The 288,358-nt window shown below is 35.9% G+C and overlaps 1 protein-coding gene, 2 long non-coding RNA genes and 1 pseudogene across 5 annotated transcripts; 2 read left to right on the top strand and 2 right to left on the bottom strand.

The window, feature by feature from the left end:
• Positions 1–74,158: 74,158 nt before the first annotated feature.
• Positions 74,159–181,397, top strand: GABRG2 (gamma-aminobutyric acid type A receptor subunit gamma2). Of its 2 annotated transcripts, XM_044230090.1 has the most exons (10): positions 74,159–74,699; positions 104,108–104,259; positions 105,768–105,835; positions 107,982–108,202; positions 111,268–111,350; positions 114,079–114,216; positions 162,264–162,416; positions 175,353–175,558; positions 177,602–177,625; positions 178,963–181,397. In XM_044230090.1, exons 1-10 carry the CDS (start codon positions 74,593–74,595, stop codon positions 179,236–179,238), a joined length of 1,428 nt encoding a protein of 475 aa, XP_044086025.1. In that variant the 5' UTR covers positions 74,159–74,592; the 3' UTR covers positions 179,239–181,397. The 2 variants fall into 2 exon arrangements, with proteins under 2 accessions (XP_044086025.1, XP_044086035.1); XM_044230100.1 differs by lacking the exon at positions 177,602–177,625 and having other exon boundaries at positions 74,160–74,699.
• On the bottom strand, positions 172,709–179,108 carry LOC122893232. Of its 2 annotated transcripts, none has more exons than XR_006381600.1 (4): positions 179,023–179,108; positions 174,571–174,715; positions 174,263–174,378; positions 172,709–172,929 (listed from the first exon to the last, which is right to left on the bottom strand). It is a non-coding gene; the product is annotated as an uncharacterized LOC122893232 (long non-coding RNA). The 2 variants fall into 2 exon arrangements; XR_006381602.1 differs by having other exon boundaries at positions 174,263–174,375.
• LOC122893227 lies at positions 180,870–208,081 on the bottom strand. The gene is made up of 3 exons (XR_006381599.1): positions 207,997–208,081; positions 203,117–203,262; positions 180,870–180,946 (listed from the first exon to the last, which is right to left on the bottom strand). It is a non-coding gene; the product is annotated as an uncharacterized LOC122893227 (long non-coding RNA).
• Positions 188,927–189,041, top strand: LOC122897698 (annotated as a pseudogene).
• Positions 208,082–288,358: the final 80,277 nt, after the last annotated feature.

Below are 288,358 nucleotides of genomic sequence, written 5' to 3'. Positions count from 1 at the left end.
TTGTATTTGATACTGTAATTGATCATTTTTGTTTCTTTACAATATTTGTCACTTCACAATTAGATAGGCAAGCTATCGGTGTCCTCATCCAAGTCATTAATAAAATTTTGAATGTGCAAGAGCAAAAGAAAATGCCATAACATTCCAACTTGACATTGACATATATCATCATTTTTAGACTGTGATTCCACCCCTCTCCATTATTAGCCGTGATATATTTCTATACCTGGTCCAGTAACATCTCTTAGAACCCTGTCAAACGCCTCACTGAAATGCTGAAGCACTATGACTTCCAGTCTATGAACACTCGGTTCAGGGACAGGTACAACAAATAGAATATTCACTTAGGTCACAATAAATACCTTAACATGCATGACTGTCACACACACACACACACAAACACACACTTACTAATTCTAAGCAATATTATTTAAAAATGATACCACATATAATAATCCTTTTTAAGAGACTCCTCACTCTTACTTTTCTGCATCATCTACTTATGTCCTTATTTCTACGCCTCCTTTCCTTTCCACCAGAATTCTGGATCTCACACATTAGTTAAAATAAAAAAAAAAAAATAGATATCACAGTAATCGAAGTTGCCAGCTTTTTAGTTTTCTAAGTAAAGAGAATATAAATAAACTAACTCATTTATTATTGTTCTCAATTAAAGAAATAATTTTTTTAAAATATGAGTTTATTTTTTAGAGAGAGTACACGAGTAAGAGGGGCAGAGGGAGAGGGAGAAAGTCTCAAGAAGACTCCATGCTGAGTCCAGAGCCTTATGCAGGGTTTGATGTCATGACCCTGAGATGATGACCTGACCCAAAACCAAGAGTCAGTTGCTTAACTGATGGCACCACCAACGTGCCCAAAAGAAATAATTTTTATCATTAGAATAAGAAGAACATAACTCAGAAATTTAAAAAAAAATTAATTACATTTACCTTTATGAAAACTGACCACATTTTCTTATTTACTTTTTTCACTGGCCGAGAAAATATTTCCACAGGCTATCTTCTAAAGGCCACTGATCTAGAGCTTGTTCTCAGTAGACCAAAAAAGGAAATACTCCATTTACTCAATATACATACAGAAAAAAGGTGCTATGTGTCAGAAATTGTGATAGGTGTGCCAGGGATGGAACATTTCTTTAAGATATGCTTAACTGAGGAGAAATGACAGGCCAACAGAAGGATAATCAATTCTGGTACAGACTGTTGGTAAGTGTTCTAAACAGGATCAGGATAGGGTGCTGAGAAAACATGGAGTGAGGGCTACCATGTTGATCTAGAATGAGCTAAAAGTCTTCCCAGAGAAAGTGAGGGTTAAGTTAAAGGCTAAGCAATTGACAATGATAATGACTACAATTAGCATGATATTAAAGAGCAGTAAGGAAAGAGGGAAAGAGGGAGGGGAAGGCTGTTCAGATAATAGAAGCAAGTAATGAGGCCAGGCATTGAGAACGAAATTGAAATTCTACAGTCACTAAAAGTAGTTTAGCATAAAGCGCAAAATCCAAGTAACTGACCCAACAGGAGAGATATTATTAGATTATTAACGATAACAGTGCTTACTTTCTAATTAGTTTCTACATGATGCTTTATAGCCATTTATTTAAATTAATATCATTCTTCCTTTTTCTTATATCTAACAAGCACTTTTAAAGCACTTATATTTACCAGACTTTCTTCTCAGTAAGAGAAAGGAGAGAGAGACTAATTTAATCCCCACAATATCTCTGTATATTATTTTCCCCATAATATTTATGGGAAAACCAATCCATATAGACACGACATAACTTGTTCAAGTGATAGAGCTGGTAAGTAGCAGAATTTGGCGTCAACCCCAATCTGGCTCCCGAATCTAAGCTCTCAAATACTACATTATGCATAAGAAATGTATAGTATCTCCATTTTATTTTTTTTAAGATTTTATTTATTTATTTGACAGAGAGAGACAGCAAGAGAAGGAACACAATGAGGGGAGCGGGAGAGGGAGAAGTCGACTTCCCACTGAGCAGGGAGCCCCATGCGGGGCTCAACTGGAGGCTCCATCCCAGTAACCTGGGATCATGACCTGAGCCACCCAGGCGCCTCAACCAGGAGCTCTTTTTTGTTGTTGTTGTCGTTGTTTAATTTTTATTTCATGTTATTTTATTTTATTTTCAGCGGTCCGAGATTCATTGTTTATGCGCCACACCCAGTGCTCCATGAAACACTGGCCCAAGATTACACTGTGTCTCTCTCTGTCAAATACATAAATAAAATCTAAAAAAAAAAAATCAACAAAAAAAAACATTGGACCAAGATTACAAGGACAAGAATTCATGTCTACCCTACCTCCTGTTCTACAGCTGAAAGAGCGTGACTGTGAACATTCTGAAACCAGACTGCCAGTGTTCATATCTCAACTCTACTACTTATTAACTACTGCTTATTAACTGCATTACTCTGGAAAACTTCTCTTGCTTTCTTATGCATCAGTTTCTCCATCTATAAGATATGCAATTGTAAAATACATGCCATATAAGGTCACAGGTAAGAATTAAAGGACGACTACTTCTAAAATACTTGAGAAGAGAGCATAATTGATAACGCCCAATAGGAATCATCTGTTACTATATTGTTTTACATGGCTTCCTGGCAACAGCGGGCTCCGAAAGCATTTGTCATGATCAAACAGGATTTCACAGATATGTGTTCAAAGAAAATACTTTCTGTTTGTTTTATAAAACCCCACCTAACCAGATCAAATGAGCAAACTAATCCTGTAACTTTCTAGGGCACAATTGGACCACTGATAGTTTTAATATTAAGTTAATCATTCATTGTAAATGTTTTGTTTTCCTTGTTATGGGAAGTTTAGATTTAGGACGTACAGGCACTGGTTTTAGCTAATGGGAAAATTAAAGGGATTCGTTGGCTTTGTTGCTGAGTGAGCCTTTTTGAGAACTGGCTTTCTGTTGAAAAAGAAGCCAGTAAGCCCATTTAGAATGGTATGACCTGTCAGCTGAATGTACCATTTGTTGACTTCAACAATGAGATGTCTACCATTGGCTTTTTTTCTTTATTTTAAGGCTCCTTAAAGAAGGTAAGTACAACAGAATTTTGGCTGAAATTTAGTGGGGAAAAATAAGATAAATTCCTTACAATAAAAATGAAATTTTCAGGTATAATTAATTCTCTAATCCAACCTATAACCTCATAAACTTGTCTTTTGTACATTTTGCAATTCAGTAAAAGAAAATTCATGAGTGTCTACTGTATGTGAGGCCTTTTCAAAAATCTGCTGAATTAAGACTACCATATTGTGTCACACCATGTATCACACTGTGCTTCTGGTACATTGTGTATCAGGCACCAACCATACACAGAACAACAAGAAATGGTCCCTGCCCTGAAGGAATAGTTATGTTTTGGTTATCTTATAATTCCAAAATTTAAATGACCACTAAACCTGATATTTACCATTGATATTTATTCTATCAACAACAGTCAAAATATTTACTGGTTGCTTTCCTGTTAGTACCTAATGAATATTTATCTTCCCCTAAAAGGAAAAGGGAGCATAGTAAGATATGTCTATTGACATTTTGTTCATGGAGATCTCTCTTTCAAATTAACAAGTAGATATTTTAAAACTTGGTATCAGGCATTTGGCCTATCTTGATCCAGAATCAAGAATTATTACTCATAATTGATATAATTCTTAGTGGAAGAGAAAATTGATTACCTCCACTTTTGTATGAGTAAATGTTTTGTATTTACGAAACAAAACTTACTCTCAATTAGAACAATCAGGTAAGTCCTTTCCAAGGTGAAGTATAGCTAAATGTAAGAATTAGCATTATACAATGTTCAATAGAATATCCAAGATAAAGTCCTTGTTCTTAAACAATAGTGGTGCTTTTGATTTCTGCACTAACATTTTTTTCCTGTACATAAAAAAGAAAATAGTCATTAGCATATTCTGAATAAAATGCTTATTTGTCCATCCAGTATAAAGTAAATGTCCTCATTTTTTAATGTCTTTTTGCTCTCATTGACAGGAACTGCCATTAAAGAATATTTCATAGTTATTGGAACTAACCCTTCTTTTTATTTCCCCAAAGCAATTTGTTTAGAAAGTATATGAAGAGGAATTTCTTTTTTAAAAGGAGAAACACAAAAACATCTCAATGAATTAGGAGGATAAATAATCATTATCCATAAAGATGGAAGTCAAGATATGCCATTTTACTAATTGTACATAACATCCCTGATGCTAGTCTAGAAGAGAAATAGTTCATCAGCTTAAATTAAGACTGTGCTTGTCCCTCTACAGAGTCAGTGAGTGGAAACAGGCACAATGCATTTGACCTATAGTAAGTCAGGAGATCCTGAAATTTTATTATGAGCTCCACATCAAATTTAACAGGACAGTCATTTAGGTTTCAATCAAAAGTATGTGCTCTCTGAATACGGATTTTTTTTTAACTTGGAAAAGGAATATTTTATGCATGAATTGCTATGGTATGACTTAGTTGAGAAAATACCATGATTATCCTTTTTTTTTTTTTTTTTTTTACTGTGATCATCTTAAGATAACATTTAATCAACTCCCTTTCTATTAAAAGCAATTGTGTTTCTATATCCAGAGAAATAACTGGACAGTTTTCTTCACGATTAGAACTGGAAGTTTTTTCTGTAATATTACAAAAGAAATGTTGGTATTGCTCTGAACCATTCCACTAACTACAAATAGGAAGAGTCATGAGTTTTTACTAGTTACTCACTTTGACCTTCAACCAGTCACCTCCATTAGGAGGAGCTCTAGCAATATTTGGCCCAGCTGGGTTTAACTTGACAAGCGCAGAGACTAGTCATTTTCTAGTGCTACAAAACATAGTGAACTTCAAAAATCAGAACACATGCATTTTCTGTGTTTTCCTTCTCCATGTAACAGCAAAGTGCTTTGTGGGTTTTTTGTTTTTGTTTTGTTTGTTTGTTTTTTAATATATACATCTAGGGTCCACATGCTACTTTTGCTCTGTTGATATATGCAAAAAGCCTCTTCAAGAATATTGGTTCAATAACCGAGTCTATTTTTTTTTTTTTTTAAGCACTTAGAGATGGTGCTGGAAGAATCAGAAGAAATGGTAGGGACCTTAGAAGCCATTAAGTAAGCAGGGAAGAACTTACTCAAATTCTTAACCAAGTGTAATTTAATAATTAATTTCTTTTTTTCCTAAGATTTTATTTATTTATTTGACAGACAGAGATCACAAGTAGGCAGAGAGGCAGGCAGAGGGCGGGGCGGGGGGGGGCGGGGGTGTGTGTGGAAGCAGGCTCCCTGCTGAGCAGAGAGCCCAAAGCGGGGCTTGATCCCAGGACCCTGAGATCATGACCTGAGCCGAAGGCAGAGGCTCTAACCCACTGAGCCACCCAGGCGCCCCATAATTAATTTCTGATGTACCTATTATACAATAATAACTACAGTATTTTGAATCCTTACCATGTACTGGGACTGTTCTAAGAATTTGCTATAGCTTATCTAATTTTTTTTTTAACATTTTATGTATCTATTTGACAAAGAGATAGCACAAGTAGGCAGAACAGCAGACAGAGGGAGAGGGAGAAGCAGACATCCTGATCAGCAGGCAGCCCGATGCAGGACTAGATCCCAGAATCCTGGGATCATGACCTGAGCCAAAGGCAGACAATAACCGACTGAGCCATCCAGGTGCCCCTTATCTAATTTATTTTTAAATAAATTGTGGTGTAACTAAAACAGAAAGTTTAGTAACTTGCACAGATGACACAGCTAAAAACAAGAGAAATCTGGCTTTCATCAAGTGGCATTATTTATTATTCAAAAATGTTCACAAAGATTTTTTTTTTTTTTGCCCACACCTCTCCTATCATGTCATTTTTTTCCCACTTTAATAATCAAATGAGGAAACATAAAAAGAAATTGGAAAAATTAGCTTGTTGCTATTGCTTTCATTTTTGATGCTAAGAGGTATCTGATTTGTCATCCTTTTTTCCAATAAAATGTTTCATTCTTTAATATCCAAGGTTGATTATGAGCAAATCTTTAGGTTCGTTAAGTTTCAAAATTCCTAAGAGTGGGTTTTCCGGTTCATAGGATAATGGCAGCTAATTAAATTAAAATCTGTTTTTCAGGTACAGACAGATCCGTAAGAAGAGATTCTAACCAAAAACAAAAAACAGAAACCCATTCATACTGTATAATCACAGCATATAGGGTAGCACTGCTCTCTGTAAGTGAGAAGACAAATTCCTAAGCTTGGCACAGCCTGCTGGGGAGCCCGTGCTGAGCGGGGCCCAGTGATGATGGAAGACAGGTGAAGGCATGGTGGGTTATTGTAGAGCATGAAATCATCCAGAATACCAGAGGCCGCTTAGGGCAAGGAAGGTTTTGGAGAAAGGCATAGGCCTTTGGAATGCTGAGGCCTGCGTGACCCCTCGGCCATAGGAATGCCTGGGGAGTTGCCTTCCCCAAAGCTTTCTTAGCCAGAATGGCAGCCCTGGGATCTAAGCAGTGTAGGCATTGTCCCTTAGGGTATGTTTAGCAGAACTTGTAGAACACGCAGATTAGCATATTGTATCTTTCCTGGAAACAGATCCTACTAGTTTCAGTAAGACCCCTTGTCACACATCATGTGCTTGAGAAACAGTGATAAGGATTTGTGATTATCCGGAAGGACCAGTAAAAGCAGCAGCAAGGAAGAGCAAGGGTCTTCGACTCTGAGCATTGACCCTCTTGCCTTTCCCTCTTTCTTACAGCAGAGTTTGGAGTAATCTTTCATCCGTTGGTACAGGGATCGCTGGTCATTCCCGGCAAAGGTACTCCTCCAAGAGAAAGACACACCTGAGTGAGGAAGTTATAACAGACCAAGAAAGCATGAGATCAGAACATAGTCTACAGGGATATCAACAGAAGGGGCCTCAAAATTGGCCAGAACAATAAATGACCATTTTAAAAGAATACTGCTTCTGATATATCTTAGAAACTTCGGGGAAAGGGAATGAATAGAAAAAAACAGGTGGCGGAAATTAACGTTCCTGCAGAACAAGGTGAATTACAAGCCTCAGCAAGGAGTTCAGCTGTTGTGAGTATGAAGTTCCTTTTAGGCCCCTAGAACATAGAACTCACACAGTTCTGCTAATCCCATAATGGGCATACCTGCTGTTACAATCTTTAAAATGGAAAGAAAAACTAAGAAGCAAATGCCTCATCTCCTCTTAGGGGATAGAAATACTTTTTTATTAGACATTTGCTCTAATTAAATTATACATTGGTAAGTGTTGTAATTAACTTATGGGGGAGTCTTAAGTCTACCGGGCTTTTTACCTTCTGCTCTTTACCGTAAGTCCCGCAACTCTGCCCTTTATTTCATCAGTGATCCATCAGTTTATGAACAAACACATGGAGGCTCTCAAAATATATATGTTGTGTTAAAAATTGAGAGTTAAAAAAAGCTCCTATAGAACAAAATTGAATCACAAAATCAAACAGCCTACCAAATATTCTCTTCTGAAAGAAACATCACCTATTAAAGATACTGTACTTCTGCTACACAGCAGATCAGGGCACTTCTAAAACAAGAGATCCAGTAAATTACCCTAACTTTGGCTTCCGATCTGCATGTGTTTGTTTGTTTTTCTCATCCAAGAAAATCTGTTGTTTTAAAATTGACAGGAAATATCAGGCAACATTTACACAAAGTTACAGTAAGAAGGAAACAACCTAATGGAAGGATTTAGTTGCAAGCAATTTACTTGAGATTTGATCCAAAGACAGATGACAAAAACAGGGGGAAATGAGGCTCTGAAAGCCTGTGCAGAGCATACATTAGAACTATCCCACTGAAGAATGTAGGAGCAGATTGATTTGTTGACCACCTCTGTCCTTCACTGGTTTAGGGTAACTCCCAGGACAGTAACAATTCCAGCCTGTTCTGTGTCCAGAATGCATATGCCTATAGACAGTGAACATTCTCAAATGGAAAATTCAGGCTTTTTGCCAGTTTTGATTGAGGAGTGCATTTAGAAAGAACATGGAAATTAGAACAATGTTGTTCTTTCTGTAGACCTTCCCACAGCCCTTACATATGAGCTTCATGTTTTACAACATATGCTATCAAGTCAACAACAAAATTCTCTTTCTCCATGTGTAAGAGTGTGTGTGTACACATACTCTCATACACACAATTATTGTTTCCAAATATGATTTTTTTCAATTTTATTTATTTATTTATTTGTTAAAGATCTTATTTGACAGACAGAGATCACAAGTAGGCAGAGAAACAGGCAGAGAGAGGAGGAAGCAGGCTCCCTGCTGAGCAGAGAGCTCGATGCGGGACTCGATCCCACGGTCCTGGGATCATGACCTGAGCCGAAGGCAGAGGCTTTAACCAACCCACTGAGCCACCCAGGCGTCCCAAACTTGTTTCCAAATATGATTAATGCTACTTCTTCCTTTTCCAGGAATAATCTTGGTTTGACCATTGAACCAGTAGGCATAAGAGATGCCATGACACATCATCTTTGAAGATCCTGGACAACATCTTTGAAACCTTGTAAGACTCTTCAATCATATATAAACATTGAGAATGTCTTTGATTCTTGTCTAACTTTTCACAAAATCAAATAATTCTCTCCATTCTCACTACTATAGTTCTATAGGATGGATTACTAAACAACCTTTTGACTCTACTCCATAATGCTGACTTGATCTTCTCCAGGTGAAGCTCCATAGTTATTATTTGTTCTAAACTCCAAACCAGAGGCTCCTGGGTGGCTCAGTCCCTTAAGAGTCTACCTTTGGCTCAGGTCATGATCCCAGCATTCTGGGATCAAGCCCCACATCAGGCTCCTTGTTCAGTGGAGATCCTGCTTCTCCCTTTCCTTCTCCCTCTGCCTGCTATTCCCCCTGTTCGTGCGCTCATGCTCTCTCTCTCTCTCTCTCTCTGTGTCAAAAGAATAAATAAAATCTTTTTTAAAAAAATTAAATTAAATTAAATTGTAAAACTCCAAACCAACCAGATATCATTCCTCTTTTTATAACACTCCAATTCCCATTGTCAGGGTTTTATCCCCCTCTCTGGGCCGTTATGCATGTTCTTCTCTTAGCCTGAAACATTTTCTCCAGTTTCTCCATGTGGAAAACTTGATCTTTCTGGGAGGCCTGGGTGGCTCAGTTGATTAAGCCACTGCCTTCGGCTCAGGTCATGATCCCAGGCTTGGCAGGGAACCAGCTTCACTCGCTGCCTCTGCCTGCCTCTCTGCCTGCTTGTGTGTACTCACTTGCTTGCTCTCTCTCTCTGGCAAATAAAAAAAGTCTTAAAAAAAAAAAACAAAACTTTATCTTTTGACATCCGCCCATTTCTCTCTTCCTTTCCGGTCCTACTGCCAACCTTTGTCAAATGACCATCTATGTGCTTCTGTGGTGCCTGTGTTTCTCCATCACTGTCATAGCCCTTTTATCTCTCTTCCCCCACTAGACCATGAGCCCCTAGATAGGAGAGGCTAGTCTTTCTTATTTACAGTTTTTTTCCCTAAACTTTGTAGGAACTTTAAATTTTGTTTGGAGTCTACGAGGCCACCAGTGTGTAATGATGTCCTAAATGAGTAAATGACTATACATTTAAAGATTGAGTGCTTATTGAATATCAGGTACTGGGAAACCCAAGTCTCAAATGTCCAGTGGATATTTGGTTAGAAGTGTATAATAAATGTAAGTGCAGATGAAAGAGTTACTGAACTGGAAAAATGGTGTATTAAAAGATTTGCTCCATATCACTGGAAATTTACTTGAAGCTAAAAAACACAGTAGATAAGTTAATATTAATTAAACTACTTTCTGGTACACTAGATTTTAATTACATTTTTTTCTTGTCTGAAAATTTGTCCTCGTCTATCATCTTTTGCTCACCCCAATTTTTTTGCTACCTATAACCATTACAGTCCTCAATAACTTACAACGTGTCTTGTGATACTAACTTTGAATTTAACAAGGCTGTGTTACTGAACATCTTTAATTAAATATTAATCCCTTTAATGGTTGGACATATATAGAAAATTAAACATCTGGGAGAAAAATATGGGCCTTTTAAATTTATTAAAATGAAGTGCACATGAAGAGATAACTTTACTCAAATCCCAAAACCTCCAACCCTACATGCATATATACCACCACAACCCACAGTTTTGGAAAAAGCAATCCTTTGTTGGCTTTGCTAGAAAGTTTTTGCCAAAAACCCTCAAAGGATATCTTAGTTGTAAGGATTACGTAAGTCACAGTAGCATGCCCTATACCCCCAACTTTTGTCAATTTACATTGTAAATATTTCAGCATTTTTTATCTAATATCTATACCTTGATTCTTTTTTTAAAAATATTTATTTATTTATTTTGGAGTTAGAGAGTGCCTGCGTAAATAGGGGAGAGGGGAAGAGGGAGAGGGAGAGAGAGAATCTCAAGCAGACTCCCTGCTGAGCATGGAGCCCAATGGGGCTCCATCTCATGACCTTGAGATCATGACCTGAGCCGAAATCAAGTCAGACACTCAACCGACTGAGCCACCCAGATGTTCCCTTTAATTCTTTATTTAACTTTTTATTTTGAAGTAAGTTCAGATTCATGGAAAGTTGAGAAACAGCATAGGGAGATCCTATGTGCCTATTACCCATTATCCCTAATACTACAATATTAAAACCAAGAATGTGACATAACTACAATGTGTGTATATAGTTCTTTGTTGTATTATCACATAATTTATGTAACCACCACCACACACAGTCAAGACACAGAAGTATTTCAGTGCCACAAAGATCTACCCATTATTAACCTTTCCCAGCTATACCAACCCTTCCACTCCACTATTCTCAAACTATGGTCATGACTCTGTTTTCTTCTATATAATTTTGGAAATTTCAAGAATATTATGTAAATGAGATCATAGAGTATTTGACCTGCAATTATTGTGACTCAGCACAAGTAAAATAATTTGTTATTTTTTTCTTGCTGAGTTGTATTCTGAGTAATGGATATACCACAGGTTGTTTAAGTATTTACCTATTGAAGGCATTTGTGTTATTTCCAGGTTTTTACTATTATAAGACAATCTTGCACAAGTTTTTGAGTAGACATCAGTTTTCATTTTTCTGGGATAAATGCCCAGGAATGCTATTGTGTTGGAGGGGGTGATCCAGAGAATGTGACTTTCTTTTGACCTTGGCGCTGGACCCAGGCAATCCGAGGCTCCTCCTCCCACTCTGTCCTGGGAGGGTACTTCCACACACCATCCCCACACCTGAAGCCATTTCAAGGATGTAGCTGTGAAAGAGTAAGGTGTTGTTGAGATCAACTGGAATGGATATGTAATTAAACCTCACTAAGACCTCTATATAAATGTTAAGATCCTGGCAGGCAAGTGTGGAGTTTTTATGCATTGTGGTTGCCCAAGAAAAACCTCATATGTAAGTTTTCTTGCTTATTAAAACTACTATCTACCAATTCAGAGTGGCCTCCCACTTTCTCTGGTCTCTCTCTGTCCTCTGTGCAGAAGTTAATTTTAAATTTCAACCAGGAAATTGCCGAGGTTGCTGACCAACCACTGTAGAGTCAGCTAGGAAACCACAGAAATGGAGCTTGGGAAAAAGCTATCTGAGAGAGAAAGCTCAAGCTGGCTGCTGAGCTCTAGGTGGTGGGGGAGGCGGGGCTATGGATAGGAGAGGTGGGAGTGAGGGGGTGACATCTATGTTAGTTGCATGTGTGCCTGCCGACTGGTAAGGACAGGGATGCCTCCCAAATGCTGGCTGGTTTAATGTGTTTCTTTTGAGGAACTGTGCACAGAGTTTGATACAGGAAAACCATAAAAGCATCTTTGAAGAGCTAGTATCTAAGTTTAGATCTGAAAGATGAGAAAGAGAGAGTCACTTGTGGACTTGAATATGACTGTGAGTTGGAGGAGTAGGTCAACTTGAACGTGATCTTATTTTAGGCTGAGAGAACAGCAGTAAATTAGAGGATGGGGTCAAGGCAGGAATCTTGCAATTTTTGAGGCGAAGAGGAAGCCTACAATATTGTGTGAGTGTTATTGTGGCATAGGATGGTGCCGGAAAAGGAAACAAAGTCAGACTTTCCACAAGGAGCAGTGGAAAGTCCTGGACAATTTTGAAGTTGAGGGTGATAAAATAGTTTACATTTTAAAAGACCCCTTCTTGCTGCTGTGTAGAGATAATAGACCACCTGAGACCAAGACTGAATATCAGAGGGATATTGCAAGAGATGGTCAAGGTGAGAAAGGATGTTCTGGTCACAAAGGATTACAGATTTAAAGACTCCAGTGGTAACCATCTGGAGGTCCTGGAGATGTGCTGGGTGGATGGATGTGGTAGAAGGAAGAATCAGTATTGCAATATATACTTTTTCATGTTTTGATTTATCTTCTATGTTAAAATATCTATACATATATATTTTTATAACATACAGTCGAGTAGATAGCACATACGGTATGGGCAGGAGCGTCAGTTCCGGACTCAGTCCATCTGGTCTAAAATCCTATCTATAGTACTTATTGCTCATTGGAAATGAGATGCTTCATTTCCTGCTTGGGGAAATGAGAGTGCTAAAACCACAATACTATCGTGTGGGTTGTAGGGAGGTTTAAATGCGAATACAACCACAGCATCTGTAACAGAGTCTGGGATTTTGTATGCAGGGAACTGTGATGTAACAGAGCGAAAGTTTTCTGAACATACGAGAAATAACCATCAGTTGTACCTGCGCAAAGCCAGGAATGGGTTTATTACCAAAAAAAAAAAAGTGATACTTTGAGGCTTGGAATATCAAAAAACCCGGGCCAGGTGAACAAAGCAGATAAGCGAGAAGTGCAATCTCTTGACTTAATTGGAGGGGGGAAAAAAACTAAACCTGCAAATAAACATTCATCTCCGTGAGAAATGTCTTGAGCATATAGGACACTCTTGTTCTTTTCCAGGGATACAAATCAAACTGAAGGTGAAGTTTCTTCTCCAAAAACATTTTGAATCCACTTACTAGATTTAGTGTTGATGCCTTTTGTGACGATTTTAGGTTGATAGTGATGCTGTGCTCTTGTCATAAATCAGTCTACGAGGCCACCGATATGTAATGCTTATCCTGCGTTGTTGTGGGTCCAAACCATGTAGCTGGAAAGTGTCTGTCAAAGATCTCTCTCTGCAAGGCGCACCTTTTTGGCTGGAACTGAGGAGTGTGACCCCTTTCTGCCAGGACATTTGTGAGTCAGGCGGCCACTTGTTTGATTCAGGCTCTTGGAATTTCTAGTATCTCCTGGATCTTTGAAATGCTCATGTTAATGCCAGTCCTTTTACAATTTTTTTATTCTTTCTCTAAATGAGGACCTGAGGTGGCTGGAGTTCACTTAATAATGGAAGACCCGGAAGGAAAATCTATAGTTCCTCACTGACCGCGGTTCAATACCGGGATCTTAGTACTATCTGGGGCAAAATAAACAACTGTCAATGCCCTTCGTGATACCTTCACATGACCATAGATTACTTACAAGTGTGTTGTTTGATTTCCCTGTATATGGAGACCTTGAGAGATAATTAGTTATTAATGATTTCTGACAATACCATTTTGGCAAGAAAATATGGTCTGCTTAATTTTTACCCTTGAAATTCATTGAGACTTGTTTCGCTGCCCCCCCCATGGGGTCTATACTGGTGAATATGGTCTATGTATTTGAAAGGCATGTGTATCCTACAGTTGTTCGGTGTGTCTTAAATGTCAGTTAGAAGTTGGTTGATGCTGTTTTTCAAACTTTCAGTGTTCTTGTGGATATTTGATGGGTATGTATTTTACCAGAAACTGAGAAATGCTATTAAAATCTCCATGATTCTCTATTTCTGTTTTTTCCTTTAGTTTTATCAATTTTTTATCCTTTTATAATTGCTTAATATCCCATTAAGCACATGCATATTCAACATTGTCTTTCACATGAATGGATCCTGTTTATAACTCTGAAATGCCATTTTTATCTCTGGTAATATTCTTTATCACAAAATCTACTTTATTTCATTGAAACTACATAATCAAGGTCACTCATGCCTTCCAATATTTCTTTTTAATGTTGCTATTTGTATTAATTAGATTAGTGGCTCAGAGATTAATTTGAGATCTTGTTCTATGAGTGGGTGAAAAAAATGAAAAAACCATGGTGCTCATTTACCTCTACTTCAATTGATGAATTCATTTGTTCAACTCCAACAATAAAGAGCACATACTCTGGGCCAGGCACTCTCCTGGGTGCTGGGAACACAGCAGTGAAAAGAAAAACCACTATCCCTGCCTGTCCTTCCCACCCCCCAGTGAATATTAATCAGAGAAGCTCACCTTTTATCCATTAGAATTATGCTGCATTCTTAGCATATCATTCATCCCTAGAATTTAAGGAAAATATATTGTGTTAATAATAAAGTCATTGCAAATTTATTTATATTCAGAGTTTAAGCGACTAGATCTTGAGAACTGACAGCATAAAATTAAACATTTTTACTTTCCATTTTATGAAAATGAGTGGCTTTTGAAGCCCATGCTGCTGAATATCTAAGTGTACCTTTCTACAAGAGTCAGAAGGAAATACTAGAAGAAAAGAATAATTATAATGAACTTAAAATATAATGAATGACTAGTAGTTATTCACACATGCTCGAGAAAGAATAAATTGTCTGGAAGATAGGCTTATAGAAAATGTCAAAGTTGAAGTCCAGGAAGAAATAAAAGAATGGAAACTACAAGAAAGTACATCTGTTTTGGGACATAGAGAAAATGTCTCATGTGCTTTTTTAATGTTGAAATAAACCTAGGTTCTGCAAACTTTCAAACTGGAAGTCCAGGAAGTGAAAGGAAAATGGATGGCACTAGATAATATTTGAAGACTTACCACATTCTGGTAAGTCTGGTAAAATTCGCATAGTTCAGAATTTCTAGATACTCCAAGTAAAATAAGCCCAAAGAAAACAACACTTGAGCGTATTACGTTAAACTTCTTGCAGTCTGAACACAGAGACCATCTTAAAGAAATAGAGGAGGGGGGAAAAGGGCATAAATTATTAGGAGCAGCTCACAGCAGCATTTTGGAAGGGTAGAAGGCAGAAGAAAATCAAAGGTCCTCTTTAAAGCACTGAAAGCTGGAGAGTTGCTTAATTATTAAATCACCTGAAATAGAAATTAAGAAATTTTGCAAGTATGAAGTACTTACCATACTGGGAGCAGGGGGGGATGTGAATTCCACAGGCAAATACACCCATGCTAGATTTGTATGCACGTAGTCCTGTCGTCTTAAGACACATACAGTAAACTTCATGAATGCTGCGGTGAACATTGAAGTGCTAAATCCCCTGGAGATCCTCACTGCAATGTTGTTTTGGATGAATTCCCACAAGTGGGATTGCTGGATCATATCTTAGTTCTATTTCTTGTTGAGGAAATGCCATAATTCCATGCTGTTTTCCACACCATTTTAAATCTGCACCAATAGTGTACAAAGTTCCAATTTATCCACAACCTAGCCACTAGTTTGTCTTTTGCTTTGTGAGAATAGCCATCTCAACAGGTGTGAAGTGATAATTCATTATGGGTTTGAGTTCCATTTCCCTGATTAGTGGCTTCGAGTGTCAATTCCAGCACCTTTGGTCATTTGTCAGTCTTCTTTGAAGAAATGTCTATTCTAGGGGCGCCTGGGTGGCTCAGTGGGTTAAGCTGCTGCCTTCGGCTCAGGTCATGATCTCAGGGTCCTGGGATCGAGTCCCGCATCGGGCTCGCTGCTCAGCAGGGAGCCTGCTTCCTCCTCTCTCTCTGCCTGCCTCTCTGCCTGCTTGTGATCTCTCTCTGTCAAATAAATAAATAAAATCTTAAAAAAAAAAAAAAAAGAAATGTCTATTCTAGTCTTCAGTCCATTTTTTAAAATTTGAATTATTGAGGTTTTTCTTGTCTGTTTTTGTTACTGTAAGGGTTTCTGTTGTATTTTAAAAATTAATCCCTTATCCAACATGTAGTTTACATGTGTTTTCTCCCATTCCATAGAGTGTATTTTCACACTGATGTCATCTTTACAGTGTAGAAACTTTTTAGGTGGATGTAGTTCCATGTGTCTGTTTTTGTTTTGTTTGTTGTCATTTCCATGAAATCCTTGTGAAAAGTTCCAATGTCATGGAACTTTCCCCTCTTGTCTTTTAGGAGTTCTACAGTTTCAGGTCTTAAACTCTCTTCCATCCATTTTGAGTTGACTTCGGTGCATGGTCTAAGATTGGGTTCTGACTTCATTCTTCTGCTGTGAATATGCAGTTTTTGCAGTTGTGTCAATGCCGTTTATTAAAGATCCCCTCCTTTCACCATGGTGTAGTTCTGGCACTCTTATTTAGGATCAGTTGACCATAGGTGTTGGTTTATTTCTGGCCTCTCTATTCTGTTCCATTGGCCCTTGTGTTGCTTTTTATGCCAGTACCATACTGTTGTAATTATTACTGCTTTGTAATATATTTTAAGAATGAGGGGGGTGCCTGGGTGGCTCAGTGGGTTAAGCCTCTGCCTTCGGCTCCAGTCATGATCCCAGAGTCTTGGGATTGAGCCCCGCATCAGGCTCTCTGCTCAGCGGTGAGACTGCTTCCCCTCTTTCTCTGCCTGCCTCTCTGCCTACTTGTGATCTCTCTCTCTCTGTCAAATAAATAAACAAAATCTTAAAAAAAAAAATGAGAGAATGTGATGCTTCAAGATTTGTTCTTTTTAAAAATAGCTTTGGTTTTTTAGCGTCTTTTGTGGTTCCATATGAAAATTAGAATTGGGTTTTCAATTTCTGTAAACAGCTGCATTGAGGTCTTAACCAGGATCGCATTGATATCAGCACTGTAATGTTCACGGCAGCACAGTTCCCAATAGCTAAAATGTGAAAACAGCCTCAATGTCCAACAGATGAATAAAGTGTAGTATATAAATGCAGCGGGATAGTACTCAACCTTTAAAAAATCCCTAAAAAAAGAAAAAACTAAATAAAAATAAAGACGAAATCCCTGACAAAGTATAAACATGAGTAAACTTGAAAGACCTTAAGCTAACTGAAATGCCAGTCACAGAAGGACAAATACTATATGATCTCACTTACACTCCAGGTGTCAAATAGTTAACCTCATAAAAGCAGAGTAGAATGGTGGTTGGCAGGGACTAGGAGAAATGGGAAGTAGAAAATAGGTTATCAATTGAAACTTTCAATTATGCAAGATGAAAAGTTAGAGATCTGTCCACTTTGTCTATTGTTAATACTTTGTTGTACACTTAAAAAGGTAAGAAGGTACATTTCATGTTAAGTGTTATTAGCACAATAGGGTCATTGTAACTAAAATAGTAAATAGAGCAATACAATCATAATCAAAAGTAACTCCTTTCTTTCCATATATAAAGCAAATAAATCAGTAAAAATAATGAAGAAAGCTGATTTATGGGAAATAGTGTTATACTAACCCAATGCTGAATAAATACCGTGTATTAGTGTATGTGGAACATTTACCAAAATATACCAATACTGGGCAATAAAGAATATATTCCCTATCATAGGGAAATTTTTCCTAGGAAATTAACAACTCCCACCCACCTCCATGCTTGGGGAAATAAGAAATAGCATTCTATATAATCCAAGTATTAAAAATGTCACACAGGAAATTAGAAAATATCCCAAACTAAATAAAAATGTAAATGCAACATAGTAAAATCCAAGGAATAATATTTCATGTTTAATGGAAATTTATAGCTTTATCTCTGTAGGGTATATAAGCATACACATGTAGCTCCTCTTTCTAATTCTGCTCTAATATGTTACTTTAGTCAAACTGTTAGGACATTTGGTAATCAGGAATTATAGTTTCACTTGTCACAGCTATCCACAATTTTTCTGTTAAGTTCATTGTATTTTAAATTATTTCCTTAAAAATGTCTCATTTTAAAATATACAATTGAGATCTTATTTTTGCTTTTGTTTGTTAAAAATAACTCTACTATCAAGTTTGACTTTATAAGATTTAGGGCACCCTTTCATTCTTCAAGGCTACCAAGCAAGTATATGTCAGTAGAAAAGACAACCCATGTAAGATAAAGAAAAAAAAAAGTACACTTAGATGTTAATAAGTGAAATGCTCATTTTATTAATAAAAACACTGAAATGCAGAAATTGTACATCAGAAAAAAAAACATTCAGTGCATTTAGTGAGTATAAGCCTTTGGTTGGCAAGATAAAGACCTCTTTTTCTTTACTGAGCACGTTATTTCTGTTCTGTTCTCTTAACAGAAGAAAACTTCACAAAATTTTAATATTTTTTTAAACCTTTGCTTCAATAAAGTCAAAAGTTCTTAGGAAATAAAAAAGGCTTCCCTGAAATAAGAATTAGGAGATCTGTATCCTACATATGTGCTGCTATTAACTAACATTAAAGCCTTGTTCAGAATCTCTTAAATTTGCTGTTTAGAATCCTGCTTTACATAAATTAAGATTTCATGAGCCTTGATTATGACACAGTGGTGTCATGGTCAACTGATGTAAAGTGAGGGAGTTCACCTCGACTCACCCAGTGGCATTATATTAGGGTTGTAAGATTGCCCTAAAGCTTTTAGTACTACCCAAAATTTCCTAAGGAAAGAAAAGCATTCATGAACAACCTACTTTTTCACCACACACACACACACACACATCTTAAATTTGTTAATTTATGAAGAAATATTTGATAAGCAACTTCATCACCTAAAACAGGCTATCGAGCCAAATGTACTTTTATTTTCGACATTTATGAAAAAGATCCAGAATATAAAAGTGGTAGAAAATAACTATGTGTTACAACATCATCACTCTTCCATGTTCAGGAAAAGCTTTGGTTCGATAATAAAACAAAGTTTATCCATGAAGATAAATGTAAAAATAAAAAGTTATCTCTCTCTGGCGTGCTGAACTAAATGAACTGTAATTCATTTGACTTTAGAGATAGGCCAATAAAAAATGCATTATTTCAAAAGTGGAAATGAAAATTTCATCTTGCCACCCTCCTCATCAAAATCAGAAAACTTCCTTTGATCATTGCTGGAGAAAAATGGCAGCAAGATTAACTAATGCAAATAAAAATGGTAAGAGAACTTGCATTTTATGTACTTACTAATTACCAGACAATAAGTTGGAAATCAAATGATTTTAACTGAAATATCTAGTCAAATGCTGCATCACCATGGATGTAGTCAAATGGCAAAAGCGACTGTCTTTAGTGAACGCCTTATTTAAGAACAGACGTTAGGTTTTGGAATCCACGTTGACTTCCAAAACTAACACTTAGATTCATCCATAAGGTGAATGTAATTTCTGAAAATCGATTTTGTTGTGTGGAAAATACTGATAAGGAGAAAGATAAATTGTATTCTAGCACTTTCTATAAATACTCATTATCCTACATAATCTATAGCTGGCATCCAAATAAAAATAGCTTGTAATGACTATTAACATAGTTTTGAGGGAGAAGTATTTCTTCTGTGTATAATACTGTCTAAAATTTTAGTACTTGCCGGACAAAAAAATCAAGTCTTTGTACCTCCTTCAGCACTTATCAAAATAGAAAAGTAATAATATCACATTAAAATATTGAGGTATCCAGGCATCTGAGTGACTCAGTCATTAAGCATCTGACTTTGTCTCAGGTCATGATCCCAGGGTCCTGGGATGGAGTCCTGCATAGGGCTCCTTGCCTGCCTCTCCCTCTCCCACTTCCCCTGCTTCTACTCTCGTACACTCTCTTGCTCTCTGTCCAATAAAGAGATAAAATCTTTAAATAAATAAGTATATGAAATACTGAGATATCAAGCCAAATTTTTGTCTCCAAAATCCAGTTAATTCCCTGAATAAAATACTACTTGAGTTGAAGTTTGAATATTTTAAAAACAAGCTTTATGGGTGTGATACATAAATAAGGAATCTTGGATCACTGAAAAAAATAAAATTAAAAAAATTAAAAATTAAAAAAATTAAAAATAAACCAGATTTATTGTGGTAGAAATTAAACATAGTAAAATTTACCAGTGTAAGTGAATATTTCTGTGTGTGTGTGTGTGTGTGTGTGTGTAAGAGAGAGAGCCTATGATGTAATTATCATAATACGAAGAACCCCACCAGTTGTCTGCTTGTCCCTCTTGAGTGCATTCTCTTTCCCCACCTGACCCCCCTGGAAAACGCTGATCTGATCTGCATTTGTTACTGAGGCCTCAATTGTTCTGTACTTTCATATAAATGGAGTCCTGTGATATGCCGTCTATCTGCTTTCCTTCACTTAGTAGGATGTTCATGAAATTCATTTGTACGGTTGCATATATCAGTAGTTCATTGCTTTTTATTTGTGAGTAGCATTTCATTGTTTGGTTCTATCAGAATTTCTGTTATCCACCAATGGAAAAATTTGCTCAAATGAAATTCTCAAAAGATCTTTTCTTTCTAAATGTCAAAAGTAAGTTACATTTTTTTAAAAAAATGTACTCAAAATCTTCTAAAATCCCCATATTCCAAAATCTGTTACTTGTAGTCAAATATACAAAGTCACTAAGGGCCCATTGTCAGCCACTTTCATAGGTAATTCACATTTTTTTTCTAAATAAAGATTTTACTGCTGTCTCCCTTCCCTGCACCCCCCCCCACTACCCCCATCCCCACAAAAAGAAGCCTATCAGATTCTCAGAAAAGTTTTGGTATATTCCTGTATTCTGCCTGGAATTTCTTACCCCAGTTTTGGTTTTTGTAATGAAGCATTTAATGACAGACACTTCCGCAATCATCTTGAAAAGATGCTAAATTTCTATGTATTCAGCTCTCTTAAATGTTAAAAGTAAGAGTGTCTCTGCTTAGGAAAGAGACCGTGCACTGTCATAGTTAAGAGAGCAGGTTCTGGAACTTATCTGGGTTCAAGGCTCAGTCTTGCTACCTCAGAGCTGAATATTTGGTCAGTTAATTCAATTTCACTGTGCCTACGTGGGTCAACTAGACAAATAATAGTGCCCACTTCACAGAGTGATGACTATATAACTCAATGCTTGTTCTGTACTTAACACAACCATTTTTTTTTTTAAAGATTCTATTTATTTATTTGTCAGAGAGAGAGGGGGAGAGAGCGAGCACAGGCAGACAGAGAGGCAGGCAGAGGCAGAGGGAGAAGCAGGCTCCCTGCCGAGTGAAGAGCCCGATGTGGGACTCGATCCCAGGACGCTGGGATCATGACCTGAGCGGAAGGCAGCTGCCTAACCAACTGAGCCACCCAGGCGCCCCAACACAACCATTTTTATATGCACTATTCACTCCTGGCAATGGTTAGATAATTGACCTGGTTCTAAAAATGTGTATACTTTGTGTAAATTGAGTTTAAGTGTCTAATATTAGAGAATTTAGATATTAAAATAAAAATCCATAAGACAAATATTTTGATCTACTTATTTAAATTGCTTTTAATTCTATTAGGTTATATTTTAACTAAAAATGTATACCAGGAGGAAGTAAAGAATTTTACCCTGCAGGATTCAGATGGAATCACTTTCTACTGGTTGAACTCTGATTTTTCTGGCTTGCTTCTGGACAATTCCTAGGCCTGCTCTCAGACATCTTAGCCTGGATATCTGACCCACACCCCTCTCCATTAGTCCTTTGATCAACTAGGTTCTCTTAAAATTCACAATGGAGATACAGAATCTTCAGCCTAGTTATCCTATCGAGAGACATTTTTGAATGTACTGCACATTCCTTGTAATGAAGTAATGTTTTTCTTCATATTCATAAATATGTACCCAAATCAGAAATATAGATGGCACATAGTCCTAATCCTTTTATCCAAAGCTTACACTTACAGGGCTCCTTTTCTTTTGGCATTTGCTTTAGGTCCTATAACGTTTGAAAATCGATGTTTCAAAAGCCTCCTTTAATCAGATTTTCTATGGCCTTTATCCTTACTAAAATGTTGACTATCTTAAATTGTACCAGAGCCTAGCTTTGTCACTCAGACCTTAGACTATGAAATAGGTTTAATTATAGTTAAAGAATCCATAATCTGTCTAAGCTTTGTTAAGAAATTCTTTGCTCTGGTATTACAACAGGAAAGTCGATTTATGAGACTAAGCTAAACAGATTATAGATCCCTCTAATATTTTTCACTTTTGACTCTTTGATTTGGGCTCTGGAAATAATTTTCATTATGAAATACTTGTTAGAAAAGTAACTTTATTAATACATATTACATTGTAATAAGAATTTAATACCAGCTTTGGTCTTTGTATTGTGTAAGATAAAAATAGAAGCATAAATCTCCTATCTTTTTGATTGCTAAAGATATTACAGAGCATGACTAAAAATAACTCCATACAGTCAGGTTTGACCTTTTAAGATTCAAAAGGTTTTGGGCCATACTTAACTTTCTGTTTTAAGAAGTTACTGTTATTTAAAGAAATTAAGATTTAATTCTTATATCTCAGAATAAACTTCCCCATGTTTCAATGTATATTTCACTTTTTGTCTTTTTCCAGTTGAGTCCATTTTTTATTTCTGTATAATATATATTCACTCTTCAAGGTCATGTAACTTCAATACAGTATAGTAGATAAATAAATGAAAATTCCCCTAAAAAAGAATATATGTTTAATAATGAATATATGTTTAATAATGAATATATGTTTAATAATAAAGAATATATGTTTAATATATTTAAGAATATATGTTTAATAATATAGAAATATATATTTCTATAAAGCTAATCAGAGGCATAAATTAGGTCTCCTATAAGAAATGACATTGAATACATCAAGTGAACATAAACCTTCAGTTAGCTGGCTAGATATATCAATTTTTCTGGTAATGTTGATGCTGTTTTTACCTTAATAAAGAACTAATAGAATGTCACTTCCTCCTTTCTAGATGAGCAATCTATCGGCCTCACAGATGTTTCTAATTCATCAGGAAAGTAATGAACTCTCACTCAGTGTAAGTCCTTGCCCTGTAAAGGACATAAGGACAATGTGATATTCTAGAGAAATGAAGAAAAGTTAGACTTGGAATAACTTAAACAAGACATTGTTTTGTGAAAAACTGTATCTTTTCCATTTTTGCCAAAACAGAATACAGAGCCAGAAAGATCTAGTTTTACTTAGGTTTTTTTCCCTAGCAAATCTACAGAAATAAAAATTGGGTTTTAGTGTATCTCTATCACTAGACTATGCAAACAGTGCTGGATAGATTTTTACCAAATGTGGAGAATATTTGAAAAGATTTGACTTGAATGCCCATGTTCCTTACCCGATAAAATAAGTCTTTGGTGGTTGAATTCCTGTTCTCTTATAAAATATTCATGGACTTTATGCAGAGCCCAGTGCTTGGAATTTACCTGGATTTGAGTCCCAGTATCACCACTATAAGGCACTAGGAAAAGCTTTTAACTATGATCAGCCCTAAGTTCCTCATTTGTATAATGAGGACAATAAATTCTATACTTCATAGGGTTGCTACATGTTTAAATGAGATCATGCACTTGAAGTAGCCAGCAGAATATCTTGCATATAGCAAGTGTTCAGTTAACATTAGGCAGCTATTATCTATATTATTATTATTATTATTATTATTTAGTTATTAAGCATGTTAGTGCTTTTTGACTATAAGAAAAAAATATAAAATTAGACTTTTGAATACTTGTGTAGATAGAATGTATTTAAATCCTCCCCCCCCCACAATCCAGGGACAGCCTTCTCCTTGTATTATAGTTCATCTGTAAATATATTCTAACAAATAGCAACCATCCACTGTTCCCCATCAATCAACAAATAAAAATATAACAATTACCTATTTAGTGTCATATATTATTATATAAAGGTCCACTGGGAGATACTTTACGGGTATGTCATGGGTGCCATGGATGGTCTATGGTCTTGTCTTGCATTTTTGGCTGATTAGAGAAGACAAATTTATTGGAGTCATTTATAAATAATAGCCTTTAATTTTATAGTCCATTCTAAGTATCAAGGCATAAAGTGTTGACATTGTAGTGCATTTTAAAGAGTCTTCCAGGTGCAGGTAATAAAATATAACTCAAATTAGGTGAAATAAAAACATGAACTTACTGCCTTGCATAAATGAAAGCTTCAGCGTAGATACTGGGCATTGGCTGGACACAGGACATAAGTAATTTCATCAGTCCTCAGTTTCTCTCTCTTTCTCTATTACATTTCCTTCTTTGTTGACTTCATTTTCATAGTGGCCCTCCCCGTAAACTGGTGAAGTTGGCGCCGGCATCTCGTGACTCACAGAATCAAAATGTAGAAAGCCAAAGTCCAAGAATCTACCATGCAGTCTTTTCCCGCCTTTCCATTTTTCAGCCAGCTTTGCTTGACTTGTGTTAGGTACTTTCAAGCTCTCTCCACTAGGTGGCCTCTGACAGTCCAAAATTACATCCTCACTGTCTCAAGGCCAAGGAGTGAAAGAGGTTATTTCAATCATCTCCACAAAATCCCATCCCTGCGTCATCTACATCACTAGCTCTGGTTTAGCGACTTAGCCATTTCTAAACTAATCACTCTCTGTGTGTAAGGGAGGGTAGAGGAGAGAGTTGCAGAGCTTCAAATGGGTAAAGTCTGACAGGCAAAATCCTTCCCAAAGTCAGAAGTGAATTCAATACCACCGGAACCAAATCAAATGGATTTTCTTATGGAAGGGTTTGTTCTCCAATGAGATAAGATAAGATGGATCTTATCCATCTCCAATGGATAAGATGTTATCAGAGAAGATTTTATGGTGCCTGGAACATCCCAAAATAGATGCCGGTTATATTGCTTAAGGCACATTTGATTCCAAATCACCAGTTCTTACTCTAGAAAACCCCAGCACCACTTCTGAAATTCCTGTAAAATCTTCAGCAACAACTACTTAGGAAGCTCTAAGTTGCTTTCCGCTGTGTTTTCAAATACTTCAAACCACTTCATTTATACATCCGTATTGTGAGGTAAATATCTTCCTATTGCAGATGAGGAAATTGAAGCGTATCTGGGATTTGTGCAAACCCACAGGGTGAGGTAGGTAAAGAACAAGTTTATGAAACTGTATCTCTGCCTAATGGAATTATCTTATTATTTTAGGAGTATCAGCCTGCATTTTCTTAAGAGTCCTAACCTTCATTGCCTGTAGGAGAAAGGGAGATAGTATCAATTCCTAGAGCAAGCAGGGTAGAAATGAGTGATGTCACAAGGATGCATACCTTCTGCACAAGGGACAGCTTCTATATTGAGACCGATAATAGCTACCATGCAAACCTTTAGACCGACTAGGCTCTTCCAAAGTTTAAAGAGAGGCTAAATATTTGAATGCTGTGTGCAGTTTCCTTTACTTTAAATCTTAGCATTGTGTAGGCTACACAATATATTTCTCATGTTATCAATGGATGGTCTGCTATTTTAAATAGTTCAATGTCCTGACCCTCATTCAATGTCACTACTGCAGAATTAAGTGTTTATTCCACCTTCCTTTCTCAACCTGCTATTCCTAGAATGAATAAATGCATGGGAACATTGTGCTATTCCTCAGATAAATGAGCTGCATACTGTAATCTCACTCTACATCATTTCCTAGTGCACTCTCCCTCTTTTGTTGCATTATTATTAAACCTCCATAAATTGTGAAAGAAGGTGGGGGTGGAGGCAAACCATACAGAAAAAAGCTGGAGGTAGGTAAGATAGCATCTGTCTAGCTAACTTGGGGATGAAAGGAGAGATAATTTAAGAAATACTTCAGAGATAGAATTGAAAGGGTTTTCTTTCTTTGGGCAGCAGAGAGAAGGGAAGAGTTAAGATTCTGCTGATCTTTATTAAAGAAGAAATTGAGATCAAGAGGGCTTGTTCAGACCCACGACTGATGGCAGAGATAGACCTAAAGCAACCCAGATGTGACTTCCAGCTGTCAGTTGCTTATCTCTTCCTAGGTTCCAATAGGTTCCCCTACCACCCTCTGCGTCTTGCTCAGGCTCTGCACGTGTGAGACACAGGTGACAGCAGGTCAGAGGCTCCTTGTTCTTGTACATGAATGACCATATGAAAATTTAAAAATGGAAAAAGAAAACAGGATGTTAGGCATAATAAGTAAAACAACAAAAACAAAATTCTCATTTAAATCTCAGTAATCAAATTCCTTGTACTTCTGAACTTTAAAATATTGCCTTTAAGGAAAGATCTTATTTTTCTCTCTCTGCCTGTGACCACCTTTAAAAAAAAAGCATGCCTGTGATATTGTATCAAATAATGTATCATTTCTTTCATTTGAACCAAAAAGTTTCTGCGTTTTACTTTGTTCTAATTTCCCTACATTTGCTCCCATTTACCGGCTTCTCCAGCCATACTAGCCTTTTATTCCCCCTGTTCCTTGAACATTCCAAGGTCTTTTTCATTTGTTCTTCCTTCTTCCTGGAATATTTTGCCCCAGATTCTCCCTTGCCTGCCTGTTTTTCCTCTTTTTAGACCCTTTTCAAATGTCTGTTTACTACTCAAGTTACTTCCCTCAGTTAATTACTGTCTCATACCATTATCCTAAAACAATTACATATTTGTTTAGTGCTTTTTATTATTTCTTCCGTTAGAGTTCGAGCTCCATTTGAATGGTTCTTATCTGTCCATGTCACCATCACATCCTTGATGTAGAAGAGTAACTGACACATTGGAGGTGTCAGAGTCTTTGAGAGGCCACATCTCTTCCACATGGGTTCCAGAGCATAAGAATGAGACAGACAGAGAATGAACAAGAATGGCAAGGGAAGGTCAAAGGATTTTCTACATTACTCAAGAATTAGCAGACAGTGCTTGCTATCTTAGGCAATTCCTATCTGGGACAGTCTGATGCAAAAGAATACACCCCTAGAACATCAAATGAGATTCCTGGTTTACAGTGAAAAAAGGAGCTAAACTGAACCCGGCCAGTTTATGTTTCTTAATCAATCTAATCCTACGGGGTCACCTTTCCCTCCCAGAAAATCAGCATGTGAAGACAACGGGAGAAGCCAATAGGTACATTAACGGATCTCCTGTCACATGGAAAGAAAGACCTACAGTGAGAGAAAAGCATGACTTCTAAATACTAATCAATAAATATTCTTGAAATGGATTTATGTTCTTTAGCTTTAATTATGGTGGCAAAAGTAGATGGTGTGGGTTAAAAGATTTTTTATATTTATGTAAAGTTTATGTAAAGCAGGTGTCTTATTTTTAGCCTAGTATTCTGCTACAATATTGTACAATGGTATTTCCAACCTTGGAGCTTCTTGGTGACATACGAAGGCCACAGGAACTAATGATGAAGGGTAAACAAAAGACAAATAATGCCCTGAAATTTCAGCAGAGGAAATGAGACCAGCGTTAACATTCTGGTCACCCATCAGCTTGGGCCCTAAGAACCCATTTCCTCTGCTTCTGGGCTGCTCATTTTCAGTGAGTCTCCATTACTAAAAGAAGACAGACCATCGGCGGAAACTAATCTATCCTCATTCAATTAAACTGCGAAGCAATTACTTTTTTTCCCCTAAGAGAGTGTAATTAGTCCCCTTTGAAAATTTATTCCAGCTCCAGGAGAAAAACAGAACCTCTGAAAATGTATGTCGAAAGCAAAAATATGAAGAAAGTCTCCTCACCCTTCTTATCTATCTGCAGCTTCTGTTTTCCCTCTTTGGGCTTAATCTCTACTTGTTTGGTCTTTGGTGCCTCCCAAACATGCTTTTCTACATGACCCCTCTTCCAGTGAATGACTTTGTCTCCTAGTTCAAAGAGGCACCGGGGTTAGGATCTGAGAATGTGTAGAAGCAGCGTGGTACACCGGAAGGCCATGTAGGCTTGGAATTCTTGTTCTCTGCTTTGTGACGGTGGGTGACTTCATTTCCTTCTCTGGGCTTTAGTTCCCTTATTTTTAATTTGAGGTATTTGGATTATTCACATGGGTATTAGCATAGAACACTTTTTAAAATTCTTTTCTGGAAAATTTATTGAATCTATGAAGATCTTTCATAGATTCAATAAAATGTGTAGCTATTGTAGTTGAAGTCAAAAGGGGTGCAGTGGTGTAGGAAGAGTCAAAGTGAAGGACGTTCCTTCTTAGCAAACTCACAATCCCTCGTAGGCCCTTCAGAATATGTGGAAGAATATTTTTTTTTTAAAGATTTTATTTATTTAATTGACACAGATGGATCACAAGTAGACAGAGAGGCAGGCAGAGAGAGAGGTAGAGGGAAGCAGGCTCCCCGCTGAGCAAAGAACTAAACTAAATCTCTGATTTAGTTGAACTAAACTAGATCTCTGACGTTCTGTCTTTAATAATTCTGATTTCTCCTAGTCCATGAGCATGGTTTGTTGGTTCGAGATAGACCTCAATTTGCATACAAGGATCTTCTTGACCCTTGGAAATTTATGAATCTATGAAGATCTTTTCCTCTTTTGCAAAATAGGTGGAAAATGTTTTTTGAAGAAACGTTAGCATACTTTTTCTGGAACATTCTTATCACTACAAAGTCTTAGCAATCTTTTTTAAAAAGTAGATAGAAATCTCTCATCTCACTAACTCACCATTCACCTTGTCATTGAACTTCAGAGTGTTACTTTTTTTTTTCCTGCTGCAAATATTGCCGTAAGCACCCTTACATATATGTCTCCTTCCATACTTGTAAAAGAATATCTAGGTTATGAACCTAAAGTGGAATCAGATATTCAATATTTTCCATTATAGTAGGTAATATCTAAGTATTGTCCAAAGTTATTTTGCCAATTTATAATCCCAGTAATCTTGAACTTGATTACCCTTTTTGCCATAACTCTGTCAATATTTGAATTCATCATACTCTTAAATTTGGAAAATTTAGGAATTTTATATTTTTACTATTTTGGAGCTGATATAAAATAGCTCATTATTTCTGAGCTAAAACATATTAGGTACTTAACACATGTTTATTATCCCAGACAGATGTTATCTTGCTAATAGGCATGAAAATAACGAAGTATTATATAATCAGTATTTTCCTTTGGCATGTTAAGCAATAAAAGTAAAGAACTTGTTATTATAGGTAAATTAGGTGTTAATGCTAGTAAGAGTGAAGTTTGTAAGCCAGGTCTAATATGAGATATAATTTTATCCTGAAAAGAGTGATTACTTTGAAGTTGGATGGATTGAGTATGAATTTCCCTTCTCCCCTCCCTATTACTTATATTACCATGGAAATTTTACTTTATGTACTATCCATTAGTTTGTAATTTGTAGAGTAGACAATGCATAGGCAATTTTTCAGGACTATGAACAATAGGATTCACATATAAGATGGCCAGTTTAGTCCATAGTAGCTGTCAGACATTTTCAGTCAGGTTTGTATAGAATGCCAGTGTGGCGATCTACAGCACAAGCTTTATATATGTTTTCCAAAACTCTACAAGATAGATACAATATAATTTCTTATTTGGCAGAAATGGGACTCAAACTCAGTTATTTTTTTTAACTTCTAGAATATACAAATTACAGCAGATACACACCTAAGAGAAATTATCCTCTTCAGTTTGCCACTTGTCCCACAGTAGTAAAGAAGGCCAGATCTATGACAGTTGCTTAATAACTTTCATGGGAAACTCAGGCTATGTCTGATTGCAGGATAAACTGAAGTCTGGAGTTAAACAAGGACATATAAAACTTCAGCATTTGCTTATCCATCATCTGGAAGAAAGACCTAGAAAGACTTGTGGGCTTGAGGAGAGGGCAAAATAATTAGAGAATGATATGTTTAATTACTTTTAATTTTACAGATAAGATGTCAGCCATCTGGCATTTAGCAAGGGACAAAACTCATTCACTTGATTCTTGGGAAATGCTAGGGGCTTAAAAGAATATGTCAAAAGATGAAGGCAATTTAGGCATAAATAAAATGCTTGCTAACTCAGTTTGCTCCCCCTTGCTCCTACCAGCATCACACACCATATAACTCGCTACTCAAAATGTTGCAGTTTCTAAATAGTCTTCCTCAGGTCACTCGTTTTGTTTTGTTTGGTTTTGTTTTTACCCCCCAAAGAGTTTTGTTTTATTTTATTTCTGTCTTTGTCTTTCACAAAGTTTTAAAGTGAAACAAGACAAAAACAAATTTTGCAAGGCAGCCAAACATGATTCTAGTGCCATGACTGATACCTCTTGACCTCCAGGATTCTTCATGTTTTCTAAATCCTATTCACCAGCAGAGGCTGCAGCCTTGATCAACTTTTCTCTGGACAGGTAGCATGTCCATGATCATGGCCACTGCCTACCCCTCACTGTGACTTTGTAGAAACTGCCAGTACATGCACGGAGAAGACAGAAGGTATAAATACCTCTGAGAAATGAATTTCGTGAAGGGACAGAGCTCTTCACCCATAAGTCTAGGTGTAAATAAAAACTGATTACTAAGAAGCAACTGAAGTCCTTAGGGTTAGAATAGGGATTTCCAGACTGGTGTCCGACATCGGAGGAAGAGGGAATATGTGTCATGGGGAAGAGAAGAAATAAGATGGAATAACATTCTAAAATCCCATCCCATTATATGAAGTTAATTCCAGTTCCATTTGAATATTGGAATTCACTAACATTAGTAAATCTTAGTCCTTTATGTGTTAACACTAATGAGCATATGGTCATGTCCATCTGCTTGATTTATTAATATCGGAGGCAGGTCAAACTTTACATGTCCAAAATATAGCTTGCCACCATTCACTTCAAACCTGTTCCCCCCATGGGCTTTCCATTTCAGTAAATGGTGGCATCATCCACCCAATGGCTCAAAGAAACTGATGCCCCACATCCAATTAATCACGAAATCTCTTTAATTCTCCTAAATATGTCCCTTTCTTTACAACCCCACTTTATCTGGCCAGTAAGTCCTAATGATTTCTCCTATGGACTCTTAATAGATTCCAACTGGACTTCCTCCTTCTACTCTTATTATCCAAACCATCTACTAATCTTCGAAAAACACTAATCTCACTGTTCCAGTGTTATGCTGGTGAACAGTGTTATGCTGGTAAATATTTAACAACTAGCTCTCTGAGGAAAATAAAAAGTTCCAGGGGTGCCTGGGTGGCTCAGTCGGTTAAGCATCTGGCCTTCAGCTCAGATCATGATCCCAGGGTCCTTGAATCAAGCCCAATGTCAGTCTCTCCGCTCAGCAAGGAGCCTGCTTTTCCCTCTCCCTCTGCCTGCTTGTGCATGTTCTTTCTGTCTCTTTCTGGGTCAAATGAATAAAAAAAAATTTTTTTTAAATCTTAAATAAAATAAAATAAAATAAAAAGCTCCAATTTGTTATGTTTGCCAAATTGTTTGATGTAAATACTCCACTATAACAAATTTCAGGTTACCAATATGGTATCACTGAACACAGAGTCAGAAGAAAAAAAAATTATTTAAAGACCACCTTGAGGGTTTTCTCTCCCATTTGCAGAGAATATTCTTCTCTTCCAATTAGCCTTACTTTTTAGATAAAAATAAAATTTATGCATCGCTAATAGATCATGTTATAAAACAGTTAAGCAAAGCAAAAGTTTTTTAACTCTAAGCCATGCTCTAGGGCTTGGTTTCCACAACCTCCACACTATTGGCATTTGAGGCCATAAATAATTATTTGTTATAAAAAGGCTGTTGTGTGTATTCTAAGATAGTTATCAGCATTGCATTGCTGCAGTTTACTCACTAGATGCTAATGGCACATCCTCCTCACCCCCACTTTTTCCTCCCTGCCAATGTGTGACAACCGAAATGTCTCCAGACATGGTCATATTTCTCCAGCAGGAAGGGACCAAGTTTTCCTTGGTTGAGAGCCAGTAATATGTGAACAATTTTAGGCAATTCCTTACAGTCACACATATGTGTACAAGCTGAAGGTTTCTACTATTGAACTACCATCTGTCTTCTAGATATCTAGAGTTCTACACCTTGTTTTTTGTACTTTTTTTTTTTTTTAAGTGGGGGCAAAGGGATGAGGTTGATTCTTTGTGTGCATTGTTTCTAATGTTTTGCACTATTGGCAAAAGGAAAGATGTTGTTGGCAAGGAGTAATTTGGACAGGGCTTGGCAGACTGCCCATCCTTTCTGCTGAACCTGTTGATGTTGGTTAACGGGTCTTAGATGCACTTTACCTTCTGTATGGGTGTTGGATGGCACTCACTTACATCTCTTGACATGGCACAGCCCCCCACTGGCTCCTGGGCAATATGTCATTGACTGTGTGCTCCTGGAAAGTTTATTGTTTTTGTCCAGGACCCCACAAAAAACTCTTAATTTTACTGAGTGTCATTCTTAGACTTGAGTGAAGACTGATTTCTCTGTCTTTATCTTTTTGCAAATAAATGTTTTACGATTTGAATTTACTTTTTTTTTTTTTTTTTTTTTAGGGTTTAAGCTTTTGAATTCTAAATTAGCAAGCTCTTATAAAACTAAAACCTTTTGCTTTCAAGGTTAAATCCTCTCCAAACTTTTGTGAGTACTTCTTTTTTAAACTTTTCCCTATGCATTTGATTCATCAGTCTGATCTGTTTTTAATGTGAATAGCTACCTAAAAAGCAGGGTGTGGGGGTGTGCTGGGTAGTGGGATAAAAAGGAAAAGATATCTCCAACAGTTAATTTACCAAAATATTATCCCACTACAAATTAAATGGATTATTTCAACATACTATGAAATGTGTAATATTCAAGTGTTACAGGTTGGTGAAGCCATGGCTATGTGGTTATGAAGCCATGACCCCTGTGATTTAGTCTCTAAGAATTTTTTGCTATTTTGCAGCATGATTTACAAACAAATATTAAAGGTGGAGTCTCTTATTTCTTCACATGTTCTGAAGGAGATGGCTTGATTAAAATGCCTAGAGCAAGTTTTCTAATACATCCTTTTCACCTCCAAGCAGAGCGATAGATACACACTCCCTTCTGAGGGGATCCCTAGTGTTTCTATCCTCTCGTCTAGATTCTTCAAGACAAAAACCACTTCCCCATACTTTGGGGAAGAAAAAAAAGCAACAACTTTGCTGAAGTTGTAGTTGCTCTTAGGTACAGGCCAAAGGGAAAGGCTCAGAACACGTAAGTGCTTGCGATCAGTGCTAAATGTTGTGAGAGCACAGAGAATAGAAGATTTACATCTGTCTATGCCTAAGAGGATAGGGGGAGGGGCTGGCTGGGGAGCAGGGGAAGGGCAGGAAAGTATTTATGGAGGAAGTGACATTAAATGGGGTCTTGAAAAATTAATAGTTTGCCAAAAGGACAAAGATGCACCCCAAAGGTTCAATTTTTTCCTCCTTATCTCTTGTATTTTTTTTTTTAAAGATTTTATTTATTTGAGAGAGAGAGCACATGAGAGAGTACAAGCAGTGGGAGGGGCAGAGGGAGAGAGAGAAGCGGGCTCCTCTGAGTCAGACTACCATCCCACAACACCGGGATCAAGAACCTGAGCTGAAGGCAGACGCTTAACTAACTGAGCCACCCAGACACACCTCCCTTTATCTCTTCTAATACCTACTTTTCTCCCATGCATCTGTTGCTTCATATAATATATGGTTGTGCGTGGTATCTGTACATCATCTCTTCAATCAGAGGACACAGTTCTTGAAGGTAAAACTGTGTATTAAACTTGTTATTCCTAGCAGCTATTTAGTGAATTACAGATATTTAGTAAAAGCTGTTGTTTCGATTACTGATGAAAAGGTGATGCAAATTGTATCATCCCTCTGTCTCCCTTCCCCTCCACAAACCCAAACCTTCTATGCTCAACACAGATTACACATGGCTACATGGAGAACTTCAAAATCTTCAGCCCACAGAAGGAAAGTATGGTAACTAACTCACAGGATGCGTCTTTATTTAGGCGGAGCTTGGAATAGAAGTCTGGAGGAGGGAAATTCCACAAATGAACACAGATGTATTATTTGCAGGTTAGCTAACATATGGCATGTTTAATTGCAGTTCTAAAACAACAGCAAGACTAAAATTGATGGTTCATTTTTAAAGTTTCAAGTTATAGAGCCTTTTAAACATCATTTTCAAATGTCAGTGTTTTAACCAAATTACCTAAGGCATTTTTCATAGTTTAAAAGATTGAATTGGAAATTTCAAAATGACTGAAAATTTAAGGGGAAAAAAATATTTTAAAAACAGGTTGACTTTTCATTCATATGTTAAAATCCAAATTTTTTTTCTTCCTTTCTCTTCCTTCACTTTGAGCAAAAGAGTAAGATTTGGAATAAAAGCACATTCTTAAGACATAATAAGACATAATAATTAAATTCTTCTTTTCCATTTATCTTGAATAATAAAAAGCATAAAAGCTACAGTCAGATTAATGATAAGAAACTATTCTTCTGAATGACTATTGGGTATTTAATTTGTTTATAATGAACTGATATTATAGTATTGTTCTTAGTTTATCTTTTTCTTCAAAAATCAACTTGGTTTGGTGCCTGGGTGGTTTAGTTGGTTAATTAACCTACTCTTGATTTCAGCTCAGGTTATAATCTCAAGGTCCTGAGATCAAGCCCAGAGTTCAAGACAGAGTTAGGGCACCACACTCAACTGGGAGTCTGCTCAAAGAGGAATCTCTCTCCCTCTTCTTCTGTCCCTCCCTGCACATGGGGTATTTCTCTTTCTCTCTCAAATAAATAAAACTTGGGGCACCTGGGTGGCTCAGTCATTAAGGGCCTGCCTTCGTTTGGCTCAGATCATGATCCCAGGGTCCTGGGTTGGAGCCCTGCATTGGGCTCCCTGCTTTGGGGGAAGTCTGCTTCTCCCTCCCCCACTCCTCCTGATAGTGTTCCTTCTCTTGCTGCATATCTCTCTGTTAAATAAATAAATAAAATCTTTAAAAATAAGTAAATAGGACTTAAAAAATTAAAAATCATTTTGGGGAGAAAGATACAAACCAAAATATTGCAAAATCACAAACCAAGTGGAAATTTTGAATTTTTATCTGTAAAATTAAAAGAATTCTCATGAATTTCTAATATCATTTTAGATTATATATGTTTTCTAAAGTTGTTTAAGTGACTAGAGATTGATAATATTTCTGATTTTAAATATAACCTATGTTACTTGTTTTATTTTTACTTTTTATTGTGATACATTTTAACCACATAAAAATGCATCAAAATGAATATGTAATTAGATAATTCATGCTTAATTAAAAAGTTAACATGTACCAAACCACTATCAAGAAATATAATATTGAAAATATAATATTTCTTAGAAGTTCCCTAGTGCTCTCCCTTAGTCAAGTCATCCTTCTGTCCCTAACAGTAATCATTATCCTGAAATCCATAAATGAATTTTATCAGAACTTTCCTGGTTTGCTACTTAAAATGCAGTGTATTTTATGCTTTTTTTTCAAATTATCTTTCTGACTCTATTAACACCAGGACATTTCCTACTTTAATCTCTTAATTTGGTGGATTACATTAATTTCCTAAAGTTAAATGACCTCTTTCACTTTTGGTGATGTCCATAATTTTCTTAGTACTCATTTTCAGTTGTTGGTTTTGTTTGCTATTATTTTGTTAGAATATTGATGTGGTTTAAAGTGTTGGGGTCTAGAGCAGATGGCCAAGAAAGAATTCTTAAGATATCTTTAGTGCAAAAAGGTGGTTTTATTAAAGTAAGGGATAGGATCTGTGGGCAGAAGGAGCTGCACTGGGGTTAAGAGGAAAGGCAGATTACATACTTTCAAGTTGGGCGGGGGTTAGGGAGAGCAAGCACAAACCTCCAAGGCATTTTGGAAACAAAGTTTCCAGGACCTTGAGGGGGTCAGCTATTGTTAGAAAAGGTCATTTATTACTGTTCGCTAAAAACTCAGTCCCAAAACTATTCAGAGGTACATAGGTGGGTCATATGCTTGGGTGATGATTGTCAACATACATCTTGGTAGGTAGACATAAAAGAAATTTCCAAAGGGATTTTTATATGTTAAAGTAGACTTAGATGATCCTAGAGGGATCAGGATAATGTTAAGCTAAGTTTGCCTTTTGCCCTTAGCAAAGTATTAAAATCTAGGCAGCTGAGTACCTAGAGGAATGTCACTCTGCCTGTTTCAAGGACTTGTCAGTAGGCTGTAGGCAGTAAGGAAATTTAGTTGTTCTTTTTTTTTCTTTTGCCTTTGTTTCCCACATCAGATATTGCTACATTAATGAAGAAGCTCGGGATGTGTATATATGTATGTGTATGCACACATATAGTCACATATACATACATAAACACAGAGAAATCTATGTAAAAATAATTTTAAAATTATTTTCCTATAGAGAATAATTTTAAAAGTCCTATACCACCCTTCATCACCTTACTCTAAAAATGTTTATTAAATATATTTGGGAATAAGCATGACCCACCCATATTGATACTCCATTTAATACTTCAAGATGTGTAATTTTTACACAAATTTACCATCATGATTAAGTAAACTGTAAAATATATTCTGAAGTCTATCATCCTTTATTCCAGAAAATATTAAGAGTATCATTTGGTGTAGAGTTAACAGATGTGTGAAATACACTGTTCAAAATTTGAACTTTGATTTTTGCAGCCATTTTATTCTCGAAAGGACATAATGGATTGTTATGTGCTGACATGCATACACACACCTACCAGATGGTACCTTGCTCCTAGCATTTTCTCAAGAGGCAGCAAAATTTACTTAGGCTGTCATTATGTTATCTCCAAAGGAGAGATTCTAATATTAGTAGTCCTCTATCAGTATGGTCTAAGTTAAGTTAAGGTGATTACACTCTGACATTGTTACCTCAAGATTCAATGGGCTGGAGGATGTCCTTAAGAGCTTGAAGAATTTATGTAACATTATTTCAGGTTTTTAATTTTGCCTGAAACTAAACAGAATTGTCTATGTTAATTTCTAAGGGTAATTGTCTCCATTTCTAGGTGTCCTTTCTTATTTCAGAATAAGAAACTGATCTGAAACAGATCAGGTCAAGAGTTTTCTAAATAGGGTGCATGGGAGGCTCAGACAATTGATTAAGCATCTGCTTTCCACTCAGGTCATGATCTTGGGGTCCTGGGATGGAGTCCCACATCAGGATCCCTGCGGGGCGGTAAGCCTGCATCTCCCTTTCCCACTCCCCCTGCTTATGTTTCCTCTCTTGCTGTCTCTCTCTGTCCAATAAATAAAATCTTTAAAAAATATATATTCTAATGGAGTAAAAGAAAGTAACTATAAAAAAAGTTTTCTTAAGAAACATCACTTCAGGGGCACCTGGGTGGCTCAGTGGGTTAAACCGATGCCTTTGGCTCAGGTCATGATCCCAGGGTCCTGGGATCGAGTCTTGCATTTCTGCTCAGCAGGGGGCCTGCTTCCCTTCCTCTCTCTCTGCCTGCCTCTCTGCCCACTTGTGATCTTTCTCTGTCAAATAAATAAATAAAATCTTAAAAAAAAAAAAAAAAAGAAACATCACTTCACTAATGGTGTTTGTTTGCTCTTCATAGCATCTTTTGGTTTCTATATATGTTCCAAGTTTTAAAAGAATAATACATGCTCATTGCAAAAATCTCAAGAACCAGAAAAAAACCCACAAATTTTATTTTTCAGAAATCACTCCTAATTCACCATTCGCAGAGGATGATTTTTAGCATCTTGATGTTTTCACTTTCTGATGTAGGAGTATAAGAATTATATATACAGTGTGTGTATCCATTATACTGTTGATAGACATTGAGCTATTGTTAAAAATACAGTTAACGCACAAGGTTACATTAGTTTCAGGTATACAACATAGTGATTCTTCTCCCTACTTTATGCTCTGCTCACCACAAGCATAGTACCATCTGTTACTATATAACAATATTACAATATTACTGACTGTATTCTTTATGTTGTGTCTTTTATTCTCCTATTCATTCCATAACAAAAAGGCTGGACCTCCTGCTTCCTTTCACCCATTTTGCCCATCTCCTCATCTTCCTCTCCACTGGATCATAACTTCTCTGAATTTATAAGTCTGATTCTACTTTTTTGTTGTTGATTGACTTGTTTCATTTCATACCACATGTAAGTGAAATCATATGGCATTTATCTTAGTCTGACTTACTTCACTTCCACTCTAGGTCCATCCATGTTGTCACAAGTGGTATGATCTCATTCTTTTTTATGGCTCTATTAAATTCCACTGTGTTATATATATGCCATCTTCCTTATCCATTTGTTTAATCATCAAAAAAATCAAAGCCACAATGAGATCATCTTACACCTGTCAGAATGACTAAAATAAAAAAGATAAGAAATAGCTAGTATTGGCAAGGATGTGGAAAGGAAGAAATGCTTATGTACTATTGGTGGGAATGTAAATTTCATAGTCACTGTGAAAACAGTATGGAGACTCATCAAGAAATTAAAACTAGAAAATACTATATAATCCAATAATTCCACCACTGGGTATTTATCCAAAGAAAACAAACACACTAATTCTAATTCATAAGAGATGTGCACCCCTATGTTTATTGCAGCATTATTTGCAATAGCCAAGGCATAGAAACAAACTAAATCTTCATTTGATAGATAAATGGTAAGGAGAATGTGAGATAGTTATAAAATGCACACACACACACACACACACACACACAATGGAATATTATGTAGCCATAAAAGGATAATCTTTTTTTTTTTTTATTGTATTTATTTATTTGACAGAGACAGATCACAAGTAGGCAGAGAGGCAGGCAGAGAGAGACAGAGGGAAGCAGCCTCCCTGCTGAGCAGAGAGCCAGATGCAGGACTCAATCCCAGGACGGTGGGATCATGACCTGAGCCAAAGGCAGAGGCTTTAGCCCACTGAGCCACCAGGTGCTCCACCCAAGGTTAATCTTTTTAAAATTTAAACTTTTGTATAAAAGAGCCTACTAGAACATGTTGTATATGTCTTTTCATGCATCTAAGAAAAAATTTTGAATTTATACTCAGTAGTGCTACTGCTGGTCATAGAGTATGTGTATATTTATCTTTCTTAGAAATTGACAAATGTTTTTCAACTAGCAATTCCAATTTACTAGCATGGTAACAGGCAGCACATTGGTAACACTGGATATTGTCGTTCTTTCTAATGTTAGTCATGTTTGTTAGGTACATGGGTATATTAAACTTGTATTTCTTTGATAAATTATATGGCTCACTTTTCATTTGCTGATCAGTCAATAATGTCAAGAATTCCATTCAGGGCTTTGGCCAATTTTTTAAACAGGTTTTTTTGTTTTTAATTAGTAAATTTTGTTTTTGTCTCTATCTCTCCTGGCTACAAGTTGCTTGTTATTTTGATCTCTTTTTTTCTATTTTTTTTAATGTTCTGTTACTTTTTACTAAAAAGTAATATTTCATTATATGAAGGTACCAGGTAACTATCCATTCACCTATTGCAAAGCAATTTTTTAGCTTCAAATTTTTGAAAGCTGTGAAGGTAACATGTAACTTGCACAAACAGCTTTTGTGTAGATGGAAGTTTTCAAATCAGTGGGGTATGATGAGTGTGATTTGAAGCATGTGGTAAAACTATGGTGAGACTGCAAAACAAGCAAACCATCATCCAAAGTTGCTGTACCATTTTGCTCCCCTATCAGTGATGAATGAGATCCTAGAAATCTGAATCTTCACCAACAATTGGTTATTGCCAGGTTTTTTTTTTTTTTAATTTTAGCTATTGTAATGTACATTGTGGTGACTCTTCATTTGAATTTGCATTTACCCAATGACAGATAATGTTGAACATCTTTTCATATATTAGTTTGCCATCTTTATATCCTCTTTGATGAACTGTCCAGATGTTTCTTGCATTTTGTTTTAAGATTTTATTTATTTGACAGAGTATGAGCACAAGCAGGGAGAGTAAGAGATGGAGAAGCAGGCTCCCCACTGAGCAGGGAGCCAGATGTGGGGCTGGATGCGGGGCTCCATCCCAGGACTCTAGGATCATGACCTGAGCCAAAGGCATACAGTTAACTGACTGAGTCATCCAGGAGCCCCTATTTCTTCCCATTCAAAAATCTGATTGTTTTCTTATTTTTGAGTTGCAAGACATCTTGTTCTTTAAAAGATAAATTTTGCAAATATTTTGTCACAGTGTGTGACTCCTCTTTTAATTTTATTAGTAATTTCTTTAATAGAACACAGAGTTTTAACTATAGTAAGGTTCAAATTTTTTTTTAAGGAATTTTGCTCTCAGTTTTACATCTAAAGCTTTACCAATTCACCGAGTTCATATAGATTTTCTCCTTTGCTTTCTATCAGAAGTTTTATAATTTTGTATTTTTACATTTAGTTAAATGATCCATTTTGAGTTAAATATTATGCCAGTGGTAAGGTCTATGTGTGAGTTCCCATTTTTACATGTGAATATACAATTGTTCTACCATTTATTGAAAAGACTGTCCTTTCTCCATTGAAATGCCTTTGTACCTTCGTCAAAGATTGACTATTACTTGCTTAGATCTGTTGTATCATAGGTTCTATATTCAATTCCACTGATCTAAGTAGCCATTGTTTTGCTAATACCACAATGTGTCGATTACAGTACCTTTTTAATAAATCTTAAGATAGTGTGAGTCCCTCCGTGTTCTTTTTTTTCCCAATGTCATGTGGATTATTCCACTTTGTTTGCTTTTACATGTAAAATACAGAATTTCTAATTGCTGGGATTTTTATTGGAATTGTGTTTTACCTACAAACTAAGTTGAGATGAATTGGCATTTTAATAATACCAATTCCATAATTATTCCATAAATGGAATAATTTACCATGTATTTAGACCTTTAATTTCTTTTATGTGTCTTGTGGTCTTCCACATATAGACCACATTTACCATTTGATTTATTACTCAACATTGCATTTTTTGTTGTTCTGGTTGCAAATGGTATTGACTTTGTAATTTGAGAATTCCACTATGCATTGCTGGCATACAGAAGAGCAATTGATTTTTGTATATTAGCCATACATCCTGCAGCCTTACACATGCTTTTAATTTCCAGGAGGTTTTTGTTTGTTTGTTTGTTTTTGTTACATTTGGTTTTTGAAGATTATTTGAAATTTTCATGTCTTTTATGAAATGGAGTTTTATTTCTTCCTTTCCTATATGTATCTTCTTATATAATAGAAAAAGGGGACAACATGCAATAACAGATGGGTGATAGAAAAAGAGAGATGGAAACTCTAAAAGGAATCAAAAGGAGATGCTATAAATAAAAAAATGCGTAAGAGCAATGAACAATGTCTTTGATGGGCCCACTGGTATTCAACATAGCCAAGAGAAAAAATCAGTGTTCATGCCATTCCTTTATTAGCTCTTCGCTGTCTCTTGTTATTCATTTTATTCTTCTAGTGGTTACACTATAGGTTAAAATGTGTATCCTAGATTTATTACTATTGACTGAATTCATTCATGACCGCTTCTCAAAGAATAAAAGATACTTGAGACAGTTAATCTTCATTTAATACCTCCTATCCTTTGTGTGAAATACGATTTTTCAGTATACCTTTCACAAAGCATTATTATTTTTCTTTTATTAAGTAGTTGCTATTCATTTTCATTTGTATTTATCGTCATGTTTACCTTTCTAGTGTTTTTTTGCCCTAAAATTCTATGCTTTCGTTTGGAATCATTTTTCTTTAACCTGAAGAAGTTCCTTTGCTAATTTTTGTAACTAGCCCTGCTGGCAATAAATTACTCAAATATCAGGTTTTTTTCTCTTAAAGAAAACCCTCCTTTCTCTCGTTTTAATTACCAAAGAATATTTTATCTACACCAAATTCTAGGTTGGCAGTATTTTTATTTTAATCCTTTAAAGATTCTCTTTGTACTTTCATAAATTTTGTTCAAAAGTTTGCCTTCAATTTTACCGTTTTCTTTTGTTTATGTATTTTTCATATGGTTTTATTTAAGATACCTACTTTCTAACTATCATGTAGTTAGGTGTCATTTCTTTGTATTTATTCTGAATGGGATTTGCTGAATTTCCTGAATCTGTGGGTTTGGAAAATTATTGAACAATTAGAAAAATTACTGAAACATTTTTTTTAAAGATTTTGTTTATTTATTTGACAGAGAGAGAGATCACAAGTAGGCAGAGAGGCCAGCAGAGAGAGGAGGAAGCAGACTCCCGGCTGAGCAGAGAGCCCGATGCTGATGCCAGGCTTGATCCCAGGACCCTGAGATCATGACCTGAGCAAAAGGCAGAGGCTTAACCCACTGAGCCATCCAGATGCCCTTGAAACATATTCCTTATTAGGAAAATTATTGAACAATATTTCAACAAATATTATTTACGCTCAAGTAGTACTCTTGACTGTAGTCAAGTAGTACTCTTAACTGAAAGATGGTATGCAATTTGTGCCTTCCATGTTTCTTAGATACCGTCTTTAAAAATCTTTTTCTCTTTATACTCCAGTTTGTATCTTTTCTATAAATTAGTCTTTTAATTCACAAATCCAATTTTCTCGTCTCCAGTTTGCTCTTTAAAAATCACCTGAAGAATTCTCAGTGTCAAATATTACATTTTGCAGTCCTAGAATATCCATTTAATGTTTTTAAATGGATTCTGTATCTGTTGAAATTCTGTATTTTTTTCTCCATCTTCCATCCTCTTCTCATTTGTCTTTATCATATGATTATAGTTATCCTGATGATTTGTCTACAATCTCTATGTCAATTATCTCTGATTTTGCTATGACTGAATCTTTTTTCTTCCTGATTGTCAGTTTCTTCCATTGGGCACCATGGAAGATAGGTAGTTGAAAAATATTAGCGTCTAAAGAGTATCTAATTAAAATCTGTCAGCAATTAGATTACAGGTAGATCAACTTGATAGTATTAAACTTTGAGGCTTTGGGGGAATGACTTTTTCATTTTTTCCCTTATAATTAGGGCACAATCCTCATTCCTACACTATGCTGTTGAAGGGTTCTCACTAGCTGGGCTCAGACTTCAAGTTCTATCTTACAGTATCACACAAGCTCTGATAGACTTGTCCAGCTCTCCAGCCTCTGAGGGGTTCTCACTTTTAGGCCTCCTCAAATCTTCATGTATGTATAGCTTAGGGGTTGGTGAGGAAACCAAGAAGTGGGGTTTATATAGGATTCTGAAGCTCTAGATCAAGGATTGACAATATTTTAATGGAAGAAAGGGGAGGTGTAGTTTGCTGACCCCTATTGTTGCAACATTCTCTTAGGACAAAAGTCATGGTAAAGGTGAAATTCAACAACCATGTATCCCTTTTCTCAATAATGGCACCTGCTATCCAGAATATACCAAACAGCAGATAACTGATTTTTTAAAATATTCTAACCAACTTTTACAGTTTCTTTTTTAAAATAGTGTAACAGCCTGCTGACAGGTACTCTATCTTTGTAGTCTCCTCTTATTCTTATTTTCATATGAAGTTCATAGTTCAGTTATGAGAAAAAATAAATATCACTTATGCTGCAGTGCTAAATTTCCCAGGTTGACCTCAAAGAAAGATATGAGGCATAAAGTTGAGAGAGGATAGGGGGTGGCAGTGAAGGCAAAAAGAAGAAATGGTGGGGGAATCTTTATATATTGTTTTGCTTCAACCAAAGAAGTTATATTATCTTTCTGCCTCAAAAAGTAAAGGTTTAAGTGAATAGCAAGTCTTTTTGCTTAGAACTTTTAAATTTGCTTTGAGTCATTTCTCATTTGATTAACAGAAATCTTAGATATTTTCAACCAGAGAAATATATAATTATACCAGAGCAATATATAAATAATCTGATGCTTGCTTGAAGTTTGAAATTCTCTGAACCATTTCCCATGTCCATTAGCATGTATAATTAAGAGGTATTCTATTGATAGAGGCTGTTCCATTCTCCTGATCCTTTTTGCAAGACAGTATATTTAAGAATACATTTTTTTAAAAAAAGGCTTTTCTGATTGTGTTGCGGGGCTTAAGTAATAATGTTACTTGAGAAGCAAGTTACTGAAGAGCATTTTAAATTTAAAGCTCAAATGTCTTAGGATAGAAGTTATTTTCTTTCAGGAAAGTGTTTTTCAAGCTCAAACAAAATAAGTAATTATTTTTTCCTAAGTAGTTAGAAAGAATTGGGAGAAAAACCCCACAAAAGTGAATCAGATGTAGTACTTACATGTCAAGGTCATGTAGGCATTCAAATTCTGACTTAACTCAGTTCACAACCTTTTCTTCACTCTGAAGTGATGTTTGTGGATGTTAAATACAAATGACTTGTTTTATTTTTACCAGCATTGCATTTGTAAAACCACAAACCTATTGCAAGTAAATGTCCTTGATTTACCATTTACCTCCAGTGAGCTCAATCCAATATGAAAGAAAGAATATCAAACTGGCACAAAGAGACATTCCTTGCTGAAACTGCCTGAGGTACATTCATGCAGAAGAAAGCTTTGAAATATTTCCAAAATATAGGTGGTTAAATTGCCTCTAAAAAGAAAGTATTTAGTGTCCCTTAGTGTCATCTCCTTACATGTCATATAACTGATGTTCCCATTCTAGATATAAACTCTGACACGTAGAATTAAAGACTAAAGGACACTGAGGAAAATTCTCTTTGATATATGTCGTAATTGACCTGTGGACATATGAACTCACTTTGTACAGGAGGAACTCTACAGATTCCTAATAAAAATTCCAAGAGCTACCACTTACTGAGTACTTAATACAATGTCAAACACTTTGCATAGGCTATCTGTTTTAAATCTTACAATATGTTATGAAGTTTTATCTCCATTGTGTAGCAAGAAACTGTGACCCAAGGTGGCTAGGGGATTTGTCGCAATTCTAAGAGCTAGTCCAAAGCAATGAGCTAGTGTCAAGCACTGTTTACCCCATGTCTATTTAGATTCAAGGCTCAGGATTTCAGTGCCTTGCCATTTTGCTTCTGAACTAATATGACTGTTGTGCAAAATGTGTTCAATAGGTTTGTGGTTGGACAATTTTAAGTTCAGAGAGAGCAAGACCACTTCATCTACATCTAACTGGATGGAGTGTTTATTTTCATTATTTTGTTTACTCATTTGTTAACTCATTTAGCAAATGTTTCTTGAATGCGTATTTCCTGGGCATTAGAAATTTACAAGACAGAAATTCCTTAGTTTATGGAAATCACCTTCTAGTAAGGAAGACTGACCATTAGCATAAGAAAAAAAATAATAATCAAATAATTTATCATAGTGGTAAGTTCTTTGACAGTCATGCAATATGATAGAAATGGAATGAAATTTAGCTAGCTTGGTCGGAGAGACCTTTGGAGTTGAAGTAACATTGTAGTTGATAAAATACATAACTCATGTGCAACATTTTCAAGCCTGAATTTCATAGTTGTTGAGTGTTAAGTTTGGTTAATTCGAATTCAGATTTGCTCTCCATTTCTGCAATACTGCTTCAGAGGAAGAATCACTGAGCTCCTCAAATAGAGATACATCCTTCTATTGCTAATAGCCTTTCTTTAATCACAGATACTGCTTAATAGTAAGAATATTTTCTTGAAAGGGATAATTGGCTCCTGTGATAGTATAACTTCAAAGAAGTGATTATTTTTTCCACTGATGTTCCTTACCATTTCAAAGAGCCTTTGTTGCCATTCTTAGTCCTGTTGAACATGATTCCAATTGAGGAAAGCGATCTGCCTAGTGGAAGAGGTGTGGTAACTCCTGAACTGGTGGTGAGTTTCATTTTTCCCCTCTTCTGTTAGGAAAAGCATTAATCAACCAGGCAAATAGATGGGAGAAATGTCTTCAGAATACCCAATAGTCATCTGGGCACTACAGCTTAGTTGGTTTTCTTGAACTAAATAACTGTTCACAGTTTGTATGAACCAAAAACTTCCCTAATATTTACCTTACAATATAACAAAAAAGAGTTCAGACTAAAATTAAACCCATAAACCACAAAATTGCTCTTGCAATGGTAATACATTGTTCTATTTATTGCCTGCTCACTTCACTAAGGTAAACTTGGAGCTAAATTTTTATTTGTAATGTTTCCTGATAGCATCAAATAAATTTTTGCGTGTAGAGGCAGTTAGGAACTTGCCTTGCACGAGGAAAAATGTGTCACTGATGAGAAAGGCTTTAGGGATATTCTTAGTTTGGAGGACAAGATATCCAAGGCCTATTAAAACTCTAAAATAGCATTCTAACTTGTAATTACGTATAATTTTACTATGTATAATTTTACTATAATTTACCATAGTAAATATAAAATATAAATAGTATTATAAATAAATAAAAAATATAAATAACATTTATATTCTTACTGCCAAAAAGGTAAAGCACATTTTTGTTTCCTATTAATTGAAGTGATATAATCTCTAAAGGTGACAATAGCACTGCCAGCCCTCTTTGCTTCCTTTAATTATTTTGTGTTAGCTATGACAAGGTGTTACTGCAGATTTATTGCAAAGAATTTCACTTCACTAGTGCCTAGGCCTTATTGTGCATGCATGGCCAAACCTTGATTCTCTGTGGCTTATGTACATGGCTTTGAAATAGCTGTGTTTCCAAAACAAAGCTCAAAAATCTGTAAAAGAGACAAGATATGACAGGTGCCATATACAATGAACAATTGCTAAAGGCAAGATTTGGTAGCGACATTTCTTTTATGTTAACTCCTTTATATCTTCTCTGAACAATCATTATGTCTTTCTGAATTTTTGTTCCACAGATGTTCAATCTTGTTTCTCTAGCATATTCTTTGTAAGATATATTAGGGGTGGTTTTGGGAGGAGAAAAAAAAGTTTCCTGTTTTTCTCCACTTGCTATCTTTTTGTAATGATGTTAAGTAGTGATTCTTTCTTCTCTAAGAATCTTCTAAGAATCAAGAGTGACTTCATTTGCCTACCAATTAACTTCAGCTAATTTATTCAGTTATCTAAAATCCCCAGAATTATTCAACATCTCAGCATTAATATGAAAACTTAGCAGTCCGTTTTCTATTCCTCCCTTCCCACAAACATACATGAAGATGAGAGTGTTTCTAGAGGGGCATGAACAAACCAGATAGCTTGAGTTACCTGTTACCTAATGATTTACTCAGGGTTGTCTGTCCACCTCTCTGACCTTTTAACCACTTTGTATATTAAAAGTAAAAATTATGCATGAATTCACAAATGGTATCGAAATAAAAATGCATGAATCTAACCCTGTAAATATAGTAGGAGTTGAAGTTAAATAATTTTTTCATTGTGGAAAACACCTCTTTATTTTTCTGTACTTCGTTATGGGAAATTATGAATTTTCTTATTAAATGAACTAAAATTGATACTTTTTATTAATTTGCAGCTCAAAATATCCTGATACTATATCTCAAACATTATTAGTGGTAATGTAATAATGTAAATCATTGCACATTTTTGGAATAATTTTCAGCAAGTAACTATAAAATACTTTTTAAAAAGTACACCTTTTTTTTTTTTTTAAAGATTTTTATTTATTTATTTGACAGACAGAGATCACAAGTAGGCAGAGAGGCAGGCAGAGACAGAGAGGGGGAAGCAGGCTCTTTGCTCAGCAGGGAGCTTGATGGAGGGCTTAATCCTAGGCCTGGACTCAGGACCTGAGCCAAAGGCAGAGGCTTTAACCCACTGAGCCACCCAGGCACCCCAAAAGTACACCTCCTTTGACCTAACTACCAATACCAGGAATTTAACCTATGAAAAGAATATGTATAAATAAATAAATAAATATATAAAGTATATTCACTGATATATCTATATATAGATACAGATTTGGGGCTATACATAGGGATAATATATATATTAATTATATATATATATAATAATTCATTCATAGATACATAGGAACATTCACTGTAAGTTGCCCAGTTTTTTTGCTGCTTTTAAGTAAATAGATCATGAGGGCAATTTTTTAAATGCCTCCTTGCCACTCCCATCAATTGAGATTTTCTAGCTGTGTGAACTACTACTGGGGGGAAGGCATTATATTTTTTATATCTTAATTCTACATATATGACCTGAAAGGTTTACACTGGAAATTAATACCCACTCATAATGTACATTTCATGTTTTATTATAACTAGATGATACTTTAATTCCTTCAACAGGGAAAGATTATCTTCTTGTACTACATTTTACGGATTTCAGCAAGTCAATCCTCTATTTCTGTACATGAAGGAAATAGAGTTGCTAAGAAGGAAAATGATTTACATAAGACCTTTTGTTACACAACTGAGAAATTATGACTTGAGGGTCAGCATATTTTCAAATATAGTACATGACTTCCCTTCACCAGTGCCTGTCTATACAGAAGATTTAAAAACAACAGATATCAAATAAGTATGGATATTTTAAAACATTGCTTAAAAAGTTATAGAATATAAAACTTTTTAAATAAGCATATGTTTAGATTAGGACCTAACGGAATGTTTGTCACTTCCTAAAATCCTCGATATTTTTACTGGAAGGAAGGGAAAGAGGACATACTCTTGACATACATGAATTATGAGGTGTATCAGCCATACTTAAATTATCATTCAGTTAAAAACATATCTATGGCTGAAAAGACTTCAGTAAACTTTACAAGTATCCTCATTTTTTAAAAAGATTTTATTTATTTATTTGACAGACAGAGATCATAAGTATGCAGAGAGGCAGGCAGAGAGAGAGGAGGAAGCAGGCTCCCTGCTGAGCAGAGAGCCCGATGTGGGGCTAGATCCCAGGACCCTGAGATCATGACCTGAGATCATGACCTGAGCCGAAGGCAGAGGCTTAACCCTGAGCCATCCAGGCACCCCACAAGTATCCTCATTTTAAGGATCGTTTCAAATATACTTGTATGCAGAGGTTTTTAAAACAAATATGAAGAAATATTGATTATGATTTTTCTCACACCTTAAGGATATCTGCTGGCTAAAACACTACATTTTCTTTCTTTCTTTTTTTTTTTTTTAAAGATTTTTTATTTATATATTTAAAGGAGAGAGTGAGAGACCGTGAGAAAGGGACCACAAGCAGAGGGAGGGGCAGAGAGAAGCAGGCTTCCCGCTGAGCAAAGAGCCTGATGCAGAGCTCAATTCCAGGACCCTGGGATCATGACCTGAGCCTAAGGCAGATGCTTAAGCCACTTAGCCACCCAGGTGCCCCAAATCACTACATACACATTTCCCATTTTGTCTTTTAATTTTATTTAGTGATAAATAGTTGAACCCCTCTCTCATTATGTAAGATATACTCATTAATTACTTTAACAAAGGTTATACTCATCTCCAAGGAAGTTAGCTCCCTTGCAATCTTTTGTGAGGAGTATGTGCTGATGAATCTAAATGTTTTCTAAGTGAGAGGGTAAATACGATGTATTTAATCACTGATTAGAAACTGTAATATTAATGCTTTAAAAAATCATAAATAGATAATATCAAATGTCCTTGACATTGCTGAGCTACTGGATATATTGCTGGTGGGAGAATCAGTTTATATAATGACTTTGAAAAATAATTTAGTATTACCTGATGATAAAACTAACTTTACTCATACCAAGTGCTCAATATTTTCATTCCTAAGTACCTGCACTATATATTCAATCAGTCCTTATTTATGTGCACCTGAAGAAATATTCAAGAATGCTTATAAAAGAATGAGTTTATAATTGAGGAAAAAAGCAAATAATCCAATAACTACCAGCATTAGAAGAGGTAAATAATTTGTATTAATTTGTGATATAGTAATTCAATAGACCATTTTACAGTAAATATATATGTATATATACATATACATATATACATAAATTTAGCTAGATAAAACAACATGGGTAAATCATAAGATGTAAATTGAGGGGCAAAAAAGTGAAGGATGGTTTTGTAATTCCATTAAGATATATTTCAAAAAAACCAGAAAATTTTAGGTATATAAACATAAATAGCTAAAGGAAAACAAAGAAACAATAAAGAAATTCTATACAGTATCTATTCTGAGGACGTAGAGATGGTAAAGTGGGTGTATAGTGAACTTCAGGTTGATGCTAATGTTTTAATTAAAATGAGTGTTTTGGGGCACCTGGGTGGCTCAGTGGGTTAAGCCACTGCCTTCGGCTCAGGTCGTGATCCCAGGATTCTGGGATTCCAGGATTCCCACATTGGGCTCTCTGCTTTGGCGGGGAGCCTGCTTCCCCCCGCCACTCTCTGCCTGCCTCTCTGCCTATTTGTGCTGTCTGTCAAATGAATAAATAAAATCTTTAAAATAAATAAATAAAATAAAATAAAATGAGTGTTGTGCCCATAGGAGATTGCCGTATCTTTGTATTGCATACATGTTCTTTTGTTATCTACTGATTATTCAATTAAAAAATTATTAAATGAAGAATGACAGAAAACTGTGTAATATTTCTGTTTCAAATAGGTATTTTTTTTTCCCTTGAGTAAAAATTAAGACTCAGAACAAAATTTAAAGAGACCAAAGCCGACAATGTTACTTGGGATCCCTGGCATTACTCACTCTCATTACCTGTTTGTTTCTCCTGGTGTGGTTGAGCTGTGGAATCAAACTTTGCCTATCCCTAGATCTTACTTCTGACATAGAGAACATTAAAACACAAAAACAAAAAAATGACAAGAACTAGAATTGCTGATAAGAACTAGAACTGATATCATTTTGGCTCTCACAGAAGCCAGACTCTTAGCCAAATTTAAGTTTGTATATCTTTTGGAATAAATGTGCATATGTGTGTGCTTGTGTTTGTGTGTATGCACACACTCTACACACATGCAAGGCGCGTAAACCCAGCACAAAGCTCTCATCCATTCGAGACACCATTTTTCTATTCAAGAGCTGCAAAGTATTTTTGATGAATTGAATGGAAACTGATGTATCACTATTACCGCATGGTGGCTTGTCCATCACAATGGAAGTCAAAGCTGTCGGGCTCCAAAGGAGAGGTATGGAAAGTAGAGTAGTACAATCAGCTCACACAGATTTGTCCTTCCTGTATTACAGTTCAAATTCGACACCCCCATCTAGCCTGAGGCTGGAGACTGAAGCAATGTTCAGTTCTCTAACTACCATAAAGCTGATTCCACCGAACACGAGTTCTGCATAATAGGGTTTCATGGGCAAATAGGTTTGGGAAATGCATTGTCAAACAAAAGCCATAGGTTTCTTTTCTGCAAGTATTTTAGAGGATGTAAAACACTAAGCTGTGTGATTCTCCTAAGTGGGAGACCTCTTACACATTTTTCCTCAAATTTGATTCTGAGGTCTTTTCCCCTTTGGAAGATCATTCTATGGGATTATTGACTTGTGTAATAGACTTTGAGAAATGCTGCCAAAGATGGTTCTATTCTCTACCTTTTCTTAAAAAGGTATAGTAATTAGAAAATTGAGGATATCCCAGTAGGACATGAGTTTCTATTATGGGCTAGCAGAATGGGCAGAAAAGCAAACTGAAGTGAAGTTATACTCCTTAAAAGTATTAGAAAAATATTTTATAAAAGCTTAGATTTTATCTATTGATCTCTTAAGGTGCTACTGAAGATTTCCTTTGCCTTTAATATTTCCTCATTGTCCTATTCTACCTACCCACCTCCCACAGTGATCTAAACTCTAAAATAGTAATCTGGACTCTAGGGTTAAAAATATAATAAATGAGAGCAGAGGTCTCTGGCTATATTCACCTTCTTTTTAATCAGGCCAAAGAATTTTCACTTTAAATATAGAAGTGTATCTCACTCAAGTTTCTCTGCAAATATCCTACAGCCCACATCCTACTTGGCTGTTTTTAGATTCTTAGTCCTCATAAGAGGATAAGACCAAGAGGTGAGAGAAGTCAGGTGAATGTTCTGAATGGAATGGAATAAAAAGTTAACACTCCATATGGAACTATGTTTTATTTAAGTGTGAAATTGAGAGAAAAATAACCTGTCATGCTGTTGTTAGTGTCTTTTGGGGTTTCAGAATTTGAAAAGTTGTTTCACACATACCAATGTATTCCACAGCTTTACCAAGGTTGTGCATCTGTAGAATTATTATTTTTGGTTTTTTATGTTTCTATATAACAATTAGAAATCTGAAAGACATAGCAAATATAGATAACCTGGATAAAGAGAGTGAGAAGGTGGGATTCAATGAACCTTTAGAGCTGGTTCTAGATTTAACATTGTTGGATTCTATACTGTGACAATATTCTTTCTAGTCATAATTTTCTACCAGAACATCAAGGAGATAGGGCAACAGGGAACACAACAAAGGTCGTATCTCAGGAAGAGTCTTGATACTTGATACTAGCCACATGTATCACCTTGATTAATTTCTAAATCAGCCATTCATTTGGGGTCAGATGTGGTACCATATGCTAATTGAGCTGCAGCCCATTGCTTGTGCACTTCCCCAGGCATGGGAAGAGGGATGTTCTAGGCCTTCGGTCTACAACAGAGAAATGTGGAATCCTGCCTTTTGCTAGTACATAAGTCAAAAGGGAATTCAGAGGCTGGATAGATTAAAGAAATGAAACAAATACACCACATGAGGTAAATAATTGAATTCCTTGTTCCATAATTTCTGTTTCGTGGATCGGATGAGATTTGTAGTTTTGTAGAACTGGAAAACTATGATTCAAAATGACCCCTCCGTATTTTATTAATTATTCATTCAAGTTTGTGCTTTGACGTCCCCAGAAAATGAAGTTTGGTGGTAATGTCTGCTAATGGGTGAACTTCAATGGCAATTATATTTGGTAAAGAGTCTTGGAAATTCCACATGAATTATTTGTATATAGGAGCATGGGGTAATCAGATGTTGAGATGAAAATATCAGCAGAAGTATGGAAAAAATATAGAGAAATGATTTATCTTTGTTCCTTATCTTGGGCTGAAACTGCTCTGTAAACTGAGAACCAGAAGCTAATTTTTGGTGGTAAAGTATATTTCTGAAAAAGATTAGGTGACCTTGGGCACTATGAAATGGTAAACTATAGACACTATAGGTAAACTTGGGCACTATAGAATGGTAAATCCATTATTTTCATGTTTATGTTTCCTAAGCCTTGGAAACAGCTCTTAGAGACTACTCGGATAATTATTCCCATTATGTAGAACAGGAAGCTGTATCTCAGACAGGTTAAGTCAAGTAACCAAGATTAAACACCTGAAATGACAAACTCAGAATTCTAATTAAAATGTTTCTGATTCCAGCACCTGATATCTTAAACATTAAGGCATGTTGTCCCTAAATAAATCAGGAGCATCTCTTAAAGTAAAGGGCTCTTCTGAAGCCCTGAGATATTACTATTATTTACCCTCTGTGGAAAGTCAGTTTGGTGCCATTCCCCCACCTATTTATCTTACCAACAGGCATAAATTTATCCATACGGAGATGTGAAACTAAGGATTTGGGTACTCTTTTCTACCTGGAAGAATCAAGGCAAATCACAAACCCTTTAAGAACTCAGTTTCCCCTTTCATATAATTGGGAGATTACAACAGATGATCTTAAAAATCCCCTTCAGGTTGAACACTGTTCAAAATTCGATCACAATTTTCTCTTTATGCCTGAGAATATGATTCTAAAACTTTGTCAATATATAACTCTTTCATAAAACAGGATCATAGAATAATTAATAAATATATATATTTATTATTTTTATATACACACACATACACACATACATACATATATACATACATACATACTGTGGCAGGGCACCTGGATATGTCAGTCAGAAGACCATGCAGCTCTTGATCTTGGGGCCATGAGTTTGAGCCCCATGTTGGGTATAAAGATTATATAGATAAAAAACAAAATTGCTGTAACATTACACATTTTCCAACTAAATATTATAGATCTACTTTACCCATTTTAAATGTCGTATAGTACTCCATAGAACTCCATGCTATTCTATAATGTGCCAAATTTATTTAGTCATATACCTGTAAAAGGACCTTTCTATTCAGGGTTTTGTTTGTTTGTTTGGTTTTGCTTTTACAAGTAAGGTTGCAATAGATATACTTTATTTAAATGGGACATATTCCTAAGCTTTCTAGTATTGCTAACTGGGACAAAATGAAGTAAACATTTTGGTTTCTTTACAGTTATTTACATTATCCAACATGTTGCAATGATTTATGTTATCACTGGTAGTGTTTGAGATCTTATCAGGCTACTTTAGGCTGCAATGAACAGAAAGGGTCAATTTAGTTTATTTGATAAGAAGATCGACTATCTTGCCAAACTCTAAGTTCAGAGGATGAAAGGGTAGTCTTCATGCCTCTTTCTTCTCCTTCTCCCCTATCCTTATATAACCCAAGTTATTATAAGAGGCTGCAGCTCTTCCAGGTGTCTGTTCTAGATCTGATACTATCCAGATGTAGAAATAGACATCTTTAATTTTTTTTGTTTGAATGTATTTGACACATAATGTTAAAGTAATTTAAGGCATACAACATAGTGATTCAAAATCTCTCTAAGGTATGCTATGCCCCCACAAGTGTAGCTACCATCTGTCACTGTACAATACTGTTAGAGTGTCCCTGATTATACTACCTATGCTGTGCTTTTTATTTCCATGACTCATCCATTCCATAACTAGAAAACTAGAAAACCAGTTTGCCCATGCCCCTATCCTGTTTCCTTCTGGCGACCATTGGTTTATTCTCTGTATTTATAGGTTTGATTCTGCTTTTTGTTTGTTTATTCATTAGTCTTTTAGATTACACATGAGGGAAATCATATGGTGTTTGTCTTTCTCTGACTCATTTAACTTAAATATCTTCTAAATCTATCCATGTTGTTGCAAATAGCAAGATCTTGTCCTTTGTTATGACTGTATAATATTCCTGGGTGTATATATGTGTGTGTGTGTGTGTGTGTACACCACATCATTATGCATTCATATATTAATGGACACTTATGTTGCTTCCATATCTTGGCTATTGCAAATAATGCTGCAATAAACATAGGGTTGCACATATCTATTCAAATTAATGTTTTCGGGGCACCTGGGTGGCTCAGTGGGTTAAGCCTCTGCCTTCAGCTCAGGTCATGATCTCAGGGTCTTGAGATCGAGCCCTGCATCGGGCTCTCTGCTCAACAGGGAGCCTGCTTCCCCCTCTCTCTCTGCCTACTTGTGATCTCTCTCTGTCAAATAAATAAATAAAATCTTTTAAAAAACGAAATTAATATTTTAATTATCTTTGAGCAAATACCCAGTAGTGGAATAATTGGACCATATGGTATTTTTATTTATAATTTTTTGAGGCAACTTCACATTGTGTTTCACAGTGGCTGATACTAGTTTACATTCCTACCAGCAGCGTACAAGGATTCCTTTTCCTCCACATCACCCCAATAGTTGTTATTTCCTGTCTTTTTTATTTTAGCCACTTTGATAGGTGTAACGTGATAGCTCATCGTGGTTATGATTTGCATTTCCATGATAAGTTGGTATTGAGTTTTGGAAGTTCTTTATGTATTTTGGTATTAACCCCCTTATTGGATATATCATTTGCAAATATATCATTTGCAAATCAATTGCAAAATATTTTGTTTTTTTGTTGGTTCCTGAACTATGCAAAAGCTTAGAAATGGAATTCTTGATCTGTATTTTAAAGAGTGTACAAATCTGCTGAATTTTACTAGATTTTTCCTCCTGTCTCATTGGCCTGAGTTATGTGAGAAATCCATGCTTAAACCAATCACCAGAAATGGATTGGCTCAATAAGATTCAATCCTAGAATTGCAAGTGGGGCCTGCATATTCTGTAGTGTCTGCGTATACTGAAAATGATGAAAAGCTAAATAAATTTGGTTGTTTTTAGAAATAAAGAAGTAATTGGTTGTGGTTAAGCAACCAGCAAGTCTGTTTTTTTTGGTCTTATAAGGGCAGAGTTTGCTCTCATCTGACAGCCGTAGGATTTCACATAGTTGTTTTAATATGAATTCTCTTGGCTACCAGTGTGATTGTCTCCCCCACCCCCAGTGTATTTACTGGCTTTTTGTAATTTACTTTCTGTTCACTGACTATCATATCATGTTTGCATTCTGTTGGAATGAAATACTTGTCAGCTATATAAGCTTGTGGCAAAAGAATGTATTAACACCTTTTGAACAAAATAATTTTTAAAAAAATTCTTAGTCTATAGTTGGACTTTGATTTCTTTTATAGATCACTTTTATTATGAAGGTTTCCATTCTCCTGACTCCTACCTTTTTAGATTTTTGTCTTAAGAGACTATAGTCAGTCCGTAAAAATATTTTCTTGTGACTTTTCGAGTAAAATCTAACCTGTTTATTTATTGATTTGGGTATAAATGTGTTATGATAAAAAGAAGGGAATGTTGATATAAAGCACTTATTTATTTGAATAAATGAAACATCACAAAGCAGAACTTGTTGAGGACTCAGTGAGCCTTTCCTTGAGTCCCATCTCAATACAAACATGTTCTCTCTGCTACTACTTCTCACTGCAACTTTTTAAATTTCTGAATAGCACTTCCCACGACTGGTTAGTTCATATTTATTAATCTGTGGTTTTCTGTTTAACATCTATTTTCTCATATAAAATAAGCTCAAAGAAGGAAAAGACCACCGCTGTTTCATTCACTGCTACATCTTCAGGACTCATAGAACACATTGCTCAGCATGTAACGCTAAAGTACACAGTGTTGTATTAAATAAATTAGTTAACACAAAGTGAAGTAGGGAGGTGTCTCAGGAAGAAAGAGAATAAGAGAACATTTAGCTTTGAGTTGTCATATAAGCAGAAGAAAGAAGCTAGTACTGTGGAGACTCAATGTTTAAATTCTGGTTGCTACCAAATTTCAGAAGTTTGACAATATTGATGAAGAAACAAGGATTATAAAAACACTTGAGCCCTTTGACTTGATAATTCAATGTCAAGAAGTGATTCCAGAGAACTAAGCAGAGATTTAATAATAGGTTTACACACAAAATTTTTTATAGGTATTATTTGTAATGGCAGATATTGGGAAATAATGTTGATGCCCCCCAAAAGAAGACATTAAAAAAATAGAAGTTAAAACCTCATGAAATATTTTCTTATCATACAATTGTAATCTTAAAGAATATGTGACAACCAAAGCAAACAGCCATCATTAAAGGGGAATTTTAGGAATTTTTACTTTCTTCTTTATAATTTTATTGTTTCCAAATATCATACCTGTAACACAATTCCTTTTATAATCAGCAAAAATTGAATATTATAAAAAATTGAATATTATTTTAAAAAATTGGATATTATTTAAAAATTGAAGATTAAGATTTCTCAGAAGTAATGCTGGCATAGTCAGTTAATTTCTAAGATAGTAAATTATTCTTAATTATTCAACAAGCTTTTTTTTTTTCCCTCCCCTACAACCAGAAATTCAGTTTACTAGCATCTCCTCAATCTCCTACCAATGAGTGATATCATTTCTCACATTGTGACAGGGATTTAATATAGTTCCTTTATCATTCTGTTTCTAATAGCTGTATTTGATGAATGAGAAAGAGATGACGACCTCTGAAGACAAGGACACCAAGTATAACATTTTACTCACGTATATTATTTTCTCTAAATATTCCCAATAGTTCTAGGACCCTGAAAACATTTATTATAAATTTGTCCCTGCTTCTTTCACTTTAAACTAAATGAAAGAAAAACACAGGGAACCTGGCTGTTTTCATTTGGTAGAGCATGCAACTTTTGATTTGGGGATTATGAGTTCAAGTACCACATTCAGTATAGAGATTACAAGAAAGCAAGAGAGAGGAGGAGAGAGATACTAGGTAGACTTGAAAATATTCTAATGTATCAATGCAAACAATAGAGGAAGGGCTTCAGATTATAAACTTCTCATCAGAACTGGATCTAACTTCATTTATTACACTTCACAAATGTTCTCTTTTCCTACTCGTCTTGTCCTATTTACTTCTATGTAGGAATTTAACTCAGCAATAACCTTTGCCACTTGTTAATGTCTTTGGGCAGGGGGCAATAAATAACCCAAGGCAGAATGGAGGTACTTACATAAATAGAGTTTAGATTTGAAGGGGGCACAGTCCATATGTACTGAAACATATAATTTTCAAAAACAAAATAGAATTCAAAACTTGAAGGATTATAAGTGCACTAACCTTTCAGTTACCTGGACTGGAGATTTAGAATTTAATACCCTATTAAACTGTGTAGTGTCTGATAAGTACCCAAAAAGTTGACTGAAAGCTTCTGCAAATAAGAATCTTTTTAAAGTATATTTATTTATTTTAAAATTTTTTACTTATTTCTTAGAGAAGAGTGTGCGTGAGTGAGTTGGGAGGTTTACACACAACAGAGGGAAAGGGAGAGAATCTCAAGCAGACTCCCCACTTAGCATGGAAGCTCATACGAGGCTCCATCTCAGGACTCTGAGATCATAACCTGAGTCGAAATCCAAGTCTGATGCTTAACTGACTGAGCCACCCAGACACCCCTCTAAAGTGTATTTATAGAATTTCTGATGACATCTATAGAGTACTAAAGTATACGGAGCATAAAATACACCTTGATGATTCAGTTTAACTTTACAATGGCTGTTCATTTAACACATAGTAGATGAATTACATGAGAAATACAAGGATTTCTTTTGACTTGAAGTTTTTCTTAAAGGGCCAACTTGGGCCATAATTGGAAGGGAGGAGGAGGGAAGGAAGAAGGGAGCCATGGCACGGGTGGCAGAGGATCTGAAAGAATTTCTTGTAATAGCATGGAATAGTGTACGGGGACACAGTCTCTGGTATCAAGAAGATCTAGTTCCCAAGCCAGTTTCTGACACTTAGCACTTGTGTTACTTTGTAAATATAATTTAATCTCTTTAAATTTTAGTTTTCTACTTATTTGTGAAAGTGACAAACAGTACTCCCTATTTCAAGGACTTGTGAAGACGGAAGGAGATCACACATATGAACCAGCTGAGTTGGTGCTTGGCACAAAACACTCATTAATTCCTCTTCTGAGGCAGCGAGTAGAGAGACGCCATGTCCATGGCGGTACCTTATGACTCTGTCCTCTGGTCATAGCTGATTGAAAAAGGGCATATATCTTATACACGCCAGACCAGTTTTTCTCCCTCTGAGAAATGTGTCTTTTCTAATAGAGAAAAACACAGAAATATTAGAAGGCTGTTGGCCTGCTTCTATTGCCCTTTCATTATATTGTATTAAGTAGTCACTTAGTATTTCCAGACTTAAAATTATTTTTAGTGAAATGAAGAAGTTGATTGAATTATCTGTCACTAAGCTTCATTCAACAAGTAAACTGTGTGGTTGTATTTGAAAACATTACTATATACTTTATACTTCATTCTCCTTAATTGTGGGGATATGAGGGTCTCAGTTCTGCATATAAGGTAAAAATGAGAATAATTAAAATAACCTTGAAAATAGAAAAATAGTCCATGAAATTCATTTTACTCAACAACGTCACATCAGACTTGGTAGAATGTTTACACACTTAGTGGCATGTAGGAAATGAAAATAAAGAAGGCCATAAAGAATTCATTTACTTCATCGTCTGCTTCCTTTTGGGTGTATAGTATGTTTAACAATAGAAGTCATGGAGAAAGAAATCACCTGGTCCTTACTTTCTCATTTTTTATCTTTCCTTTTCTGGCTCTCAGATTTGTACTCACTCTATCTTACTTGAATTTTCTACCCACTGTGATTATCATTTTCCGTGACTTCATAGGTCATGTATATGTTTAGATTTTTCTCACAAACCTACACATAATAATAGGTGATTGATAAATGTTTATTGAAAAAAAATCAAATTTAAGAATTTTAATGTTTTATGTTTACAGTGAGACTCTAAGGTCTAATATAAAATTTTGCACACAGCAAATCATGTATGAAAATACATAGTTATATTGTAATATTAGCAGTAAGTGCTCACTATTATGGTATTACTCATTATATACTTAGTGTTATGCTAAGTACTTGATTGGGATTACCTTATTTTACTCCTAATGATCTGTGAAGTAGTTAGCAGTGTTAGCTACCTTTTATAATGAGAAAACTAAGGCCCAGAAAGGTTAAATAATAGGTATTAAAATATAATTAGTACAGAGCTATGAATTTTTAGCCTATATCCAATCAGTTAATTCTGGCAGCCAAAATATATTTCTTGAAAGTAGCTATCTGTCTACCATTCACTCATCTCTTTTTCTCAACTATGAATTATTTTTTAACTTTGTCAAAATCATATAATTACATTCTTTTTAATCCTGCTTATTCAGTAAAATGTCCCCAGTATTTTCCGTGTCACTAAATAGTTTAATATAGTCTTTATGAAACATATATATTTCTTTGTTTTTAACATTGACTTATATTTTGCCAAATATAAATTGTGCTGCTTTTATTTTCTTGTTACTTAACCTGTGCTTCAACACAAATTAAGCTTTTTAAAAAATTCAAGAGGCATGGCATTTTACTCAATTATTCATAAAATAACTAAAATGTGGCTCTCAATATAATTACGTATTCATTCATTAAATATGCTTAAGAGAAAACAAAGCAAAAATAAAAACAGCCCCTTTCCGTAGGTACATATACACTAGAGTTTGAATTTTCCAGGAATTTTTTTATTCATTTAAAGACTGACATGCAAAGTCCGAAATAAAACGGTAAGTGATCAAGTGTTTCCTCCCCTCGCATCTGGAGATGACAAGGTTAATATGGTCTAAAGGAAAATGAAAAATGTTTGAAAGCATAGATTTTTATGTTCAGAAAGAACATTTTGCTTTTCATATTTCTTTGCTCATACTAACAACTTAATGCTAGCCTAGTTGAAATGAACAAATTTGTCTCAAATAGAAATAAAACTTATAATCATTGTTTACATTGCTGTAGACTTAAGGTATACAAAGTACTTTTAAAAAATAATGAAAATAAAATAGTTGATTGCCAGTTGGGTAATTACCTGGGTAGAATCAAGATTCCAAGAAAGAAATGAGACTATCTGAGTGGAAGAGTAGGAGGTTAAGAATGTTACCAACATGTGGTTCAGACCAAGTTGTATCATTAAATCATACTTATAAACAACTTATAAAACAACCTAACTGAACACCCCCACAACCTGCCTTTCAGCAGTAAGCGCTCCTTCCATCTGCCACCCCGGTGTCATAGATGATAACTGGCCTACTATATTGAAGAATTAAATGGCAAGTCTCAGTGAAAAGTAAATTATCCTTTGAAGATTGGATAAAATAAACAGGAAAGAATTTTACATATTGCAGCATATTCAGGAAATACTGAAACACAAACATTTTATGGTGACAATCTCCATCTCTGTCTTAAACTATAAAATTGTTTTCTTTTGGGTTGGGAGAGGAATTTTGAGGTTTTGCAGTTTGGAATGTCCTATCCTGACTGTTACTAACTAGGTAACTTTGCATCAGTCATTGAACCTCTCTGGGCTTAATTTCTTTTTTTTTGTACAGGAGAAGCATTGGTTGGTATTATCTAAAATCAATTAAAGGCCCCACATTATATTTCATGACTTCTTTGCTGAGTAATTTGATAACAATTAATGCAAATATGGGAAGGTAATAAAAGTATTAAACTATGTACTTTTATAAATAGAAGGTTAATGAACTACAGCAATTTCAGCAAGTTGTAGCTGGTGTTCTATTCAGTATCAAATTCCCACAACCAGCCTTGTATAATCTTAGAATGTCAATAAATACTCATCTTCTTAAAGCATTTTTCCAAAATGTACCTGACTGAAAGTGAACACCAAGCTGCCCTCCTAAAGAATCTGTATAGGGATTAAGGAAAAAAAAAAAAATCATGGCTTAGTCACCTTTATATTGCCAGTACCTTGTGCAGTGTCTGACACCTTACTTTAATTAATTAATTTATTTATGTATGTATTTATTTATTTATTTTGAGAGGGAGAGAGAGAGGAGAAGAGGGGCAGGAGGAGAGGAGGAGAGAGAATCTTGAGCAGGGCCCACATCCAGCATGGAACCAGATATGGGGGCTTGACCCCACAAACCTGAGATCATGACCTGAGCTGAAATTAAGAGTCAAATGCTTAACCAACTGAGCCATCTAGACACTCCCGTGTCTGACAACTTAGGTGACAATTAAAAGTTCTTGTTAAAGGAATGAATGCATGAACTGATAAACTAACTTGAAAACATACTGGTTTGCTTAGGTGTCTAGAGAATTAAGTTCGAAAGTATTTTCTATTAGAAAATAGGACTCAAGCGAGTTGGAATAAACTTTATAAATAAGCGAAGTAAGTAACTGCTTCACTAATATGAATTGAGGAGTTAATGTCAAAGGAATTCTCTCTTCTAATTATTGTTGTAATGTTGTAAAACCATCACCACCATCCATCTCCAAAATGCATTTCTTCTTATAAAACTGACACTATACCCATTAAACAATAACTCCCCATTTCCTCCTCACTGCTTCCCCTAGCAGCCATCCCACTTCCTGCCCATATGATTTTGATGCCATAAGTATCTCATGTAAGTGGAATCATGCACTTTTTTTTTTTTTTTGGTTTTTTTGTGACTGGCTTATTTTGCTTAGCACTATGTCCTTACGGTTCATCCATGTTATCACATATGTCAGAATTTCCTTCCTTTTTAAGGTTGAAAAATATTCCAATATATATATAGGCACCACATTTTGCTAATCTATTTATCTATTGATGCACACTGGGATGCCTCCACTTTTTAGCTTTTATGAATTCTTCTCTTCATTTTAGGCCGTGGGGCTGGAGCTCAAGGGAACCAGTCAAAGAGAATGATAGAAGTTCCGTGGTAAATTAGGGGGACAGAGGGATCTGCATATGACTCAGAATTGTACCAGTCTAGACACAAGAGGCTATGACTAGAGCGTTCTGGTAGCAGGAGAAGAGACTGCGTGCATTGGAAACATTCTGTACTTCCAGAGCTTGGCAACAAAATTGTGTTTTCTGTGAGTCAGATATGGCTCCCAGGAAAGAGGGCTGGCTGTGGGCTGTCTTGAAAGATTCCACATAAAGCATTTCTGATCGGTACAGAGGCTGAGCTCTAACCGGTGATGTACAAACTGACGGAATCATCACTACTGCTCAGATAGGTTGTGGGTTGTGGGTTGGGAGAGGAAAACTTTTGGCAGCTCATTGTGGGATATCTCTTAGGAACCCTCAAAAGTGCCTCATAAGAGAAAGAGACAGTAACTGTATCTAAGGCCCTTGTTTAAAACAAAAACAAAAACAAAAAACAGGGGAACCTACCTGGGTGGCTCAGTGGGTTAAGCCTCTGCCTTCGGCTTGGGTCAAGATCTCAGGATCGTGGGATCGATCCCCGCATCCGGCTCTCTGCTCGTTGAGGATCCTGCTTCCCACTTTCTCTCTGCCTGCCTTTCTGCATACTTGTGATCTCTGTCTGTCAAATAAATAAAATCTTAAAAAAAAAAGCCATTAAAAAACAAACAAAACAAACAAACAAAAGAAAGAGCCATAACATATGTGCATGTTTTTGTGTGTTTGCTGTGTTTTTGTGGGGGTTTCCCTGTTAGGGCCAGAGAGAGGGAAGGTATACCAAGAAAAAGCAGAAATGTACATACAGTGAGTACATTAGTCTCACCCTGTCATTTTCAGATTTCTCATCCTGAAGTAAGTCTTTTCACTGCAGCAGCAATGTTCTACGTTAAAAAGTGTTTGGAGTTTTATGTTAAGTTGAATTGTACATGTTGATACCTGGCAAACACCTATTCATTTATTAGCTGACAGCATCAGGAAAAACTGTGAGAGGTGCCTGGAATTTCATGTGGAAGATAAAAGAATGAGTGCATATAGAGACTTGAAATGAACTTTTGTGAGAAAGATCTTAGAAGAACCTATGTATTAGATAGACTGAGTTTGTTCTAAGGCAGTTGGACACTATGAAACAGAGGAGGAGAGGAAAAGGGCTTGCTTTGTGTGCTAACAGTGAGCATGGTAGAGAGTTAAGTGGCTGAAGTGTAATCTCCACAAGGGCACAAAATGGGTTTAAAGTAACTGTTTAAATGATGCCTAGACTGAGGCCTGGTAACTCTTAGGTACTAATAAATTTTGATGAATGTTGTTAAATACTAGGAGAATACATAATGATCATAAGAGATCATTATTAAACTTACAATATAAGCTATAGATTGTGTAAATTAATTTTATATATTAATTGATGTAACCCATACAGCATTATTATTATCATCCCATACATTGGATTTAGACAAAAGTTAAAAAAAAAAATCCTTATCAGTTGTGCCCCAGACATGTTGGTAAAATTTCTAATAAGACTTAAAACATGGATTAATTTTTCTTGCTGAAACCTCTCACTTTTTGACAAGGGCAGTAGAAATTTTCACATATTTTTCTGTAGCTTAAAGCCATGTTTTCTTTTAAGTATTACTTTTGAGGTGCTGAAATTAGTTTCCTCAATAAAAGAGTCTGATAATTTTAAGCTGAACATTCTTAAAGTTTACCAAACTGATCCATATTGAGTTTTTTCAAAGTTTTCACATTTGTTTTCTGCTGATGCAAACTGTGTCAAATATACTGAGATGTTTCAGTAATTATCGTACTTGTATTTGTGTTTTCTACCACAAATAAAATTTTTTTAAAAATGAAATCAACCATCTAAAAGCTGACTGACCTTTCAACTGAACACAAAGAAAAATAAAGGGAAATTAAATGCATCTGAAGAATGCCGTAAATGATCACTGTAATCATTTGCTGTCGTTTTCATTTGTCCTTATTTTCCCCTGTGGTTTATAATCCTCTTATATGGGGTACTTGATTCTGGAGCTAGTAGGAGGTGAGTTCATACCACAGCTCCTGGCCTCTGTCCCACCAGTCCTATCCACTAACATTGTCACACTAAATGACACTCTTGTGACTCCAGAGGCTAAGAGAAAATCCCTAGGAGGCACATCATTAATGGTTAGAAACATTAGCCTGGAAGAAATCTGCTTTACTGTGTCATGATTGCCTGGAACATCTGAGAACCATTACAAGGTAATGGACAGCATTGATCAAATTCTTACATCGTGTGCCATGCTAAGTCAATGTTGAGAATGCCTGCAATTTTCAGACCACAGTTTTGATAGTTTAAAAAAACTTTTTTTGAAAGAATGGCCAACATGGCCTTCATCCACTGTTATGGCAAATATAAACTGACTTGTTTCTGGAGGATACTTGGAAAGATTCAACTTTTAGATTTTAGTAAATTCTCAGTGAGGACATACTATGCGCCAAACCCTCTTCTTAAGTGCTTAGAAAAGTACACTGAAAATTAAAGTAAATGCCCTGTGGTTAGGGAAAAATGATGTTTTTATATGATGGCAAGAGCATTCCAAAGAGAGGAAGATAGAAGTGGAGATGACTTTTGAGGCCCATACTTAAAAACTCACACATCTGTACATTCTACTGGACAAAGAAAATGCAAGGTCAGTACAGATTCAATTATTGGAAAATAGACTCCAGCTGTAAATCCGGTTCATCCAGTACCCTAAGTAATGAAATACTTTGAGTTTCCCATGAGACAGTAAGAGACCAAGATTGAGATAACCAAGCCAACGGTGCAATAACAAAGACATCAACCCTGTTAACGTCATGCTGTAATGAAAGGAGCTAACCTATTTGGAGGAACTATGGACACTCCATCTACTCCATTACTTCTAAAATGCTGTTGGAATCTTAGGTTACTGAATGTTAGCATGGAAAGGATCCGTCTATATCACCTGTATCATCCCTCATTTTATTGATGAGAAAGTAAATCCTAAGGACATGAAGTAGCTTTCCTAAAGTCAGAGTTCATGACAGAACCTGACTCTGGACTCTGTTCTTCGTATTCGATCATGTTGCCCCTGAAGTTTTATTATAGCTCATAATTAGAGAAGACGATAACTTTTCTCAACCACCATCATGTTACTCAGAAACTGCATATTCATGCTTAAGAGTTCAGTTTTCTTAAGACATATTGCCTATCTTTAAAATCTGCTCTGCCATAGACTATATAACAACTCTACAGGTTACCTTGGGCAAAAAATTTAACCTCCCTAAACTTTAATCTTCCCATGTGGAAAATTGCCAGGGAATTGTTCCTGCCTTATAGTTTTTCAAGGAGGATAAAATAATGCCTGTCACACAGCACTGTGCCTGAGGCAAATTATGCTTATTGATAAGGATGTTATTTATCAATAAAGTTTAATATTAAAGTGAAATTAACATATAGTGAAATGGTTAGATCTTAGTGTAAAATTGGAAAGTTTTATCAGGGGATAAGCCTTAACAACCTTCCTAATCAAGAAAGAAAATATTTCCTTTATCCCAGAGATTTCTCCTGTACTGCAACCAGTTAATTCACATCTATTCTAGGGAAGATACATTCTGATTTTAGTCACATGGATTTCTTTTGCTGCCCCTGAAGATCATATAACTGGATTTATTTATTTATTTATTTATTTATTTATTTTTGGCCTGGCTTCTCTTACTTGATATTTTTTGAAATTCAACTATGTTCTCGAATGCATGTATGTATGTGTATGTGTGTATATATTTATATGTGTGTATGTATGCTGCATGTGAGTAAGCTACTCTTAGGAACACTAACTAATGCATTTTTCCATTTTACAAGTATGGCATGGAATCTGATTATCCATTCTCCTATGGATGATATTTGGATTGTTCCAAATCTGATAAATCTTCTACAAACTTCTTGTACAGGGCTTTTTTTGGGGCGGGACACCTATTTTTATTTTTCTTTGATAGATACCTTGATGTAGAATCACTTTGTCATATGACAAGTGAATGTTTAACATTGTAAGAAACTGCCCAAATCTTTTGCAAATGGTTGTACCATTTTACATTCTTATCAGAAAATGTACGAATTATAGTTTCTCTCTACACTCAAAACATTTGGTATTGCCAGTTCTGTTAATATGAAGAGGTAGCATTGTGGTTTCAGCTGATATCATCTTAGTGAATGCTGACAATGAGAAACTTCTCATGTACTTATTAGATATACATCTTTTTCCTTAAATGTCTATTCACGTATTTTGACCATTTTTATTAAGTTGTCAGCATTTTCACTAATTAGATAAAGGATTTCTTTATGTATGCTGGATATAGGTTCTTTGCTAGATATTTTCATTATTAATATTTTCTCCCTGTTTGTGACTTGCCTTTTCATTATTTTTTAGTAGACTCTTACGATAAACAAAAATTTTTATTTTTCTGAAGTCCCAATTTATCAATGTCATATTTTATTATAACTTCTCTAAGAAATTTTTGCTTACCCTAAATTCATGAAGGTAGTGCTTCTTTCTAAAAACTGTAATTTTTAGCCGTTGCATGTATGATGGAGTAAAAGACAAAGGTTATTATTGTTTTTTCAAAATTGATTATTTAGAGGTGTCTGGCTGGCTGAGTCAGTAGAGCATATGACTCTTAATTTTAGGGTCTGAGTTCAAGCCCTACATTGGGTATGGAGCCTACATAGAAAATAATAATAATAAAATAAAAATTACCCATCTATTTAAAACATCAGTTTTAAAATATTAAGCTGTCCATTTTGAAATGCCTCACTTTTATTGAAAATTAAATGACTACATATATGTAGAACTCTATTTTTTTTCTAGCTTCTAAAGCCAGAAAAGCGTAGAAATTTTATTTTAATTTTTCTTCTTTTCTCTATACTGACAGTTAAAAAGGTTTCCTCCAAGTTCTGCTTTAGCTCCACAAAACAAATTTTGAAATATAGTATTTTCTTTTGTTTTGAGGCAAAAAAAAAATGTTTTCTCTTTGATCTATGAATTATTTAGACCTATACTGTTCAATTTTCAAAATTTTTGGAATTTCTCTAACCATCATTGATTTAGAACTGAATTCTGTTGTAAGTGAATATTCACTGTAAGCTCTCAAAATTTGAAATGTATTGAGGGTTATTATATGAAGAATTGAAAAGTATGTACATCTGTTAATTTACTCTGCAATTACTGACTATAGTGTTCTGTAAATAAGAAGTCAGAAGACTTTTAATATTGCCAACTGTGTGGGATATATCTGTTTCTACTGTGAAAACTCACAGTAGCTTCATTTCATTTTAAGTTCTATTATCAGGTGTGTGAAATTTTATAATATTTATAATATTGGGACGCCTGGGTGGCTCAGTTGGTTGGACGACTGCCTTCGGCTCAGGTCGTGATCCTGGAGTCCCGGGATCGAGTCCCACATCAGGCTCCCAGCTCCATGGGGAGTCTGCTTTGCTCTCTGACCTTCTCCTCGCTCATGCTCTCTCTCACTGTCTCTCTCTCTCAAATAAATAAATAAAATCTTTAAAAAAAATAATATTTATAATATTTATGTCCTCTTGATGAATCAATCCTTTTGTCTTTGTAAGAAATAGTACTTTATCTCTTCTAATACTTTTTAAAAATTTGTATCTATTTGCAGCCAGCATTTTGCTATTTGTATTCTCCTTGTCTCATTGTTTTCTCCCCATCTGTAATTTTCTGCCTTCTTTTTCATATATGAATTATTTTTTTAGTATTTGGTTTTAATTTTTATAATGATTTTTAGCTATACCTTCCTATATTATTTGCAGTGGTGCTTTAAGGATTGCCATTTTCATTTTTTATTCATCAAAGTCTATTTATAGTTACTATTATGTCACTTCATGAAATAGAAGAAATTTGGAAGAGTATAACTTAACTCCAGCTCTGGGACACTTTGTGCTCCTATACATATATGTGTTATAACTCCAAAATGAGCTGTTACAATATTTGCATTTAAAAGTCAGATCTCTTTTAAAGGGACCACAATAAAATATGTGGTTTATTTTCCTCAAATATTAACCATGCTTGATGCTTTCCATTTGTATAGATCTGGGTTTCCGTACAGTATCACTTGCCCTCAGCCTGAACAATTTATTTCTATCTCATTTCTGCTGGTGACAAATTCTCTCAGCCTTTATTTGAAAATGTCTCTTTTTTCTTCAGTTTTGAAAGATCCATTTATTAGATTTAGAATTTGATGTATACATTTTCTTTCAGCACTTTAAAGATGTCATCCACTGTTTTCTGACCCTAATTGTTTTCATCAGTCAACCATCATTGCATTATTAGCCTCTAGCAATTAATGTGTTTCATTATTCTCTGAATATTTGTAAAGCTTTCATTTAATCTTTAGTTTTTAGATGTGTGACTGTAAAGTTTTCAGGAGTAGTTTTCATTATGTTTACCCTGCTTGGAGTCCTCTGAGCTTCCTGGATCTAATGTAATATTTTTCATCAATTTGGGGGAATTTTTTGGCCATTATTACTTTAAATATGTTTCTGGTTTATTCTCTCTTTCTTCTCCTCCTACACTACTTTATTAGGAGGCTTGATATTGTCACACAGGTTTTTAGTAGCTCTTTTAAGTTTTTTTTCAACATTTTTCTGTGTTTTTTATGTTAGATAATTTTTATCGATTTATCTTCAAGTCTACTGGTTATTTCTTCTACTATCCTGCAATTGCCAATCTGTTATTAAAACTCATGCATAAACTTTTCCTTGCAGTCATTATAAATTTCAGTTCTAGAATTTGCCTTTTTTAAAAAGTTTGCATTTCTTTGCTGAGAGTCCCTAGTTTACACTCATTGACCACATAAAAAGCATAACCATATCTTCCTTTAAGTCACTGAACTATTTAATACAGTTGACTGAATATCCCTTATTTGCTAACTGGATCTCAGGTTTTGTTGGTTTATATCGAATGCTATTTTTTTAGAAAAAGTGTCCTATTATCCTGTGCTTCATGTATCTTATTTTTTTTTAACCATGCTTCAAAGAATTGTACCATGTATCAATACAACTTATATATTATTGGCATTCTGATTTTTAATAATCCTCTAAAGAATGTTGATTTTTATTTTATTAGGAGTTATTAGAAAATGGACTTTCATCTGGTGCAGGATTAGTTTATCCTGTTTTCCAGTTAGCTTCAGTTTTGTCCTTAGGTTTAGAGCAAATCCTTAGTCCTAGAATAGAGAAGGGTTTTGGTCTTCCTAGGGTTTCTAAGGATAGTGTAGATATTTATTATGATCCTCTAACTTGGTGGATTCAGACTCCAAACTGGGAATCTCCTGCAGTGAGTGGCCACTGAACTATGGTTAGGCTTTTTCAGCCTTTCAGTTTTTGCTTCTCTCCAGGCTTCTTGGTGTCTTTTCCCCCTTTTACCCAAAAACAAACATCTAAGGGAAGTTTGCATACAGATTTGGAGTCTTACCTCCCTTTGTTGTTACACTTTTCTGTGATTTCCGCTCTCAGTTTGAGAGGCTCTGGCAGGCCCACACCCTTTTTTTTAAATCTCAGACCAGGGGGTGCCTGGGTGGCTCAGTTGGTTAAGTATCTTCCTTCCACTCAGGTCATGATCCCAGGGTCTTGGGATCAAGGCCCACATTGGGCTTCATGCTCAGTGGGGAGCCTACTTCTCCCTCTGCTGCTTCCCCTGCTTGTTCCCTCTCTCTGTCAAATAAATAAAATCTTTACACACACACACACACACTAAATCTCCAACCATAAAATAGCTGCCTTTGGATTCTAGCCATCTTGTCCCTGTAGGATTGAGGGTTTTCCTGGGATGTGGGACTTCCCATGCTAATACCAGGCAAGTTCATGGCAAATAGGGAAAAATTGGTCATCTGTTAACCACTCTCAGTGGAAAAGCCACATAATCTTAGATCTCCTCCAATTCAGTTTTGTCTTTCTGTGATCAAGTGTTCAACATTGTAGTATTTTACACAGTTGTTTATTTTATATTTTGTCTACCACTTTAAATTATTATATTCAGGATGGCTAGTCAATTTCATCATTATCAGAACTAGAACCTAAGTAATATGTTTTAATTCCTCAAGTGATGAGATATTTGGTATTGTTGGATCCCCCAAAAATGGGTCCGTGATTAAAGGAGCGAGATGATACAAAGCCAAGGTCAAGCAAAGCTTTATTTCGCACCAAGCATCGAGAATCAAACCAACCGACTGGGGCCATGCCTCTTACAGAGAGTGCCGCCCCTCTCTGCCTCAGGGACTAACGTTTATAGAGCAAAGGCCATGTGGTTGAACCTGACCACCCACGGGTGGCCAATGAGATTGCAACACACAGAGAAAGCTGCACAGTCATGCTAGGTCACACACAGGTGCCCAATTGAACTACAATTCACCCCATAGTAGACATTTGAACTAGCCTATCATCTTGGTGAGAATGGGCACCCAAAAGGTGGGGCCCACACTCCTTGGTAGCTAGGGTGACAGTATGTGAGCTTTACCATTGGATGTCTCCACCTGACCCAACTCATCCCTGCATTCGGGCTGTTATCTCTACCTGACCTGACGCGCCCTTGTATTTGGGCTTAGTTACCTGGGACTGGTTTCCAGGACTTGCTTTTAAATAAGTTCCTCTGGGGGTGGGCAGGATCAATTTAAGTTTTACTGCATAAACAACAGAATGGCTGTTCAACTGAGGTGGGCTGCTCTGGCTAAATAGGCCCGTACAGTATCAACAGCCAAACTGGTCCAACATTTGACCTCATAATTCACTTTTGAGCATAGTAATACTATAATAATAGTAACAATAATAAAATGTCAAATTAGAAGTAAAAATAAAACTTTATTTAGAAAAAAACTGCGAAATGAATTTCTAGGATATTGAGAACAGCTTGCTTGGATGACAGAATGTAGGTGGTAGTTTTTTCCTTTCTATATTACAATAATTTTTAAATTTTAATATAAATATACACACATAAATACATATATTATTTACAATGGAAGTATAGCCATCATACTTACTACATAATAGTTATTTAAATATGCATCATAAACATACTTTCTTACGTATGTAACTAAAAGGTAATTAAAAATTTTAAAAATTAGAAAAAAATTAGTGGATAAGGTAACTTACAATTTAATATGTAATTTAATATGTATTGCAAAATCTTAAAAAATACATTAAAATAATTTTCTTCAGAGCACCCACAGGCCCACAGAGGCAAAACGAAGTCTAACCAGGAATAGTGCCAGTAAAATTGTTCCCAAATACTATACAAAGTAAATTTTCCTTAATTCTCTTAATATACTGAGAGGTATTCCATTATTAAAATAGATTAGAATTTATGGAGATTACTGTGATACTGATAAGGGATTAGTATATGAATTACTACTTTGTGAACGTGAAAGCATTCATTCTTCCAGGTTAATATGCTTGTCACTAAACTTGGGGAAAAAAACTTAATGTTGCAAAACTGCAAGAAGACCGAATTTTCACATCAATTTTTTAGGTGGTATGAAACAGTATTTGAACCTAATGGCCTGCCTGTGTTTGGTATGCCCTCCTTTGTGTTTTAAAAATTAGGATACTTATCATACTTTTATTCCCAGTTCCTCTGGCAGCTCTAAGTGGAAGGAGCCGTGGAAACCCATTCCAATGGGGTATAGTAACTCTTCAAAATTTGTATGTTTCCACCACTTGATTTATTTCCTTTCATTTCTCTCCCTGGCTTGGTTTTGGTAGGCATTAGGCCCTAGTTTACAAAAACACAATAGAGTATCTTCACTAAAAACAAAGATACAGCTATTAACAACCCAGCATCTTTTCGTAAATAAATGTAAATATAAGGAGGGCCAAAGTTCCTCACTGCACAGCAAGGAACAAGAGAATTACAAAGATAGGGATTTGCATTAGTTCTTCCACTGTTTTAATCACAATAGAAAGAAGTCAATCGCTGCCTGTGAATAGTGTTGTTTTAATTAGATTTTGTTCAAATGCCATAAAGTAGGGCAGTTTTCTGAAGGTGTGCAGCATTCCAAGTATATCTTTTAGGCATTTTTTGTTTCATTTTCAGAATGAGTCTCCTCAGCTTCTGTCATTGGCAGGAGCTACCAGTAATTCTGCTGTCCTTGAGCAGTCCTTAGGATTGTGGGTGGAGTGTGGACCTATTGGTTTCCTGTTAGATTTGTATGCCTCCTGGACTCCATACTAAAGTTCCCCAACTGGAAGACTTTCTTCCTGTAGAAAAGATACAGCTTTTGAAGTGTGGCCCTGCTATATACCAGCAAGGGTCTGATTTGTCCTCTTCACCTGTATTTCTCCATGTACATCTTTGCTGTGGCCTGGACTCTACAGAAAACTTGAAACACTCTTTCACTTTCTTCTTTATGATGATGAGTAATGGGGTTTCCTCTGTGGCAGACGAACTAGGATGGCACAGAGGGATATCTCCCATGTATCAGTATCCATGGTAACATTGTAGGCAAGAGGGAAGCATGCTAACACGACTCATCTACACCACAAATTTTAAGGATTGTCACCAAGCAGAATGAAAAAAAAAGTCAATCTCCACACAGCAAATAGGAATCTCCTTATATTGTTCAGCGTCCTCTTGACCTTCCCCCTCTATCCAACTCTCTTCCCAAAGCAGCCCCTATTTTGTGCTCTGTATTCTTTACTCAAGCAGCTATGTCAATGCTATTATATTCTTCAACCTTCAAGTAGTTTTTGTCTTTATATTTTCACTAGAGATGGGGAACAGAAAATGGAGGAGTGAATCCTGGGGAGCATGGAATTTTTCAACGTCTTTTAATTCTATTAATGTTTTCTCCCTTCATTCAAATGGAAAATTCACCAAATCTGGTTCCCTACAAGATGTTACAAAGAGCCATTCCTCCCCCACCCTCTGCCCCTCCTCCCCCTACAGTGTAACCATGATTTCTAAGACTGCATGATTTTAATAAGGATTCTTGGCAGATCTGATGAGACAAAACCTTCTGTCATTGGTGATACAATTTACTGGGTTGTTAAGGCATCTCTTGTCCCCATGTAAGTCAGTCCTTCCATGCTTGTGTGTGCAGTAAGGAGTTTAAAAGCGTTGGAAGACACCACGCATGTGTTAATTCGTGCTGCAGCAGCGAGCATCTCTTCCACTTTGACCTCAGAGTTAATCTGCGTGATAGTTAACCGCGCAGAGACTCTTTGATCTTTTTAAAAAATTCTTTTAAACACACACACACAGCCCTAGCCCTGCCTTCCCACTCTAAAAGAAAAAGGAAGAAAAAAAAAAAAAAAGAAAAAGAAAAGAAAAGAAATCAAAACAGAGCAAACAAATAAACAGACCTAAAATGATGGACCTGGGGAAGTATGTGAGAGTGTGAGGGGCATGAGTATGTGTAGAGTGTGCGCGCATCTCTCTCCCTTATTTGTCTCGGTGTGCGTCTCTCCCTTACCCTCCCCCTGCCTCAAATACATTATTCCCCCAGACTTGGAAGCCGCTCCCAGAGCTGACGCTTTGATGGTATCTGCAAGCGTTTGTGCCGATCTTATTTCTGCCCCCTGAATATTAATTCCCAAAGCTGATGGCAATACAGCTCCCCACTGTCTGGACCTACTAGAGGCAGGTGGGGGGAGCCACCATCAGATCATAAGCATAATAATAATACAAAGGGGAGGGATTCTTCTGAAACCAAGAGACTAGAGGCAGAGGAGGAAAAAAAAAAAAAACCCGATGAGTTCGACAAATATATGGAGCACAGGAAGCTCAGACTACTCGACTCCTGTATTTTCACAGAAAATGACGGTGTGGATTCTGCTCCTGCTATCGCTCTACCCTGGGTAAGATGTGCTGTTTTCAGCGTTGTTTTGTTCCGGAGGGGTGGGGGAGGGGGTGGGGATGTGGAACTAGGAAGACCACCCCGATTTTAAACCCTGTTCTAGGATATGGGGTTATAATTTAGGGGAATGTGAAAATACAGGGTAGAAGATCGAGAGAGGAAAGAAGAAGGTCACTTTGGTTTATTTATTAATTAATTAGATTTTATTTGTTTTGTTTTAGAGTAGAAAAGCTAACGTCATAAAGACTTTGTGTTTGGGGGGTAGCATTTTCATAATACTGCAATCTGATATTGAGGTGGGCTGTGCTGATATAAGCCGGCATTTGAGGCCATGTTGGAGGCGTTTTGGGTGGGGGTCTGGAGGAGAAAACTGCAAACGGGATCCTGGAGAATACCCAGGAGATGTGTGTGTGTGTGTGTGTGTGTGTGTGTATGGGGGGGGAGGGGTTCTGTTCCTGTTCACCAAAGTATTGCTTGTTTCTGTACCTGAGCATTCTTTAAAATCAGTCAGCCAGAATTTCTATTCAGCCCCATTGACCTGGCAGCAGATTCCCTGATGGGCAAACATGGTTCAGCACCAGGGACAGCAGTCCCACTTAGGGCCAAAAGGAAAGCGGCTTATCTAGCCCCATAGGATATCTAATTCTATATAGGACATCCCTGTAGTACAGATGGAAGGCCAAAGGAGCCAAGGAGTACTAATGACCTCTGGGAGCCCTGTTCTGATTTCCCTACCGCCTCCTTGAAGATGGGAGGGGGCACGGGGTGGAGAATTTAGTTGATGAATGCATAGGGAGGATATATGATTAGAAAACACTTGGTCTTGCTGCAGTGTTGAAAAAAATAAGCTGAACCAGGTGAATGTTAAGCCAAAATTGTCAAGTTAGGCACTGATGCCTTAAAGCCTTGCTGCACTAAATGGAAAAGATGGGAAGAGGGGAGATGAATTCCCCCAAACCCTGAGCCAGTGTGTGCTCTGAAGTGTTTTGCACCTTAATTTTCTTGAACTTTATTGCACCAAACGTATCAGGGAATATTCCTCCACCTAAAAGCATTATTTATCTACACACCTAACAGCCCCTGACGCTACTCATACACATTCCCTCAGGATGTCCAGCCAGGACCAAAGGCAAGTTAGAGGTTGATTATTTACATTTCTTGCTTTTTTTCCATACTGTCATTTTGAAGTAAACTCTATAAGAATTACTCTCATACTGCCCTCCCCGCAAATAAGAGAAAAAAATATCTATAGAAGAAATCAAGCCCTTGCCCTAAGGTGTTCATGGGAGTTGACACTCTTATGTAGTAGTTGTAACAAAAAGAGATAAAAGGGAGAGGAGTTAAGCTATTATTTTATCAAAATATTTTGAGTTCACTTCTTTGGTCCTCCATTCTCTAGGGTAGGTAATGGGAGATGCAGATTTCCGATTAAGAAGAGACTCAGAGAAAATAAGGTGTGAAAGCTTTTTTTTTTTTTTTTTTGAGTTTTTAAACAGAGACAGGGTCTGCTTAATTCTTTCAGCACTTTTCATACCTTTTCCCTTTACTTTAAAATAGAATGTTTTCATTAAGAGTATGAGATGAGGTGGCTTTCTCAAAAGTGGAGACAGCCTTTTACTGGAAATGTTTCATGTGCAATACATTTGAGTGGAATCCTGAAAAAACATTTTTTTTCTATTTAAAATTTGCACATATGTTTTTCTGTCTAATGTTAGGTATAGCTCTTAATTTGTTTCAGAAGTTACAGAGTTGGTAGTTGTTTATGGATAGAAAATCATTCTTACATTCCTAGCATTTATGAAACCTGTGGATTGAAATTTAGACAAGACAGGGAAATAGGTCTTTCCTCCTATTCATGTCTATCTTAGTAAACAGGTTTTAACTAACTAGATGAATACATTATTATTTATCTCTGATGGCCTTGTTTTATGAAAAATATGTAATTTTATTATTATTCATGATGGTATCATGTTTAAGATGTCTTTTCATTGCCACAGCTCTGACTTTTCTTTTCCAATTATTATATAAAAAGTAAAACTTAGTGGTAAATTTTAATGTTTAATTCTTTGCATACTAGCTTAGATGATTTTATAAATAGCTCTGAAGAATGGGAACTATGTGTCATGTAAACTCTCCAATAGGATTTTCACATTTTGTCAGTAATGAGAGGGAATGGAGTCATTGCAGTTTAGTGCAGAGAATGTGATCAGAGTTTCAGTTTGCTGCAACCCCATTTAAAAAAAAAAGCCATTTGAGTGGCTGAATAGGGCTGGATGGAAATAGAAGCTTTGATGTCTAAAGCTGATTCTAAAGAAGGACAAAAATCATCTGTGAAAATGTGGGATACTGGGAGCCAAATTAAAAGAGACTTTTTGGGTAAATAGTGGAAGTAGAAGCACCTAGAAAGTTGAAGAGGAATTAAAAAAAACCAAACATTTTACTGACTTATTCATTTCCATAATTGCAAAGAATAAGCTTTTTTCTTTATTAAATTGATTAAATTTATTATATTGTGCTTATACAAAAGTAAAGGAAGGATATAAAGCATTGAGGTGAGGATGTTAATAGCTAGTATCTCTTCTTATGTGTAGAATGTTAATTTCTCAACCTCAAGGTTATATAAACTGTCCTGAATCTTGTATATAGTGCTATCGAAAGAATTACCTAGAAAACTTGCTAAAATGGAGATTCCTGAACCATACATTGAAAAATTCTGAATCATTATGTCTGGGATGGAACTCAGTAATATTTATTTTCAACAAGTACCTTAGACCACATATTGAAGAAAAGTGGTATTTACTTTGCTGATTTCAAAAGTTTATTTACCACCATATTTAATATTTACATTATAAATGTAATGCTTTGATTATTGCTACTTTATTATTCAACTGAGCATAATGAGTCAATTTCACATATAGAATGTTTTATTTGAAAGGCATTGGGCATATTATACAAACCACAAAGCATAGGGAATACCTATAAAGAATTTTAATAAATGCAACTCATGTGTGAGGTAACTATTGGCTGAAAAAATAAAATATGCGTATACGTATGAAAGTGTGTAATTATATTCACAAACTACGTACAGTCTATGTACAACTACTCATACATGTGGGTTTTAAAACAAATTTCACAATCTTATAAACTCTTTCAATGCAACTACATTCTGTCTTATAGTAAAAATACACTAACAGGAAGAAATGGAAATACAACAGAAAGATTTTTAGAATAAATTGGAACTAAGTGGTAGAATACATTGTTATTTCTATTGGAATAAAATAAGATTTTTATAACAATGAATTTATTTTCAAGGATAGGTTGAGTGGAGATGAATTTGATGGACTTTTTGATCCTTAATGTAACCCTAACTTTGAAGTACTAACAACTGAATTAAAAAAAAAATAAGTTAAAGATTCAAAAATATTTTCTGTTCTTGCTGTTGCCTGAACTCCTAAAATGCTTTAGGAGACTTTTTTGTGAGTTGTTGAAGTTTTTTTTATCCCATAACCACTTTTCTCATCATTTTTAACTTTAAACAGGTTATGATCCTTCATGTAGAGGGGACATTGTGATTCTTCACTTTAACAGAATTAGTTAACAGAATTAGTCTCTATATACAACCTTACTTTGTCCTATCTTTCTAAATGCGCCACTTGGCTTTATCTAGAAAAAAATAATTTCCTCAGCATACTTAATTGCTTGGTTGTAAATACACCATTTCTAATAATCTACCCTGAGGCAAACATTTACCTGGGGAGGGGAAAAAAAAAAGAAATATTATCACCCAGTATTTCTCAGAATCCAGCTGCCCACCATCCTCCAGACAAAACATTTAGATTGTAAGCAGGAATTTAAGAATTGACTTTTAATTTAAATAGTTACATAAATGTCTCTCTGATATCATAGGCTTTATTTAGAATAATCTTCTCATAATAATTGAATTATGGAATATTTAATGATTGAGGTCTTTGTTCTACATACTTGAAAATCTGCTTCCATATCAAGAATTTTTCAAGTAGAAATTAAGACTGACTTTACCTTTATTTAAATATGATAGTAGGGCTATGGCTTCTTGTCACTGTCACAATTCCTAGTCATTCCAAGACAGGATTTTCACAGTTTAAATAGGCTTTGCTGGAAGGACACATACTTGTGGTTGAAGGGGAACAGGTATATATTTTTGTCTCACTACATAGACTTTGGTTCTACAACCAAACTTGAGTTCATGGCAGGGTTTCAATTATTATAAAGGATTTTTGCTTTAAAAAACATTCTTGTTTTCCCCATTATTAAGTTATTTGGTATTCATATAGTTTTCCTTATTAATGGGTGGAGTGTGTAATATAAATTTAATGTTTACATTGCACTTTATAGAGTTATACAATGATTTTTATAATGATATAGAATTATTACCATATTTTGCACTGTTATAATAATATTATAGGGATTAATATGATTGGGAGTTTAATTTTATTTTTACTCTGAGCCATTAATGTGTAACTTAAATAAGGCTTTTTATTTTCTTTTAAAGGTTATTTATTCTCTAGAAAATGGGAGAAATGAATAGCAAATAACTCTCCCAGTAAAGTCAACTGGAGAGGCCTTTTATATCTCAAAACAATCCAAGTATTTTCTTACCTTTGGAAAGAAGAGGGCTGGTTATACTTGTGTAATTTGGATTATTGCCCTAGGAATTTGAATAGGGGAGTCTTAATCCTGTTCTACAACTAATATTCAAGAAGACTTGAACTAGTGCCTTATTTTCTCCATATCTCATTTCCTATGGCTATCATACTATCTTCCTTATCAGACTCATGAGACTAGAGAGATAAGAATGTGCATACAAATATTCTCAGAAGAAAATGAAGCCCCGATTTCTAGTTGTAACTTCACATTCCTTTAACATTAAAGCATATGCACTTTGGTTGTTACTGAATGCCAAAGTTAATCAAGCAGTTGCTTATATGATTGAGGTGATTAAAAATATCAAGTGTAAATATTTATATATTGCAGATAGCAGTGCCTGGGTGCCTCAGTCAGGTAAGCCTCAAACTCTCGATTTTGGCTCAGGTCATTATTTCAGGATCAGGAGATTAAGCCCCACATCAGGCTCCACACTCAGTGCAGAGTCTGCCTGTTCCTGTTCCTCTCTTCCAACTCTGAGCTGTCCCTGCTCCCGTGTGTGTGTGTGTGTGTGTGTGTGTGTATGCGCGCACATGCCTGCGCCTCTTCTGAGTCTTTCTCTAAAATAAATAAATGAAATCTTTAAAAAAATAAATATTGAAGACAGAGCTATCCAAATATTGAAGTAGTTCTACTATTATTCTACTTTAATATTTCTACTTTATTATTATTATACTTTATTATAATTATTATTTCTACTTTAGTATTTATTTCTATTATTTCTACTTTAATATTTAGTATAGCTCCTTCAATTGCATCTTTAATTTTTTCTAAGGATTTTTGTAGAGCTTTGTAGATTTCATATCTTTTATTAGAGGATACTTAATATCTGCTCGAATTTCCCAGTAACAGATTTATTGAACACACTAAGTACTGAGCATACATAGGTAGGTATTGTCTAGAACTTATATTTCTCTTCAAAGCTCATCTGCTGTTGAATCTCTTTTCCCCATACCTGGACAATATCTAAGGTAAATCCCATAAATTTTCTATTCATTTTAAAGTTTAGAATAATCTCATTTTGAAGCATTAAATTCTCCTCTAAATTCATCTTTCAGTCTCCCATTGAGTTTTGTTTTGCTTTTTCTTCTATTCTCTGATCAAACTTAACCTAAGATTTCTTTAGTCTGATACGATTTCTTCACTTTTTTTGTTAGACCTTTCCTTCTCTCTTAAATTCTTTTTTTTTTTTTTTTTTAAGATTTTATTTATTTATTTGAGAGAGAGAGACAGTGAGAGAGAGCATGAGCGAGGAGAAGGTCAGAGAGCGAAGCAGACTCCCCATGGAGCTGGGAGCCCGATGTGGGACTCGATCCCGGGACTCCAGGATCACGCCCTGAGCCGAAGGCAGTCGTCCAACCAACTGAGCCACCCAGGCGTCCCCCTTCTCTCTTAAATTCTTGACTTTTTGTGAGATTGGAGTGGAGGGAGAGAAGATAATTAAAGGAGCAGAAACATCTTAAATTGTGTTCTCTGGGTGACAGATACCTAAATGCTGAGTTGTTCTTTCATGGGGGTGTTGGATGGGTTCCCTGAAGATAACCGTCTTTCTCCTTTCCACTTTTGGGGGCCTCAAGCATCGCACTATTCCGGGACATGAGTTATGCTATATGATGGCTGATGTCAGATGACACCCCTTCAGCTCCACTCCAAAATACATCCACCCCGCTTCTCTGCCAGCATTATCTCTTTCTAGAAATAGACAGTTTTTAAAGATGATTCCAACATGACTGTTTGTTTTACCTCCATTTAGCTTAGGAGAGGGAGGGAAGGAAGGAAGAATGAATGGATTGAGGGATGGACTCAGCAAAACTGTCTGTCAGATTCTGGAAGTGAAGGTCTTTCTCACTCTGATTCACTATTAGGGTTATTCAAACCTACCTGTTACCTTTAGACTTTTTCAGGAAATAATCAGGCTTGAGTAGTCATTTGGACCACTCAGATTACAGAGAATTCAGGGCATATTTACCTAAGAGTTCTCTATCCACTTGGTGTTCCCAGAGCAGTAAGAAGCTGGTACTCAAGTTTTCTATTTGTGGTAGAGATAGCCTTTGCCCTTGTTAGTTTTCCATCATAGTAGACATCTATGAGTGGGTTTCTTGACTTCCTTTTTTAATTGCCTTGAGCTAGAGGTGGTGCAAGTATCTCTGTGGGAGGAGGGGACAAGAAATTGCGCAGCTCTTTCTACTCATAGGCCAATTAACTTCTTATACAAGAATGCCTCTCTCTTTGAATCTTAAACTTCTATTATATGGCTACAAGGTAGGCGAAGGAAAATGAACCCAGACTGGTTTTTAGCCTTCTCTAGAAAGTTCTGCCTCCTTTTGGCAGCCTTTCACATTTGTACTAAATGAAAGTATGACTCTCTTCACCAATTTTTTCCCTGTTCTGAGACATTGGTTATGATAACAGTAGGGAAAGTATATTTAATATACTTAATATACTGTTTCCTATGCAATGTATTTCTCCCAGATATCCACTGGCTAATTCACTTAACTTCTAGGATTTGCTCAAATATTACCTTTCCAGTGAGGCCTAAACTGATCATTCAGTGTAATATTGCAAATGACACTCAACCTTGTATCCACAATTCCTCTTATTCTCATCTATGTTTTTATCCTTCCTTATAGTTGGAACCTTCAGTAATCAGGTAGATAATTTTATACTATGTTGCTTACTGGTTTATTATTTTTTATTTTCTGTTTCCCTCAGTAGAAGCCAGGATTTGTGAAAGCAGACACTGTTTTGTCTACTTATATAACCCAGGCTTTTAGAGAAGTGCTTTGCCTCTAAAAATGCTTAATTATTTTTTAATTAATGGAAATTGCATTTTGTTTTCCCTGAAATTTGTCTTCTTTAAAAAGGAAGAAAGAAAAACCTTTTTGTCTTCCTGACAGTATCTTGCTCTAAGTTCAGCATGTATAGCTGCCCACAAAAACAAAAGAGCAAGCAGGTCTTACAGTATAGTGTGGCCCTTAAAGAGTATAAGCTATGGAGCCACACTTGACAGGGATTTAAATTTCTATCCTTATCATTCCTTGCTGGCCCTCAGTTATCTTCATTTAGCCTTAATCTCTTCATACATAAAAAAGGAAGATAATAATTTTTATTCATTAAGTTTGAATAGTAATTGCTATGATACGTGGTAAGGTCTTGACACGTGGTAAACATCTCTTATATGTTGTCATTGTTTTTGGTATTAGTACAGGGTCATTATTTCCTGGGGTTTTCCTAGAAGCAGAGGCATCTTCTCCACATCTGTTAAAATCCAAATTTTAGGAGAGTGCAGGAGAGGATTTCTTTCTTTCTTTCTTTCTTTTTTTTTTTAAAGATTTTATTTATTTATTTGACAGATCACAAGTAGGCAGAGAAGCAGGCAGAGAGAGGGGAAAGCAGGTTCCCCACTGAGCAGAGAGCCCTATGCAGGGCTCGATCCCAGGACCCTGAGATCATGACCTGAGCCGAAGGCAGAGGCCCAAACCACTGAGCCACCCAGGTGCCCCCATGAGAGGGTTTCTTAATAAAAATTCTTTAAGTCTTCAGTTCCCTACCTTGTCTTCAGTTCTACCTTAAGTTGTGTAAGATAAGAAAATAGGGAAGAGGTCCCTAAGTTTGTAGAATGCCTACACCGGTCATTAATTTTAGGTCATTATTGTAAACTTAGTATTTCTAACAGATGTAGATTAGATTCTAGTATAATAAAAAAATAAATGCTGACACATGAAACTCCTTGAAGACAGATTCCTTAATGATATGCAAATAAGGATCTTTTTTCAGAGGTAGTGTGAAACCACTGTCTTTGAGTTTCTTAGCAAAATTACTCAACCAATTATTCAGAGCAAATCCATGTTGTTACTCTTGATTGCAACATCTATATTAGATTTGAAATGGAAGCAATGGGTTGAACCTGGAGAATAATAAGGAGATAACCCAAGCTGATATTTTACTATTCAAGATCATGACTATCTTTTTCTTTGTGCTTAATAGGTCTGATCATAGAATTAAACTGAATATAATCTGTGACCTAGGTTACTTAATCAGTCACCTTAAGTACCTTTCTGATGTCAGTTTTGCTGTCTTATTAATTTACCACACAGCAGAGAGACATTTCTCCTATCACATATTTGCTTTTTTATTTTTAAAGATTTTATTTATTTGTCAGAGAGAGGGACGGGGGGGGGGGGGGGCAGGCAGAGGGAGAAGCAGGCTCCTTGCTGAGCAGGAAGCCCAGTGCGGGACTGGGTCATGACCTGAGCTGAAGGCAGACGCTTAACCAACTGAGCCACCCAGACATTCCTCAAATATTTTCTTAAATGAAGACATAATTGAGATGCAATAAACTGTTGAGAATTTAAATGTACAGTTAGAAGAAATTTTTTTCAAATGTATGCCCTAGTATAACCACCACTCCTATATACATACAAACACACACTAGTTTTCAATATATATTTGTTTCCATTACACCTGCAGGTTTTCCAATATTCTTTTCCAGTTAACTACTTCTCTACTCTCCCTTTCCTCCCTTCTCCTGATGGTCTTGCTTGTGATTTTTCTCACAACAGACCATTTTTTTTCTGTTCTAGAACTTATATTGATGAAATTAACACTTTATGTCCAGCTTTTTTCGCCAAACATGTTTTTGACACACAATGATGCTGCACATATCATGAGTTCCTTTTTATTTTTAGGAATCCCATAGTATGAATTATAACATGTATACCCATTCTCCTCTTGATGTATACAATTTGAGATGGTTTGGATAAAGCTAGAATGAACATTACTGTACAAGTGTTTCTTTGGGCACTTTTCTTATTTTTCTTGGTGAAATTGCTAGAATGTAGAATTATTGTTTATATTATGATAAATTATCAGAACAATTTTCTAATGTGTGACAGTTCAAGTTGCTGCAAATCCTTACCCCTTTAGGTATTATCTGCCTTTGCATTAGTCATCTATTTCTATATAAGCAGTTATCCAAAACATTAAAAAAACAAAAACAAAAACAAAAACAAAACCCAAAACCAACTAACAAAAAACCTCCCCGCAAAGCAAGCTACGTCTTACCTCACAAAGCTCTTGAGAGTCAAGAATCCACGAGTGACTTCGCTGGATGATTCTGGTTCAGGACCTCTCATGAGATTGTAGTCAAGTTGTTGAACAGGGTTCCAGTTCTCTGAAGGTGCTGGACTAGCCATTCTCAAGCTCAATCTATCTTGGCAGGAATCTCCATTTTCTTCACTGGTGATCTCTCCATGGTGATGGAGAGGTGGAGTAAAGAGAAAGATTTAAAGTGAGGGGGAGAGAGAGAAGACTCAATATAGAAGCTGTAGGCTTCTGTAATAAAATCTTATAATTATGTACCATCACTACTGCCATGTGGTATTAGTAACACAGAACAATCCTGATACATAGTGGGAAAGGCTTAGATGAAGACCAGAAAGATAAAGATCACTGGGGACACTGCAGAGACTGGTAACTGAGGTCTTTTGGATTTAAGTCATCACAGTGGAAGTAAAATTGTGCCTCTTGGGTTTTTTGTTTGGTTGTGTTTTTTTCTGAAAGAGAGAGAACTCTTGCCTGTGAACAGGTGCGGGGGAGGGGCAGAGCGAGAGGGAGGGAATCTTCTTTTTTTTTTTTTTTAATATTTTATTTATTTATTTGACAGACAGAGGTCACAAGTAGGCAGAGAGGCAGGAAGAGAGAGAGGAAGGGAAGCAGGCTCCATGCTGAGCAGAGAGCCCGATGCAGGGCTTGATCCCAGGACCCTGGGACCATGACCTGAGCGGAAGACAGAGGCTTTAACCCCCTGAGCCACCCAGGTGCCCCGAGAGGGAGAGAATCTTAAGCAGCCTCCATGCCTAGTGCTGACGTGGGGCTCAATTTCACAACCCTGAGATCATGACCTGAGCCGAAATCAGGAGTAGGATGCTTAACAACTGAACCACCCAGGTCCCTCTCAGGTTTTTTTGTTTTGATCGATTTTATTATTAGATTTTTAGGAGTACTTTATGAATTTCATATGAAAACCCTTCATCGGGGCGCCTGAGTGTCTCGGTGGGTTAAAGCCTCTGCCTTCAGCTCAGGTCATGGTCCCAGGGTCCTGGGATCGAGTCCTGCATCGCACGCTCTGCTCGTCGGGGAGCCTGCTTCCTCCTCTCTCTCTGCCTGCCTTTATGCCTACTTGTGATCTCTGAGTGTCAAATAGATAAATAAAATCTTTAAAACATTTATTTCTGACAAAAAAACAAACAAACAAAAACAAAACAAAACAAAAAAAAAACCCCTTCATCAGATGTAATGAAAATACTTTTTTCAGTTTTTGGATTTATTATTTACTATTTAAAAAAAAATATTTATTACTTGAGCGGGGAGGGGCAGAAGGAGAGGATCTCAAGCAGACTCCCCACCAAGCACAGAGCCTGATGTTGGGCTTGACATCATGACCGAGCTGAAATCAAGAGTCAGACACTCAACAGACTGAACCACCCAGGTGCCCCTACTATTTACTAATTTATTTAGGTGAGCAAGATGTTTAATTTTAAAGTACAATTTGTGATTGTTTCTATGGTTAGTGTTTATTCGGTCCTAGGAGATTTGCCTCCTCCAAATTTGCAAAAACATTTTCATTATTTTTTCTAGAGGCTTTATATTTACAGCTTTCTTTTTTAGCTCTAATATCTGTCTCATTTAATACGTTAGAGAATGAGATTCATTCCCCCCTACATGTATCCAGTTGCTTCATTTCCATTTTTTGAGGAGATTTTCTTTTTCCTATTGACATTCCTTTGAATTTTGTCAGAATATTAACATATATGTCTAGGTCTATTTCGGAAATCTGTATTCCATTCCATTGATCTACTGGATTGTTTATTTGTCAGGACTATGTGAATTTAATCATTGTAGCCTTACAGTAAATCCTGAAACAAGGCAACAAATCTGAAACACAAACCATAGGTGTTCTTCTTTTTGCAAGACCCGATTTGTCTATTTTACATCTTTTATATCTTTACATATTTTTAGTAAATTTGTCAACTTCCACAAACACAAACAAAACAAAAATGTCCTGCTATGTCTCTATTGAAATAGTATTGAGTCTAGATCAAATTGGAAATTATTGACATTTTGACAATGTTTGTCTTCTGATCCATGGACATGGCTTATCTTTCCCAATGTTTAGGTTTTCCTAACTTTTTCTTACTAATTTATTGTATATTTCAGTGTAAGCATTTTGTACATTTTTCTTAAGTTTATTAAGTATTTTGTGTCCTATTTCAAATTATATACTTTTAAATTATTTTCCAAATGTTTATTACTATTATATAGAAAAGCAGTTTATTTTGTATATTAATTTTATATCCTGTGGTATTTGTTCTAGAACTTATTCTGGTAGATCCCTTATGATTTTTCATATACAATCTTGTTATCTGCAAATAAAAGTAGTTTTACTTCAGAATGACTTCTTGCAATACGAATATGTTTGTTCTTTGCCATATTAAAATTTGCAATAATTCCCCTTCTGCCATAAGATTCAATTGTTTGAGCTAGGTTGTAGGTAATATGCCATATATTTGTTATGTAAAATGGAGACATTTTTAGAGTGAAAGAGGGTATAATTATTGATAATTGTGTCAGTATCACAGGTGCCAGTTGAAACTTCCCAGGCAAACTGGGCATGTGATTACCCAGTATGGTCCTTCATGATCTTATTGATCCCTGACAACCTCTCCAATGTTAGCTCCTGATTCTTCATTGGACCTAACTCAACTGTCACGCTGTATTTTATTAGATTCCCTATGGTGGCTTCCTTGTCCTACCTCCTTTAGAGGTACTACTTTCAGAGTTCTTACCTCTCCTCCATTTTCTTTTGAAAATTTTCAAATTCTTTTGAAATCCTTTAATACAGAATTTCAGAGAGATGTTTTAGGATTGAGAGATAATTTTATTATAAATCTATTCTTTTTTTTCTTTTTTCGTTTTTTAAAGATTTTATTTATTTATTTGACAGAGAGAGATCACAAGTAGACAGAAAGGCAGGCAGAGAGAGAGAGGGAAGCAGGCTCCCTGCTGAGCAGAGAGCCTGATGCGGGACTCAATCCCAGGACCCCGATATCATGACCTGAGCCGAAGGCAGCGGCTTAACCCACTGAGCCACCCAGGCGCCCCTTTTTTCTTTTTTTAAAAAAAGATTTTATTTACTTATTTGACAGACAGAGATCACAAGTAGGCAGAGAGGCAGGCAGAGAGAGAGGAGGAAGGAGGCTCCCTGCCTGGGCTCGATCCCAGGACCCTGGGATCATGACCTGAGCCCAAGGCAGAGGCCTTAACCCACTGAGCCACCCAGGCGTTCCTATAAACCTATTCTATTTCATGACTAAAAAGGAGTATATGGATAATATTTAACTAGGCTAATCATTATACGTGAAAGCATGAAAAAATTTCCAGTAATAAAATCCTATTGACAGGGAAAAGCAAATCAAAACTTCCCAGTCAAAGCCATGTCACATCACCAAAATCTTTTATATAATAAAATAAGCAGCGAATAAAATCAACTCGGTGCCATAAAACCAGGGCTATGTTAGCCATCAGATACTCCTTGAAACATGTGATTTTTTTTCAAGTACCCTTGTGGTCAACAGGCCATTCGCAATTTCCAAGGTCCATGATGGGGACTCCTTTTTGTAGATCTGCTATCATTTCCATATGCAGGTCAATTTCTCTGATGAATGAGTATCAGAGTGAACGTTTTAGAGAATCACGTAAGGAGGGAGAGAATTTCTCAGTAATTTTATTCTGTTGGACTTCAGACTCCAAGTAATCTCATAAACAGATGCTTAGTAGATGCTCAAGTATCAATGAAGTTTATCAGAAAAATGCACATAAAGCACGAGTTTGGACATAGTGGTTATATACTCTGATTTAGGTGATCTGAATAGTGCCCTTCTTAATTCCTATTTATTTTGGGAATCCTGTTTAGTTTCTAGCCACTCTTTTCCTGGCACTATGCTGGATGCTGAAAGGCAATGAATGAGGCAAACCTAGTCATTGCTCTTATAGAATTTACTTTCTAGAATAAAGATGTGCTTTTAAAAACAAAACACTACACTACATATAATCATTCTTTTATAAATTATATTGATTTGTTTTACTTATTGCCTCTGATTTAAAGAAATTGTGTAACCAGATGTACATTTCACACTCAATCATTTTTTAAACTCATGGACCCATGTGATTCTTTGTTTTCTTCTTGAAATAGGCTAACGTGGGATGTCATTCGACTCTTGTTGAGCTTTCAAGTGCTATGTTGAGTGCGGAATGAAAATAAATGAACAGTGGACAACTTTCTGTCTCCTGCCTTCCTGCCATAATTAAATATTTGTTGCACTCCTGATACTTGTTTGGCACCGTGGGGGTTGGCGATAAAACAGTGAGAGAAATTTATATCTTTTTAATCCTCTTACACCTTGCAGTCTAGGGACATACATATTTTACCTTGAAATAAAGGTAAAAGTTGAAGAAAAAATTGAAAGTGTGCTGTGATGGAGAGAAGAAAAGAATTATTTTAGATAGAATGGTCAGGAAAGGCCATTCTGACTAATGGATAAAAAATTGAGGTTATATTAATATTTTTAAAAAATCAGCCATGAAAAGATTCAAGAGAAGACCATTCTCATCATAGGTAGCAGCAGGTGCAAGGGCCCTGAATAGAGTAGGAACTGGGTGTGATTTAGAAACTAAAAAAAGGCCCAGAAGGCAGGAGAGTGGACAAGGATCAAAAGTCAGAGCATAGCAGGGCGCTTGGGCGGCTCCAATGGCTAAGCCTCTGCCTTCAGCTAAGATCATGATCCCAGGGGGTCATAATCCCATGATCAGGTTCCCTGCTAGGTGGGGGGCCTTCTTCTTCTTCTCCCTTTGCTATTCCCTCCACTTGTGCTCTCTGGCTCTCTGTCAAATAAATAACATCTTTTTTAAAATTTTATTTTATTTATGTATTTGACAGAGAGAGACAGAGAGAGAGAGGGAACACAAGCATGGGGAGTGGGCGAGGGAGAAGCAGGCCTTCTGCTGAGCAAGGAGCCTGATGCGGGACTCAATCCCAGGACCCCAAGATCACTACCGGAGCCAAAGGCAGACACTTAACAAGTGAGCCACCCAGGTGCCCCTGAATAAATAAAATAAAAAAAAAAAAAAACCAGGTTCTAGGATTTGGGAGGCAGAAAGCTGCTTTCTGTTACCTCACCTTGTAGCCTTAGTGAAGAATTTGAATATTATTCCAGATAAGGGGTTTGTGTCAGGAGAAATGCCTCATTTAATAATACCATCAATTTTTTTCTTAAGGAAGACATGTGCCTCTATGATTTGGGGAATGATGAGGGTTGCAATTTACCTACCAATTCTTAATTGCTTGCGATTAACTAAATTTTTGCCTTTAAGCTTCCTTAGAGTTATATATAGTATTGTTCTAGATTTTGCTATAAAATCTTAGTGGGATCAAGAATCAGTCTGCTATTATGTCAATTATTTGAAGCGTAATAATTATTTTATGGCATTGTTATGAAATTATTGCACTACATTTAACTAATATGTTTAAACATATGTTTTTACAGGGATGAGTACTTTATATCTAAGAACTGGCAAAGATAGTCTCTTACTTACAGATTAATGTGATTTAGGAGCAGTTATTTGGATGACTGAGTTTTAGATTTTAAGGGATTCTCAGAGAGCATTAACAAAAGTGTACTTATTTCCTATCCATAAAATATGTTGTTGAACTTAATCTCTGAGCAACAAAGCAATGAAAGGTAGTATTCCATCTAAAAGGCTGAAAGAGATCCAAACATCTCTGTTGCAGTTTAAAAGGAAACCACAGTACCATTTCAGTGATAAATATCTCCTGGGGAGAAAGGAATTAATTAATTAATTAATTAATTTTTAAAGATTTCATTCATCTGATAGAGCACAAGTGCACAAGCAGGAGGGAGGGCCAGAGGAGGTGAAGCAGACTCGGTCCAGCAGAGAGCCAGACACAGTGCTTGGTCTCAGGACCTGGAGATCATGACCTGAGCACAAGGCAGGTGCTAGCCCCCAGGGGTCCCCCTCAGGAGACTTTTAAATGTTTAGGCTCAATTACCTCATAATTTAGTATCAGGAAATTTTACAAAAATCTTCTATCAAAGAATGTTTCCAAAAGTTCAGTGGTTTAAGTTTACAGCATAGTAACTTTTTATTCTCTATGTAGAACAAAATTGACATTTATTAGTAGGCAGTTGTATGAATTTTAACACACACATAAATTCTTGTTATTCAGTATTCCTAATCAGGATACTGAACTGTTCTATCATACCTCGTGCCACCCTTCCCCCTCTCCCCCAAAAAACCTTCCTCCTACTGCCCTCTGTAGTCGTACCTTTCCCCCAGCAGGCAACAACTGCTCTGTTATTCATCAGTGTAGCTATTTTTCTTTTCAAGAATATTTAAGTAGAATCATCTAGTTTACTCATCTAGTTTACTCATCTAGTTTACTCAATATAGTGCCTTTGAGGTTCATCCAAGTTATTGAGGTGTTAGTAAGCACACAAAACAACGTTCAAAGTTATTAACCCTAAATGTAAATGTGCATTATGATACCGGTATACATTTATCAGAATGGTTAAAATAAAAAATAGTGGCAAGATTAAGTGCTAGTAAGGATATGGAGCAACTAGACTTCTCCATTGCTAACAGGAATAAAAACGGGGAGAAACTTGGCAATTTTGTATAAAGTTAAACATACTCTCCTACATACATACTACTTGGCAATCTCACTTGTGTTTGCATTGGAGAATTAAATATTTTCTGGAAAAATAACTTTTAAAAACTGATTATCTAGGTTTTTTTTTTCCCCCTCTGGAATGCTTACACAAAATGATCATTTAAAGTTTTTCCAGACAAATGGAAGTTTCTTCTATTTTGACTTGAGATTGTACTCTTGGTTGAATTAGGACCATTTCATTATTAGTGATACAATTGAAATGGTAATCAGTAATGTGATATGTTTTGACACCAGTGGTAATCAGGTACCTGAGGAAACTGGAAAGGGTGGAAAGAATACTGATAGGGAACTTGTAGGAAGAACCATGGATTCTGTGGGAGCCTCTTCTTGCAATCTATGCATTAGATTTGCAGTCTCGTGGAAAAAGTAATGATATATTACCTAGAAAAGGCAGTAAGGGACCTTGTTATTCCATTAAGGCATTCTCTACATGGTATGAATTCCTTGTCCTTTAAAGCTTTTAAACTTAACTGCATTGTACGGAATCTACAGTTATAAATATATAAATGATACAAAGTGGCCTTTTTCTATTAAAAATTTTGATTTGCCTAAAAATCAACATGATTTAAAATGCACTTAAACTGGGGTGACATTAGGATGACTTCAAAGTCCGGTGGGTCTTTTTTTTTTTTTTTTTTACAATTTATTTATTAATCTGACAGCATGAGGGGTGGCAGGGAGAGGGAGAAGCAGGCTCCCTGTTGAGCAAGGAGACAGATGCAGGGCTCCATCCCAGGACCCTGGGATCATGACCTGAGCTGAAGGTAGAGGCTTAACGCAGGTGCCCTCCACCTTTTTAACATTGTTCCAGGATTCTAAGTACAAAACTAATTTTGGACTCACTAAAACATATCCATAGAGCACTTATTTATGCTCATTTTCAATTCAGAATTTTTTTTTTGTTAACATCTACGATATTTTCACAAGCAAAATGTACTGAGGATAGTGTTTAATTCATAGAAGATGACTGTGAATAGAAATGAATAAACACGAATTTCTGTCAAGTATTTAAAATTCTTAGTTATATACATTTAAATATATTAGGATAAAAGTGGACTATTCATAAAACAGTAGTAGGGAAACTGAGGAGGAAGAAATCTGAAAGATGAGATAGGACTTGATTAACTATAAAAATTTTTTTTAAATTTTTTAATTAACATATAATGTATTATTAGCCCCGGAGGTACAGGTCTGTGAATCACCAGATTTACACACTTCACAGCATTCACCATAGCACATACCTTCCCCAATATCCATAACCCTACTTCCCTCCCCCGGCAACCCTCAGTTCGTTTTGTGAGATTAAGAGTCTCTTATGGTTTGTCTCCCTCCCAATCCCATCTTGTTTCATTTATTCTTTTCCTACCCCCCAGACCCCCCACGTTGCATCTCAACTTCCTCATATCAGGGAGATCATATGATAGTTGTCTTTCTCTGATTGACTTACTTGGCTAAACATAGTACCCTCTAGTTCCATCCACATCATCACAAATGGCAAGCTTTCATTTCTTTTGATGGCTGCATAGTATTCCATTGTGTATGTATGTGTTTTTCTTATTCACATGTGTGGCCTCCTTGCAAATATGAGAACAATTTTGTATGTTTATATGTGTTACCTTTTATTTTGCTAGAAGAGGGATATATATATATATAGACACACACACATCTATATATACCCCACATCTTCTTTATCCATTCATCTGTTGATGGACATCTAGGTTCTTTCCATAGTTTGGCTATTGTGGACATTGCGGCTGTAAACATTCGGGTGCACATGCCTCTTCAGATCACTATATTTGTATCTTTAGGGTAAATACCCAGTAGTGCAATTTCTGGGTCATAGGGTAGCTCTATTTTCAACTTTTTAAAAAAGATTTTATTTATTTATTTGACAGAGAGAGAGAGAGAGAGAGAGATCAATCACAAGCAGGCAGGTAGGGAAGCAGAGAGAGAGGGGGAAGCAGGCTCACTGTCAAGCAGAGAACCCAATGCGGGGCTTGATCCCAGAAACCTGAGATCGTGACCCGAGCTGAAGGCTGAGGCTTAACCCTCTGAGCCACCGAGGCGCCCCTATTTTCAACTTTTTGAGGAACCTCCATGCTGTTTTCCAGAGTGGTTGCACCAGCTTGCATTCCCACCAACAGGACTTGATTAACTTTGTAAAGTGATTAATAGTGATCTTGAGAACATGTTTTAGGCAGGAAGAGCCAACTAATAAAAATGTTAGGAGTAGTCTAGAGCTAGCCATGACCACAGGGCAGATTTGAAATTTTTGTTGACTTGAACTTAAAGATTATAATGCAATTTTAGAAAATAAAGAAGAGGAAGAAAATTTCCTAGACTCATGGTCACTCAGAGGTATATATATATATATATATATATATATATGAGGGTAAAATTCCACATAAAAGTCAAAATTTAATCAGCCACCTGAATAAATTAGCTCTATGTTTCTAAACATATGAATCTTAAAAGAAAACTGAAATATTTCATTTTTTGCTCTTGCAGAACAGACTCCAAAGATTTGAATTTTTAATATATTTTTAATATATTTGAATAAACATCTGAATATATACAGATATTACATGCAATAGAATCAGCCTTCTTTTTTGTACACTGCTCTTCAGTGTACTGAACTGAAAATGACCCTAAACCTGGGACAGTTTAACCTTTGGGAGTAAGTACACAAAGTTTTTCTTATTCACATGTGTGGCCTCCTTGCAAATATGAGAACAGTTTTGCATGTTTATATGTGTGACCTTTTATTTTGCTAGAAGAGGGATGAAAAGTTGTGTCAGTTCTTCAAAATGGTTTATGTTCTAGAGGAAACTGTCCTTCTCACTATGGAAATTGAGATTTCATAGTAAATGTAGAGGCACATCGAAGGAAATAAACTTAACATCAAGGTGGAGTTACTGCAGACGGAGATTAGTCATGGTCTACCACGTGTCAATGTTCTTATTATTGTCTTACATTTGTTAGTTGAGTTTTCTTGCTTCTAGCTGCTCAGGTGTTTGTTTCCTCAAGTAGATGAAAGGTGTTTTGATATCAGCATTGAACTTCCTACTTCCAACTGAAACTGTGCTTTGCACAAAAGAATCTCAAGTAATTAATTGAAGGACCAAGAAATATAAACCTATAAGGCATTATTTCCCAAATCTGGCCACCTTCATGGTTTTTGCCACATCAAAGTGACAACTGATCATTTATTTTACTTAAATTTTTCATAAAACCAGTATCTTTTTAAAGTAATTATTTAATTTACTACCTTTAATAATTAAAGTAATAAAATCTGGAAAATCAGGTTTACTTTTCATAATACAAGACAACTGCAAAATAAGTACAATGAAACAAGTACAATGTTATCATATCTTAATACCAAATTTTCTGCTGGAAGTACTGAGTTTGATGATCTCCTTAGAAAGTAGATTAGCAAGTTGGAGAATGTGATTAAAAACAAATTATAAATAAACCGAGATGTTGTCCTTAATATAATTGAATGTGTTAAAATTAAAAAGGGAAACATTTTCAAATTATGTGCTTCAATGTCTTACTGCTCTTCTTACGTAACACTTAAATTTGTCTTGGTTACCAGGGATAGGTGTCCTAAGTTCCAGGAACCACTGATATGGGATAATTTTTTTAAAATTTTATTTATTTATTTGACAGAGATCACAAGTAGGCAGAGAGGCAGGCAGAGAAAGAGGAAGGGAAGCAGGCTCCCTGCTGAGCAGAGAGCCCAAAGCAGGGCTCCATCCCAGGATCCTGGGATCATGACCTGAGCCTAAGGCAGAGGCTTTAACCCACTGAGCCACCCGGGTGCCCTATGGGATAATTTTAATAGGACATAAGTTTTGAGGGTGATGCTATTTTGAACGTCCAGTGCACAATGAAACACTACTAAGTGACATTTGACTTTCTTGAGAGTAATCACCAAAGTGATACTTATTTTAGCAAAAAGTCTGAGAGCTCTATTACACTCTCTTGCACTAGATCTTAATTCTGGCTGCATCTTAGAATTCCTTGAACACCAATGTCTTGGTCCCATCCTAGATCAATTACTTCAGTATCTTAAGAGGCAGGCCTTCAGCACTGGTATTTTTTTTTTTTTTTTTAAAGCTCTCTAGGTAATTATAACATGCAGTCCCGCTAAGGACAACTGGTCTATACAATGCATTGAGCATTCAGTATATGCTCGACATTGTGCATTCCTAGTAAATGATTAGTTATTAGATAGAGGAAGAAATACAAAATATTTCCTTCTTAGAGTATTTCTTGACAGTATAAAATTACAAGCTTCTCTGACATTAGCTTACAATTTACATATTTCTGTGGTTAAAGTTGGTCTTGGATTCCCATAGTTAGAACTTAGCAACTCTGTGTGAACTCCATGTATGTTTCTAGAATGGGGAAGAGCAACCCTCCAAATTGTATTGGTCTAGTATATCATCACTGTGTTGTCACGGTCCAATAATAACACAAGTGCAGTGGCTAAGTTCTGCTACCTCATAGAAAAAAAAATGTTGCATGGGACCAACATAGTTATGGCTCCACTTCCTTTTAAAAATTCCACCTCAATATATAGTGTGTAAGATGAGTTGTCTCAGTTTCCCAAGATCACTGAGGTTTTGAAGCCATAGCTTCTACCCTGTGGCAAAGTATATACAAACAAGAAACCAAATGTTACTTTTATCACTTAGTAAAAAAATCACATAAAAGAACTTTATATATAAAGCAATACATTAAGAATTTGTCAGCTTAATTATCATAGTTACCATTATAAATATCATTATTTATACCATAAGAATTCTTGTATCTATTGACATTCTTACAACAATTTAGCGTGAACACTTTTATTTCTATTCTATCCAACAGTTACAGACAGTTGCTTTCTGGGGCTAACCTTGGCCTTGCTTTATTTTTAACTCTCAAAAATATCTTCAATGTATGTAACCTGAGTTTTTACGCACAAGGAATTATAGCATAAGGGATGGCAGTCATGTTATGGCATGTTATATAGGCAGCTCATTTTAATGTTAGCTATAATTTTTACACATGTGCACCTTTAAAGAGTGAATTTTTCCATGTAAATTTCCACAAACACTACATTTTTAAAAATAACCCATACTCTCATTGATTCACCCAGTATTTCAGAAAGTATTCACTGTGTGTCTTGGTATGTGACAGACACTTGGCAAATTTTCAGAAAATGATACTGTTGGAGATAGAAATATTTCTTGTTCTTAGGAACCTAATGTTCTACTGGTAACACTCACACCTAAACTTAATTTTTTATAGTGCTGTGTTGTTGTTGTTGTTGTTGTGAAGTAAAACATAGAAAAGTACAAAAGACCTAAATATGGCTGAATGATTCATCACAAAATCCATACAACCTCAAACCACAACTGCAAATAAAACATGGCTAGCACACTAGTAAACCTCCTCCCTTCCTTCCTCATTTTCTTTTTTCTCTTCCCCCAAAGAAACCATTGTCCTGACTTTCAGCTCTATAGTTTAATTTTGCCGTTTATTAAATTTTATATAAGCAGAAACATAGCATGTATGTGTGTGTGTGGGTGTATGTGTAGCATCTTTTGCTCAATTTTTTTTTTCAGATTCATGTTGCTGAATTTAGCAGTAGCTCACCAGTTTGTATTCTGTGATATTTAAATTTGTGAATATACCATCTTTTATTAGTCTATTGTACTGGGTTATGTTCACATCTGTTTGGGTTATGTTTTGTTTTATGTTCACATCTATTACTAATAATACTAATAAAGCAACTAAACATTCTTATACATGTGTTAGAGTAGAAATGCACATGTGTTTCTTTTTGAAATCTAAAGATGGACTTTTTGGGATATGAAATAGAAGGTGATGATCATTACCAGATAATACCAAAATGTTTTCCTTCCAGCAGTGAATGAGTCCTAGATGCTCCTCATTCTCCCACTTTTGTTTAAGAAAGATTAAAACAGGTGGATAATCCAAGGAAAATGGACTTCAGGGATAATCCTAGACCTCACACGGATGGATTTTTTCTGTGTAAACCGCTTGACCCCAGTGAATATTGTAATTGCCTTTTCCACATCTCCCCTCCTTGCTTTATTAATTATCCCAGTTTTCACTGAGTATCTGTGAAGTCCAGATGCTATTGGTGAAGCTGTTCCATCTTGGATACTGATGGTAGGATAGATATTCAGATGAAAATAGTTAACATAATCTCATTCTCTAGCCATAGATTTCAGTTTCATTTGTATAAATTTGTATCTATTGGCTAGTGATGAACAAAATTAGACTCTCTGAGGACTTTTCTTTATGAGGAAACTTCTGGAAGAGTTTATCATAGATGTAAATAAGGAGGCATAGAGGTGTAAGGAGTTGTTAGCATCTCTTGACTGCATAGTCAAGCCATGTTTGGGTTGAAGTTGACAATGTGAAGGATAGAAAGGTGAGCTGGAAAGAACCTGAGTTTTCACATACATAGTTGTGAAGCCATCTAGAGCACTGTGAAGCTGATCCTACATTAAGCTTTGTGATTATATATGTCAGTGCCTCCCAATTTGGTTTGAATGTTCTGATACTTGCAATGAAACTTAGGTAATAAAACCACACAGACAGTTATTTGATATGGGTCATTGGTGGATGCTAATAAAATAAATAGTTTGCATTTACACATTGGATATATGTGTCTCATAACTAACTTGGTCAAATAAACATATTTACCAATAACCGTGAACCTAATATTAAAAAATTGACCTGGTAAAAGCTCAGGAAGTCATTATAAGTAGGACAATTCATAATCAGAATTGATTCTTGGGGATTTATTTCCTTGCTGTATCTCTCCTCTTTTTGAATATTCATACTCATGTGTACATACACAAGCAGAGAGCACCTTTCCCAACAGGTTCTGCATTGGTTACTTACATGTCCTTACTGGGAGGTAGAGAATCTCAGAGGCCACTAAAGACCCTGTGTGAAAGAGTAATTGCTGCTCCAGTGTTTTTGTTCACAGAATACCACAGTATCCTTCAAGAGCTCCCAGTCCTGGGTGATACAGAGTGGCATCCCCTCCTCCTATGGTCGGATTATGAGTTCCCTGTATCTTTGGAGACATATACTCACTTTTCAAACCTGTTTTGACACTTTCTACCAAATCTGCTTTTTGCAGTGGCTAGAGGACATCCTTTAAAATGAACTGGTTGATATGTATGCCTTGCCCCTGCAGTGTACATTGCTCTCCAAGGTGAGAAAGACTATGAGACAGTTTATCACATGCGTGAAGTTAAACTGTGAGCTCTGCTTTTATTCCTCAGTATGGGGAGATCAAATTACTGGTATCTGTAACAGAAAGCTTACGATATTTGAATGTTACTAACTTTGTGCTGAAGGTGCCATACTTTTATTGAGCTCGGACATAAACTAATTTATTGCCCCAAGGGAAAATGAGCTTGAGCAATATTTATTTTGGATGATATTATTTTTTGATGAATGTACAGTAGCAGATTCTTTGGACCCAATTTCTTTTTCTTTTTTTTTTTTAAGATTTTATTTATTTATTTGACAGAGAGAGATCACAAGTAGGCAGAGAGGCAGGCAGAGAGAGAGAGGAGGAAGCAGGCTCCCTGCTGAGCAGAGAGCCCGATGCAGGACTCGATCCCAGGACCCTGAGATCATGACCTGAGCCGAAGGCAGCGGCTTAACCCACTGAGCCACCCAGGCGCCCCCCAATTTCTTTTTCAAAACCTTGCAGCATGATGGTTAAACATTTTGGTTTTGGCCAACTGAAGTGACTGCTGGTTAGTATCATTGTTTTTCTCCACTGGCAAAATGCAGATAATTATAGGAATATCAGTGTTTTAAGGATTGAGTGGGAGAATGTATGTGAAGTCCTTAAAGCTATTCCTAGGACATAGTGAATATTGAAAAGTAGCTATCATTGGTATTATTATTTACCTTAGGAAAACTGGTTAGCAAGAACAGTTATTCTTTCCACATCTTGGTTAAGCATGCACTGGTGGAATTTATAGTCTAGGAATGGAGACATATGATAAACAAATCAATACATGGACATGGTAACAAATGCTATGAAGCAATCAAAGGACTGGCTAGAGCCAATATGAAAGGTGAGGTGGGTGACAAAGTTAGATAAAACAGTAAGGGGTGACCTCTATGTGAAGGTGATATTTGTGTTCAAACGTAAGAAGGAATAAGACATGCCAAAAATTGGTGTGGAAGGTGAAGAGAAGAAAAGATTGTAGTCAGGAAGGACAAGCCATGCAATTAGACTGGAGTTTGGCCAAGTTTCTGGAACTTAGCAAACTTAGGTAACATGAGCACATAAGGGACAACACATTCTTCTCTTACTGATGCTTTTGAAGTGTGAGGATTCTCACTGGAATCTATGGTCTGATGAAAATGTGGGGTAGAAGGGTAGCTCTGTGAAAGTAGTAAAAGGAAGGAATAGAGATTTAGGTCATATAAGCAGTGGAGATTCAAAGTAGAGGTAATACTAACAAAGAAGAAAATCTAATGCATAGGAATTTTTAATAGAAAAGGTCCAAAAGGTTTCATTTTACTGACCTTGATGTATTTTGACATATACAATGCCCTGCATTTAACTCATTGCTCTTATAAAATAAAAGTAAAACTTGTACCAACAAAATATTACTAAAACTATGAAAGAATGAAACACTAATTATTTAAAAACAGTTTAAAGATGAATAATTTTTTCTTTTTTTAATTCTACTTACCTATGTCAGAGAAAGAAAAAATATATATTCTGTCTTTATGATGCCAAGTACTAATGGATTTTAAAATACCAGAACGAAAAGACAAATGTTTTTATATCTCACCCAAATGTTTGCTGTTAAACTATTCTGAGATGGTAAGGTGGCTAGCTTTCCCCCCCAACAAAACTTTAATCTTTATCAAATTTGTGGGAATCTGAGATATATGGAATAAAACTTAAAATTCTATTAACTGCATGATTAGCCTTTAGTGTCAAACATACAAAATATGTACCGAAATTCAAATATTTAGACTCTTTTATGTAATTGAGAACAACATCTCCCTGAGCAACTATCAAATTTTTTTTTGTTTTTCTGAGCCATTTTTTTCTAAATAAAATCAGCTTTTGTTTCTGATTTTGAACATGAGCTTATTACATGTTGTAATCATGCATAAATTCAAATCATGCTTGCAAGTGGAAATATGAAAATAAAAATCTAATTTACAACGTGGAAAAATCTTATTTACAGCATGGAGACACAGGATTTAAAGCGGGAACCTGGGGATATGTATTTTCAAAAACCTACTCCTTCCTCCCCACTCCCGCACTCACCTCCACCTGCTCTGCCACATACACACAGACAACACTGGTTTAAACATTTTGTGACTGAGATTCTCAAAAGTTAATATGCATATGAATCACTTGAAGATTTGTTAAAGATTTTGATTCAGATGTCTCAGGGGGCCCAAAGTTCTGCATTTCTAGCAATATCCTAGCATTGCTCATGCTGCAGGTCCAAGGATCCCAGACAGATGTCTTTCTAGCATTTCTAAAAAAGCTTTCAAAGATGAAAACTTTACAACCTTTTCTGGTACTGTCTTTGACAAATTTTCTCTCAGACTATGAAAACATGTTTTTCATTATGGTAAGGTATTTTAAGACCAATTTCAGTTTTAGTTCTCTTTTTATAAGATTACTTTGTTAAACGAAAGGGCACAAGAAATAACTTCTTGTAAAGGCTGTTAAATTCAGATAGGTGGCTATAGCTAGAAATTCAACTTTATGTTTGCATTTGGTGCACTCAACTGTCCGTTTTCTTGCATCATTCTTAATCTGTTTCTGCCCAGGCCTTCTTGTGGGGTTGACAATGCCACAGAATGCTTTGTCTAATGACCAGACTTCATTATTCCTAAACAGTTTACCTACAAATGAGGAGGTCTTGACTCTAAGGAATTCTAGAGAAAACAGCCAACGTTAAATGAGAGAGGCTTTTTTTTTTTTCTTTTTAAGACAAATTTGGAAACAATCCCAGATTATGCATCAGCCCCATTAATTTAGAACTCAGCTGGGAAAACTCCGGAGAATAAAAACTTCATTTATTTATAATGTAGGGGTTCATTATTTTTCTTTCTGGAAAACATCTGTTTTTAGTTTTTCTCAGCACGTATTAGATAAAAGCCTGAAAGCAGAATCTGTAGATTCAGGTTTTGGTTGCATGGTTGGAGCTGTTATAAATCTAGCAGTGGTCACTTTATAACAATAATTATAAAGGACCTATTTTCAGGGCGATGTGTCAGGCATTGTGTGAAGCACTTAGTAACCATTATCTTAACCATACACAAAAGTAAGATTAAAAAAAGTAACCATACACACACACAAAAATATAACCACACACAAAAATTAAAAAAAAAAAAAACAAAACTAGCATTAACTCTATTTTAAAGATGAAAACTTTGTGAAGTTTGGCAAGGCTAAATAACTTGCCCCAGGTCATAAAATAGTAAATGATAGAGGTAAGACCTGATGAATCCAGAAAGCAAACCTAGTATTTTTTAACTCCAAAGTATATACTCTTAATTTCTCAACTTTTTTTTTTTTTTTTTTTAATCTCTCTCAGGCTAAGTAGGCAACCCCAATTATGACAAAATCTACCATGGATACTTTTATATGAAATAATCCATTTGTTTATTGTTTTGGCCTCTAATAGATGCTGATTCTTAAAGATTTATTGATGCAGTTCTGGAAAGTAGTATTACTTCTATGCAAGTATCTCTTCTATTTTCACTTAATGTATTTTTCCTTTTACTCTGCCAGATGATGGCTACAACAGTAAAACGGAACCATCATGCTGGGATGATTTACTTGGTAGTATGAGGAGTTGCTATAAGTGTGAACCAAATGATTTAATATCTATTCCCTTCCCTTGAAGAAACTTAATAGGGTGCATTTATCTGAGGGAGAGAGAGAAAGACAGATACAGAAAGGGACACAGAGGAGGGGAGGGAAAGGAAGAGGGAAAGATTTTTTTTAAGACACTTTTTATGAACAAATTAAATGGTGGTAAAATTCTGTAATGATGGTATCCAGTGGGCCGCCACGTTCTTTTCTCAGTTACTGAAGGGATTTGAAAATCTCTTGGTCAGAGAGCTTTTTTTTTTCCCCCCATTCTTAAACTAGTGAGATTTAGGTCGTAGAATGAAAATTCTATTAGGCAGTCAGTGTTCAGCAACGCTCTAGAGAAACGATGAATTGAGGCCCAAGAAGGATTTTCCTAGAACTGGCCTCTGCCAATACCAGCGCCTTTTTCTTGGAGAGCTTCTTGAAGTTTTGTCCGGCCCATCATACCCTGTATGGGTGGTTTATGAAATTTAAATGCTGCTTAAAGTCATTCTGCTAACTGAAGTGCCAGACTTAGACTGGCTCTGTGAGGTTTGATGCAGATGTGTGGCTCAGTTTTGATAATGGTTCTTCTGTATAAAGCTTTAAAGGAATAAAAGAGGAGATTACTTGCTTACTAAATTGATCCATGCCAGTGATTACTCTTAAAACTTCAGCTCCTGTGCTCATTCTCAAGCCAGATTAACCACACAATCGGCCTTCTTCCACCATATGGAGTCATCTACTTATCTATATATGCACATATATTTGTACATATACTTCATATATATAAACTGAATGAGTGTGATTGAAGAAAGAAATATGGTTTGTGCGCGCGCGTGTGTGTGTAGGTATTTAGGGTAATATGGCAGTGGTTTGATTTCTGATAAGATCCATTCTGTAGCATGTATTTATGTAAATAAACTGAAATGGGGATGGGAAACTTCGTATTTTAAGTTTTTTTTTTTTTTAAATTTTACCATAAGCCACAGAAGTAACCAATATTCACTGAATGCTGATAAAAATGGCAGCTGTTGCAAGGTTTGTATTGCCCCTAGATCTGGAAAATATAATCCTATAATTCTCTTGAGTGGGGGTGGGGTGGGAAGAGGGGAGTTGGAATTTGGAGCAAGGGGGAGAGGCAAGATACAGGAATTTCAGTATCTTTCCAAAGTCAGCCTTAACTTCTGGCCATAATTGTGGGAGTTTTCAGACAGGTTTGGGCATGGAAAACTGAGTCACAGGATATTATGCAGTTTCTCAATCACTCAAAGTAGGCAATTTCAATTACACAATGATAGTGTATTAAATATTAGCATGAGTTTCTGGGTTAGGAACTTTTGCTATAATAAAGAGTGGTTTAGAATCTACAACTACATTTTTCTTCATAGTACCAGGTTCTTAACAATCAGAGATAAATGAACCGCCCTTGCTTTCAGTGCAAGTGAGGGGAAAAAAATACACATACACACACCCTGGGGGAAGAAAAAGCAGCAAGACTAAGTTCTCCTTAGTAGTTCAATTGAGAGGGGAAAGGCTTGTCTGGCGGTTTGTGGGAGTGAATCTAATTATCAGTCTCTTGCTTTCATTAATAGGTTGAAGCAAGTTAAGTTCTTAAGGGAGGAAGAAGTAGACATTATGTCTGAATTCTGAGACTACATTATGATCATTTAAACATCACTTTCACAAACTTGTTTTTTTCTTAATAAGTCCTTCATGAGATTGGCTAGGTGGACAGGAAGAACATCAACAATGGAAAAGGCAAAAATCACTTGTAAAACATAGTATACTGACAGATGGGAAGACAGAGCATTCTGGAAAACTGTAGAGTACATTTTAATAAATTTAAATCTGCATCTGTGCGGTGTAATTAGCTAGATGGAGCCTCAGTGAAAAATTTCACTATCATCCATTGTAATACATTCCTGTAATCCTATTTCATTTCTCCTTTCTCCCCCGTGGTCTGTGAGTAAAAAATCCTTTTGGATGTAGTCTCTTTGCTTCCTGACCAACATTTTTGTTTTCTTAGCCTCACTAGCCAAAAATCTGATGACGACTATGAAGATTATGCTTCTAACAAAACATGGGTCTTGACTCCAAAAGTTCCTGAAGGTGATGTCACTGTCATTTTAAATAATCTCCTGGAAGGATATGACAATAAACTTCGGCCTGATATAGGAGGTATGTTCAAGTAATTTGTGATATGGTAGAGATAGAAACAAACATGCCTGCCACACTAGAAGAAAACATTAGTATGTTTTCAATAACCAGAAATACTTAAAATGATTGTTATATGCTGTAAAAATAAAGAATGTGTAAATAGCATTCAGGCGTGGGGGTGGGAGGGGCCTTGATAAATGCAAAATGAGGAAAGAGGATCCATAATCAAGTGAGGTGTGAGAGCTGGAAATTCAAATTCTCCTGGATATCTGAGACAAAGGCTGTGGAAGGAATGTAACAACTTCTTTATGAAGTAACATCAAAAACAAACAAGTAAATAATGGTAAAGAAAGGATATATTAGTTACCTACTCGGTGTCACAAAACATCACAAATCTCAGTGGCATATAATAATATGCATTTATTTAACACTTGCCAGGAGCAGTTCATTTAAATTAAGCCAGGTTTGGGCTGCTCATTTAAGAAACCTGTATCTTCATTCTACTCCTGGGACCAGGAGACTAGCTAGGAGTATCCTTCTCATGAAAATAACAAAGAGCAAGAAAGAAAGTGGAGGCTCGTACATAAGAGTTAATGCTTAGGATTAGAACTACCATACTCACTTGTGCATGTTAGCCAACACAAGTTAGATGGTCCAGCCTGAAGTTCAGAGGCAGTGAAGCAGCCTCACTGGGGTGAAGGCAGAGGTATAGATGCCCGGACTAGTGAAGAATTCAATCCAACACAGAAAATTACGGCATGGCACTTTAAGGGAGAGTGAATAAAGACGAGAAAAACATACTTGTTGAATTGAAGCACAGAATGGTGACAGGAATTCTTGTTCATTAAATCTTAAATGAAAATGGAGAACGTCCATTTGGTCATGGACGGCATACTACATGATTTTTAATATCAGTCCTCTTTGACAAATAGGTGTGTATTGGGTTTCCATATGGTTTCCTCATATAATTTGATGGGTCACACAATTGAATAAGTCATTGAAGAAGACTGATTTTGTGTGGGCTGAGGTGTATGCAGATAAAGTGGTCATGGCAGGAATCAACAGAGGGCAATGTTTCAAAAACAATTCATAATATTTGTTGCTCTTCATGTTTGTAATGAATATTTTTTCTGGATCACTAAATAGTTTTTTTTTTTTTTCTATATGGGTCAATTCAGGTTACCATGCCCAAATAGATTCTAGGGCTTAAAGATCTATCTGAGATATCTGAGAGAAGGTGGAAGAAAATCTGAGCAGTGTTTTCTTATTTGTTCATTTTAGTGCAGTTGTAAAGAATAATCCGTTTCAAACCCTAATATGCTTAGTTACTGCATTTATGTGCTTAAAAGGAGATTTTTTGGGAAAAACAAATCGTTATTTATAGGTAGTGAATTAGTTACTGACACCAAATTAGTTGTGAGTAAATCACTTCTAATGTAGCAAAATAAATTTATTTCTTGAGTAACACAGACTAAAACATTAAGATGTTGTGCTTCTCCATATGCACATATCTGTCATTCTCTTTACAGTGAAACCAACATTAATTCATACAGACATGTACGTGAATAGCATCGGTCCAGTGAATGCTATCAATATGGTAAGTTTCTAATAGTCTGTCTATTTTATTAACATATTAGAAGATGTGGCATCATAAAAATAACAAAGAATATGTCAATAAGAAAATTCATAAGGGAGAAATAATCTTTCAGTTTCTTTTTTCTCTATTGTAATACGAAGATAATTATTTTTTATAATTTGTTATGAGAATTAAATGTGATCATATGTATACTACTTTTTGAAAAATGCTATACTTTTAAAATTCAACAATCATTGCTTACTTGGTCAGTATAGCTTATTAGAAAATAAAATACAATACTCCACTAATTTTTAGATTTGATTCGAGGGCATAGTTTGCTTCAAACTGGAATTATTTATCAGGGGAATTGTGGATTAGACATAATTAATGTAGCTTTGTTCTTGTATGGCTCTTTCTATCTCAATCTGAAATAAGAAACTAGATTGGAGTCTAGAATAGAGTAGAACATACTATAACATAGCCACATTAACAAACATAACATAGTCATAGTATAATTTTGAAATAGGGTTTACGAAGCTAGCAGTAAGACACTCTGTTGAGTCTGGGAGATGAGAAACTTTTTCTTCTTGCGCAATGTAGATCAGAATCAGAAGTTACTTAGTAACTTTATCAACTGGCACATCACTAACTGATTGACAAAGAATTTTATAAAATAGCTTCCCTTCTTACTGTTTGTAGACTATAAATATGGAACTAAGTGGTGAACAAAGTGATAAGTCTTGCCCTAGTGAAAATGTAGTTAGTTATAATAAGATAATACAGCAGGAGGTATCAAGAAATAACACAAAACAATGTAAATGAGGAAGAGGAAGAAGATTCAGGTCTGATCCTGTGATAGGCTGTGTATTCTGGATGTGTAATATGTGTAATATGGATGAATTCCCATTGCCCAGATCTCATATTCTAAGTACACGGAGTTTATTCTTTAATTTTCTCATTTATAGACATCATTAAAATCAAGTTACAAAACAATGTTAAATAATACCTAAATATAACAAATCAGAACTTGGCTATTCTGACTCTATATCTAATGGTCTGAATCACATCACCCTTACTTCTCTTTAATTAAAGTCAGTCACTCGCCATTGTAGTGATATATATTTGAGGGTTATCATTACAAAGTCATTTCTCATCACAGCACTTTGTGAATGTGCTTTGTGATGCAGTTAGTACAGTATTAAAGATTATTTTTTAATGGGTTCATTTCTTCTTATTTGGAGAAAAGGAAAACTATAATAGTAACAAATTTTGAAAAGTTACCTTACAGTTGGTGTTTGCTATCTGCCAGACACAGCACACACTATTTGATGTGCATTCTCCTTCTTATCCATCTTCATACTACCTAACAGGACAGGTCCTTTTTTAAAATTTTTTTAAAAATTCTATTGTTAGAGAGAGAAAAAACTCAAGCAGGGGGAACAGCAGGCAGAGGGAGAAGCAGGCTTCCTGCTGAGCAAGGAGTCCGATGAGGGGCTTGATCGCAGGGCCCTGGGATCATGACCTGAGCCAAAGACAGACCCTTAACTTACTGAGCCATCCAGGCATCCCAACAAGACAGGTTCTTCAAGATCCCAATTTTATTATGACACAACTGAGCCTCCAGAGCTCCAGTTCAGGACTTTGTTCACATTTTCGCAGTGAATTCTGAACCTGGGTGATTGTTTCCCTAGAGATATGTGTGGCAATGCCTTGAGACATATTTAGCTGTCACAATGTGCCGGGGCTTGGGGCTGGTGGTGGTGGTGTTAGTGCTACTGGCATCTAGTGGGTAGAAGCTAAGAATGCTACTAAGCATTCTAAAGTACACAACACAGCCCCCACAACAGAGAATGAGCTGGCCCAAAGTAAACAGGAGAAACTGCTCTAGAGACACTGAATGCAAATGGTGTTATCACAGCTATGGCCTTTTGCTAGAATCATCTAAACGGGTCTATTTTTTCTTAAAAAATATCAATTTGTGTAGAAAAGGTGGGTGTGTCTCCTTAGCAAAGTTTTTGCTTTCTTTTGGATTGTTCAAAACTAAAGTAGCTTTGCTTTGTGTTGGCAGTGAGAATACAAATGATAAATAGAAACAAATGCTCTGTAATACAATAATACAATTGTGTTAAAAATGTTCTATTTCCCCCCTTTTTAAAAATAAAAACAGGAATACACAATTGACATATTTTTTGCTCAAACATGGTATGACAGACGTCTGAAATTTAACAGCACCATTAAAGTCCTCAGATTGAATAGCAACATGGTAGGGAAAATCTGGATTCCAGACACTTTCTTCAGAAACTCCAAAAAGGCTGATGCACACTGGATAACCACCCCTAATAGGATGCTGAGAATTTGGAATGATGGTCGAGTGCTCTACACCTTAAGGTATGCTTTTGAAAAAGGCAAGTTTTGTTCTCTGGGAATAAACCAAAGATCAACTACATGCCCTTAAAACAAGAGTAATGAAAGCAATTTCAAACCTACATCAGGGTGGGCATGTGTGATCAAAATAGTATGTGATCGTACAAAATTAATTTTTCTTTCTCTTAACAATGAGCTTTTTCAAAGCCATAGGTAGAACTTTATTTTCTGTGACTGATGTGAGAACTCTGTTTTCTCACAGGGACATGAAATTTCACTTGCTTTTATAAGGTTACCTGATTTTTGCACCAGCCTTGGTTTTTGCATGTGTCTCCTGCTACTTTAAAATAAGGAAGTGAAAACACAGTCAGTTATCCTTGGGACCACTGGTTGTTAAGCTTGGAAATGTCTCTGTTTCCAAGGAAACCATTGCTAAAGGAGAAATTTCAGTGTGGAGGTCTCCTGTACCTCCTTTTCTTTTAGCTGCACAATAGCAAGTACAATGATTTCTATCTCCCAGCACCCATTCTGCACTACATTGATAGGCCATTTGACTTAATTTACTGGCTATTTTGGCAATAGACATTTTTAGGGATAATTTGAAGGAAGTTATCTTTTATTTTATGGGCTTAAATGATTGGTAACAGTTGGGAGATTTTCTACTTACTGTATGCCATTATCTTAGCACTTAATAATACTTACATGCATTTAAAATATTTTGATGTTGAGGTTTTTCATGGGTGAGAGTATATTATTAAACAACATAGTAGATAAGTACAAAGTCTTAAGAACCAGACAAATCTGGCTTTGGTTCTTAGACCTGTATCTTACTATCTACATGAATAAGGGCAACTTTCAAGAATTTGTATGTAGAGGACTTAGGGGCAGCTATCTGGTTGCAGGGATCTTGGTGCTAAATGTATCTCAGAGTTTTATTAGTAAGTTTGATGTTTTTACTCGGTTACATCTTTATTTAAAGAAATTAGGTAGGCATTGATGGAGATTATTAGAAAGAAGGCACCCACCAACCCCATGGTTCATGCCCCCACCCAAGAGAGTCTGAGCAAACTCTTTTCATTTCTTTAATATCTATAAAAAATAAAATCAAATAGAGATAGTGATTCTTACAGTATTATTATAAGGACCAAATGGGCCGGTATATAAAGTACTTTACATGCAGCCTGATATATAGTACACGCAACAGATATTAAAATTATTTATATATATTTTCAGTAAAAATTATGGATAATATGATTCTTCTAGATCTTAGTATCCTGGAACTTATAGCTTCAAAATGATTTCTTTTAAAAACTCTTGTGGTATATACTTTATTCCTTATATAACATTTGGCATGCAAAATAAAATACTTTAAAATGACTCCAAAACCTTTATCAGAGTTATGCCAGTAACTAGAAAAATGGCCATAATTACAAAAGAAATTCATGGCCTATAGTTTGTATTCATCATGGGTTTCATTAACTGTGAGAGATAAGGTAATGAGTGAAATTAGAATCTAGTGGAAATCAAAGTTTGATAAATCAGAGCCAGTCTTGCTTTTGAAATATTAAGTCACTCACACGATCCCAAGTTCCTTGATTGTTCTCATAACTACACTCATGTTTTCATTTCATTTTCATATTATGTAGAATCTCTACATAATATTTAATTAGAGAAACCACCTCAAAAATGCCACTCATGAGACTTAAAGTTTAAATGAGTTGCAAACCTATACAGAGTGAAGATTTTATTCTTCTTGCTAATCTATATTAAGTTATGAATAGTTGTGTGTACAGAGATAATATCTGTGTATCTGTCTTTGTATCTGCAATCTCTTTAAGTTACTTTCAATTTAATAGTTCCAGTTTAATTTGAAAAAATAAAATATTTAATTATAATTTCACTTATGAATAGAACTAACCTTTTCTTTGGAAGAGCGCATATTATTGAGTGACACTGATTAAAACCTTTGGCTTTGGAGACAAATAATCTTGGGTTCAAACTCAACTGTGCTGTTAGCTTTGTGACTTTGGATAAGTTCAAGTACAATAAAGTCATAATAACACTTGATTAAATTAGATAACAATTTACCATGACGTACCACATAGATGATTAAAGACTCAATATTATCACTTTTATTTAAGATCAGTGATTGTCTTATTATACCATAGGAAAATGACATCTCTCCCATTAAAAATTATGCTGAATTGTAAAATCTTCTAAAATAAATGTTTATAAGATAGTTTTTCAATCTCAAGATTAATACCTATAAGGTATATAGCTAGCAAATAAGAAATCTTAAAAATCATTGGCCCATCACCATTATAATTTTAGAATATATTTATACTTCTCCAAAGATGGTCAAAACATCTGGAACTCCATTACATTTCTCCCTCCTAGAGTCCCAACCAATACTGAGATCTAGAAAATCTGTATCTTTAATAAGCACCCAGATGCAAACTAATTGAGATTCACTGGCAAACATTTTTCTAATATGCCTGTGTACTTAACATTTCTTCTTTGCCATTAAATATTATTTTACTCCATAACATCCTATTTATGGCTTCATAGTGTTCCATTATAAGAATGCATAATACTCTATTGTCCAAATATAAGTATTTTAAGTCACATATAGTAATTTAAATCTAACAGCTAACAAATACTTACAAACAGAAGGTTCTGCTTTAATTAGCAGATAAAGTCTGAGTATTTATCAGCATTCATTTACATGCAAACAGTAGATGAACTTAAGTTCTTAAAACTGTTCTATTAAGTTAAATATACTCACCAAATGATCTCATGTGTGCAATTAATTTGCCAAAAAATTACATGATCATAAATTTTGAAAAAAATGCAATTGCCATCCATGAGATCCTATTGCTTGGTCTGTGAAAATGGTCTACATTAAGCCTTAAGTAATTTTCTTCTGGACTTTGTGTGTTTCTTCAGAGAGAATCATCTTGTGTTATCAGTAAGAATATGAGATGTTTTCTCCAGGAACAAAAATGAATAGTCATTAAAATTTTACTAATGTATATTCTTAAAACTATGTTTAAAGGATTTCTATTTTGGTTTCTTATCTTTCTATTTAGGTTGACAATTGATGCAGAGTGCCAACTGCAGTTACACAATTTTCCGATGGATGAACATTCCTGCCCCTTGGAGTTCTCCAGCTGTAAGTAATCTCATTCTGTATTCTGTATCCTCTCTCACCAACAGTTTTCTAATTGCAGTGCCAACTAATTGGGAGAATCAGAGAATGCAGAATCAAGCAACTTTGTTGACTTTGAAGATTTTGACAGTTACTTTCATCATAATACCAGTTTATCTGTATTAGAGTGATTCCTGCAAAAAGGATCTATTTTATCAGAAATTACAAGTAGGTTTTTCTAGTGCATAAATGTTTAAAAAATTCACAGTGGCTGCCTGAAGACATTTTTCAAGAAGGGTTGTATAACCAGACCTGGCCACAATGGAAAGGTATAAAGTGGATTTTACATCCTTATTCCCTGCCCCTATTCACCTCCCCCCACCGCACAGTACCCCCAAAATGTTTGCTACTTATTTTCTCCTTTACACATCAGGAGGTACATAGAATCACCAGTGTCATTTGCTTATTTCAATTTCGGTATACCTGTTAAAGATAGCAAAATTGAAACTTACCTTCCCCATCTGAAGTTCAAGCAATATCCAGAACAAATTATTTACCAGTGAGTAAAAGACCAATTTTTGGTGTCTTATTTGTCTAGTTCAAATCCCCACTCAATTGCTGTGGACTTGATCAAATTACTAAATCTTGCAGTGAGTCCACATTCTCAGATAGAGATGACAAGACTTGGCTCACCATAATATTGCTTTGTTGATGTAATATATGTAAAATGCTTGGTGTGCTACCTTACACACAATAAGATTTAGTAAAAAGCTCTATTATTTTTATTAATTATTATTATTACCAGATAATAGACTATATACCACGATGATCCATGATGATTTTGAAGCAAATTAAGCTTTAGTAACTTTTGTAGATATTTCCTTCCTGAACCAAAGCCAAGCTTTAGTTTCTCCCAGGTGTGTGCCTCACTGTTTGTTCAGCACTCATGTTAGGTTGCTCACCTCTTCCTTATTTTTGATCGGCCAACCCTGCATACTAGGCAGAATGAAAAACTGATTATGAGTTTTAAGTTTATATTTCTATAAATAGAATTTCTCAAGCAGGGCATGACAGAGACTCTTAAGAGCCAAGTAAGTCATAATAACTATACTTAAAAAAACAATGATGAGAGAAACAATCATCTGTTCATCATTACATCAATTCCAGAATGAACTAGAGGAAAAATACCAATGTATATCATTTCTGTTTACAAAAGTTCCCATTATAAATCTTATTTCATATGTTTTACTTTATCCAAGAATAGAATATTTTTAAGTAAAATCTTTCCTAAGCTTTCTTTTAATTTCCAGCTGGGACTACTCCATTTCTGAGTCTGCTAGAATTTAAGAACTGGTGATTTCTGTGTTGTTAGGTCACTGATGGACAAACACCTTCTGAAACCAAACACAACTTAGTGTTACTTTTTGCTCTCAAAAAAGTTAAATCACCAAACATGTTCTCCATAGGCAGTTCCCTAGCATCATCATTCTTTTTCTCAGTTTTCAGCACATTCTGCCCCCCTACTCCTGCTCCATGCCAATTTGGAGATTATGATTTATTTTCTTCTTTCACCTTTGTTAACAAACATGTAACACAGCTACTTGGACCAAAAGAAAAGAAAAGGAAGACACATAGGGATTTTATTCCAAGTAGTCAATCAGCCTCCATGATTAAGACTTAGGTTTATATAGCATTATTAGTAGATACATAGTTGAGGTGGTGTTTAGTTTTGTCTGTCTGTCTATCTATCATCGAACTATTTTTACTTGAGCTTATTTTTTTTTAAGATTTTATTTTTAAACAATCTCTACCCACAATGTGGGGCTTGAATTTATAATCCCAAGATCAAGAGTCACATGCTCTGCTGACTGAGCCAGGTTTGTACCCATATTTGAGTTTATTCTACAATTAACTTAATAATATTTATTCACAAATATACATTGACCATCAGTTCATGAAATAAGTACTACCATGATACTCATAAGGAAACAAATAATTTAGGGGGGAAAATGAAGACATTTTTTAGAGTATTATAGCCAGCAAATGGTACTGATAATCACTACATTGTCAGTATATTACCTCTTTCATGAAGGCTTTCTGTTCTCTTGGCTGAACATGATTGACTTCTTCAGACTCTACATAGTGCTCATGGGTATCTTCCTCTGGGCATTTCTACTTACTATACTAGTCTTAATTGTAGTAAGTTAAATTTCTGCATATATTTAAATGAAGTCCTAACAAATTGAGAAAGGGAGAATAACATAAGTAGTTGAGGTGATTTTTCCCAGGCACCTTCCACTACAAGTGCATGCCTTGGAGAGGCATTTGAGTCTGCTTCTCTCTAATTATTTTCTATTTCTGCATGACTCTCAATACCTTGCCCTGTTAACTCCCCTTCATCATGAAATAATATCTTGCATATATACTATTGCTTTTAGACTGGCTACTTTTTATGTCTTACCCTAGACAATGTAGAGTATGCATTTAGCATACATAAAACCATGTCTAGTATAACTTCTATGCAAATTAAGTGACTTTCAAGGGTAATTTTGACCTCATTGTTTTTAAACTTCTGTTGGGAGAAGATGTCATTGTATTTATTTCTTCTGTTGTGATGCTCTTTAGTTCAAGATCTTCTTCTAATAAGTCAGTCTCTGTCATACCTACTTCAGTCTCTTGTTCATGGAACGTGGTTGCTGCATATGTTCATTTATAAATAATTTTAAATGTGTGCTTTCCCATCTCATGGCAGATGGCTATCCACGTGAAGAAATTGTCTACCAATGGAAGCGTAGTTCTGTTGAAGTGGGTGACACAAGATCTTGGAGGCTTTATCAATTTTCATTTGTTGGACTGAGAAATACCACTGAAGTAGTGAAGACAACTTCTGGTAAGATGTGCTTGAATTTTAAGTGACCCCTTCCAGAGTTAAAATTCTGGGATATATATAATTCAGAAGGCTTTTGAATACCTATCTACAAATGATATGCAGAAAATTAAATGAAGTGTTTTAATTTACCAGAGAAAATTATAATTGGTATTTTAGCATAATAGATAAATATAAATGGATTCTACCAATCTGAAGCAAAATGGATTAAAATTGGATTAGGACATTATTTGTGTAATTTCCTTAAGCAAAAATGAGTGGCAATTATTTTAAAAACAGAAAATATTTATGAGATGTAGGTGTAATGTTTCTTTTAGGAAATAGGTTTCATGGTATATTGAAATAGCAGCATTTAAAGTAATCACACAGGGAAAATTAGCTTTCTACAAATACAGAAATGTGATCATAATGGATATGGACTGATTCACCATTCAGTAATTTAATATTTTGAATTGCCTACATCATGGATATGGTACAGGCCTTGTTTCAAATACCAATTCTATCAGTTACCACCTATACATATTGAGAAAATTACTGTATTTCTCAGGGATCAACACTCCCAGATAACTAATGTGGACAAAAAGACCTGTATCACAGGCATACTATGTGTATGAAGAAGAAAAAAAAAAAAGAAAAAGAAAATGCTTAGAATGATACCTGGCACTTCGTGAGCATTCAATAAATAGTAACATTTATTAGTATTAATTATAATTCTTAGATGCATGGGACCTAATGTGGTAAGGACTTCAGATTTCTTAAAAGAAGCTAAAAAAAATTTTTTTTTGAGTTTTTATTTATTGGGGGAAAGGGTCAGAGAGAGAAGCAGACCTCCTGCTGAGCAGGGAGCCTGACATGGTACTCCATCCTAGAACTCTAGGATGATGACCTAAGCTGAAGGCAGTGGCCTAACCAACTGAGCCACCCAGGCACCCAAGAAGCTAAAAATCTTTATTTTTATATCAAATATCATGATTCTTAATAGTATTAATTGAATTGATTAAAAAAACAACAACCCCATGTGGTCTTATTTAAACATATTTCCAAACCTGATCTGTGTCATGGGTGGCCAGTATAAACCCTCTGCAAAACCCTCCATACAGATTATTCCAGCTACCGCTTTTAAAATTACGTGAATCTAATTATGTCCCTGTTTCAAACATAAACATTACTATCAAGACATGTGTTTTGATGATGTATTTCTGTGAGTTGAGCTGTTTTCTGTTGACTTATTTGCACATAGCTGATTTTTTCCCCTGAAATTCATAGGACGTATTTTTATATTGACCGATTTAGAATAAGGCCTTGGTCTACTGTACATAGAGAAGCAAATTAAGGATCTACACAAAAATAGAAATTTAAGATTATCTTTTCATAGCCATCATCCTTCAAATCAGACCTATCTGATCCTAACACTGAGGGTTTCTCAGCTATCTTAATTTGCAAAAAGAATGTAAAAGAAGGTCAAAGAAATGCTTGAGTATATTTTTGAAAAGTGGCCTTCTGTTCCCTTATTCACTGCAAATCCTGAACATCAAGTACTAGAACAGTCTTTTATTTGGTCCCCAAAAAAGATGCAGGATTGCCTTAGAACTGGTTTTCCATCTGTGAAAGGAAGAACATGTGTAAAAATAATCTCTAAGTCTGTATGCTTCCAGAAAGAGAAATTGGGCATTAAATTGTGTGGTATATTCATATTTTTGTAATTATTCCAGCACCCTAAAACAGAACCCCAAAATTGATGACTAGCTGGTCTTTTTAGTCATTTGAGCCCTGAGGGGCAAAAAAATCAAATGGCAGTGAGGGATGGGTTGACTTTATATTACAGGACTTAAAGTCGTTCCCTCCCCAATAACTCATACTGAGAATGATCTAGAATATTTACTGTCTATTAAGCGATATTTCCAGAAGAAAATGATTTACTTACTTAAAGCATGGCAAGAAAAATTGCCAAGGTGTCGTGACGCTATTACTCTTCCGAGGAAATCAAAGCAAAACTTCACTGATGTCAGATTTGATATTGAGTAGCATCTTTTAATTGATTGCATCAATTCTTTGTGAATTTTAATATGGTGGTTAGCCTCTCTGTTCGTCTTCTTGGGCACTCCCTGCTCTTGCTGGTTTTTTTTTGTTTGTTTGTTTGTTTGTTTAAATTTTTGTGTGTGTGCAGTACCATTTTAATTGTATCTGTGAAAAGAAAGGACTGAATGGAAACTTAACACCAATGCTAAGTAAGAGGCAGCCTGATTCTTGGGATAGTTGGTTTTGTAATAACTGGGAGGAGTTTCTCCATGACCTTTTGTTTAATTTCTGATGGCATTCTTACCTTCAAAGCAGAGCTCCATAACTAGTTATTACCTACTAGGAAGTTACTAAAACAGCTTTCTTGGGAAATTATCAGAAGATCAAATTTATACTCCTTTTAAATCTTAGCCTTATTACAATGGGATTTTTCTGCTAGACTTACAGTAAATGTGTAACCTTTTAAAAAGCCTTGGTCAAAACTGAGTGAGACTATTGCCTAAAATCTGACCTGGATTACTGCAGGGATTTCTAACTTTCATTCATTTAAGCCTACCTCTTAGGACTTTTGTTATATCCAAGTGGTGACTCTACTGCTACTTCCTTATCTTAGGACCATAATTAGAAAAGCAGAAGCATCTGACACAGTAGAAGTTGATACAAAAATATAATGAAAAGCAAACAAATGTTCTTAAATTTTAAATGCATATATTTGTGCTCTGCAGATGGAATACATTGAAAAAGAGCAAAAGAAAGGTATTAAGAGAAATGGGACAGTGCAGCTGCCACCAAAGCAAAAACCGCTCACTAATGTAAACAGAAGAGTAGAATGGTAATTTCACAGGGAAGAATCTTCTCACCATGTAAATCAGTGCTGTTTGACAATCTTTGCATCCAACCCCTGAGCCACCTTGTTTACCACTAGTCATATCTGTATCATATTTGAGAAAAATATTGCCTTGAGGGTACGTTGATAAGACTTGAAGAATACCTTTAGTTCATAGTCAATATCCAAACAAATTCTGGATCCATGATTTCTCCTCCAAACCATCGTGTCTTTATAATTGGTCAGTATCTGGGAATAGCACCCTCATTGTCCCTGTGGGCCAGGCATGAACACTCAGAGTCATGTCTCTACCTCCCACCTCTAATGAATCACAAAGGCGCTCATGCCTCTGAAGCATCTTGCGTAACTGTCCTCTTTTCACTTGCTGTCGCCTCTGTCCTAGTTGAGGATTTTGTCTGTTCTCATCCGGACTGTGCTGGTAGCCTATTAAGGTTATATACCTGCTGTCAGTCTCTCTCTTCCACAGTCTGATTTTACACATTAATCATAAAGGCTAGTGCTTACTGACCACTACCTATACACACTGTAGCAAACCTTTTATCTAAACAACTGACTTGAATTCTCGTAGCCCTGGTCCTGTTTACTACACATCAATATCCAATGTGTCATTGTGGATGAAGAAACAGACTTCTGGAGGCTCATTTACTGCAGGGATCAGTTACCAAAGCTGGGCTGTAGGTTCACATGCCTTGTTCCTAGACTTGTGCTTTTAATTATTACACTATTTTGTTCCCACTGTGGCCCAGTGGGTCTTCTGAACACACAGGTTTCACCATGTTTCAAGAATTTATTAGGTCAGTTACCACATTGTTCCTAAAATGCAAGCACCTGGCCTTAGGAACTTTCCAGCTTTGTTTTCTATAATTTCCCACCTAGTGACAGAACTACTCCACCTATGTTTTCCTGAATGTAACAAGCCAATCCCAGTCTTTCTCTTTTGAATGGCTTCTCAACTCATCCCTACCTTCTTTATGATTTTAAGGCTCAAAAGCCTTAAAAAGTAAAAGGTCATTACTTACCTTACCACTGAAATAATTTGGAGCAATTTTTCAATTATGTGTACTCTTGGAGTCAGGCTGCTCAAATTTGAATTTTGGCTTGTATTTATTTGATATATCTAAGTTCAATATCACCAGTATTGCAGGGTTGCTCTGAGGACTAAGTAAAATACTCCATTAAAAATACTTAAGATTTTACCTATCACATAGAAAGGACTCTGTAATTAGAAAGCATTATTATTAATAATAATAATTATCATCATCACTATTTTATTAATTCTCCCTGAGAGCATTTTCACCTACCTTATAAAAACATAATTTCTGCCTTGTGTTGCTTAGGCATTTTTTTTTTAATTTCTGCCCCCTCATTACAATAAATCACAAATTTCATAACAGAAGCCTTGTTTTAATCATATTTGTATCCATGACATTAGAATGGTGGCTTGCTTGAAGTTGTTGATTAATAGCAATTATAGAATTGATTGCTTGTGATAATTATATTGCTAGAACTGTAAAATTTCTCTCAATTTAATAAGCAATGCAGAATTCTATTACATATATTCCCATTACTCATAGTTTACCCTCAAGTAGAAGATTGTTCTTTCTGATCATGTTGCCATTGCCAGTTCACCAAATTATCTACATGATTTTTAGTACAGGAACTTTGTTGCTTCATGTTCTCATCCTGAAATATGGGCTAGAAAAGTGGCAAGTAAATTTTGTAGGGGGGGGCCTATGATCCAATGCCATCATCCTGCATTGAAAAGAATAGATCACATTCTTCTTTTGTCAGGATACTTGTAAGCTTCCATATTTTCTTTTGGAGTGTAAATATCAGTGTTTCATTAAATATCCCCATAAGTTTTTGGTAAACCCGTGAACATTAAAAATTATTTACTTTTTTTGTTTTTAACTTATCTTTTAAGCTAGGATTCCATATGCTAGTTATATTTTTCTGATTTTTATTATAAGAAATACACAAATGTTAAAATAAAAAGTCCACATGCCACTGAATTTGCCTTAATTTCCAATAGTACTGGGCAGACTGCTGTTTTAGAAATACTAGGTCTGTGGGATCAAGTCCATGCTCATTGCTTCATTTCTAAAGTATCTGTAATCTACCTTGTATCTTTAAACCTTGTCTATGGTTCTCTCACTGTACTCCTTACCCCCTTGAGGTTTTCTGGGTACATTGTACCAATTCATGGTTTTGTATCCTATATTCCTTATTTGATACCAAGCTCAACTCCAACTTTCTCTATGTATATCTGTGTATAGGTACTGGTCAAATAACTCTCCAAATAGAAAAAAAATAGCTCCCACCTTCTAGGCTGTGTTTTAATTTAGATGTCTTTGGCAAACCAGGGAGACACTTTAAAACCTTCCTCATCATGGAGGTGAACTCTTTTAAGGGCAAGAAAAAAGAAAACAATAATTTTTTAAAAAGATACAAGCTAACAATAATTTTTTTTTTTTTCACGGAAGAGGGTGAAACAAAAAATACTAAGGAAACTAGGTGTGAGGAGAGAACTAAGCAACTGGGCCCTCATCCCACAGTCTCCTGTGACTTTGGAGTCACAGTAAGTAAGTAAGTTGTGAGCTCATTTTCATCAATACATTTCCAAACTACTTAAAGCAATGCAGTGTCTTTAAATAAATCAGTGGATGACTTTACAGTAATTGATTTTTATTTTATTTTTAAAATTCAATTCAGAAAAAAAAAAATTAAGTTTGGTTTCAAGAGAAGAAAATGTAGGAATAACCGAAGAGTGCCTGGCCAGGAGCAGTCCTGCGGAAGTCATTTGCCTTCTCTGGAATGAAAGTTCCTTGTTTATAAAATGAGCGCACTTGAGTAGATGCTTCTTTGAAGTCCTTGTTCTTAGACCTGTCCAGAACCTCTGATGTAACCACAGTTACACTACGGATGCCCTAATAGAGCAGTGGCATTCTTGGTAATGCTTTCCTTCATCAGGTTTTCAGTATGTTTCCAAAGCAAGTCAAATGCAAAAACAAACTCCTTTAGATTTTTAATTTTAAGGGGAATGATAGTCCCACCCATATATTTGTTTTTAGTGATACATGATGTTATATGTAATGTTAACCCAAGAGTTTATGTGTCATTTTCTTTCAGTTGTGGTACTAGAATATTTATATATTACATTTAAAAATCCCACATCAGGAGTGCCTGGGTGGCTCAGTGGGTTAAAGCCTCTGCCTTCGGCTCAGGTCATGATCCCAGGGTCCTGGGGTGGAGCCCCGCATCAGGCTCTCTGCTCAGCAGCGAGCCTGCTTCCCCCTCCCTCTCTCTCTCTGCCTGCCTCTCTGCCTACTTGTGATCTCTGTCTGTCAAATAAATAAATAAAAGCTTTAAAAATAAAATAAAATAAAATAAAAATCCCACATCAGAATTTTAAATTCCAAAGTTGCTCTGACATTACTTAGTGGAGAGATAGGGCTAGAGACACAGAGTGATTGCATAGAGAAGTCATATGAAATGTAAGGAAAATTGTTTGGCTTTAAGGTGACATGCTTTGTTTCTGCTTATATTCCATTGGCAAAAATGTTGTATGTTCCCATGGAGATAAAATGAGACTGGGAAATGTAGCTCAGTTGTGTGCTAGGAAGGGACAGTGGGTTTTATGACTTTCTAGGGTCTGTGCTACATGCATTATCTCATTTTATTTCTCACAGCAAGTCTATGAGAAATACATTCTTTTGCTATTTGACAGATGAAGCAACTTAAGTTTAGAGGGGCTAAGTAATTTATTCAAGGATAGTCAATGAAGTAGAGTTTATCCAAATACCAAATTTATACCTTATTGCTTCTCATAAACATATTAGGTAAAGAAATGAATTAATTCAAAGTAAAAGTTAATTCTTAAGCTTCATAATAAGTAATATTACACAATGCAATGAAGTAATATCACTTAATATAACCCTATACATGCATCAACAAAATGTTAACATGTAGGAATAGCAATTATATGTAGTAATAACAAGTGAAAAACAATTTAACAATGATATCCCTTTCCTTTTTCAAAAACATACTTACTGCCTATGAGATAATACTATTCACTTGCTAAGTGGACCTATCGGTCACCCTCCAAATATGGCCTTAATTAAGAAACTGTCAGATCCAGTGCATTTTCATAAATTAGTTCCTCACAGAAAACTCTCATCAGAAAGAAAACCAAATAAAAGGTTAGCGTGACTACTATTTACAGTAATTTTGGAGATTAATACCTTATTTTGACAGTCTGTCAAAACCAACCAGGTCAAGATGTTAATTTTTATCCAAGTCTTTGGTATTTCCTAATTCAATTGAAAATCCTATTTTGCTGTATTTAAAAGACACGTTCATCCGTGTGACTGATATGACTAATGGAGCCCTCCTGTAGAGCTGCTGCCCCAAATAAATGTAAAACATCAAATAATTTTTAAAAAATGTGAGATAATAGAGACTGAATCAACAGACATCATGCTCTAAACACAAACTCATTGGCAGTTCCTTTCACTATGATGCAATTGAAAAATTTCTTCACCTTGTTTTTGCATTTTCAGAAAATAATGCGATTTCAGTGTGGCAGATATGCAAATTTAAGCTTGTCAGAGACTGAAAAGGGAAACAAACAGCAATGAGGAAAATGATTTCTTTTAATTATTTAACTTTCCTCCCCCCCACCCCCTGCCAAATGAAGTTATTATGAAGGTCACAGCACATTGCAGTGCATTACAGCCCAGAAAAGAATTTGCTGGGTATATGAGGGGGAGCTGACCAGAATTTGTTTACCATTCTCACCTGTATCTCATATAATCTACCTCATTTAGAACAAAATCAAGAACAGCTAGTGTTACTAGTCCATTCCAAAAGGGCAGAAAAGCCCAAGGAAAAGAGAATTGACAAATAGGTTAAATATGACTTCATTAGTTTTTGTTTACTTTTAGTTACTTTTATGGATATATCTGCTGTTTAAGAAATTGACAGTGCTCCTCATTAGCATATGAGTCACATCATAAATGTTTAATTTTTCATATTTGTCTTCCAATTTGTCTACCCCTAAATTAACTTCTCCTTGTTATGTGTTATCTCTCAGAATGACAAAAAGAAATACTAAAAAATATAGTATTTCTTAAAATTAAATTACAGTTGTTCTCCCATCCCCATCACAAACCTAATTGTATTGCCCGTAAATGCTTCTCTCTCAGCTCTGTAAGAACACTGAAGTACAGTAAGTGACATTGCTTTAGCTGAGACAACTGAGTTTATTGGAATAGTTCCCAAACATGACTTCTCGTATGCTTATACTCACATGACTTACAGCACCATGCACCTTGCTTTTGAGCACTAAGTGGTGAAAAGCTATGTAATGTAAGAGCCAGTGTGTAATTCATGAGCTGTGTAATAGCTCCTTGTTAAAGAGACAATGCAATCATGGATATGAATTAAAACCACCTAAGGATTACATTTATATTTTCTCAGCTGGTTATTTCTTGTTACCAGTATCAGTGCCTGAGAGTGAAAATAGATGGAGAGAAAAATAAAATTTTAGGGCTAAATCTTGAAGATCAAGCTCAATTGTAATTTTACTTATAGGGAAATTACTCTGAAGAGGTGAAGTCAGTGTTGTAACTTGGTAGCCAGTAGAGCATGGGTCATTAGACATGGATGAGTTTAATTCTATTTATTTTAGTCAGTACTGAACAATTGAAAATTTCCATATACAAATCTTAAGTATCTTTACATCGTGAACATCTGGGTCTTCATTCGTATTTGAAAATGATTGGGTAAATCTGAATTATGGGGGGCACCTGGGTGGCTCAGTGAGTTAAGCCTCTGCCTCTGGCTCAGGTCATGATCTCAGGGTCCTGAGATTGAGCCCCGAATCAGGGTCTCTGCCTGCCTCTCTGTGATCTTTCTCTGCCAAATAAATAAATAAAATCTTAATAATAAAAAAAAAATCTGAATTATGATATTTCTGAATAGGTGAGGCACATAATCTCCAGTTTACCGAAATCGCTACGACTTCCTGTTTTTTTTGGGGGGGGCACTATATGTCTTTCTTTGTGAATTACTGTTTCCTTATTTTGAAAAACTAAGTACACCTATATCTTTGCAGAAAATTGGGGAAAATAAAAGATAATCCCCAAATGAGAGCACATATGTATGTGTGGAAATGAATGTATTTATTTTTTTACTTTTTTATAAGCAAAAAGCAATGAATGTGAATATTACTCAACAAGGTTTGTTTGAAAAACAAACAATCGAGGTTTTGTTTGAAAACAGAAAATGAATTGCAGGGAAGTGCCAGAACGAGGCCAACCTATGCTTCACTTGCATTTTTACGTTCTACAACTGGGTTTATTTGCCATAAATATCTAGCATATGCAAGGCCAATTGATTTAAGTTTATTCAGTTTATCTCTATGATCCACTTTCATGGGAGATGGATTTTCAACAAACTTAAAATTGTGAAGTTATATCTGCAGACATCTGTGCAGCTAGCCTTGTTGGTATTTGTCTTTTCCTGCTCACATCTAAGCATGCGAAAGCTTGGTTGCAATTTTCTTGTACTTTACTTATGAGTCTTACATAGCCAGTTGACACTTTCCCTGGGGTACTTCTCTGAAGATTGATACAATTCTTGCTCTGCAATCAAGCTCCGCTCTTTATTTTCTTTGATGAGGTGAGACAGCTGGTGGTCGAGCAAAAACCGATGCCTACATAAGAGTTCCCTTTGTGGTTATGCTACCATATCGTTGAATGACCTTGGACAAGTCATACTTGGACTTGACCCTTGATTGCTTTGTCTCAAAAAAGAAAAAAAAAAAAAAAAGACTAGATTGAATTTGAAGCTCCTTTCACCTCTAAAATGCTGTGCTATGTTTCCTTATACCTGGCAAAATGGTTATAAAGCAAACTTCTGGTGGGCATTTAGGTTTCCTATGTCCCCACAAGTTCCCAACAGAAACTTCCTCACGTTACCTTATCCTATAAAATTTAGAAATTAACAGATCTATTTTATCTGTCATGTATAGAGAACTTCGGTGGCAACTGTGGGGGCAAGAGGCCCAGAGTGTTGCCATAGAGATGGTTGGTTAGTTAATTAAGGTCTGAGAAAATGAATCTGGCATGGGAAAAATAGGCCCATGGTGGGTGTGAGGAACGAGGGTGGATGCTAACCCCATTTATACTAAATGAGAAATTAAGAGAGGGCAAAGATAGGACAGTGGCTTTGACATGGCTTTCAGAGAGGAGAAAGGATACACACTCTATATCCTCAAATAGAAAGAACATTTGTAATCAAGAGTGCCTAGTATGACCTCAGTTTATTATTTTATTTTTAATAGATTAATTATATAAATTTAGCTGATGGATAGTGCTGAGAATTGGCAGTCCATTAAAATAGTACTGATCTAACACCTCTAGAACAATAATATGACACACTAGCATTTGAAAACTCTTTATATATGAATCGTCTCATTTACTTTTCACAGTATTTCTATAATGCGATACTCATTTTCCAGGTAAGATGATCATGTACAACCAGTCTTGTAGAAAAGTATCTAGAGAGGGTAAAGGTCTTGTCCAAGATCATGGAGTAAGTCACTTAACAGACACTCATGTGTCCTGACACACTCATTTTCTAGTGTAGCGGTGACTCAAATGCCAGGGCTGTTGTTGAATTTGTGTTTGCAGAAAGACTTGCTCCTGGCCATATTTCTTTATCTTGTATGTAATTTGTTTTCTCTTTAGGGTAGTGGCCTCTGTCTACCTTGCCGTCTATCTCTGTCTACCTTGCCGTCTATCTCTGTCTATCTCCGCTATCCTCTGTCTGCCTAAAGATAGTTGCATACAACTATGGCAGAATCAGGCTCTATTGGTCAGTTTAAGCTGGGCTGTGCTATGGTGGTAAAGAGCTCTTAAATATCAGTGGCTTAAAACTCAATAAAAATTGTATTGCATTCCATGGCATGGTATTCTCATGGCTGAAAGAGAAATAGTAGAAGAATAAAATGATTCTTAAAGTTTCTGCTTTGATAGGCATAACTCATTTGGCTCACATTCCATTTGCCAAAACCACATAGAGAAGCCTGTTGCCCATGGGGTGAGATGCATGCTTCTCTTACACAAAGGGCCACTGGGAAAGGCCTTTGTAGGGATGGACTTGGTAGGAAGAGATACAAGTATTTGGAACTTCAAAATCATAATCAAAACTTACCATTAATATAATTCTTTATGGTATACATGGCCCATCTACTTGGCCAAATAAGTAAGTATAGCTTGAGATAACAGGTCAGGAAAAACCACCACTAGTAAGAGAAAGGAACGACTTACTCTCAAAGAAAACAGAAACCAGTCATTAAAATGTCTCTGACTCTGATAATTATTCTCTTTAAAAGCAACTGTTTTGGGTCAAGCTTGCTTGCTTTGTCAATGACCTATAGCCATGATTTCCTATTTATGTAAAAGTGGCTTCAGAAGGAGCAGATGAAAAGATACAATATTAACATGAAAATGATTGTAGGGTGATAGCAACTGTCACATTTTATAAACGTGGGCAAGATTTTCCCTGATATACTTCTGGGACAGCTTTATTAATTACATTGAAAAACAATCTGTAAATATTGGTCCCGTACTAAATTGAATTTTACAGATATTAGACAGTGTAACTTATAAGAAACAATAAACCAGCATCATCCTCTTGTCACTAGGAGGAAGTAATTGAACATGATTTAATAAAGCAAGCCACAAAATAATGAAAAGGTCAGGCTATCTTGATTGCTGTTACTTATTTATGAGAAAAAAAAAAATGTCTCTAAGTCTTGTGTAAGGAAAGAGTATAGTTTCCAGTAAAGTTTAAACTCTTTCTTTTAATCTTAACAATAAGCTATAATTTTAACCCTTTCCTCAATGAAACATTCTTAAAATTAATTCCATCTCTCTGTTTTATGAGTGAAGTACATGAAGTATATGGTTACCAATAATTTCAAATATTTTTGCATGGCTAGTTATTAGTAGAATTAGAACTCATCAACAGACATCTGTGTCCCCAATCTACTGTTCCCTCCTGGCCACTTGCCTATATAAGACTAAGCTAATATAAAAAGGAATTTTCATCTATTGGCTGAAGCTGAATAAGTTAGGAGTAGGAGATACTTTGGTCCTAAAAATCTGCTCCTGTTAATCTATACACAGGTAAGTGGTGTTGATAATGATGAGCTGATGGTGACGGTGGTGGTGGTGAGGATGAGGATGATGACGAGATGCTGAAGTCAGGTTTTCTTGGATATTTTATGTATACCAGCCACAATGTTAAGTATTTTACAAGATTTATTTCTATAAACCTGCAACAACTTTAAAAGGTAGATAGTATTTTTATTTCCATGATCATGTAGCTGGTAAGGGGCCGAGCCAGGATTTGAACGTGTGCTCCGAGACTAAGCCATAGCATTTTTGTTGGGTCTTATTTGTAGGCAACGGTGATTTTCTTTTCATCAAGGTAAAAGGCTGTTCACATGAACAGATGTGTGTGTGTGTGTGTGTGTGTGTGTGTGTGTGTAGTACACAATAAAGCACAGATGTTTTCAAGAGACTTCATGCCACTAGAAGACCATAACAATCTAATACATTGTGTCGTTCAAGTCAATGGCACAATTTAGAGTGTTGGTAATGGAATATATCAAGTAGAGTCAGTTTTCTTTTAAAAGATAAGAATGAGGGACGCCTGGGTGGCTCAGTTGGTTAAGCTTTTGGCTCAGGTTATGATCCCCGCGTCCTGGGATCGAGTCCCACATCGGACTCCTTGCTTGCCAGGGAGCCTGCTTCTCTCTCTGCCTCTAGCCTGCCACTCTGTCTGCCTATGCTTGCGCTCTGTATCTCTCTCTCTCTCTCTCTAACAAATAAATAAAAAAATCTTTAAAAAAAATAAATAAAAGATAAGAATGAGTAAATAGCAGAAGCATCTTGAATAAGGCTAACTAAAATATTTTCTCTTACTAGAAGAATTATCTATGTATGACTCAAAATTTTGGATAAAATTGCATGTGTAGTATATTAGTAAGACATGACTTCTGGTAAAATTTGAAAGAAAGAATACTTGGCTAGGGGTGAGACAAGCTAGCCTTAAGTCTTAGCAGATCTTATAAAAAGGTGTATACATCTGGGCAAGTCATTTGACCTCTCAGACCTCACTCTACCCGTAAAATGGAAGAATTTTACAATTACCCTACCGGAGTTACTATAAATATCTGAAAATGCTTAGGAAATTGTGAATAACTATGGAAATAGATAGCAGTGTGATCATAAAGCAATTGTATTTTCCTTTCTTTCTCATTCCTTTCCCTAACCCTTGAAATTAAAACACACACACACACATGCACACACACAGACACAGTAGATTTCGGGCATATTTAATGACTCTGAGAAAAGAAAAGTGATTTATAATTGATTGAAAGTTCATAGAAGATAGTAACTGATTCTGCTTGCTTTGTAACCTTACATTTAGACGAAAAAGGGAGAAGAAACTTGAAATTTGTTCAAAAAGGGCAGATGTGTGTGTGGGAACACTCTTTTAATAGCTGTCCCATAAAGTGACTTTGGAAGAATTTGAGGAAAGGGTATTAAGTTGACTTGTTGATTGACCATGACCAGCTCGGGGTCTCTAACACACACACGCGCGTACACACACACACACACACACACACAATTGCTAGATGTGTCAGAGCAATTAATTACTTTTCTATTCTATACTACTAACAATACTCAATGCAGCAGTTATGTAATAAAGACAAAAACTTGCAAGTCAAAGAGACTTCAGACTTGCCTAATTGAGGGCCTTTATTTCCCAGATTAAAAAATGATAATAAAGCCCAATGAAGTGAAATGACTAGTGTAAGCTCTCCTAACTAGTTTTGCAGGAAATGAAGCATCTAATAATGAGTTTCCAGATTGCATTGCAACAGCCCTATCTCAAGCCTCTCTGTAAAGTTCTTTACTCAAAGTTTTAGACAGGTCCTTTCCTTTTTCTCAGATTCTGAAGTAAAATAAAATGAAGAAAAATAAAAATGAAGAGGGAGAGAATACTGAGTTGACCAGATGAGCGATTTCTAATGAGCGATTTCTACTTCTATGTTGGCTAGAAGATGTTGCAGTCAGTGCTGAGGAGCAAGTCACATGTGGCTTAGCATTGCTGAGAGTGGTTATACCTGTACCTTATTAGTTGGAATATCATGGAGTGGGGACAGAAAAAATGAGAATAAGAACCTTAAAACCCAGGTTCCACTTGCAGGCTTGCCTCTTACTTGCTGCATGCCTGTGATCAAATCCTTTTATCCCTTTGTGCTCCAGTTGCTGTCAGTAAGGAGTGCATGGCTTTATCAGGAGTCCTTCCTCAGAGAGGTGTGGGGAGAATCAAATGAGATAATGGATGTGGAAATGCTTTGTAACTTGTGGGAGTGCAGCACAGATCCAAAGCATCATTGTCATTATTTTAACAATTACCCCTAAGGCTCCCTTTAGATCTGGAGTTCCAAAGTCATGGCTTGAAGGCAAGGCTTAAAGGTATATAAAATCTCAGCGCCAGTAAAGAAACTGAAACATTAAAAAAAAAAAAAAAAAAAGAATCATTGATCTCAGCTCCACATGGAGCAAGGCTGGGAGTGTGACTCAAGTTCTCCCTCACTCCTGCCTGAGTACCTGTGATCAGATTTTGTCATCAGGACTTAATGAGGATGATAAGCTGATCAAAAAATAAGGGTATTGTTGAAGCAACACAAAAGGCAAAATTCTGAATTTTTTTTTTTTTTTGGCTACTCTTGGGGGGAACCTGCTATTAAAAGATCAAGGCTAAATGTAGAAATGAAAGGATAATGAAAGTTATACTCACTGAAAGACCCAGGAAAATGGAATTTGGCTGTTGCCTAGGATTAATGTATTTTCACCTGAAGTCAGTAAGAGACCTGCCGTGTTTGACCATCTTGGAGTTGCTGGGAGTTTGCAAGACGGCTGAGAGGCTTAAGTTGGGAATGTAGGACGGGAAACATTTTGAAGTTAAAATGCATGTAGAAATTTAGGAACATATTTCAAAAGAATTACCTTTTCATTTCAAAACGTTCCATGCAGTCTCTTGACTCTTAAGTGAGGATGCAAGAAAAATGGTGAAGTCAGCAGTAGTGCTCGTCCCCATTCTGTGTGGGACTCAGAAAAACAGAAACTTCTTTCTTCTTAACAGCTAGTATCCTCACTGAACATTTCTCTTGGGATAATTGCTGTTTATTTTAAGACATCACAGCTATCCAGTGTGATAATTAATAACATGATTTATTTATTGAAAACATACTATGTACAACAAATTGCCCATGGCAGTTTTTTTGAGATTTCTCTTTTAATCTCCATAAAAACCTCCAAGTAGCTGTGATGACTACCATGCTTTCAGAGAGAGGAAACCTGTAACTCAAGGAAGTTGAGTAACTAGTCCAAGCCCTCAGCCAGTTAGAGAAATAGGGGATTTGAAATCAGATTGAAAAGGCCACATATCCCAGGTTCTTAAACATTCTGCTCTGTAGAATTCCTTAGAAGGTTACTTTTTGAGAACGGTAGGGGATAGAAAAAGGAAAACTAATTTCGTAGTTAAAATTTACTTTAGAAATCAGTGTAAATTGAGACCAGCATGCCTCTGGGGCACTTGCCAAAAAAAAATGCTAGTAGAATTTGCCAAAGGCAACTTCAACAGTGCTACTTTAGTTTCTCAGTAGCATAGCTCATCCTGTCATAATGGATGAAAAAAAAAAAGGTTAAAGGTCACCAGACAGCCCCCCACCCCCCCATATGTTAGCTTCCTTTTTTCTTAAATGCTTTTTACTAGTGGGGTTCACCAACACTAGGAACAGTCAGAAACTCAATGTAGATGAGGGATTCATGGAAATTAGTGGGGAAACCCATTCAAGACATATTGCCTAGAAAGGTGGTTTCTTTACTGTTTTGTTTTGTTTTGAATTGGCCCAGAATGTTCAAACCTGTATAGAAACTGTACCTCATTTTTTGGGGAAAATTTTTTTTAAATCTAAAAGACTTTTTTTTGGGGGGGGGGCTATTGAAATAATTGATTTCTAGTACCAGTGTTATTTAACTCTCAATTACCAAATGCAGTGGATACATTAATAAAGCCATTTTATGAATGGAAAAATTGAGGCTCAGAAAGGATAAGTAACTTAAAGAGGTCACCCAGGTAGTAAGTGGAAGAGCTGGCATTCAGACTCAGTTGAGACCGTACAGCCCACCCATGTACATCTGTGTGATGCTGCTAACCTCTACCAAGAGGTCGCTCCTTGTTAGCTCTGTCTGGTTAGTGCCTCTCTTTGAGGTCAGCTAAGTTCCGTGTATTGGTTATTTATTCAGGACCTCCTATGTTCCCAGCACCACTAATAGGGTTCAAGATGATAAATTAGGCATGGTCCTTGCCCTTGGGGAGCCCACAGTCCAACGGACTGACAATGATCTGGATCTAACTGAATTTTAAGTATTTTTATGTGAAATTCTATGTGACAAGACTAAGGAAATATCTCACACAACAATCCATACTTTTTAATACATCAGAACACATTAATGCCTACATGCTTCAATAGCATGTCATCCTTAGTTTTTTTTTTCCCCCCTGAATAAAGAAACCATTATCCTAAAAATATTTCAAATTCTTAAAATACCTTAGTATATGTTTGGAATATAATTTGAAAGTACCAGTAGTCATTATCTCGTTTAAGAGCTATTGTAGTTCTTAATTGTGACTGCTCCGGGGTTTAATTTAGCGAGTTACTTATCTCCACCCACCACTCTTTCTGGCGGTGGGGATGCTTGCCCCCATGCCTACAATGCTCAGTGCCTCCCAGACAGAGGCTGGTGGGAGAGGTGTCTGCAGAAGCTAGCTGTCAGCCTTGCGCTATTGAGAACTGGAGTTTTCTTGGGGAGCCATTGCTAACACATCAGCCAGTCTGGTATTTTGATAGTTATGCTGGTTTAAGGCTGAGTGAAATGCCGTTTGGTTTTATTTGCTTTTCCTTGTCTTTTATGTCCAGTTTTTGACCAACGTGAGTACCAGTCATGAACTTTGCAACCAGAAAAATCTGATCTGTCTGCAGCTCCAGATATGATAGTCATTTAATGTTGTATCTAACCTTTCAATCCGCATTCAGTCCCTCAGGATTCCTTTTTGTGACTGAGGAGAACATAATAGATCTTAGCAAGACTATATCAAGCTCTCTTTGAGACCCATAGCCCTAACATTGCAATTTCATGTCTAAACATGATACCATCTCTACTAGAATTCTCTGTACGGTCGTGTTATATATTAGGAAGTTGAAGTTAGCACTTCAGATTGTAGCTTTCACGTGAATAATGCATCTTTCTGGTGCATTACTAGTGCATTCAGTTGGGTGAATTCTGGACGAGAAGTCAGATAACCTGAGCTCTGGCACTGTCTCTGCAGGCTGCATGGACTTGGGCAAATTTCTAGCCTATCTGAGCCACAGCTTCCATTCCTATAAAGAAGGATTAAGATATGCTATTTAGTCAACCATGCAGAATCTCTCTAATAATTAAATGGGATTAAAGTATATAAAAATGACTTAGTAATTCAAAGCACTGTGTACTTGTATAGGATGATGTGTACAGTATGTTACAAATTCACTTAGTTACTTTGTTCATTATTCATTTGGTATTTCCTGAGCACATATGTAAACAAAACATTTTACTGAGGGATACTAGGTTCAAAATTACATAAGGCATTGATCTCACTGTCAGAGGCTTAAAATCTAGTTTTTTAGTTATTCTAATAATTCTAAAACTATAGAGGAAATTTTTACTCTCATTGAAGTCACTTCAAACTAGTCTTCAGAGCTACTTTTTCTTTTTTAAATTAAATTAAATTTATTTTTAAGTGTTCCAAAATTCATTGTTTATGTACCACACCCAGTCAGAGCTACTTTTTCTATTATTCCCTCTTGTCCTTGGCAACTTGAATGCTTGAAGCTCATGGATTGCTCTATGACATGTCTCTGTAATTCTTCTGAATTTAATATTTACCCAGAGTTTTCGTTCTGCCTCAATATGTTTATGAATGTCAAACTACTATTTTCATGATATATTAGACATTATATGAAGTCATATATTTAGGGATGGGCTAATTGTGAAAGATTATAAAAATAAGAGATACTAAAACAAATTTTAAACTTCAAATTTTTAAAGTAGAGGAATTTAAATTTATGACCTATACATTCAGAGTTGATTTATGTGTAAAAAGTGACACATTGATAAACAATTGGAAGAATCTTGTTGAAAGAAAAAAGAGGTTTGGGTCTATTTTTTTTAAGTGGTGGGTAAAGTGTACTTTTTAGAGATTTTTAGGTTAAAATGCATTTGAAGACAGCCTACCATAAGCTTTTTATATTTGATGAGAGGGCTTCTTCTTTATAAGCGTGAATATAGGGGTGCCTGGATGGCTCAGCTGGTTAAGCATCTGCCTTCATCTTAGGTCATGATCCTGATGTCGAGGGATCTGCCCCTCCCCCTGTTTGTGTTCTCTGTCTTCCTTTAACTCTGCACTCTGTCTCTCAACTAAATAAATCTTTAAAAAAAAAAAAAGAGTGAATACAGATAAAATGTCATGAAAGTCCGACTTCATTGTCATCTTCTTAACAACTAGCCCTGGGCCTGACATAGACTAGATTCTTCATAAATGTTGTACAATTGAAGGAAGACAGCTTGAAGAATGAATCATGGAGACAGAGCATTTGAACTGAAACTTGAAAACAGGAAGAAATTAGGTTTGACAAAGATGTGGACAGAACAGAAAGACTAAAAATGTATCTTCTTGAGAGTAAAGGATTGTGGTTTAATGTAATTTAAGATTTATAGGCACATTTTAGAAAATGATTCAGAATTCTGGGCTTGTACTCAGAATTATTGGTCTTCAACAGAGACTGAGAGTATGACATCAGGAAAATTAATTCTTATTTTTGCTGAAAGATCTTGGTTTGGCATTTGAATGTCTGTGTTTGAAAATGTGGAAGAGCTAGAAATCAAAGGGTCATGTAGAAACATGCATGCTTGCATGGATAAATTAATGTTCTCGCTAACTTTACAGTATCTTAGTGTTACTGAAGGCAAAAGTAAGATTTTTAAAAGTTTTAAAATTATGTAAAGAAGCATAATAGAATTTGTGGAGTTGAATGGGTTGAGTTTAATATGCATCTTTTCTTATTCCACTAGATTAGAGCTTGAAGTATTCTGACTTTATAAGGAACATAAAGACACAATCACACTGATGTGTATGCTTATTTTAAAGTCTGACAGAGTATGTACTTACATATTTTGAATTAATTTTGAATTATTCAGAGTTAAGAGAAAGTTGAACTGGTTAAAATTAAGGGAGAAGTTGAATATTTAAGTGTAATTCACAGATCCTATATCCTAATAACTACAAGTTAGATCTCTGCTACAGTGCGCCTCTAAGAATCAAGACAAACCAAACCCAAACTAAACTAACTGGACAACTCTTCTATAAAATGGACCTAATATTGTCTGCATTGCATGATTATCATAAGATGCAAAGGGCTATACTACAGGAAATGGGCCTTGCCTCGTAACTGACTGAGCAAATAATGAGGAGTATCCGGTTTTTTCCACTCTTCCTTCCACAACGATCTTAGTCCCTTTCTTGAAATACTGAGCCCCTTTCTCTATGGCCAAACCACTACAACCTTCAAACCCAACATCTAGTGATACTTTGTGCATGATGTTTTCCCTGATTATTGCTGCACATACTGCTATATTCAATAATTTTATCATACTTACCACCATGCAACCAAGCACTTTGTGTTTAATTATTACACACATTTCCTGGCTCTCCAAAAGGATGGTAAATTCATGGAAAACACCGATATATTAAATGACCTCCCCTTGTGGCACAATTTTCAGGAGATATTTGGGGAATGTCTAAAGCTTGGTTGGATACTGGTTGTATTCAAGAAAGAGCAATCCATATTTCCAAGTTATGTAATGACACCCCTGTTTCCTTTGTCTCAACATAGTCTAAGTAAAATTTACTTTTATAGTCAAAATACATGTCATGCAGGATTATTTAAGTCATAAGTATCAAATACAGTTACTCAAAAAAAAAAAAAGTTTGCCAAAGATCTGGGTTATTTTCATGTCTTCTATCTTCCTTCCATGGCATTAGCTTTATCCTCAGACTTAACTAGTGCCACGATGGAGATCTGACTCTTCACTTTTTAGTAGTAAATGGCTGCATTGAGACCAGACTTCATATCTTTCCACCATTGTCAAAGACAGAATCTCTCCTTGGAATTCCTGATATTTTTCTTCAAACTAACATCGCTGAACCAATTGCTCTAGCCATGAGGATAGGATCATCACACTAGTCCCCATCTAAGGATCCAGAATGGCATGAGTACCACCCAAATTCAGAGGCTGGAAAAGAAGAGCGAATTCCCAAAGGGAAAGTAAGGTACTTTGGTCAAAGAAGAAAGGAGGGAGGAGATAGTAAAAGATTAGTAAACATCCATTACAATGATGTTCTTTTTCTTAAACCTAGAGAATATTAAAATAAAATCCCAGTCACAAGAAAAATGGGTGAAAAGAAAAATCAGTTTAAAAATGTGTTAACATCAAATTTATTAATTCTCATTTAATGTTAAACCTAGAGGTTAAGAACAATCTTTGGTATCAGATCTTAAGCAGAATGTATTTGCTTGTATTCCTTTAAAAATGCATTGTTGGTGGAATGGTCCAAGGTGGGAAAGAGTGGTATTGTCAGTAGCAAAATTATTACATAGCATTATCAGTGTTTACTTTGGTCCTTGTCTCAAGAAGGAATGACAACTGAAGCCAATAGTACAGATACAAAGCAATAAAGCTGAGTAAGAGCAGGTTCTGAGTGCTATATCAATCCAGAGAAGTTAGATTATACTACAGTAAAAATCACATGACCATGTCTAGCTTCAAAGCAGGTGAATGAGTGGTTTTCTACCCTGGTTCAGAAGGAAAGGAAAATGGGAATATTTGTAAACTACATAAAAACTCACATAACAGACACTGAGTAAATCATTTTAGGAATTAATGAAAAAGGATTTCAAAGTTGTATTTATATAGCCTCTGAAGCACATTTATCTTTTTTAATTTAGTTGTGAATGAGAGAATTTTTGAGAAAAGCAATATAGGCTGTCATGAAGAATACTATCATTAGAGTGTCAGCCGTGTTCTTCTCCTAGCTCTACTGCTCACTAGCCTATCTTTGAGCTGATCATATTAACCCTCTGGGCCTCAGTTTCCTCACCATTACAGTAAGACCACTAAGATGTTTTTCATAGGAAAATAGTGAAAACAACAACAAAATCATATGTAATACACTAGATATAATGGCAGGCAAATATTAAGTATTCAATGAAGTCTAGCTTTTACAGTTCACAGGGTCTTATTCACAGTATTTGATCTCAAGTTCCGGTATTAAATTGATAGTTGAAGTTTTCTTTTCATTATCGCGAAAGTAATACAACTTGATCTCAACTCATTTGGCTTGAAAGAACTGACGAGAAAAGACATGGAGCTTGATATAGACCAAGTCCCATTTAGCATGAATATTTGTACATTTTCCTGCAGAAACATAAACATGTTTGATCCTGGCTGCTGCCCCAATCCCTTCTGAATTGTTGCACAACCCACATCATCTGCATAGTGTTCGTTTTGTACAATCTTTTCAGAAAATGGCTTCAGGAATACATTTCTCCCCAAGAGGTGTGGAGGATTTTATGTCTTTACTTTAAATCTCTCCAGTTGATCCAGATGATTGTGTTTCTCAAATGTCAGTCATTAAAGTGACTTACAAAGACAACTGGCTCTTTCCCCTTTTACAGCAAAGAAAGGGCTCTGAAATAAAACAAAGTAGAGTTGTCTTGTTAACTTGTCTTTCGCCCCTCCGATCTTGTTAGATCATGATTTCTCACACTACATGATTGGTATCCCAGCATTGCTCCTCACTCAAAAAGAAATAGAAATACAAATACAAATACTCACTCAAAATACAAACTTCCAGACTCCCTCCCCACATTTGTGGAACTAGAATCTCCAGAGGTGTGGACCTAGACTCAGCATTGTAAACAGAATCCCAAGGTGATTCTTGGGCATAGTAAAGTTTGAGAAGTGCTGCCTCAGATGTGAAGGATGAGTTGCCCTTTTTCTTTCCTTATGCACTTATGCAATATAAGTGATTCAGTCCAACCCTAACACATTTCTTCCCATATTACATTGATTATGTAATGCATTCTGTATTCCCACCTCCCATTTGGTATCATTTGAAGTCCCTTCTATTATATTTGATGGGCCCTTTAGTCCCCTGGCATACTTAGCTGTACCTTTATTATTGCCTATGGTTGCCACCAGGGCTTTCTAAGTAGAGGTCTTGGAACAGCTCCTAGAAAAGGAGAGTACATTGACCTTCTTCAGAAAATTAAGCCAAAGAGAGAAAGGATGCTGGGGAAACTCTTGTTCCTTTTTTAGAAATAGCAGGAATGTAACAAAAGGTACGGCTTCTTTCTCACTACAACATCTGACCAAAGTTATTAAGAGCTGTGTGATGATGTGGGAATCCCAATGGTCAAATAATACTATAAAGCTTCAAGTATTTTAAAGACCAATATCTAGGGAGACATTAATTTAACTTAGAATTATAACTTCAAACTGGTCTTGCTTTTTCAGACAAGCATGGGGAAAATATGGGCTCATTAGTTTGATAAATGGAGGTTTAAGTCTAAAACCTACAGTTGGTGATGTTAGTGAATCACTCATGTTGGCTATTTTAAATGGCCATTTCTTCATCTATAAAATGGAAAAAAAATTACCTCAAAGTTTATTTGGGCAAAATGAGTAATAGGGCAAACTGTAGTGTTTGGCATTTTGTATTTCATTTAATAGAAAACTCTCTTCAACCCATTCTAGGATTGGATTATTTTCTTAGGAAAATAGCTGTAGATAGGAAATAAGGATACACTCGTAAGCATTGTCATACACAGCTCAAGGGGAAATTTCTACCCCAAGAGTGAAATTCTTGAACAATTTATGAGTAACCTCTGTGGGTGTCAGTGACAGCACGAAATGTGGAGTGGAGATGAATGTGGGCCAAAGAAGAAGGAAACTGTTTATCCAACCGGTTATTTGTAAACTGTTGAAATCAGCAACATGAAGGATAAAACACAAATGTCTAAGCTAAGAAGTGTAAGACAGAATTCCTTAAAAAGAAATTCTGAAGAGTCCAATTTCAAAAGTTGCTCATTTGTTGTAACATTTTTTCATAACTGTCTTACATACATATTTTGAATTCTTCGACTTGAAGCCCAGTCTGTTCAGTAGCCATGGGGAAGTTGAGGCCTAATGAATAGTGGCAGAGGTAGAATTAAAACAACATGACTTTATTGTTGTATGTGGTGCTCTATTCACTACAGGGACCCTATCACTTGATGGAACTTGCATCATAAATGTAAAGACTTCTAAAATATTTTATGAGCTTAGTCTTTGCTTCCCCATCTGCAACTCATGATCATATATTTTAAGCTTCATTTCCATTAGTGGTGTTAAAGGCCCCACAAATGAAACTGAGAAAAATACTGAAAGTTCATTTTGGGTTTTGTGAAATTCCATGAAATGACATGCCATTTTATGATCTCTTAGGATCATAAATTAGATAAGCCAAATAACAGTCAGAAAGATCTTCCTAGATAATATCTACAGGCTAAAACTTTGCTTACTGTGACTTTCTCAGGGGCAACAATATTTTGCTTTTTTATGAACATTTTTTATTGAGATATAGTTGACATAAAATATTAGTTTTAGGTGTCCAATAGTGATTTGACAATTATATACATTACAAAGTTCTCACCAAGAGAAATGTTGTTACCATATGTCACCATGCAAAATTATTATATTATTACTATATACCCTATGCTGTACTTTTCATCCCCTTGGCTTATTTATTGTATAACAGGAAGTTTGTACCTCTTAATTCCCTTCACCTATTTTACCCATCCTCCTACAACTACCAGTTTGTTCTCGGTATTTATGAGTCTATTTCTGTTTTTGTTGTTATTGTTGTTGTTCATTTGTTTTATTTTTTAGATTGCATATGTAAGTAATGTTGAATATTGTTCATGTGTCTCTAATCTATCTGTATGTCTTCTTTGGAAAAATGCCTATGCTGCCTGACCATTTTCAATAGGATTATTTGTAGGGTTTTTTTGTGTTGATTTTTAAAAATATATGATTTTTAAAGATATATATATTTTGGATATTAACTCCTTATGGGATATGTCATTTAGAAATAGCTTCTCCCATTCAGTAGGTTGCCTTTTTGTTTTGTTGTTGGTTAAGCTCTTTAGTTTGATTTAGTTCCAATAGTTTAGTTTAGCTTTTAGTTCCCTCGTTTAGGGAGATAGATCCAGACAAATATTGTTAAGGTAAATATCCAAGAGATTATTGTCTATTTTTTCTCTTAGGAGTTTTATGGTGTTAGGTCTTACATTTAAGTTTTCTAATCCATTTTGAGTTTATTTTTGTGTAGGGTATAAAAAAGTGGTCCAGTTTCAATCTTGGAGGTATTGACACATCTACTTCAGTGTTACTTAAGAAAGTTAGTTCATGACCAAGTCACATTTTGTTCTAAGAATGCAAGGTTGGCTTAAAAGTATAAAATGAATCAATATATGCTAAACTTATCACAGTCCTAAAATAAAAAGGGAAAGACATGATCATATCTCTGTGGATGCAAAACATTCATTTGGAAGAATTAACATTAATAATAAAAACTATTAGTAAATTAAGAATAAAAAGGAATTTCCCCTATACAATAAAGAGTATTTGAAATAAAAAAACCTACAACAAACATGTAGTGGTCAAATAGTGAGAGACTCCCCACTGGAATCAAAATTTAGTAAAATCACTAATTCAAATGCCAATAGAAAATCATTTTTAGCTCTCGATGTTAGAAATAATAATTACAAGCTTAAATGGAAGCTGAGGTTGTTTTCCAGATCCCTTCTTTCTTGTCTGTCCAGAGTCCATTTTTTACTGTCCTACCAATATAAAAGTGCTGAATTGCAACAAATGCAAATGACTGCAGTTTTCTTTTCTCTTGAATTTTGAGAGGGGTCCTGGATGCTTCCTTTGTTACCTAATGTTTTCAAGCAATGTGCTTTCATTTCCTCTCAAAAAATTTTATCCATTTCCTTTTTAAAAAATAGTTTTATATTTTTGTCCCAATAGAAGGCTTAGGGTGATATAAGTATCTTCCTTACAGTTTGAAATGGACATCTGATTATATTTTTCTTACTCTTCCCATTACTAACATACTCTAAATGTTTGTTTTTGAGGTTTTTTTCAATTGCAGTTAAATCAAGTCAAAATCAGCTTTGAATAATAATTTGTCCTCAATCTTTAGTGCTTTTAAGCCCTATGTTTAGTATTTTTCATACATTTCCCTTATAATTTTTGTTGCATTAAGGTAGGAACATTGTCTTTCTTGGTCTGTGTTTTATACCCTCACATAGAATCTGAATATGTTTTCAGCAAGTCTTTCTGGAAAAAAAATGAACTTATTTGATTGATTCATTTTATATCTTAATTTCTCTAAAATCAAGACCTCTTCTAAAATCAATGTTATTTTTCAGTACCTGTAAGACAAGTACATTTTGGTATAATCAAGAAAGTATCAATATTAAAGCACTTTAGAACATATTAAACTTGATAATCATTACATATTTTAAAACAAAGTGCTTAGTCCTTTTAATCCAAAGATGACAGATTTCATATTTGGATATTCTGCAAGGACTGAGCAATCATTGTTATGGCTTTACTCATTTGATCATTATAGCAGCTAAGGGTAACTGAGTTTTTATTACTCTGCAGATTGTCATCTGAGAAATAATAATTAACTAATTTATATTATTAACTAATTAATTTTATATGTAAATATTTATATTAACTATAAATTAACTAATTTATAATAATTAAATAATTTATTATTATTACTAATAAATAACTTTGACTTGGAGAAGTTAAAAAACTTGCCTGGGTCACTTAGTATGTGGCAAAGCCAAGACTCGAAAACAGGTGTGTCAGGCTCCAAAGAATATACTCATAATTATTGTGTTAATATTTCCATTTGTATATGAGGCATTTAAAATAATTCCCACTATAGGGGTAACATCTTTAAACTATAAGTCGTCACAAAACCAGGGAGAAAAGTCAATCTCTTCTGTTCACATGAGCAAAACATGGCAGTAAGCAACAAGTTAAGATTAGGACGGTTAACTAGAGTTAAAGCAGGTCTTGTATAGGCCCAGAGAGTTGCATGATCAATCAGAGTAGGATCCCTGGAAGATACAGCGCTTGAGCTGGGTCTTGATGTGAAATTTTGATAGGCTGAAGAGAGAGGAGAGGCATTTAAGCAAGGCTGATAGCATAAATAAAGGCTCAGATGTAGGAAGCACCAAATTTATTCAAATGATTGTAAATGTTGAGTATTTAAGGATCCCAATTAGTAACATCACATTTTTGTCTCACCTGTTCTAAAATAATTAAAAAATTAAAAGAGTAAATTAAAACTGACCAAAGCATCCTTTTCATTTTGGGAAAGCTGTTCTTCAAAATCTCGGTCATACCTGTGTGAGAGTGAGCTTTACAGTACTAAATCCCAGAACTAGAATTACCCATTCAGAAGAATTACGATTACCATGTGTGGAATAATAGCGTGAAACATGTATTTCCTTTAAGCACTTGCTCCTAAGAAGAACAGAAAGGAACTGGGCAGTGAATGTCTAGTTTCTCTTAAAGCTCATCACTCATCTAAGCAAGTTCATCTGCTCTGGGGTGGACTGAAAGGAAGTAGAGTGGCCAATAGAGTTATTCTAATTAAGTTCCTTCACAGGTCAGGAAACACTGGGAGTGGAGATGAAGCATACCACCAACTTGGCCAAACTTGAAAATCTATATCTAAAAATCATAAGAATTGACTCCCTTTTTAAAATTTTCTACCTGGCACACAATGCTAGAATTCCAGGCCTTCATTCCTAGTTTCCTATAAATATTTCCAATAGCAATGAAATTGAACGGAAATACTCCTGTACAAAGTAGCTCAAGGGAGATATCATAAGTCACGCAGAAAAGACATGTTTAAAATGTAAGAACTATCTTGGGATAAATAAGGTACACTGTTCTCAGTTCCTTTTGGAATGGAGGGACACTTTCTTTTTGGAATGGAGGGACATGTTTTCTCCTAAGTATATGAAAAACTGAATGGAAGACAGGGTGTCTCAGATTGGATCATGGTATCTTTTTAACTGTACCGCATATGTGTTCAATAGTTGAAATAATTAAATCTGAAAAAAATAAGACCTCGGTATAAATATGCTATATCCTAAGACTTTTATTTTCTGGTAAAGAAACAACTAGAGGGATCTATGGATTATATGTATTTTTTTTTAATTCCTAGAATTTATATATTTTTTGTTTCCATTTGAATCTTTGCCCAACTCTGGTGCTAGAATGCTTTTTAATCATCTGGATATCCAGTATTATCTCATTGTCTTCTCATGTATCCTTTCTATCATTAATTTATGATTTTATGAACAAATGTAAATTTTATTATTTAGGTAAAATAATAGGCATCTGGGTTCTAGTAATCACCATTTCACACCAAAATTGTGGGTGATATAGGCATTGAAGTGCAAAAGTACATAGCAACTACACTTTAAGACCTGATATATAAGGTTTATTGGGGTCCTATACACCATTCTGGAGTTAGGATTCTCAGGTTTCTAGATACTACTACCTAATAACTACGGACTTACTAAGGCAAGAAAATGCTTGGACTGTCTCACACATCAAGATCAGTTAAACTGGAAATAGGCATAAAGAACAGGAATTTGAGTTTCAGCAAGGGGGTGGTTTTGACAGCTGAATATGATGAATGGCAACAAAGCTGAGAGAGTATGAGTGGCCAAAGAATTTATAGAGAGGATATGAGTGGGCAGGGGAAAATAAAATGCTTGTAGGAATAATGAATTGAAGGTCCCTGTCGAGTCAAAAGATTTTGGAGACCAGAGTACCAGAGGAAGTTAGCTAGAAACAAGAGATGTTAGTCACATAGTAAGAGAAATTATGAAAGGGTTGAAGTTAATTTTAAAGAAGTAATGTTGCATATACCACACAAGTGGGTGAATAAAGTAATGATGAAGTCAATGTCAGCAATGTCAGCAGACTAGAGGAATTCAAGGAACCCGCAGAACCGAGTTTTGTGAAGATCATGCAATGATTCTTGAAAATTCTGAGTATTTATTATATAAGGGATGTCAGAGAGTATGAGAGTGAACCAAGAGTTAACATTTTTAATTAGCAGAAAATGATCTGACCACATGGATTCAACATGCAACATTGTAGGCAGCTACTGCTGGGGTTGTTGAGAGTATGCCTGGGGAGGAGGGTATGTTGAGGGTATCTGTGGCTCCATCTTCACCCTCATAGATGAGAAAAACCATTCTGCAGATGAGATGTTTTCACAGTCTGTGATTCAGGCCCCTTCCCAGTTGCTCCCTGATGACTGGAAAAGCCTAGGGAAATTATTGTCTTAGACTAGTATGTGGATTCACTGTTGACCTCTGTTATGGGTAGATGAGATTATACCAAGTGTAAAACTTTACCTGACACCTTTAAATAGAGTTGAAACTTTGGAGGAAGACAAATGTTATCATGAGGTTTCCTTATTCACTATAATCATGGTAGAATGCCTAGGGAATGCTTTGCATTGCTCCCACGTTGCATCCCAAATTCCTTAGCATTATATGCATGAACCTCAATGTCTACTTCTCCAAATGTTCCTTCTCTATCTTTTCCTTCACTTAGTCCTGACACTCTCTGGTATACCCACAGAACTGTTTGTATTTCCCAAATATTTCAGGCTCTTACATGCCTCAGGGAATTTGTACCTGCTGTTTCTTCTACATACCATTTACTTTCATTCTTCACCTGATAACTCTTTCTGTCCTTCATGATTTAGTTGAGATGAAGCAACCTCTGAGAATGTTTGCATCTCTCTTCTTTTATTCTCTTTCATGGCACTTGTAAGAGTGCTATGAATTGCCTATTTACCTCTCTTTGTACATGGGTGGCACTAAGTGAGCTGAGAATTTCTCATTTACCCTTCTATCTTCAGTTCCACTGGGAGTGACTTATAGCAGATGATCAATAAACATTGGTTACTATAAATCTATTTAGTTTTTTATAGTAATGAATCTTCCTTAACTTTTTTAAAACTTACAATTCTAAAATTTCAGAGGAAATTCCCAGATATCATTACCTCTGCAAACCTGCTGTCATTAGAATTCAGCAGTTGCACTACTAAGGGATGATAAGAGAGAAAAAAAAAATTAAGCACAGACACATAAATAGTAGAGATTAAGAGACCATGATTGCCTGAAGCTCCTTAATTGGTGTTAAGGATTATTTTTAACAGTTATCAAATCTCCAACAGTGACAAAATGTGTATTTTAAATAGAAATCATTTGGGGGGGGGGATGAAAATCTTCACTATTGCCTGCACTTTAGATATTTGGAGGTAAATGGATTTTCCTCCAAAATTAAAACTATGCTCAAAAAAATTAAGATTATTCTAGGTTGGTATTAGGATATTTTAGTCTATCTTCTCTATCTTACCATCTGTATGATCTGCTGTAGGGTTTACAACTTAATCTAAAATTTTTGTAAGCGTATAGGATTGGGAGTACCCTTATTCATCATGTACTCCAATTCCAATCCATTGGAATGAGCAATACTGAAGTTTGGCCTTAATAGTGGATTAGACCACCCGTCTTCTCAGTGTAGTTGTAGTATATGAGGCCAGACTCATAAATGCCATAACACCAGAAAACACCAGAGAATCTTGTTCACTGAATTAAAGCAGTAACTACAGGATTTCCCTATATAATGCAATGCTGTTAGGAAAGATAATCATTAGATACCTGGTCTATCATGTTGTCTTTCTTTCCACCAGATAAGTCGGAAGGGAGGAAATGTGACACAGAAGACAATTGAGGGTAGATGCAGAAATATGTTCCAAGGAGTTAAGTAGCTTGCCTTAAATTGACTACCTAGTAAGAACTAAAGTTTAGGTGTAGGTCCATATTGAATCTCAAGCTCACACCATGTTCATTGCATAAACTTGTTTAGAGCAAAGAGTGTTGTTGCTCAGGGCAAGCAGGTAAGGCAGGGCCTCTATGTGAAGTTGGACAGGGGGCGGGAAGGAGATCTTTGGTCACATAGGCCAGAGAGCATCAGGAGGAAAAAAACAGAGAAATGGAAAACATGAGGTGTAATTTCAGCCTTTACCATGCTTTTGCTTAGATCCTCATAATTAACGAGAAAAAGGGGGAGGGAATTGTGTTTTCCTAGTACTGCTGGTCCAGCTTCTGAAAGCTCTTCCTTTCCTGGGGATTAGAGAACATGGCTACATGCCAAGCCAACGATCTCTCCTGCTTAGTTATCCCAAGTTTTCCTCCCTGGCAGAGATACAAGGAGGCAGTGTATTGATTTCGCCTCAGATTTTCATCTCGGTCATTCAACCTACGTTCAAGAAGTGGCATTATTTTACTCCTAGAGGCAGAGAGACACTGTCAGTCTCTCCCTGGAGGACAGTCGATTAAGTGCAGAGAGACTGTTTGTTGGCATCCCTTCCCTTGTCTGCGTTTGTTTTACATAACAGCATGCCACAAGTCTTCAAGGAACAATGCTAGACACTGCCCAGGTTTCCCTTCTTGTGACATGTAGGGAGGAAACATCAGTACTTGCAAAATGCTGTTGCTCCAAACTTAGCTCCCAGCTGGCAGATAATCAATTTTCTCCAATGCACAGTTACTTTCTCTCCTCCCCTCTCCCTCTTAGACCATATTACACATGGTAATGTGTGCTAATAGCTTCCAGTTCTCTGGGAGGAAGACTGAGGAGTAAGGGCTTCATTTTCTTCATTTCTAAGATGCAAGTATTGGACAAGCTGATATTTAGAATTGAAAATTTCTATGGTTTTGGTTATTGAGTTACTATGTCAGTGCATGTAGCAAAAAATAGGTATAAAACTTTTAGTGAAAATTTACCATGAGAATTTCAAATTGAGAATCAAACTACTGGAATTCTCTATTTTAGATCCATGCTAACTAATTGTGTGACCATGGATGTATCATTTTAACTCTGAGCTTCAGTTACAGCTGGATTAGATGACCCTTGAGATTTCTTCTAAATCTAAAGTCTAAACTATATGCATTCTCTTTTTCTATTAATACACCTTTCACTTACTTTAACGTGATAGTTGTTTAAAGGAATTAGTGTAGAACCAGGATCAAAGGGAATCTGTTTATAGTCTATTCTTTATCACTATCTTTTCTCAATAAGAATAATGGTCAAACTACATAGAGGAGTGATGAGGGAATGTGGGAAGGTTTATGTCACCACAGTTAAGGTCCTTCTACAAAAGATGAGCTATAGAAGACACCTTTGGAACTGTAGTAATCTGTTTTCTTTCAGAAATATTAATTTGGTAACTTTGTGTTAACAGCTAAAAATAAGTAAAGGAATAGCCCTAAATGCCTAAAAGACCTTTAAAGTGTAGTCATAGACAAATTTTCACTTTGTCTCTGTATTGCCCAATAATCAAAATCCTTTGGTATGTCTTTCCTACTAGAAATGTTCTAGGTTCATTGGATAATGAAGTCAATATGCAATCAGGATTTTCAGGCAGTCATTGAAATCCTCTCATCCACATATCCAGGTCCAGCCAACTGGGGTCTCTTTCAGTGCAGGTCTTTGGTAGCTCATTTTGGCCAAAGTCATTTTAGGATTGCTATTCTGTACCAGAATTTTTAGGGTGCTCATAAAATCTTGAACAGCTTTTAAGTTCAAGGACTGGCTCATATATGCTCCTGGGAAATCAAGGCTCTTAGGCCGTTCAGACATATCCCATACCAGGCTCTACTTCATTTTTAATTTCAGTTTTGAAAGTTAAATGTCAACATTTCCTTTACAAGTATCCATGTTCTTTGAAAACAGATCTTCCCCTATCTTTCATTTCAAGCAATGTTTTCTTCAGCTTTTGCAGAGATGGGTCATACGGCTAATCTTTGAGCACTGTGTGTGCTTATAGGGTACTGAACTCTTCAGACCCATTGTGGATTTCTCACATAGGTTATTTTGATCTTCAAAACAATCAAATCAACCTTGATTGAGTGACTGTTAGGGCATGGTGCTTCCTATTTTCAGTCTGCTCTACTTCCTTGTGCTTGATTATTCTACTCCCATAATGAGCCTAAGTGACACCAAATTTAGCTTTTCTCGCCCCCTCATTGGAGCTGTCTGTGTTAACAGGGGCTGCCTCACGGAATTCCTAAATGGGGCTCATCGCATTGTGTTGCATTTGTATGATTTTACATGAGGAGAATCTATACTGAAAGTAAAACATACCCACTAAAACTTTTTGGCTTCATTAAATGGTAGAATCCATGTCATGAAAAAAAAAAGTGGCTGCGGATATTTGCTTTCCTCACCTTACATTCAGTCAGGATAGCTTTCAGATCATTCTTTATTCAAGTAGATTAAAGTCGATCAATCTGTAATGAAGTAGCTATGAAAATAAATGTATATGTCTACCAAGTACAGTTTAATGCTTTATTTTGTTAAAATGCCTTGGTATAATGTATTTGATATAATTTAGTATGTTTGAGAAGTTTAACCAGTTTTTCTCATTTGTTTTATTTTGCCTATTTTTATCTAGTTTTTGAGGGCCTGAACTTATCTTATACATACAGGGTTTTAAAAAAACAAAAAACAAAAAACAAACAAACAAAAAAACCCAAAAATACTTCTAACTTGTGTGGCATTTAAAAAAAATTTTTTTAATTATTTTTTTATTTTTTATTTTTTTGCTTCTAACTTGTCTGGCATTTTTCTCTTAAGAAGAATTGGGGAAATAATTGCCATTGATGTTGATGTATAACACAAATGTGTTAGTCCAGCAGGCTATTTCCTGTTCTCTATTAACTGTATGACTACAATAGGAGTATATCTTAAATAATTAAGTTTATTTGAGATATACATATTAGTATACCCTTAATTATCAATAAAAGTAAAATCCTTTAACTTAAAAAAAAAAAAAAAAAAAGATGAGCTACATGTAGGGTTGGTGAATTTGACATCAGGGTAGATTGCAGATGGTTCACCAAAGGCACAAGTCTTAAAACATGATGGAGTTTCTTCCCTAGCATTGTGAAGAATAGATATACTAAATATTTAGCTTAAAGAAGCTATTTTCAGTTCTTTAATATCATTGAAAATTTATAACCATGAAAACCAGGTTTTTCCTGGTTTTTATATATACATTTTTCCAATTACTCTTTCATGCCACCAAATCCAATATGTTACCAAAGAACTGGTTGGGCCACAGGGGCTATAGATTCATGTTAACAACTTCTACAAAGTACATGTCTTTTAGAAATGGCTTGGAGAAAAAAAAAAAAAGTGAGTGTTTTTTTTTTTTTGTCTTTTTTTTTTCCTCCCCACCAAGAAGGCTGGAGAGGGGAAGCAAGGCATTTCAATTTGCCATTATTTAAACACCAGATTCCAAGTGGCTTTAATTTTAATGATGTTAACATCAAATTCTCCTTGAGAGATCTCTTGTGATCAGCTGCTAAGAAGCTGTTGCCTCAATGCTGAGAGAACAATAATGCTTAGCAAATAACAGCTCTCTACAGTTAGTGTAATTTTTCCCTTCTTATTTGCTAATCTAAATGCAGTTATTCTGCAGAAAGAATTGGTTAACTCAAGTTTATTTAGGAACTCAAGCAGGGGAAAGGAGACAGAACATCTAATTAAATCTTTAATGCATAAAATCATACTTCAATTTTATAACTCACAGTTTAGTTATTCAAATGACAGTATTAATGAAAACAAAAAAGCTCTCAGGGGTAAATTGAGAGACCTAGCTTCTGGTGAAGGTTCTGTGGTGTGACCTTTGGCAAGCTCCAGTATTCCTCAGAGCTTTACTCTCTCATCAGGAAAATGAAGAAACTGGCCTGATCTCCGAATTCTCTTTCAGCTATGACACCCTAGGATCAAATCCAAATTCAGCAGTGAAAGTACTGAAAATTCCCTATATAATGAGGCCAAAGACACTTTCAGTTTTGGTGAGCAGAGCATTAAGCCATTGTTCTTGATGCTGATTAGACATGGAATACCATCTGTGAAAATAAAGCAAGTGCCAATTCAAAAAAAAAAAAAAAAAAAGAAAGAAAGAAAGAAAAGGATTTGGACGGCCTTTAATAATCTCCTATATCTGGGACGCCTGGGTGGCTCAGTTGGTTGGACGACTGCCTTCGGCTCAGGGCGTGATCCTGGAATCCCAGGATCGAGTCCCACATCGGGCTCCCAGCTCCATGGGGAGTCTGCTTCGCTCTCTGACCTTCTCCTCGCTCATGCTCTCTCTCACTGTCTCTCTCTCTCAAATAAATAAATAAAATCTTTAAAAAAAAAAAAAAATCTCCTATATCTATCATGCAATAGCAGAGCCAGATATGAGGCAGATACCTACATACCTTGGTTCATATGATCCTTCTCCCAGAACACTTATTCCAAGAAGTCTGTTTAGCTCAAAAGCACAAGTCCTTATCTTCCCTGTGGGCAGAGAATGCTGAGTGTCAGCCTCCGATCTAGACTGTCCTTTATAAAATGAAAGAGACACAAGACTCCATGTGTCAGACAGATTGATGCTAGAACTCATTCTCTGATACAGAAATCGAAAAGCCTTGAGGTGTGAATCCCGAACATAATGAGCAAATGGATGTGGTTGTATGCTTTTCTCAAATCTTTATATTATTTTCCTTTACTACTCAAGTCACAGCAAGGGATTTTTGATGGGTAAAAAGTGGTGTTTGTGTCTAATAGTTGAGTAGAGGCAGGACACATGTCACCTCACAAGCCCTGAGCTATTCTTGAGTGGGCAGTATCACGGATGGAGTATAAGGCCTGCTGACCCCCAGGAGGGGGCATTCTTTTTTTTTTTTTTTTTAAATATTTTATTTATTTATTTATCAGAGAGAGACCACAAGTAGGCAGAAAGGCAGGCAGAGAGAGAGGAAGGGAAGCAGGCCCCCTGCAGAGCAGAGAGCCTGACTCGGGGCTCGATCCCAGGACCCTGAGATCATGACCTGAGCCGAAGGCAGCGGCTTAACCCACTGAGCCACCCAGGCGCCCAGGAGGGGGCATTCTTAATGTGTTTTGTTGTTTGTTTGTTTTTTAAGATTTTATTTATTAATTTGAGAGAGACAGTGAGAGAGGACATGAGAAGGGAGAAGGTCAGAGAGAGAAGGGAGCAGGGAGCCCAATGGGGGACTCGATTCCAGGACTCTGGGATCATGACCTGAACCGAAGGCAGTCGCCCAACCAACTGAACCACCCAGGCACCCAGGAAGGGGCATTCTTACATCCCCCCGATGCTGTGGTCTTCTCATGTTTTTATGTCTGTAATGGAGTCTTGTCAGGGGAAGGAAAAGGATAGATTGTTGTGCTTTCTTGTCTGACTGCAAGGCCATTCCAGTATAATAAAAGAGGTTCTGTCAGGTGTACAGCTGTAGAATTCTTAGTCTTAAAACCAAAGGAGAAAAGAATGGTACGAAGCTCTGACTTCCTGACACGTAGAGAAAAATGGATGTTTATTGTAGATACAAATCAAAATGAACAAGCTCTGATATAAAGTAGATTCTCAAGGTCACAACAGCCTCTGAGTTATGTGGAAACATTAGGAAAAGGAAAAAATAATGGTAATAATTTTTAGTGACATTTATTAAGCATCTACTATGTCTCAGTCCCTGTTCTAAACACTCAACAGGAATCCTTCCACTTCACCAGAATTCTAATAAGGAGGGATGACTATTATCCCTATTTTTCTATGTGCTAAAACTGAGACTAGACAAGTTAAGCAAGGTGCTTAAGATCATAGAGCAAATTAATATCAAACTAAGAAATCCCCCTTTTTTGTCATATATCTCCTTTCTTCATTTTTCATAAATTTTAGAGCTGTTGGCAAAATTTGGATATGTTTCAAATATGCAGATTTAAATAATATCACTAATAATAAATTTAATATTAAAGTCATATTTAACATTTTATGTAGGGTCCCCACAAAATTCACTATCTAAGTGAAGTAGTTTTATTTTATAAAAAAGACAAAAAGAACCAGAAGAGAAGTAGGATTTACCCAAGATTACGCAAGATCTAAACAGGCAGGAATTAGAGCACAGGTCTGCTGACTTTGAGTCCAGTGCTTTCCCTATCAAAAGATATAGCTTCCTTTTTCAGAGAAGTTGAGCTTTTTAGAACCAACTCTATGTAGTTTGATATAATTTGCGGAGTTTAAAAAAATATATTAGTAACGGACGCCTGGGTGGCTCAGTTGGTTGGACGACTACCTTCTGCTCAGGTCATGATCCCGGGACTGGGATCGAGTCCCGCATCGGGCTCCCAGCTCCACCGGGAGTCTGCTTCTCTCTCTGACCTTCTCCTTGCTCATGCTCTCTCTCAAATAAACAAAAAATCTTGAAAAATATATATATATATTAGTAACAATTTTTAACAGACACGTTAAAAATTATCTTGAATATCACAAAGTGCAAAACTTCCTGGGTGAGAGAATTCCAGCAGGGGAAGAAAGCTTTAAAATTGAGTAGTTGGGCATAGAGCAAAGAGCAAGTGAGGTCAAGATTTTAAGTTTATAATTTTGCAGAGTATCCCCAGGAGTGATTTGACGTCGTGGGGAACATTTTGTGATTTGACCTTTTCCAACCATTGCCTGCAGTTGCCTGAATTTGGATGTTCTTTTTCCAGCTGCTTTCAAAGCTGTTTTAGAAAGCTTGGTATTCTGATAACATTAGGTTTCTCAACTTCTGTAGAGTCTTTTCTTTAAGAAAATGTCAGTGCCTGGGTTAGATTAATCAGGTCTGGCTTCAAACACAAAATTATGCCTGGCCCATCAAATGAATAAAATAAGAAATTACAGTGTTTCTACTGACATGATTATTTCTCTAGGAAAGTTTTCTGAATTTCAATTAAAATCACTAATAACATTTTTCTCTTTGCATCCTGATTTTGAAACCATCTGTAAGATACATTTCATAAATCTAACAGCTAGAATTCAAATACCATCTTTATTGCTGGTAGCAGTGATTTGGAAGATTGGTACTATTTCTCATCAAAATCTAATTTTTGCTATTACCCAACTCAGAGGAGAAGTTGGTGTACAAGACCATCTAGTTGCTTGAAATAGCAGGCTGGCAACAATCAAGTACCTAAAGTAGGGACTGGATGAGACAAACTTCTAGATTAACCTCTAAAAATCAGTCCATGGCTTGATGTGGGAGATGTTACCAAGTGCAGAACAGATGTAAGAAATTATTAGATCTATCCAGTAAGTAAACACATAAGTGGGCAAGCATCTCAATTTTGCCTATCAGATAACAGAATGAAGTGGGAGAAAGTCAGAGTGCAATCTCTTTTTTCAGATACTTTATAAAAGGGTGGAAATTCCTGTATAATAGGTGAGGAAAAATAGAGGGAACCATGGCTGCCCATGGCCAAAGACTCCATTTTTCATGGACACAAGTATGGACATGCCTTTTCATGCTGGGAAGTCTTGTTTCTTTCTACAAGTCTCAAATAGGATTTCTATTCTTTTCCTCTGGGAAGGGAAATCTCATCATGTGTATGTCAGAATGGCAAAATGTAACATATTGACCCATTTTCTGTGGCTCTGGGATTACAACTGTGACAAATCAGTTATAATCTGTAATTACAAAGAGCAAAAATAAGTAAATAAATAAATACTTCCTTATCTAGCACTTACCTATGGTTGATTGGAAGTAAAAAACTACTATTTTTCTTGGGATTTCTCAAATACACAGCCATACCTCTATTAAGCCAGTTTAGTTTTCTTATCAAAGGTGACAGATTTAACTATACTATGGTATGTGCTTCTTATTGGTCTCCCTCTCCTGAGCTGTTGAAAATACTTCAGCAACTTAGAGCCAAGAGAGCAAAGAGTGGAATATGAATTCACATTTTAAAATTTCCCCTGAAATGGGACTTCTAAAAGAGATAAATTGGAAGATCTGGTGGTGTTGTAGTAATACTCTACACAAGGAGTAACCATACATAAAAGGATATTTTGTCACTTTGACTACCAAGCCATGTTAATATGTAACAGCCCATGCTTCAGGGTCATGTTGAACAGAAGAGATGATTTTTGTGACCCACATCTGTGAACTATGCTAAAATGATGGTATTAATGATGTTCATGGATATACTGATGTTCATTTAAGTTCATGATGTTCATGAATGTTTGACTATTGTTCCTGATAGTTGCAGATAGCCTTTTAACAAAGGATAAAAACATTTCACTGGAGAGGAACCTTACTTACCAATACTGTAGAATATCAATACCAATCTTCTTTGATGGGTCTTTAAGAGGATAAAATTGGTTGATAGGGATAAATTCTAGGACCTTTCTATCCAATTCTCCTTTGGATGTGGAGCACTATTTCTTCTATGCTTATATGGGCCAGAATAGGGTTAATACAATTACAAAGAACCCTGCTATTTTGTAATAATATATTACATGTATACATTCTCTCTAAAAAATTAAAAACACTTTTTCTACCATTAGCAAATGTAGTTTTTACAGCAACCTTAGTAATAGGTGTGTTTATCCCTATTTTCCTGGAAGAACTTAAACAACTTAACCTACTTGCTGGACCTTGTTTGTGTCATTACTAGTACTTGAATTCTGGAACTGCAGTCTGTGTACTTTCTGCTACTACAACCTATTCTGCACTGATATAAAACATGTTTGGTATCTAGTCAGATGTTTGTAGGAGTTAGATTTAATTATGCTGAGAAATTGCATTTCTTTTAGATGGATCGAAGTGGCAAATGCATTCATTCGTATCTTCAGCTTTAAATTTCTGAGACAGAGTTGTTTTGCTTATATAAATCTCAAGGTGAATTTATTTGGACACTGTTGGAATTTGGTAATGGACCCAAAATAATGAATTGTATTACAAAAGGTCACAATAATCTATGAAACTTGTTGTTTCTAAAGCAAGGGAAAAAGAGAAGTGATTTACACTAGTAAATCTAGTAAAGAGAATTTTCTAGTATAGAAATGCAGAAAATTAAAATATTAGCAAACAGTTAGGTTCACTGTGTAAACCTAGAGGAAACCACTAATCTCTGGAGGCTTTACAAATACTAAGCTTCCTTCTATCTAAAGCTATTCTCCAGGAGGACAACTTTAGTAGAGTTGAGTTTCCATCTTCCTAAAAGTAATATGCTTATCACATAAGGTTCAAGAGCAAATGAAAAGAATTTTTCTCTTTATGGTTGGGGCCCCCAGTTATCCAAACCAGCTTTCTATGCTAACTATATTCAGTAATTGCTCAACTTTCTGCTTTCCTTACCCCACTTCGCGCCCACCTTTAATTCCATGATCCTAACCACTGGCTTAAAATGAACAGGCTATTTACTACAAAAGGAGTACTGCTTTGGGAGGCAAGAGTCATGGGTCTGCCACTAGATAGCTCTGTGTCCTTAGATAAAATACCAATCATCTTTGATGGTCTTTAAGAGGATAAAATTGGTTGGTATGGATAAATTCTAGGACCCTTCTAATGGATTCTCCTTTGGATGTGGAGTACTATTTCTTCCATGTTTATATATGCCAGAATGGTGTTAATAATATTACAAAGATTATGCTACTTTTTAATAATATATGACATTAATGGGCCTTTTATTATGGGCCAGGAATTATACTACACACTTCACATATATTAATTCTTGTTAGTTTAGTTTCACAATAACCCTGTGAGGTGGGGTTTTTTATTATTCCTATTTACAGATAGGGAAGTTGAGACTCAGAGAATTAAACACTTTCCCCAAATCACACAACCAATTAGTGATAGAAGTAAGACTTTTGAACCTAGCCAGTCTGACATCACAGTCCTTATAGTGGACATTTTTCTTTTAAGATTTTATTTATTTATTTGTCAGAGCGAGCACACATAAGCAGAGCAGTCAGAGGGAGAAGCAGGCTCCCTGTAGAGCAAGGAGCCTGGGGGGACCCCATCCCAGGACCCTGGATCATGACCAGAACAGAAGGCAGATGCTTAACCACCCAGGCATTCCTGTAGTGGACATTTTTGATGACCCCACCTTCCCTTCTTCTCTGAGCTGGAGTACCCATCCTCCAGGTGCTATAAGAAGTGGCTGCTGATAGCCCACCACTGTCCCCTTCTCTACAGAATTGCCTTTGACCAAAATAGAACCATCTCAACTAAGAGATTAAGATCACTCCACCACAGCCTACAGAGTGCAACTGACTGCTGCTCTTGCCTCAAGGTGGCACTTACTCTGTGGTACGGTTTGTTCCAGAACCTCCTAGAAGTTCCCCTACTTTTGCTTAGCTTTTTTTCCACTGCTGGTTCTTGTTTCCTTCCCTCACTCCCTTTCTTCTGACAGTTAAACCCCAATAAGTCACTCACCTTGCAGGAATTCTTAACTCCACCTCTACTTCTAGGAAACCTAACTAACTGCAGCTCCTGGTCTTCACCTCAATTCTATGCTCTCTTTGCTCAGTGGAGAAGTCAGAGGAAATCTTTAAAAGATAGGTTTGGCCTAGAAAAAATTATAAATTACACTTTTAACTTTCCATTGTAATTTTTCCAGTTGCTATTTTTTTCAGCCTATGAGCTTAAAGAAATAACAGATGAAATAAAAATGGTGGTTTTGAAACAAAATCACACCTACCCATTAGACATAAGATTAAAGACTGATTGATCTCTTTCAGCAGCCAAGCCCCTTTGTTCTATCCTCTCATTAATTGGATCTGGCTGAGAAACTCAAATTACCAATCGATTCTTTAATAAGCATAATGTGATCACTCTGATATAGCTGATTTCCCTCCCCTCCCCTCCCCCCCTTTTTTTCTTGGCAAGCAGTTAAGATTGCTAACAGCTCACTGTGACCTTATATTCACATCTCTGGGGATTAAGTTCAGCAAGGTATCCAATAAAACTATTTCCAGAAGCAATAATTTCTAAAGTGAAGTTTTGATATTTCATAAGCTCATGTTGGTCTCTGCCTTGGTCTTAAATGTTTTTAGTATAGGGTTCTCCCAGGGTTTTCTTCATTGCTTTCTAAGCTAAAATATTTATTCATTTAACAAATAATTGCTGGACTCCTCCTGCATACCAGGCACTGTCCTAGATGCTGAGAATAAATTAGCTAACTAAGTATAGCTACTTCTCTCATGGAACTCATGAACTAATTGTAGATTGTAATCTCATATTCCCACCAGTCATATTCTTTTAAACTGTGATCAGCTCTCTAATTGTCATACCATACTATGAGGTTTTACTGAAGACATTAGATCTACTCAAGGACTTCTTTGATGATGGAATAAATTAACATCTGAAAAAAGAATGGAGTTAAAAGTAAAGATGGGGGTATTAGATTTTCAGCCAAGGGAATCAGCATGTGAAACGATCCTAATGCAAGAAGCAGCAGGGACTTTTAAAGAACCAGAAGAATACCAGTTGGAATGTGAGGAAATACTATTTAAGATGAGGCTAGAGATGTAATTAGGAGACTATACAAAGTCTTAAAGGAAAGGTTAAAGGGTTTTTAGTGTATCCCTATATAATGGACACTTATTGAAGGGTTTGGAGGAGTGTATATGTGTGTGACACGAACATAGGAACAGAGGATATTCCTGAAATTAGAGATAACATGGCAAATGAAGACAAAAGAATGAGCAGTATCCCTTAGGAGAAGAGAGAGTAAATCAGGTTGGAAGGGCATTAAAGGCGGGGAGATCGTAAACAGTGTGAGATAGAGCGGGGATGGATCAATGTAAAATGGACCAGAAAAAACATGGTAAGCAGTATGGATTTTATAATCAGAAACTTGAAGGGAATGGCACTAGGAGAAGTGTACTTCAGGAAGATTGGTCTAAACTAGCACTGTCCAACTGAGCTTTCTATGGTGAAGTAACTCTTCTGTAATCTGTACTATCACAATATAGTACTCACTAGCCATATGTAGATACTGAGCACTTGAAGTGCCCTTGATGAACTGGAGGGATAGATTTTTAAATTTTATTTAATTTTGTATTTTACTTAAGGTAACTACCATCTTAGCGCAAATCTAGTAATAGTACAGAGTATGTATGTGTGATAGTAGGTGGTGCTGGGGACATTTGGAAGTTGGAATGAGGAAAAGGAGATGAGCTAGGAATCTGGGAGAGAGAGGAGGTCAGGAAGAATAAAGCAGAAAAATCATACAAGTGGGAAGTGAAAATATTTACTTTACTTTGTCTACATGAAAGGAATAATGAGAAAGGTCTAGGTTAAATTCAGATTATAGACCACCTCCCATGCCAGACTAAGGGGCTTGGACTTTCTGTGAAGAGGAACATGGATCTCTTTAAGATTTGCAAAGATTTGGAATTATTTAAGCAGAATTTTCAGAAACGTGCTTGTCAGAAACTTCATTTAATTATGGTATATAAGATAAATTAGCATCTATACTTTTTGTTAGAGCCCTTGTGCCATTGAGTAGTGATGCTATAACCTTGTGTTTTTCTTAGTCTGAGGACACCTTGATGGCAAGAATTAGAGTTTGGCTGTTTTCCCTTCTGACATCCCAGGACCTAGTTGCTGGAACAATGTTGAATGTAATTCTAGAAAAGTTAATAGGAGCCTCCGACACTGTTGGGAATGGTGGGCAGGTGATGGGTGCAGAAACACCTGGGAGTGGCATGTATAGAAGTTAGCAACTGATTAAACTTGAAAGTCATTACTTACCCATAATTCTCTAGACTCCATAAACTCAGGAACTGTGATTCTGCCCAAGGACTAGATACTCTATGCATTCTTTTGGGACCACAGCAAATTTGGAGAAGTGTGGTGCCAATTAAAAGGTAGTATTTACAAAGCATTTTGGGGGCAGTGTTTATTCCAGGTATCTTGAAGTTAAATACATCTTTAAAAAGATATTTCCAAGGGCAGCTGGGGGGCTCCATTGGTTAAGTGTCTGCCTTCAGCTCAGGTCACGATCCCAGGACCCTGGGATCAAGTCCCGTGTTGGGCTCCCTACTCAGTGGTGAGCCTGCTCCCCACTGTCCTTCTCCTGCTCCCCCTGTGCACGTCCATGCCCTCAAATGAATAAAATCTTAAAAAAAAAAGGAGAGCTTTCCAGATTATCTTTCAAAAAGTGAGTGTATGTCCCTACCAAGAGTTTATAGCTCTTCGTTCACATCTTGTCTGTACTTATTATTCATAGTGTTTTTTATACATTTTGAGATACTTGTATTTTCCTTTTAAAATTATCTAAAGCAGTCTCTTTCTTTTAACATTTTAAAAAGCTGTATGTTTATTTATTTATTTAGTAAACACTTTTCCCAATATGGGGCTTGAATTCATAACCCCAAGATCAAGAGTTGCATGCTCTACCAAGGAGTTCTAAGTTTTACATGCTAACTGTGTAAATAATTTTCCTTTATGCTTTTTATGTTTCCCCAAATGAAGATGTAGCCAAACAACTCTTCTGCTTTCCTGTGGTGCAAAGCAACCTCATAGAAGTATACCACAGATTCAAGTATTTCTAGAATGTGTTGACAGAGTTAGATCTAATGAATTGTCTCAACACATGTCTCTGTCTGAACTATAGTCAGAAAATTATCTTGTTCCCTCTTAATCTATTTAATCTAGAATCAGTTGTGAGATTCCATAGGTCTTAATCCCCATGATCCCTAAACTAGAGGGCTATACGCAGAGCAGTGACTCAGAATATTTGTTGACTTAAACAAAGAGACTAGACAAATGTAAAGAAGGGCACAACACTAACACTATATGAGCATGAGGAGAGCATAAACAATATTTTGACTTCAAGTCAACCTAGTAGAATAATATGTACTCTAGTTTATAGTTAAGTAGAATGAGAATCATGAGTGAGGAACAAAGTGAAATGTTTTCTTTTCTTTTTTTTTCCCCCACACCAACCTGACAGGTATTGATGATAAGGGATAATATAAGCATACATCCATTCAGCCCTAGTCTCTGTATATAATAGTTCTCATTCTAGGTAACCAGAAAATTCTTCTTGTCATTATGTCAGGTGTTCACAGGGTAGAAGACTTTTCTACCACTGGAAATTTTTAGGAAATAGTTTCACACCACAGTTAAAAAAAAGTTGGAATTCATTGGTCATTAATATTGGCAGTTTGTTTCTTCTTAAAACCATACATGAGAAGCTTAAAAAAGATAAAGAAAAATGGACATTAGTGGATGTTATTCAAATTATATGTCTTCTCTTTTCAATCATAGCCTGTGACTATGACGTTCTAAATTCAGACACAGAAAAGGACCCAACTAATTTATTAAGTGCTATGACTTTAAATATCATATGTTAGACTAAATCAATAGAAGGAATATATTTGAAGTGGCTGGAATAACCACTTTTGACTTGGTTGGCATTTAAACCTTTTGGGCTTAGGAATCACTGATGTGGTACTTTCAGGGGATTTGATTTTATAGGTTCGTTGGCCCAGAGTTTTTTAAGAATACAAAAAGGGATGTGGCCTTAGAGATAAGACAGGCATCAGGCTGTCACAGTGAAGCTGCTTTGCTTTTAAATGGCCTTCCCAAGTTTGAATTTATAATCTAGTGGTAGAAAAGCTTTGAATTTGCTGGCAAAGATGAAAGATGCTTGGAAGCTATTGCCTTAAAATAGAAATTGATGGGTAAATAGGCTATGGAAGTTTAGAATCTGACCTGAAGGGAAGTGGAGTATTGAATTGAGATAATTATCTTGTTAACTTGAGAGAAAATTCAAGTCCACCTTTAAAAGAGTCAGATCATTAATGCCAAAGTGTAGATTCTCATTCACTTATGCGATAAGAAGTAAAAAGAAGTTACAAAAGTTATCTAGATAGAAAATATTATAATTTGTAAAGTCTCAAACACATGTTAAAAATATGCAGAAAACTCTCAAGGACTCTGAAAATCGGGAGAAAAAGCGCACTGAATATTATTATTTAAAAAGAAACCTCTCATTTTTCCCTATCTAGAATTTGAGACCTTGAATTTGTCTGTAGTATTCTGATCAAAGAAACAGGAAAGAAACAGACAGACATTAATAGGGATCATCTCAAATTAAAAGTCTTTATTCTATATTATAGCCTGTGCCTATTCTAAACAAGAAGAAAAGCAGAGACCAAACTAATTTATGAATTGCCATGCTTTTAAGTAGCTTGAGTCTAACTAAATCAACACAGAGAAGCATAATATCAGAGAACCAATCAAAATCTACTTAATCCCAGCAAGCAATTCCCACCTTTAAATTTTCAGGGGTTGTTGCTCAATAATGGGTACTTACTGTCACATTAAATTGTTCTCATGCATAGCCATATGGTTATTCTTTGATTCCTTTATCACTCTTCTATCAGGGATTATTTACATAAACTCTTTTTTTAACCCAGTGTTCTAGAACACATCTTCTTGATTTTTTGTGTGTTTTTTTCCCCCATGTTTAAATTTATAAATGCATTCTTTCTTCTGATCATTTATTTAACAAATGTTACTGAATACCTATTGGGAGTCAAAGAGGATGTTAAGTACTGGTTGTGGAATGGGATGCTAAAATAGGCACTGTTTGTGAACTCATAAATCCTAATGGGAGAGAGTTTATGAAAATAACCACACAAATGAGAAATTAAGAATCATAGTTAAGTGCCATGAAGGAAAACCGTATGATTCAATGAAAACATTAGAAAAATGTCTCAGCATAGGAATTTGGTTATGAATGGAGTAAAAGAGGCATTTATTTAGGCACCAGTATATTCCTCTGTGGCTTGTATGGAGAAAGGTCCTGAGAACAGGAGGAAATTGTTACGAACTTTAGGGTCATTGTAGGTAAGAGAGGCACAGTGTAGAAACACTGTCCGCACCCTCCAGAAACATTTGAAAGAAGAAGATATTATCAATATACTCCAAATGTTTCCTCCCGTCTGATAGTCACATTACTTATAAAAGGATCAGAATTCAGTTTAGTTTGGGATTTTTTTTTTTAACCCAAAGGGGTAGAAGATAGCTTTCAACATATCCCTTGTGTGAACTCTCAATTTAAATGTGTGAACATGAGAACTGAATATATGCTTATTTTCAAATGTTTTGCAGTTTTTTATTGAAGTATAATTGACATATTGAAGCATAAACCTATTGGTTTTAGGTATATGTCAGGTAATTTGATATTTTTATACATTATAAAATGATCCCCACAATGTCTAGTTACCATCTGTTACTATACAAAATTATTATGATATTATTGACTACATCCCTATGGCTTATTTATAAATACAAGTTTGTACCTCTTAATCACCTTTATCTATTTCACCTACCCCCAGCCCTTTCCCCCTCTGGTAATCAGTAGTTTGTTTCCTGTATCTATGAGTCTGTTTCCATTTTGTTTTTTAGTTTGCACATGTAAGTGAAGACAGTATTTGTCTTTCTCTGTTTTACTTAGCATTATACCCTCTGTGTTCATCCATGCTGTCACAAGTGGCAAGATTTCATTCTTTGTTTTATAGCAGAGTAATATTTCTTTTTAAGATTTTGTTTATTTATTTGACAGACAGAGATCACAAGTAGGCAGAGAGGCAGGCAGGGGTGGGGGGAAGCAGGCTCCCCGCTGAGCAGAGAGCCTGTTGCGGGGGTTGATCCCAGGACCCCGGGATCATGACCTGAGCTGAAGGCAGAAGCTTTACCCCACTGAGCCACCCAGATGCCCCAGAGTAATATTTCATTATATGTATATTACATCTTTATCTGTGGCTGGACACCTAGGTTGCTTCCATATCTTAGCTATTGTAAATAATCCTGTAATGAACACAGGGATGCGTATATCTCTTCAAACTGGTCTTTTTGTTTTCTTCAGGTAAACATCTACAAGTAGAATTGCTGGATTGTATGGTATTTCTACTAATAATTTTTTTGAGGAATCTCCATAGTGTTTCCCATAGTGGTTATGCCAATTTACTTTCTCAGCAACAGAGCATGTGGGTGATTATCTTTTTTCCATATCCTTGTCAACACTTGTTATTTTTTGTGTTTTTGATAACAGAAAATGTGACAGGTATAAGGTGATATACTACTGTGGTTTTAATTTGCATTTCTCTGATGATTAATGATGTTGACCATCTTTTCTTGTGCCTGTTGGCCATATGTATGTCTTCTTTGGAAAATGTCTTTTCAGTTCCTCTGTTCATTTTTTTTAAAGATTTTATTTATTTATTCAGAGAGAGAGAGAGAGAGACAGGCAGAGAGAGAAGCAGACTGCCCACTGAGAAGTGAGCCCAATGGAGGTCTAGATCCCAGGACCCTGGGATTGTGACTTGAGCTGAACACAGATGCTTAACCTACCGAGCCACCCCGGTGGCCCCCCTCTGTTCATTTTTAATGGATTTTTAAATATTAAGTTATGCAAGTTCTTTATATATATTTTGGATATTAACCCTTTATCAAAGACATCATTTGCAAATATCTTCTCTTATTTCAGTAAGTTGCCTTTTCATTTTGTTAATGGTTTCCGTCACTACGCAAAAGCTTTTCAGTTTGATATAAATGCCATTTGTTTATTTTAGCTTTTGTTCCCCTTGCCTGACACAGGTCCAAAAATATATTACTAAGACTGATGTTGAAGAGCTTACTGCCTATATTTTCTTCTAGGAGTTTCCTGGTTTCAGGTCTTTCATTCAAGTCTTTAATAGATTTTGAATTTATTTTTGTATATAGTTTAGTCATCCAGTTTCATTCTTTTGCATACGGCTGTCGAACTTTTCCAACACCATTTATTGGAGACTGTCTCTTCCTCATTGTATATTCTTGCCTCCTTTGTCATTGACCTTATAAGCATGCATTTATATCTGGACTCCCTATTCTAAATGCTTTCCAGGTTTGATAAGGGTACGTATGGTGCTATCTCTGTTCCAGGAGATTATGTGGTCATGTCTGTCTACTTTGACCTGAGCAGAAGGATGGGATACTTCACGATCCAGACCTACATCCCCTGCACACTCATTGTTGTCCTATCCTGGGTATCTTTCTGGATCAATAAGGATGCTGTTCCAGCCAGAACTTCTTTAGGTAAGACACATTTCTTTTTGTTTAAGTATTCCAAGATAAGTATCCAGTATCAGAAATCTTCATTCCCCTTTCTAAGTTGATTTGTTTTTAATTCGGTCAGCAATTATGTATAAATGTCATTATTTCATTTTAAAGAAAACTACCATATTAAAAAAAGTGTTTAAAAGTTTTCCAGTTCTAGTTTTCCTTAATTACCTCAATTTACTTTCTTTAGTAAATTCTCTTAATAAATTTAAGTTTGACTAAGGAGAAAAAAAACAAACTTTTAATTTCAGTAGATTTTGTGTTTTGGTCTCTGGGTAGTTATATGCAGAGCAGCTCACACAAGCTTGTGAGAGCTATTGTTGTTTATACTTTCCAAATGTATTGAGAGATGTCACATCGATAGATTGGAGTCTGCCAAAGTGAAAGTATTAACATCATGGAAATAGGCAAACACTAAAAACCAAGACTGCCTTTTCTTTCCCTAGAGTCAACTGTTACACATTTACCAGCACATGACTAGCTGTTGATTAATTCCAACATCTGTAATTATTCATAATGACATTTGAAGACATACATACACAACATTTGGCTCTAACCATTGAAAATATTTTTGGAAAAATACCCGTGATGCTCTGGAAACACCAGCCCTCTCCACCACAAACATATATATTTTTAAGATTATTTGCATCTTTCTTGATGTATATAGAGACACTTATCTTAGATTTTTCACAACTTTTTCCTCATGTGAGGAAGAAGATCCCCAGAAAGTATTAAAAAGTTATAGACTCAGAGGGACATAGGAGTCTAGGTCCATGAATGTTAAATACTTAAAAACAAAGCTATTGAAAGATGAATTATATAATCATCCTCTTTTATCAACTATGTGAAAACTAGAGCCACATCTCTTGCTCACTCTTTGGCTAGTGAGTAAATATAATTGCAGTAGTGAAGAGCTCAGGTTTTGAAATCCAATAAATCTGGATTTCATCCTCCATGTATAGTATGGCCTTGGAAATGCTCTTTAATTTATGTAAATCATATTTTCCTCAAATGTGAAACATATCATTTTCTGTAAAATGCTTTATGAGTTAAGTATAGAAAATACTTAAGGAAAAAGGTATTCCATGCAACATGCACGAAACATAGTAAAGCATTAGAAATGTTAGGAACTGCAGTTGACCCTTGAAATATGTGGGGCTTAGGGGCTCTAACTCCACCTGAGCAGTCAAAAATCCACATATAGCTTTGAACTCCCCCAAACTAATAGCCACTGTTGACCGGAAGCCTTACTAGTATCATATATGTTTTATGTCACATGTATTATGTACTGTATTCTTACAATAAAGTAAGGTAGAGAAAAGCAAATGTTATTAAAAAACTCATAAGGAAGAGAAAATACATTTATTGTACTGTGCTTTATTTATTGAAAAAATTTGCATATAAGTGGACCCATGTAATTCAAACCCATGTAGTTCAAGGGTCAACTATATATCATTTTCTGACAAAATGCTTTGAACCAGATTATTAAAACTGAGGGCAAAAGAGATTGCTGGGAATAAGGCATCATTTGCATGTTTGTCCTCTTCCAAACCTAATTTAGTCTCCCATCTGTTTCAAAATAATTTTGTTTGGATTTTTCTGTTATTTGCGGTACATTGTTATAAGTCCTATTCAACAATTAGAATATCTAGTTTAATGCTACCAGCTGAAACAAACCCAAAGTATGTCGAGCCTATTACTTTAGGACAATTGTCACTGTGAGTAGAATGTATTGCATTATAAGCTTATATGTCTGTCTCTCACATCATAATGTAGATTTTTTTTCATTCCCAGTATAGTGTCTGGCACATAGCTGGTACCTCACTCATTATTCAAGTAATGTATGCTCTTATGAATGGGTGGAGCAAATGCATTAATACATTCCAATCTACCGATACCAAAAATATTTTAAGGAAAAGATTTCAAATCAGTCTCTTCTCTTGAAGTCCAGAATTCTGCTGGTCCAAAGCCCTCTTAAGGCTACTTTGGTAATTCATTTCAACCAGTCATTAAGCGAGGGCACTGCAAGAGACTGCTGTAGGAGAGAGGATCAAGGTGAGTGAGCTAGAGAATGAGGAATGAGGGAGAGGCCCCTGAGCAAGTAACAGGTAGGTGCTTCTGTTTGTTGATCTTTTACTATACGTCACACATGTTTAATATATCTACTCTTCACAACTACATATAGAAGTTGTAGTGATAATAAAAAATATTACCACATTCTTTTTGTAGGGCTAAGGAAGCAGAGGTGGTACAAGGTTAAATGACATTCTCAAGGTCACACACCCAATGGGTAGTCCATCTACAACTTGGTTAATGAGGCCTAGATTTGCTGTGTGTGTGAGGCCTTGTTGAAGGCCAGTTGTGGGGAAAGGTAGGCAGCTGAGATTGCTTCTCTGTGTTAACTATGCTGTCTCCCTTCTCTAGATCAGTGTGTCTTAAATTCAACTGCACATTTATATACTGCCTCAGTCCAATCCCAGAAGATGTTTATTTAAGTTTTGAGAGCTTGGCTTGCATGTCAGGTTTATAAAAGAAAAAAAAAAAGAAATCCCCAGATGATTCTAATGTGTGATCACATTACCTTTTCCAGTGTTTACAATCGAGAGTTAAACCAGATGACCCTATACACCTGTGGACCTAAAGTTTCTTGTCACAGAATAAAGCCAAGTTTGGGATGAAAGAGATAAATATACCTATATGGCTCAGACTCTGCTTTCTGAGCTCAGACCACAAGAGCATGGGAAGAAGTCATCGTGGGGCTTCTAACTCTTGAATGTAGTTTGGTACACAGGTGGTAGCTGGTAAGCCTTAATCATGGTTCAGTGTTGATGGATGAAAGAATAAAAACACCAGTTGGTATTTTTCACCCGAGTAATCTGAGTAAAAGCTAGCATGCCTACAAGCTTACTTGATGCTAAGACTAGAGGAATTGATAAAAGCTATGCATATTTTTCATTTACCCCAGGTAAGTCTAATTCTTTCCTTAGCAAAACTGGACTTAAAAACCACCCCCAGCTATCATGTTGCTGGTGGGTGGATCAGTTAAAACTATCACTCGTCTGCCACCCACTTTTCACTCCCTGCGGCTCCAACCAGAAACCTGAAAATACCATGAAGCAGTTTTTCATGAGTCTTCTTTTACACAGCTGTGATGAACTTCCATCATCCCAACTTGCTAGATAAATGTTTAAGTTACATGTTAGATTTTCTTAAGTAAACTTGTCTATGGTATCTACTGTAAATGATGACATTTTCACTCCTCCATAGGTCAAGTGTGGCTTGAGGCCTGAATGTGGCGTGAAGGCCAAGGGGCCAGTTTAGTTTTTAAATTCTCCCCCCAAAATATTATCAAGTATAATTACAAATAGTTAATAACTTCTCCAGGAATTATTGCATGGACAACTTGAGTGAAGTTTTTTTTAGTTCGAGAAACAGACTCTTCTTCTCTAAATATCTTATGTTTATTGATATTTTACTAGGAAATGACACTCAATGAACATTACATAATTTAATCTTCCTAGGAACATGCTGAGGTATGCCCCTCCCCACACCACTCCCAGTTTGTAGATGAGAAACTTGACCATTGCTAAGGTTCTACAATGACAATATGGAAGACCCACAGTCCGTTATTATCCTGAATCAGGAAAATACACTAGCTTCCAAGTGGCTGTTGGGTGCTTCATGCAGCATATTAGGTACATATTCATAGAGAGGGAATATAACAGTGTGGGTCAGAACGTAGCGTTTAAGTCAGACTTTGTAGGCTTGTATCTCATCTTTTTCACTTTCTATCTTGGACAGATTCCTTATTCTTTCTGTGTTCAAGTTTTTTTCACCTGCAAAAAAAAGGATAACAGTGATAACCCTCATTGTGAGGACTTTGTGGGATAACATATAAAGTACTTGAGGCAGTACCTGGTCAAAAAAAGAGATCCATAAATGTTAGCTATTGTTACATACAGTTAAAACTCTCTCCCACAAGTCACCAATATGGATTCCTATTTTCAGATGCAGGATGAGTCTCTTTGACCTATCATATATACACTATTCATTGATTGCTTCATTTCTGCATTCGAAAGGGTATTTGTGGAGTCCCAGTACTATACTTATCTATGAAGTCACAAAGGATACTAAGATAGGTCTTTCCTGTTATCACAGTTTACAGATTAGAAAGAGAGATGAGCCCTTCCCTAATAATAATATAGGAAGGAGGCTATGATTATAATTTACAGCTGCAGTTTCCTTGATTCTCCCTCTCCTCAATGAAAGGCTACTTTTTTCTGTGAAGTCATTTCAACCAACACCAATCTTTCCTCTCTTGGGAGTTTCATAACAGAAAAAACACTGAGGAAACTTGATAATAAACTAAGATACAACGACCCAAAAAGCCAAATGGTTCTTGGAACTTATTTATTCTGTAACTGGAAGTTTGTACCTCTTCATACCCTTCACCTATTTTGCCTCTACCCTTAACTGTCTCCCCTCAGGCAAACACCAGTTAGTTCTCATGAGTCTGTTTCTATTTTTATTGTTTGCTCATTTGCGCATTTTATTGTTTAGATTCATTTGTCTTTGATCTGTTTTACTTAGCAGAATGCTCTCTAGGGCCATCCATGTTGTCACAAAAGGCAAGATTTTTTTTTTTTTTCTTATGGTTAAGAAATAGTCCATTGTGTGTATGTGTGTGTGTGTGTGTTTGTACACCATATTTATCCATTCATCTATCAGTGGACATATGGGTTCCTTCCATAACTTGGCTATTCTGAATGTTACTTCAGTAACCATAGAGGTGCATATCACTTTTGGATTAGTGTTCTCATTTTCTTTAGGTAAATACTCAGAAGTATTTATATACTATTTATATATAGTATTTGTATTTTTAAAAAATATTTTATTTACTTATTTGACAGAGAGAGAGAGATCACAAGCAGGCAGAGAAGCAGGCAGAGAGAGAGGGGGAATAGGTTCTCTGCTGAGCAGAGAGCCCGCTGTAGGGCTCGATCCCAGGACTCTGAGATCATGACCTGAGCTGAAGGCAGAGGCTTAACCTACTGAGCCACCCAGGCGCCGCCAGTATTTGTATTTTTTTAAAGACTTTTTTATTGATTTATTTGACAGACAGAGATCACAAGTAGGCAGAGAGGCAGGCAGAAAGAGAGAGGGGGAAACAGGCTCTCTGCTGAGCAGAAAGCCCCATGCAGTGCTCGATGCAGGGCTCAATCCCAGGACCCCAAGATCATGACCTGAGCCAAAGGCATAGGCTTAACGGACTGAGCCACCCAGGCCCCCTGTATGTTTTGTTTTGTGAAGAACCTCCATACTGTTTTCCAGAGTGCCTACACCCATTTACATTTTTAACAACAGTGTACCAGAGCTCCCTTATCTCCACACCCTTGCCACAACTGTAATTTCTCATCTTTTTGATACTAGCCATTCTGACAGGAGTGAGATAATATCTTACTATTGTTTTAGTTTGCATTTCCCTAATTATGAGTGATGCTGAGCATCTTTCCATGAGTCTCTTGGCTATTTTTGTGAGTCTTCTTTGGGAAAAATGTCTATTCAGGTGTTCTGCCTATTTTTAGTTGAGTTATTTATTTTGGTGTTGAGTTGTAGGAATTCTTTTTCTATTTTGGAAATAGATATCAGATAAGTCATTTGCAAATATCCCATTCAGTAGGTTGTCTTTTTTGTTGTTGGTAGTGGTCTCCTTTGCTATACAAAGCTCTTTAGTTTGATATAGTACCAATTACTTATTTTTGCTTATGTTTTCCTTGTCTGGAAAGACATATTCAGAAAAAATATTGCAAAGGTCAAGGTCCATGAATTTACTAGCTATGTTTACTTTTAGGAGTTTTATAGTTTCAGGTCTTAAATTTAGGTCTCTAATCCATTTTGAGTTTATTTTTGTATATGATGTAAGAAAGTGATCCGGTTGCATTCTTCCACATGTAGTTGTCTAGTTTTTCCAACATCCATTTATTGAAGAGACTGTCTTTTTCCCATTGCATATTCTTGCCTCTTTTCTTATAGATTAATTTACCATAAAAGCATGGATTTATTTTGGGTTTTTTAAATTCTGATCCATTGATTTATGTGTCTATTTTAATGCCAGTACCATACTGTTTTGGTTACTATAGCTCTCTGGTAAAGTTTCAAATCTGGGACTGTGATACCTCCAGCTTTGTCCCAAGATTGCTTTGGCAATTAAGGGTCTTTTATGGATCCATACAAATTTTAGGATTGCAATAAATGCTATTGGTATTTTGATAGAGACTGTACCGAATTTATAGATTGTTTTGGACAATATGGGTATTTTAACAATATTCTTCCAAATCGTGTTCATGGAATATATTTCAATTTATTTGTGTTGTCTTCCATTTCTTGTTGTTTTCAGAGTATAGGTCTTTTACTTCCTTGGTTAGATTTTGTGCTAAGTATTTTATTCTTTTTGATGAAATTGGAGATAGGATTGTTTTCTTTTCTTTCTTTTTTTTTTTTTTAAAGATTTTTATTTATTTAAGAGTGAGAGATTACAAGTAGGCAGAGAGGCAGGCAGAGAGAGAGAAGGGGAAGCAGGCTCTCCATCAAGTAGAGATCCTGATGCCAGGCTCTATCCCAGGACCCTGAGACCATGACCTGAGTCCAAGGCAGAGGCTTAACCCACTGAGCCACCCAGGCGCCCCAGATAGGATTGTTTTCTTAATCACTTTTTCTGCTATTTCATTGTTAATGCATAGAAACACAACAAATTTCTGTATATTAATTTTGCATCCTACAATTTCACTGAATTCATTTATTCATTCCAATAGTTTTTTGGTGGAGTCTTAGGTTTTTTATATATTAATATCAAATCATCTGCAAATAGCATTTTTACCTATTGCTTACCAGTTTGGATGTCATTTATTTCTTGTGTAATTGCTGTAGCTAGGACCATTGATACTATGTTGAACAAAGATGGTAAGAGAGGACATCCTTGTCTTGTTCTTGATCTGAGAGGAAAAGCTTTTAACTTTTCACCACTGAGTATGATATTGGCTGTGGGTTTTTCGAAAATGGCCTTTATTTTGTTAAGGTACGTTCCTTCCATACCTACTTTGTTGAGAGCTTATATCATGAACGGATTTTGAATTCTGTCTAATGCCTTTCTGCATCTATAGAGATGTTCATATGAATTTTATCTTTCATTTTGTTAATGTATCACACTGATTGATTTACACATATTGAACCATCCTTGCATCCCTGGAATAAAGCTCACTTAATAGTGTTGAATGATCTTTTTAATTGTTGAACTCAATTTGATAATATTTTGTTGAGAATTTTTACATCTATATTCATCAGAGATATTGGTCTATAATTCTCTGTGTCCCTCTCTTTGTAGTATCTTTTTCTGGCTTTGGTATGAGGGTAATGCTGACCTCATAAAATGAATTTGGAAGCATTCCTTTCTCTTCCATTTTCTGAATAGTTTGAGAAAGATAGGTATTAACTCTTCTTTCAGTGTTTGGTAGAATTCATCTATGAAATTCATCTGGTCTTGGACTTTTGTTTGTTGGTAGATTTTTGAATACCACTTCAATTTTATTACTAGTAATTGGTCTGCTCAGTTTTTAATTTCTTCCTGATTCAGTCTTTTATGATGTATATTTCTAGGAATTTATCCATTTCTTCTAGGTTGTCCAATTTGTTGGCATATTATTTTTTATATTATTATATAATTTTTATATTGTTTTTTATATTTGTCTTGTCACTTACAACTTTTTTCATTTCTGATTTTGAATCCTTTTTTTTATTTTTCCAGATTTTGTTTATTTATTTGAGAGAGAGAGAGAGACCAGATGTAGGCAGAGCAGAAGGCAGAGGGAGAGGGAGAAGCAGGCTGTCTCTTTGCTGAGCAGGGATCCCAAAGCAGGTCCCTGGGATCATGACCTGAGCCAAAGGCAGCCGCTTAACCAACTGAGCCACCCAGGCACCCACCCACACACACTTAATTTTTTTCCTGATTAGTCTTACCAAAGGTTTATTAATTTTATTTTAAGAGAATAAGCTTTTAGTTTAATCTTTTCTTTTTTAGTCTATTTCATTTATTTCCAATCTGATCTTTATTATTCCTTCCTTCTACTAACCTTAGGCTTTGTTCTTTTTTAGTTCCTTGAGGTGTAAGGTTAGATTTAAGATTATTAGGTTTGAGACTTTTGTTTGTTTGTTTCTTAAGGTGGACCTATATTGTTATAAACTTCCTGTATCCCAAAGATTCTGAACCATAGTATTTCTAGTTTCTTTTGTCTCCACATTTTTTATTAAAAAAGATTTTATTTATTAGAGAGAGAGAGAAAATGAGGTGGGAGGAGGGAGAAGCAGACTCCCCACTGAGCGGGGAGCCCAATAAATGGCTCAGTCCCAGGACCCTGAGATCATGATGTAAGCTGAAGGCAGACACTTAAATGACAGAGCCATCCAGGCACCCCACCAGGTATTTTTTATTTGCTCTTTGATTTTTTTCCTTGACCCATTTGTTCTTAGTAGTATGCCTTTTAGACTTCATATCTGTTTCTTCCAGTTTTTTTTTTTTTCTTGTAATTGATTCCTATTTTCATACTCTTGTGGTTGGAAATGATTATTTCAGTCTTGTTAAATTTATTGAGACTTCTTTTGTGGCCTAACATGTGCTCTATCCTAGAGAATGTTCCATATGCACTTGAAAAAGGATGTGTATTCTTCTAGTTTTTTTTTTTTTTTAAAGATTTTATTTATTTATTTGACAGAGAGAGATCACAAGTAGGCAGAGAGAGAGAGAGAGAGAGAGAGGGGAAGCAGGCTCTCCACTCAGCGGAGAGCCCGATGCGGGACTCGATCCCAGGACCCTGGGATCATGACCTGAGCCGAAGGCAGCGGCTTAACCCACTGAGCCACCCAGGCGCCCCTGTATTCTTCTAGTTTTTTTTTTTTTTCCCAATTTATTTATTTTCAGAAAAACAGTATTCATTATTTTTTCACCACACCCAGTGCTCCATGCAAGCTGTGCCCTCTATAATACCCACCACCTGGTGTATTCTTCTAGTTTTAAATGGAATTTTCTGTATATATCTTTTAACTCCATCTGGTCTAATACGTCATTTAAAGCCACTGTTTTTCTACTGATTTTTTGTCTGGATATTCTATTCATTGATGTAAATGGGCTGATAAAATCCCCTACTATTATTGTATTACTGACAATTTCTCCCTTTTTGTTTGTTAATATTTGCTTTATTTGTTTAGGTGCTCCTGTGTGGGGTGTAGAGATATTTACAAATGTTATGTCTTCTTGTTGCAGTGGTCTTTTTATCATTATATAATGCCCTTCTTTGTCTCTTGTTATAGTTTTTGTTTTAAAGTCTATTTCGTCCGATAAAGAAATTGCTACCACAGCTTTTTTTCTTACTTTCATTTGCATGGAATATATTTTTTCCATCCCTTTACTTTCAGTCTGTATGTGTCTTTAGATCTCAAGTATTCTCTTGGAGGATAGCATATAGATGTGTCTTATTTTTTTATTCTATTCACTTTGTCTTTTAATTGAAGCATTTATTCCATTTATAAAGTAATTATCAGTAGATATGTACTTATTGCCATTTTTTAAAATTGTTCTCTGGTTGCTTTATAGTTCTTCTTCCTATATTCTTTTGCTCTCTTTGCTTATAGTTTGAGGACTTTCTTTAGTGTCATGCTTCAATTACTCTCACTTTATTTTGAGGGAGGTAATGTAATGGAAGTTTTTGGTTTGCGGTTACCATGTTGTTCATATAGAACATTCTAAGTATATAGCAGTCTAGATTAAGTTGGTGGTTGCTTAAGTTCAAACACAGTCTAAAAACACTACATTTTGGGGCGCCTGGGTGGCTCAGTGGGTTAAGCCGCTGCCTTCGGCTCAGGTCATGATCTCAGGGTCCTGGGATCGAGTCCCACATCAGGCTCTCTGCTCAGCAGGGGGCCTGCTTCCCTTCCCCTCTCTCTGCCTGCCTCTCTGCCTACTGTGATCTCTGTCAAATAAATAAATAAAATCTTTAAAAAAAAAAAAACACTACATTTTTACTCTCCTTTCCATGTTTATGTATATGATGTCATATTTTAATCTTTTTTATTTTATGTATTCCTTGACTAATTTCTGTGGATATAATCAACTATACTATTTTTGCATTTTGCGCTTCATACTAACTAAATAAGTGATTAATTTGTTAACATTAATGTATGTTTGCTTTTACCATTATTTTTTTCCTGCCATAATTTTCTCGTTTCTAGTTATGACCTTTTATTTTACACTTAAAGAAGTCCCTTTCACATTTACATTTCTTGTAAGGCCAGTTTAATGGTGATGAACTTTTGTAACTTTTGTTTGTCTGGGAAAGTTTTTCTCTTTCAATTCTGAATGATAGCCTTGCCAGGTGAAGTATTTTTGCTTGTAGGTTTTTTCCTTTCAGCAGCCAATCCCTTCTGGCCTGCAAACTCTCTGCTACAAAAGAAAAAAAAAAAAAAATTAGATGATAGCCTTAGAGGCTTTTCCCTTTTATGTAATGGTTGGTCCCACTCCTGCTGCTTTTAAGATTATTTATTTATTTTTAAATATTTCCATTTTAATTATGTGTCTTAGTGTAGACCTCCTTGGGTTTAACTTGTTAGGGGCTTCCTGACCTGGATGTCTGTTTCCTTTCTCAGATTAGGGACATTTTTAACTCTATTTCTTCAGGTAAGTTTCTGCCCTCTTCTCTCTCTCTTCTCCTTCTGGAGAAGAAAATATGAATGTCAGTATGCTTGATGTGGTCTCAGAGATCCCTTAACTTATTCTCATTTTTTAAATTTCTTTTTCTTTTTGCTGTTCAGCATACATGTTCTCCATTACCCTGTCTTCCAGTTATCCATTCTGCATCCTCTAATCTTCTGTTGATTTCCTCTAGTGTAGTTTTAATTTCAGTTTTTGTATTTTGGTTCTGACTGGTTCTTTATTATATTTTCTGTTTCTTTGTTCTGAGTTCATTCACTTACCTCTCAAGTTCTGTGAGTATCTTTCTGACCAGCACTTTCAACTCTTTGTCAGTTTGCTTATCTCCATTTTGTTAGTTCTTTTTCTGTGGTTTTGTCTTGTTTGTTTGTGGGAACATACTCTTATGTCTCCTCATTTTGTCTCTGTGTTTTTATTTATCAAGTGGATCAACTACATCTCCTGATCTTGAAAGTAGTGGGCTTAAGTTGAAGGCTTCCTGTGGTGCCCTATAGCACAATCCACTCCTGGTCACCAGAACCAGGTGCTCTAGGAATGTCCCCGGTGTAGGCTGTGTACACCCTCCTGTTGTGGCTGTGACTGCTGTGGGCACAGTGGTGGGTAGGGTCCGCCCCTAGTGCAGTTAGCTGAGAGGCCTGATTATAGCACCTCTGGGCATGCTGATGTGTGTGGGGTTAGCTCCCCAGTCTCTGTGGCAGGGTTTGCTTTGGAGGGACACTGATTCCAGCAAAGGCCACCTGCCAGGTATTGCGGGGGCAGTAGTCTCTTTGAGTGGTTGCTGTTCCCAACAGAGGTAACCTGGCCAGTTATGGCAAGACAGGAGGGGGCTGGGTAGTCCAGAGTATGTAAGATGGATTTGTTGAAGAGTGATAGGTGAGGCAAGTACTGCTAGCAAGTGGAGAGTTTCAGAACTGGCTTTTGCAAGCATATAGCCATCTAGGCTGAAATAGGGTAAGAAAAAGGGTGCCCTTCAACACATCTGTTCCTTGGGAAAGCTTTTGCAGATTCTTGCCCCTCATGTTCAAAAATCAGTCAACAGATCTCCTTGTATAACCCAGGCACTTACCAAACTGGTTCTTCTGTGCAGGCATACACAGTGAGTAATATAGCATGCTGGCTCTTCAATTAAAAGTGGAGACTTGGTTTCCTATGACCTTCTGGCTCTCCTGGAGTTAGGTCCTGCTAATTTTTAAAGCCAGACATTATGGGAGCTCATCTCAGTGCAGGCACCCAGGGATGGGGGTGCCCATCCCCTTGTGCCTCCATGCTTGTCCTATCCCTCTCACTTCTGGGTAGTCACAGCAGTACTTTGGTTCCTAACCATGCCTCTTCCCTTCTACCCTTCTTGATGTGGCTTTCTTTTTATGATGTTACCTGTTACAGAAGATATGTTCTGCCAATCTTCAGGTCATTTTCAGAGTGAGTTGCAATATATGTAGTTGTTATACCTCGGTATAGCTGTGGGAGTGGTGAGCTCAGGATCCTCCTACAACACCATCTTCTCTCTTTCTGTAATAATCTTCAAAAAGTTCATTAATCAGAACATGTCACTTAGCTCATCTCCTCTATTTAATAGCCTTAACGGATTCTCCTTTTACTTTAAAGTGTAAACTCCTTTGCATGCTCTGCCTGATATAACTTCTGTTATCTCAGCATCACCTTGATACCCTGGTCTATCCCCAGATGCTAGGTATTCCAATTTTTTTAAAGAAGATAATGTGTCCCTTCCTCAGTGTCTTCCTTTATATACTCTGGAATTAGTCAGAAGTTGGTGTCTTCTAACTTTTAAACTTCTCCTTAAATATCACCTCCTCAAAGATGTCTTCCCTCAGTATTCTAATGAGGTTTCACTGTCCCTGCTGTTCTCCATCACATAAACCATAATTTGTGATTATACTTTTCTTTGCTCACTTGATTTATACTGTTCTCTATCACTAAAATATAAGGTATGTAAGGTCAGAGATAGTTGATAGTAACTGATAGTTGGTAAGCAGGCAATAAATATTTGTGGACAGAGTGAATGGATTACAGTTATGTCTCCTTCTTCATTACTGAGGCTGCTTATCAGAAGTCACAAAATAAAGTTGGTCTCAGTAGTGATTCAGTTACCCAACTTGATGAGGTCACACGATCTGTTTTACTGTACCTTTTTTCAGGTATCACCACTGTCCTGACAATGACCACCCTCAGCACTATTGCCCGGAAGTCACTCCCCAAGGTCTCCTATGTTACAGCAATGGATCTCTTTGTGTCTGTTTGCTTCATCTTCGTCTTCTCTGCTTTGGTGGAATACGGCACCCTGCATTATTTTGTCAGCAACCGGAAACCAAGCAAGGATAAAGACAAAAAGAAGAAAAACCCTGTATGTATCATTTCCCATTGGGACCACTGAAATTTTTATGTAAAAGGGCTCCTGGTTTTGTTTTTGTTTGGTCTTAGCCTGTCTGCAGGCTAAAGCTCAGTACTTTGGGCTCCAAAATGAAAACAATGTATGAGTTTGGCCAGGCCATGAGAATTAATTTTGGTCATTTTTTACTTGGAAGAGGCCTGATTCACTAAGGCACACTCTTACTCTCTTTATTTCATAGGGGTTGCAAACACTGTTGAGACATGCATTTATTTTCTAGTTGCTGTTATTTTAGGTTTCATTGATTGTCCTCTTTCTGCTCCTTACTGTAACATTCTTAAATGATTGATGTTTTAAATTAACATTTTCATTAAAGGCTTTCCATTAGGAAGCCACAATGTTCTTGAAGTTTCAAAAGATCACCACACTTTTGCAAGTAATTGTGTGTGTGTGTGTGTGTGTGTGTGTGTGTGTTTTACCACCAGAGGACTAAGACTGGTTTCATACTCAAAATGTATTATTTTGTTTTTAAATGAAATGGATCGTCTATTGTTTGGGCAAGTTACTTAGCCTCCTTATGTCTTTATGTTCTCCTATATAAGACTAGTATTATAAAAAATACATATCTTAAAGGACTGCTGTGGTAATGAAGGTAAAAAGCATTACCTGGTACCTTACAAATGAAAGTCCTTACCATTAATAGTGATGATGATGGTTGATGTTCATAATTTATACAGTTACCAACGTGGATTGATTTCCGTGATTTGGGAAAAGGTAAGATGACTTCATCTTGCCACCAAACTTCAAGTAGAGATGCTAAGGCACAAATATACAGGCCTCATGCAATTATCCTTTAAAATGGATGTTGAAGAGAACAAGTAGCTACCCATTTTCACACATGAGTGTAGTGGTTCTCTGGCTTTTAGGAAGCTCCATGGAAGTTAAAATCCATTCCTTTCTAACAGAGGGGCAAAGGAAGTCACCCTAGCTTCCTGAATTTATAGACCTTCCCGGTCTGTCATAAAAGCCATGAGGTCCTTGATAGTGGCTAGCTCTCTGACCCACCAATTTTGGCAAGGACTATATCTTAATGAGGAAATACAGATGATTCTAGGTTGTATCCTGATGGATCTCCAAGAACCCTGGTGAAATTCTACAAATGGCATACATTTATCTGAATGTAAGAATCTGTAACAGGTAAAAAAAAAAAAAAAAGCATTAATTTTGATGATTAATAGAAAAAGAAATGCTTATCCTTAATTTCCCAAATATTCATTATGCTTTATGCAGTCCTTTCCTTCCCTGTCTTGTTTGCCTCTCTATCTTTGCATTTTTTCTATCCTTATTTTATTTTCCTTATTGTGTTTTTAAAAAATTATTATTTCCCCCATCCTTCACTTTCCATCACATTTTTCCCCAAAAAGAGGGTTCTGTGACACTCAGCATTATTACATGCCAGTATTAACAAGAATGTGAGGGTGAGCTTATAAACAAGAGTCCTTTGAAAAAAGCCCTTATGCCCTAATAGCTATATCATTGCAGAGGGGATTAAAGAAACTGGAAAAAATCAAATTACCTGAAAATTTTTTGGATTTTCCTCCTGTAAGCCAATTAGATGATTTACCACAACTAGAAAGAGCCTAAGCTATAAATGAGAAGCTTAAATTTCATTTTTCCATTAAATATACCCATTGGTTCATTGTGTTAACACTTACCTAGTAAGGCTTCCTTGATGTTAATTAGAAAATAAAATCAAAGTATTTTCATACAGGGAAGTCAGGCAATGGAAAGAAGCTTCCTCACAAATGGACAACACTGGCTTTTGCATTTAGAGAATTGTGGGTTAATTTATTGAAATCTCCAAATTCCATTTTTCAACTTTAGGCACGTACTTTGTTCCAAGCCCAGAATTATCCTTCTGTGTTTATAATTTCAGTTCATTTTACTATGTTTTTAAACTGTGTTTTTAATTTATCTTATTTTGTCTTTTTCTTTTCTTTTTTTCTTCTTTTAATTAAAAAAAAAATGCAATTCTCTTTTCTGTCTACAAACCCAAAGCTTCTTCGGATGTTTTCCTTCAAGGTATAATGTTTTTGGAATGAAAATTCACTGCATGCAACTGCTGAATTTAATTATTAACGCTTACATGGTGTTTCAATTTTTTTTGTTGTTGTTTTTTAGTGAGTAGATATTTAAGCATTCTATGAGAGGTAAGATGAAGAAAGTTCTATAGATTTCTAGAGTTGAGTCATCAACTCTACACTAATTCTTAGAGGTTCGATCTTATAAAGCTATAAGCTCTAGGACACGTCGTTAGGAAAAAAGTCTTCTTTAAACATCAAAGTCAAAACTTATCCTCCCTTCTCAGATAAAATTCACTGACTGCACCTACCATATATAACATAAATGCTCTTAAAATGTAATTTGGTAAATCCTAATGCAAAACGGGATTGTTTTTTGATAAGTAACTTTAATAATCTCCATTGTTCTGAATTCTGAACCTATCAATTCTATAAAAGTAATATTCTCTTTGAAATGCTTTAAGTTAAAATACCCATCCCTCCCTCCTAGGGTAATCCAGGGGCCTTTTGGCTCTATCACGCAATCATGCATTGATATTTCTTTTTCCAGTTGAATTGGGATAACTTACTCAGAGACACTAAGGTTCATATTTATAATAATCTAAAATTAACTCTTCCAAATTAAATTAATCATTGATATTTATAGTACTTTCATAATTAATGTGGCAACAAAGATTAAATTATCATTCAATTAATTGGTATTTGTTTCTTCTCACATAGTAAAAAGGTGGTAGCATTTTTTTCTGAATAAACATTGCTGACATTCTGAAGCTTCTAGCTGCTGAATGATAGACAAAACATAAGCCATACTATTTGTGGTATAAACTCAGAAAACTCCTATATTTATATATATTTTAACATTTTTTTTAAATAGCATTTAGTGTATTTGCTCAGTGTAATGGGGTTTACTATTTGCCTATAGGTAAGCATGACACAAAATTTGAGTTCAAAATTGATGCATTTTATTTCTCTGTTCTACTCACATGCAACACCATTAAATGCTTTCATGTAACCAACCTCACATCTAATATTTACTAGACTAAGATTTCATGTAGTTGTTTGATTTAAATCTTTAAACTTTGAGTTCTTTTGGTGTTCAATCTTCTTGCTGTAGCTATTAGCTTATGGTATTATTTTCAGCTGCACCGCTTAAGCTCAAAATTTGAAATATGCAAATGTGCTATCCTTCTAAGTTCAATTTTACCATTGTAGATCACGATTTCATAGCAATTCCTGAGTACTCATTTTCAGATTCATCATTCACCTTGGTGACATTATGGAGACCTAATCTAAGATATATCAAGTATAACTAACTCTTATTCCCGACCCTTGTCTCAGGCACCTACCATTGATATCCGTCCAAGATCAGCAACCATTCAAATGAACAATGCCACTCACCTTCAAGAGAGAGATGAAGAATATGGGTATGAGTGTCTGGATGGCAAGGACTGTGCCAGTTTCTTTTGCTGTTTCGAAGATTGCCGAACAGGAGCTTGGAGACACGGGAGGATACACATTCGTATTGCCAAAATGGACTCATACGCACGGATCTTCTTCCCCACTGCCTTCTGCTTATTCAATCTGGTTTATTGGGTTTCCTACCTTTACCTGTGAAAGAGGTATGGGTTTTATTGATGTGGGTCTTATTCACTAAATCTCATGGAGAGAAGATGTCCTTTCTAAGTCCACTTAAAGAATCCCCTGTGTGGTTTATGATAATTTGAATTTGTTTCTCTGTTCTAACCTGCTAAACTGTATTGATGTCATATTGTTTGCACCCAACTCTCCTGTGGTAAATGTAATTCGAACTTTAATGTTTGCTGTGTTTCAAACCTGCAAGGCAAAGTGAAATTAGAGCAAGAACACTGAAACCCAACAAGATATTTTTCAGCTACAATGATTGAAATCGTGGAAGCCATGACTACTTACAGTGGTGGTATCCTTAATCAATTCAAGATACAATTAGATGCAAAAGGTCCAAAACTGTACCCTATGTTCATTTGGGGGCAGGTTATAGTAAATTTGGTCCCAGTAGGATATCTCCCTCATTTGAGAAAAATCACAAGTCACTTTAAATATGAGTCTAGACTAGAAATCTATTACACCTCTATCTCAAGATAGGAAGAAAATTTCCTCCACCTCACATGTACAATGATGTAAATATTTCAGTAACGTAGACTGCTTCAAGTTTAATGCATGCATCTCTTTAGAGCCAAAATAAATGGAATGAAGTTAACATCATAAAGCATTGTCTTTTATTCTGTGTCTTTGGGCTATAAAAGAATCATGAATGTAATTACAAGGGTTTGGGATTGGAATTGGAGGGAGGAATTTTCTCTATCTTCTCCCTCACGCATGAAGATGCGAAGAGCTTATTTTTTTTCAATGTAGGACATATTAAAACACTTTAAGTAAAATATAGACTGAATCATTGACATTTGCCACCCCTAACTATGCCCAATTTCATAGAGTATAAAGTAATTGTATGTGCTTGCAGCTATTTTTTCTTCCTTTTAGGATGACTGATAGATTATAACGGAATTTATTCTCCATCTCAAAATCTGCTTCTAGTGATTGTGAGTGCCTTGTGGGCAGAATCCTTGTCATTTCCTCTTTGGATCCTCAGCACCTTATATAGTGCCTGGCACGTAGTTGGTGCTCAACAGATATGGTTTGAAGTGAACTGGCTTCATATGCTTCTGTGAATCTCTTTGAGCCAGCGAGAACCAGTGATTCATCTTTTCACATAGGCATTGTCAAATGTTATCTGGTCTTATGAAAATTAACAGAAGGATCCAAAGATCTCAGCCTAAAATAAATTTATGATAATTAACAAAAATAACCAAAGTCCATATTTCTTTTAAAACAACACTGAAGTCCTATGTTTATGCACAGAAATGGGCCTACTAAGGCATTATTTAGGTTTTATATATATTTTTCCAGGTTTGGAGATGAGTTAGCTTTGACCCATCCACAATTCCACTTGGAGACATGATAGGCAAGAGCAGGAATCCTACCTGGTGTTCAGAATGTTTGTATTCTACGCTCTGTTAAAAGAGTAGTGAAGGTTAATTTTTAAAAATTGAAAGAATAAGCAACTTACATGGAGGTTGAGCCTATGACTGTGGCCTCATTCAACTATGTGATAATCACATGAAGTGGTTGTCCCAGATTTCCAACACAATAAGTTGAGCTCCACCTCCATGTACTCATCCTGAATCCTGATTTTTTCTAAAACAGCACCCTTCGTCGGTTCTTTCTTATGGCAATCATTTCCCTAAGTTAGAACTCAATCACAGCCAGTATTAACTAGATAGGCAATCTAAAAAGAGTAGAAAAGAAAGAGTGGCTTTGTTATAATACTGTGTAAGGTCCTCATTGAGTCATCTGGATGAATCTTGAAACACATTTAGCTGCCAATTTTACAAACCTTTAATATATCAGTGCTCTAGTATATAACCTCAAACACATGTAAATAGGATTAATTTTTTCATGTTTTGAATTGTTAACATTTAATGTTGACTCTGGGAGAGTTGTTGGCAAATTTTCAATGGTAAGAAACACATTATTGTCAACTTGAAATGTATTCTGTAATGGGGACACTCAAAAAAAGCTAGCTTTCCAATGTGTGCATAGTACTGGCAATATGAATATATATTATATGTAATCTAATTCTTAATTATTAGCTGCTCCCCATCTATGTATTTGAAAAACCTTTTCACAAAGGGAATTACCTAATATGTGGACTTTTACAATAAAAATGCTGCATTCTATTTGATGGTGGCATGTCAGTGGTCTGGCTGGACTTGTTTGTTGTAAAGATTGTGACTCCTCTTTCTTGTAGCATTCCTCAATGCTGCCTTCCCTTTATGTGAGCTTTATTTGTAAGCAGTATGATTGTATTATGCAGTGATGTTCCTCACTTCGAAGAAATTAAGAGATATATTTGGGGTATGGAATGGAAATGGAAGGAAGAAATGTCACCAAGTAAGTAAAGCTCAAACCCCAAAATTTGTGGTGTGGTTAAGAACATGGACACTAGTGTCAGACATAATAGGGACTCCAACTCTACCATTTACCTGTTGTTTGACTATTGTCAATTCATTCTTTATAAGCCTCCATTTTACCAGCTAAAAGGTATAATTATGCCACCCCATGTAGTGGCACTCAGCAAGTGGTCAGAAGTGTCTTCCTTCACTTCTAGGGCCTCTAATATTCTGCTGCCATGATTCTCCCACCTCCAACAGATCAGCTTTCCTTAAAAAAATCCAGCAATACTCATATATGTCTTAATGTGATTCCACAGCATGAGGTTTCATTTTAAGGAGTATTTGTATTGCAAATATTCCGTTAAACTATAGGTTGAAGATCCGAGACCCTCTTGTTGAGGAAATTTTACATATTAGTTACTTTTAAGGCCAAAAAGAACCTTTCTCTGTACCATCTAAACTTAAAAACATAGGGAGACATGCTCCAGAGACGGTATCCTATTTTATTGAAGTCCTTTGAAATTCTCAAAAGAAAGTACCATAATCCTTTACAAGCACAGCTGCCCTAACCTTCCTCTGCCTGTCATTCTCTTGGCTCTTCATGGCTGCCTGCATCCAATTTAAACATTTCTTTCTCACCTTCTAGACATGTTTAAAAAAAATAGCTTTCACTTAGGTTTTGACTTCTGTCTAACCCATTGCCCTTATCTTTAGCTGAGTGCATATTCATTGTATGGCCTTGGTCCCCCTTTTTAAGTCTCAATATTATTCTGACTAGTAGCAACAATTTTTGTCTGTGATGAAGGTCAAATTAAATTAACCAAATGATGCAGTCTCTGGGGATTATGTCAAAAATTGCTATCTCTATGCTTTGTCACTATGAATTTTTGTCAAATGTGTAGGAGAAAGGGAGAATGACCTAGACCAAAAGCTCTGCTGTATTTTTTAGTGCTGGTTAAATTGCCCAAAGGTCACAAAGCAAGTTGATGGCACACCTGGGAGAGGCATCTGACCGTTGCTTTTTCTGTTGGGTCTTACAGTGTTCCAGGGTTTGGAAGTAAAATTCTGGAATACTTTTTCTGTTAATGTTTTAGGATCTGCCAAACTTGAAGATGCTTTCTTTCTTTGATCTTGTCCTCACTTTATTTTATCGCAAGGAGGCAGAAATTTTAGGATACCCAGCAAAAGAGATTATAAATTTTGCATTTCTTTTATTCTCTACTTAAAGTAATGATCAACCCATAGTCAGTGTTACCTACTGCTTTTAGAATTCTGTTTGAAAAAAGAGATCTCCACTTGAAAAATTCCAGACCCAGAGTTGGCCTTTGCCTCTTGGGGTTTGAGATAATAGACAACAAAAGGGTTTCCCATGACTAGTCTCTACATGCTCATTATTTCTACTATACCAAGAAAGTTGTAGGATTTATTATTACTTGTTCTGACCAAATCATAGACCAATTATAAATTCACTTGTAATTTTCTTCTGCCATATTTGGGATATAAATAAAGGTTTTCCCTCATTTGTATAACAAAATGGCAAAGAAGAGGTTCTTGTTCTGGTTTGCCTGGGTTCAAATCCAGGCCCTGTCAAGACCTATTATACCTGAGAATGGGAATAATAATGGTGTATAACTCACAGTTTTATTATAAGGAGTAACTGTGTTAATACAAAAGAAGGAGTGGGTATTAATAATTTTCCTTAGCACATATATGAAAGGTCAGAAAAGAAAAGTCACAGGGTCATAATTTACCTTGCTTAAGAATAATGATTATCAGGACACCTGGGTGCTCAGTCAGTTAAGCATCTGCCTTTGGCTCAGGTCATAAGCCCAGGGTCCTGGCATTGAGTCCTGCATCGGGCTCCCTGCTCAGCAGGGGAGCCGCCTTCTTCCTCTGCCCGGTGCTATCCCCACTTGTGCTCTCTCTGTCTGACAAATAAATAAATAATATTTTTTAAAAAGAATAATAATTATCATTTATGAAGTGAATTACTATATATTCCCACTTTCTGAAAATAAATAATAAACAATAAATATATTTTTAAAGATTTATTTATTTGACAGAGAGAGAGGGAGAGCACAAACGGGGGCGGGGGGAGCAGGCAGAGGGGGAGAGAGAAGCAGACTTTCTGCTGAGCAGAGCCCAACATGGGGCTTGAACCCAGGACCCTGGGATCATGACCTGAGCCTAAGGCAGATGTTTAAGTGACTGCCACCCAGGCGTCACTTTATCTTTATAGTATCAGTAAAGATATCAGTATATCTTTACTGATATACCATGCTCGTTTCATGTACATAAAGAAAATTACAGAGGCAAGTATTGGTGAGTAACTATTTCCAATTGGAACAGTATCATTTAAATTGCCATAGATGATACATATAAAGATATGCATGTAGATATCTTTTAAAAACTAAAAAAATAATTTTTGTTTAAAAATATGGAAATGCAAGAAAAATATGGAAATGCTTAATTGGGCTGCTAAATAAACTAAGTGACATTATCAATAGCTATATAGTTACATTTTAATATAGTATGTTTTTCCAACATAACTAAGGTAATAAATTATTTTGTAGCTAAATTTATAAGATCCTTAATGAAATGAACAGGAGGACTCCCATTCATAATTGAGGGCCCTTGCCATAAAAAAAGAAAAAAAATGTCATTGGGCCAGGGATAGAAAATTCAAGTCACATCTGGGGATTCTTTTCTTTCTTTCTTTTCTTTCCTTTTTTTTTTTTTTTTTTAAAGATTTATTTATTTTAGAGAAAGAGAGCAAGAGATAACTTGATAGGGAGGGGCAGTGGAAGAGGGAGAAGAAATCTTAAGTAGACTCTGCACTGAGAGCAGAGGCCTAAACAGGACTCAATCTCATAAGCCTGGAATCACTACCTAAGCCAAAACCAAGAGTCTAATGGTAACTGACTGTGCCACCCAGGTCTCTCACATCTGAGGGTTTCCCTGACTATTCCAATTTTTTTCCCTCATAACTCATCTTAATTCTATTACTCTGCTAATGTTATTGATACCATCTAACATTCAGACTCTCTTAAACTGTGTCATTTCTCCACACAGTTGTCTTGATTCATTTGTCTATTTCCTCCTTGAGTCTTTTCCAAAATAGTGCCATAATACTAGAATGCCTTTCTCTGTTCATACAATGAACAGTTGCTAATTAAAAATTCTACCTGGTCCATGAAGCCTTTCCAATCTGACTAAAGTGTGATAGGCTATTTTATTTCTTGTAATACTTAATGGGATTGTTGAGTAGCCTAATCGCAATGTTCAGCTCAGCTAACTACTTACGTTTATTCAATCCTCTTAGTAAACAAATTTTATATGAAAAATACTGTGACAAGAATCTGATACAAATAATTCAGCACCATTTGCATCTCAACTCAGGCTGTTTATCTTCTATCTCCCTGCTATATAAATTTGCCTTTTAGTTTTTTCTGTTACTTTTATTTTTTTTTATGGGTCCTCATCAAAAAAGTTTTGATTAAGCATCTATAAAATCAATTTGATATAAAGCATATTCAGTAAACACATATCAAGAGCCTCGCAAAAGGGACTGTGAGTATAGGAAGAAATAAATTTTAAGGCATTCTCTGCTTCAAAATGCCCGTAGTATGATAGGGGAATCAGATAAGAATACAAGTAACTATAGTGGAACTGCACTACATAGTTACAGGTAGAAGAAATTGTTATTCAAATTGGGTGAAAACTAGAAAAGATTTTCTCATAATACAAAGCATTCCACCATATGTGAGGAGGACCCATTACTGCTTTAAAACTTTCTGAACACTAATGAAAATTTTTTAGAAATTCTGAAAAATATGAAAAACTGCAAAAAAAAATACCCTTTATTTACTAGCAAGAGTTAACCATTAAAAGCATCTTTATCTTTTTCTTTATATAGTGAGATATATAGATAATAGAGGTTTAAACATGATACGGATATAGGTAATAGATACAGATCTGTTTCATATATAGCGTGATATTTTCACACAGTCATACATTTATGTATGTACATATGTAACAAACATTTTCTGGCATTCTGTTACATCATACAGCTGTACCATAATTTATTTAGCCAGTTCCTATTTTAAAAATTTACATTATCTTTTATTTTTATTGTTACAAATAATGATACAATAAATATCTCTATTTACCTCAGGCGCTGTGTATATCTCCCACTATTTAAATAGAATAACTCTCTAGAAGTGGTTTACTACATAAAATAAATGCATTTAATAGAGTCTTGGCACAAATAGATGGTACACTCAAAGGGAATAAATGAAGAAAAATTAATGAAGGGGTTATTCACAAAGATGCAGGCGATATTAAGGTTCATCAATGAAGGGAGTGTGTAGTACCATGGAAAAACTATTTTTATCTGCTTTAGTTTCCTATTGCCACTGTACCAAATAACCACAAATTCAGTTATTTAGAACAACACAAATTCATGACCATACCTCAAAGTCAGTAGTCTCACTGGCTAAACTAAAGATTTTCTCTGGGCTAAGTTTCTTTTGGAGACTTTAAGGGAGAATCTGTTCTCTGCTTTTTCCAGGTTCTAGAAGCTTCCTTCATTCCTTGGCCAGTGGCCCTTTCCCACCTTCAAAGTCAGGGATTAAATCACTCCAACCTCTGCTTCCTGCATCTTACCTCTAGTTCTGACCTCCTGCCCTCCCACTTTTAAGGATATTGTGACTACACCGGGCCCACCTATATAATCCAGGATATCCTCTCGTCTCCAGACTCTAAACCTGATCACATCGTCAAAGTTCTTTGATGTACTTCAAAGTCCTTTGAAGTAAGGCATCATATTCACAAGTTCCAGGGATTAGAACATAAACATCTTTGGGGTGTCATTATTCTGCCACTTTAGTCCTGAAAGGGCAAGAGGAAGGAGTATTGGAACATAGAAAATGCCATAGAATAGAAGCGCCCAACAGGAGCTGGGATTTTAGATAGATGATACAGCCACTGCCGAACAGTGACCAGGCAGGGAGGGAGGGTGGGAACAAACACCCAGAATTCTCTCCTCTCCTACCTAAAGCATCCCACTGGTCAAACTAAATGGAAACCAGAAGGCAAGGAAACCCAGACAGTGTGGCTTAGAGAGATTAGCCTCTCTCTGGCTAATATATATTGGGATATACCTCACGGTAAGGAAGGCTAGAGAACGGGTCTAGAGAAAAAGAAGTTATCCAGCAAATCTCCAAAAATTAATGCATGTAGTGCATGACAAAGCCTCTTTGTTTGCATCACAGTCATCAAAACTCTGATTATAAAGGTTAAATTTAGGTCTTTTCAATTGATACCTAATCCATGAAAAAAAAGTCGACTCTAAAGGGAATCACATTGGAGTACTAAAAACTGATGTGTTTTACATTGTGTATTCTGTTCACCATGAACAACTTTCCAGTTGACTTTATAACAGTTAAGGAAGTGGCTTTCAGGAAACTGCTTTTGGGGAGTTAATGTGGGCTAATAGCTATGGCCCTCTGGTGAGCCCGATGGCAAATGTCCAAGTCAGTAAGTGATTTATAGGGGAAAGTGGCCTAGAGCTATTTTAACAAAATGTGGACCTTCTGAGGCAATATTTCTCATCTGCTATTGCTCACTTGAAAAAGAGACATGGCTTCTGAGTTAGGGGTACCCCAAGGGTACAATTCTATATTGGATTGAAGCTAAAATTAGCAAACCCAGAGTCCTATTTCTGTAAATAAAATGACTATAGGGACAAGTGAGACTTTATTGGATACAATTGAACTTAAAGTGACTACAAATAAAACCACATGGAAAATGGATCAGTTTATAGACTCTCTGAACCCAGTGTCCAACAGGGTACAAGACTACGACTTCCTTAGTGAACAGTGCTCTGACTCTCTTGAAAACGAGAAGGAACTGAGCCCTCGTGAAGGCCAGATTTGAACCTTGCTGTATAGCAGTGCCATTAGATTTCGTACTTAAATTTAGTTCTTTTCCTCTTTTAAGCCTCTATTGACTCTGTCTCTATTCTTTCAATCTTTTACTTTTTTCCCCCCAAACACTTGATGCCTTTGTAAAGTAATGCAGACAGGATTCGATTCAATACATACGTTGAGTACTTGCCATCCGCCAAGCACTGCACTGTGCTTTGGAGATACCATGGTGAAAACTATTGGCAAGGCTTTGTCCTTACGGAGTTTATACTGTATTGCCAAACAAACAAACAAAACCACTTTATATTTGAAATTCAGTAAGTGTTGAGAATTATTAATGTAAAAGGAAAGAGCTAATCAAAAAATCCCCATATATATATGGGGAGGAGGACTTAAGCTAGTTTCTTTCATTAATTTTAATATACAGTTGACCACTGAAAATTCAGGGGTTTAGGTACTGACTCTTTGTGCAGATAAAAATAAACATATAACTTTGGACCCCCTCAGAATTTAACTACCAACAGCCTACTAACGTTGAATAAGTCTTACAGATAATGTAAGCATTAATATATTTTGCATACATATTTTATATTGTATTTTTACTATAAAGCTAGAAAAATGTTATTTTAAAAATCATAAAACAATATTTACAGAACTGTATCAAAAAAATCTGTGTATAAGTGGACGTGAACAGGACCAACTTGTGTTATAAAAATTTCAATTGTATTTATATCTTTTCTGTCTATATCTGTTTGTATTTATAACATATAGACAGGAAGTAAGACTAGAAAGTGGTAGATCATTGGGTTTCCCCAGGATAATACATTTTTCATTTAAAAATCCCCACTAGAATATAATTATTCAGGACACTTGTTAACAACATTGTGAAAATCTACTCAAGAGAGACTACTGCAGTGGGGGCTGTGCAGTGGGGTAAAAGATTGGGTTCAACCATAAATACAAGGACAAGTGGGAATTTATGGTCATGGAGTACAGTAGGGCTCAGTGGATGGAAAATTACAAAAAGAACACATCAAAGCTTAGGGAAATTTTTTGCTAGACTGACTCAACAGGATTCTTTTGAAACTGGGCACTGCAAAGATGAATACACAAGTCCAAAACTTGAGCCTATTTGAGATAAAGGGCTCAGAGAAGCTGGACTAAAGTTTGGTTAAGGAGAGAATATTTATTAGTACTTAATAGAGTAGTAAATCAGCTTTTCTTTCAAAATTGTCATTTCTGTCATTTATATGAAGTTACCTAGCCAACATGCATTTCTTTTGAACATGTGTTGGTTTTTAAGCACAGTGACATTACCTAACAACTAAACAGTAGAGAATCTTAAAGTGCTCTGAAGGATGTTTTATATTAAATTATTGACTTCTGGTGCTCACTTTGGCAGCACATATACTAAAACTGGAACGATACAGAGAAGATTAGCAGATTAGCATGGTCCCTATGCAAGAATTACACACAAATTTGTTAAACGTTCCATATTTTTATGATTTCTCTCATAGGTGGAATTTAAGAAACCAAATAGATAATCATTGGAGGAAGAAAGGGAGAGGCAAACCAAGAAGCAGAATGTTAACTACAGAGAACAAATTGATGCTTGTTAGGGTCCGTGATCAAAGGAGTGAGACTGAACAAAGCGAAGGTCAAGCAGAGCTTTATTCTGTGCCAAGCATTGAGAATCAAACCGACTCGTCGGGGCTGCCTCTTACAGAGAGAGCACCCCTCCCAGCCTTACAGACTAACTTTTATAGGGCAAAGGCCATGTGGTTGAGCCTGGCCACACACAGGTGGCCACTGAGAATGTAACACACAGAGAAAGTTGCACAGTCATGCCAGGTCACACACGGGTGGCCAATTGAATTACAATTTACCCTATAGTAGATATTTGACCTCGCCTATCACCTTGGTCAGAATTGGTGCCCAAAAGGCACCCAAAAGGTGGGGCCCACACTCCTTGCAAGCTAGGGAGACAGTATGCACCCTCTACAGATTGGATGTCTCCACCTAGCCCTACTCATCCCTACATTCAGGCTCTATTATCTCCACCTGACCTGACCCGCCCTTGTATTTGGGCTCTGTTATCAGGGACTGGTCCACCATATTTTACTGGTTTCCTGGACTTGCCTTTAAGTAAGTCCCTGGGAAGGGGGGGTGTACAGGGTCAGTTTAAGTTTTACTGCATAAACAACAAAATGGCTGTCCAACCGAGATGAAGCCACCCTGGCTAAATAGGCTCTTAAAATGGTTACTGGAGAGGAAGTGAGCATGGCATGGATTAATTGGATGATGGGTATTAAGGAGAGAATTTGTTGTGATGAACACCAGGTATTGTATATAAGTGTTGACTCATTAAAATGTACACCTGAAACTAATATTACACTGTATGTGAGCTAACTAGAATTTAAATGAAAACTAGAAAAAAAATGAATAAACACAAAAATAAATTATTCACCTCCCTAGTTTGGCAGCAGGGAATTAGCACTATTTATTAAAGCAAAAAAAAAAATCCTTCTACTGCCATGAAAGTTATGGCTTTCAGGCTTGCAATGAGTTATGCTAAAAAATTATTTTACATTACAAACCAATGCACATGGTCCACATATAAAATAATGGCAAAAAGGTATTAAATTGGAAATTTACTATGCAAGTGAAAACCATTAATTCAGAAATAAAGATCTGGTAGCAAAATCCTTACCCCTCCCAAATTTACAAAATGTATACATGATATGACCTTCCTTGAAAAGCTATAAACATCTTAAAAGTGGGGGCTACAGTTTTTACCTCCAAATTTTTATTAAAGCTTAAAGAAGTCCTCACCCATAATAGGTAGTTGAGAGATAAAGAAGAATTTTCTAAATAAAACCTGTAAAATGAATGCCACTCACTATGATTTGTGAAATTTTTATTTAAAATACCCATATGTGTATATATGTGTATATTTCTATTTTTGAAAGAGATTAGTCAGAGCACTATTTTTTTTTAAAGATTTGTTTATTTATTTGAGAGAGAGAGCATGCACACACAGAAGCATGGGAAGAAGAGGGAGAAGCAGACTTCCTTGCGAGCAGAAGCCCTGCATGGGGCTCAAACCCAGGACCCTGAGTTCATGACCCAAGCCAAAAGCAGACGCTTAACTGACTGAGCCACCCAAGCACCCCTCAGAGCACTGTTTTTTAATAGCTTATGTCTTAAAACCACTCAAATGCCTATCAACTACAGAATGAGTAAAAAAAGCTGTAGAATATACACAACAGCATATTCTACACTACATAATTTATGAAACCAGATCAATTACAAATAACAACATGAATGAATCCGCATGTATAATCATGTATAATATAGAGCAAAATGCTAAATTCAAAAGAGAATATTTTGAGTTTCACTTATATAAAATTCCAAAAGAATTCAAACTAATCTATGGTAATGAAGGAAAATTCTTATGGGGATGGGAAAGGAGACGATTCTTCTGGGAACAGATAATACCATTTTCTGCTCTATATTCTGGGTACATGGATAGGTCATTTTGTGAAAATTACTTGATCAATGTCCTTTTCAGTTTATGTAGTTATTTTAGAAAAGACTCAAAATTACTTAAAGGGATATAATTACATATATACATTTTCTATATTCATTTATATCTATAGATATTAATATACCATCAAAATAAAATGTAACTGTTGGATTTTAAGCCAGAGGCACAATATTAAGACTCTTCAAAGAAAATCAAATCAGTTTTATTTTAACTCTGTTTTTGCAGCTAACCAGCATTGTGACCTCAAGGAAAAGAGGAAAAGACTCGGAATATTCTCAGGAGAAATTTGGACCACATTAATTCCAGGTTTACTTTCTATAACTTATATAAGATGTGAGTAGAATTTCACATAACATCCCAAGTATAAACACTGCCTTTAAAAAAAAAAAAATGAAGGGAATGGATAAACTTTCTGGCGTATCAGTAGACCCATTGTTATGTTTATTTAAGTTTATATTGGTTACTTTACTAAATGCATTTTTTAAGTGATGAGACGTTCTAACTATGTAATTGCAAGTAGAAAAACTTACATGTTAATAGTTGGAAAATATTCTGTAAGATGTATAAACAGAATAATCCAATTGTTGTGGAAAATATACCTATATGTATATCTGTACTCATACAGTAGCCTTCATTTCTTAATTTAAGAGAATCGGGTATGTCTGTGTGGCTTGGTTAAGCACTTGACTTGTGATTTTGGCTCTGGGCATGATCTCAGGGTCCTGAGATTGAGTCTTGCCTCAAGGCTCCTTTGGGCTTCACACTGGGCATGGAGTCTGCTTCCTTCTCCCTTTGTCACTCCCCCTAGCTCATGTGTATATGCATGAGGCATGTGCATTCTATCTTAAAAAAAAAAAAAAAAAGGGAGAGAATCATGAACCCTTACCAAATGAAATTCTTTTTCTTTTAATTTTTTAAAAATTGGGGTAAGTATACATAACCTTTGCCACTTTACTTTATTACTTTAAGTAATCTTTACCCCAAATGTGGGATTTGAACTCATGACCCTGAGATCAGGAGTCATCCTGACTGATCCAGCCAAGCACCACCAAATGAGGAAATTCTAAATGCTACTTTCCCTCATGCGTGCTATATATATTTGCTGACAGAGAACTAGGTACACAATAATTAACTGCCTTTGTGACATGTGACCTGAAATTGTTTTCTCTATTCACTGTTCTAATAGCTATGGGCCCATGTCCTCTGACCAGAGTCACTCGATCCTCTAGCTGTGCCTAGATTTCAGATGCTTTGAAAGCCAGCTCACAAAGTGTTATCCAACAAGAATCAAGTGCTTTGCCACCCATTTAAGAAGAAGTTACGAAGTCACTACATTTAAAGGAAATCACAACCAGCAATTTCTCTGGGATCCTAACTCTTGGCCTCCAAAATAAATTTTTAGTGTGTACTGTAATGTATTTTAAGTCAGAAAATCCTCAAGATAACTTCCAAATTTGGTAGATAGAATATATAATTATGAAATGATGGATGGATAGGTAGATGATAGATAAAAAATGCTAATAAAATCACCTTCTGAGTTTTCTAAAATCCTTAGCTGTTCACATGAGTTAATAATCAGGAAAGGGGTATGTTATTAAACTAGAAAATTGCTATGATAAAAATCAGAATTTTTAGAATACATTATATGTGGTCAGGGTAAGAAAGAGCTTTCTTAGAGAACAAGAAATTCTACCTAAAAAATCCCTACCAGTAATGCACAGGACAGTGGTACATAGACAATAAACCAGAACAAAAAACAAATAAACAAAAAATATTTTTAAAACGCTAAATGTTCTAAAGAACAGAAATAGAGTGCACCCACTTTCCACTGTTGTTTAAACACATTCCCACAGTCCTTTCCTCAAAGCCTTTCCTGTTCAGATGACATTTCAGAAAGCTATTTGGAGACTCAGCTTCTTCCATACCCACCCCTCCCTTTCAATTCCATTTTTTTTTTTTTTTAATACAGAAAATGCTCACAGGAAGCACCAGAATAATAGCTCTGGATACTGGCATTCTCTTTATACTTCTGTCATTATTGGAGCTTAGGTGGCAACGGTCGATCTATGTTCCAACATCCCACAGTATGTTTTAAATATTTCTGAAGTGGCAGGGCCCAAAAATTGGGTCATGGTGGCCCTTGTTCAGTTAGTCACAGTCAGTCTGCTATGAGGCTGATGAAAGAACATTGCAACATTTCCACTTCCCTAATGTGAACTGGTTAAGGATGATTAAATAGTGTGCTTTGCTCTCCACAGTACCCACACAGATAACGTGATGTGTTTGAAGAAGATACTGTGGAAGGTACATATTGATTTTTTAAATATTCTAGAATCTCACAGCTTACGAGGACCTTAAGGATCATCTGCTTCACTCAGTAAGACCTTTGTTTAATTACTCATTCATTCAAAACATTAATCATTTGCTAAGAGCTAGAATTAATGCTCTATACTGAGGACAGAACAATCAACAAATCACAGAAATTTGCTTCCTTGTTAAATTTATATATATAAATACATACACACACACACACACATACATACACACACACACACATATGTAACTTATTTATATATAGACCTATTTAATAAATATTTTTGAGTACTACTATGTGCCAGACACTGGGAGGCATTAAGTCTAGAACAGTAAACAAGGCTGAAGCAATTGCTATTAAGATTCATATTCATCACCCATATCCAGTGTATAATCGTTCTACCTTCAATTGCCAGCTCATAAACTTCTTTGAGGGCTCTTGGATCAGTGGAATTAATTTTGTTGTCTACACAGCAAGCTAGAAGTGTCAGGGAGTTAATATTCACTCCTCCACTCACCTGCCATTCCCTTAGATGCCTTCAACAAGTATCTGGTAGGAGCTGGTGGTCAGGGTGATTAACCACTCTGGGTTGTCTAGGATTGAGGGGTAGTCAGTGTTACCACTTCACATTCAGGGCAACTATGAAAGTATGTAAATACACAAACTCTCTCCTAGGTTGGGATAACTCTGAGATACAGATTTTACAATGGCTCCCAGAGGACCTCAGCATATAAAGCTCCACTAACCTACAATGGTAATGCACTTGAGCTTTTTATTGGCTACCTTCCCTTCCCTTTCTCACTTCTTCACTTGGCCTCCAGTGTGTCCAGAGATCACCTCCAAAATTTGTACTTGATTCCTTCCCTCAGACTCTGCTTCTGGGGAAAACTGAACTAAACTACTGTCCTGATGCCACCATTGAAGGGATGTAAAGTTCAGTGACAGAGTCAGGTAAGAAAATGACTAATGATAAGGTAGTGTGATGAATTCTATAAGGAAACAACCATGCACTCTGGGAGAATGTAGTAGGATCTTGGTAGGAGAGGGAAGGCTTTCAAGAGGAAGCTCCATCAAAGTTGAATTGTGAAGGGCCCACTGAATGGGGGAAGAAGGATATAGTTTTTAGGTGGGAGAAAAAAATCTGCTAAAACTTTAGAATTGAAATGAAGCACAGCCTACTTGGGTTGGCGTTGAGAATAGGAAGGCGTTGCTTGGAAGGAGCCATAGACGTAAGGAGATGTTAGTTCTCTAATGACCTTGCATTGCCCTGGTAAGGAGTTTATCCTGAGGGCAGTGGAAGGGCAGTGGAATGGCAGTGACAGGCTTCAAGTAGGCAAGGAAGTGACATGATCGGATTTGACTTCAGAAAATCATTCAGACTGCCTTGTGAAAAATAGATTGGAGGGGTCATGACCTGAAGCAGGGACACCGGTTAGGAAGCTACTTGCCTGATTCAGGAGAGCGGTAATTGTGTTTTAAACAGTGAGGAGAGGTAGATAGAAATTCCTACATTTTTAAGATATTAAGAAAACAGAAGTTATAAAATTTGTTATTTATTAGAGATGCTCTATAAGCCAAAAAGTCCAGTTTCTTGCTTGTATGAATTGATGGAGAAGTAGAAAATCATTGTGATAGTAAGCCAAATGGAAGATTTCAGGTTAAGACCTTCCGGATTTGAGATTTTGTGGAGAATCTCTTGTATATTTAACCTTATGGTATAAAAAATGATTAGCAGTGTGGGATTAGGAATTAAACACACCTAGATTCTAGGATTCTAATTGTACATGTTGAATAATTTACTAAATAACTCTAAGCCTCAGTTTGCTCATCTTTAAATAGGGACATTATTTTAAACCTACTTTATAAGGCTGTGATAATTCATGAGATAGGTTTAATGGAGACACTGATTTTCGGTTATTTCTCAATTATTATGATTCCTATATTCCTATATTTAGTGGCAGTATTACCATCCAGGTTTTGATTTGCAATAGATACTCAGATATTAAGATTGGAGTCAAAGAGAGAGATACAGACTAGAAATATTATCTACATTATTAGAAAACCATACATGAAGATCAGGGACTGGACAGGATTACTGAGGGATGACATTCAGAATAAAAAAATTTTAAAAAAGTGGATATAGGGGTGCCTGGGTGGCTCAGTGGGTTAAAGCCTCTGCCTTCGGCTCAGGTCATGATCCCAGAGACCTGGGATCGAGCCCCGCATCGGGCTCTCTGCTCAGCGGGGAGCCTGCTTCCCCCTCTCTCTGTCTCTGCCTGCCTCTCTGCCTACTTGTGGTCTGTATGTCAAATAAATAAATAAAATCTTTAAAAAAAAAGTGGATATAAATATGAGGAAAACAAAAGGAAAATCCAATAAAAAAGGCTCAGAAGAATTCAGCAAGAAGTGTGTGGTGTCACAGCACCCACCTTCTCTGAAATAGAGTGCAATGCAAGGAGAGGGTAATGAACAGATCAAGTTCCACACCAAGTTTACCTAAACCTGGGACTGGGAAGTTTCCATTGAATTTAGTAGCAAAGAAGTCAATGGTGATTTTATCTGCAACAGTCTCAGCTGAGTAGAGGTGGCAGAAGTCAGATTGTAGTTGTCTAAAGCACAAATAGAAGGTGAAAGAATGGAGACAGCAACTGCAGACAACTCCTTTAAGACACTTGGTTGTGAATGGAGGGAGAGAGATAAGAAAAAGCTCCAGGGGGTCTAAAGAGGCGAAGAGAAGTTTTTATCTTTTAAAGATGGGAGAGAATATTACATGTTTAAATACTGTTGGAAAAAAGTCATAAAAAACAAGTCGAAGACAAGGAAAACAAACTGTATCACTAATGATCCAGACTTTTTTGTTTGTTTGTTTGATAGAGAGAGAGATCTAAGTGGGCAGAGAGGCAGGGGGAGAGAGAGGGGGAAGCAGGCTCCCTGCCGAGCAGAGAGCCTGATGCAGGGCTCGATCCCAGGACCCTGAGATCGTGACCCGAGCTGAAGGCAGAGGCTTAACCCACTGACCCACCCAGGCACCCCATGATCCATACTCTTAATGAGACTAACTCCAATGGGATCCATAGGTGCAAAAAACATCTTTAATATCATAACGAAAGGAGCAAAAGATTGGTGCAGATGTGGTGAGATGTGAAGGTGGTCCATCATGAAGACTGTAATGTTCCTGAAAGACCAAAAGGTCTATAGACCAAATGTTCCTGATAGACCAAAAGGGTAAATCCTGATGGAGATGGTTATAGCAAAAGGTCACAGAATACATCGAAATTATACAGATTACCAGATACTAGTCCAGATCTGTAGAATCAGAATCTTTGAATATCGGGCCCAAGATTATAATCTTCTAAGTAATTAGTATGAAAAAGAAGAAGATCCAATTTATGAAGCATTTGAGAAGCAGTGATCTAGTTGGCATTAAAGAATAGGTGTTAACACACACATACACACACATGCACAAACCTAATGCCTTTATAAAGGCATTAATCCCATTCATAATGACTCCATCCTCATGATCTAGCCACCTCCCAAATGTCCCACTTATAATTACCATCACATTTGGGATTAGGTTTCAACATACGAACTTTGGAGGGACCCGAATACCAGGGATAGCAGTCAGTCACCGACCTCTCAGCTAGAACTCCACCAAGGGTGAAATTTTAACAGAGAAAGCCCCATTTCTTGCTCTACAAGTAGCTCTGGGATGTCTAAGTTGTTCTCAGTCTCTTATGAGGGCTCTGTTTGTCACTGGATAGTAATTACATGATGTCAGTTTGCAAACAGGGAAGTTCTACACCAGAGGTCATTGATGCAGACGTTAATGGAAAACCTAGAATATTAATGAGGAGATTTCAGGGATTCTATAAATTCTCTGAACTGATGTGTATTTTTTTCCAACTCAGACAAATCAAAGAAGAATCTGCTTGCAGTGTATATAATCAGAAAGAAATGCTGGGTAGTTGTGTTCATCCTATTCCTACTCTTAATTTTCCTATCTACTAACATTTGTCTCCAAAGTGGCTACATCAGTTTAGGCTCCCACCAGAAAAATATGAGAGAAAAATGTTTTTCCTATTCCTGCTGATACATATTTCTTTAAGACTTTTAATACTTTTTCTAATCTTCTAGGTGTGAAATTGTGCTGCTATGCTTTAAACTGCATTTTTCTTTACGTTCATGAGGTTCAGTATTTCTCCTTACCTATGTGATCATTCACATTTCTTTTGTAAATTGACTATTCATATCCTCTGTATATTTTTCACCCTTTACCTCTTTCATTCTTTCCGTGTTCTTTTTCAGTCTTACTCATTTGTAAGTGTTTATTTTGCGGTGATCATATTTAGCCTCTGTTGTCGATACACAGATGTTGTATTTACCTTCTTTCAGTTTGCCCACTGTTTTTTAAACTTCATGATTACTAAAGCATACAGAAGTTTTTAATTCATAATTGTTGTTTATGTACTTTTCCTTCAAAAAGTTTTCCTAAACAGTAGTTAAAAACCACATTTGTATATCTTACTATAATACTTTTATACTTTTCTTTTTACTTTAAAGTGATTGTTCTGGTTGGAATTTAACTTCCTGTGATTTAAAGTAGGACCCAAGTTATTTCATATGCTTAAAATTAACCCAACAAAAATGATTCCCTAATCAGTTATTTGTCACATTAAAGTGCCTGCTACTTCTGCCATAAAGTGATCTATCATCTACTCATCTATCTACCTATCTGATCTTTCCAGAAATCTCTATTCTGATCCATTTATTGTAGTACTGCAACATAGTATAATTTTGTAAAGGACCTGTAAAATTTTATATAATATATAATGTATGTATTGCTGCATTTTTTAAGATTGGATATATATATATATCATATATACATGATATATATATAAGATTGGAGATATATATATATGAGATATCTCATATATATATATATGATAACCTAATTTTAACAGATATATATGTATATGTATATGTAACAGATATATATATATGAATATACATATATATATGATAACCTAAGTGAAAGCAATCTTAAATAAACTGATTATTATAAGCCTGGTATATCCATGTAATAGATTACCATGGAGCAGCTGAAATAATGAAACAGATCTAAGTTAATTGATATATAAAAAAATTTTAAAAATCCATAAAATATTGCTATGTGAGAAAAGCACAATCCAGAATTATATAGACATGCAGATTTAGTCACCAAGTTGCATTTGGTGTTTATATTCCTTATATAAAAAAAGCATACATATAAGAGCCATATATATACAGATACATAATACATTTAAATTTTAAAACATGGAAGTGTTTACACAAATTCTTGAGAATGCTGATCTCAGCACTACATGTCATCTTTGAAGTATGAGAAAGAAAGAGAGGAAGGGCAAATGAGAGAGGAAAAAAGGAAAGCGGGAGGAAGGACGGGAGGGCTGATAGATGGGTGTGAGGGAGGAGGTTCAGTGAGAAGAGGAATGCTCACTTTGTTCTTTCTACTAGTACATGTGCCTTTAGTAGTATACAACAAGCATGATTTATTTGTACCATAAGGAAGACAGGAACCATCTATATAATCAGATGGGTATATCTCAATTTTCATAATCACACACATGGCCGTAACTATTATCAAGTAAAAACCAAGAAAGATGAGTTCTCCTCTCATGTTAATAGAATACATGCTGATGCATTGACTGCATTAATTTTGGATAACTAAACTGAAAGGCAATGGAGATGTTATTTAAGCTGGTGTGATCAGAATGTCCTCTTTGATGAGGTGACATCTGAGTAAAAACCTTTATTGAGTGGGAGTGAGGGTCTTGCAGTAAATCCATGGGGAGAGTATTAAGGGCAGAGGGAGCAGAAAGAGCAAGGTCTATGACTTTGGCTACTCCAGGTGCAGTATGGCTGAGGACAGTAGGCAAAGCAGGGAGGGAACCATTAGTTATATGAGGAAAGGACTTGAACCCATTAGAATTTTGGACCTTAATCTTTTGTTGACACATTTGGACAAGTATGATGGGATAGGAAAAAAAAGATAATAAAAATATTTAAGACGCTGGTAGGAAATTCAACAGGCATAAAATGGGAGACTAAAATATGAGAACAAGTAACTCATAGAGGTAGGTGGTATAGAGCCACCAACTTTGACTGGTAGCCTATAAAAGACCAGCCACTCAAAAGAACCAGCTGTTTGTTTATACTCTCATTTACCTCCTGTGGTTCTAAGGATTTCAATATTCTGTCCAGCCTTCTTTTCTCTCTCTAAGCTTTCTTGAGTTTCCTGCTGATTATTCTAGGACTACCTACTAAATCTAGTATTTTTCTATCCTCCAACATAAGAGAGTCCATTGTTGATAAAAACTGCCCAACTATTGGTAACTACAACATCCATTTTGTGAATAAGGAAATTGGGAGACTCAGAAGGGGAAAATTAGTATGTCTAAGATCATTCAGGGACGTACACATTTTCCACAGAGTATCCCAAGCAGCTAGGAAAAGTAGTCCATCCTCTGAAAGGACTTTAAGCAGGGGTCTTAGTTCCTATTTAGACCAATGACTTCTCTCTTATTCCTGGGTCATTTGTTAATTCTAAAGTCCTAGATTGAAATGATAGATAACTCTGGTCCCCATTCCTCTCTTGCTGTGTAGCTATTGTTTACTCTTTATATATGTCACCTATAGATTTTTTATTTCTTTTAATTCTGACTTTGCCTCCAAAATAATTTATGTTATTCAGAATTTCAAGATGTTTGTGGCTATGATCAGGTCAGAATTAGAAGTCAGTGGGTTTGTATAATTGAAAAATAGTATGTTCTCATATACATGGGACATAGAGATCTAGGTTCATTTGTAATGTTACAATGTTAAAATCAAATTATAAGTAATCATACAAGGACAACACACGCTTTTTGTTTGTTTTTTTGTTTTAAACTAGTGCTATAAAGACCAGTTATTTTATTTTTAGTGTAACACTGTTATGATATCCTTTCTTCTCAATTTATCTTTATAATAGAGAATCTCACCAAAATTATTGAGAATATCTGAATTTTCTCCTAGCATATTATCTATTTATTTTTTGCTGGCTTTAAACTAATAGTCCCCAGTTTTTTGTATCAAACTCTTGGCCCATGTTTCTGGTTGAAAACACAATTTTAAGTTATTGTACTTTAATTTTAATTTGACATTAAGATCACAAGAGACAGAACCTTTAGTAATGTTTCTATGTAATTTCATGTTGAAAACTATTTTAAAGTTGTACCCCTTCTTTCTTTTTCCCCTTCAATTGATGTACATTAATATGACTTATATATTTCAGTATTTACTTTTCAACCTATAATTCATCTATCCATCACTATCTTAATCCATACTCATTTTCAGAGGTAAAATTTCTAAACAGGGAAATGCACAAATCATGAGTGTGCCATTATATCACAAATGCATACACTTGTGTAATGCAAACCAATTTCAAGAGATACAACATTATCACCCCTAGAGAGTTCCCTCATGTCGCTGCCCAGGGAATTCTATCCATCATCTCCCCAGAGACAATCACTTTGGTGACTTTTTTCACCATAGTTGAGTTCCACCACTACTAGAATATTATATAAAAGGAAATATACAATGCATATTATTTTGTGTAATGCTTCTGTCACTTGGATAATCTTTCTAAGATTCATCCATGTTATTGTATATATTAGTTATTCCTTTATATTTCTCAATAGTATCTTCTTATAAAGATATACCTAAGTTTGTTAATCTACTTTTTGATGAAAAGTTAACTTTTTTTCTAGTTTAAGTCTTCTACAAATAAAGTATATGTGAACACTGTCTTTCAAATCACTTGTGGGCATATGCTTTCATACATCTTGGATGCATTTCTGGTAGTAGAATTGCTAGGTCGTAGGGTAGATATATGTTTAATTTTATTTAAAAAAATCAGAACTTTTCCAAATATGTTATAAGACTTAACAGTCCCATAAAAAAAATGTATGAGGACTCCAGTTGTTCTGTATCCATAAAACATTTGTTGTCATTTAATATTAGCCATTCTAGTGAATGCATCTCCTTGTGGTTCTTTTGTTTATTTTTCCAAAACTGAATGGAATTGGAACTTCCAGGAATATATGGCAAAATTACTTTGGGATTTTTGCATACAACCTGCAAGAAACCACCTACTTCAGAAGACTACACCAGTTTAGAAGTAGAGCACTGAGAGTTAACTTCCTTGAAGAAAACGGTTTTCATTTCAGTCCAAGTAATGTGACACCAGATGGCTTAATCAAATTGATGGATTAGATGTAATTTCATTGAGAAAAGCAATTTCAAAGATGAAGAGTTCAAGAAAGCAAGGCATATTTTCATTTGCCAGATTGCAATGTTCTTGGTTTTTAATTTAACCATATATCCAATAATTTTGTATATCTCTGTTACAATTAAAACAAAGTATATTAACTAAATTGGAGAAATAAATATAAAAAGACTGCTACTTTTATAATATTTTTCCTGATTATCTGGTTGTTTTCCTGGCCTTTTAAAACTATAAAGCATGAAATAAACAGTTGACCCTTAAACAAGGGTTTGAACTGTGTATGTCCACTGTATGTGGATTTATTTTTATAAATAGAGTACAGTAAATGTAATTTTCTTAATAATATTTTCTTTTCTCTAGCTTACTTTACTGTAAGAATATAATATATAATTATATAATATATAAACTATGTGTTAACTGTTTATGTTATTGGTAAGATTTTTGAGCAATAGCAGGCTATTAGTAGTTAGGTTTAGGGTTATTAAAAAGTTATATATGGAATTTTATTCTTTTTTGAGAGAGAAAGCACAACTGGGGTGGTGGGGGTAGAGGCAGAGGAAGAGAGAAAATCCCAAACATGTTCCACGCTCGGTGTGGAGCCCGACATGTGACTTGAACCCACAAATCTGAGATCAAGACCTGACGTGAAATCCAGAGTCAGAAAGTCAACAGACTGAGCCACCCAGGATCCCTCATACATGGATTTTTCATTGCATGGTGTGTTGAGGGGGGCAGTTGAGTCCGTGTCCCTAACCTCTGTATTGTTCAAGGGTGAACTTTATTACCTGGCATTATGAACTTACAGTAACAGGTGAGCCACTGGGTAAAATGTGTATGGATTACCAAAAGCTTCTTGTAAAATCACAAGCCCACTTTTAAAAATTGTTAAGTTTCTTCACTTACTTCAACTATGTTGTCTCACTAGTACATTTCTTACACTATTAGTACATAAATTCTATAGAGATAACTGTTAAAAGACATTGTATAATTTAGCAGTTTATGATACTTTTCCCAAGGGTGTTAGGAAGGTGGTATGCATTACCCTGATAACAAAACCAGATAAAGTCACCACAAAAAAGAAAAAAAGAAAAAAAAAAGAGGGAGAAAACTACAGGTCATTATCTTTGATGAACGCAGATGTGAGAATACTCAACAAAATTCTAGCAAACATAATCCAGCAATACATTAAAAAAACATCATTTACCACGATCAAGTGGGATTTATTCCTGGGATGTAAACACTGTTCAATATTTACCAATCAATGTGGTACATCATATCAATACAAGAAAAGATAAAAACCATATGATCATTTCAGTAGATAAGAAAAGCACTTGACAAAGTTCAAAATCCATTTATGAAAAAACCCTCAACAAAGTAGGTTTAGAGGGAACATACCTCAACAATATCGGCTGTCTGTGAAAAACTCGGTGAACATCATACTCAATGGTGAAGAACTGGTGAAGAATAGCTTTCCCCTACGATCTGGAATAAGACAAAGATGTCCACTCTCATCGCTTTTGTTCAACATAGGACCAGAAATCCTAGCCAAAACAATTAGACAACAAAAATAAATAAAAGTTATCCAAATTGATAATGAAGAAGTAAAACTTTCAGCAGTTGCAGATGACATGACACTCTATACAGAAAACCCTAAAAACTCCATTAAAGAACCACGAGAACTGATAAATGAATTCAGTAAAGTCACAATACAAAATCAATGTGTAGAAATCTGTTGCATTTCCTTACACTACTAATAAAGCATCAGAAAGAGTAATGAAGACAATAATCCCATTTACAAGTGCACCAAAACTAATAAACTTAGGAATAAACTTAACCAAAGTGGGAAACTAGGAATAAACTTAACCAAAGTGGAAAATACCTGGACCCTGAAAACTATACAACACTGGTGAAAGAAATTGAAAATGGTGTGAAGAAATGGAAAGACATTCCATGCTCATGGATTGTAGAACAAATATTGTTAAAATGCCTATACTACCCAAAGCCATCTATACATTTAATGAAATCCCTATTGAAACACTAGCAGTATTTTTCACAGAATTAGAACAAAAAATCCTAAAATTAATACAGAACCACTAAAGATCCCGAATTGCCAAAGCAGTTTTGAAAGAGAAAACAAAGCTGGAGGTATCACAATTCTAGACTTCAAGTTACATTACAAAGTTGTAGTAATTAGAACAGTGTGGTACTGACACAAAAATAGACACACAGATCAATGGAATAGAATAGAAAACCCAGAAAGAGCCCACAAATATATGGATCAATTAATTTCCAAAGCAGGAAAAAAATGTCCAATAGGAAAAAGACAGTCTCTTCAACAATTGGTATTGGGAAAACTAGTCATCTAATGCAAAAGAATGAAACTTGGCACTTTCTTACACCATACATAAAAATAAATTCAAAATGGATCAAAGGCCTAAATGTGAGACAGAACACCATCAAAATCCTGGAAGAGAACACAGGCAATCATCTCTGTCATCAGCCATAGCAACATTTTTCTACATATGTCTCCTGGGGCAAGGGAAATAAAAGAAAAAATAAACTACCGAGATTACAACAAAATAAAATCTGTACAAGCAAAGGAAACAATCAACAAAACTAAAAGACAACCTCTTGAATGGGAGAAGTTATTTGTATCCAGTAAAGGACTATCATCCAAAGTATATAAAGAACTTATATAAATCAACACCCAAAACCCAAATAATGCAGTTAAAAAATGGACAGAAGACATGAACAGCATTTCTCCAAAGAAGACATCTAGATGGCCAACAAACACATGAAAAGATGTTCAACATCACTCATCAGCAGGAAAATGCAAATCAAAACTGCAATGAGATATCAGTTCACATCTGTCAAAATGGCTAAAATCAAAAACATAGGAAACAAGGGATTTTTGGTTTTGGGGTTTTTTTTAGTACTTTATGTATTTGACAGAGCAAGAGACAGAAAGAGAAGGAACACAAGCAGAGGGCATGGGAGAAGGAGAAGCAGGCTTCTCACCAATCAGTAAGCCAGATGTAGAGTTCCATCCTAGGACCCTGGCATCCACAACTTGAGCCAAAGGCAGATGCTTAATGACTGAGCCACCAAGGCACCCCCTGGAAACAAGTGTTGATGAGGATGTGGAGAAAAAGGAATCCTCTTACACTGTTTGTGGGAGTGCAAACTGATGCAACCACTGTGAAAACAATATGGAGGTTCCTCAAAAAGTTAAAAGTAGAACTACTGTAGGATCCAGTATAGCACTACTAGGTATTTACCAAAAAAAATACAAAAACACTAATTTGAAGGGATACATGCACTCCTATGCTTACAACAATATTCTTTATAATATTTAAGGCATGGAAGCAGCCTCAAGGGTCCCTCAATTGATGAATAGATAAAGAAGATGTGGTATATTTATATATGCAATGGAATATTATTCAGTCGTAAAAAAGAATGGCATCTTGCCATTTGCAACAACATGGATGGAGCTAGAGAGTATTATGCTAAGAGAAATAAGTCAATCATAAAAAGGCAGATACGATATGATTTCACTCATATGTGGAATTTAAGAAATAAAACAATCGTGCAAAGGAAAAAAAGAGAGAGAGAGAGAGAGAGGCCAAGAAACAAACTCTTCAGTGAGAACAAACTGATGGTACCAGAAGGGAGGCAGATGGGAGGGTGGGTGAAATGGTGATAGGGATAAAGGGAAAGCACTTGTGATAAGCACTAATTGTTGTATGGAAGTGCTGAATGACTATATCATACACCTGCAAGTAATATAACACTGTAGGTTAACTATACTGAAAACAAAAATAAAATATAAAATAAAATAAGTAAAACAATGCAATAAAAAGGAGGTATGAGTATTTAATTTTTTAACTATGTAAAATCTGGTTGTTATGTTTCCTTCATACCATTCTAGTGCTTTTCTTAACAAGAGAGTTTTTCGTGAAGACTCTTAATTAAATCAGTGGAAAAAACAATGGAATACACACATAATTTCTATTTAATGAAAGGCCAAAATCAACCACTAGAGTTTCAGGCTTCACAAATGATGGATATGGAGACGTAATTTGGAAATTTGCTCTTTATTTTTTTTTAAAGATTTTATTTATTTATTTGACAGACAGAGATCACAAGTAGGCAGAGATGCAGGCAGAGAGAGAGGGGGAAGCAGGCTCCCTGCCGAGCAGAGAGCCCGATGCGGGGCTCGATTCCAGGACCCTGGGATCATGACCTGAGCCGAAGGCAGAGGCTTTAACCCACTGAGCCATCCAGGCACCCCGCTCATTATTTTTACTTTGCTTCTATTCTGTGGCATTAAAGTAGAACTAGCAATAGTCGACGACTGTTCTACTGTTAATCTTTCCAGTTAACGTTTTTATAAATATTTGGTTTCCTTTATTATTTCTTTGTAATTTACTTTTAGGAGACTATTATCTGAAAGCCCAAAGGTCTTGCATGTGTCCATGCCACTTTGCAGTAAGAAATGGGACTTTTTATACAATGTGTTAATCTCTTCTGAATTTCTATTCCCCTTCTTTATAACTGTAAAAAAGTATTAATGTCCCATTTTAAAAATAAAACCTACAAGATGTTCTGATTATCTCACAGAGATAGGATGGACCCCCCACCCCCACCCCAGACTTTGGTTTGGATCTTGAGACTGATAATGTTACACATGCACCATGACGGCATGAAAAGCTTTAGTACATATAATGGGTCTTTCTGAGGAGAATAAGAGTAGATTTCCAACTGGTTCAGAAAGGAGAGTAAGGAGAGACTGGCTTAATGCTGGCTAGTGAGTGAGGCTGAGGGATGTGGGTTAAGATGCAGAGGCCAAGTATTGTATGATTCTAACTCTCTCTGGCCCCAAAGGAGGGAGTACCCAAGCTTTATCCCCACATTTCCCAGATGTTGTGCAGAAAGAGAACTGGCTTAAAAGCCTTCAGCAGGGGCGCCTGAGTGGCTCAGTGGATTAAAGCCTCTGCCTTTGGCTCAGGTCATGATGCCAGGGTCCTGGAATCAAGCCCCCACATCAGACTCTCTGCTCAGAGGGGAGCCTGCTTCCTCCTCTCTTTTTGCCTGCCTTTCTGACTACTTGTGATCTCTGTCAAATAAATAAAATCTTAAAAAAAAAAAAAAAAAAAAGCCCTCAGCAGTCATGCATCAAAAATGGAGTTAGACTCTTTCTTAAACAAAATATTCCCTGTGTTTGGTAGAACACAATGTACATAAGGAGTGCCATGATATTACACTGAATGGACGAGTGGGCACTAATTCTCAGGTTGAAAAGTCTAAAAGTAATAATTTAAAATGCCAGAGAAAAATAGAATTTGAACATATGCTATCGCAGGCTATGGATATTCCCGATCCCCTTCCCATCTCTTCCTGAGACCTTATTTCCAGAACACCCATATTCCAAATGAATGTGAAGCCTACGTAGTAGGACATAATTGTAAGTCAAGAAGCTAATTTTTTAATAGTTTTTTGTTTTCACTTTGCTGTGATGCAGACAACTGGCAAGGTCTTAATGGAACATCAGTCAGCTTCCATGGGCACATTTTTATATGGCAGAATATGTGTTATGTTATTATCAGTATTGTTCCCAGCCCTCATATAGAACCCTGACTACTGTCCATGTCTTCATTTACAGTCACACTTTTCTTACACAGAAGGGATTGTGGCCATCAGCTCAACTCTCAAACACATTCAGGCACACAAAGAGGAAAAAAAAATATCATTTATGGATCATTATAACAATAATCTTAGAGAACTCAGTTGTGAAGAGAAATTCACATATTTATCTCATCTAACTCCCTCATTTGACAAATTGGAGAAATGGGATAGAATCTCATTCTAGCCAGCAAATTACAGAAAGCAGAAAAGCAGGAGAAATATTGCAAGTCCACTGTTTATATAAACTTGGAGAATGTCAATATTAGCCAAATCTAATGATTTTTTTTTCCTAGAAGGAAAGAGTAGATCCACTGAGAGAATTTCAGTAACATGAAGAGTTAATTATTAATTTCTCATATATTAAAAGTTATCTTACCTCATAGGGTTGATGTACATTAGAATTTAAAAATATAATTTCCATGTTGTACTTTGCAGTGTCTGGAACTTAGGAGATACTCTTTTGCTGCTGCCAATACTCCCAATACTAATAACTACCATTACTAACTCTAACATTATTAGGCATACTTTGTTTTAAACTTAAAATAAAAATTACTTTGATACAATATTACTAACTAAACTACAGGTCTTACCAGAATTCCATCAGTGTGTTCAATAATGTCCTTTTCTGAAACTGCTTTGGTCTGGAACTGACACAGGTCACTTCTCAGGCCCAGAACTCATTATACAACTCTACCCAAATGCAAGGAGGACTAGGTCATGAGGAGAGGACATGACTATTTTGTGAGAACAAATAACTTCTGCTTATCATTTTCTTTAGACAATTATGTGCCCAAATAAAATTCACCTCTCCAAAGATTCCAGGCATGCCTTTAGCCAGAGGACTCTGATTCTAACAAACTGTGCAGACTGGGTGTTGCCACACTTGCGAAATCACTTATTTTCACTCTCCTTATCTACTGAGAGTCTCAACAGAGGTGACTTTTTGAAAAGGCTTATAGTCAAAGCCCATTTGTATCATTTCCCCCCTCATCAGTTCTCTAGCTCACTCTGAGGCACAAGTTTGTGCTCTCACATATCCTAAAAATCATATGGAGTTACCTAATTGCCTTACCAAAAATTCATAGATGGCCTTTCCCCTGAACTGATCTCTTTACGATGACTTTGAATGAGACGCTTGCCTGCCACGAGACTCCTCTTCTCCTCTTCTGCAAAAAGATATGATGCCTTAGAGGGCTGATATAGGGTTGTATGAAATAGTGTATACACAGCATAAAGAACGCTTAGGCCATAATACACATTCAAGAAATGAGAAATGCTAATAGTATTACTGTGACAGTTTTTCATGCAGTACCAATTAAGCAGATTATTCAGTAATGTCCTTCTCTGACCTTTAATCTTTTTTTTGACCTTTAATCTTTTGAAGGTTAGCATGTTAGATGTGGCTAGAAGGTTCAGTTTTCATGTCATTATTAATATTAATAATTAAAATTTAAAAATCATTTTAAGGTGTTTTGCAATCCCATAAAACTCACTGCATGATGGTCTTCTTTTCCTTTGAGAGAAGGAAAAAAAATTAAAAAAGGAAAAAAATAAAAAAGTTCAGGATTCAATTCCCTGTGAATATTCTATTTTAATACTACTCTCCACTGGCTTTGTGTTGTTCTCCTAACAAATAAATTGTGTTTGTTTCTATAATATGACTTCTCACACTGTCTATAGAGAACTGGAAAACTGTTATGTTTTTAATATAGGCTTTTTTGCTCCCCAGAAATTGGGCTAAAAGAAGGTGAGAATCTATCAGAGTTGCCAAAAGAGAAATGTTTGGTGATAAATCATCTATCTGAGCATGTACAATGGATATACAAGATATCTGAAACTGTCAAATTGAATGTGAGTATGATTAGAATAAAGTTGCTCTATGTCAGGGCCTTGCTTAAATAAATGTGACAAGTTCTGACAGAATTTCTGCCTAGTGTGGATGAGTGACTGAGCAAGTAGCATTGAGTTGGTTTCTGAAATAGTCTTTTCATCAGGAAAATATTAAAAAGTCAAAGTTTCTCTATACTGTCTGAAGACAACAATTTGGAAATGAAAAGCATACTTTTCCAGAAAGCCACACTTTTTGCAAACTCCAATGGTGTGGTCCATTTGTCATTTTCTTTCATTTTCAGCAGAACTGGTCCTTCATCAGCTCTAGATAAAATGAAACTGTGGTTTTCACAACTACAAGGGAAGGCCAGGCTTGAAGGAAAACTGTACTCTGGTCTTCAGTATCTGGTCATTCTCTCCACCCATCCATTTCCCAAGAGGGCAGTTTTGCCTTCCCAAGATGGCCATGTATCTTCTTACAGAAGAGAAAGTTGCACTGCCATTATAGTGGCTCTTTATCCCAAATCTATTGAGAACCAACCATGTAACTTGAGTAAGCCTTTTGCTCTCTCTTTGAGGCATTTTACACCATACAAAATAGAATAATGTCAACAATTATTAGATCCATGCTCCATTTTAGGCACCATGATAGACATGGAAAATATTCAAGATACCCTCTCTGTCCCTAACAACATCACAGTTCATTACTTACTGAGCAACTGGAGCCTATTTAAGCAAAAATTTTAAATGTCAAGGATTATGTCAATATAAGGATTCACTGGAATATTTTACCTGCATATATACATACATATATGTAACACAGACACACAGATTAAGAATGAGAAGACACAGAGATACTGGTTATAAATCACCTTATAATTATTCTCATTTTTGGTATGATTATATATGAAAATTGATTTTGTACTTATGATGTTTTTCAGGAGCAACATACATTGCTTTTGTAATAAAATAAGCATGTAATCATTATTTCATTTGCATTCAGAAAAAAGTCTTTCTTTTACAATTTCTCTTATTATCTGATGCTCATATTCCCTAGTTAATAGAAATATTACCCCTTTCCTCTCTTAAGACTATTTTCCTACAAAGCAAGGGTAAAAAAAATGGAGGAAGGATGTGGCAGAGATTTTATTTCAAAATTGTTTTGGAATTTCTAGGAATTCAGTGAGTAGGTAAGGGAAATTCAGACTAGATGGCTGATGTGAATGAATGGTAGACGCTGTCTTATTCATTCCGATCCTTAAGTCTACACGCATGCCCACCACATAATATGTGCTCAGAAAAATCTTTGCTGCAGCAATGTAACTATGAACTCCCAGACCCACATTTTGGCTTTGACTAGTCAGCAGAATGTTTTTTGAAGTCTTAGTTATCAAGAGAATAGGAAACCACAGACTGGGAGAAACTATTGCAAAAGATAAATCTGAAAGGACTGTATCCACATTACACAAAGAATGCTTAACCTTCATCAATAAGAAACAACCTAATTTAAAAATCGGCCAAAGGCTTTAACAGATACCTCACCACAGATTTACAAATGACAAGCATATGAAAAATGCTTCACATCATAGGTCATCATGGAAATGTGAATTAACAATGAGATACTACTAATGCCTATTAGAATGTCCAAAATCCAAAACACTGACAACACCAAATTCTGAGCAAGAAGTGGAGAGATGGGAACTTTCATTCATCATTGATAGGAATGCAAAATAGTATAGTTACTTTGGAAGACAGTACAGTGGTTTCTTAAAGAACTAAATGTATTCTTATCATACAATTTAGTGATCATACTCCTTGGGATTTACACCAAAGAAAATGAAAGCTTATGTCCACACAAAACTTGCACCTAGATGTTTATAGCAGCTTTATCTATAATTGCCAAAACTTGGAAGTAACTAAGATTTTCTTCAGTAGATGAATGGGTAAATAAACCCTAGTACACCCAGACAATGGAATACTATTCAATGCTAAAAAAAAAATGAGCTTCAAGTCACAAAAAGACATTGAAGGGATTTAAATGCATATTATCAAGTGAAAGAGGCCAATCTGAAAAGGCTACACATTGAATGATTCCAATTATATGACATTCTGGAAAGGACAAAACTACAGAGACCGTAAAAAGATCAGGAGTTACAAGGGTTGAGGGGAGGGATGAGGTAGAAGGGAGGGATGAAAAGGAAGATCACAAAGGCCTTTTAGGGCAGTAAAACTACGTGGTATGATTATATAATGACAGATACATGTCATTATATATTTGTATAAATTCAAAGAATGTACAACAGTGAACTCCAATAGAAAGTATGGACTTTGTGCAATTATGCCACATCAAAGCAGGTTCACCAACTTGATAAATTCAGTTCTCTGGTGGGGGGTGTTGAAAATGCAGGCAACTATGCATGTTTGAAGGTAGAGGGTATATGTGAGATCCCTCAGTTTTGCTATGAACCTAAAATTGATCTAAAAATAGTCCTAAGCTAGTTTTGAAGGTTCAAAACTTTACAATCAAATCAATACAAACACTTTATAAAAAAAAGCCCCTGAACTGGATCAGAACAAGTTTCCATCTCTATTTTCTTTATGAAATATCTCTCCAGTAATCTGGGGATCCACTGAAAGCAAAAGACAAACAATCCTTTGGTTGTGACAGATAAATTATATTAGCTATCTGTAGCTGTGTAACAAATTTCCCCAGACCTTAGAAGCTTAAAACAACACACCTTTAAAATCTCACAGCTCAACAAGCTGTTGGCAGGCCTCAGTTCCTCACTGGCTGTTTACCATAGACTTTGGTTCCAGGTCATGTGGGCTCTTCTACAAGGTTGGTTACAGCATGACAGTTTGCTTCCCCAGAGAAAGTGACCCAAGAAAAAAGTTCTAAAGCCTTTGTGGGTAACCTCAGAGTCACACTCCAGTAACTATTCTACTCGTGAGAAGCAAAATACTGAGTCAAGATCAATTCAAGGACAAGTATCAAACAATTAATGGACATATATTTTTTTTAAAGATCTTATTTATTTCACAGAGAGAGCGATCACAAGTAGGCAGAGAGGCAGGCAGAGAGAGAGGAAGGGAAGCAGGCTCCCTGCTGAGCAGAGAGCCTGATGCGGGACTCGATCCCAGGACCCTGAGATCATGACCTGAGCCGAAGGCAGTGGCTTAACACACTGAGCCACCCAGGCGCCCCTAAGGGACATATTTTTAAAACCATTACAGATGGACTTAATCCTGGGGGAGGAGTCAGGATCCTAAGTTTGGTTTTGGAAGTAACTAACTTACCCATTCTCTTGCCAGGGCCAGGATCAGTTATCTTCTAACTCAATTAATTTTGCTGAAATATAGGTCCCAGCACCCAACAGATAAGTCTGCCTTTTGGGAAGGGCCTGGTGAGTACTGACATGGATTCAAGAGTCCAAAGTGACCAGTTTTTATTTTCTTAGATGGTTTTACTAGCACTCATACAATCCAAAAATATGATGAGATTGTTTTTCAGTCCTTTATTTGTTCATCCTTGCCTTTCCCAAGTGGTGTTTTTTGAATCTCCCAGAGGAAACCGAGGTGCCCAGGAAGAAACAGAAACCAGAGATAACAATGTAGCTCCTGGTCTCAAAGGCAGAAGGAAAACTAGACTTATTACATAAGAATGCCTTTTTAAATATACATATTTCTCTCTATATCAGTATGTGAAAACATTCATAGTAAAAACTCCTTTTTTAATGAGATCTTACAAAAATTGCACATGGATTGATCAGGTAAATACTGTGCTTTCTGGGAGATAAAAGTCTAGCTAAGTATCATACTATTACTATTCCCATTTTATGACTGCATTATCACTTCATAGTTTGTAGATAACTTTGCATGTATGATTTTATTTCAGCTTCATGAAAAATCTGTGGGAGATAAAATAGGTATTAATCTTTTCTTTCTCTCTCTCTTTATATATATAATATACATATGTATGTATGTATATATTAATCCTTCTAGTATACATATCCATTACATAATGAGATACAGACAGACAGACAGACTACACCAGAAACCAGGCTTCGGAGGCTACATAGCTGAGTCTCAAAGTTAATACAAAGCTCCTCTGTGAAATAAGAGGAAAGAGGAAAACCCTGTGAAGAATATTAGGCTTGAAGTCACATCAGTGTGGAAAGTTCTTAGCTTTAAAACCAGCATTTCTTCCTGTAATTTTTCCTCTATTTGCTGGGAAACTAATCCTACTTGACTATAGTCAAAAGCATTGCAAAATAAAAAAGAAGACCAGTCTATGAATTCATCCCAGTGATTCTTAAACTCTTAAAAGAATCAGAATTACATGAAGGGTTCCCTGAAACTATATGTGGTGGAGGGGTACCCTGTACCAGCTTGTTTGAATAGCTATGGGGTGAAGACCAATAATTTGCATTTCTAACAAGTTCCCAGGATATGTTGATGTTTCTGACTGAAGGGATTTGACTTTAAGAATCGCCAGTCTGTTCTCTTAATTTCTACTCTCACCCTCCTTGAGTCCTCTTCTGGCCTACCTCCATTGAGCTTCGGTGAATTGTCCTCTGGTATCTTCAGTGCCGGCCCTACTTAGAGTGACCTTTATTTTTTATCATCTCAACTGGACACTCTTGAGAGGGAAGGAGACACAAGTAATAAATATGTTGAGATTATCTGGGTAAATAGGAACACTTATCCACACCCTAAAATTTATTTATAAAAATGAATCATGCTGTGTTTCCTGAGAAAGTTATGAAATCTCTTTAGACCCTATCTTCCATATGTATGGTTGGGATAATAACACCAACCTCTTGGTATGTTGTGAAAACTTAAGAAAATGCACACTATTTTCTTGTACATTGTGGTAGTTTCCCTGAGCTTTTCAAGATGAAAGAATGGATTTAATGGATTTCAAGATGAAAGAATGGATGAAAGAATGGATTTGAGCTGCTGGCTGAAGACAGCTGGCAAAGCTTCCAGGCCTTAGGAGAATGCCTCAGTTGAAGCAGGCTGCTCATCCACGGTCATGCCTCCCTAGGGTAGTCTGCATCAATGATGGATCAACATGGGTATATAGGCCCAATCCCTTTTCCCAGTTTAGGGGCAACACCTAAAGGCCATCTCAGGGCTAAACAGGCCTCCTATTTTGGTGGAGGCATATGCTGAAACTGCATCATATCTCAAATTTTTTCTCCGCCCCAATTTGCCTTCTTCCTTTGCATAAGTACTAATTCAAATTGATGTTTGGCCTCCTAAACTCCCATCTCAGATGTTGCTTTCTAGAACTCAAACTGTAGTGTACATAGTAAGCATTCAGTAAGTAGGAGTTATTAGTATTACTACTAGTAGTGTTACAACAACCACAACTACTACTTTCCCCATTAACTGTCCATGCAGTTAATTAATTAGATATTATCCTAATTATTATTAGATTATTCGGTATTATACTACCATTCCATCTACAACAACTACCAAAATTACTACTCTAAATTCTATAGCTAAAAAACCATTATTCATAGAGTTTATATACTAACCTTACACTTTATAGGTAGTGATAAATGTTTTATATTAAAGCATAATTAGAGCATGCTCTCACTAGGAGGCTATGCCCACACAGTGACACCACAAGACCAATACAGTGGTTAACAGTTGGGCAGTTCTTTAACCTGTATTTGATTGATACTCACTGTTATTCCTGGAAGTGACTACTACTAGTTTCCACATTCTGCTTTTAGAATGACATATATATTCAGCATGGAATACAGTGTATGTATGTGTGCAGGTTTGTGTATGTGTGCACACACATATAAACACTATGTCATATGTTGAACAACTTTCAGCACCTCCAGTTATAACAGCAAAAATGTCTCCAGATATTCCAAAATGTTCCATGGAGGTAGGGGTAAATTTGCTCCAAATCAGGAGTCATTGATTGAGATGGTAAAGGGAAAAATGAGAATTTCCAATGATGCAAACATACCACCAATAATCCAAATATTTTCTTTCTATCCCAAGCAGTAGAGTAAGGCCAGAAATCTGGTGATCTAGCTCCCATTTAATCATTAACAACTATGTATCAAATTAATGCCCAGGATATTTTCTGGCACCACGCTATGTCTGCAAAACATGGTTCCTAACTTCAAGGAGCATCCAGTCAAATGGGAAGGATGGACACTGATGTTATAATCAGACAAATCAAGATATAGTTACAAACTAGGGGGAAACCTAGGAAAGAAAATGAAGGCTTCTGTGAGAGGAGAGGAGATGGGGGTCTGTCCTAGAGTTGTAATCAAAGAAGGACTCCCTACAATAGCAGTGTTGTAACCAATATCTGAAGACCCAATATTTAGCCAGACACTTCACTCTCCATCTGTTTAATGTTTATACATTGTTCTAAATTGTTCTGTCCACAGGCATTTTAATCCTTCCTTCTTCAATTCTTTCTTTAGCCATTTCAGAGTGAGCCTTTCTCAGTTTGTTTTATTTCATTTTTAGAATTTTTTTAAACATATGCCCTGGCTTCTTTAGAATCATTAAAATGCGATGCTTTCCTTTATTGTTACTGAATACATGCTAATACTATTTCTAAAAAGAAGTCAAAGCAATCATATAGTATTGACTCTGCCTATGAAAACTATATTCCTCCCCTTCTCTCTGAATATAATTCTATCCAGGGCTTTTCTCTATAAAATTTCTTATTTTTTCCTCTTTCTTACTATAGCTATATAGCTATATGTATAATAGAAAACAGGCATGGAATAGAGGAAGGTACTCTTGTCTCCCTCTATGAATGGGAGAAAAAAAAAATCCTTACAGCTTTATAACTAGACCTAAAATGTACCACATTAGTACTTTAGTTTAGTCCTAAGGGCCCTAATGAGGCACAAATTTGACAGATGGGGTGACACATTGGAACTGTTAACATTCATTACCAAGAAAATTGCCATGAATTAAGTCAACTCACCAGCGAGCAAAGAATAGTACCCTGAGATAATAGGACAGAGGAGAGAGTCACCTTAGTGGGGGTGGTAGGAGTATCAGAGGCAGGCCCTGGCCATCAGGAAAGGCAGATGGGGTCAAGGAGTATACCTGCAAATTTCTCATCTGGGAGGGATAGGGCAGAGGAGAGTCATACAAATGGAGGAGAAAGGCACAGAAAATAAAGGTATTGGTACAGACCCCAAAGTTGAGATCGTCACATTTAAGAGTAACTGACCACATTTTTGTGTAGCTGTGAAGCTATTTAATTTTTGTTTTACTATTTTATATATATATGTATATGTGTATATATATATATAAATATAAATTATTTACTATAAATAACAAACTATTTAATTTTTGCTTTACTTCTTTCCTAGACATACTATATTCATTTAAAAATAGACGCTTATTGGGCAGTACCTTTTTTATTACTACTTTCATTGTGAGTCATCTCAGGACAGGGATGTCAGGGCATAAATTTGCTGCTGCTTACTAATTCAGTGCTGCCAACACCCAGTTAACGAACCAGTGATTGCAACTCAAATGAAGTACACCAGGCAAGAGAGTTGGGTAAATGGCATGTCTAAAAACTGAGAGCACCGTGGCCTTAGCAGCAACAACTTTTCACCATAGGTTCCAAGCAAAATAATTGTTAGTCACTGATGCTTTTATCTCAAAGGCTCCTTAGAGTGTGTACAGTTTGGTAGATAGATCCTAAGTCCTGTGGTGGCCCATACCTCCTCTCAAAAGTGACTTTCTATTCAATGTTCTTATGCAACTGACTAATATCCCTATATGAAGTACCAACTAATTCCAATACCAAATAGGCCTATTAAATGTGCGGATGCTTCTTTCAGTTTGTTGCAATATTTAAGCTTAATCTCAAACTTTGACTGGTTTGGGAATTTTCCTCTGAGCACTAGCCTGTGTGGTTCCAAGAACTCCACTTAAGTGACTGGTTCCTCTAACTTGTCAGTATTAATCTTCCAGACCTACTCACTCCAATTTGAAACATTTTAGCTAAGGCAGCCTAGACCCTGTCTTTAACCCTTCCAACAATGTCGTCAGTATGACGGTACCTAGACACTTCTGGTAGGATCTTAATCTTTTCTACACTTGTGCCTCTTGGAGACAAGTCATGGGGGAGTAGATGGCTGTGAGGGAGCCCAGTAAAATTATGTCGTAACAGAAGCCATGAAAAGGCAAATTGATTTTGATCATCTGGATGCACTGGATGCTTAAGAAGGCATTAGGAATGCCCACAACTGTGTACCGATAGCTTCAGTCTGTACAAAGGACTCAGATTGTTCTATCTGGAACTTCAACAGCAAGAGGGATTACGGCCACATTGAGTTTACTACAGTAACCCAAAGAGAAGCAAGTACTAGTCTTCGCTGGTCACGCAAGGCTATTATAAGTTGACAATGTTTCTTTAAGCAGCTCTTCCTCAACTAGCACCTTGATCAACACCATGATTTCCTCCCACTCATGCCCCTCTGGTTATCCTATATGTTTCACAGCAACCAGATGACTAGACAGGGGAAGACTTATGGGCCCCCAGTTATGAAATCTTCTACTACCCCTGCTCTCATTTTGTTATTTCCCCATTAAGAACACTTCTTATAATCAAGAACAGACTGCACATCCTTAATATGTCTAAATGCCACAATATATTCAATATTATCAGTTACTAATTGTGTACTGCCACAAAGGGATCCACTCACAAAGTTAATGAGCTTACTGTCCAATCAGAGTTTTCTCAAATTAAGTATTATTATTATTTTTAATCAAATCATAGGTGCTTCCCAGCACCATAGGACTAAATAAAAAGGTTTGGCAACCTTTGTTGCCATAAAATCCCCAACACATCCTAACCAGTGAATAAGGCCTCTAGTCCTCTTTTGGCAACCTTAGTCTCTATCCCAGTCCTGTTTGCTTTTAAAAAGGATAAAATCTAGGTAGAGAGGTGACATCAAAAACAACAGGTCAATGCTGGTCTGAATAGCATGTATCTCAGTCAAAGGGGTTCAAGATCTTCCTGGCTCACCTCCTATTTGCCCACAGGAAATGGCAAATCTAGCTCGGATTTTCTTTTGCTACTTCCCAGATCTTCAAGTTGTGTGTCCTTCTCATGACTTGAAATTGAGGGATAATATAATCTATTAGGTGACTATCTCATTATCTAGAGGTTCATGGTCTCTATTTTTAGTCCAGGCTGAAGCTATAGTGGTTCTAAGGGAGGTTCTATCTTCTCTTATAAATTTCCATGGGTACTTATCACAGAATGAAATCCTGGGCAGGCCACTGTTTCATATATATGTGAAAACTCATTCTAATAAGTCCTGATTTGTCTTTGCAGGTTCCTCGTCTGTGTCCATGTCACTGAGTAAGGCAGTTGTGTCCAGGGTGGCATGGAACATAGGGCTGATCATTAACTAAGAGAATTCTATTTCTTCTTATCCAGCAAACTTAGTTGTAGCTCCCACATCTGCAAACCAGAAAGAGTCACATTTCTGTAGTCTCATGAAGCTTTTGCCCAGATTGATCTGTAGTTTCTCTCCTTTAGTACTAAAAGCACAGACAATAACTAACTCTCTGAAAAACTAATTGCTTTAACAAACTCCAGGAAGTATCTCATCTTTAGGCAACTACTAGTTGGAGGAAAGTGCCCCTGATTTGCCAGTGGTGCAGAAGAGTGAGCAACAACCACCATATTCTCTCATTAGCATCAGCCTTCTACCTACTTTATTTCTAATTCTAAACACCAAGGCAACTCATCAGTCATCTCAGGGATGATTATTCAGAACAGGTTGTCTCCATTGTTACTGAACACTTGCAGCAGCTCCTCACAAAACTTCTACCCAACACAGTACCGTACCTGACTAATGAACGCAAAGGACTCCAGTTGTCATTCTTCCAAAAGAGCATTGTGACTTTACTAGCCAAGGCCGGGAACAAATTTTTCAAGAATGCTGACAAATTGAACTAGTAAAGAAAATATAAGTCTAGAATCACAATTTATTACTCGTAAATAAGTAAAATCAAGCAAAAACAAGATCAGCAATAATGTGAGCTCCCCATGTCACAGGATGACACTGAAGCAAAAGGGACCAGATGACATGCAAATGAGTTATGAGACACCTTGTTTCTGAGGAGCCAATTACATACTTCAATTAGCAATTTCATAATCTGCAGCTATAACCTAAGAGGGGACAAGGCAGAAAGCTCCCTACCCTATCCTATCAGTATTAGATGAGAAACTGCCCCATGAAAACATCTCTCAAGATAAGGAATTAAGTGACAAATTGCCTTGCAGCAGCTCCTCACAAAACTGTTTATCTTTACTGATGTTGGAAGCTCAGAGGGCATTCTGATAAGGCTTATGTCAGTTGTGGTTGAGTCTTGCCTATGTGGCTTATATTGTACAAGGTCATGAGAGCACCAGCATAAAACAGTTCTCCTCTACCTAACACTAAGTAAGTTGGTCCAGGTTCTAGGAAACCCATCATGAAACCACGCCTGACTCAGTTTTTCTTTGTAAGGGCTCATAGCTTCATGCCCAGAGTGTGTCTAGTGAGATGAAAGGCAAAGTATGATCGTAAGAGAATGTTTCAGTCTCCAGTTTCTAATCAGAACAGTATATTTCATGGGTGATTTCTCAAAGTATCCAAATTATGTAGCATGTTAGATATTAATGTGTATTACCCAAACATAGAAAGGCAAGAGTAATTTATTGGAAAAAGTTGTCTTATGTTCTCATTATTCTTATCAGAAAGAAATTAGTTTCAGCTATTTTAATTACAATGTGTTCTGAGAAGAGTTTTAAAAAGGTATCTGCTCCAACCATTTTGCCATCTGGAAAAAGTTCCCTGTCCTACTGTTATTCAAGAAGAAAAATTATGAACCAAGTTATCATCATGTTCTTTATTTTGTCTATATTTTCACAAAGAAACTTTGCTGACAGGCATATTTTTCCCTCTAGAAATGTAATTTATTTGAAGAGAATATCTGGTGTCTTCACAGAATTCAACAATGAACTAATGACAATCTAGCTTTTGAGACAGCTCGCGCCTGAGGTAGTATAATGACTTTATTAGCTAATTCTTCTTCATGAGTTTCTAAGCTGTAGCCCAGGATTATGCTGAATTGTGGCCAAGAATTAGTTATGAATAATCCAGCAAATAGAACACTTACATCAGTATTTACCACTCTCTGATTTTCTAATAGATGAAGAGTTTCTCAAGTAGTATACCACAGATGCTACCCAAAATGATAGTGTTAATGTGGAATCATATGATAAATATTGATATACATTTATTTCATGGTCATCTTTATGGTGTTGAAATTCTTTTAAAAACAGGTTAAAATACTAAGTTTAAACAATTTATCAACCTATGCAGATAAAAAAAAATTCCATAAGTGTGTTAAGATGTAATTGGTGTCTGAAGACACTGAGATACAGAGACAAACCAACCTGGTGTGGCAGATTGCACATTTGGCCACCACTCTTCCCCTTTCCCTGTACTCATAGTCTTACTTGTGATTTTGCAGTTCTTCCCACTTGTCTAACTCTTGCATTTTTCTTGTGGGATTTCTTTGTCCAACAGAAAAAGACATAAGGGCAGGGTACATACACTGAGACTAAGGCTCATGAGAACCTGTGGGTTTTCATTCATTCCGCATGCTTACCATCAACATGAGAAAAAACATGTATTAGTCAGTGTGATGGTCTAAGAGGATAAGAGTCACACAGAAGAAAACCAGCTCAGCTGAAACAGTCTAGATCTCCCTAAACACAGACAAGATACAGATGCATGAGAAATAATAAATATATTTTGAACCACTGAGTTTGGAGATGGTTTGGAAATCAGCAATAGCTTAACTAATCATGTAGTAAAGAGTAAAAACAAAAACAAAAACCTGTGTTTCTCCTAGCCATTTTGTAATAACTTCCCAAACACAGTTTCATATATACTATTCCAATGATTCTTCTCAATAATGCCATGTAGGCAGCAGATCCAATACCACAGCCATTCTACAGATGAGGAAATTAAAGTTTTGCCAAATTCATTGCATTTCTTTTGATTACTCTTATGACACCATTATAGAAGAAAAAAATGGTTCTAACCTAAATTAGGACCCTGAATTAATTCATTATCATTAGGAATATATCATTGGGAAGTAAACGTTAAGTATGATATTTTCCCTTGTCAAATGATTTTTTTTTTCCAGAAATCCCATTCAGAGAGATGACTCCATCTTGGTCTGGAAAGTAATAGAAATTATTTATTCATTACCCTAGTTATAAACATTTAAATTCCTCCCACTAAAATATTTCATATAATAATATACTGTTGTAAATAGCTAAAAAGAACCTGTATGAATATAGAGTAATTTCCAAGAAACTGTGTTAAATTAAAATAAAATTTCAGGACAATATGTATGGACTGGTAACATTTATATGAAAAGTACTATATATTTACTAGGTTTACTTATATAAATGAATATAATGCATGAATATAAATATAAATTTAAAAAATGGCTAGAAGTTTTTCACCAAATGATTGACAAGTAGTTACCTCAAGGTGAAGAGAGGTGCTTAATATTGTAAATAATGGGGGAAGTAAAATGTAGCCCTGGAAACAAATTAAAATTCTTATAAGGAGAATCTATCTTTTACTTGTGAAACAAAATATTAACACAAAATGGAAAACTATTTGGAGGATCACTGAACTATCTGAAGTCAAATGAATGGTTCTACATTTGGATATAAACTGCTTCTATAATATTGCAGATTCACTGGGTTAAAATAGTTGATAATCATGTGCCAAAAGGGGGAACAGAAAATCTGAAAAATTTCCTGTATTAATGGTCGTTAAGAGACAAGAAGTCTCCATTATTTAGACAAACACATCCTTTGCTTCCTCAGACACAGAGATACAAATTTATTGTCTTTTCTGATTGGATATTTTAATTCTCTCTCACATAATGACTTCAACACTAGGGGAAATATGCAAAATTAATGTTAATTTTTAAAAAACACTCTAGTGATATTTTGTATATCACTTGTGTCAAAGAAAGCCTATAGTAATATCTCACTTTTTCGCAAAGGTTATTTATTTATTTATTTGAGAGAGAGAGAGAGAGACTACAAGAGAGAGCACACTGGTGGGGAGGAGTGGAGGAAGAAGGAGAAGCAGACTCCCCACTGAACAGGGAGCCAGATGTGGGGCTCAATCCCAGGACTCTGGGATCATGACCTGAGCCAAAGGCAGAGTTTTACCTACTGAAACACCCAGGCACCCCTCTAATATCTCAATTCTAATTCACAAAATATGAGCTTTTGTAAGCAGATCAACTCGGCTCCATCATTGTCTTCTCCTTGCCATGCACATTCCATTGATGAATCATGAATGAAGGCAGCAAAGGGAGAAGTGGGGAGATTTAATACAATTGCTAGATGAATATCTCAAGTAATTTTGAAAAGACTACTATAAACATTTTTCTTCTTCTCTGTTCTAGTTTTTAGTCTTCTTTTTTTTTTTTTCCTTTCTTTTATTAAAGAGAGATCACAAGTAGGCAGAGAGGCAGGCAGAGGCAGATAGAGAGAGGCTGATGTGGGGCTTGATCCCAGGACCCTGAGATCATGACCTGAGCCAAAGGCAGAGGCTTAACCCATTGAGCCACCCAGATGCCCAGTTTTCTTTCTTTCTTTTTTTCTTTTTTTTTTTTTTGGTCTCCAATTCCCCACTTCCACTGTATTTGTCTCTGAACATATCTAATGAATAATTTAATAAATAAGGAAGGTGACACTGGGAGCAAGAAATAGCCAAAGCTAACTCTTGAAGTCAGAGAATAAAAAAAGCAAGGACAACAGAAACCATTGAGATAGGTAGGAGGCTCAATGGAAAGTACCATTCTCCTTTGCTTCTCTATTATTCTGAATAACTTATTCCTGTTGTTATCTACTTGCTTGATTTGCTGAATAGACTATGCTCCTTTCCTAACTTTAGGCTCCTCCCCCTATAGTCCCAAGTTTTTTTCCTAATATATCTATTTTTTTTTACCACCCTCTTACTTAAACTATTTCTCATAAAAGACCCATTTGTTCCTCATTCAGTGAAGCTGTTATCTCCATTTGATAGCTGAAGATGCCAGTTAAAGGGCTCACTCATGGTCACAGAGCAGGCTTACGACATGTCCTCCCCTCAGTTGCCAAAATGACTTTTTAAAATACATACCTGATCTCATAGGTTTTCTTTTTTTATTTTTTTAGTTTGAAAAAGAAAGTTTATCCAAACAGGAACTTAAATCATGATGCTTAGTTCATGTAGTTCATGTGCATGATTAGTTAAACGGACATTTTGATCCATTTTGAATTTGTTCAAATAAGCCGAGGGTTATAGCTATCATTTGAAGATACTACACGTCATTTAATCATGAAAATTCTCTTATTCTAAGTTTTTTTCTTTTTATGTGTAGTTGACGTACAATATTATATTAGTCTTAGGTGTGCAACATAGTGGTTCAGTAGTTATACACATTACTTGATGTTCACCTGTACCCCTAAGGCTAATAATACATTATATGTTTATAAAAAATTTAAAAAAAAAGATTAAAATACAGAACAGAAATAAATAAATAAATAAATAAATAAGTCATTGCAATGGAAAGTACAGCAGAGGTAATATTATCAATAATATTGTAATAACTGTGTGGTGACAGATGATAACTACACCGATCTTATAGGTTTTCTATTTGAAGTCTTCCAGTAGTTTTCAGTACTTGTAACATCAAAAAACTCATAATAACAACAACAATAAGAACACAGAAAACACTGTGCATCCTGTTGGGATATCATCCTGCAAACTTGCTCATTACCAGCAGTCCCCTACCATTCATTACATAATTTACCTACTATATCTTCGGTTGCTCAAAACTGCAAATTACATTCCTGCCTCAGAGCCTTTGCCCTTGCCTTTTTGTCTGCATGGAATGCTCTCCTTAAATCTCCAGAGAACTTACTGTTCTTACCATTCAGGTCTCAAACTAAGTATTACTTCTTCTAGGGTTTCTTTCTGGATCACCACATTTGATAGCTAACCTATGTAAACAAACCAAACCCTAAGCCAGAAATATATGGATTGAGAACAGTGAATTGTTCAGCTCCACACTGGCAATCAGAATATGGATTTTCCAAGAAAGGCAGAGAATTCTAAGCTATTGAAATGAGTCTGCTGCAAAGGTTAGTCAAAAAATTCATCTCAAATTGGGCAAGTTTTTAGCCAGGTGTCAAAATAAATAGTGAGCATGTAATCCGGTACAGGAAGAAGACTGAACAAAATGTGAAATTAGGTGTAAAATAAGCTTTGTGAAAATAAAGGATGTTGAAAGATGTGAGAATAAGTTGAGAAATAGAGGGCATTTGAAGAAGTACTCTGAATCTTTAATGCTGGGCATACGACATGAGATGATCTGATATGTTAAGCAACCAGATTTTTTTGTTTTTGTTTTTTTAATTAAAGATTTTATTTATTTATTTGACAGACAGAGATCACAAGTAGGCAGAGAAGCAGGCATAGAGAGAGGAGGAAGCAGGCTCCCTGCTGAGCAGAGAGCCTGATGTAGGGCTCAATCCCAGGACCCTAGGATCATGACCTGAAACGAGGCAAAGGCTTTAACTCACTGAGCCACCCAGGCGCCCCAAGCCACCAGGTTTTTGAAGACACTGTGTCACTGAATGCTTCTGAGAAGAGTAATGAGTTAGCAAAAACCATTTTGAAGAACATTTGCCTTCTCTTTGTGAAATGTAGCAGTTATACTAATTATGGAACACGTGCAACAGAAATAATAAATATGTATTTATTAAAACAATGAACCTAGAGTTCAGTAATGTTTAATCTGGCTATTCTAAAATACCACATACTGTGCTTAAGTCCTTTTGTGAGCACCCTAAATAATATAATTTTCAAATCAGTTTCTATTTTTGTGCTTCTTTTTCATTTTAAGAATTAATATAACCTTATGAAATATTGTGGGAAATTAATTAAGATTTCAATGAAAACTTTCCTTTTGAGAAAAATCTGAACTTTTTAAATTAATTTTGATTCTTCTTTATATATAACTTTGGAAGGAAAATTCAGTATATAATTAGAAGATCTATTTTTACATCTCGGTTTTCCCATTTACTAATCCATCTCATTGAATAAAATACATTATTATTTTTTTTAAATCCACAAGCAAATAGGGGCAAATATGTAATAACTCATCATGTTTCTCAAAATCATTTTTTCCATATTATGGGGTATCCCTCAGATGTTTAATATATAGAACAAGTGAAGCATACCAAAGGAAATTACACTGTCTGAGGTTTATATAACAAAAGTTAAGGAGTGTCTATACCATACTGACAGCTCATTAAATCTTGAGATAAAGTTGGGATTAAGAATATGCCTAGCAATCAAGAAAATTGTAGACGAATAAAAATATTTTCTCTAGTCCAGCTATATGCCATCCACTCTATAGCTACTAACATACTATTTATTTCTGACTACTTAAAGCTATTTTTTAAAGTCATGGAATGAGCTTCACATAAATTAGCTGTTGACAATATTGTTAAAGTATTTTAACAAGGAGGCTATTAGACTGGGATAATTCTAATGCCTTGGTAGCTAACCTATGTAAACAAACCAAACCCTAAGCCAGAATCAATGCACTTAAATCTGAGAAAATAAAACTCAAGAACGAATAATCACAAACAGCATATAGGCTTACAAATCAGGTACTGTTCAAGCTTAACCAATCAACTAATTTATTTGCCTTGCTGCAGTGTTTCCTCTACCAAAACCTTATTCCTAACTCCTGTCAGTGGAGCAAGCACATCTAGCCATCTTTATTTTTGGTGCTGCTTAATTCAAATCAGTGCAGGTTCAAATAAGGTCTTGAAAAATTTAATATGCTTCAGCTTAACTTTTAACAATGGTAACAGAGACTAGAATTGTACTTCTAGAAAGTCAGATGTTTTCTTTTCATTCTAGATTAATTGTTCTATTATAAACGCCATATTTGACAAGAATAAGACATACTCCAATCCTTTGCTTCCTGGGTTTTGAACTTATATTTTTTTCTTAACCCACTTAATTATATTCTCAGAAATCATCCCATTCTCCTTTTGTCTATAATATATTTTCTGGGGACTCAAATTGTACAAAGTAGTATTTCTTTCTCCACTATCATGGTGATCAATGATAAATCATAGAGCTAGGTTCACCAAATTCTGAAAGCGATTTCACGGTTTATAGGAGAGTGGTAAATGAAAATTTTATAAACGTTAGTCAATACCTTAATTCAGCTGAACATTGGTCATTACGGATACTTGCCACATATAATCATGCTCGTGACTCTGTTTTTTTTTTTTTTTTTTTACGTTTCTCAGCAAGGGAAAAGTGTTGTGAGTTGTGCCTGACACACGTCTATAGGTACCAGCCAGTTTTTCTCTTTATAGGGACAGGTTGGTTCAGCTTAAAACCCCAGAGAATTTTTATAATATTTAAATATGTGAGGTAGGGAGATAATAATTCCTCTTTTATCCCACATGTCATACACCGGTAGTTATTTTGCAAAGGTTATTGTTTCTTAGAAATGTTTTAAATAGATGACAGTCTAGGGCTCTTTCTGGAAGAAAGCAACATCACTGGGAAATAACTCAAGTTGGGTTCTAAAACACAAAGTGACTTTACATGCCTTAAAACCTGTCAGTTCATGTTTCATTACTGAGGGGTGGGGGTGGAGAATATTCTGGATCAGTGGTTCTCAAAGTGTAGTGGAGAAAGCAGCATCAGAATCACCTAGTATGTTCTTAGAACTGCAACTTATCTGAGGGCTCTTTGCTCTGTGGGGAGCCTGCTTCCTCCCCTCTCTCCATCTGCCTCTCTGCCTGATTGTGATCTCTGTCTGTCAAATAAATAAAAAAAATCTTTAAAAAACAAAAAAAGAGAAATGCAACTTATCCGGCTCCACCTCAGATTTATGAGTCAGAAACTCTGCGGGTGGCCAGTCTGGGTTTTAACAGGACCACTGTTCCGTCTAGCTCCATGACACTCAAGTGTTGCTAGAAAACTAACATCAGAATCCCATGGTAACTACTTAGATCAATAGAATTTGGGTCCCCTCCCAATCCTACTGATTCAGAATCTACATTTTAATACGATCGCCAAGTTACCTACTTGTATATATATGTGTTGGAAAAGCATTACTTTACAAATTTGACAAATGTGTGGGGTGCATATTTCACTATTTCTGCATTGGTAACAAGGTAAGTTCATTCTTTTACACTGTTACTAGAGGACAGCCAAAAAAAAAAAAAAAAAAAGATCTTTCTCAAGACAATTCTGTCTTAAGCAGTATTCATCCATCCATTCATTCATTCGACAAGTATTTCTTGAGCACATACCATGTACTCGGCATGTTAATAAATACTGGTTTTAGGAACAGCGCACAAGAGAAAATGAGCTTACAAAATCAAAGTAATCAGCACAGAAATAGGAATTGAAGCCCATTTGCTATCCTTGTTGTAAATGAAATTAAGAAATCCTGAGAAATAAATTGTCACGTAATAGTCATTATTATAGTTTTATTGATTAATGCTCATTGATGCTTATTTGTACTTTCACATCTACGGCACAAAATATTCTAAATATCAATCTTGCATGCCATGGACTACAATTATAATTTTAATTTTTTTTTTTTTAAAGATTTTATTTATTTATTTGACAGAGAGAGATCACAAGTAGGCAGAGAGGCAGGCAGAGAGAGAGAGGAGGAAGCAGGCTCTCCGCTCAGCAGAGAGCCCGATGCGGGACTCGATCCCAGGACCCTGAGATCATGACCTGAGCCGAAGGCAGCGGCTTAACACACTGAGCCACCCAGGCGCCCCTACAATTATAATTTTAGTATCTAATTTGCGTCACGTAATATATGAGGTAGAAAGAAAATGCAAGCTAGGGCACCTGGGTGGTTGTTAAGTGACTACCTTTGGCTCAGGTCATAATCTTGGAGTCCTGGGATCTAGCCCTGCATTGGGCTCTCTGCTCAGCGGAGAGCCTGCTTCTTCCTCTCCCACTCCCCCTGCTTGTGTTCCCTCTCTCGCTGTCTCTCTCTCTCTGTCAAATAAATAAATAAAATCTTAAAAAAAAAATGCAAGCTAGACTATACATATGGAGAGGCTCCAAGAGAAGCAGCACCAAAAATTATTGACTAACTCCTTACTTAGGGGTAGGGAATGAGTTTTATGGATTCACGTTTCTGTGACTCTTTAACAAAAAATCTAATTATGAAATTTTAACTTAAAGCCAATCTAAATTAAGTATTTGGCACTATATGTGTGTTGTAGCAAGAGTCTCTATGATAAAAATTATTCACAGCAAAAATTCTATAAATTCATTTTATGTATATACCTATAATTATATTATTTTTATATTTAAGTTATAGTTAAGTTTAGTTGTATAGATTTAATATTTAAATGATTTATTTACCTTATAGTGAGGGAAAAATCACTATGAAAGAATGATGGGACATCTCAGTAAAAGGATTTGAATATAACTTCTTATGGGGTTTGGGATTGTGCTGGTTGAGTCTATGACAAAATTAAGGTTAAATTGGTTAAATTTATTCCTAGGTGTTTTATTCTTTTTGATGCAACTATAAATTGGATTTAAATTTTTTTTTCTTTCTGATAGTTGTCAGTATACAGAAACAAAACAGATTTTGTATGTTGATTTTGTACTCTGCAACTTTATTGAACTCAGTTATTAGTTCTAACAGGTTTTTGGTGGAGTCTTTAGGATTTTCTATACATAAACTTGTGTCATCCACAAATGCAGATTTTTAATAATGTGAATTTTTTTAAAAAAATTCTTGTTAACAAATATTTTACCATAAGATGTATTAGGAAAATGCATAACTAGTATTTATATGACAGTGAATAAAGCTTCTTTTTAGAAATAAATGTATGCACAGTGAATTTAGTTAAGAAAAGTATTCAGTAATTTGATAATACTGAATAATAATATTGTATAATATTTGAGAACTTAAATCCTGAGGCCAGATTCTAGTATAAATTCTGGCTCTGCCATTTAATTTCTTTGGGTCTTAACTTGTAAAAAGTGGGGATGCTAATATTTACCTACAGGACTACTGGACAATTAAATTTATTAATACAGAGAATGCTCAGAATATTGATAGAAATGGTGTAGCCACAGTATATTAGTGTTAACTATTTGCAGTATTAATGATACCTACATAAAGTATGAAGGTTGTACACAAACAAATGAAGTCTGAGAGAAACTGAAGCCAAGCACCTTGCTGCTGTAGGAGAGAGTTGCCCCAAGAAACCTAGAGAGTAAGCATTACAGCATAAAAAATATGATGATGCACTTTGGTGGTTGAGGTTTTTAGACTAATCTGCCATTTACGAATGATTTACCATGGACTAGTACTTAATTTTTCTAAACATGGATTGCATTATCACATGTTTAGATACAACAGAACATTCCTCATATATTTGTTTGAAAATAAAAGGAGACCTTGCAGGTAAAGAGATTAATAGACTATACAACATGGTTAACAGTAAGGGTTCAATAAATGTTAAGAAGTTATAGGTGGGGCGCCTGGGTTAAGCCTCTGCCTTTGGCTCAGGTCATGATCTCACGGTCCTGGGATCAAGTCCTGCACTGGGCTCTCTGCTCTGCAGGGAGCCTGCTTCCTCCTCTCTTTCTCTGCCTGCCTCTCTGCCTACTTGTGATCTCTGCCAAATAAATAAATAAAATCTTAAAAAAAAGGAGGAGGAGGAGGAGAAATAGCACCATCCTCCTCAGAACAGAATCCAAAACAATTAAACACCACATAAGGCATTTATTGGGGGCTTAGCTTATTCCATGCTGAACACTGTGTAAGGCTTTGAGGAACAAATAATGAGAAATCATTCTCTATCTTTTAAAGCTCACAGTGTGGTGATTTCAAGTAAATCTTAAATTACTTCTCCTGAAAAAAAAAATTTTGAAAAACCCTATAAGTCAGGCATTGTCATATTTTCGAAAAGAAGGAGGGCATCTTCCAACCTAATAATTACTGACCTTAGCACATTTTTAAAAGATGAATTTAATGGCAACAGAACTTATTTAAATTATAATCAGTATATATTTGGCACTTAAAAAAGGCAATTCCTGGTAAATAAAATCAGCATATATATTCACTGATGTCATTGTCAAGTTCTATCAACCACACTGTTAACCCAATTTTCTTGTCCACAATTTCTTTGCCACATCTCCCCAACTGCATCATCTTAATCCTGGGTCTACTGTGAGAGGAAGTCCCAGCCAGTGGGCATGCCTCCAAATGTATTTATCCTCAATTGTTCTTATTTGTGCTAATTTTTTCATGAGATACCCAAATGCTGTTCCAGCCCAGCAATGATTTTCAATTCCTTAACTCATGCTGGGCAACCAACCAAGATTCCTTAAGTTATTCCTTAGCCAGCTGTACTCAAAATTGTCTCAGATGACATTGATATTTAGGCAGTGTGGTTCGTTTTTTCCTGAGGTGATTGTGATATTCTGTCTTTTAACCTATTCAACTGCTTCCAACAAAAAGTTTAAACAACCTCTTCTGTGTATTTCCCAGCAAAATAATATCATCTTGGGGCCCAGCACAGACTCCTGCTGACTGCCACTTATCTCTCACCCCATAGCCACTCTAAATTCCCTGTGCAACACCTGACTCCATGGCTTCTTGCACACTGGGTTATGGAAGGAAGAGATGTTTCTGCTAAGATGAGTGAAGAAACATGAAAATTAATGTCCTTTTTCTTCCTTTCAACCTCAATCTCCTGTGCTATAATCGGCTGGAAGAGTATGGGTAATATTGATTATTGTAATTAGTTCTATTTTTATACCTCTAATCAAGTTGGATTCTTATCAAAGAATCTAACATCCTGGAGATAGTAAGATAATGAGAAGAAATTAGCTGTTTTCATCATTACTCTTGTTTTTAAACCTCTGAAATCTGACGTCTTATTCCACCAAACCTACTAAATAGCAACAAATCTACCCTTTGGGTAACAACTACTTTTACCTATTGTTTGGAAAGGTATCAGGAACTCTCCATCTGCATATGGGCCCTTTCTGGCCCTCTAGGGGTAGTTTAGAATATGGAAAAAAAGACACAGGCTTTGAGCTCAGATGGAAAGGAATTCAAAACATGATACTATGGCTCCCAATCAGTATTCCTTGAAAAGAATTACTAGCTTCCTTAATGCTAGTTTTCTAATTAGTGAAACTGAAGTAATAATGACTGCTTTATAAAGTTCTAAGAATAAAAATAAAACAAATACACGTATAATGCAAGACCTATAGGTGTAATTAACATGTTTCATTATTAATGATATTTCTCTGCTTTTTTATTCATTAAAAGAGCAATTACTAAAACACTTATTTGTCAGATGGCATTTTCCATTTTAAGGGTAGTACTATGCATTCTTATCTCTGTACCACATGATATTTACTAAAGTGTTTTTTCTTTACTAAATGTTTGTAAATGTGAATCTCACATTATTATAATATCTATTATGTTAGAGAACACTATAAAAATTACAAGCTTTTTCTATGGATTCTTTTCAGCTGGAGATATTTAGAGAGTATAAAATTATCATAACTGATACTGTAGCAGACTCAAGAGGTGTCTGAATATTCATCCAGCACAATATCAATGTCTCACTCTGTTTCTCCATAACCTGGCAAATTAATACTTGCTAGGAATCTGCTGTTGCAAATTTTCATCTATAAACTTCATTCATTCATTCCACTTATATGTTTTTATTCATATATTTAGGCAGATTTTAAATAATTCCTTAGGTACGTAAGGACTTCTGAGATAATTTCAAGATCCAAAGTATTATAAACCATTTCTTAAAATCATCTAAATGCAAAATATTATTATTCTTAGAACACATAATCTTTTGCTTTCCCTGAAGTGAATTAAATAATAGAGATTTTACAAGTACATGTCAGAATGAACTGTTGAGCTACTGAAAGAAGAAATTCCATTAAGGATTAAATATATTTTAATAAATTGTGTGGATATTTGAAATAAAATAGGTCTAGGAGTCCTGATATACTTTTGGGAATAACAGCAATAAAATTCCCATCTCATTTTAAAATCATTTAAACTTTATACTTTCCCTGTTGCTTTAGCAGTTCAATAAACTATATTCATAATATTAGCCTTGACCCTCAACACATAGACATTGACCATTATTTGATTACTATACAAGTCATGAGGAGTCTGAGAGATTACTTCATAGAGAACTGGCCTGTTTTATAATCCCCATTGTGTCTTCTCAAATCTGGGGAAATAATTTGGGTTGTAGGCACAATGCTAGGTGAACCTATTCCTATCTTATCATATTGATGTTCATGGTGCTTTCCCACAATAGTGAGTGCCAACTCTGTGTGAGGCACTGGGGTGCCATCCATTATATCTATAATGGATATCTCTATATAATAGATATCTATAATGGATGATCAAACAAGATAAAGTTCTTATTTTCAAGGATATCATTTTAAATATGTGGATATAGATAGCAATTAGATAGGCAATTTCTTTTTTTCTTTTTAAGAGTTTTTAATTATTTGAGAGAGAGCACAGGGAGGAACAGAGGGACTGGGACAAGCAGGTTCCATGCTAAGCCCCACACTGGGCTCCATTCCAGGACCCAGAGATCAAGACTTGACCTGAAGCCAAGAGTTGGATGCTTAACTAACTGAGCCACCGGGGGTGCTCCTAAATAGACAATTTAAACATTTTGTAGTATACTCTGTGTTGGGGTTAATGTAAGGTAGTAAAGAAACACAGAAAAGTAGCACAGCTCTCAATACCATGCTACCTGGCATGGTTTGTCGAAGGTGGAAAAATTATAACTGACCATGAAGAAGGAAGAGAAAGAAGAGTGAAGAATGGGTGTAGGGCCTATGTATTGTGTAAGAAGACATGAAGTAAGCTTTTCAATTCTTTTTCATTTCAAAGGGAGCTGCTTTCACAAAACCTATAAAAACCAAAATAAGGAGAACATGAAGATACTATCTAATTGGAAAAACAATCCAGGAAGGTTAGCAGATACTTGCTGTAATGGTTGTGACATGAAATAGAAGTAACCTTTTACAATTAGTTTCTGAATTAGTCAAACAAAGCTATTCAATTGTCAGAAGGTACTTAGTGTTACTAATTTTTGAGATCTGGTCATGTATATTTTAGTCTGGGTGCCAGCAAGAAACAGATGGCACATTCAAATTAGGATAACTCAAGGGAGTTTAATGAAAGAACTATTTACAAAGATGTGGCCAGGTCAACACCAGGACTGTTTGCACCCCTGAAGGGGTGAGTGGACAGAGCAATTATAGAAATTCTTAAAGAGAGTCATGTGGAGATGGCCACCTGGAGAGGAGATGTGACCTTTACTTAAACGATGCAGCCAGGCCAAGGAGAAACCACAGACTTGGGAAAATAAATACCCTGAACACCATTTTTCTCTTTTGCTAGTTGTCAACACAATGGAAGAGAGCAAGGGGTCCATAATGGTCAGCCTTTGGGAAGCAGAGAGCAGGCTAATAGGGAAAGATAATCTAGAGGGCCAGAGAAGGCTATTCAGCAGTAATTCATGAATCAAAAAGAGAACCAAATCACAAGCATCCACTTAGTTATTTTTCAACCTTTAAAATAGCACTGCCTGTGAAAATCTTTCCAAAAACATTTATGAATGTCTGCAGTTAAAGAATTTTCTCTTCTTCCCTCTTCCTGCCGTGTGTGTGTGTGTGCACAATGAAGGGTGTTCTATTATACCTTTCTCATTCTCCTGAATCTATATTATAGATATTTAAACCTACTCATCACCACCAGGGATATCATTGGATGAACAGAGTCAATTTTACTCTCCTCTTCTGTAGAATTATCACGTTAGAGCAAAAAATACCATAGACCTCACCAAACAATAAAATTAACCATCAGGAAACATTTTATAGCCCTATAAAACTGATCTAGTATAGCTAGTATTATCGCTAGATATTATATGTTCAAGGACTAAAGCCAGATAGTTTTAAATGGAGACTTTCAATGGTTGAAGAATAATAGATGCCAAGAAAAATACTAGGACTGGAGCCAGGAAAAATTTTCTATTGGCTAACTCTGAGATCCTACATTTGGTCTTCATCCACTGGTTCCTTGTCCAATTTCAAGGTACATAATGCCAGTCTCACATTTGATGGTCAGTGATAGATTTCAATAAAAAGTCAGACACTCTCCCATTGGTTCTAGAAAATATTAACACTATGAACTGACTTTAAAGGGATACTATACTGGAGGAGAAGGTGGTCAATATTTCCCATTCCCACACTGATGATTTAGTTTCCACTCAGACTATAAGCTGATTTCAGTGTATTGTTCCTGGCATATAATAAATACAAAATAAATGCTACTGTTATTACATAGTAGGTTTTTGTCTGTTTTTAACACCTAATTTTTTGTTTTATATTTTTATATCTTTACCCTGGGTTATATTTTTTATCGTAATCAAGTAATTACAGCTTAACCTTTAGTGTAAACCAGAGATGTTATTTCTATTTATTGAGGAGTCACTACCTCATTCAGGAAATTCAAATAGGGTCAGCTCTACCTCACTAAAACATTTCTTATATTTTATCTTATTTAGGTTTAATACAAAGTTCTAGAAAATACTCAATGAATGAGTCATTGAAAGCACTGAGGATAGGAAACATTGGGAAAATTTTGACATGGAGATGTTTACTATCATGTGTTTTTTTGTAACTGTACTTTCCAGCTCTTTGTAGGAATATTGTAACTATAAATTTGAAGCAAAACTTTGGTTTTATAGTTTATTTCCTCTGCCTAATAGTTTCATCTGAATCATTAACTTCCGGGTTGTGAATTTCCTCAGAAGTATTAGTGGAAGTCTGTTGCCTGTCTTAACAGCCTGGTCTGTTTGCAAGACCTGAGGAACAAAGGTCCCTTAGATGTTTACATGACTACTCCATGATATTATTCTAAATAACCCTACCTTAGGGAAATGTATTTCTGGATGATGGAATTGGTTGCTGGTGTGTGTGTGTGGGTGTATACGTGTGTGAATGTGTGTTTCATAGATTTCCTGTTGAGATGGGAGAGGGTGGGGAATAGGTTCTAGTGCAAGACCAAATCCCATGGATGGATGCTCAGCTCTATAAAGAATGGTGAGGATTAACCATTTGAATACATGGAAAATACTTAGAAAAGTACCTAGCATGTAGCAAGTAAAAGTATTATAATAATAATTATAGTACTCATCAATAGCATCCTCATATTGAGTTACAACATATTGTAGTACAACATATTGTACTTTATTTGTACGACATATTTGTACATATTTGTACCATATTTTAGTACAACAATATAAAAAAGGTAGGTAAGAATATTGGGGGAGATACTTATGGGAAAATACCCTATAAAATTTTTCATTTGTATTGTGTTTTTCCCTTGGACCTTAGCAAACTATTGTTAGCACTGGGTTTTCACCCACTGTCAGTTTCTACTTTTGATTGCCCTGACCTTGAAGTAGTAGAATTTGGTCACATTCTTATAAAGCTGAGAGATAAAGGAGACTGCAAGAGTCATGATTTTCCTATATCAGAGCCGTCTTTCTTTGGATGTCAGCTTTAAACCCCTCATGACAGTGCCTACAGAGTTGAAAAAGGTTTATTAAGGAGATGACCTAAAAGACTCATGTTACATTTTGACCACTTACTAAAAATATGGTGTAGATATGTTTGTTCACTTTGTAATTTTTTTCTTTGCCCTCAGCCACAATGGTCTCACTTTCCTTGTCAACCCTCCTCATACAGCCAATAAACCTCCTCGCAAGAAGACATGCTTCTCTGGCCCCTGACGACCTATCTTGCTCAGCAAAGTTAAATCTCTGTAGTTAACCATTCACCCTCTTAAAAGGGCAGTTTAGTGACCATCCATCATTACTTGAGCAAACCCCTTCAGGGACTTTCCTCTCATATAAGCAGCTTGACAAACTATTGTCCCCTTAAAAATTGTTTGTTCTTTGGGAAAATAAGAGAAGGGAGTTCCATTACTAAGAGTCTCTATTTCAGATTTCATAAAAATGTGACAATTTATTAAAAGGAAAAACATTGTTAAAAAAACTCCAGAAGTATTTTAAAATACTTTGAAATTCTTTAATTTATTTTAAAAATACTTGAAAACTCTTTAAAATCCCAAAATATATTCTTAACTCTATTGATTTTCTTTAACCATACATTTAAATGAGGCTGTAGTAGTGCATTTAGTTCATGGGTTAGCTTGACAGAATGGGAAAGAAAGCCTAGTCTCCTAGATTACACCTTCTTGACACAACTGTTTTAATACAAAAGCAGTCTCACCATTTGCTTTTCTGTTTCTTTTTATATGAAGTCCATCATGAAAACAGAAGAGTTACTTTTTTCTAGTTCTAGTTCTTTTTTTTTTTTCCCCAAGACCTACCATTAATCTTTTCTCATTTAGCTTTTAATCTGCAAATGCACTTAACTGTCAAGAACCCAATTTACCCAGCAATAAAATACATGAATTAGTATCTTTGTTCATTGAGGGAGAGTTCGAGAACCAGAAGGTTTTGTGCACATACTGGACTAGAGGCAATACATAAATATAAATACAGTGCAATTTCAAAGAACAATAATGTGAGAAAAAAATAAAAATAATAAAAGATCATTTAGATGAAGTAGTTTGCCAAAGATCATATACTTACAAGTGGTAGAGATTAAGTTCAAATCCAGGGTACGAATATAGTTCTCTTGAGTTAATGGGAGGTCAGTTAATTGTTAAATTATGATACCTGCAACTAAGAGATAAGAGAATGTAAAAGTCCATGTGGGATAAAGTAGGAGACAGCTTTATGGAGGAAAAGGTACTTGAACCTTCAAAAATGGCTACTGTTTGGTCAAATGGAGGAAGAACAGGGTCACTCCAAGAGTGTCATGATGACCAGGTTCTGGGTGAACAATGAAGACACCCATCTGGTTAAAGCAGCTGAGCAATTCAATCAGTGATCTCACATTGAAGAGTATCAGCATCATTTGTCAATGAGTTCAGCATTGCTCAACCGTCATTAAATTTAGCAGATGCCAAGAAACATTACTAGAAAGAGGTAACCTTCTGGTTTATTAAAAGACTCAAGAAGAAGCAGCTCAGGATTCCCTTTAAAACTAGAAAGATTAATTAGGTGAAACAAAATGTAATTTTTCTCCATCCACATTTTGTTTAGGGTACTCTGTTCAGTAAGTTTTGGTTTTCATAGAGTTAAATGAAACCCAGCTTTAAAGTACTTATTTTGGATTTGGGTCAAGCATAGCCTGGTAATAAACTGAAGGTATATATACCTTTACCAATGGGACCCTTCTCCCCGCCACTCCCTCTCCTTCTCTTTCTTTCTAAAAAGCAATTCTTTTAAAACACAGAAGCCTTGCAGTAATTGCTTTCTCAGGATTCCAAAATTAGTATACCTCTCCCTATTTATTTAGCTCTTCAAAAATAACCCCAAATTTCTTTACATGACCAAGGAAGATTGAAATCTCACACTCTGTAGGCTGGTATGGTGTTGCCATGCATGCAAAACATTTGGAAAAGTTGCTAGGCTGTTTTGTAACCTCTTACAAATGTCCCAGTTAAGGAGTACAGTGAAAAAGCTTTCTCACAGCAATCTTTTACTTTAAATACATCTAAAAGCCCCTTTTCACAGAGCTGCCAAAGCATGGTCAAGATGGCATTTTTAATGCCTCCCATCCTTCTAAAGAGCTCTACTTATGACAAGACCCCTAAAGGTTTTAGGGAGGCTGAGGAAATTGTGTTTTCAAAATGCGTAACTTAAAAATCTATTTTACAAAAATGTTGATGATTTATTCTTAACATTGGAAATGAAATGGAGGAAATGGAGAGAGGTTTCACTTGATAATGACATGGACCTAGTATTCCAAAAGAACGGTCCCATTTTAATTGTATATTAGCAGTTAAGTGGGTCACCGCTCAATCCTTCTGTCCTCTGGGCCTGTAAGACTAGGTGAACATATAATCAAGCATAAATATCCAAATGGGAAATAGAGTTTTACTTTATGCGGCACCTGGGTGACTCGGCCGGTTGAGCATAGGCTCTTGATTTTGGGTCAGGTCATGATCTCAAGGTCCTGAGACTGAGCCCTGCCTTGGGCTCTGCCCTGGGTGTGGAGCCTGCCTAAGATTCGCCCTCTCCCTCTGCTGCCCCACCTCCCTCTCTAAAAAAAAAAATAAAAATAAAGAATTTTACTTTATTAATCTAGAACAGCCCTCTCTGATTTGATAAATGAAGGGCTTCTGAATGTTGGAGAAGTTGGCTTAAGCCCAAAGTTGAAATGAACCTTTCTCCTTCATTCCCTTGAATTTCAAACAGTTGTATTCAGAGAAGATTCAGTTTTACAACATTGCACTTCAGATAATTAACTTCATTGGGCATTATTAGTTGCTTGTACTGTCATTACCTAATTTTGAATTTTTTTCATTAATTTTTTAAGTTACTTATTTTTAAAAAGATTTATTTATTTTGGAGGCAGTGGAGAGGAGCAGAGAGAAAGGGAAACCTATGCAGTCTCCATACAGAGAGCAGAACCTGCAGCAGGGCTCCACATCACGACCCTTAGATCACGAGCGGAGCCAAAACCAAGAGTCTGATGCTTAACTAACAGCACTACTCAGGCATCCCTTAAATTAATTTTTTTAGAAAGCTGTGTATGCGTATGCGTATTTCCATCATAAAGGATACATAACAGATAGAGTTTTCCTCAAAAAACTTTTGTTTATCCAAAGATTTCTGCAAATAAACACACATATTTCTGCAAATAAACACATGTTTTCTTTATGCCCATATTTGCATATGACAACTTAAACCCCCTATAGACATCCTGAGCTACAATTGTTTTTCTTCAAAACTGTCAGCATGATTTCATTCTTTCTGGTGTTTCATACTAGAGCCTCAAAGATTAAGAGAGTGATTTTTCCCCTATCCATATATCCTTGATATCTAAAGGTTATGGTTTCTTTGAGGTAAGCAAAATTGAAATAACTTACGTAGTTCTGAATTGCTTTAACTTCGTGAATTTTTTTGACCTGCATATTCAAACCTTGCTTTCAGGAACATTTTAAATATATTCTGTTATTTCACTGAATATTTCTTCTCTGTCCTTTCTTTGCAACACTGTAGACCTTCTTCCAAAATCAAGTAATCCTCATACATGGAAACTGAAACTCCTAAATTTATCCATGTCTTTAAACTATTATAATACTTTATCCTTATCTTTTGAGACCTCAGTGAATATCCCAATTTTGTCTTCTTGGAGCACCTGGGTGGCTCAGTCCGTTAAGCATCTACATTCAGCTCAGGTCATGATCCCAATGTCCTGGAAGAGCCCCACATCAGGCTCCCTGCTCAGCAGGGAGTCTGCTTCTCCTCTGTGCTCTCTCTCTCAAATAAATAAATCTAAAAAATTTAAATTTTGTCTTCTATATTTGCTTGATTTTTTTCTATCTTCATTCGTAATTTAGTCATTGTATTTCTCATCAAATGTATTTTTCTCATTTTAGGTTTCCCCCACTTCACACATGCTTCCTTTACTATCCTAGATTAGACATATTTTATAATCTCCTCTTATTTTTAACAAAATCTTTTTCAAATACAAAGTCTTCCTCTGATTCTTCAGGACGGAAGGATTTATTTTATTTATTGTTTGTTTGTTTGCTTGTGGACTATAATATATAATTTGCACAGGCCTCCTACTTTTTTCTGTATTGGAATCTGACAAAAAGTTCCAGGCAGTAACCTTGATTTTACTATGAACAGTAACTATTGGAGTCCATCTGGAACAGGTTTCCTGCTTTTTGCAGCATCTGTTTTGAGACAAAGCACTGACATTTCACTCATTCATATATTCAGTAAATATTGCATTCTTACGAGGACCTAGACACGAACAATGGAAATATAACTGAGAATCAGGTAGGCTGTATTTTGTTTCTTGTTTTTTGTTCTTTTTTTGCCTACCTACCTCAATAAAAGAAAGAGAAGAAATCCAAAGGATCAAAACACCTCACAGGAATAATAATGCCATTATTATTAACACTGAAAATTTTCTCCCTGACAGGCTGTGATATTCTTTAAAAAGGATGGAACAAGAGGAGCCATCCTCTCTACCCACAGAAGGGGACATAGTTTTACTTCCTGACATCATTTTCTTTGTTATGGTTGCCTTTTATCATTCTTTTCTACAGCCTGATGTTTGTCAGGATCTTCCCTGAAATCAATACATCATTGATTAAGGAAAAGAAGTGCAGAGTGGACAGGGAAGACTTATCTACATTGCAAATTTGGCACTGTGTCTTCAGGGGCCAGGAAAAAGACAGTCTCCCTGGTCTTTTGGAAACTACGAACGCAACAAGCCACCTCATTAGTTCACTGTGCATCTAAGAAGTCATCTTATCATTTATTGACTAAATTAAAAAAACAGCAACAGAATACTTAGTGTCTTAGTGATGTCTGGAAAGAATAGTTAAGGTAATAGTACATAACCTTGCCTCTTGTGAAATGAAAAAAAAAAAAAAGAAAGCTGGGGTTTTGAAGAACTTAAACCAACTTTAAACCAACTACTGCTACAAATGATATACACTGCTGCTAAAACTGCGGATTCAAGCGTTAACAGTTACTTTCCAAACATTTATTATATGCCTGGCTCTCTGCTAAATGTTTTCACATTACTGACATTCATAACTGTTCTTAAAATTAAGTAAGGTAACTCCTAATATAGGTTAGAAAACTAAGGTCCAGAAACAGTAGGGGATTTGCCCAACATCACAGAGTAGCAAGCCTAGGATTGGAGGGCACTTCTAATGCAAACCCTTATAAGCTCAACTCAAAAGAAAGAACAAGAACAATCACACATATATAACCTTGAGGTATGTCTCATGTACACTGTACAGAACACATTCATGAACTGACTTGATATTCCAAACAATCATCATTATCTTTTGCACTTTTTATATTCAGCAATAACTTGTATTTACGGGAAGTTTTCCCAAATATACTGGCTTATTTAAACATCAAAACTACTCACTAAAAATCAGGGCAGAAACAATCACATGGCGCAGAGAAAGAAGCTGAAGTTTAGAAAATTGAAGTTGCTGACACTAAATTTGCTCAAATAGCTAGGGTCAGGACTCTCTCTTGAATCTATCACTCTCTATTTTGTCAACTGTCCCAAACTTGTCCCCTATTAGCAGCTAATGTCTGGTAAGATTCCACTGTTACCAGGTTCGAAATCTTTTGTGAGATAGCCTAGAACGTGTCTAAATATAAAATTGAGTAATATCAGGCATGGGGAAAAGGAATCTGTGAATTTCTCTGGAAGAACCAGTAACAGTTATAAGAACAAAATTGTTGTGGTCTGGGTGGTCTGAGAAGGGAAAAGTCAGCTTGTCATCTCAGAGTAAGTAGAATAACTTCTGGGCTCTACATTTGTCTCAAAGTTTTCTGATGCATGCAATACCAATGTTGAGTCTGAAAATTTGGTAACGATGGCTGGAACTAAGCATCATAAAACACAGAGTCTTGGGATTGGACTGGTCTTCAAATTTATTCCAAGTCTGTAATATCCCTAAGATTTGATAGTCCAACTTCTGTTTGAATCTCTCTGATGAGTAGGTTTATTACAGTGCTGGATAGCACTTGTTTTTATAAGTTCATCTGTTCTTAAATTATATCCATGGTTCTCAACTACCTCTCAGGAGTCTTGTTGAATAAGTATAATCAAGTTTTATTCAATAAGAACCTTTTCAAGATAGTTATATCATCTTGGGTTTTTTCTTCTTCAAGTTAAACATCTGTTATTCTATCAACTTTATCTCATGATACAAGCTCCTGATTAAGTGCTTTGCTTTTTTGCTTCCTAATTTATTAACACTCTACTTAATGTTCTACCTGTGTGTTCTCATCAGGATAGGGAACATGAGACCATCCCTCAACAAACTCAATAAGCAGAAGAATTTGCAGGTGAGGTAGGGAAGCTGAAGGGACTCCATTTCAGAAAGGCTCAGTCTCTGCTGCTTTTCTGCTATGCCCCATTTACTCATGTTCCACAGTCTGCCTCTGAATAAGCCCAAGACGCCATGTTCCCCTTTCAAGGGGGAAATCAAGAAAAATTTGTTACTCTCTGAGCTTTGTCCTAAGCCCCAAACACCTGGTAACACCTAAGAAGAGCCAGATCCCAAACATGATCCAGGATATTAGCTGCCAACAAACGTTGGCTGACATTGGCATCAATACCTCTTATCCCCCATGATTTCTAAAATAACACCTATTGTTCACCTGACACTTGCTATTGATTAGACCCTACCCTGGATTCCTAAAGGAACACATGCCCTAGATGCCTTTCCAATATAAACCTCCAACCTCAACAATGACAAGACTCATTCTGCTTTCCTTTCCAGTCTCCCAGACACTCCTATCCTCAGACCCAGCCTGCCTGCATAGCAGGTTACTGTTAACCCTGCCAGCTTTAAAGTACAGGACTCATTTACCTAATAGACTTATTTATTTTTGCTCCAAGCGAAGTCCATAAAAATTTAGTTAGCCATTTTCTGTTTAGCATTTCACCCAGAGAATAGAAATACTTTGTATGTCGTTCCTTGTTTTCTCTTTTACTCACTTCTTGCTCACATTTTTATCTTGTCTCTGAAAGGACTTCTGACACATGTAATCATTCTGAGGTAATAAATAATTGGGGAAAATCAACCTCCAGCCCCAATGCAAACCTATAGGTTTGTTTTTCATACCTGGATTTAGTCTCATTTTCTCTTTACTTCTTCTTTTAATGTTATCATCATTGATTAAACCTCTTGTACTCAGGAATGGAATTCATTCTTATGTTCAGGAAAGGAATAAATCATTCAGCCAAGAAATACTATTGATTGTTCTACTGTGTGCAAGGCACTGTACTTGGCATTAGAAATCAATGGATATACCTAATCAGAGACTTTAGTTCAAGCTCTGAAATTTTCATTAATACATCAAACAAAAATAGCTGGTGTTTATTTTATATTCCATATATGTCAACACTATGGTAAGCATTTTCATGCCTTATGTAAGTTCACCCTCATAAAACTTCATGAATATCATTATCTTAATTTCACAGATGAAGAATCTGATACTTGAAGTAGTAAGAAACTGGCCTATATCTCACAGCTAGTAAGTTCAAGGTGTATAAACAAAATCTAAGATTATCCAATGTCAGAGTCCTCTATCTCCCAACCAGCATATAGGAAATAAATCACATTATTTGGGATTTCATTTTGGCAGTCGCCAGTACTTCTCCCTCTTAGCCGGTTCAGATTTAAATTTACTTCAATTATTTTAGTCTATTTAAGGCAAACACTTGCCTTACTTTAGAGAAATGTGGTTTATTCTGCCCAGAGGTTGCTGTCTAGTTCATTGCTCATTTAACCAGCCTAAGACAGAGATATTTGTCAGTGTTCCAGGCAGTCAGTCACCTCTGATTTGAAATTGTATTGAACAAATAACGCACCACTTCATAAAGCATTAATGATCGTCATAGGCACTCACAAGCACAATTGAGTGGAATACAACAGCAGTTTAAAAGACTCCATAAAAAGCAGAAACAAAAGCCATGATGTTCCATTTCTAAAGCTCATATGCTGGAGAAATTGATTTGGTAATTGTTGCCTTACGTGCTTAAGTGTAAGTGTACTGTGCACGAAACAATGCAACGCATTGTATACTTTTTTTTTTTTTTTAAGACTGGAAAGTCTAAATGCAAGGTAATTGTAGAAATTGTTCAAGTGGTTGGAAGGAAGTGGTTCAAGAAGCACCAAAGAAACTGCTATAGTCTGGGAAGGAAGCTGTAGGGGCTCAGCTCTAGGGAGTCACTTGAAAAGAAACTATGGAAGAAATAATTAAGTTCTTTTGGAGGAATGAGGAAAAGCTTCACTATCTAGTACTAGAAAATAACTCCTGAGTTGAGCCTTAGGAGAAGCCATGCATTTATCAAATTAGCCCTTTAGATAGGCAGGAGTTTCAGAGGTGATACCTTTGCTATTTAGCTAAACCCTCCCCCTCCCTCCACCCAGGGATGTTGTTTTGTTTTGTTTTTGTAGAGTACTAGTATTTAAAGATAGCATTTTCAAAAGAGGGTATAATCATGCAGCTATAAAAGGAGCATAGGTCAAAACTTGTATTTAACTAATTACCAAGAGAGACCAGTAAGATGTCCCTTTAGATTCTCTAAAGAAAATCTAAAGGGAAGCTGACCATCAGTCCATTGGGAATACTGAAATAAATGAGCTTGAGAGATGCAGAACTGGCCCAACAGGTCAATATCCCCAGGGCAACAATCACCTGAATCTCCACTGGACATAATTCACACTGTTATGGACAAGAGTCTTTGCATAATTATTCATTTTCTGTAACTTCAAGACATGTAAAATAGCTCAAAAACAATGAAAAACAAAGAGGAGTACTAGACAGCCCAGTCAATAAGTAATCTTTTAGTCCATTTCAAAGTCTTTCATAATTCTTCCCTATATTAGAATCTATTTTTAAATGAAGCTCATAGTTTTATGGAAATGACCTGATGTACATACGAGATTTAAAAAAAAAAAAAGAATATAAATTTGGCTTCTTTAGAAAAATTCCAACATTTTAGCAAGAGAAGGTTAACGGATTGGGTATTTCCTCAGAGACTTTAGCAGAAAAGATGCATCTAAACACAGACTCATGTGTTAAATGAATATTTTTTTTTAAACATATTTATTGAATTCAGTTTGTAAATAGAACACTTTAAGGCAGAAACAGAGTTAGGATGGGTAAAGTAAGTTCATTTAATATTATTTTTCAGTCTGCCAGAGCAGATGTTAGGCAAAGCAGAAAGACATATTGGATTTCGTCTTTAATATTTCCAAGGGTCGCCTGTTGTGGTAATTCCCCCAAACTAGAATTTGGGTTATTTCCATACTGTTTGCTATTCCAGAAAGGCAAGATCCACCCTCGCTCTAAATCCTTGGTACTCCCTGAGCCAAGGATTTATCTGAAATGCTTGTCTCTTGCCAAAGAGGCTGCCTAATAGCATGCAAATTGTTAAAGCAAAAAAAAAAAAAAAAAATCACATCTTAGTAAGAAAAAATCCTCAGGAAGCTTGCCAACAGCATTAGGTAGCTGATGGACTATGATGTATCTTCTGCCCTCCATCAGAAAGTTAAGGACATCTAACCTTAAACCCCTTCTTTAACCTATTTGGGCAGTATTTCAGAGTCCTGAAAGGACTGTCCTTCTACTCTGGGTCATGTTTTTACCTTTGGTATATCAAATTAGCATATTTATATGCATTTAAGTAACCAAACAAATTCCTGTTAGGAAACATGCTAGGAGACATACAATATGAGAGTATATATTCATTCAACTTTTAACAATGCACACCATTTCTCTAAATATACATAAAAGCATGTGTTACAGATGCAATAAATTATTCATTCAACAAATAATTACCAAGCATCACTTGGTTGGTGCAGACATGGTCTCTGTTCTCAGGGCCTCTACCATCAACTGAAAAAGAGCTATATTTGTTAACTCGGTTTGGAATTACTCATGTTTTAAAATATGGGTTTTAGTGTTATTTAGGTATGGTAAAGGCAACAATCAGAAGATGAGTGCCATTGAAAAGCAATTTCTGAAACACAGAGACCCCATGAGAATGAGGATGTCACACCATGGGTAGCACATATAAGTAAGCACTGGGATCTGTCAGGAGACCTATGAAGTGGGGAGAGAAATATGGGCAAAGGCCTTTGCAGTGGTTTCTATGGGAAGGAAAGGTGAGGCAGAGTATGCATGCTTAGGAATGGCTACTTTGAATAATTTCAGTGGTCTCCAGGGCATAGAGGCTGTCTTTAGTTGTCTGGTCCCTGGCTCTGGCATGATTAGGGCAGGGGGATAGACACAGTGTGAGAGTCTCATAAAGGAGATGGTTAAAGGTGTGGGCTCTGGATTGGTTGTTATGCATTTGAAACAGGTGGTCTTGAGTAAGTTCTTTACTATCTCCGGGAATTGGCTAACTCTGGGAGAGGCTCTCCCTCCAAGGTCAACAAGGCGCCTGATGTCAAAGCCTCAGAATACAAACAAACAAACAAACAAAAATCAAAGATATGATTAATACACTTATACCTAATTTGCTTTTTTCCTTTATGCTCAATACCAAAACTCATTAACCCCTACAGGTAGAGAACTGGCAATAATTCAAATGATGATGAAGGTAAAAAAGAGGAGTGATACCATCCCTCCTGAACTTAAATACCATGACTCTTGAAATTTCAAAAAAAAGTTCAGAGAGCTTTGTAATCCTTTCCAGCTTCTTATACATAAGACAGAGAAATTGAGCAAGCTGTGATTCCAGAGGACACTTAGAAGAGCAGCAACTACACAGGGTTTGCTTATCATGAGCCAGGCGGTACGCTTAGTGCTTTGCATGCAGTTATTCCGTTTGATCCTCCCAACAGCTCTAACAGATATGGGAAAGTGAGGGCTGGAGAGTTTAAGGAATTTTCCCAAGTTTACACGGCAAATAAGTAGGGTTTATGCTGAGATCTGATGGTCTGGAATTGAGCCTGTTAATTATTATGTGCACACAGATGTACTTCTTTATACATGCATAAATGTGTATGTATTCACACACATTTTGAACAAAGATGAAGGGGTTTTTTTGAAGATTTTGTTTGTTTATTTGACAGAGAGAGCGAGAGTGCGTAGGCAGGGGGAGCAGCATGCAGAGGGAGAGGGAGAAACAGGCTTTCTCTGGTGCGAGGAGCTCCACGTGGAGCATGATCCCAGAACCCCGGGATCATGAACTGGGCCAAAGGCAGATGCCTAACCGACTGAGCCACCCAGGCACCTGATGATGAAAGACTTTTAAACACATCAGAAATTATATGCAGAAGACTCTAATTTTCTAGAATGGTTTAGGAATGGAGTGTGGGAATTAGACTGTAAAGAGTATTGAAGATAAAACGATAAATGTCTTTTTTTCAATAATTATAATTGAAAATCTTCATAAACCATATAGTCTTACCATAATGAATTTCTTCAAAGAAATCTAGTACTTTGATGATTGAATATCTGGGAGAGCCTCATCATTATGAAGGTGAGTTTGAACTGGATTATTCTGAAGAAGAGATAAGAAATGAAATGAACTGGCTTTCTACTTATTGTGAAAATTGTGTTTGTTGTTACTGCCATTTTCTCACCTCTATTTTTTTTTAAGATTTTTATTTATTTATTTGAGAGAGAGAGAGGGAGAGAGAGAGAACAGAGAGGGAAAGGAAGAAGCAGACTCCCTGCTGAGCAGGGAGCCTGACATGGGCTTGATCCGAGGACCCTGGGATCATGATCTGAGCTGAAGGTAGACACTTAACTGACTCAGGTGCCCCCATTTTCTCACCTTTTAATCCTAAAAATGTATTGACTGGAAAAAAATTATGTATAAAATATATATATGTACATATATATATATAACTTATATAATTTACATAATATGTAACAATGTATATAGTAAATTTCTATATATATAGAAAATAAAAATATATATATAGAGAGAGCACCTTGATAGAGTAGGCTTATAAATATCAGTTTTTGAATATCAGCTATTTATTAACTAGAAACTGAATGGGAGAAAAGGAGATAAGATGAAAGAAAACTGGGAGAAAAGTAGTTTAACACATAATTATTCCAAGATCACATACTGTAATGGATGGAGCATGGGCTCTGGGCTCAGTCTGATTTGAGTTTGAGTTCAGGCTATAACTTTCTAGCTCTGTGAACTTGTTTCTACTCTGTGAAATTGTGGAAATGCCTGTCTCATGGGGTGGTTACGAGGGTCATATAAAAATAATAAATGTAAAGTAGTATAGTGTTTAATTCCTATTAATTAAACATTCAATCAACTTTATTTTTATTTTGCCGTTGAAGGGTTAGGTGGTCTCCCAGAATTAAACATCAAATTTGCCCTTTATCTCTCTTCTTGCCCCATTCTCAATTGAATTTCTGAATCTCCGGTGGAACGAGCACCCTTAGGAAAGGATTTCCTCACATAAATTTCTCGGCATTACAGGAACCTGTCTCAGCCCATTAATTTCAAGGAGGAAAGTGAGTCCTAGCTGAAGAGAGGCCGAGTGTGAGTGTAAAGCACAACCTTCAGCCTCAGGCTCAACAGGCACATGTTTCTGAGACAGAAGGGTGCTGAGGCAGAAGGCAGCAAGCATGGCTTAATTAGCTGTGGTAGAAAATGAGATGCTAATTGGTCTGCTCCTGCTAGCCTAAGGGACTTGCATTCTCCACTTCTTATCAGATGGTCCCTTGGCTCTAATTTCTTTGGAGGAAGAATATTGCTGCTGATAACTTTCTCACACCAACAGGAAGGCTACTGCTCAGAATCCTGGAGTTTGGTGCTGAGTTGGCTCAGTTTTCAACTGTGAAGTAAGCGAAATCCTTTATATGAATGTCAACTATTCAACATCTGTCCTTCTTTTGGATACCCCAACCCTTTCCAATATATTCTTATCCCTCCACACTGATCCTGCCCTGGAAACCTCTTAATTAAACTTCTAATTACATATCATTGTCTATTGATAAATATAGGGATAAGCCCAAATTTCTCATGGTCTGACATTTTCCTATGAGATGCAAATTTTAATAGCAAAATCTAGCACAAGATGTGATGATTTCTAGGGTTATGAGTTTTCCAATCACTTGGTTATATTAGGCCATATTAAGAAAAACACACTGTAAACCTTGAACACCCACCATTTTCTCCCCACAAGCATCCCCTTTTTGAAGACCTGCCTGTCCACTGCCTGGAAAGAGTAACCTTATGCTGTAATTTCCCATATTCTCAGGCCATTCCTGATAGAAACAGAAGAGTTCATTGTATATTTAAAAATATATCATTGTGCATTTTCCATTCATATTTCCATGCATTTCACACTTTCCTTGGTGAGTTCAAAGCATTCAGTTACCTCAGAATAGGGTCAAGGTGATGGTAAGGAATTAAACTGTTATAGAAATATTCATGGTGAAAAAAAGGAGAAATAGCTAATATTTTTCTTCTGACATTTAGGCAGAAGGACAGATGGAATTCCAAGCCTATCGCTTCTTAGAGATAATGTTTCTGATCACATACCATAGTCATCCTAAAAAAAACATGGCGATCTCTATAGGCAACTAAAGATAAAAAAGGCTTTACTGGTGATGACCACTACAGAGTGATGGCTTTTGAGTAACACATGTAGGACCTCTTTACAATTGGGGGCCAAATGAAATAATTAAAAATGTACAACTTGAGGACATGCTAACATTCTTAAGATCCAGAATATTTATATTATTTGTCATATTATTTATTCGAAGAGTTGGGGAAAGGGAAGTATTACAAATTGTTGAGGAATATCCTGAATAATTATTCTGGCCAGTGTTTACTCTGATTCAGGCTGAATATATGTGAGTATACATATATTCACTTCACAATTTCCCTGAGGCCAACTTCTTGTAATTCCATCCCTTAAATTCCCCTTTGACCTTAGCTTTATTTTGCCTCTGCCCTTTCCAATCAAATGATGCCTCAATAAGTGCCTGGCTTTCCTTAGCCCCAGTTTTTTTTTTTTTTTTCCCTTTTCAAAAGTCAAGTCTTTTATTTTGCAAGGAAGACAAACTGATAAAGGGTGCTTCAATCACTTTGTCATGCCTACACAAACTGGGTGGCCTCAGGACTCCAGAGTCAGTTTGTTTCACCTCCCAAACTACCTTCCTCCAAGGTTCCAATGATTTCCATTTCAAAGGTGGGGAGGTGACCTGCTCAAAGCCATACACCAGCAGGTGGCAAAGTCCCTTGGGACTCCTAGTTTAGCATTTTCATATCTCATCTTACTGCCTTCCATTCTTATTGAATTATAATGAGCACTATTCTATTTTAATGAGTATGTTAATGTGTTAGTGTTGGTCTCAGCCTGACCTTGTATATGTTTGTCTTTGCCGCTCAGTTTCTATTTAAATTGCAAGCTCTTGGGAAGAGGAAAAGATGCCGATTTAACCACCCCACTGCCTCGTGCTCCTGGAGGCTTAGCAAACACTATTTGGTGATGATCATGATGACAGACTAGGCATAATAAAATTCCCCTTTCTCTCTAGGGAACAGTGCACTTGTTTCATTTTGCATTTTTGTTGCTCAAGAGATAGGTACAGGAGTCTTCTAAAGGTCAGAAAATGGAAGCAGCATTTTCCATCAACAACTTTTCTCACAAGAATTCTGAATTTTCCCCAGATTTGCAAAGGGAAACAGAAGTGTGAAGCCCAGAGATAGCGTGGAGTTGAGCTGTCATTTTATATTTGTTTTCCAGGACACTGCTGAGCATAGCAAATATAAATGGCAAATGCCATGTTTCATTTTCAGGAGAGCAGGTGGCACTTGAAGCAAGGGAATTGAAAGGATGTAGGATATGCAGGAAAAAGAAAAACCACCAACAGAGGAATGGAAGCTGAAGAGGTAGTTGAATACTGTTCTAACACTTGGTATGTATTCACTACAGAAAATGCAGACTTTGTCTAACTTGGAGAAAAGTTAAGAGAAGCCAAGTTCCCATAGGCCATTGAATGAACTTAGAAGTAGCAGAGTATAGTGGGTAGGTTCTTGAGCTCAACTACACTGACTGGTGTTCCAGCACCAACAATTCCTAGGTAATACCTATTATTTAGGGTTGTTGTCAGTATTAAATGAAATCATGCCTACACAACCCTTCATATAATGCCTTTTCCATAGTAGGCACTAAATAAATGGTCATTATTACTGTATTTCTTACATTTAAAAGGTTTCATTCTTATGAGCAGAATGATGGGGTCATCCTCAACAGAGTGATTACAAAATTTGGGTGGCTCAAACACTGACCTTGCAGCCATCCTTTAATTAGGTGGGACAGTTATACACTAGTCTCCAAAGTCCTCCCTGCTGGTAGCTGTATGTCTAAAAATGTTTGTTTCTGTGAGTTGAGACATTAGGATGTTACAGATGTGCAATATATGAATAAGACACAATCATCAATTGAAACATAACTATTAATCTATTTATCATATTAACCACTGATAGCCTGGTGAGTCCAAAAAGAATGGAGAAGACAAAATATGAATGTGTGAGGCAGACAGTGACTAGCTGTTCTCACATCTATTTCTTTTTTCTCTTGGGCACACAGACATACTTTATGCCCCAAACTACCTTCCACTTAGGTATGAACACAGGTTTAAGTTCTACTCAGTGTTGTGTGATCAGAAGTCATGAGTGGTCCTTCCAGGCCCCAACCACTAAAAGTTTCCCATGTGCTTTCCCTCCTACACTTGACTTATTTAAAGAGTGCAGGGATACTGGAAGCTACAGACCACTGATATCATTTTGAAATGTTTACAAAAATAAGAAGTAAACTCTCACACACATACATATACATTTGCACATATATTTATGCACACACACATAGACCTTTTACACATGCTTGTATGCATATAAAATCTAGAGTGTGCAACATCATAGGAGATAAGCAAGGGAAGGACTAGAGCAAATAAGCCATAAAAAGTATTTGGTTCCATTTTCTAAGTAAAAACTTGCAAAGCTAGAGGGAGCATAATTCATAAGACTCATATCATTTTTGACACTATTTACAGGTTTGAGGGTCCCAAAGATGATCCTCAGCTTCAAAACTTAGCTACGGGACGCCTGGGTGGCTCAATTGGTTGGATGACTGCCTTCGGCTCAGGGCGTGATCCTGGAGTCCCGGGATCGAGTGCCACATCAGGCTCCCAGCTCCATGGGGAGTCTGCTTCGCTCTCTGACCTTCTCCTCGCTCATGCTCTCTCTCACTGTCTCTCTCTCTCAAATAAATAAATAAAATCTTAAAAAAAAAAAAAAATAACTTAGCTACAACGGCTCACAGGACTCATTGAAGTTGTTATGATCAGTTACAGTGTGTCACAGTGAAAGGATACAGATGAAAATTAGCAAGAGAGGAGGCCCAGAGCTCAAGAGCCCAAAACCGCTCCAAATGAAGAACTTCCAGTCCTATGCCCATGGAGTCATGGACAGTATTCCTTTCCAAGTGTTTGACGTGTGACAATATGTGTATCATATTGCCATCCAGGGATGGTCACCCACGCCTTGAGCCCAGAATTTTTTTTCTTTTTAATTTTATTTATTTATTTGACAGAGAGATCACAAGTAGGCAGACAGGCAGGTAGAGAGAGAGGGGGAAGCAAGCCCCCTGCTGAGCAGGGAGCCCGATTCCGGACTCAATCCCAGGACCCTGGGATCATGGCCTGAGCTGAAGGGAGAGGCCTAACCCACTGAGCCACCCAGGTGACCGAGCCCAGAATTTTTATTGGGGCCCCATCATGTAAGTAGGATTGACCACCCTTGTGGCTGATCTCAGTCTCCAGCCCCTTTGGAGGTTGAGCTGATACAACATGACCTTTAGCCTTCACCCTCAATCACACCTTTAAAGTCTCTGGAGTGACCCAGGCCTCCAGGAAAACAAAAATCTATCAAGCATGAGACTTCCCAGAAACCTAGGGCAAAGTCCAGATTTCTCCTTGGGTAAGATTAAATTGTTTACTGGACAATCGTTTCTGCTATTCTAAGACATTTAGGAGGGCAAATAAGTATAGATCCTTTGCATAAAAAAGACTGTGTATTTTTTAGTCAATCAGAGACCCTCACACAAACTTCAGTAGATTTTGCACTTGCATGGCCAAGGGACTAAATGAGGGATGAAATTCAGGCCTCACACTCCTGCCCCACCTGTAATTCATGAGCCTGGAAAAAGGAGATACCTTTTTGTAACCTGTGAGGTGAAGAGGCAGAAAAATGCCTTTTCCTAATCCCATGAAGGCACTGTATATGTGAGAGGCAGTCTTACATATAGAGTCCAGATAGTGTAGAAACAGTCCATAGAAGCCTAACTCTGAGTTTCAATAAACCCCTTCTCTCTCTGATGTCATTCTCTTTACTCCTTTCAGTTTCCCTTGGACTCTTGCCACAGGTCTTGGCCTGGAAAGGCAGAAGTACATCTTTATCCCCCATAGGATGAAGTAAAAGTCTTGTAGAGTTTTCAGGGTAACTACATACAAGAAAAATGAAGCATTTTCTATCTTCTTTGACTTCATCTCAAAGTATAATTTCAATGTGTTTGTATACTCACAAATTATTTTTGCCTTTATTTAGTCTCATGTAAGTCCAATTGAGTGAGGACACAAAAAATAAATACGGGTTAGAAATTCAAACTTGCCACAGCAGAATAACTCTTAAATTCTTAAAAGGAATTAAGGAAATGTTTTTTTAAAGGAACTTACTATCATTTCACATTTATGTAATACTTTGCAGTTCCAAAAGAGAATCCTAGGACAAAAGTAAAGTATATATGGTTATTTCCATTTTACAGATGAGAAAATGGTGGTTTATAAATGTTATGTGACCTGTTCAAGATCACACAGAAAACAAGGAAAAGATCTGTTTCTTTCTGAGAATCAGTAAAGTAAGAATGCTATGGCTACTTTTACCATGATCTCAGACTTCTTTTGTAAAAATGAGTCTGAATCTTTACGAAATACCTACTATTTAGCAGGTGATGCTAGAGATATCTGTAGGGGGGTATGTGTGTGTGTGTGTACATGTATGTGTAAATGGATATATATATATAACCCAAACACTCGTAAAAGTATTTATCTATCTATTTTCAACTAGGAAATGGTCCTCTTTCAAAACACCTTCAAAAATGAAACAAGATGGGATTGGGATGGAGTCAAACCATAAGAAACTCTTAATCTCACAAAACAAACTGAGGGTTGCTGGGGGAAGGGAGATAGGGAGAGGGTGGTTGGGTTATGGACACTGGGGAGCGTATGTGATATAGTGAGTGCTGTGAAATGGTTAAGCCTGATGATTCACAGACCTGTACCCCTAGGCAAATGATACATTATATGTTAATAAAAATAATTAATTTTAAAAAAACTTTGAAAGTTGCCAGAGCCAGAATTAATATTATAACTACTCAAATTAAAACTCCTATTAAAATCTTTTTTATTTTATTTACCCTAGTCTGCATGGATTGTTCTCTGGAATTTTATTCTCCGTAAGTATGTTTTCAGCTAGGTACATAGTTCTGGCTTACAGAGGGCTTGAGCCCTCTGGCCACAATTATAGCTTTTAGAATGGCTGCCAGTCCCATAGTGGACCAGTCAGAGTTCTTCTTGAAATTTTTGCCACAGCTGTCAGTGAAGACGGTATCTTTTTCAGATAAAGAACTGTCTGAATAACTGAGGTTTGTGGCTATTTGTAGTCCTATTAACGGCAAGTGAAAAGAATGTACCTGAGAAGAAACAAAGACAGGCAGAAGAGTTAAGAGAAAAAGAGAGAACCCTGTTGACACTATTGTGGTTACTAGTTGAACTCACTAATCCGAGTTTGTCAAAAGAACTTGCCTTTGACCTGTCTGTTCAATGGGCCCACATTTCCTTTTTGGTTTAAACTGCTTTGAAGTAGATTAGTGTAACTTAAAATAGAAAGACTCCTGAGTAATGAAGCAAAACATTAAAAATGATCAAAAGTATAGGAATAGAAGCTAAAAACCGCCACTCCTGAAATAACCACAGAATTGACTGGAAGTCAATGGCAGTATTCTTCTCTCAACTGATCACTCAACATTTTTTTTTTCCTAAGTGGAGCCCAATGTGGGGCTTGAAATCATGACCCAGAGATCAAGACCTGAACTGAGATCTAGAGTCCCATGCTTAACTGACTGAGCTACCTAGGTACCCCATGACCACTTGACTTTATTATGTTCTTGTCATTGGCTATGCTACCATGGGTTGTTCATATTTCTTTACCTGATCCCCTGTCTCAGGATATTGTAGCTGTAATCAGAGACCCTATGTGTATAAGAATGATTGAATTAGCTTAGACAGGAACACACCCATCCACTGAAAGTATAATGATTAATGAGCTCATTTCTCTCATAATTAAAAAGTGATTCAATAGGGTGGCCTATATGGTTATAGGGAGACAAACTAAAAGGTCATTTGTGTGTACCACAATGACCTTTTAGTTTGTCTCCCTATAACCCTATAGATTATAGGGTTATAGGCCACCCTCTAGGTTATATAACCTATATAACTACATAGTTATATAGGATATATAAGTTATAGGTTACAGGCTACCCTATTGAATCATTTTCAACTCAGCCAGTCCCACAGGACAGACACTTAACCTCCCTTCAATTTTAGGGAGATATTAAGTAGTTTGTTTTTAATTTGTTACATGGCAGATTTTAACAGATGGAGAAACTGTTCTCTCAACTAAAATAAAATTTTCTCTGAGAGACCATGGAATAAGAATGTTATAGTTACTTTAACTATAATTTACCCTATAATTTTAATTTTACCCTATAATTTTAAAAAACCTAATACATGCAAAATATCTACTATGTACAGCCACCAGGTAGTGATAGGTGTGCGTATGAAATGTAATAACACTGCTGTCTGGCCCTATGTAATCTAGAAGCAAGAGAATTTTTATCTATATTACCTACCTAAGACCAGAAATCTGAAAAAACAGACCCTTCAGCATACTAAATTCATATCCAAAAATAGAAACAATTAAAAAAAAATCATGCTTAACCTTTCTATCACAGCTTCTCCAAGTGAATATGAAATTATAAACACAGAGACTATGTCTTTTACATGAACTGCTTAGATTTTTTGAAAAACTTTATGTACTCTACCACAATGTCTAAAGATATTAGATATTGATTTTCAAATTTCTAAATACATAAATTTCATACAAATGAAGACTAAGCATATACAAAATTTTCTCTGAGTCACTAAGGGGAGAATCAACAGAAAAGAAAAGATAATGTGGAAAGGATTTGAGAAAGTGGCATACATGTTTAGTGGGGAAAGCATTGCTCAGAAATGATTACTCTAATGGAAAATAATTGATACCCTATAAAACAGTAAACCATGATTTTAGGATAATCATCTCTATTGGACATGAAAAAAATCATTATGTGATACCAGTTTCTTCAAGTTAATGGCTAACTTAAGAGGGTTGTAAAACATCCAAGCTCCATTCATTAGCCAAAGCTATATTTTCTGAGCATCAGATATTGTCCAGAAAAGTTTACTGAAAAATTATCTAGTACCATATTGAAGTCACATAAGCAACATTTTGTTTTATTTTCAAATTTTGATTGTTTTTCCCATAAAGAGGTAACTCAGCAAATGGGTAATCCAAATTAATTGATCTTACCTAACTACCAATGGAGTTTGTAAAATAATTGAAGGGACTCATTGATTTTTTATTATTCCATGGTAATAAACAATAAAATTGTAAATTTTCAATTATTCTTAAGAAAAATATATCTCAGATATTTGTACATTTGCCACTGGATACCAAACAAACAAGTTAGAAGCTCAGACACATGTATCAAGGAAAAGATATAAATTAAATTGCTTATAGTATATAAATAGAGGGAAGGGAGAGTTTAGTTCAGAAAATTAAACAGATAAATATAGTCAGTGTTTCTAAAGGAACAAATCACCAGAAGATACATCAGTAATAATTATATATATAGTGATTTTACTGTGAAGAATTTTTAAGATCTTCAGGGTTGTTTCCCCTTGAATGGAAAATTTCTTTTTTAAGGTTTCTTTTTCCTCATTTTTCCATACAGTGAAATGTCACACACCTCTAGAATTTAAAATGAAAGGAAAGCAGCAGCAAGGAAGAAGGTAAAGAAATAAAAAACCTTGAATAGAATCATCCATCTCAGTATTTAATTTGGATCATCCTCACCATCATCTTACATTTATCCCCCCCAAAGGACTTTTTTCCCCCTTCAAATGATAATTAATATTTGATGAAGATGCAAATTACAGATAAAATTTTATATTTCATTAAATGAGAGGGTTTTTCTTTCTTTGAACATTCTGCCTCCTCTAAATCCTTTTCTGCTTCTTTTCTTGGAAACAGTCATTGACACTATTTCTACCACAGTTAACAAGTCACCACAAATTCTACCATAGTTAACAAGTCACCTGACAGTCAACCATAACCAACAGTTTTAGGATTTCTGAGACAGCCAGGATATTAAGTTGTTCCTAGAAAGGTAAAGATTATGCAAGACCCAGTTTATCTTCCCTGGTTGAAATCAGTAACACAAGCAGTTGCATAAGAAGTTGATAACTAAATTCAGAGGCTAGAAAAGCTAAGTTTAGGAAGACATAAGAAAAATGAAACCAGCCTAGATCTATGTAACTATGAACACTGAGTTGCATAAATTTGGAGCATGCAGGATTGGGTGAGTTTGAGCTTGGGTTGACGGTTATTTTGAGGTTCAGTGGAAGATCTTCAGGACATGGATTCTCATCCTTGTGACTCTGGGCAAGCAACTTCATTCTACTATCCTCAATGGGGAAAAACAAAATCCATGAGCACTTGGTATTACATAACTTGAAATTTACATAATGCTAAAAGTACAAATGAGTAGCTGTTTGAGGGTTTTGTTGAAAATTCTTTTTTTTTTTTTTTTTAAAGATTCTATCTATCTATTTGTCAGAGATAGAGGGAGCGAGAGCGAGCACAGGCAGACAGAGAGGCAGGCAGAGGCAGAGGGAGAAGCAGGCTCCCTGCCGAGCAAGGAGCCCGATGTGGGACTCGATTCCAGGATGCCATGATCATGACCCGAGCCGAAGGCAGCTGCCCAACCAACTGAGCCACCCAGGCGAGCCTTGTTGAAAATTCTTAGGAGAGAAACTTTTTGTAACCATGGTTAATGAAGGCAAATTTAGTACTCCAGGTTTTCTTTTATAATCATGATACGTGCTTATCAGTAAGAATATGAGGGAATTAAAGTTTAGAATGTCAATGATTATGAGACTCAGAAAATAAATCAAAGACAACTGAACGGATTAAGTGTCTAAAGTAGGAAGATGTTCCTTGAGAAAGGGGCAGGCTTCCAAGTCATCTACTTGAGGAAAAGGATTGGATGTGGGAACGGCAGCATCCCTAAACATAAATCTTCCTAATCATAAAGCCTTAGGTGGTTGACAACTTAGCAAGTCCAACTCCTGAAGAAGGAGACTGAATAATCAATCCCACTACCTATTGGTAAATGCATCCTGGAGCCTAGAGAAATTGATTCCTAATAAACTGAGATTAAACTCCTATTCCTAGTGGCAAAATGAAAATTTACAATTTAAATTATAGCTAACCAAGAAGAAAGACTATAGCAGCAGATAACAAAACCAACAATCTGGGCTACATGAAGGCAATTAATAACCGATCTTTAATATTAGCAGTAAAGAATGTAATGATTTAGAAGTCTTAAATACTACTATTTTATAAAGACGAAGTTCAAAGGAGAAAGAGTCTAAGTCTTAAAAACTACTATTTTATAAAGATGTAGTCAAAGGAGAATCAGCCACATTCAATAACATATTTAGGGACTGGCATTATGTCTTTTTCTTAGTGGTATATTATGCTCAACTCACCACTTAGAGACGAAGCAAAAAATACAAAGCCAACTTAGCACTATTTTTAGCATACCCACTGAATGCTTGCTGACCCACCAGGCCTAGGTGAAACATCACCTCCCCTGTGAATTCTTTCCTAACTCAGACAGAGTTAGTCATTCCTCGCTTTGGTTTTGTTGTTTAATTATATCTTTATTTATATTCATGCATCAAAAATTGTTACACATCTACAGTGTGTCAGACATTTAATAAGTGTAAGAAATAAATAGCAATGAACATGTGAGTTATTGGGGCACTTGGGTGGCTCAGTCAGTTAAATGGCTGCCTTCAGCTCCAGCCCTGATCCCAGAGTCCTGGGATCAAGCCCCTTATGGGTCTCTCTGCTCAGTGGGGAGTCTGCTCTCCCTCTTCATCTTCCCTTCTCACCATTCATACTCTCATGCATGCACACTCTCTCTCAAATAAATAAATAAAACCTTAAAAAAAAAGAACATGTGGATTATTAAACTGATCCATTATATTTTCAATTTTTGTTTTTATGTCTGTCTCTCTAGGCAAGTAAAGGGCAGAGATTGCTGTGCAATATACTTATAGATAACCAATAGCTATCAGGGTTTGGGATGCAATACATTATCACAATAATCTCTTATTATAATTTTTATACCACTTCACACCTAGTTCAATTCTTATATTTTTGAATGACCCATTCTTATTACCCCCTAGCTCAACCCAACAACATATACTTTGTTATTTGTATCCTTCTGTTGATTATCTATATCTTTTTGGGAATTGGTTATATGTGTGTATGTGTGCATGTGTGTGTGTGTTAGTCTGCATCTTTATTATATATAACTTTGTATATTCATTTGATAAAGGTTTATTGAGCATTGACTTTGTGGTGGGTCTAGTGTTAGGATGCCCACACATACCTAATATTGTTCCTTCCCCAACTCAACTCTTGGTTCATGAACTAATAAAGGTATTTTGTATTTCCTCCTCTCCCCCATACTCATAGAGCTTACACTTGGAACATATATAAGCATATGGTAGGACTACAAGTAAGAGCTAATGTTTATAAAGTGCTTTATATATGTTAGACAAAAAGCTACAGTCTCTGGAGATACAAGATCATTTAATTTAAAAAAAATTATAAGGTTATTATTAGGATTCCATTTTGTACATGAATAAATGATGGGAAGGAGGTGTTAAGGAGACTTAAGTCAGAGATAAGTGGTAGATCTGTGACTCACGTGGGTATTGTATTATTATGTTCTAATACACAGTGGCAGATTGCTTGACTGATTGTGAAAATGTAAAGTGATGCCTTACTTCTAAGGCTATTATATAAATTACCTCAATATCTACTCATAAGCAAAATGCCCTCATGGGTGGGAACAAAAAATATGGCTATAAGCATTCCTTGGTGTTCTGTTTGCTCCACTTTGTTAGTTCTCTTAAACCCACATCTAACCTTTGGCTATCCTGGGTTGCAGATTCCTGGACATCAACTTCTGTCAGCTGTCTACCTTGATTTGGCAACTTTCGATTTCCTGACATTTGCTTTATCTTTGGACCATTTTCTAACCCTGTTTTCAGCCATAGTCTGCCTGGGGAGCTAAATTTTGAGGCTGACACCAGGACTCCTTCCTTTACCCTTACAGAGTTAAAGAAAAATACACTCAAAAAGGAAAACATAAGGGAACTCAACACTTCCACCAATTTAATGATTACATAATTTCATGAATGGTTCACATAAATCTTAAAAGAAACTCTGAGACAAAAACAACATTGTCCAAATAATAACTAGGTTATAATGTGTCTACTTCTTTTTATCTTATTTTCTTCTGAAGAATTGCAGAAGATAAAAATCTTGATAAAAATCACCTGCCACTCTCAGGTAACAATCTCTCTCCTTTTTTCTAAGAAATGAAGACTCTACTGAAGTCTTAATGATTCCCTAGGTTATATTAAGTAATGTTTTATTACAGTGAACCTTATCTTACCATAAATATTTCAGTAATTTTAGCAGAAAAAAAAGAACAAAGCAAAGAATTTCTGTAAGCAATCATCTTTGCATTAATTTTTGTTATATCTTATCTCACCTCCTTCTCTACCTGATTTAAAGCCTCCTTCATCACTCAAAATTACAGTCTATGACATTTTTATGGTCAATATTTTAATGGCATAACACATTAAACAAATTAAAGCTGCAATTTGCACCTTAAAAATCCACACTACTTTAAAAAATATATATATTATGTCCATCTTGAAAAGGGAGAACAAAGTTGGAAGACACAATTCCTGATTTCAAACTTACCACAAAGCTATAGTATCAAAATAGTGTGGCATCAAGATAATGATAAGATAAGCCATATACTGAAAGAAATATTTGCAAAAGACACACATGATAAAGGACTGCTGTCAAAAGATACACAACAAATGCTTCAATTTCAACAATAATAAAAAACCAATTAAAAAGTGGACAAGGATCATAATAGTCACATCAACAAAAAAGATATACATAAGGCAAAGTACATGAAAAGACTCTACATGGCATTCACACAAAAACCTCACACAGATGTTTATAGCAGCTTTTATCATAATTCCCAATACCTGGAAGCAATCAAAATGTCCTTCAGTAGGTGAATAGATAAATAGTGATCTATCCTGAGAATGAGATATTCAGGGTTATAAAATAGTGAGTTATTAAGCCATGAAAAGGCATGGAGGAAACTTACATACATATTATTAAGAAGCCAGTGAATAGACTGTGTACTATATGATTCCAACTCTATGACACACTAGTTAAGATAAAACCATACAGAGAGTAAATGTGATCAGTGGTTACCAGGGGTTAGGGGGGAGGGAGAGACAAACAGGCCAAGGACAAGTATTTTTAGGGCAGTGAAACTACTGAGTGTGATACTATAATGATGGATACATGTCATTTTACATTTGTCCAGACCCATAGAATGCACAACACCAAGAGTGAAGTCTACTGAAAACTATGGACTTTGGATAACAATAATGTGTCAGTGTAGGTTCATCAATTGTAGCAACTATGGGAGGGTGCTGGCAATGTGGGGAGGCTATGCTTGACTGGGAGCAAGGGATATAAGGGAAAACTCTGTACCTCTGATTTAATTTTATTCTGAACCTAAAACTTCTCCAAAAAATAAAGTCTTTAGAAAAAATATTACATTCCATGTGATTTCAACTTAATCTCTATTTTCAGAATCTTCAAGGTAGTGGTTTACACCATTAATTTAAGAAATCATACCTCTTAATTTGTCCCTCTGTTGGAGAATTGTGAACAGTTCATAATGGAATATAATTAATGAAGTGCCAACTGGTAAAGGACATAAAACTAGGCACAAAGCAGAAAATTTAAAGCAACAAAACTGTTGTCCATTGAGAGATTTCAGTCATAAAAAGAGTACAGTAAAATAATGAATATAAACTCTGGACTGCTGAAATAAATATGTAGAGATTATTTTAAAAAGCCAATAAAGAATAGCAATCAGATCCTGAAAGTATAATAGTTAGATTAGAACGCAATAGAAAAAGGAAAAATAAGTGTAAAAATGAAACAAAAACTCTAGGATGATCAAGGACAATCTAGGTCTTATTCACAAATCCAGCAAGAATAAGACTGGTCCTGTGACATCAAGTAAAGAAAATGAATAAAATATACTGACTCTGACACCACTCAGAGTCATTCTGTAGTTCCCCTTGCTTTGAAAAAGAATTTGCATCCTTGAGACTCAATGCATTTGTACCTTCCATTCATGGTTAGAAGGAATACAGTTCTGACCTTTATCCCTAACTTCCTTAGTACGTTTGATTTGGATTGATAAATTTGTCAATAGATTAATAATTTTTTTTTAACAAATTGGGACTAAACTCAGTCATCAAACACTATCAAATATTTGAGTCAGAGGAAAGGAAAAAAGATAGTAGTCTTGTTTATCTTAGTTTAGTTTCCAGTAAATATACCTCCTACATACCAAACTGTAAAAACATTTTTATTAAAAGCAAATCTTATAGATAGCAACCATTAATGAAATTAGAAGTCAATTGTTAAATTGTACACCACTGATATTAGAAAAGAAAATACTTAAATCACTAAATATTCTGCTTGCTATCACTTAATATTCTGACATACATGAGGTGATTTATTTCCTCCTGCATGTTATTTGTATAATTTGGTCAAGTTGTCAACTAGAGAACACTGGTGCCCAGGGTAGGGCTTAATGGTTTGAATTTGAATACAATTCATATTCAAATAAGTGAATCTTAACTAGTAGTGTATGATTATAATTTATTACCTTTCTTCTACTTAACACCATTTAATGGAATAGTAAACGAAAATATCAGTACCTATTCAAAAAAAGCACAGCTGAGAACAAGATTTAAGGAAATGAAAAAACAGTAGAAAACTTAGATACTGCAAGATTTTAACATAAAAATTAAAACTACAAAAAGCCTCTAAAGGCCTTATGTTCTTTGTTATTATTATCCTATTAGACTTCAATTTTTCTCTCAGATCTAATTCTCAACTTTTTCTTTATTTCAACTGCACACATTTGTTCCTTCTCTAGTACTGTTACTGTTTTAACTAACTTAAGTGACAAATATCCTATTTTTTTTTTTTAAAGATTTCATTTATTTATTTGTCATAGAGAGAGAAGCAAGAGCAAGCATATGCAGACAGAGTGGCAGGCAGAGGCAGAGGGAGAAGCAGGCTCCCTGCCAAGCAAGGAGCCCGAGGTGGGACTCGATCCCAGGACGCAGGGATCATGACCTGAGCCGAAGGCAGCCGCTTAACCAACTGAGCCACCCAGGCGTCCCACAAATATCCTATTTTTATCAACTTGACAATTCCTATCAAAATTTAATGTGTATCCCATTTCACATATTGATTTCACTATTACAAACATTCTATAAATATGTCTAATAAAAAAATAAATGTAAAATGTTGCTTAATGAGGCACTGTTTAAAATAAGAGAGACATAGTATATTAAAATGATATGCTCACACTGTGATTAATTTGTGATTAAATGATATAATTGTAATGTGAAAGTAAGATAGATGTATACATGCTGATACGAAAAAATCTCTAAGACGTATTAATTCAAAAAGGTTAAAAACATGTTTCTATAAGTATGAACCTGTTTTTGTAAAACAAATGTAATTTTTCAACTTGTAGACTATTAATTACCTAGAAATTCACGAGTGGCATATCTTGCATTTTGTCCATCGCATACATTATTTTTATTTTTTAAGTTAAAAGAAGCATGTTAGCAACAAAACCATAATACCAAAAACAACAGAGGTATCAGAGACTAATTTTCTTTTTGAAATTTGTTGCTTATTTCAATTACTTTCAGAAAAAAAAAAGACATGTTTAAATGGAAACTGTACAGGACAATAAAATAGCCTTGTACCAGTTATCCTAAACCTAACATTACAATTTGCATAGCAAAATAGAGTAATCCAGTGCCAATTTGTGAATATTTACTCAGTCATAGCCTATAAACTCAGCAATATACTGAGAAGTGGCCTTGGCATGGTTACTCACAGTTCTTACCAGGAAAACAAACTCTCATTTCTCATCCAGGTGATGAAAATCCTTTGAAACCAATCAGATTGTAATAACTATAATTTTGTGGGAACTGTCCTGAAAATCAGAACTCAATCAAGAAGAAAAACATTTCACAATTTAGATACAAATAAAATTAAAACTATATACAAGTCAAGAACAGAATTTTCCAAATCTCAGAGTAAATGGCTCGCTCAAGCGAGGTAATTTAGAACACACAGAAAATTAAAATCTATTTGTGATTTTATTTCAACCCCACAATTTAGAATGATAATTATAGAATGTTATATATAAGAAAATGGAAGACTGCATCTCTGTATTGATAGACCAAGGTTTTCCAATGCTGGCACTAGTGACATTTGAGTTCTGACACTCCATTGTTACGTGAGGCTTTCTGGTGCACAGTAGGTTTTGGCCGCATTCTTAGCCTGTTTCCCCTGGTTGTCAGCGACACTTCTCTCCATTTTCCCATCTCTAGTTGTGGTATACCAAAAATGTCTCCAAACATGGCCAAATGTTCCCCTGGAGGGAAAATTCTTCCTGACTGAGAATCACTGATGCAGAATATATTAACTAACATGGAGGACTTAATTTTTTTTTTTTTTTTTTGCCATGGTGCTTAGTACAATATACATTTTAAGTCACAATTTGGTATTCAAAAGCACCTATAGATGTAAATGAGGATACATATGAAATATTTTGGCATGGACACTGATGAATCAAAGCAGACAGTAGTGGTATTGCTAGAAAACCTTAATACATCAGGAAAACCCTTTAGCTTTTAAATTCTGAAGGATTTTAATGGGGGGGAGCAGGATTGTTACTGTGTCCAGGGGTCAAAGGGCACTAAGGGTCTTTGGAGTCCCTGACTTCTACCAACTATAGAAAAATACTTCATTATTGTAACAACTGGTTCAGCTGGTCTTGCTAAAGTGACTCAATGTTAGTACTTAAAATAGAAACAAATATTTCATGAATCAGTAATGAGCTCTAATAATGCATACTGATATTTTCTATTCTCTCATTACTTTCTTTCCCTCTCTCCCTTCCTACATTTTTAAATATTGGTACAATTTACTAAATCACATTTATTGAACATATCTCTAAGTAAAAATTTATATTTGTTAAATTCTTTTTTTTTAAGATTTATTTATTTATTTGACAGACAGAGATCACAAGTAGGCAAAGAGGCAGGCAGAGAGAGAGGGGGAAGCAGGCTCCCTGCCAAGCAGAGAGCCTGATGCGGGGCTCAATCCCAGGACCCTGAGATCATGACCTGAGCGGAAGGCAGAGGCTGTAACCCACTGAGCCACCCAGGCTCCCCCATATTTGATAAATTCTTGACTAAATGTGTATAATCTCAACCACACAAGTATGATTGGTTTATATCCATAGAAATAACCACATTGATTTGGGATAGATTTCCTGTGCAATATCACACAGTTCTGGGGATTTGACATAGTATTAGTACCAAGATGAAACCTATTCATAAACATAACTGTCAACTTTATGGTATTTATGATGTGAAAAAAACCTCTAACTTAAATTGTATCAGCTACTAACCTGCTTGAAATTGCCTCAATAACCAGGCCATCTAGGCTTTCAGTATTGAAAACTTGGTATAAGCTTAAAGACATTTTATTGGTAGGTCAATAATTAATTTATTAGTCTAATTTCCTTATATTAATTCAAAGGAGGAATGCTATTACAGTTAAAAGAGCATGAACACTGGAATCCTATAGAATTTTATGTACACCCTGGCTTTGCCGCTTTGTATCTATTAGTTTTTAAGCAATTAACTTCTCTAAGCTTCACATACTTTTCTTAAAAGTGGAATTAACAATGGTATACAATGTATGCAATTATTATGAGAACTAAATGTATATAAAGGATTTAGTTCTGTTCCCAGCATAATAGAAAGTGCTCCATAAGAGTTATTAACAAAAACGATAACACCAATAAGTTATTAGCATAAGTGTCAAGCATGTCATTCTGTGAATCTCAGAAAAATGAATATATTCTATGAAGATTTGAAAAAGAATGTTAAGGTTGCTTCCTGCTCTAGACCAAAGTCTTTGGGATCATTTTTCCTATAAACTATTTTTTTTTTTTTTTTTTTTTTGACACAGAGAGAGAGAGACCACAAGTAGCCAGAGGAGCAGGCAGAGAGAGAGGGGGAAGCAGGCTCCCCGCCGAGCAGAGATGCAGGGCTCAATCCGAAGACCCTGAGATCATGACCCAAGCCGAAGGCAGAGGCCTAACCCATTGAGCCACCCAAGTACCTCTCCCATAAACCTGAGATTTGTATGTGAAATTACTCGAGATCTGTATGTGAAAATTTATTATTTAAATGAATTAATAACTAAAGATCTTTTACCTGAGTAGATAAGATATATCTATATCTATATAGATATAGATATCATACTCTAAGGGAGAAATGCTGTCTGAAAAGCATTTTTCAGTAAGATTTTCCAAATAAAGCTTCTGGAGGCTTTTGGAGAACAAACAGGGTTGCTATTTTTAGTGATTCAGTTTAATAATAGTTAGGGTGCTTTTTGTTTTTTGTTTGTTTGTTTGTTTGCTTTTTTAAAAAATTCATCTTTTTGGGGCGCCTGGGTGGCTCAGGGGTTGGGCCGCTGCCTTCGGCTCAGGTCATGATCTCAGGGTCCTGGCATCGATTCCCGCATCGGGCTCTCTGCTCAGCGGGGAGCCTGTTTCCTCCTCTCTCTCTGCCTGCCTCTCTGCCTACTTGTAATCTCTCTCTGTCAAATAAATAAATAAAATCTTAAAAAAAAAAAATTCATCTTTTTCACCCCTTGAAAAAAATTGTACAAATGTTCTACTGAATTGAGTCTCATATATACATACATCTGCTACATAGCAATTCACATATGCTGCCTCCTTAATAAATGCTAGATTGACGCCAGCCTCCTGCAGCTCCTTCAAATGGGAATCTATTTGGGGATGTTCTCTGTATTGGAAACTGGCAATCCCCCACACAATCTCATCTGGAAAACCCAAGAAATGGGGAAAAAAAAAACAGAGTTAAGCAGCTTCCATGGTAGGAAAATGGGCATTCCTGCTTAGAAAAGTAATTGGAACTGGTGCTCTCTTTCAGAATTAAACACAAAAGTGTCCAGTTTGTGTTTTTCCACCACAGTGGGGACTGAATCTGTTTGGGGAGGTAAGGTTAGCAAATGGAAAAACAAAAAGATATCTTTGAAATCCAGGTAGCGGAATTTTAATTAATTTTGTGATTGCAAATAACCCTGGTGATCCCTCACCTCATTTAGCATTAATATGAAATATAATGTAGGAACCCAAAGATCATGGAGGTCAATTAATTCCAGTTTTCTTCATATAGACGTGGTAACTGAATTAAGCATTGTCTGTCCCTGCTTATCTGGTTAGTTTCAAGTTAATTCTCAAAGTTTCTGGGAAAAGAAGATTGTTAAGATATATATTTGAATGTCAATACAGCAAGATTCTGCTAAGGTTAAGGTAGAGTAAACATCCTACCTCTTCCATTTATTACAATAAAAGCTCTGGATGGATTATATAAAACATTGATCCCAAAACCCTGAAAAGTAAATAATAGCTGGTATATTGGAGGGGAAAATCAAAACTTGAAGAAAGATTGACACAGTAGCCAGCTCCCCCCCCCTTTTACCCTTCTACCATCGTTTTTAGACACAGAGCAGTCTGAATGTGTGACTGCATGAAGTATGGCTATTGAAACCCCTCTCTCTCATTGGCTAGACTGTTGGGAGAGTGAATTTCAGGAACAAAGAAAATGTTGAGTATACTCTGTTTCATTTTTCTTTCCCAGCTCTGCCTGCCCTAGAGGCAAAAAATAGTCCCCAGTCTTCAATTCTGTGATGTAGGAACTGGTGCCAGCCACCAGGTTCACTTATTTGCCCTGGAGGAAAAATAAATACTTGTGGGAAATTTACAGCAGTGTGGGGAACTTAAAATCCTTCCTCTGTGGTCAGAGAACAAGAACAGTAAACTCTGAAAGGCAATGAAATTGGCAAATGATGGTGAAAGGAAATTTGGACAAAAGATCAATAAGAGCTACATATTAAGTTCTACCTATGCAACTGTGGAAATGATCCCCAAACCAAATGCTTTGAGAACTAATGTATTGTGTAGGCCATCATCCAGGTCCCAGAGAAGTTCTTGAATGGCCTGTAAGTAGGGTGAATTCAAACAGCAAACCAAACTCTTTTAAAAACTGAACAAACATAAGAACTACAGCTTATGTAAGATAGAACAAGAGTTAAAACCTAAATGAAACAAGATTATCTGTTAAAACCAACAAATAAGTCAAAATTCTCTAGAGGATTTTAATGTGACTTTGAAAATAATATTTCAAATGTCTGAAACACAATACAAAATTAATCAACATACAAAGAAACATGAACATTTCAACAATATCCAAGGTAAAAGGAAATCAACACATGCCAAACATACAGACTGATATGTTGGAATGATTGGACACAGATTTAAAACCACTTACTATAACCAACTTTCTTGAAATAAGGGTAAGAACTCCTGCAACAAATGGGAAACTTGAACATTTTAGAAGTAGAAGTTACTTACAAAGTGAAAATTCTAAAACTGAAAAACCCAACCACCAAAATAAAAACCTCACCTGAGGGACTCAATAGCAGATTGTAAATTATAAAGCAAAGATTTTGTGAACTTGGGTGTAAACTAATTCAAATAGTCCAATTTAAACAGAGAGGAGAAAGACTGAAAAGCATAATGATCAAAGCTTTAGGGACTTATGGAACAATAACAAAAGACCCAATATATGTGTCATTGTAGTCATGTAAGGACAGAAGAAGGTTTGTGCCCTACTTTCTGAAAATGGAGAAATAGTATCTTAAAACTTCCCAAATTTGATGAAAGATAAAATCTGAAGATTTAAGAAACTTTGTGGACTACAAATAGTATGTCTTAAAAAAAATTTCCTTACACATCCTAATCAAATGGCTTAAAACCAAAGATTTAAACAATAAGAACAACAAAAACCTCACTAACAGCTTTAAATAGCCATAAAAATGGTATGTGATATTGATGGGAAACAGTAATTTTAATGACTGCTGATTTCTTATCACAGACCATGGGAGCTAGCAGACAGTTGAACTATTTTAAGCGCCAAAAGCAAAAGATTCTTAACTAAGAATTCTATATCCAGCAAAAATATTCCTCAGAAAATAAGGTAAAATAAAAATATTCTCAGATGAGGAAAACTAAAATAACTTGTTTGTAGCAACACTGCTCTACAGGAAATGCTGACAGTTTTTCAAGGTGAAAGAGAAATGATACCTGAAGAAAACTTGATAAATACAAAATAAGAGAAAAGTTAAAAAAAAAAGTAAATATATTTGTAAATATAGTTGACCATCTTTCTCTTCTAAAATGTTTTAAGTATGTGTGACAGTGGAAAACATATAATTAAGACTAGCTGATGGGTGTTCAATTTATGCAGATACAACATACAGGACAATTATAACATAAAGAGGGTAAGGAGACGTAAAAGGTTGTAAGGGATCCACATTTCACCTAAAGATGTAAAGCATTGATTCTGTATTAAGCATAAACAGTGGCAAGTGTATACATAAACCCCAATCAGTAAAATGAATACAAAAATATATATAGTGAAATATTTGCTATATTAAAATGGAATTCTAAGTCATTCTTATAATGTGAAGAAGGCAAGAAAGAGAAAAACAAGGAACAGATGAAATAGAAATAATAAAAAGGTAGTCTAAATTCAAATTTAAGACACTGATTTAGTTGATTAAGCATCTGCCTTAAGTTCAGGTCATGATCCCCGGATCCCAGGATTAAGTCCCACATCAGGATCCCCACTCAGTGGGGAGTCTGCTTCTCCCTCTATCCCTCCCCCCTGCCTGCGATCTCTCTGTCTTTCACTCTCTCACTCTCAAATAAAGTCTTAAAAAATAAATAAATAAATAAGACCACCAATTTAAAACAGAGATAATTAGGTTGAATTAAAAATATTCAAACATTTGCTGTTTATGCAAAACTCACTTTAAATATAATTATATAGACAGAATAAAGTAAAAAAAAAGAAAAAAAAAGCAGAAGTTATACCATGCACATACTAATCAAAAGAAAGCTGAAGTGGCTAGAGGAAGGGAAATTACCAGGATAAAGAGAGATATTATATAGTGATAAAAGGAATGTTCACCAAGAAGATATAATAAGTATAAATTGTATGAGTCTTACAAAAGAACTTAAAAATACCTGTGGGTACATTAGAGACATCAACATTCACATGAATATAGTTGATAGAACATGTAGATAGAAACTCACCAAGGAAGTAGAAGACTTGAACAATTCTTTTGTAATACTGTGAGTTATAATAAGAAATGTATTTGGTTTTTATCCCTCTTTCTGTTACAGAGCTCCCCAAACTCTTAGAATTTCCTAGGAATTGAGAGCGATAAGGTGTCTTTTGTTACATTAATAAGTAACTTTTAAAGCACATCTAAGGGATAGGGGTTCATTGCCAGGAGAACCAAGAATATGATTAGAAGTTGGAACTTTCAGTCCTACTGCGCTACTCCCATCTCCAGGGAGGTGAGAGAAGCTGAAGAGTCAATCAATCACAAGTTGTCACTGATTTAATCAATCGTACTTATATAATTGAGAGCACCATAAAATCCATAGGAGGAAATTCAAAGAGTCTCTGGATGGGTAAACACATGGAGATCTATAAAGGGTGGTATACCTGGAGAGTGCACAGAATTTCCTCCTTTCTCCATACCTTGTCCTAGGTAGGCATCTCTTCTATCTTGCTGATCCTGAGTTACACCCTTTCCTGATAAACCAGTAATCTAATAAGTAAAATGTGTCAGAGTTCTGTGAGTGGCTCTAGCAACTTATCTGGGTATAAGGAGGGGGTTGTTGGAACTTCCAGTCTATAATTTGTGGATCAGAAGCCCAGGTGAAAATCTGAACTTTCAGTTAGCATGAGTGATGTTTGTGGGACTGATGTTATTTTAACCTGTGGGATCTGATACTATCTTTAGGTAGATAGTGTCAGAATTCAGTTGCATTGCAGGATACCATGCTGGTTTCTGAAGAACTGCTTGGTGTAGAAAAAATGCCACTCCTACAAACACTGGAATTGGGTGCAGAACCTTTTAGTTGGTGATCAGACATAGAATCAGAGTCAGACACTTTAATCATCAACTCTTTTCACCCAAATGACATATAAAGAATCCTCAACCCTACGGCAGGAGATATACATTCTTTTTATATGCATATGAAATAGTCACCAAAATACAACATATTCTAGGTCACAGGAAAAAAAATGACAGATTAACCAAAAAAAATAAAGTTATACAAAATTTGTCTTGTCACCGTAACAGAATTTAACTAGAAACCAACAACAGAAAAATATCTGGAAAACCTCTATATAATTGAAAATTAAACAACACGCTTTTAATAATCACTGTGCCAAAAAGGAAGGCTCAAGACACATTCAAATATATTCTGAATTGAATGAAAATGAAATGTATCATATCAAAATTTGTAGGATGCACCAAAGTCCAGAGTTATAGAAATTTATAGCATTAAATGCATATATTAAAAAAAAAAATAAAGACCTCAAATCACTAAGCTTGTGTCTTAAGAATCTTGGAAAAAAAAGAGCAATAAAACCCAAAGCATGCATAAAAATTAATTAAAGACATGAACAGATATCAAAGAAATTGAAAATGGAAAAACAATAAAGAAAACAAAATCAAAAGCTGGCTCTTTGTAAACATCAATAAAATTGATAAAACCAAGAAAATAAGTAAATATAAAGTTATAGTAACAGGAATAAAAGAGGACTATCTATAAACTGCAGATGTTAAAATTTAATAAGGGAATACTATGAACAGCACTACCTTAGCATGGGCGCCTGGGTGGCTCAGTTGGTTAAGCAGCTGCCTTCGGCTCAGGTCATGATCCCAGCCTCCTGGGATTGAGTCCCGCATCGGGCTCCCTGCTTGGCAGGGAGCCTGCTTCTCCCTCTGCCTTTGCCTGGCATTCTGTCTGCCTGTGCTTGCTCTCTCTCCCTCTCTCTCTCTAATAAATAAATAAAATCTTTAAAAAAAAAATACTGAGTGGGTGTTTATCAACAGCATAAATTTACTTCTCACAGTTCTGAAGACTGTGAGAAATATCAGGTTCCACCATGGTTAGATTCTTAGTAAGGGCTCTCTTTCAGGTTTGCAGATGACTGTTTTCTTATTGTATCATCCCATGATGAAGAGAGATCCAGTTAGCTCTCTGGTCTTTTAAGAGCAGTAATTTCAGTCCTGGAGGATTGAATGATCCTCCAGGATCATTATGACCTAATTATTTCCCCAAGGCCCCATCTCCAAATACCAACACATTGGAATGAAAGTTTCAACATAAGAATCTGAAAGAGTCATAACCATGTAGTCTATCATAAACATCATGAACATAAATTTGCCCTAAAGAAAAAGGACTACTTTCTTGTAACATATAAACTGAGAAAACTCTTTTAAGAGATAGATAATCTAAATAGTCTTGTATCTAACAAAGAGATTGAATTCATAGATAAAAGCCTTATTGAAAGAAAAATGTCCAGTCTAGATGATTTCACTAAATTCTTCCAGATGTTTAAAGAAAAAGTAATACAAATCTTGCATAGAATCTTTCAGAAAACAGAAGAAAAAGGAATGCTTACCAACTCATTTTATGATTTGGGAATTGTCCTCATACAGACAAAAGAAATACAAGGAAATAAAACCATAGAACAATATGAAATATAAATACAGATGCTGAAATCCTCAATAAATTACTAGAAAATTAATCCAGCAATAAACAAAAAGCATTAAATATCAAGACCAAGTGAACTTAATCTCAGGAATGTAATATTAATATTTAATGTAATATTAAAAGTCATTATTAAAAAATCAATCAATGTAATCTACATCAATAGGTTTAAAAAGAAAAATCACATGGGTCACATAAGTAGATGAAAGAAAGTATGTGGCAAGATATTTGACATTCATTCATGACTTAAAAAAAATATATCTAGCAAACTTGGAATACAAGGGAATTTCCTTTACCTAATAAATGGCAGCCACATGAAATCTAGGAGTAACCTCATGCTTAATAGTGAAAGATTAAATGCTTCCCCTAAAAATAAAGACCAAAGCAAGGACATTTATTCTCACCACTCTTAGTCAACATTGTACAGAAATCCTATTAATCACAATGAAGCAAGGAAAAGAAATAAAAATCATTGAAATAGAAAGATAGAAATGTTAGCTTCCCCTCTTTTTAAAAAACAGAAAAGCTGGGACGCCTGGGTGGCTCAGTTGGTTAAGCAGCTGCCTTTGGCTCAGGTCATGATCCCAGCGTCCTGGGATCAAGTCCCACATTGGGCTCCTTGCTCGGCGGGGAGCCTGCTTCTCCCTCTGCCTCTGCCTGCCATTCTGTCTGTCTGTGCTCACTCTCTCCCCCTCGCTCTCTCTGATAAATAAATAAAATCTTTAAAACAAAGCAAAACAAAAAAACAGAAAAGCTACAGAAGAGCTCCTAATACTTACAAATGAGTTTGCCAAGGTCATAGAATACAATGTGAACACAATAAAATCAATACTATTTCTGTATACTATTAAAAAACAATTACATACAGATATTTTAAAGTACCATTTATGAGTCCCCCCAAAAGGAATTACATAGGTATAAATCTAACAATATTTACATAGTATTGGCATGTTGAAAACTACAAAATCCTGATGAAAGATATAAAATAATGTCCACTATATGAAGAAATATTTAATGTTCATTGAGTGGAAAGTCCAGTATAATTAAGAGGTTAACCCCAACCAGAATCCTTGCGGTATGTTTTGTAGACATAGACTACCTAATTTTAATACTTATGTGGAAAAGCAAAAGAACCAACCAAAAAAATTTACACTATAACAATCAAGAGTGTGTGTTATTGGAAAAAGGACTGACATATAAAGCAATGAAAAGAAGACAGAATACAGGAAAATAAAACAAAGCAAACCCCTACATAAATATGATTGATTTTTTTAAACAAAAATAACACTTCAATGTAAAAATGATAGTTCTTTTAACAAATGGTCCTTGAACACTTGGACATTTGTTTACCCTTTTGTCCTGGAAAAAAAAAAAAAGTACCACAATCTATGCTTTACACAAAATTAACTCGAAATAGCTTGTATAATAAATTATAAAATGTCAAACTATAAAACCCTTAGAAGAAAACATAGGGAAAAACTTTAAGTTAGTCAAAGACTTCTTAAACATATTCCAGCTGAATGTTCAACACAAGATCTGATATCCAGAATATATAAATAACTCTTACAATTCAAGAATAAGAAGACAAACAACCCAATAAATATACATGCAAAAGATCTGAATAGCCAGTTTAACAAAGAAGGTATATGAGTGGTCAATTAGCATGTGAAAAGACACTCAACATTATTAGTCATTAATCAAATGCAAATTAAAACCACATTGTCATACAACTACACACCTACTAGAATGGCTATAATGAAAAACACCAAAAATACCAAATGTTCGCTAGGAAGTAGAATAACTAGAAATGTATCCCTGGTAGTTAAATTGTAGAGCTACACAGGAAATAGTTTCACTGTTATTCTCAACATGAAATATTTCACTCTTCTCTCTTCTTGTTTAGTTTCTGAATAGTCAAGTGTAATTACCTTTATTACTCTATAGGAAAGATTTTTTCCCTCAATCTTATTTCAAGATTTTTTATTATCTTTGGTTTTCTAAAGTTTGATTATGATATGTTTAGGTGTAGTATTTGGGGGCATTTTCTTGCTTTAGTGTTCTCTGAAATTCCTGGATCTGCAATTTGATGTCAGACATTAATTTGGGAAAATTCTCAGTCATTACTGCTTCAAATATTACTTCTGTTCTTTCTTTCTTCTTCTGATATTCCTATCATGCATATGTCACACCTTTTGTGGTTGTCACACAGTCCTTGGTTATTATTATTTTGTGTTTAAGTCTTATTTCTCTGCCTTTCCATTTTGGAAGTTTCTATTTTGAAAAGTCATATCCTCAAGGTCAGATAGTCTTTCTTTAACTGTGTCTAGTCTACTAATGAGTTCATCAAAATCATTCTTTATTTTTGTTACATATTTTTTTCTATCTCTAGCATTCCTTCGTGGTTCTTTCTTATAATTTCTATCATTACCCATCTATTTTTGCATGCTGTCTATTTTGTCCTTTAGAAACCTTAGCATATTAATCATAGTAGTTTCAATTCCCATTTTGATAATTCCAACATCCTTGTCATTTCTGATTCTGGTTCTGATGCTTGCTCTGTCTCTTCTAACTGCATTTTTAAGATATTTAAATTTTTTTTCCCTTTTAGAATGTCTTGTAGTTTCTGTTGAAAGATGGACAAGATACAAGTTCTAGATGTTCTAAATACAAGTAACTGTAGAAAATGGGTTTTTAGTAAGGTAGTGCTAAAGTGTCACAGGAGGGGAAGTTCTCTATAGTTCCATGATTAGGTCTCAGTCTTTGGGTGAGCCTGTGCCCCTGCATTGTGAATTCCACCAGTGATTCTCAGTTTTCTCGCCACCACCTCACTCAGGTGAGATAGAATGGCTGGAGCAGGCTGGTATATTGGGTATTTTTCTAAACACAGGTAGGTTAGAGTGGTAAAACTCTAGCAGTTTAGAGTTTTTTGTTTTTTGTTTTTTCTGAAACTGGTTCAGAAAAACTGTTTTTTTCTGAAGTAGACCTTATTATGAACAGAATGCTCTGGTATATTTCAAAATAGTTAGATTTCTCCTATCCCTGCAGGAAGCATAAAAGTACAAGGGGATTTTTCTCCATATTCCTCATGAGAACCTAGAAGAATTCCTGCATATAAGATTCACAAAAGCTTGGGGGTCCCACTATGATTGGATTCCCTGGAGCTTTTAATTCTGATTTGCCCACAGTGAGCCTCCAGAAATTCCTCAGTTTTACTTTGAATTGGTTGGATCCCATGGAGCTTTCAATTCCAGTGAGCTGCAATTCTCTGAATCTACCTGTCTCTCTAATTTTAGAGTAGCAGTCTGCCCTGTGACCTCACTTCTGTAAGGAATAAAACTTGAGTTGTTGATTTTTCCGTTTGTTCAGCTTTTTACTTGTTAGGACAGTGGCAATTGCTAAACTCCTTACATTCCCGACCAGAAAGCAGAAGTCTAATCATTTCTTAGGAAGTTAAATTTGCACTTACCATATGACCCATCACAATCTCACAAAAGCAGTACATGAATATTTACAACAGTCGAGTCATAATTACCAAAAGACCGAATGCAACTCAAATGACCTTGAAGGAGAGAACGGATAAACAGACTCTGGCACAAACATATGACACAATACTACTCAAAAATAAAAGAAATTAACAACTGATACACCTAATAACATGAGAGTTCCAAAGGCATACCAGTTAAAGGAAGCCAGTCTCAAAGGTTACATTCTCAATGATTTCATTTATAGATAATTTGGGAAAGACAAAATAACCGCAATGGAGAAGGTCATTGGTTAGGGTTAGGGTTGGAAAATGTTTTGATAGCCAAGGGGCAGCTCAAGGGAATTCTTTGGGGTATTGAAATTATTCTCTGTTCTGGTTGTATTGGTTGTTATGTAAGTTTACAGATGTATTAAAACTCAGAAATATATAATAAAAATGTGAATTTTACTTCATGTGAATTTCTAAAGCCACTGCAGTAATAGTCTTTTTTTCCTCTTGTTTAAAAGAAAAAGAATCCTCAAAAAGGTTTTCTATGCTATTTCCTCTAGCACATTCACAGCTCCAAAATTAGACATACATGCCAATCATATTTTTGACTACTTTATAATCTCTTGAATACCAGCATACCAGATGCAGCCATTGGAGGGAAAATACACCAACTTGCATTGATGCGAAGTCTAATGAAACAACACTTTGCAACCCAATGTTTTTAGCAAAAGGGACCATTAAACACAGCATATTATTTAATAAAGCAGTGTGGAGAGGTAGTCTGGGCAGAAAAAAAATAAAATAACAGAATAAGAGACAAATTCCCTCTGCTTTTGAGTACTGTTTAATGAATCTAATTAGTAAGCCTCAGTGGTCTTGTGGAGGCTTTGGGGATTTTTGCATTCATTTTGAAAATGAAATGAATGTTCTGGCAGCTCCTGAAACAGAATGTTAAGATAAGAAATGTAACACAAAAAGCAGTCACCTTGAATCAGAAACGAAGAGCTGACTGGAGGTGCTTCTGAGACTAGAAAGAAGTTTGTCTCTTCTCTCAAGATCACCTTTCATTTCAAACCACCAGCTTCACAAAAAATTCGGGGATTAGGAAGAAAAACAACTGTCCGCTGGGGATGGAACAAGTGAGTGGTTAAAACTCTGAGGGTTTAGAAGAGAAACCAAACAGTAGAAGGCTGTAAATAAGTTTAAGAACAGTAAGTGGGCAATTAAGTAGGATGTTAATTATTCAGCAAAAATAAAATCGGGAGACCACCAGCAGAAAGTCAGTTGTGCAGGCTTTCATTTCCAGCCAGTCCTGCAAGGGAAGTTTAGTATTTGTACTTCTCCAGGGACTCTCTCCAGACTGTGCCAAGACAGGTGCCAGCCTGCTTACCAAATCACAAAGGTCACACTTCTGTTCTTTGCCAGAGCCTCTGGGCTCATGTCAAGATCACTAAGAAATGCTTTCTTTCAAGCTAGAGCTGGTTCTTACTCTTTACCCTATCTCCCACTATTATCTCTTAAAAAAAAAAAAACACACAAAACTTTGCCCTGGGCTTTAGTCTTCCGCTGGAGTGTGCTTGGGCGAACAGCTTTCAGCTCAGCGGCACAATACAGAAATAAGACACTGAGTTAACTTTCAGTTTGCCAAGATGGGCAGGCATAAGGTGACGGTCTCTGGGGTCCTGGTAGTGTTCTGTATCCCAAAACCATGTGAAGTTCACCAGGTGAATACTCAAAATAAGACTAACAACAATAGGTCACTGTAGAATTCACACGGCATTTTTGGAACACTTCACAGATCTTTTAGAAGTGACTGTCCCTGAGGCACAACATAACTGCAGGAAGTGACAAGTGGAAAACTTAACCAAAGGCTTGGTTGGCTTTGTTGCCTGCCTCGCTATATCTCACAGTTTGCTAAGGCAAACTGTCACATCTGTGTGACCAGAATGAGAAAATTAATAAATGAAAATAGAAGCGGATGCTAGTAAACTGCAAACCATGGCTCAGGATAAATAGAATCCCCAGTGGATTTTCTCCCAGGTCGTTCTGTCACAACGCAAACCTTATATACTTAGAAACATGGAGGTGGACAGGAGCTGAATAGGAGCGGGAGGGTTGCCTTTCTAGTATCTGCTGTAAGGAAATTATCAGAAGGCAGTGATAATAGTAATAATAAAAAGAAAAAGATGGCAGTGAGGAAGGAAAATATCTGAGTATGTTCATTTTTTATGAACTGAGGGGACCTTGGCTGTGTATGCATCACTTGATTTATTTTTATTTTTAAAGATTTATTTATTTTTTTTTTAGGGAGATAGAGAGAGAGCATGTGAGCAGGGGAAAGGGCAGAGAGAGAGGAAGAGAGAGAACCCTTAAGCCGGTTCTCTACGGAGCATGAAGTCCCATCGCAGGGCTCATCCCAGGACCCTGAGATCACAACCGGAGCCAAAATCAAGAGCTAGTAGTTTAACCGACTGAGCCACCCAGTCAGCTCCTTGACTGTTTAAAATGCGTAAGTGGTTTAACACATGAAGAAACTTAGAATAATGTATCCTGATATGTAAATCACTTGAAGAGTGAAATTGGTCTGTATGAAATTCATTCAAAGCAGATCAAACCTGAAATTCCATGAAATTAGGTATGTAATAAATATTTTGTGAAATTACAATGAGGTTCATTTACTATTATTTACTTGAGTGTTTGTATGAGTTAGAACTTGGATAGCCTCTTCTTGTGATGATAATCTGTTTCTGTTTATAACTGGTCATCATATTCTCCAATTTCCAGCTTTCATAGAACCTATACTATTTAGATATCTGTGCTCCTGTTTACCCCAGAGTACTGATCCAGTGAAGAGTTAAAAAAAAAAAAAAAATCAATCATCTAAACAGCTTTTTCAGAATTATATGACACACACACACAGACACACACACTTTAGAGGCATTTTTCATTTCCTTCTAAAAAGATAGCTAATTATGCATATAACCTTAGTCAACTTACTGAAAAATGCATAAATAAAACAGTTAATTTTATGGCATATTATAAGTTACAAGACCACAGAAGTTTGGTGGAAAATTTCACTTTTTGATCTTTTTTTATAAGATTTATTTATTTGTTTATTTATTTGAGAAGGAGAGAGAAAGAGCACAAGTGAGCAAGGGGAGGGGCAAAAGGAGAGGAAGTGAGCTCAAACAGACGCCCTCCCTTGGAGCCAGAGGAAGGGCTCTATCCCAGGACCCCTAGATCATGACCTGAGCCGAAATTAAGAGTCAGCAGTTTAACTGACTGAACTACCCAGACACCGCTTCAATTGTTGCCATATAGACACACTTTTAATTGAACTGAATTGATAGAGCTGCCTCAGAGATTCAACCTATGTTTGAAAATATATTTACAAAGAAAACCAACCAAAGAAGGAAACATCAAAGATAATGTAATCTTTTTTACTTGATGCTGATAAACTTTAAAAGTTGATAAACTTTTTTAAAACTTGGTAAACTTTAAGCCACACCCTCAGAAGCCCTCAGAAGCCCTCAGAAGCCCTCAGAAGCTTCTGAGTGTTAAATAATATAATCAAAACACCATTCCTTCCCTCCAGGAAGAGAAGGCCTGAAATCAGTCTGGTTAGCTTAACATGGTCTATAAGTGGTCAGAACATCTGTTCTAAACCCAAATGCCTAAAGGCCAGGTAACTAAACTAAATAATTGAATTGATTCGGTTGAGCACGGTACTCACACATGAGCATCTGTCCTTAGACACAAGAGAGCCCCAGGATTCTCTGTCTGCCTTTCTAAATGCCATAGTATGTGAGCAAGATTCACTAGACTAGGAGTAGAAGTTTAAAAACCAAGTAAAAATTAAGCAACTTTTATCTTGTGCCAATATAAGTCATATGCAATTGAATCTTGTCACTTTAACAGAAAATAATTTAGCATTTTTTTTATTCTTTATTTAAACATACACACGTGAATCATACACACATAACACACAGGTACATAGGATAATTCATGAACTCTATATATCTATTTTATAGGTTGAATTACTGTGGTCCCCCCAAATTAATATGTTGAAGTCATACCTCCCTAGTAACTCAGAATCTGATTATATTTGGAGATAAGGTCTTTAAAGAGATAAGTAAATTAAAATAGCTCTAATCCAGTATAACCAATGCCCTTGTAAGAAACTGACATTAAGATACAGACAGTCATAGAATGAAGACACAGGGAGAAGGCGGCTATAGAGAGAGGCCAAGGAGGGAGGAATTGGAAGAAACCAAACCTGCCAACACCTTGATATCAAATTTTCAGCCTTCATAATTAAGAGAAAATAAATTTCTGTTGGTTAAGCCACCTTTCCTGTAGGATTTTGTTATGGCAGCCCTAACAAAATAATACAATTGCCTTTCAATTAAGATCATGTTACTAAGTATAACAAAACTGAACATATTCGAGTAGCTAAGTCATCACTGAGTTAGAAATCATGGATGTTACTTAGAATAGGGCAAACTTTCTATCAACCCTGCCCTATGGGCTTCAAAGTCAGATGACCTTGTTTCGGCAAGCTTTAGGAGATATACCTATTACCAAATAAAATGAGGAAATTAATTTTTGATATATGTCCATGGTCTCTACCACAGGACTACACTTACTTCCAACAACATTAAGGAGCTAACAAATTAAATAAAGCAAACAGGTGGTCTCCAAAAATAGTCACATGTAATCCTTCAGTCCAATGGAAGAGGTTAGAATTAGGGTATAACCATTTTTATAATTAGGGTATAAACTTTTTACCCTGTGTTTTTTAACCCAGCTGTTGAGTCTAGGCAATGTTTTGCTTTGTTTCAATTTGCTTTTATAATTTGCAGTTTTATTTCCTTAAAAAAGGAAGAAAAAACCCAGAAATTGTGCAGAACAAATAACACCACAGAACACTGTACAAAACTGCATGTTTCATGAAGTTAAATGATGACAGACTTAACTAGGTCCCAAATCAAGATCAGATTATCTGAAAATGTATTTATCTTTCCACTGTCTTTCAAATTATGTTAACCATTCATTACTTGGGACTCCCTCAGGCATTTGCAAAGCAAAAAATATCCTTGAGGAAATCTCAGATATTTTTCAAAATTCCAGATGATAAGTTTTTATCAACTCAATAAAAAGTTTTTGTTGGCTTTTACATATTGTGTGTGTATATCAAGATTCCAGGCTATTAAAATGCCAGTAGCATTTCTTTAATATGCAAACTATTACAAAATAGTTGTGTATTAAATCTGCAACTATTAGAAAAATCTAAGCTACCAGTGAAAAAAGCCAAAGAGCTATCAAGGAAGTATTTCATTGTTTTTTTCCATCTCAATGTTCTCTTTATTTTACAAGTCTTTGTTGAAGATTTCTTTTGACCTCAGACTTCTAGAGCTTTAAGAAGTTGTCAAGCATATTTTCTCAGGAAACCATAGTTCTGACCTTGGAAAGACTTTGGCTCTAGTAAAACTAGATTAATTAATTAATTAAATTTAAAAAAAGTGAGAAGCAAATTCATTTTCAGCATTCTTTATGCAAGTTCTTTGAGTTTGCTTCTTAGAGCTTTCATACAAATTTCTCTATATCCAGAATCCCATTCTCAATTTGGGTTATTGCTCCAGATGAGGTTATTCCTGGAAAATGCTTTATGCTCTATAACTCAATAGGTCTAAAGTCTAAGCACAGAGTACTCTTAAGTAACAGTGTGACCATAAACAAGTTACTTAGCCTCTCAAATACATAGTTTTATTATTTGTAAAGCTGAACCAACCTCAGTGGCTTATTGCCAGTGATAAAGAGATCATCTAGATAAATCACTTATCATAGGGCCTGTCATAAGAAATCTACTCTACAAATATTTGTTATCAATGAGACTAGGCTCTGGTTCTGTGTAAGATTAAATGAACACTCCATCCTGTTTCTTCCACTAAATATATCTATAAAATTGGAGAGAATGCATAGAAGAGCTATTTAAGTTTTCTGAAAGTAAACAATAGCACAAAGGTTGAAGAGAAAAATCAAAATTCAAAATACTACTGATATGTCCATGAGTTTACATTTTCTTTTTTCACTTCGGTAACCCCAGCCTTAACTCAATGCACCAGAAATGAGCAACAAGGCATAGTAAAATTCTCTAGCTCTGGTTCAACAGTGGAAAAGGAAGTCATTAGATTTCAGAAATATCACAGATCTTTGTTTACTTTCAGCTCTCAATAATTCCTGTAATATTGGTGACAGTTATAGGCAATAGGATACAACACCAACCAGAACTCTGGTTGAGGGGACTCTTTCTTTTGGATCAGTGGAGCTACAGTTCCAAGAGACTGGGGTATATCCTTTTACTTGCTTTTACTTTCTCTCTCTTTTGCTGCTTGGCACCAGACATGGGATCATTTGGTGAAGTACACAAAAGAACAAGTTAAAGAGAGTTTCACCTTTCTGCCTACAGGACCAAGAACAGGAGTCCCAGAGAAACAGAAATTACCTAGGTTAGCTGAAAAGAGGCAGGAGCTTGGAAAGTAATCCAAGAAAAGTTTTTATGAACTCCTAGGCTCACCCTAAGCTGTGCATATATAGTTCCAGCATTATTTAGCATACAAAAGATACTGAGAGCTAAGTTAACAGATACACAAACACCAAGGTCCCAGACTGGTGACTGGGTGATACTTGTGTGGAACAGATTAGAATACTACTGAAATGGCTTTGAAAACCACAGATTGGAAACTGTAGTTGAACCTAAACTGGTCTACTGCCTATTAAAACAAACATATTATTTTTAGAAATTAGTCAAAACTCAATCTTGTATGATAATATTCCAAATATTTAATATTCATTCCAGATTTACTTGGCACAAAAAGAACAAGAAAATCATAGGGAAAAAGACAATTAACAGATTTCAATGATAATATATCAGAAGTGTTGGCATTCCTTGACAAATATTTTAAAGCCATTATTATTAAAGTGCTACAGCAAGCAATTATGAACACTATTGAAACATGTTTTAAAAAATATAAAATCTGAGCAAAAATATAACCGAAGGTATAAACTAAACAAATGGAAATTTTAGGAAGCTCAATATATAAAGTCTCCTGAATGGCTCAGTTGAAAATGGAGTTGAAGTGGAAAGAATATATTTTAATATAAAGCGATAGAAATTACTCAACATTATTCAATCATTCTCTGGGCAACAGAGAAAAAAATATATAAGGACCTACTGGACAATAACAAGTGAGCTAAAACTTGTGTCATCAAACTCCCAGAAAGATAGAAGAATGTGGAGCTAAAAATAATCTTTAAGAAAATAATATTTGAAAACTTCTTTGCAATTGTGAAAGATATAAACCTACAGATTTAAAATAGCATGGATACTCAAAACAAGATAAACTCAAAGAAAAGAGTCATGGTGACTTCACAATCAAACTGTAAGTAACCAAAGATAAAAAACGATTTTTTTAAAGATTTTATTTATTTATTTGACAGACAGAAATCACAAGTAGGCAGAGAGGCAGGCAGAGAGAGAAGAGGAAGCAGGCTCCCCGCTGAGCAAAGAACCTGATGCGGGGCTTGATCCCAGGACCCTGGGATCATGACCTGAGCCGAAGGCAGAGGTTTTAACCTGCTGAGCCACCCAGGCACCCCAAAAACAATGCTTAAAGACAGAAAAAGAGAGTTAAAATTCCTGTTTCCTGTTATACTTTTTATATAAAGTGTATATAAAAAAGTTATATATAGTATATATAAAAAGTATAACAGGAATTTTAATGACAGATTTCTTGTCAGGAATCATAGAGTTCAAAAGAAAGTGGCACATCATTTTTAAACTCCTGAAAGAAAATACCAATCCAAATTCTATATCCAGCAAAAATATCTTTGACAATTAAAGACATCTCAGATAAAGGAAAATTAAGATAATTTGTTCCCAATGAAACTGATATAAAGGCATAATTCATTAAAAACTTAAGCTATAAAAGAAATAGTACTGGGGGAAAAAAACTTGGAATACCATGAATTCAAAAAAGCATCAAAATTGTAAACTCTTGAGTAAATATATTAGCTTATTCTTCCCTTGAGATTTGTGCATTTGATTATTAAAACAAAAGATTACAGGAGTAAAATAAAGAATTTATTTATTCTTTGTCCCAGGTTTCTGGCATGAGACTCCTAAAATCCTTATAATTTCCTGAGTAATAGGAGTGATTTATGATTCATGAGCCTCTTTGGATTTTTACCTGACAGTTTATAAAAATGAGATGCTTCATGATAGGCCCCTAAATATTTCAGAATTGGAATAACAGTGCCTAAAAGGCTAACCATGTGTTAGAAGTTTGGGTCTTTGAGGTGGTCTTACCTATATAAATGGAAAGGGTGCTAGAGATTGAGTTCAGTCACCTGGCCTTGGCCACAGTCACATAGGCCATTGAATCAGCCACACCTATGTAATAAAATACCAGCAAAAACTCTGGATACCAAATGTTAGTGTAACATCCTGGTTAGAACAAGTAGGGTGACTTTCCTTGATTCCATGTAGTATGGAGTCCTCCCAGACTTCACCCTTCATCTGGCTGCTGGTGATTTTTATCATTTATAATAATGCTAATTTTAAGCAAATTACCTTCCTCAATACTGTGAGTCATTCTAGTGAGTTATTTAACCTGAGAAGGTCATGGGAACTCTTAAATTTGTAGCTAGTCAGAAGTGTGGATAGCCTGGGGCTTTCTGAAGTGTGGTGGTACCTGAATTGGGGGCAGTCTTGTTGGTGACCATGTCCTTAAACCTGTGGAGTCTGGTGTTAAACTCCAGGTGTTTAGTGTCAGAATTGAATTACAGTATACCAGTTGGTGTCAGAATTTTTTTGGCGGGGAGGATAATTTTAATGTACACAGATGTAATATATAAGAAAACTATGAAACAAAGCAGTGTTAAAAAGACCTATCTGGTAATTTCTACATTTAACTTGAAGTTGTAAAATGTTGACTCTGAAAGACTATGAAGTGAAGTATGTGTATTATAATCTTTAGATCAACTACTGCTAAAAAGTATAGAAAGATATATAGTTAAAAACACAATGGATATCTGGGACGTCTGGGTGGCTCAGTTGGTTAAGCAGCTGCCTTCGGCTCAGGTCATGATCCCAGCGTCCTGGGATCAAGTCCCACATCGGGCTCCTTGCTCGGCAGGGAGCCTGCTTCTCCCTCTGCCTCTGCCTGCCTCTCTGCCTGCCTCTCTGTCTGCCTGTGCTCGCTCTCTCTCCCGCTCTCTCTGACAAATAAATAAATAAAATCTTAAAAAAAAAAAAAAAAAACCACAATGGATATCAAAGCAGAATACGAAAAGACAACTTAAATAATCCAAAAATTAGATGAAAAAGAAAGACCACCAGGAATTTTTTTAAAAAACAGAAAGCAAATAGTAAAATGGTAAACTCATGGGTTAGTCTGCTCAGACTACCAGAACAAGGTAACACAGACTGAGTAGCTTCAACAACAGACATTTATTTTCTCATAGTTTTCTTATAGGCTAGAAGTTCATGATCAAATGACAGCAAATTCAGTTTGTGTGGAGATCTTTCTTCCTGCCTAGATGTCTACCTCCTTGTTTTTTCCTCACAGGACTTTTTTTGGACTCGCAGAGACAGAGGACAGAGATAGATCTCTGGTGTCTCTTCCTCTTCCTTACCGGACTAAGGTCTCAGCCTTATGATCTCACTTAATCTTTATTACATTCTTCTAGGCCCAATCTTCAAATGCAGTCACATTGGGGAGCTATGGCTTCATGAATTTTGGGAAGGACACAATTTGGTTCATAACAATGTAAACCCTAATGTATCATTAACTTCATTAAATGCAAAATGTTGATTCATACCAATTAAGAGATACATGAATTAAAAATTTTCAACGGATATGCTACTTATTAGAAACTCATTCCACATATAATTATATAAGTGAGTTAAAAGTAAAAGAATGGGAAAAGATATAGCATGCAGATATTAATCAAAAGAAAGCTGGAATGGCTCTATTGATATCAAAGTTTAATTTTCAGAGCAAAGAAAATTAGCAGGGATAAAGAAGAATATTATATGAGGATAAGATGGTTAATTCATCAAGAAGATGAAAAAATCCTTAAGTGTGTTTGCAGCTAACAAAAGAACTTTGAAACATATGAAGCAAAAACTCACTAAAAAAAAAAAAAGAAATACACAAACATATAAAGAAGACTTCAGTACTCCTCTCCCAGTAATATATAGAATTAGCAGACATAAAATCAGGGAGGAGATAGAGGAATAAAACAGCACCATGGAAAAACTGGCCTTAGGTGACATTTACAGAATACTCCAGCAAGAGCAAATTGCATTTCTTTTCAAGAGCACATGGAAAAAATTAAGAAGATCAAGGATCAGCAAACTATGGCTATTAGTCATATAAGCCAATATGCATTACACACTGTGAGAGGTGAACACCTAAGTTTGTAAATATATCACATGATGAGAATTGTTGGAGACGTTTTTTTTTTTAAAGATTTTATTTATTTATTTGACAGAGAGAAATCACAAGTAGATGGAGAGGCAGGCAGAGAGAGAGAGTGAGAGAGGGAAGCAGGCTCCCTGCTGAGCAGAGAGCCCAATGCGGGGCTCGATCCCAGGACCCTGAGATCATGACCTGAGCTGAAGGCAGTGGCTTAACCCACTGAGCCATCCAGGCGCCCCTATTGGAGGCATTTTTGAAGCTAGTTATCATACACTTCTAACAGTGTTCTCCACTGCAACTTTACTGTGTGTATCTCATGAAAAGGGGAAAAAGCAATTAAAAAATGGTCCAAAGTCTTGAGCAGACAGATCACCAAATTAAAAATACATAGACAAATAAGCACATAGAAAGCTGTCAAAATCATTAGGCACTAGGATAATCCAAATTAAAAACATGATTATATTCTCCTACAAACCTACCATAAGGGCTAAAATAAAATAATATTGACTACCCCAAATCCTAGCAGGGTACAAAGTAATGGAAATTTTCTTACATCGCTGGTAGGAATGTATAACTGTACTGATAATTTAAAAAATGGTTTGTGGGACGCCTGGGTGGCTCAGTTGGTTAAGCAGCTGCCTTCGGCTCAGGTCATGATCCCAGCGTCCTGGGATCAAGTCCCACATTGGGCTCCTTGCTCAGCAGGGAGCCTGCTTCTCCCTCTGCCTCTGCCTGCCATTCTGTCTGCCTGTGCTTGCTCTCTCCCCCTCTCTCTCTGATAAATAAATAAAATCTTTAAAAAAAATACTTTAAATTATTTTAAAAAATGGTTTGGAAGCTTTTTACTAAGCTAAAAATATACTTAAATGACCTAGCAATCTCATTCCTAGGTATTTACCATACAGAAATAAAAACTAATGTTTATTCAACATCCTATACACAAATGCTTATAGCTCTTCTTTTACAGTCATCAAAAACTGGAATAACCCAAATGCCATCAATCAAGTC

Source organism: Neovison vison, chromosome 1 (genome assembly GCF_020171115.1).
Source record: "Neovison vison isolate M4711 chromosome 1, ASM_NN_V1, whole genome shotgun sequence".
Lineage (NCBI taxonomy): Eukaryota > Metazoa > Chordata > Mammalia > Carnivora > Mustelidae > Neogale > Neogale vison.
The sequence above is the reverse complement of the archived record's forward strand: the minus strand, read 5'-3'. Positions and strand labels throughout refer to the sequence as shown.

Excerpts from the sequence above, each read along its gene's own strand:
- GABRG2 (XM_044230090.1), top strand. The coding sequence starts at position 74,593 with ATGAGTTCGACAAATATATGGAGCACAGGAAGCTCAGACTACTCGACT. Across the intron at positions 105,836-107,981 it reads CAGTGAATGCTATCAATATG|GAATACACAATTGACATATT; the intron begins GTAAGTTTCTAA and ends AAATAAAAACAG. Across the intron at positions 114,217-162,263 it reads AGTAGTGAAGACAACTTCTG|GAGATTATGTGGTCATGTCT; the intron begins GTAAGATGTGCT and ends TCTCTGTTCCAG.